The 267,822-nt window shown below is 37.2% G+C and overlaps 11 protein-coding genes and 20 non-coding genes across 32 annotated transcripts; 12 read left to right on the top strand and 19 right to left on the bottom strand.

The window, feature by feature from the left end:
- Positions 1-3,454: 3,454 nt before the first annotated feature.
- LOC134661050 (facilitated trehalose transporter Tret1-like) lies at positions 3,455-22,225 on the top strand. Its single transcript, XM_063516952.1, has 5 exons — positions 3,455-3,691; positions 11,887-12,043; positions 18,434-18,621; positions 20,371-21,739; positions 22,063-22,225. The coding sequence occupies exons 1-4, from the start codon at positions 3,587-3,589 to the stop codon at positions 21,385-21,387; spliced, it is 1,467 nt and encodes a 488-aa protein (XP_063373022.1). The 5' UTR covers positions 3,455-3,586; the 3' UTR covers positions 21,388-21,739; positions 22,063-22,225.
- A 7,967-nt stretch (positions 22,226-30,192) lies between these two features.
- Positions 30,193-30,264, bottom strand: Trnag-ucc (transfer RNA glycine (anticodon UCC)). Its single transcript has one exon. It is a non-coding gene; the product is annotated as a tRNA-Gly (tRNA).
- Positions 30,265-30,395: 131 nt separating this feature from the next.
- Trnag-ucc (transfer RNA glycine (anticodon UCC)) lies at positions 30,396-30,467 on the bottom strand. Its single transcript has one exon. It is a non-coding gene; the product is annotated as a tRNA-Gly (tRNA).
- Positions 30,468-34,110: 3,643 nt separating this feature from the next.
- Trnag-ucc (transfer RNA glycine (anticodon UCC)) lies at positions 34,111-34,182 on the bottom strand. The gene has a single exon. It is a non-coding gene; the product is annotated as a tRNA-Gly (tRNA).
- Positions 34,183-34,313: 131 nt separating this feature from the next.
- On the bottom strand, positions 34,314-34,385 carry Trnag-ucc (transfer RNA glycine (anticodon UCC)). The gene has a single exon. It is a non-coding gene; the product is annotated as a tRNA-Gly (tRNA).
- Positions 34,386-34,516: 131 nt separating this feature from the next.
- On the bottom strand, positions 34,517-34,588 carry Trnag-ucc (transfer RNA glycine (anticodon UCC)). Its single transcript has one exon. It is a non-coding gene; the product is annotated as a tRNA-Gly (tRNA).
- A 6,546-nt stretch (positions 34,589-41,134) lies between these two features.
- Positions 41,135-41,206, top strand: Trnag-ucc (transfer RNA glycine (anticodon UCC)). Its single transcript has one exon. It is a non-coding gene; the product is annotated as a tRNA-Gly (tRNA).
- Positions 41,207-43,233: 2,027 nt separating this feature from the next.
- Positions 43,234-43,305, bottom strand: Trnag-ucc (transfer RNA glycine (anticodon UCC)). Its single transcript has one exon. It is a non-coding gene; the product is annotated as a tRNA-Gly (tRNA).
- Positions 43,306-45,111: 1,806 nt separating this feature from the next.
- Positions 45,112-45,183, top strand: Trnag-ucc (transfer RNA glycine (anticodon UCC)). Its single transcript has one exon. It is a non-coding gene; the product is annotated as a tRNA-Gly (tRNA).
- Positions 45,184-58,977: 13,794 nt separating this feature from the next.
- Trnag-ucc (transfer RNA glycine (anticodon UCC)) lies at positions 58,978-59,049 on the bottom strand. The gene has a single exon. It is a non-coding gene; the product is annotated as a tRNA-Gly (tRNA).
- Positions 59,050-59,265: 216 nt separating this feature from the next.
- Positions 59,266-81,042, top strand: LOC134660965 (facilitated trehalose transporter Tret1-like). Its single transcript, XM_063516853.1, has 4 exons — positions 59,266-60,163; positions 71,384-71,549; positions 77,374-77,561; positions 79,746-81,042. The coding sequence occupies exons 1-4, from the start codon at positions 59,348-59,350 to the stop codon at positions 80,805-80,807; spliced, it is 2,232 nt and encodes a 743-aa protein (XP_063372923.1). The 5' UTR covers positions 59,266-59,347; the 3' UTR covers positions 80,808-81,042.
- Positions 61,144-61,215, bottom strand: Trnag-ucc (transfer RNA glycine (anticodon UCC)). The gene has a single exon. It is a non-coding gene; the product is annotated as a tRNA-Gly (tRNA).
- On the top strand, positions 62,866-62,937 carry Trnag-ucc (transfer RNA glycine (anticodon UCC)). Its single transcript has one exon. It is a non-coding gene; the product is annotated as a tRNA-Gly (tRNA).
- Trnag-ucc (transfer RNA glycine (anticodon UCC)) lies at positions 64,756-64,830 on the top strand. The gene has a single exon. It is a non-coding gene; the product is annotated as a tRNA-Gly (tRNA).
- Positions 72,020-72,091, top strand: Trnag-ucc (transfer RNA glycine (anticodon UCC)). The gene has a single exon. It is a non-coding gene; the product is annotated as a tRNA-Gly (tRNA).
- On the bottom strand, positions 73,240-73,311 carry Trnag-ucc (transfer RNA glycine (anticodon UCC)). The gene has a single exon. It is a non-coding gene; the product is annotated as a tRNA-Gly (tRNA).
- Positions 81,043-88,965: 7,923 nt separating the features above from the next.
- LOC134661061 (juvenile hormone epoxide hydrolase-like) lies at positions 88,966-189,101 on the top strand. Of its 2 annotated transcripts, XM_063516970.1 has the most exons (9): positions 88,966-89,056; positions 89,986-90,168; positions 90,566-90,793; positions 91,206-91,370; positions 91,874-92,020; positions 92,754-92,955; positions 93,276-93,507; positions 93,686-93,927; positions 189,086-189,101. In XM_063516970.1, the coding sequence occupies exons 2-8, from the start codon at positions 89,986-89,988 to the stop codon at positions 93,912-93,914; spliced, it is 1,386 nt and encodes a 461-aa protein (XP_063373040.1). In that variant the 5' UTR covers positions 88,966-89,056; the 3' UTR covers positions 93,915-93,927; positions 189,086-189,101. The 2 variants fall into 2 exon arrangements, with proteins under 2 accessions (XP_063373040.1, XP_063373033.1); XM_063516963.1 differs by lacking the exon at positions 189,086-189,101 and having other exon boundaries at positions 93,686-93,933.
- LOC134661448 (juvenile hormone epoxide hydrolase-like) lies at positions 95,708-100,257 on the top strand. Its single transcript, XM_063517546.1, has 7 exons — positions 95,708-95,901; positions 96,351-96,578; positions 97,451-97,612; positions 98,269-98,454; positions 98,976-99,126; positions 99,480-99,708; positions 99,969-100,257. The coding sequence occupies exons 1-7, from the start codon at positions 95,725-95,727 to the stop codon at positions 100,180-100,182; spliced, it is 1,347 nt and encodes a 448-aa protein (XP_063373616.1). The 5' UTR covers positions 95,708-95,724; the 3' UTR covers positions 100,183-100,257.
- LOC134661456 (uncharacterized) lies at positions 104,286-107,947 on the bottom strand. Its single transcript, XM_063517558.1, has 4 exons — positions 107,824-107,947; positions 105,554-105,678; positions 104,987-105,177; positions 104,286-104,727 (listed from the first exon to the last, which is right to left on the bottom strand). The coding sequence occupies exons 1-4, from the start codon at positions 107,855-107,857 to the stop codon at positions 104,286-104,288; spliced, it is 792 nt and encodes a 263-aa protein (XP_063373628.1). The 5' UTR covers positions 107,858-107,947.
- On the bottom strand, positions 108,684-121,459 carry LOC134661075 (juvenile hormone epoxide hydrolase-like). The gene is made up of 8 exons (XM_063516983.1): positions 121,349-121,459; positions 118,695-118,880; positions 112,090-112,317; positions 111,639-111,803; positions 111,174-111,359; positions 110,302-110,464; positions 109,722-109,956; positions 108,684-108,931 (listed from the first exon to the last, which is right to left on the bottom strand). Exons 2-8 carry the CDS (start codon positions 118,872-118,874, stop codon positions 108,706-108,708), a joined length of 1,383 nt encoding a protein of 460 aa, XP_063373053.1. The 5' UTR covers positions 118,875-118,880; positions 121,349-121,459; the 3' UTR covers positions 108,684-108,705.
- Positions 122,783-130,053, bottom strand: LOC134660975 (juvenile hormone epoxide hydrolase-like). Its single transcript, XM_063516865.1, has 8 exons — positions 130,011-130,053; positions 127,465-127,656; positions 126,366-126,593; positions 125,493-125,657; positions 125,009-125,155; positions 124,268-124,469; positions 123,736-123,970; positions 122,783-123,038 (listed from the first exon to the last, which is right to left on the bottom strand). The coding sequence occupies exons 2-8, from the start codon at positions 127,654-127,656 to the stop codon at positions 122,810-122,812; spliced, it is 1,398 nt and encodes a 465-aa protein (XP_063372935.1). The 5' UTR covers positions 130,011-130,053; the 3' UTR covers positions 122,783-122,809.
- LOC134661462 (uncharacterized) lies at positions 140,442-155,021 on the top strand. The gene is made up of 17 exons (XM_063517572.1): positions 140,442-140,602; positions 142,554-142,710; positions 143,388-143,475; positions 144,621-144,802; positions 144,984-145,149; positions 145,342-145,372; positions 145,964-146,079; positions 146,264-146,432; positions 146,790-146,910; positions 147,167-147,239; positions 148,029-148,157; positions 150,598-150,712; positions 151,104-151,222; positions 151,767-151,996; positions 153,489-153,584; positions 154,005-154,092; positions 154,875-155,021. Exons 1-17 carry the CDS (start codon positions 140,497-140,499, stop codon positions 155,019-155,021), a joined length of 2,133 nt encoding a protein of 710 aa, XP_063373642.1. The 5' UTR covers positions 140,442-140,496.
- LOC134660985 (ovalbumin-related protein X-like) lies at positions 167,226-168,860 on the bottom strand. Its single transcript, XM_063516876.1, has one exon. It carries the CDS (start codon positions 168,398-168,400, stop codon positions 167,228-167,230), a length of 1,173 nt encoding a protein of 390 aa, XP_063372946.1. The 5' UTR covers positions 168,401-168,860; the 3' UTR covers positions 167,226-167,227.
- LOC134661248 (serpin B6-like) lies at positions 174,666-188,029 on the top strand. Its single transcript, XM_063517238.1, has 8 exons — positions 174,666-175,892; positions 178,858-178,977; positions 179,366-179,477; positions 180,116-180,271; positions 182,869-183,015; positions 184,435-184,578; positions 186,909-187,034; positions 187,811-188,029. The coding sequence occupies exons 1-8, from the start codon at positions 174,700-174,702 to the stop codon at positions 187,859-187,861; spliced, it is 2,049 nt and encodes a 682-aa protein (XP_063373308.1). The 5' UTR covers positions 174,666-174,699; the 3' UTR covers positions 187,862-188,029.
- A 3,294-nt stretch (positions 189,102-192,395) lies between the features above and the next one.
- Positions 192,396-225,637, bottom strand: LOC134661229 (uncharacterized). Its single transcript, XM_063517213.1, has 23 exons — positions 225,388-225,637; positions 210,055-210,125; positions 209,783-209,880; positions 208,304-208,437; positions 207,122-207,343; positions 205,523-205,666; positions 205,163-205,240; positions 204,395-204,751; positions 203,910-203,939; positions 202,470-202,958; positions 201,957-202,391; positions 200,462-200,585; positions 200,176-200,284; positions 199,630-199,834; positions 198,978-199,204; positions 198,482-198,673; positions 198,055-198,202; positions 196,985-197,201; positions 196,502-196,725; positions 195,513-195,685; positions 195,028-195,202; positions 194,502-194,676; positions 192,396-192,558 (listed from the first exon to the last, which is right to left on the bottom strand). The coding sequence occupies exons 1-23, from the start codon at positions 225,533-225,535 to the stop codon at positions 192,414-192,416; spliced, it is 4,320 nt and encodes a 1,439-aa protein (XP_063373283.1). The 5' UTR covers positions 225,536-225,637; the 3' UTR covers positions 192,396-192,413.
- Positions 193,747-193,819, bottom strand: Trnar-ucg (transfer RNA arginine (anticodon UCG)). Its single transcript has one exon. It is a non-coding gene; the product is annotated as a tRNA-Arg (tRNA).
- Trnak-cuu (transfer RNA lysine (anticodon CUU)) lies at positions 209,947-210,019 on the bottom strand. The gene has a single exon. It is a non-coding gene; the product is annotated as a tRNA-Lys (tRNA).
- Trnar-ucg (transfer RNA arginine (anticodon UCG)) lies at positions 210,735-210,807 on the bottom strand. Its single transcript has one exon. It is a non-coding gene; the product is annotated as a tRNA-Arg (tRNA).
- On the bottom strand, positions 214,665-214,746 carry Trnas-cga (transfer RNA serine (anticodon CGA)). Its single transcript has one exon. It is a non-coding gene; the product is annotated as a tRNA-Ser (tRNA).
- Positions 225,638-228,682: 3,045 nt separating the features above from the next.
- Trnae-cuc (transfer RNA glutamic acid (anticodon CUC)) lies at positions 228,683-228,754 on the top strand. The gene has a single exon. It is a non-coding gene; the product is annotated as a tRNA-Glu (tRNA).
- A 23,538-nt stretch (positions 228,755-252,292) lies between these two features.
- Positions 252,293-252,365, bottom strand: Trnam-cau (transfer RNA methionine (anticodon CAU)). The gene has a single exon. It is a non-coding gene; the product is annotated as a tRNA-Met (tRNA).
- Positions 252,366-267,822: the final 15,457 nt, after the last annotated feature.

Below are 267,822 nucleotides of genomic sequence, written 5' to 3' on the forward strand. Positions count from 1 at the left end.
ATATGGGTTTGTTTAATACAACAATCGGCAGTAAATATTCTACACACAGCCTAGAAAAGGTAAGCTTTCGCACCTTGGTCGTAAAAGTGCTCAAAACAGTTCTAGGCACGCTTACAATGCAAGGCTTTTAAGCTCGAGAAGGCTTTTTTCAGGAAGGAGTACTATTTGACTCAGGTAAGGAACAATGTACTCGTACAGTCAAATGTAAAAATAATAAAAAATATGTGCATATTTTAATATGCACATATTTTTTTTTTATAATGAGTGCTCATTATACTCAAAAATATGTCCCATAGCTCTATCTCAGCGAGTAAGAACTATGGGACATATTTTTGAGTAAGTTGTGCTTGTATGCACCCATGTTTTTACACTTGATTGTACCTAACTCCCACTATAAATACTTACATTTTACACTAAAGTAGCCCGGAGAAACAGATTAATAGGCAAAAACAGCCTTATCGCGAAACAGCGATCTCTCCAAGAAAATAATATAGTAAAAATGTTTTTACAATATTACTATTTTTTTATACTTTCTATCAATTATTCTAACATGGTCCATGACCATTTTTAAATGGTCTCATTTCGTATTTATTTGCAAAAATAGTCTATGTGAAGTGAAGCTTGTGAAAAATTAAACAATTTTCACTTATATACTTTTGCAATCAAAACATTTAGGCAAATAAATTTATGAATATCCGGGGAAGTAAGTACTTCACACTTCACAATACACGATAATATTTATTTACTGTCACTTTAAATATATATTAAAGAAAAACCAAGTTAATTGCATCCTTAGCGTATACCATCATTTGCGTCATCCCAATATTTCACCAAGCGCACTTCTTTTGTTTTTATAGGGCATTGTCTCCACGCTCAAGTGGCAAAACGGCGTAAGTCACAAAAATCAATTATAGTGGTTTTCTCGAGGAACTTTACATATACTCGTCCGTAGTACAGAGTTCTCTAAAAACAGTATACAGGTTTCTAAAGGGTCTGTAACGCTTAGGTAACACCAAGAGATGAAGTTTCTTTACGCCTCGGCCCTCGGGCTATCAAGCGGGTGGTATGCTTGTTGGCCACCATCGTAGTATAAAAGTAAAATTTCCCACGTAGTTTTACAACTGGTAGGGTCGTAATTTTACAAACGTGTAGTATCTAGTCTCACGCGAGCTTACTTTTACAACCTTCTCAATGAAACAAATTGCCACGTAGTACACACGTGTAACACGTTGCGCACAACGTGTGCTTATTGGCATGACTTATCCTGTCGTAATGTCCTGTGACATGTTAGTTTTACGGCCCTGTAATAGGCTGAGAAAAGACGGCGCGCATACGTCTCAGTAATCTTGGTTTTGCAGAGAAGTTAAAGTCGTGAGATTCAATTTAAAGAATTTAAATTTTTATACCTTATATTAATAAATAATATTACACTGCTGACAGCGTAAAAAAATATTTAAAGAAAAGACGTAACGTTGTCACTTTTTAGAGGGTATAAACATCTTGTTTCCCGGACGTGAAGAAGAACATTGTGCAAGCTGCTCACTTAACCAAAGCAGTCTTTTAAACATGTTTAATTTGCCGCCGCTGTAAGCGAGACCTTTTTTTGCATTATATTGCTGCTAAGTATCGTGTCCATAATTTGATACCACGTTTTAGATTAACTGGAAATGACATATCAAATATGTCGGCACAATTAGTCTTTTATCCGGCAATGTTAATGGCCGCTCTCGCGGATTCAGAGGAATTTCCTTCCCCAGACGTTCCGGTTAGCGGCTGTGGAATGATCCCTGCCGTGGTTTTCTCATGGGACTACAACATTGTACACTGAACATACAGTGATCTGCAATGATATGTTACACAACGAAGTCCGCAAAAATATGTGACGCGCTCTTATGGCTCTACCAATAAGATCGTGTCTAGGGAATGCAATCTCGATCTCGCAATTTCGAGATCTCGCACGAATTTGCGAGATTCAATCTCGTTGATAGGGAATCTCGATTTATGTAATCTTGGTCGAGATCTCGATTAAAATTTTCGAGATCTCGAACGAGATTGAATGATTGATCTCTGTGAATTACTTTGTTTTGAGTAATCTTTTTACCTTAGATTCATGTTGTTCAGGCAGTACTATTGTGTGTAGCCAGCTTTAGCCGACGATAATAGTACTGTGGTGCACTCTGTGCGGAATATATGCGGAATAATGGGCGAGCGTTTTCTGCTGTTGGCCTTTTTGCAACAAACGCTTAGCCGACAATACCTTGAGCACCTATGTTTTTTACGAAATCATTTACCACTTTTTCTTACTAACATGTTTACGTTACATGCTACTTAGTGCTACTTAGAGCAACATGTCTAACATATTATTGCAGGTGACTGTACAGGTTCTAACAATCGTCCGGAATTACAAAGATCCATATTAGATTGTGACGACCATTTACCATGAGTCGGGTTGTGTTTGAAATCAGTCAAGTTCCCATACCATTTTGTAAAATATTTAACTAAGATAATTAATTGTATGTTTCCATACAAATTGTATTACAACTTATGTGTATAATTGCATGAATTCTATAGTAATTTAAATTGTTTTTTTTTACTTATCTTCTCGTAATGCATGTTAATTATAAGATGTAATTTTTTTTTGAAAAGATGTGTCCCGTCGAGTTTGTTGCCGGTCCCATATTGGGATACCCTCCTCCAATTGAGGGGGGACTTAAATCTTCTCGGGGCAGAGGTGTAGGGTTGGAGCCGGTCTACCTAGCTTTATTTGACGTTCATGAGCGCATTGTAATTATGCCTACTTGAATAAACTATCTTTTATCTTTATCTTATCTTTAATTAACCTAAGTTGATTGTAAATATTAATGGAAATACATGATTTGTATTTATATAAGCAATGGTGAGAAAGTTTCCGGTAGGTAGGTAAGTACCTAAAAACTGAAGAAGTGAAAATTGACATTTACGTGGTTTTGCCATCGATCGCGCTGATGGCGTCTCGAACAATTGATTGTTTTGATGGATAATCAGCGGGCGTCACTCAGTGACATCTGCGGCTTCTTCACACGCGGTTCTGCCGAGAAAATTGGCTTTTGTGAGTTATGTGCTTATTCCACTTTAACGTGAATATCGGTAGAGCACGTTATATACCGCAGAAAAAAGAGATTTACGAGAAAATTGTTGAATTTTATAACAGTTTTCTTGATATTATAATTATATTAGTCACTAGTGGTTTGGATACCGGTCTGGGGCCCGTTTCTCAAAAGCTTAATTGTAACTTGTAATACAAGCGGATGTCACTTTTTGAAAGCTTTTGTTAGAAATGGCCAAACATTAGGAAAAAGAGATCAAACTTAATTAATCCCACTTTTCTTTGTTTCAGATATCCAACACGATGCCGACCACGCGCTACCAACGATAACATACTTAGTGCCTTAAAACTGTGCCAACGTTAAATAAACCCATACATATGTGCCTCAAACTGTGCCAACGTTAAATAAACCCATATATATGTGCCTCAAACTGTGCCAACGCTAAATAAACCCATATATATGTACCTCAAACTGTGCCAACGCTAAATAAAAGTATACATATGTGTGACAAGAAGTTTTTGGCCGCGGAGGAGAAGATGACGTGTCCTGAGTCCAGGATCATGATCAGGTCCAGCGATGGACGGACGAACTATTACAGGACACAGGTTAGTAGATATACTAGAACTAGATTTATTCATATATATACTAGCGACCCGCCCCGGCTTCGCACGGGTTAACAAATTATACATAAACCTTCCTCTTGAATCACTATCTATTTAAAAAAACCGCATCAAAATCCGTTGCGTAGTTTTAAAGATCTAAGCATACATACAGACAGACAGACAGACAGTGGGAAGAGACTTTGTTTTATACTATGTAGTGACATATGTAGTGATAATGTTGATCTTAATTTCCTAAATGTAAAGCCTCTATTTCCCACATATTGGAAGTATTGGTTTGAATTTTAGTTAAGTATTTGTGGACCAAAAGAGCGATGTTCTTGAGCCACCAACAAGTGATAGATTATTATTATTATTAAGTATCTTAAGGGCCAATACAGACCCGACTGCAATTTGTATGGGAACTGCACGCCGACGTTGCAGTTGGCCCTGAGCGCAAGGGGCACACATAAGGTACAAGTCTCATGTACCATATACAACTTTTCACTAGCAGTGAGAATGTATAAAAAGGAATACTAGAGCTAGAGTCAGACCAAGGTAACTTCTATGAATTTATATTATATTTATAAGTAACATGCAATTGCACCGCGTGTGCTATCAAAATCGTTGCAGAGTTATCTTGGTTTAACTCTAGTATTAAGTCCTAGCCAAAAAAAGGCCTGTGAATTATAAATCTTTTTCAAATCTAAATTGCATTTGGCTTCAAAGTTTGCTTTGATCTCGGACTGTCTAGAACACAAAATGACTAGTGTAATATTTTGCCTATATCTCTTTTAGTCTACATCGCAAACGGTCTAGAACACAAAATTACCACATATAGGTAGGTTAGGTTCGTTAGGTATCTTCAAATGGCCGAAGGTAAAACTGCACAGAAATAGGAGCCCCGCGGTAGCGGGGCTCCGTCGACATCGCTAACGTAAAGATAAACCGACGAAATGTAGGTACCTAAATAAAGGTCTAAATAATTGTAGTCATTTTGTGTTCTAGACCGTTTGCGATGTAGACTAAAAGGGATATAGGCTTTTGCCTATGACACAAAATGACTAGTCATTTTGTGTTCTAGACAGTCCGAGACCAACCCCAAAGTTTTGCCTTTGCCTCGGTTAGAGAAGGTACGTCTTTTATCAGGATTCTTATCAACCTTAGCCGCGTGCCGCCCACCATACAAAATTATAACCAAGGAAATTTGAATCTTGTTGTATTTTCAATTGGGTTGAATTTCATTTGTTCGAAAAATGTACGAGACAAATGAAATGCTAGCTACTTTGTTATTAATTAAGGTTGACATTCCGTCCAAACTGAGTGTACATCCTAATGTACATTGGGCGGCACGATGCTAATTTCGATTTTCGATTACCGTACCGTAATTAGAAAATCTGCATGCGAAAAAAAACATAAATACACTACCGGGAATTGAACTTTTACAAAAGTACCGAGAGTATTGTTTTACCGGATAATCTATGAAGGGAAACATGACTATATGTTACTAAACTTATTAAAATACATATAGTACGTAAATAAATAGGTACCTACTCGAGTTGTTGCGAAAATAAATTGTTTATTTAAATGGAACGCGTTTGTAAAAATAATGATGGAATGGTAACATTACGACAATAACAATTGCCAGGGCTATGTCATTCTCATATAGAACTATTCCATTGTTCGAACATGCAATTCCTGTTATGATAGTTATGGCTATTATTATCTACATGTCTGATATGATAATCGAGTAACAGGCGTATTCTAATTTTAATTATAGGATATGAATTCTATCTGGATTAGTTGTGGAACGGATCTGTCAGTGTCAAACGTGACATTTTTTCAACCAAAAACGTCGCTTTTGATACTGGCACATCCTATCCATATTTCATCCAGATCGAATTTATATCCTATATATATAATTAAAATTAGAATACGCCCGTGATGACCATCATCTTCAATACCGTGTGAATTCAATACCTATGTTGGCAGCGTTCAAAAATATTGTAGTGACAGTATTTGAAGGGAACACGGAAAGGACATGTCTAGTCAATCTTTTCAAAAATGAGATTTTAACAAACTCAAAATGTTTTCAGAGTGACTATACATGTTCTTTCCGTTCGGTTCGGTCCATGATGTCTAATTCCCCGAATGTCTAGTCGAGTTACGTCAATTCCCCGAATGTCTAGTCATTATACGTCCATTTACTGAAACGACTAGTGTCCACAAGCCTAATTCCCCGAATGTCTAGTCGTCATACGTCAATTACTTTTTAGTCGTTCGTTATTACATCGCAAACGGGTTAGAACGCAAAATGACCACGTTATTTTTTCCGTTTTATCTTAACTTTATAGCGATGTCGACGGAGCCCCGCTCCTATTCTGTGCTGTTTGGCCTTCGGCCATTTGAACAAACCTAACGAACCTAACCTACCTATATCAAATGTGGTGATATAAAAAGTGGTCATTTGGCATTGGAACTAGACATTCGGGGAAATAGACATACGTGGAAATAGACAATCAGGGAAATAGACATTCGTGGAAAACAGACATTTAGGGAATTAGACATCATGGACCGAACCGTTTCCGTTTACCCTTCATTTTAAATACCCTAGTCAAAAACACTGAGTTATTATTACTATAGAGACGACATACCAAACAATGAAATTGTCGCAATCACAACCTGTACCACGCGACCAAATCGTCGTAAGCGCCGTAAAATTCATGGCGCTTACGCGTTTAGGTCGCGATATTCACGCTTCGCTTCTATTCGGTGAAGGAAAACACGTGAGGAAACCGGACTAATCCTAATAAGGCCTAGTTTCCCCTCATCAGGGTTGGAAGGTCAGATGACAGTCCCTTTCGTAAAAACTAGTGCCTATGTCAATTCTTGGGATTCGTTGTCAAGCGGACCCCAGGCTCCCATGAGCCTTGGCAATATGCAATATGCCGTGGATAACGCGAGGAAGACGATGGCCAAAAAACAATCAGTCAGACGCTATTGATATCAACATTGCGGTCATTAAATAAATAAATAAAAATAAAAAATAAAAAAGCCTTTTATTTCTGGGTAACAACAGCTTGTCCTTTAGCTTCAATTTGTCTATATTATATTACTCCAGAACCCTCCTATGAGGTATAGGCCTCTTCCAGATTCTTCCATTTTTTTCGGTCTTGGGCCTCCCAGATCCAGTTGGCCCCCGCTATTTTTATTATATCGTCAGACCAGCGTGCCAATGGCCGTCTTCTCTTCCTTTTTCCGACTGGACCTTTCCAGGTTGTCACCTGTGAGGTCCATCTGTCATCCTGGAGTCTAGCGACATGGCCAGCCCATCTCCATTTTTGTTTCTGGGCCTGGCTTAAGTGCGTCTATAATCTTAGTTCTCTCTCTGATTATGGAATGTCTGATCTTGTAAATTTTTCTTATTCTAAGTATGCTCCTTTCCATTCCCCTTTGGCATGAAACTATCGCCCTTTTCGCCTTTGAAGAGAATTTCCATGTTTGGCATGCATATATCATTGTTGGGAGTATGCACATATCCATTACCTTCTTTTTAAGCTTGATAGGTAGGTCATTATGAATCATGAATTAGAATGGAAAAGCCCCCAAATTGCCCAAATGGTCGCACTCCACTCATCCTGCCGACTAATCTGATAACGCGACAATTACTATCGCTCATCTCTGACATAACCGACATAACAAGTCACACGCTTCCTCGGCGCGAGCGAGTCGACATCTAGGCCGAGCCAATATAGCGTGACCTTAAGGTCTATCGTTCATCCAATACTAATATTATAAATGCAAAAGTAACTATGTCTGCCAGAAATATGATAAGATAAGATAAAGATAAAGATAGTTTATTCAAGTAGGCTCATTACAATGCGCTTATGAACGTCAAATAAAGCTACACCGGCTCCAACCCTAAACCTCTGCCCCGAGAAGATTTAAATTTCTCCTCAAGTGGAGGAGGGTATCCCAATATGGGACCGGCAACAAACTCGGCATGAGAACTGAGAAGACTGTGCATTCAAAATTCAAAATAAAAAAATCTGCCAGTAGGCCTCAAAATCTCGTTCACAATTCAAATATGGACGAATATGATATGGAAAAACTTTGACTTTGTTTTTTATATGTTCTTTTTTAGTCATAGACTGGGTAAACTCTGTTTTTGGAAATTTATAACGAAAATACCGCTACATAAATAATTCGTTTCGTTTATATAAATCATCAATACAACTCTATTTGTTACGCCTCTTGACATTTGTTGTATAAATCGAGTCTCAAACTTAACTTAACAAGTCTTTAAAAAATCTCGACTCGAGTCTAAAAAGATATGAGAACTCCAAAAATCTAATAAATGGATTATTTATTCTGTGTAAATGGCAAGATTCGTTGTTCGACTTGATCGTTCTCTACATATATGGCATCAGAATGACATCCAAGTGCTTTTACCACTTTAAATATTCATTGATCAAACTCTTAACACTACTACATAAGGTCGAGATTCTATTAACGACATCTGAAATTGGTATTAAGCTCTGTGTACATAATGGACTGTATTACACTATGATAACGTCGGTTTTGGCTTGTGAAGGCTAGGTGCGAATGTATGGCAGTGTGCCGGCCGTTGACCTGGCCGAAATGTTACAATCCGAACGCTTTCAGATAAAGTGCCTAGTGATGGGACACTCATGGATTTTTTTCCCTTTTTTTTAATTTAAAATTAAATAAAGAATTAATATTATTTATTATTGTTTTTTTAATAAAGAATTCTAAAGAATAAATAATTTCGCAACCTCTGTCGACAAATTTAAGACGAATTTGAAGATGTTACTTAAGAGCCAACAGGAGCTAAGATTTAAATATTTTAGGTAAATATACCCGTCTCGCTAACGGAAGCGGCTCCTAAAACTAGTTCGATAAGGACAAGGCGAAAAATCCTGCGTAAAAATCTCAAAAATCGAGGTTTCGTACTCGACTCTTTCCTCCTCCAAAACTTAACCAATCGTAACCAAATTTGAAAATCTAAATGATAATGACATTATCTGTGTCGGACCGTTTTGCTTTTTTGACTAATTGATATCAGTTTTGAATAGCACGCCTCTCATTGCGGCATAGTCAATTAGGCCATTTTGGCCATTTTTGAAGGGCTCTAGCGCCTTAAAAAACAAAAATATCAAAAAAATCAAAACGGTCCGACTCAGATATTGACAATATTAATCTGTGTTGAAAAAATCATTGCTCTAGCTTTAAAACCCACGGAGGAAACAGTCGAGTACGTTTGTATGGAGAAATGACCACTCCTGTTGGCTCTTAAAACCGTGATGTTTCGTAAGCTAATTTAATATTTTATTTATAATTGAATTATACAAGTTAATATTAAAAACGCATATCCCTAGTTTATTGTGATCAAAATTTAAGTGCTAGAGTTTGTGCGGAAAGAGAAGAGTAGTGAAATGTATGGGATCCAATACATTCTACGACTCTTCTCTTTCCGCACAGAGTCGACATACGGCGCGTTTCGGGAAATGAATTAGACATTCACTAGATATGAAATAGTAACGATATGTGACGTTCCACGACAAAAGGTACCCTATGGTGGTTGGCGCTTACGCTATTATTAACGCCGCTCCAATATTATTGCGGCCATAAGGTACCTTTTGCCGTGGAACGCCACATATAGTTACTATTTCATATCTAGTGAATGTTTAATTCATTTCCCGAATCGCGCCGATAGTATTCTAATTTAGTCCTTTATTATCAAACAATAAAATTGTTAACGGATTTTAGTATACGTATTTACCTTAATTTGGTAACTATAATTAACATTGTTATTACTATTTTCTATGCCAAAAGCGAATGCCCTCTACAATGTAGGTAGTCGAAGATAAGTCAAAACAGTATAAACTGTTATATTTATGGCAAGTGTTCATCATAAATTACTGTCATAATTGTCAAGGTCAAAGCTACGGGTCGCAGTGCAAAGGTAGTTTGACAGTTATATTGGCAATGAACTGAAAGGATCGACAGGGAAAGATAGGATAGGACAGTTGTTTTGTAAATAAAGTTTATGATATATAATAAATTAATTATTAAGATATGTAGGTTCATTTTGAATTTACGAACGAAATGTATAGGTAGTACAGTGTAAGAATCGTAATACGATATGCGATGCCTAAGAAGTTCTAATTAATACTTTTATTCCGTTTAATAAATGTCCCAAAAAGGTGTATTTACGTGTTTTAGTTTCTTATATTCATGAAGGCGGAATTTTGCCTTACAAAAATAATATTCATAATGGGTCTCTATCGTTTCCCAAATCGTTTTAAGCCATAATGTATTGTTTTCCCAAATTTTCGTTAGTCATAATTCAATTAGTTCAGAAACGCGTCACTTTCAGGATTGCCATAAAACAAACTTAACCTAACCTAACCTATCTATAGGATAAATAACCTAACGAATTTCCTGAAATGTTAACGGTTTCAGTTTTATGAATAATGACAATATGACAAACAATGCATTATGACTTGAAACTTTATGGGAAACAACGGGACCCCATTCATAATATAGGTAATAGTAATTTAAAAAAATCGTAGAGCAAAAACTCAGTTTCACCCATGATAATTTTTAGCACTTTTTTGATGGAGCTAATTTATGATTTTTATAATCTTTTCTGGAAAACCGTACATATGTATTCTGGATTAAATTATTCTTAATTTAGAAGTTAAGGCCTTTTTAAAAATACAGGAACAAAAAAAAAGATATCAATAAAGAATTATAAATAAAATCTATATTCTTTACTCTATCAATATTGGTCCCCTCACTAGCCATTCACACTTCACTACAGGGTGTTGTACTGATCGATTCCGTCCTGTACACACAGCTATATACAGCGTGTTCTTTAAAACGATATATCTTTGTTGCTGTCCGGGTCGGAATTTATGTTTTCGGGTAGTTTAATGGTATAAGTTTTTGAACAACCTGTTTTGTTAACATAACTAAATGTACTTAGTTGTCGTTGTGGTTTCGAAAAAGGTGATAAATTTAAATGTTATTGAAGTAGAGATGGTATTTTTGACGCTTTTACTCTCCACTCTGTATATTTTATATATTTGTTTATACATATTTGTACACGAATACGATAAATGTGCAAAGTAAGGTACTATCACCAATACAAAATATAAACCAGAAATTTATTTTTTAACAGAATAGTCTATAACTAATTTTGATCAAATTCAACTAAGGTTACCTACATGGGGAAAGAAAATCATTGGAACTTGGTGGTAAGTGAAACACTTGTAGGCTACTAATCTCATACTATTTCTAGCAGAATCCGTGTGTGGTGTGTTCCGAGCAAATAAACTATGTAAATAATAAATATTATAGGACATTCTTACACAGATTGACTAAGTCCCTCAGTAAGCTCAAGAAGGCTTGTATTGTGGGTACTCAGACAACGATATATGTAATATACAAATACATAGAAAACACCCAATAAATAAATATCTGTGCACATCACACAAATAAATGCCCTTACCGGGATTCGAACCCAGGACCGCGGCTTAACAGGCAGGGTCACTCTACCCACTAGACCAGCCCGGTCGTCAAAACTATGTTTATCTTACCCTCATGACCTTAAATTACTTTAATAGAATATGTTCGCTGGGACATGTTGCAAAACTTGCAAATGATATATGTGTTAATTATTTATTTTGTAAAGCAATACTTAGAATTTATTGCCGACGTATATAGCTTTTACGAGCTATTTAATTGTCTCTTTATCTAGTCATCGTACTTTGTTACGTACATCGGACGTTTACGCGATCTTGACTCACCACGGGCCCATTTCTTAAACGGGTTTAGACTTATATTATGATGAACCAATAGCTCGTAGATTATAACCTCTCGCGTTGAATGATGGGCGATATGACAGTTCCATATAGGTATAGGTAGGTATACTTTACTCTTTGGAGAGTTCCTTCAAGTATCTTTTAACTGGGCTTAAGTGAATAAATAAATATACAAAAAAAATATGTCTACAACATTTAACGTCACAACAACTGAACAGAATGAACTGTCATAGGGACCAGCATTCGACGCAAGAGGTGTAAACATGATATTGAAGAAATGGGCCCCAGGCCAAGAGTGTCACAAGTTTAAAATGCTATTTTGATATTTAATTCTGTCTCGTTTTCCCCCAGATCCTCGCAGCCTTGGCAGTGTCCCTCGGGCCCTTCGCAGCAGGGCTCAGCAAGGGCTACATGTCTCCCGCCATCGCGTCGCTACAGGACACAAAACCTGGCGGCTTCGCTGTGAGCGACCAACAAGCTAGCTGGATCGCCAGCTTAAGTTTACTAGGTAAGTCTATCCATCTCATCTTCCTTGCGTTGTCCCGGCATTTTGCCACGGCTCATGGGAGCCTGGGGTCCACTCGGCAACTAATCCCAAGAATTGACGTAGGCACTAGTTTTTTACGAAAGCGACTGCCATCTGACCTTCCAACCCAGAGGGGAAACTAGTCCTTATTGGGATTAGTCCGGTTTCTTCACGATGTTTTCCTTTACCGAAAAGCGACTGGTAAATATCAAATGATATTTCGTACATAAAGTTCCAAAAAACTCACGGACAAAAAACCTTGGCTAGTTGGAAAGCTACCTAGTTTGAGTTCAGTCTATCTATCAGCACAAGAATCCACCATAGAACATTACTAGCAATACTAGCATGTATCCCTTAGTTATCTGTAAAGTTTGGCACCCTTAGTTGCAGTATGTTTTATAGTGCTCTTTTACTAAGCACCACATGTGTAAAAACATTGAGAAATATAATTTACGTCCAGCGAAATGGCGTATTAAGTATAATAATTAAAAACATATACGCTTCACATGTTACACCGCCATTAGCAATGGTCGGTGCAGGGTGCGGGATATTGCTGTTATGTTGTTTTGCGGCGTATTGCTGTAACGGCGTTTATTCTGCGTTATTACTGCGTTTTTGTGGTTGTGTTTGTAACCTGAGGGTCAACCGCGAACGTCGAAGTCCGCAAATTGCAAGCATCTTACTACTGTCGCTCTAATTACGCCTTAATTGGAGTAAAAGAGAAAGATGCCAGCAATTTGCGAATTTCGGTATTTTCTGTAGGCCCTCTGTGATGATGTGAGGTTTCCTTAAAAGTCATTTGATAGTTCATCCTTATTATACTTACCTTTTCGGAAATGAAAATAACTCGTGGACATCTGCGAATAAATTCAAATAAATATTTGAATAAACTATTAGCATAATCATCATATTAGGTATAAGTATCTACTGCTGCGCATGCTGGAAACTAAGACGGCTTCGCACTGGTTACACAAAACATTTAAATTATACCTACACCTAAAACCTTCCTCAAAAATCTTTTTTTTTTGATAGGTGAAAACCGCATGAAAATCCGGTTTTCGAACAAGACGCGTCGGGGGACTTTTTTTTATAAGGTGTAGTGATTTTTATATCTTAGGTATCTACTTAACCTGCTAAAATGGATAGGATGCCAAATACATAATAATATGAAATTTGAAATAAGTTTATTTGTTCAATTTCTCGTTAACATCGTCCGAAATAAAGCAAAATAGTTCTCCTTTACTTGCGTTTCGTTTAGTTTGTCGCCTTTCATTGAATTTAATCATAACATTCTATTACAAGTATTAGTCAACACTTTCAGACTAACAATTTCTTACTCAACCGTCTAATTTAAACCTTTAACATTTTACAACTCTTTCTAATCATCATCACAATTCCCTAAAGCATCGTTAAACATAATGCATTATCCCATAAAACTGTCGTCAGCTAAGTTTATCTGTCATTTCACAAACTCCTGTCATCTTGACATGCCCGCGTCAGCTGATATGGTAAATGGTTTGGCTATTAGTGAGTTTGTAGATAACACGTAGGCAAATAGTTGTTATGTTTTTACGTGTGCTTAACCACGTAGGCTTAGCTTTGGATAACCAAAATATATAAACTAAAAATAAAAATAGGTAACGCTTGAAATTTTCGGGTTATCAATATTAAACAAAATAAATTAGCGTTTTTCACGATAGTCTTAAGAAACTCCATTCTTTTTGGCGTGAATTGCGTATTATTTCGGTAAATATTTTTTTATCGGCTAATCTAATTATCTACGTGTACTGGAAAATCCTTTTGGCGTAAAAATTAACTCAATTGTCATAGTGGTGTAAACTTGCAAAACACGATCTGTGAATAACCAATACCTACATAGATACCTTCAACTTAATAAAAATAACCTGAAATTATTAGTAATTAATCACCACACCATTCTACCACATCATTCTGGAATTTCCTCTCACTAGATACACAGGCCATGTAGACGATTTTAAGACCTTGTCAGAACAGAAGAAGCAGTCGTATACCTGGGAAGGGCGAAATTCTAACTATAAGTTTTTCTTTTTATATGTAATATATAGTGACATGTACATACGCCATACGATAAAATAATGATTTATACATAGATTTTCCCAAAAACCAACACCATGAGCAATCTAATCTAGTCATTATTTGAAGCAAGCTTGAGTTGGCTTCCATAGTCTGGAACCCTTACGAGGTATCCTACGTTCTTCTTGTAGAGAAAGTGCAAAAGGTATTTTTGCGCTTTTTATATAAGAAACCGTTCGGGTGCTACCCATTTTTATACCCTACAAATTTTTTGCTAGGCGTCTTGGGTTTTAACTCCCTAGAAGTCAGGCGAAATTTTGCGCACCTATCCGCTACTTGCCGTATTTTGCGAGGTGAGTCTGATTGTGCCGAATTGGGCACGCAAGTGGTGCGACTGTATGTTCCCCCACTGACCTGAATTAATTTCAGACCTCGTGACCGGGGTCTTCTGGCAGTGCAGATTATTGTCAGGAACTGTTTTCTCGCAAAAAATCGCCGCTAGTTCGCGCCCTCGACCTCCTGAATTCGCTATTAGCATCAGCTCCCGAGTGTGATCTGTTTGCCGGCAGGTGGAACATAGTTCGTGATGAATGCTTGAGGTTTTGCGAGATGACTGATAACCGCCCTTCGACAGTTTGAGATGTAGGTTTTTGTTATATTGTTTTACATATTTTCAAATTTACTTGTAGTTCCGCAGTGACTTGGTGTATACTGTTACGCTGTGTAACTTATTTGAATAATAAAATTAAATAAATTACAATGTAACCATCATCATTTCAGCTGTAAAACGTCTAGCTTGAACCGAGATCTTTGCAACAGTTTGCCTTTAAAGTATAATCGTTTTGAGACTAAAATATACAATATACACATGTGTAGTTGAACATCTATTGTACCAGGCTACCAGCTCAATGAGACAGTCTCACAACACATATACCGAGTTACTGGTGCATACATAATGCCGATTGTGAAGTAAGCATCTTGTTTTGTTAAGTGCCACACTCAAACTGTGGTGAATTCAGTATGAGGAATAAGTATTATTGTTAAAGTGCCTTGAAAGTGCCAAATGGGGGTTTGAATATTAATATTTTAAAGGAATTTATAAGTTAGCTTTGAAAATGGTCTATAAATATTAAAAATAATAAAAATATCATCTAGATTCTAGAATATTACAATTATGAAAATTGTCTGAAAAAAGCTATAATTTTATTGAGTCGTTGCAAGAAGTTTTAGAAATGTAATAGCGAATTTGAGTTTGAGTTTGCAAAACATTCCGCTTGGCGCGCTTTTTAGAAGCGACTGTGCCCCCACTGCCTTGTGACTGGGCCCCCAGAAATAACTTGATTACAAACGTTATAAACGTACAGATATCGATATCAAATCAAACCCAATAAACATTTCTAAAATTCCCCACTGCACTCAGCGAAACATCTCTCCATCATAAATTTAGTCTCGCGAAGGAAACTCTGACTATCATCAGATCCAGACACAAATAAACGACCAACCCGCTCGAAATATACTCGTTTTGTTTACATACCAGGGTAGCTCTTAGCGGATTGACTATAAATCATGTACAGCGCTAGAAATAAAACACTAGTGAAATAATTTTGCATTTGACCCTTGGGGCTATTTCTTTAATAATGAGGAGGGGGTAACCAGTAACAACTATGGTTGATATAATTGACTACAATTCGAATTATTTAAATTCCTAGACACAATTAGACACAAATCAACGGCCAAAAGAATGTAAGAATCATTGCAACGTGTAAATGATTCCTAACCTGATAAATCTCTTAAAATAAAAGAAATAAGTCGAATAACCACCGAAATCAGACAAAACGCACAGTTTATTTCGGTGGCAACCTAAATACTTGGCTGTCCAACAAAAGACAGTAGAATGTAAGAACAATTGCGACGTGTAATTGACGCCTGACGTGATATATTGCTGAACGGTTGCACTACCGTTGTTTTCAATTCAGAAGATTGCTTTAGATACTGTCGCGACAAAACGTGAGGACGTGTAGGTTGCAGTTAATTCGGTGTATCTACGTGAAACATTAGGTAGAATCTTAACTAAAAAAATAAACTACACACGACACCGCAAATAAACGTTAGGTACCCACTTCAGAATGATAAACAAAATACGCTTAAGTTTTCAATACATCAAACTATTCAATATAGAAACTACGTTCTACTAATACCTACGAGGGGCGTTCAATAAAAAGTGAGAATGAGTATGTTATATACAACTTTTATTAAATGTTATTTTATTTTTCGACATAGTCACCTTTTAGCATAATACACTTAGTATATCTTTTTTCCAAACTTAATATTCCATTTCTAAAAAAGGTTTCATCTTGAGTACTTAAAAATTCTTGTACTGCAGCGACTACCGCGTCGTCGTCTTCAAATTTCTTGCCTCTTAGGTATTCCTTCAATCTCGGAAATAGGTAGAAATCACTAGTCTTATCACAGTTGAACTCTCGTCATCGCCTGACTCATTTTTTGGACGGGATAAATAAGTACTAACCAATTTATTGGTTTATGTTAGTACCTAATACTGAATGATAGATAATAACCAACTGTTATTTACTTTACTGTTATTTACTTAGCTTATATAGTTTATCTCACCGGAGACTTTCCTTCATCTATGACTACTTTCTCGAAGCTGTTATCTCCACATCTCGCGATGTAGCTTATCAATGCTTAGACCAGATACCATACAAGTGGGTGGCATTCAGCACCCTCAACTATACCAATTATTCAAACAGAAACGCCACAAATCAATCGTCTAACCGATGAGGCGAAACGGCCGAAAAATGCGCTCAGCGTATATTTAGAGCGGCAGCGACGGCGTTTATTTGTGTCTGCGATGTTCTGATTATCGCGGATAGACTGCAAATCCTTACCACATAAGATATAGTACTAAGTACTTACATACAGAATTCTAACTGTCTAACAAAATGTTTGGTCATGAATCATTGTTGATCCCGATTATTGGTCTCGATACCCGGAGAGATTTTCTCGACGGACTACAGTATGGGGTTCTTAAAAAAGAGGAGAGTATACGTTTTTTAAAAGCTTGCAATGGTGTAACACCCCTGGAGTTGCAGGCGTCTATAGGCTATTGTGACCGCCTATGACAGCGAGACGTATGCCTATTTGCCACCAACGTGGTACAAAAAAGTCTTGAGCCGAACGCGCCCGAACCATAGTGACATATTTACCTACCACAGACATACGGAATACGGATGAAGAACACCGAGACGATGAAAGTTATGTCTTTTATGGTATCTGATGGTAGTTAGTCGTATGTTGAGATTCAGAGTTACAGAAATAAATGCTTTTAAGGGGAATTCAGCTTGGACATAACTAAGGTAGATAAATTCTCAAAAAGCTTTTAGCGTTTGGTTAAATTATTCGGACTTATCCTACTCCCTTGGGCTCTTCCACAATGTAGAAGTAATTTTTGGTACAAGTCTGCTACATAAATTGTCTTGAAAGGTAGAAAGTTTGCGGACCAGCTACATAAATCCGTTGATGCCAATGCTGCGTGAGATTTCATGACGAGCATCAATACAAAATATATATATTGCTGACAATGCTGACCTTTAGCTACTTGTGATATCTTCCAGTAAAATATTTCTTCTTCTTCCTCGCGTTGTCCCGGCATTTTGGCCACGGCTCATGGGAGCCTGGGGTCCGCTTGGCAACTAATCCCAGGAATTGGCGTAGACACTAGTTTTTACGAAAGCGACTGCCATCTGACATTCCAACCCAGAGGGTAAACTAGACCTTATTGGGATTAGTCCGGTTTCCTCACGATGTTTTCCTTCACCGAAAAGCGACTGGTAAATACCAAATGATATTTCGTACATAAGTTCCGAAAAACTCATTGGTACGAGCCGGGGTTTGAACCCGCGACCTCCGAATTGCAAGTCGCACGCTCTAACCGCTAGGCCACCAGCGCTCTTCGCTAGGCCACCAGCGCTCTCAGTAAAATATTTATAAAACGTTTAAACTGGGAATAACATTCACTGATCCATAAATTTCGGCCAATTAGGTAGGTGTTTTTCTTTGGGACATTTTTTTCGCATTTTTGGAGTAAACACCATACCACCATATGGAAGATATTAAGTATTTCTACACATTCACCTCTCAAAGTACGATTAACCTGTCAGCTCCCAAGGGCTCAAATTTGAGCCAGAACGCTTATGGTGACGTCACACACGTGGGAACTCACGGGTTAAGTGTTGAAAACCTTTTATATAAAATCCAAAGCTAGTTCAACTACCTATCTAATAATTTCTTCTTTGTCCCCAGGTGCCCTCTTCGGTGGAGTGATCGGTGGTCTGGCCATGCGACTAGGTCGACGATCTGTGCTGCTAGCTGCTGCTCTTCCCTATACGCTCACTTGGCTGGCCACTGCGCTGTCTACCGGGGTCGACATGATCTCGATAACTTCATTCTGTGGCGGGATGTTGGTGTCCTGCATATCTATGATTACACAGGTAAATTTCTAGATTCAAAACATTCTACCAACAAGCACTCTCGAATAATCTGTCAAGTATTTTTTAACCTTTCCTATACTCTGACTTGACTGGCAACTGCTAGGTATCTCTTCTGGGGTAGACATGATGTCCATAACTTCATTCTGCGGAGCGATGTATGATTACACACACAGGTATGTTGTAGTTAACCTTTTATTAATAAGGGGGTCTCTAAACACTCGATTTATTAAATGATGAAAACGCAGACGGATCGGTATCGGTGGTGACGGTGGTATACGCAACGATGTAGCTTACTCCCATACGGTTCGGCCATGACATTGCGCGACTTGCGACGGCGACGGCGGCGGCGGCAATCATAGGTTCCCACCTACGACTAAAGGTCCGACAGCTATGTCTCGCTCCAACCTATGGTTGGCCGCGCAATGTCGTGGCCGTGCCGTTATTCTTTTTTCTAACAAACATAAATTAAAACGAACGACCGAATCAGAAGACAAACGATTATCAACGGTTAGATGTGACAGACGATAATGAATAACGCCATTAGGTTTTAATTTATTATTTATCACACGTTCCGAATACAATAAATCATTTATAATACGTATGTCGTCGCTTGCAAGTTCCCGCCATTGTTTTAAGTAATCGCAATTAGAAACTGTTAGGGTGAAAAACGTTAACGCTCATATGCGTCTCAAGTACTCAATACACAGCACAACAGAAAAGTTGGCAAAGAAAATAACAGCTTGTGTGGTGGTTGTGTTGATTAATTTGCAAAAGATCTTAGACTTGGTCTTTAAAACGAATGATTTTATGAATAACGGACCTGTGTGCTAGAGTAAGGTGAAACTCTCAATATCTCTTAATAATTAAACAACGATAAGATTCTTACATTAATAAGATCCCATTGTCAATCCCAATAAGACCTAGTTCCCCTCTGGGTAACGGACATGGCAGTCGCTTTCGTAATAACTATTGCCTACGCGAATTCTTAGGATTAGTTGCCAAGCGGATCCCAGGCTCCCATGAGCCGTGGCAACGTGAAAAAGACGATGAAAATCCCATTGTTCTGTATCCATACGACTCTTGTGTGGCTGTGAAACTAAGCGGTTTCCGAAGCAACGGACAAAAAGCTCGATCACACATAAAATCAATGACAAATACACATAATTGCAACGCTAATCGCACGTTTTCCACGTTCTGTACTTGATAGTTGATACGGTGTTTATAAAATGCTGTTGGTTTATCGATTTTTGCTTTGTTAGTTATCATTAAGTACCTATATCATTTTAACTACTTACTATTCAGTAATATATAATATTCAGTTACAATAGGTGATCAGTGTGTTAAACCGTTTCTTTAAGTCAAAATTAGTCACATTTAACGTTGATTTTCATTCTGTCGCTAATACTGTTTCGATAACTTATTTTTATGTAAAATCTTTTTTGTCAAGCGCCCGTTGGCTCACCTGAAGTTTTGTTCATGAGCTGAACGAATTTTAGCATTGAATATTTAAATATTTCCTTTATTTTTCCGTTCTTGGCAATAGCTATTTTGTCAGTTTTAAGTAATAGACTATTATAATATTATACTAAATTTAAAAAAAAAATGTTTTCACGCGGCAGTTTAAAAAGAAATATCCGATATAAGTGTTTAATTTGGACATATTACAATACCTTATTGACTCCAATAATGATGGCAACTGTACCAATAGTTTATACGTAAATTTATAAATATAACTATCTTTGTTCACAGGTATACGTCACCGAAATCGCTGTTCCAGACATCAGAGGCTGCTTAAGCTCCGTGTTGAAGATCCTCAGTCAAATAGGCATCCTTACCTCCTACTCCTTAGGTGCCTATTTAGAATGGCACCAGCTCGCCTTAGTCGTCGCCTCAGCACCAGTGCTACTCTTCTTTGCTTTACTCTTCATACCAGAAACTCCATCCTCTTTACTCTTAAGAGGAAAGGAGGAAGAAGCTTCTAGAGCCTTACAATGGTTAAGAGGACCAGACGCAGATGTCAGACAGGAGTTAGTAACAATAAGAACGAATATTCTGGCCAGTAAGAGATGCCACGACGGCGGGAAGCTAAAGGCTCTCCTATCAAAAAGATTAACGAGACCAGTATTAATAACCTGTGGTCTCATGTTCTTCCAAAGATTCACAGCCGCTCACGCGTTTAACTTCTACGCTGTCAATTGGTTCAGGAAGACTTTGAGAGTTCTAAGTCCTCACGGAGGTGCTATAGCTACAAGCGTAGTCCAGCTTCTAGCTTCGTGCCTATCAGGGATGCTGATAGACCATGTGGGAAGACTACCGCTTTTACTTATAAGTGGGGCAATGATGTCGCTAGCGTTGGCTGGATTTGGCTCCTACGCTTACTACCAAGACGTTATATTGACGAGTAGCAACGTTGATTCTGGATCATATGACTGGATTCCTCTGCTCTGCGTGTTAACGCTTACCATTGCATTTTCTTTAGGCATCAGTCCTATATCTTCATTATTAGTAGGAGAACTGTTTCCATTGGAGTATAGGAGCACGGGCAGCGCTTTGGCTACAAGCTTCAGTCATTTCTGTGGTTTCATGAATGTTAAAACTGCAGCAGATTTTCAGGAGCATATAGGCTTGTATGGCCTCTTTTGGTTATACGCTGGTCTTTCCGTCTTGTGTCTTCTGTTTGTTATTCTCTTCGTGCCGGAAACGAAGGGCCGTGAAATTGATGAAATGGACCCGAAATATGTCGAATCGCTTTGTATAAATCGATAGTACGAATGACGTAGCCTTTAAGTGTTTGTTGCGCAGAATATGCTCTGAACGCCAAGTTTAAAATTCAACCGTATTTACAATAGTATACGATTGAATGGAATACCTTGCGATAATACTTAACGATGTAATCATATTGATGATGTCAATTTTCATATTTAGACCATATTCTGCTCGAGAAACATAGTTTTTAAGCTTAATTAGATAATTAGGTAGAATTATTAATAAATTTGGGCTACTTTAGGGTAAGCTATCTGTCAGATAGTGTATAAACGAGATTATCTTTTAGATAGCCCCAGTCTTCCAAGCTAATACAGACAGATCATACGAAAGTAATGGCTTTTTTTTATCGATAGTAATTATGTTGTACGTAATTGTTACGACAATATGATTTTTTTTTATGTAATCTGTATTTAATACTTCTCACACAATTTGAAGTTACACGACTGTAAAATACATCACGTATACTCAGTATACGATTATAAAATGTGATCTGCCGTATTGTTTACTCATACAATCATCAGCAAACACATCTTGCACAACGAAGCGGGTAAATAATATTTCGTGAGAAATATGTGCCTTTACATCCCTTGGTTAACAATCTACTATTGCGCGCTTCATTGTACAATACATTATTACAAGTGCCTGTACTGGTTTATAATAATTATATAACTATAGTATAACTTGCCAGTATTCCTGTCTGTATAGCTAATAGTGCAGTATTATTCTTACGAAAGTATTTGTCGAGTTGTGCCTTCAGTTCCTCATCACAAGACTTTTGAGTGGATATCTAGTTTGAGTGTGTGGTTGTGTTATGGTTATAGCAACTAGCATAATTACATTTACACGGTGACAAGCCCTTGCTATATAGTTACAAAAGTAAAATATACTTATTCATTAAGCAATTAGAGTGAATAAAGTCACATGCAAAACAGCACGCAAAAATAACTGATAACTGATAATATTTTTGCAGTAAGTATCTCCGTAATTATGAGTTTGAAAGATACAGAAAACTACTTCAGATACTAACTATGTATTTATGAAAACGACTTATAAAACTCGCTTTCAGCTCGTTTTATAAACCCACACTCGTATTTTAATGCATTTCATTATGTAACAGTCACATAAATTACTAATAAAATAACGGGTTTTAGGTTTATTATACGCACGATTTGAAGACCTTAGGTAGGGGTAGGTCTTAAAATAACTGTGCTAGTTGCTATTACCCTGGTTTTTCAGATCTGTTGATTTCTTTTCACAGCTGTTAATATAATTTAATGTACATATAATTTAATTTTAGTTGTTTGAAGAGCTTCTTGTAACGGGTAACATATTGTATAATACGTACTGATCGAGGTCATTTTAATAATATAAGTAGGTAAAATGGAATTATATAATACAACCCACAAAAAATGTTGTAGAAAAATAAGTGACATAAATAAGGCATTAATATTGTTTGAAATACGTTTATTTATAGTATTTCAGTACAAAAATTGTTGTTAAATAGTTGCGAGACACTTTTAAAATAAAATCTTATATTTTCAAACAAAATGTGATGTCGAGTTTCAACCAGTTTATAATTTAATTGGTAAAAGATATATTTTTAACGCACATATTAAGATATTGGTAATGAATGATAGTTTCCAATTCTGAAAAGGTGCTAATTAGATAAAAAAAATGTAGAGCATTTATACGTAAATTTGTAGGTAACAAATACATATTAGATGCATTTATTTTGATCATTTTGTTTGTGTTAGATTATCAAATGAAGTAAAATGTGAGATTATAGACGTCCGAACAATAAATACTGATTTTCAAAAGATTTATTAATAATGAAATTGTGTAACATAAACGACTATTATTTTTCGTAGACTATTTTCAGTTCAGTGCCTGTAATTGATATGATATACATTTTCTAGTTATCATATTGAGTAGGCAGCATTTCAGTACGGCAGCTAAAACATTGTTTTAAAAGCGAAATGTGTATTGCCAAGATGCCAATCGTTTGCGCTAATCGTTGCGGTTGCACTACGAAGATCTGTCTCTCTCTCTCTATCGCACTAAAATAGAAGTCATAGAGAGACAGAAATCGTTACGTGGTCGTAGCGCAAACGATTGGCATCTTGGCTAGACACCCTGAACTGCGACAATGGGTAAATATATAGGTACCCAGCAATGGAATGTATAGACTGTTAACAATATTATAATAATTAGTCCTATGATATAAAACTGGTGCTAAGTTGGTGCCTTGTTGTAACAATAATTTAGAATCTATTATATATTTACATATAGTGAATCTTGTACATAATATATTATAGGAATGTAAATACAATATTTATGATATGTTTAAAATCGTGTTGCCATGCCATACGCTATGTTAAAGTTTATTTTATAAGTATTTGTACTTAAAAGTTTTCGAATTTAGTATTCTGTTACAAAGTTAATAAATTTTGTGAACCCTTTATATTTTTTTACACTCATTCCTCACTGCCTATAAAGTGTAATTCTATGGAACTTGCTAACTACCTATGTAAACAAACCGCCATATTGAAATTGTCTCTGAACGAGGAATAAAATTTACTAGTGACTTTTGTTTAAGTACATAGTTAGCAAGTACCATAGAATGACACTTATTAATTAGTACAAAAAAAAGGTTTCCGATACAAGACACGATTTAACTCGTAAGTAATTGAAAGTTATTCATCGGGGCGATTCTACCAAGCTAAAACTCAATGAGAACAGCTTGACATTACCATAAGTAGCAGTAGCTGTAATAACTTTATTTTTATTACAGGTTCACATAAATATTCTAGAAATTAAGGCACAAAAACGAATTTATCCCTATAAGGGACATCTTCCATGAGCTTAATCTTCAAGTAGATGACTAACATTGCATTATCATCATATTATCATCGAATTTACATTGGTACCTACAAAATTTCAGCTCATCCGGACATCGGAAATTTAAATTTAGCTTGCAAGATGTGACCATCTTAAAACCTCACCTGCAATAATATTATTATGTTACCTACTCTTGGAAGGCCGCAAAAGTATGTGACACGCTCTTATGGCTCTACAAATAAAATCGTGTCAGATATTTTTGCGGCCTTCATTGTGTAACATATTATTGCAGGTCTGTACGTAAAAGTGGGTAAAGATTTTCAACATCACAGATTTTCAGATTTTTTTTACAGTCAAATGTTACAAATCACAAGGCATGCAAGTAGCTAATGTTATTTTTCAAATCAAACCGTGCACCGTACATCCGGAAAAATAAATGAGACCCCAAATAGTTCCAAATTTTCTAAAATATATACGAAAATGACATCATTATCCCAACGACGCGGAACAGTCACACAATTTAATAAAACATTATGGGACTCTGTCACAACGAGCGACACACATGAGGTCTCTAAATGTCTGTAAAGGCCGGTAATGTGACAAGGTTCTATAGCGACTGGTTGTTGGTATAGAATGATGATCGGTGTCATCATTGCATTCTGTGGGGAGTCACGGTTGACGTCGCAATTATAATAACATTCACAAGAAATGCGTTTTAACAACATAAACTACTTCTTTTCTTTGAAAAATGCCAATGACAGAAATAACAGGTAATTATCTGTGCAACAAAGCACTGTTTGTCTAAAATAGAAGATACAATATAAGAAAGGCTAACATTAGAGTCTCTTCTCTTTCCGCACAGACTCTATAAAGAATTCGATCTATTACTGTTTGGTAGAAAATCAAAGTGCAGGCACAGACCAAATAATTTAGTACCTACTAGGTACAGAAGATCCACTCTCTAACAAAACGCGTCTATACGACAGATATGACCGCTAGGTGGCGCAAGCGCGAGCAGGCATTCCGTTCCGTAGCGGTGCGCGGAAATTACTATGGGGCCGCATGTACTTGTAGGTCCTTGTAGCGAAGAAACGACGTCACGGAGTGAGCCACGCCTGGTGCAGGCAAACATTGACATGTTGGCAATGTTAAGGCAGTTACATATACTATGAAAATTCTATAACATAAAGTCTATTTTTTTATTCGGTAGACTAAAATGACATTTCATAGTATGAAATGACACATGCTGTTCATACTATGAAATGTCATTTTAGTCTACCGAATAAAAAATAGACTTTAGGTACAGCCAGCAATACTATTAGCTTAGCAGCTTTGCATATAAATTTCTATGCAGAGGGGGTGCTTTTTCTCTGCAGCTGACTGTACCAATTTACTTACACAAAAGGCCTACTCAAAAATAATAGCAATGTCTACGTTGGAAACATTTCAGTAAACCCAGTTGAACAGTCTGTCTAGTCTTGGTTGCTGTCCGTCGTGAACTGATCTTATTTTGTCGTGTCGTTGTCATGTCTAATTTTGAATTTAAATGTCCGTAGTTCCAAATATGTATGTCAGTCAGCCAGTCAGTCAGTTGGTCTATGTCATGTTGGAAGAAGCCACGACACGAGTCGTCTTAGGCGTCAAATATTCCGTTAGTATTTTGGACTTTATTCCTATTCTAAAACCAAAATACAACTTAACCGATACTAATTGACATTATAAAAAGCACGTTAATTAAATACTTCACCGTCAAAGAACAAACCAACATAACCGAACCACTTGTGACTGCAGTTCAAAGAAAGCAATGCATTATATCTCCGTACTCGAACTCAAGAGCCTCTTGAACGAGGGTTTACAGAAATAAGTTTATTTATAACCGAAAGATTAAATGTTAATTGTTTGGAATATAATGAAAAATGGTCCTGACGTCAGAAAGCTGTCAGATATTTCGTAACATGACATAAAATAACATAAAATAATAAATGGTTTTATTTGAATTGCGACATGGTAAGGGAGCGTTCAAGTATTACGGCGCGTTACATGGGCGGGAGGGGGGGTCAAAAATGTCCAAAAATTGCGTTACGTAATACTTGAACGCTCCCTAACTTTAGTTAGACTAAAACTGCTGGCTTAAGAGTCACACGAACCGAGCCGCCACCATACAATCGTTTTTACGTTCATATTTTAAAATGACGTTTTGAAATAACATGACATTCGACATGGACATTCAAGTAACATCTTAATGTACGTAAAGTTTACAGTAAAGGTAGTAATAGGTACTGTAAAGTCACTGAGTAGACTGTGACACTTAAAATAACCCTTTTGGGAGCAGATGTGTTAAAGACCATATTACAATGTGAAGCCCTAAATTCCCTTAGATCCTTAAATATACTGTTTGAATTTAGAGGTCAATATAATATGTTACCCGTGTCACTGTCACCATCTGGATCCCCGATTACGAACAGATGGTTATGACTGTAAGGGTCAAATATTGGATGATTTCTTTTATATATTTGATTTTAATTTGATGTCATTTTGATACCTATCAAACGCGCATCTTGCTCATTCTTTATTGGTGTTTAACCATCGGACTAGTCCAGTGGTTCCTAACCTGGGGGTAATTACCCCCGTGGGGGTAAAACTGGTATTTTACGGGGGTAATAAGCTAACCTAATATAACAATACAACAAACTTACACGTTTTATTTTTTATTACCATTGGGAGGAGGGGTAAAATCGGTTCCCTAGTTAGTCATAGGGGTGACCGGACTGAAAAGGTTAGGAACCACTGGACTAGTCGGTAGTGAGTGTAGTGACCCTGCCTATGAAGCCGATGGTCCTGGTTTCGAATCCTGGTAATTGGTAATTGGCGTTATATTAATAAATTATTGGCAGCTGCTGGCTTTAATTTCAATTCAATTTCAATTATTTATTTAATTCGAATCCAATAGATCCATAATTGTTAGTACAACAAATATTAAAATTAATTAAGGTTAGTCACATTAAACTACAAACAATACAAAATAATAATAATAAAACCGATATAAAACTACAAGTACTAAAAATTAAATATAATAGGTACCTACGCTATGTAATTTATAGTTTCATTTTCATGAAATAAAATAAAGAAATCTAAATGTAATTACTACAGTCATTTAATTTATTTAGTACAGCCATTAACTCATTACATAAGTATGTGTATATATGTATTGTATATGTATTTTTATTTTGTTTATTTTTATTTGCATGGTAATTTGTCTGTTTTCGATGTATTTAGTGATAGGTTTCTTTCGTTGCATTTGCAACACCTACTGACATATGTAAATTTATTAATTTCCGCTACCTAAAGGTTGTCTGGAAGAGATCGCTTTTTAGCGATAAGACCGCCTGTTGTTTACCTCTGTTTGTATTTCTGTTTTATTTGTATTGTCTTATTTTATTGAGGTGTGCAATAAAGAGTATTTGTATTGTATTGTATTGTATTACATTGCTATGTCAGCAGAGAATCTATATAGGATTTATGTACAGTCGCCAATCAGATATATATCGGAGCGGCCAAGGTGTTCACAATATGTGAACACGCACTCTAACGCCCTGACAATAGAGACGGTATATGTTCAGATATTTCTGGGCGCCTTAGCCGCTCCGATATATCTGATGGCGACTGTACCCAGTATTAGCAGAATCCGTAACCTAACCTGAAACCAATGTATAGAATCAGTAACAAGCGTCGGTACCTATGCACTATTAGCTAAGCCTGCACAAGCGATTATGCATCCCAAGATTTGTCTAAAGATATATTGTGTTAGTACAATGTGTGAAATCAGACAATGGAAAAACCGGCAAAGTGCGAGTCAGACTCGCGTTCCAAGGGTTCCGAACATTAACTCCGTAACGTCCGACTCACGCTTGACTGCACATTTCTAATAGGTTTTCCTGTCATCTGTAGTAGATAAAGAACTATTTCGTGTATTTTTTTCAAAATTTTAGACCCAGTAGTTTCGGAGATGAATAGCTTTATTTTTATATTTCTCATTTACCCCCCAAAAGTGGCCCCCATGTAAGTATAAAATTCATTTGTTTATGTTACATGTCCATTTTTGGGTCACTAATTTATATGTGTGTATTGTTAATTGGTAATTTCCTTTTAATTGGTCCAATAGTTTCTGACAAAACAGACTGTGACAGACAGACAGACAGACACGCGAGTGATCCTAAAAATAATAAAGAATTAAATAATAAAAGAATAAATAATAAAGGGTTCCGTTTTTTCCTTTTGCGGTACGGAACCCTAAAAACAAAAAAAAAACAATATCTCTGAAAACAATACCAATACATTTTGTATTGATATTGTTTTCAGTTCTTATAATGTTCTTGTTATTATGGTGATTAAATATAATTAAATTACTCACTAGCACTATTACGTTGTTGCCCCCGAAAACAGGGCTGGGCTAATAATATGAAGGTGATAAAAATCTTTAATACCTATATATTTCGCTTATGTTTAAAAAGCAAATTACTTATAACACTTTCAAATTGAAACTGGGCTCTTTGTTTTAAACACATCTTAAGATAGATCCTCCGCCGCCATCCCTCGCGTACCAACAGCGTACAATCGATAGATTACAGCATTGCGACTGAAGTGCATGAAACGGCGCCATACAAAACCAACGAGAGAGAAAGAGACGCAAGACGCTGCTACAGTTTTGAGTGACGTTAGGTTAGTTTTGTTAATTAATAAGTTGGTTACGTAACTTATGTAACTTCAGGTCGTTTTCAACAAGTTTAACTGAAACTTAGTAGATTTCTAGCTTTTCATAGTATGCACTAGCTTTTTTTGTGATGGAGGCAAACGAGCAGACAAATCACCTGATGGTAAGCGATTACCGTCGCTCATGGACACCATCACATGAAGGGATGCAATTGCGTTGCCGGACTTTATGATGAGAGTACATACGCTATTTTATAGAAGGTTAACGTCGGATTTTGTTAATATGACAGATTAATTTATAAAAAAAAAACAAGCAACGGGTTGCACTCCGGGAGTGCCGGCAGAAGTGAAAACTCAATGACATTGTAACAGTTTTTTGATCAGGTCACGTGTCCGTCTTACGAAGCGTCTTACGTCTTATGTCAACATATTTTTTCTTGACTTTTGCAGTTTTAATTTCTTATATTTATTAAACACAATGATTGATGCTATACAAATCTATGCCTTGCTTTGCCTTTAATATTCCTTGAGAACCGATAACTACAGAAATATCTACATTTCACCCGAGCGAAGCCGGGTTTTCATCTAGTATATTTATAAAGTACTCACTCATTTTCTTTCGCTATTTTACACAGACGGTCAAGCCATCATCAGTCACAGTCGCAGTCGTGTGAATTAATGTATCCTTATATATATGTATCATTCAAACGCTTTTTTAACGCGCGTTGAAAAAGCTGCCATGCGAATAGGGCCTTACGCTTGTTTAAAATTCGAAATTCAAATTTGTAGCATTAGAGTCTGTGCGGAAAGAGAAGAGTCGTGAAATGTATGGGATCCAATACATTCTACGACTCTTCTCTTTCCGCACAGACTCTAATTGTTTAAAATTCGAATAGACATTGTAAAGTTACCTTGCAGACCTTGTATCTAAATATATTTGGTCATGGTATTTTGAGTTTTATTCACCAGTACTAGAGTTCACTTTTATTAGCGATTTTCATCAAGATGTAGCTTTATTTGTTTAAAATTCGAGAAATTGTAAAGTTACCTTGCAGACCTCGCATCTAAATATATTTGGTCATGGTATTTTGAGTTTTATTCACCAGTACTAGAGTTCACTTTTATTAGCGATTTCATCAAGATGCAGCTTTATTGAATTATCTCATTGAGTGGTCCCTACGCTCTCGAGTTTATATTTTTTTCCCCACCTCAAAAAGTGCCCAGCGCCGCTAAAGCAGTTTTCACTTCAAAAAGATATGCGTTGGCCGAGAATCGAACTCGGATCAACTGCTTGGAAGGCAACTATGCTGACCATTACACCACCAACGCATCTGTTTTATTATACAGAAATACAATACTCTAGAATCAAGACATATGTATAAGAACGATAATGACCTCTTATTTCTCATTAATTAACTTTAAATACCTGGTAATTATATGATAAAGGAAGTGAAAAGATATGCGTTGGCCGAGAATCGAACTCGGATCAACTGCTTGGAAGGCAACTATGCTGACCATTACACCACCAACGCATCTGTTACTGCACCTGAAATTATCAATATCAACATTAAACGAATATAAAATCGTCTTATTTGTTCAAGTGTTCATTTTAACAGACTTGAAAATAAACGAGTTCTCAATTAATGTTGTATCAAGCAGAAACGTCTGCGAACGATGCTATTAAGCTTAAAAACAAATTAAAAGTGGAAAAATTCACTGTCTCGGGTGTAACTTGAACCCACGACCACTGGATCGCTAGCCCAGTGCTCTGCCATCTGAGCTGCCAAGACCGTACCCAATACAGCGAATATTTCCACCATATATGAGCCTTCTCAATGCGATTGAGAAAGTTTTCAATTTGTTATGATCTTTTGTCTTGTGATTTTCGGTAGATTCCGGTTTCCTTTTTGATTAACAGATTGTACTTTTAATAGCCGTGAGGTGAAAATCTCATTAACCTAATCATAACGAGGTAACTATTACCATCTACCATCTTACCATGAGGAGGCTACCATCTTAGAAACCATGTAGAATTTGTAGATGGTAAGTTGTTTATATATTGTTTATATATGTTAACTCTTTACTAATTTTGCATTGTGCATTTCGCTCTTCCTTGTTCGTACCTACATGTATTGTCACAAAGACCTACAAGAGACTGATAGCAAATCGACATCATTTTGACATCAAAATGTAACTTCGAAATGTCTCTCGGTCTGAACAAACACCGCGTCATTCGCTAGAATTCCTATTAAAAACGACAAAATGATCAATATATGTAAAAGCTTCATCCTCCCCAGGCCATATAACGTTCATTTAGCGTGATTTAGTCATACGTCAATTGGGAACAATTAAGAACACATTGAATAGAACAATAAAATGGCAATCTGCAAAAGAGGTAAGTATGACTGAAATATTACTCACTGGAAGTTACTGAAGGGTCAACAATGATTCGAGCTAAATGTAATTAGTGTAATTACCTTATTCTCGATGTATCCATCTAAGAAGGAACACAAGTGTTAAAAACTTTTAAGTCATTATTCTGTTTTATTTCAAAGTTTTTCAACAAAACTTTTTTATGTTACGAGTCATAAATTATTAAAAGATAAAAGTGAAGCTAATGTAAACGTGCAACAATGTAAATAAACGCTATGGACTGCAAATAAATTAGTACTGTTTGTGATAAAATAGAGGACATGTTAAATAAATAAGGAAAACCATAAACAACAACACATCCAAGAATAGAAGTGCATTAAACAAGTACACAAGTGAAACTACCAGTGATGTGATATATCAAAATGCAGCTATCAGTATCACAAGCAGTTGATGACAAATTCCATAATATAGTCACGCGTATGCACGACTGCGCGTTCTACTTCCTACTTGTCTTCTGGATCAGCACCACAGTCATCGGCATTGTAACCTCCATCTACGGCCTCATCTCCTGGTTCCTCATCCCGAAGTGGAGAAGGTTCCACAACTACGTCTTCCAGAACATGATCTTCAGTGGCTCCCTGCATCTCCTCACGCCTTTCGCTCTTGCCGGTTTAGGAAACTGCTATTTATGTATCTTCTTCCAAACTGTATTCAACCATTGGCTTGTAACTGCCACTGCTATGTTCTACATTGATTTTGTTAAAATTTTCAATAACTCTGTTGAGTACAGATATTTAAAAGCTAATTTATTTGCTTGGATACTGCCCATTCTTGTAACGTTAATGATTATTCTGTTAAAATTTCACGGCTTGTATTTTGGGATAGCTACTTCATGTTTCAACTTTTTATTGTATTTGAGAGTGTTATTTGCATTGTATAAATCTGAGTCAGCTATTGTATCTACTACAAATACTAAGTTAAGATTAGCACTTATCGCTACTTTAGCGTTCTTGAGTACTGGTTTGGTTATTTACTTGCCAGTTCTGGTGATGATTTTGATTGACGATCATCAGCATAATGATTTGGGTGTGTTAGGCTATCTCGTTGTAAATTTGGTGTCAGTGACACTTATTTGTATTTACTTTTGGATGATGAAATATAATAAGGAAGCATGGAAGGAATTTACAGATTTGAAGAAAGCTAGGACGATGAAAGAAGCAAATATGAAGCATTAAAATACATATATATTATCTTTTACTCAACTTTGGGAACAAATCAAATTATTTTATTAAATATTTTGATTTGTGTTTCTTAAGTAGTTTATATATAAATTATAAACTGAAATAGATGTCATTACGTATATTAAAGTGACGAAGCATTATTATCTTTTAGACAAAATTTACAATCAAACAATTCAGACAAAATAAACCTGCGTTAATATTTCTAACATTACAACATTCAACTATAATATAAACCCTGTTCCAGCAATATCATGTCATTGTTATTGTCATAACTGCTCTCAATAACAATTTTTCCTTATTTAGTTCAGATCCGTTATTTGAGCAGAACCGACGTTAGAAACATAAGTGAAACCCAACAAACACAAGGAAAATAAATTCGTATCCGCAAACAAGCTCAATGACGAAGAAATACTTCACAAGGATAATTTGACAACAAAAGGCGAAGTAAGAAACCGTGAAGAAAAAGAAAACAATTTGAAATCGAAATCGTGAAGTTTGTGCTTGGACTGTGAAAAAGTTATTTAACTACAAGACGAAACAGAAAAGTAAAAAGATTTATTTGACACGAGGCATTTGGATGGCAATTTGATATCACAGTTTTTAAATAAACTGACGATACGCACGATAAGACAAAGTTCAGTAACTTATGTGAATTCAAAAAGAATATTATGTAACAAGTCATGAAATGTTAATTGTGTAGTGCCATTTGGTTTACGGCTTTACGCAAGTGTGTTAGAAAGTGTGATAATTGTACATTTTGACTAAAGTTTCTTCAGTTAACACCGTTTACTCAAGACAATGTACGGGTACAGTAGAGTGTCTGGTTCGGTACACACGTACAGCGAGGTGGACCAGACGAATCCATCGAGAAACGTGTGCCTACGACTGTGGTTTTGTATTTTAATTGTCTTGTATGTAATAGTGACCGTTTTAGCTTTCGCGTGTTGTTTAATGGTTGCAATATCTTGGTTTTCTTAGTTTGTTACTTGTAATATAGGCAGGCATAGATTTAAGTAACCCAAAAACGCTACTTAGGTATTTTAATAGTTGGTGTTATTTATGGCAAATTATTAAAATGCGAATGGTTGCAAATATTTCTGAAAAAAATAAGAAAGTGTATATGGAAATATACTTGGTCAACCAGATCTTGACAGTAGAAAAAGGCGGCAAATTTGAAAAATGTAGGCGCGAAGGGATATCGTCCCATAGAAAATTTTAATTTCGCGCCTTTTTTTACTGACAAGATTTGGTTGACCAGCAATAATAACATTATGTTTCTTGTAAATGTACGTCAATATAACTCATCATTATAAATTAATTAACTTTAAATACCTGGTAATTAAATATAAACGAAACAAAAAGATAAATGCGTTGGTCGAGAATCGAATTCGGATCAACTACTTGGAAGGCTGCTGGTGACCATTGGTTTTGTTCTGCTGAGATATTTATTACTATCTTCAAGAATCATGATAAATAAGTACATAACGTTAATATGACCGCTTGTATGAATCAATCAACATTAAATACCTGTTAATTAAATATAACAGACGTGAAAAAGACATGCGTTGGCCGAGAATCGAATTCGGATCAACTGCTTGGAAGGCAATTATGCTGACCATTACACCACCAACGCATCGGTTTCGTTGTACAGAAATACAATACTCTAGACTCAAGACATATGTATAAAAACGATAATGACCTCTTATTTCTCATTAATTAACTTTAAACACCTGGTAATTATATGTAAAGGAAGTGAAAAAGACATGCGTTGGCCGAGAATCGAACTCGGATCAACTGCTTGGAAGGCAACTATGCTGACCATTACACCACCAACGCATCTGTTTCGTTGTACAGAAATACAATACTCTAGACTCGAGACATATGTATAAGAACGATAATGACCTCTTATTTCTCATTAATTAACTTTAAATACCTGGTAATTATATGTAAAGGAAGTGAAAAAGATATGCGTTGGCTGAGAATCGAACTCGGATCAACTGCTTGGAAGGCAACTATGCTGACCATTACACCACCAACGCATCTGTTGTAGCTGACGTAATCAGTAAACGATATCAAAATAATTATGGCAAAGTTTGTTCAGGTGGTCTTGAAAATTCAAGCGGAAGCTTAGCATTACTTAGGATTTATTTTAAGTAGTCATAAGATGTATGGATAATTTTGTATTTATTTGTCGATAAAGTGTTATAAAATATATTATGCGTCTATCTTTTTTTGTATTCCATATTTTTACATTTTTAAAGGTGCATTATTAGATTGTTCTGAAAATTAAATCGTTATTTTTAAAGTTTATGGAAGGGTAAGTATTGTACTTGTTCCTTATACAAAACATAAAGACGTCATGAATAAATGATAGATATAATTATTATGCTTCACCCTTTTCGTCCGGTCCTCGACCCATCGGGGATCGGGAAAATACATTTACCTAATCATACGCCCTGAGGTCCCCGGAAGATTGCAACCGCAGCTTCCTGACATTATAATACAAATATATGTATTAATAGTTATAGTCCACCCGGACAAAATTATCACTAAAACTGGCAATAAAAATTCTTAATAAAAATAAATGGATTAGTTTGTCTGTAGACTTTAAGGCTTAATTTTATCATGAATTGATTTCCCTGGCTCTTATCCTCTAGTATTAGCTATATTTACACACACGTTTAGTTTTAATTTAAACCTTATAGCGACCCGCCCCGGCTTCGCACAGGTTAACAAATTATACATAAACCTTCCTCTTGAATCACTTTAGGTATCCATTAAAAAAACCGCATCAAAATCCGTTGCGTAGTTTTAAAGATCTAAGCATACAGACAGACAGACGGCGGGAAGCGACTTTGTTTTATACTATGTAGTGATGATGGTGCCATGAAGGGATATTACAGTTATTACAACGTATAAAAGTCCTCATAAATAATCATTTAGATAACCAGTTGTCTCCTGGGGAAATGATTCCCGCGAGATAGCCTCTGAAGGAATAAAGAGTCCAAATTTAACCACTTATCGTAGGGAGATCTTTTTTATTTATAGAATAAGTAAACCCGCCAATCTGCCTAAAGATAAGAATGTTCTAATGATTAAAAAAAAATACTTTTTAAAGTAATGTTTGGACAATTTATAACCCGCTATACTTTATTTTATTTGGATGATACGAAACTTATGAACCTCAAAGACCAAAGGAAATATATATTTTTAAATAAAACAAAATTAAAATTCTATCTCTACGCTATCCAAATAATAGCCTTCTAACAGACTAGTGAAGGCACATTCATACAAAAACAAAAAGTTGTACCTCCATACAAATTCCAACGACGACGAAATTATACGACCTTTCGTCTTACGACAGTTTTTGTTTTATAGGCCCGCCAGATGGCGCCTTGCAAAATGGAGGTAGCTGCCAATATTAATTACGCAAATCCGTTCCTTCAAGTATTAATTGTTTGATCGAATGGAGCATGGAATAAAAAAAAAATGCAATAAAAAGAATTTCCACGGATTTTCTTGAAAATTAAATGTTCTTGTTTCTTTAACTAGGTATATTTCTAGTTATTAATTTTTGTACGACCTTGTTGATCGTCTTGATGATTGGTACCCACACATCTCACGCACGATTTTCACTGCATTTTGCATGCACCAATCAGAATGAGCGATTTCAAGGTCGTGTCAAAACAAGATTAAAACCGTAACCAATTTAAAAAATATAATCGGCCTCCTGGCCGAATGACGAGATTCGAGAAAATATTTGGATTAACTGATTGCTTTGGTAAACTGCCTTGTTTACTTTTGTTATCACTGACCCAGCTCCGAGGGGTGAACATGCACTTATGTCATACTGAACAACTTTTACTATGGGGCCAACCCCGAAATCATAAAAAAAATCTGCCATCTCATACATTTCGGTGAGTCAGTCAATGTTTTCTACAGAACAGCTGATTTTTTTTTCTCGTTTTCGGGGTTGTTCAGTACCTATGGCCTACATATTCACCCCTCAAAGTTAAGACAGTGATAACAAAAGCTCTCTGTATTTATTCGCGAATATAAAATAGATAATTTTCGAGAATTTTCGTTAGTTTACGAGGGGCATTTCAAGTTTACGACGCACATTTAATTAAAATAACGCATAGCGAAACAAAATGTGTGTCTTTAGGGGTTAATCTTTGCCTCCTCTACTCTATGCGCACCCCATTGAAGATGTAAACACACAAGTATAGGTAAACCCGCATAGGGGTAGGTTCAGTCGACGCGGCGCGCGGCCGCAGACGGACGCAGGCCGTTGCTCACGTCAAAAAAAAAAAAAAAAAAATCATTTAATTTTTTTTCTATCTCATCACATCCCCAAAAAAGTTTTTACCAGCCAGTGCTTGAAGAATGCGGCGCAACTAATGTTCCTTTTTTTTCGTCAAAAATTTTTCAAAAGCAGTTTCTTTTCTCATTACTCTTTTGTTCATCGTTAGGTCGTGTGGTGAAATGTGAAAGTCAATTTGTTATGCCTTGGATGTGGCGATAGTCTGTAAGTTTGTAGAAATCGATATCTAGCCGCTACATAACCAGACATTGCGCTTCGTTTCATTTTCGTTATAAAGATCATATCGGGACGACGGAGAATTTAATATCCGATATACAGATTCTGTTACATGTAGCTTTAGTTTATTGTGGTAGATAATTTTACTGTCAATATTTATTATTGTTTTATGAAGTTGTTTGAAATCTAATTTGGTTACCCATATTTTCTTACCTTATTTATTTTTACATAGTTTATCCACTACGATAACTAGTTCATTTTAATATAATAAAAATTAGCTTATGGTATACTTAATCGTCCTCATAACACTGCACTGAAAGTTTACTGAATACACTCTTAATTCCTTGACAATAGAGACACGTGTCGTCTGCAAGTTTTTAGATGGAAAACTCTATGATACTTAGTTATAATTTCGGGCTATTATTATTTTGATAAACTCCAAATTTGAACATTCTGTCTGTGTTTAAAACCAACAATTTTTTTTGCCAAAATTTGACTATGTGTTACAGACAATGTTACAAAATAACCACATTGAAATTTCGCCAACATCCCATTTCCCATCCCCATCCCATGTACCCAATATTCGAGAGAATTGAGTAGCACGATTATGTCTATTTTACTGCATAATCCAGTAGAATTTAATTTGGCTGCCTGCGATCTTTCCGGCCAACTCTTGCGGTAGGTATTCAAGAGCGGGTTTCAAAAAGTTCGCAAGTTCTGATACCGAGTAGAAATAACCTAATATTTTCCTAATAATTACACGGTGGAATACCAATTCTGACATTGAGTGATCTAGAGCGCGTGCTACTACACTTACTAAGGCGAAACACGTTTAGCACTGTTTTTAATTGTGTCAGCCCCATCTGACCCGAGTCACTATAATACTGAACGATGTAACCTTTTAGAGGACTTGGGCTAGGCATATTTTGCCAGCATGAGTGAAACTATGTTTATTACCAAATTAACTGTAATTTGATTTACACTTTCACGATTTTTACACATTATTAAATTGTACAACGGGACTTAATCGCGTATGTAAGTTTTAAGTTTTACCTCCGACGTTTCGAGGACGGCGTTGTCCCCGTGGTCTCGGAGAAGACTGGCTTAAGTTGACATCAGCATCTTCTAACCGCGCGAGTTTTTCGAACTACCCGCACTTGGTCTTGTTTATCAACTTGAACGTTTTGCGCACTAGGGATGTCACTCTGTCGACACTCAACACTAACGATATGAGATTTATCGACTGTCGATATTCGTTTACGTTTACATTTACTAATGACTGGATTCCATGTGGATGAGATCTTGAAACCCTCGTCCCGATTGAAATTACTATGTTTTTTGATTTCAATGGCTTCCCGTACTTTCCTGCTGTAGAAATGACGATCCGTGGACAGGATTTTAGGGTTATGCAGCTCAATCCAGTGGTTCGGTCCCGACTCCAGTAAATGCTCAGCCACGGCAGACTTGTTCACCTGACGATTCTTGACAGCTGCAATATGTTCCTTAACTCTTTTTGCTATTGTGCGCTTTGTTTCTCCGATATAGGAACTACCACAACTGCAATCAATTTTATAAACGCCAGGTGACTGGTACGGAATAACGTCCTTCGGTGACCTTAGGCTCCCTGCGACTTTGAATAAAGGAGTGTACACCGTCTTTATAGAGTACTTTCCAAGTACCGTGTCAACTTTATCAGTTACCCCTTTTACATACGGCAAAAATGCCGGTTGTCTGGAGACATCAGGACGTTTTCCTCTTGGCTTCCGTCTGGGTTGCCACTTTTTTACCTTGTACCCGTTCCTCCTTAGTGCCTCCTAAGTAAAAACTCGCGCGGTTAGAAGATGCTGATGAAAACTTAAGCCAGTCTTCTCCGAGACCATGGGGACAACGCCGTCCTCGAAACGTCGGAGGTAAATCTTAAAACTTACATACGCGATTAAGTCCCGTTGTACAATTTAATAACTGTAATTTGAATCTAAAGGCATCAGTTGCAAAAGAATAGGACTTCCTTATTTTGATAAAGTTTTTGAATAAACACAAAGCAAGTTCCTAAGTGATCCGGACCACTTTGCGGTTCATATTATTATTTAGCTGTAGGTACAAAAAACACTCCAAGTGAGAGCGTAACTTTGATTAATTTCTACTTATGAATAAAATCGGCTCAACCTACCCCTTTGCGACGTCCATAGCTTCCGACAGCACCAAAGACAAATATTATCTAAATCTCTTTGATCCATTTATACGGGATTGTAAAGTCTTAAGTCCTTCCGACCCACAGAACACAGTTAATCCTCTGCTTTATTACGTTGAGATTTCCACTCCCCACCACCCATTTTAACAGCCATTGAAAACCATTTGGAATTTGGAAGTTGTTGCAAGAGTTACGGAGGTTATGCTTGGTGGTCTAGCATTTTGCTAGTAGTGTATTTAGGTCAAACGCAGTTTCAGATTCTAACTTTGACTTTCCTGTTCTAGATTTAGTGAAAACGCGTTTTCCCAAGTTAGTTCCCAACTAGTTTTCCGTAAGGCCTAGTAAAAACTAGTTTTAACTGGGATTTTTCAATTAAAACTAGTTTTCACTAACTATAGGGCAGACTCCAACCAAATTCTTAAAAGGTTCTGGCTTGGCTCGATAGAAAAATATCACGATAATGCCCAGAGCAAAATTTTAAACAGAAGTTAGATATAAGGTAAAAACCCGCGCGGACGGTCACCTTCCGTCGCAAGTTTCGCGCGGCGCGCTATATCTTGTATATTTTCTAATTTACGAGTACATCCCCTTTTAACATAAACAACACTCAGTAAATTAACTTATACTTACTTAATTTAAATTCTGCAACACAACACAACACGAAGCATGCATCTACATCGTTTGGCAATTTCCCGTACATTTGTGGTGTTGCGAGTTTCAGACGTGCCCCAGGTGGCTGGCGCTGCGAAATGTCTGCCATATTGTGAGCAGCTTATGTGCATTGATTATGAAATAGTGTTGAGGGGATTTTAAGTTCAATGTTTTTAGTCTGACAAACCAATTTTGTCAGTCTAAAAAGGCGGCATACAAATTATGAATTTGGTGGCTTTATCTAATCACAATTCGTCTTTAAGACTCACACGAAGCCGCTGCCAAAAAGCCGCTCCCATCCATATGATCCATACAATCGAAATTACGGTGTCATTTTAAAACGACATGCTTAAATGATATGAAACTTGGCATCATCATTTACGTAACATAGCTATATATCAATGTCTGGTGCTAGTTATCATAGGTAAAATTGTCATACAAGGAAAATAACTCAAGTATATCCAACATAGTACCGATCGTGTATTGTATAGTCTACATTTTTACCAGTGGATCGGCGAAAGTTCGAGACGTGTCCCAGGTGGCAGCGGCGCAAAATGTCTACCATATTGTGAGCAGTTTGTGTGCAGATTATGAAATAAAGTCTGGAGGGAATTTTAAATTCAATATCTGGGCATAATAACAATAATAACATGTGTTTATAAGGAGTGTGTATTGTTTTTTTATGTTTTTATATACATATTTACTTTTATATCCACATTATAAAACCCTAACCCAAGAATTAAGATGAAGAATCCTTTTGGACGTTTCCTGCAGTTGGCAGAATTACTTCAGCAGTATTTTATTTAATATTTAATTCAGATAACAAGATCCATACATTACAATAAATTAAATTAAACTAAAACTATTTCTTAAATAACTTAAATAACTAAATTTGCCTAACAGCATTGCATTGCAGTATTGCAGCGCAACATTACTGCCGACAGCATTGCTGCAAAAGTGATATGCTGCCTTTTGCGGCAGCCATGCAGTAATGCTGGTACAGTGTCAATCCGAACGGGGCCTTTGCAGGGGAAACAGAAAAATAATCAACTCTGGATTTAAAAATATAATTTTAAATGAAAATGTCCAAACCTTGACACGGGTCTGCGAAGTCTTTGTTATATTATCTCAGCTGAGCAAGTAATCTGCGGAATTAATGAATTCTTTAAGCAAAGAAGAAGAAATTGGAAGACTTAGACAGGTGCGTTGGTGGTGTAATGGTCAGCATAGTTGCCTTCCAAGCAGTTGATCCGAGTTCGATTCTCGGCCAACGCATATATTTTTAGACGACTCCGCGAAAGCAAAAGAAAGGGGTAGCTACCAATCTACCTAGATATTTTGTCTTTGAATCCGTCTTCTAAAAAGGGTTTTATTACATGTTCAGCCGGGCTAGCACATGATTGGCGCGACAGTATCTCGCGGCGAGATAGACTACCCGTCCCTCTTTTGTTAACATATTTAGAAAAAGACGGGTAGTCTATCTCGCAGCGAGATACTGTCGCGCCAATCATGTGCTAGGGGTGCAGTATAAATTTTTAGGTCTCAAATTAATGTATATTAATATTATTAACAACAGTGACAATTAAATTGTAGCATTAAATTAGGTACCTATCTATACTAACAAATTCGTTCATATCATACTGTTTTTTTTTTCGAAGTTTCAAGTAGGTATCAGTTCATACAAGGTTCATACTCGTATTTACGCGTTTATAAAAATATCAATCTCAACGATCCTCACTTAAATATACGCACATTGAAGCCTCCTTTTAAATGACGATCTCATTATTCTAAGCGTGATTTATCAAATGAAATAATTCATTAAATCCGCAACAAACCGCACAATCGTCAGCCGCTTATTAAAGCGTCCAATTCTCGCGGGCAAATAACGATATTACGGAACAATGGAGGATGGAACAGTAATTGCGTTTGATGCTTCAATCCAGTGTTGCTAACTCTGATTTTCAAAAGTTGCCAGACGACTGAAGTTGCTAATAGAGGGTGAAATTTTATTCAGCAGCCATATTTCAATTTCAATGTTTTATTCATAAAATATACTTACATTTTATGCGTCAAATTTCTGACAAACGACATATTTAGTTATTAAGTCTAGGTAGATTTTGTTATCATTATCAAATACACTCTGCTCTGCGTAGTGAATTTATAGGTCATACTGAACAACTTTTATTATAGGACCAATACAGAAAACGCGAAAAAACTACTTAATAATGAACTCCACTTCTGTTTCTTAAGTAGGTATGTTAAGTAGTGTACATTGTACTCAGTGTTGTGAAAAACGCTTATTTTTAGGCTTAAAGACTCGAGCCCTCAAGACTCGTAAGTCTTGAAGACTCGACTATATTTGAGAATTGTATTTATTTATTTTACGCGTATGGATGTAAGAAATCGTCTTTGCCGCCTTTGAGGCGTTAAGCCTCGAGTCTTAAGGGTTCGGGTCTTTAAACCTCGAAATGACCTATCCATTTGTATTCTCTATTCTTTGTGACTGTTTGTGTTCTTTATATAAAAATATTGAATGTCCCATAGAAATCAGCGCCGTCGCATCAGCCGGAATGTATGAAACAGACAATTTATTTCGCGATTTCGGCATTGGTCCCATTATATAAAAGTTGTTCAATAGGTATGACCTACAAATTCACTACGCAGTCTGGCTGGTGAATAAAATTTCAACCTGTATATTATGGGCACAATTTAATGTGCGACTATAAATTTTATGGAAACGATGACTAAACGTACCTATGTATTTATTCGGCTACTAAAAGTTACAGAAATAAAATATAATGAGGTATATTTTGAGTCGTCAAAAGTCTAAATTTTGCTACAAAGTCGCTGTAAATTAATTATCCCTAGCGATAGTATCGCCTTTGTTTGAAGTGTCATGTTACCCACGGCATTTGAAACATGCTGTCTGTCCAATTCATCGCGCAGGCAAATAACGATATTACGGAACAATGGGAAATTGGCGTGACGACGGAACAGTGATTGGGATTGCGTTTGAATGCTTCACCCAGTGTTGCCAACTTTAATTTTCAATTGCTAGACAGATATCCATAAAGGTTATTTCGTGAATGGGGACAGTTTTACTTTAATTGTTGATGCAAGATGAAAATGATGATAAATGTAGCAATTTAAATTAGGAATTTCATCACGTTGGTAAATTTAACGCATTACAATCTTAAAGAATGAAGACATATGTATAAGGACTATTGTACGAGCTCTCTTGCGCATTAACTAACTATTAAATACCTGGTAATTATGTATATGTAAAGGAAGGGAAAAAGATATGCGTTGGCCGAGAATCGAACTCGGATCAACTGCTTGGAAGGCAACTATGCTGACCATTACACCACCAACGCATCTGTCTAAATCATCAAACTTTGTCAACGCTAAAGGAATTCATTGACTTGTTTCGAAGATTATTAGTTCAACTGTGAAAATATAACAAGGACAGACCCGTGCTAAGATTTGGACAATTTATTTTTAGTTTATAGTTAGTTTTAAAGTTTTTTTTTTATTTAACATTGTTAAATTATAAAATGTAAGTAGACAATTAAATAAATATTTATTTTAAAAGTAAAATGATAAAGACATTTTAGCATCAATCAACGATTGTGAAATAGTAATCAGTCTACAGGAGGTTACGTTTGTGTTTCTTATTTAAGGTACCATTCGGATTCATACTGCGTCAGCATTGCAACATTGTTGCCGCAAATGTATCAAAAATACAGCCAGCAACAAAATAATGTACGAAAACAAGTTGCAGGGACCAATATGTAAAATGACGTACGCCAATTAGGTACGCGAGAAATTGTATTAAATGTGATTGTATTACGGATTCTACTGTATTTAATTACTATCATATATATATACCTTGAAGAAACAGAATTTACAGATGCGAGCTCGCAATTTCCTTAAGCTGCCTTCGTATACACTAAATAAAGTCAATCTTCTACTCCAAAAATCTCCGGCGCAAGGTAATATAAATTTTAAATTTTCAGACTTTATTCCATAATCTCTGAGCACATAAACTGAGCTCACAATGTGGGAGACATTTTGCAGCGCCACCTGGTGCTCGTTTTCTCGAACTTCGTAAATCCACCGCTAATGCCCAGGAAATTGGTAAACGATGTAGGTAGAATGTAGAAAGATGTTGAAGAAATTAAACTTGGGTGTACGTTGACAAATAATGTTCAAGAATGTTTTCTTACTTGCACGTTTTTAACAAATTATCATGAAAAATTAAAACTACAATATTTTAACTAAAAATGTATATTGTTCCAAATGCATATACATAGGTAAGCCAGTTAGCTAGTCAGTCAGTCGGTGGCAGGTCACCATAGAGATTATAAGCCCTGACATATAAAAATATAAAAATGTTCATCATTTTTCTTCTCTTGAATAAATACAATACTTGAATAAATTAAAATAGCTCGATCGATCCTAACTTCCCATTAAATTCCATGATTTCCTAACATCTTCAAACGTTGATATGTTTTTGCCTGACTGTCGCCGTTTAAAATAGAACTGGAAAATTAATTTTAATTATAGCACTTTGTTTGAGCTTAGAAAATGATGTTTAATAAATTATCAATGACCTTTAACCTTCAAATTTGTAATTTCGGAGTGAAGTTTCGAAGGTGAAGTTGGGGAAATTCTACAGATTTCGATCTACCATCGCTCACACTCTTGACTCACCATCGGTGGACCTTATGCCTTTTGTAATAAGATCCACCGATGGACAGTTACAGAGTATTGCTGTGTGTACACCGGCCGCTTCATAATTGTGACTTATGACAGTTCAATTAGTTTAATGAGCCTGGTATTTACATTGATTTACTGAAATGTTATGAAATCCTTGTTAATACCCCACGAATGGATGTATTTAATCCTATTGATATTACATGAATCACTAATACAGAGTAAATTGAATGTTCTTGATTTCAATGTATGTAATAGCAGATTCCAGTTCTAATTATTGTAATTAATTTTAAATATCTAGTAATTAAATGTACCTTCAAAATTAAAAAGACATGCGTTGGCCGAGAATAGAGTTGAACTTTTCGAATATAAAGTAATATTTAAAGATGCTTTATTTATTCAGCTTACTTTAATTAAAAGTACTTGTTGTATTTTAAAGAAAATATTCGGATGAAATAACAGATGCGTTGGTGATGTAATGGTCAGCATAGTTGCCTTCCAAGCAGTTGATCCGAGTTCGATTCTCGGCCAACGCATATCTTTTTCACTTCCTTTACATATAATTACCAGGTATTTAAAGTTAATTACTTAAAGACTTAAACATAAACACAATTTTGAATCATTGTTTTGAACTATCAGATTAATTAGTTGGTGGTAGGTCGACATAGTTGCCTTTCAAGCAGTTGATCCGAATTCGATTCTCGGCCAACGCACGTTTTATTTAAGTTAATCCTCAAAAATGTAATGTTAAACCCGTTTTCTGCAGCTATTAAAACCCTTGTTCCTATTCTGCAGTGAACGTATTGTAAAAATGAAAGTTGATTTCAAACCCTGAACTATCCTACCAGCCACAACAGTGTATAGTTTTATAAAACAACCCATAGCGTTGGAGAACACCAAATGAGCCAATAAACGCTATCTCCATACGCTGGACCACAGCCAAACCCTAACGTCTTTTACATTTGGTCAAAATTTGCAGATCTAAAATCCTCTGCATATTGAGTCGTAGCCAACTTTGCTAGCGAAATATTCAGAGGAGTTCCGCAAGGAGCTATATTGGACCTTATTTTTACTTATGAGTTTTTCGCTATAATTATTTGACTTGAAAAACACATGAAGTTTTTATTTCTAATTTTCTCACTAAAAGTCACAGGGCGGTTGTAACTCAAGCAATTTTAAGTTGGTCGGCTTTCTCAACTAAAATTGGTGTAATTTGGTCTATTTACATATACATGGTCTCGATTTAGGTACAGCTGAAGCTTAGGTGAAGCTATTTTTTTAACACTGATAAAGCTAAAGTAACTGATATCTTACATTACAAGTTTGATAACTTAGCTTAAAGTTGAACGGTATTACGAGTAAAATACTAATTTCTTCAAGTTATTACTTATTAAGATAGCTTTCATACGCATCATTCCCGACAAAATAGCCCTTTTTGCGGAACGCCCCTGTTTACTTAAATAAAAAATATTCGCAGCTAGCTCAGCTCCAGTCACCTCTTAAGCCCCCATTTGGTAGCAATCGAAATCCGGCACATATCCGGCACATCCGGCTCTTAATCCGGGTCGAGCCGGTGAAGAATTAACTGTGATCTGATTGCTGGGATTAAATTGATTGATCGGTATAGTTGATATCGAGCGGAATGGACGTTTATGGCTTCGGGCTTTCGAGTCAGTCCTGCCGTGTTGCTGTACAGTAAGGGCTCATTTGGACGGTGCGAGAACTCGCATGCGAGTTTCATTACATTGCGTTATTTGATCGGTCCGCTGAATTGTTGTAACCTCAATGGTCCGCAATGTAACTAAAATCGCATGCGAGTTCGTGCGCCGTCTAAATGAGCCCTATAAGTGCCCCAACTTAAGTACCTAGTCGCCATATTAGCTGTAAGTACCTACAGAAACGTGGATACTTGTTTATCTTAGGGCACTGACTATACGTACTTACAAACGAGAATTATGTAGATATTGCAGACATAAGAGAAAGTCAAAATAAAATGTAATGAACGAAAAGAAACTTCTTTTTTTTAAATAATTAAATAAATATATATTTTGGGGCGATCTTGCACAGACCTAGCCCTACAGTAAGCTCAACAAGGCTTGTGTTTTAAGTACTAGACGATATGATATATTTAAATTTACGACAAATGATTTGCTAATATCATTTGGTCTCGAGATTGAAAAAATATTACAATAAACTACACATAATTCGCCGAAATATCAAAGAAACCATGTATAATCTTATAACTTTAAACGAGCAATTCTTGTATATTTATTTATTTTTTATATGTATATATATTTCGGGGATCTCGCGGGAACGTCTCTAACGATTTCGATGAAATTTGCTATATGGGGGTTTTCGGGGGCGAAAAATCGATCTAGCTAGGTTTTATCTCTGGGAAAATGCACATTTCTGAGTTATTATATGTTTTCCGAGCAAAGCTCGGTCTCCCAGATATTATAAAACTTATACGGGCGTAATACGTTGACACTGTGGAAACTTTGACTACCTCGCAGAATTTACAAAATGGCAGTTGCCGTGTCAGTAAACTCACTACAGTCCGCTAATTTCGAAATAAGCATTTTGTCCATATACCTATGTCATTTTGACCGTGTTTTCTTTACGAAGAAGAACCTGTTTACATGGCCGTAGCACTTCAATTTTATTACAAAATATGCTTGAATAGAGCTTCGAAAAACATTTCACCATTAAAATTCAGACGTTTGTTTTATTGTCCGGAATGGAGCCGGGGGCGACTTTTATCCGTATTTACGAACAGGCCCAGTTTACAGTTTCAGTAGGTCACGGCTTCGGTGACGTTGTTTCAGGGGTGTTTGAGATTTCAGTGATATACTCTGGCAATCCATATATAAGTTGCGCCAAAATGGAGATGCGAAGAATCGATATCCAATACAAATTGTGTGCCTATGAAGGCCATGGTCCCGGGTTCATTTTTCTCGGGGTCAATTATATGTAGGTGCCTAAACACAAAAACATTTTCGATAAGCAATTACTCCTACTGTTTTTGGTAAAAACCTACACTATCGCTCTAAAGCACACATATTTGAATTGATCCAAGTTGGTCGCAAATAAATGCCTTCCTTTTTAAAGGAATGGCCAGAGACTGCACAGGATCGGGAAGACTGGAAAAGTGGGGGGAGGCCTTTGCCCAGAAGTGGAACATTACAGGCTCCTAATAATAATTATTTATTTATTTAAAGCATACGTCAACGAACGTCACGGGCACCAAAAATGGTGCTACTTTATCGGTGTCACTCACGAATTCGAGCCAATCGTGCAGGTTAACGCAACTAGTTGCGACCGCGGCACGTGATGCGAACTCATCAACCAATCGCGTTGGAGCGGTGTCACACCGCTGTACTGGCCCCATTCTTATTGTCCGTAGTCCCGAGATATACGTCAATGCTCTAAAGAATGTGTCGCTTTGGACTCATTACGAAACTGGCACCTCTAAATGTAAAGGGCCAATTTACCACTTTCTCACTCACAGTGGTTGTGTGTTTCACTCATTAAATAGAATAGAAGGGCCTATAGTTAGCTAGAGGCCGCTAAGTGCGTCGCGACCACGGCGTTGACAGACTACAGAGATGTAAGAAATTGTGACATTTACTTTAAATTCTGTATTACTCACGAAAGTTTCAATCTTGAAAGTTTGACGGTTAGGCTAAGGGGTCGGCAACCCACGGTTCGCAATTGCGACTCTTTAGTGGTTAGCTTTTCTCTTCATAAGCTTACCGATGGCCCCTGGGCTAAACTATATTTAAAATTTATGTCACAACCTTTACCATTACAGTTTTCCTAGATTTTCTCAAAAACCTTAATACTTTCATTCATTTTAATGATTGTTTTTGCAAAAATATAAATTACTACACATACTTAATTATAAAGCTCATTGTGTGTTTTAAACAGAGATGTTAGTTGGTTGCTTGCTTTCCTTAGTCTCCTATATACTGAAAATATCTGATTGACATCTACATATATGATTTGATTCATTATTTACTTTAATGCTACATTTCACAACTGTAAAATCAAGTATAATAGTCATAAGCGTTTCATATTTCCGCTCGATGGCCGACAAACTGCAATGGCTGACGGAAGCGGGTAACGACTATGCGCGTCCGTTATTATTTGTTGTTATAACGAGGACTGCTTCTGAAAAGTCTATTTTTAACTGTATTAAAAATTCGAAGATGTTCCATATATTTGTATGTAAATAGGTGACGATATTGCAATGGGAAGGAATTGTTCGGATTAATTGTTCTACGCACCAAAATTCCAATCATCACTACTTTTATGGTTGGCAGTCCTCAATTTCCTGCTTCGCACATCTAAAACACCACATTTCGTGACAGTTTATTTTCACTATGTTCTTTTTGTGTAATTATGTGTATTTTCTGTGTGTTTACGAATAAAAAACTATTCTATTCTATAAAATATGGAACTGTCGCCTGCGGTATTTCCTGACCAATGCAGCCTTCAAACAGTTCAAACCTTCAAAAGAATTAAGAGCGTACCTTCGCCAGTAATGCGCCTCTGGTGCTGTGTGCGTCCATGGCCGACGGTAATTGCTTACCATCAGGCGATTCATCAGGTCGTTAGCATCCTAGTTATATAATAAAATAAATAGCTACAGCATCAGTCGGCAACAGTGCTGACGCATTGCAGTTGCCGACGTAACTGGCTGCAGTGGGTTCAACTCCAGCCAAAACCATTACAGTAGTATAGGTATACTGCTGTTATGCAGACATTGAATGTAATATGCAGTAGCTAGGAAATATAAATTGAAATATAGGTAGAAAAAAGCTTACTAACGCTTCTCTGGTAGAAACGCACCCTTAACCTTACTAGAGTCTGTTCGGAAAGAGAAGAGTCGTGGAATGTATTGGACCCCATACATTCCACGACTCTACTCTTTCCGCACAGACTCTACTTAGAGTACTTACTACTATTGCTAGTACTAGTTGGGTAAACGCGTTTTTTCGTGAACAAGCCCTATTTGTTAAATAATTTATGACTAGTTATTGGCCATTACGATGAGAACACAAGTATCGCTCCATCTGGAGCTGCAAATTTATCGTCGTGCCGCATTGCGGCGGCTGCCTCGTTTTATTAGCCCCACTACGGAAATTGGGTTATGCGTTAGCCTATTTGTGTTATGTCGTCATGTCTAGACTAGCTCAAAAGGCTGATCTGACTGAGCATTAACCTCTTGTCTATGTATTATAATCAGGCACAATCCATCATGTTACTGCCGACATGGCTATACTTCAGCTGCCACATTGCAGTCAAAAATGCCGGTCACGCATTGGCTTATACAGCCACTAATAGCGACCCGCCCCGGCTTCGCACGGGCTAACAAATTATACATAAACCTTCCTCTTGAATCTATTAACCGCATCATAATCCGTTGCGTAGTTTTAAAGATCTAAGCATACATAGGGACAGACAGCGGGATGCGACTTTGTTTTATACTATGTAATAATATGTATAGTGATGAGACGTTGTTCCTCGCTTACAAACGTGCAGCACGACATTAGTTTTTGAATCCAAACGTCACGTTTTACGGTAAATCTATTATATAAATGCAAGTGTCCTGACTGACTGACTGATTCATCAACGCACAGCCGAAACTACAAAAGCTAGAAAGTTGAATTTTGCACACCAGGTTGCATTTATAAAGTGTACAAGAGATAAGAAGCGATTTTGAAAAATTCAACCCCTAAGGGGGTTAAAAAGGGGATGAAAGGTTGTATGGGGTACAAGTTTTATTTTGAGCTAGGAATTTGAAAGTTCGTAAAAAGATATATTATTAAAATACAAGAATACTAATTTCAGCGTTTTGGAAAATTCATCCCCTAAGGTGGTGAAAAAGGGGTTGAAAGATTGTATGGAAATTAAAAAAAATTTCGAGCGCAGGACTTGAAACTTTGTATATGGGGATATTATTATAAGACAGGAAAAGTAATTTCAGCGTTTTTGAAAATTCATCCCCTAACAGGGTTAAAAAGGGGTTGAAAGTTTGAATCCATTACAAATGCTTTGAAACTTCTTAGAAAGGCATACTAGCCGATTAGAAAAAAAGTTATTGCAAGGTTTTCGGGAATTCAACCCCTAAGGGGGTTAAAAAGGGGATGAAAGTTCGTCTTGGGGTGCAAACTTTATTTTCAGCTAGGAGTTCGAAACTTTGCAAAAAGGTATTAAATTAAAATACAAGAAAACTAATTTCAGCGTTTTTGAAAATTCATCTCCTAAGGTGGTGAAAAAAGGGTTGAAAGTTTGTATGGATATCAAACATTTTTTCGAGCGCGGGACTTGAATCTTTGTATTTGGGGATATTATTAATAGACAGGAAAAGTAATTTCAGCGTTTTTAAAAATTCATCCCTTAAATGGGTTAAATAGGGGTTGAAAATTTGTATGGAGATTTTTGAGTGCGGGACTTGAATCTTTGTATGAAGGCATATTATATACAAGAAAAGTAATTTCAGCGTTTTTGAAAATTCATCTCTCAAGGTGGTGAAAAAGAGGTTGAAACTTTGTATGGAGAACAAACAGTTTTGTGAGTGCGGGACTTGAATCTTTGTACAAAAGCATATTATTAGAATACAAGAAAAGTAATTTCAGCGTTTTTGAAAATTTATCTCACAAGGTGGTGAAAAAGACGTTGAAACTTTGTATGGAGAACAAACATTTTTGTGAGTGCGGAGCTTGAATCTTTGTACAAAAGCATATTATTAGAATACAAGAAAAGTAATTTCAGCGTTTTATATAAATAATCCTATAAAAGGGTTAAAAAGGGGTTGAAACTTTGTATGGGGTTCAAATTTTATTTTAAGCTAGGAACTTGAAACTTCGTATAAAGGTATTTAATTAAAAGAGAAGAAAACTAATTTCAGCGTTTTTGAAAATTCATCTCTCAAGGTGGTGAAAAAGGGGTTGAAACTTTGTATGGAGAACAAACATTTTTGTGAGTGCGGAGCTTGAATCTTTGTACAAAAGCATATTATTAGAATACAAGAAAAGTAATTTCAGCGTTTTATATAAATAATCCTATAAAAGGGTTAAAAAGGGGTTGAAACTTTGTATGGGGTTCAAATTTTATTTTAAGCTAGGAACTTGAAACTTCGTATAAAGGTATTTAATTAAAAGAGAAGAAAACTAATTTCAGCGTTTTTGAAAATTCATCTCTCAAGGTGGTGAAAAAGGGGTTGAAAATTTGTATGGAGATCAAACATTTTTGTGAGTGCGGTGCGGGTCATGAGTTAAAAGGGTTAAAAAGGGGTTGAAAGTTTGTATGGGGTTCAAATTTAGCCAGGAACTTGAAACTTCGTAAAAATGTATTTTATTAAAAGAGAAGAAAACTCATTTCAGCGTTTTTGAAAATTCATCCCTCAATGTGGTGAAAAAGGGTTGAAAGTATGCATCGGGCGCGATTTTTTTTTAAATAGTGGAGTTGAAAATCTTCTAAGGGCCACGCAAGAGGGATTCTATCGAGAATTTTTTTTTTCAGTTAGGGAGCTTGAAACTTCATGAGTAGTTTGTGACAGACAAATTTCATGCTTTGTATAATTATTAACAGTCCCTACTGCTATCTTCTTTAGGTGGTCGCCGACATCCGTTAGGGCATGGTAATTAAAGAAGAAGAAGAAGACTACTATATTTTGCCGCATTAATGCTCTATGCTCATGTAGAATATATTACCACCAACATACAAATCCACGCGGACGAAGTCGCTGGCAACAGCTAGTAACGTATATATAATAAAACACGGTACATAATTAATAAACTTATAGGTAAGTACTTGATAACTGATGACATCTCCATTTTTTGAAGTCGGGTAATAAAACCTATAGACACGATCACCGATGTTGCCGGTATTAACAGGCCACTAAACCTTAAGTACTCTCATCATCTCCGAAAAGGGTTCTTACGGAAACTATCTTCGTGTCGTCCTTATCTCGTACATTTTTCCAAGGTCAAGGAACATTGCTTTGGTTATATGAAACTGAGTAGGTATATGAGTAACTCGGCGACGAGATACATTGAACAAAGCTTTTAGTACGTTTTTGACTGACACGTATCACAACTCCCAGTACTAGGAGTTCTTACTCTTTCAGCAGCTTTAAATAGGTACCCAACACACTAAAAAAGTTGTGATTGGACACTAAAAGTTTGAACTGGCTAAAATAAAATTCTAGTTAATAATCTTGTGCGACAACATTTGACGTTATCAAGCTGCGCGCAGTACACGTGCAGTAATTTTTTAGCTCTTATGGCCGCTTGCACCATTCACTGACCCAGGGTTAACCGTTTAAACCTGGAGTTACCATGGTTATCAGTACAATTTCAGACTGGATCAAAGGTTTAACCGGTTAACCCCGGGTTAGTGGGATGGTGTAAGTGGCGCTTAGTCGAACTTATATAGTTATTCTAGTTCATTGTTTTAATGCTCCTAAGTATATCTGTCATGAGTTAAATACGATATTTCCACACAAGTATGTAAAAGAGAAAATAGTCCGCATTCCCCCTGTCTGACATGAGCGTGACATTGGCACTTGGCAGTAAACTTGTCAGTCGTAAAACTATGGGAGGCTCGTAAACGTGATGCGACCGCGGCCATGGAATTTGAGATGAAGTGAAAATGGAAGGTTTTTCCATAATCCATAACCTAGGGTGATGATAGAATTTATACCTATAGGTATGGGCTGATTTTTAATTAAGTAGGTACTTATTGTTTTATGTTAGATTTGGATTAAATTGAAGAGCTCCTTATTCGGGGCGGGATAAATACGAAATCACAACTTACCCAGAAAAAATAATTACCATCAACCGGGGTAAATAGAGATCGGTATAAGGAAAAAACCTAAAATGGGATTTCTCTGACATTTCCTTATTATACCTACTCACACAAATGTTATCATACAAAATCTACTATTATTTTCAATGGAATGATATACAACTTATTTGGGTAGATATTAAGAAATTGTCATATAAATATCAGGTAAATCTCATTTTAAGTTTTGTCCCTATTCACTCCGGTTGATTGTATTTTATATTATTCTTCAACCTCACTGAAATTAAGTCCTTAATTAGGTATGTCTACTAAAATCCTTTTGCGACTACTATAATACCTATTAAACCCTCATCCCAAACTAATAACCAAATTGTTTGTATTCCACATTCCCAAATATCTTTTACGAGTTTCAAACAACATCCCAATACAAATAGCTGATAGGTATCTCAATTACTTGGAGGATACAACTAAACGGAGTAGCCATTGACAGGCTTTCCCCTCTGTCGAAAATAGGCGGCCAACGGTCATACACAATGTATGGACTGACGTTTATCTGACATGGCTATTTTTACGTTACGCATACATTTGACGTTCCCCTCCCCCGCAAAAATCGGCAGACTGTTTTGTACAGAAAATTACAGACATGGCGTCTCCGTTTGATTATATCCTCCAAGCTCAATTACGACAGAATGTGCCAAAACACGAAAGGTGAATGTGGCTAATTTCGTCCTAGGGACTATTGCGTCTTCTAGCGTTTTTTGTCGAAACAACGAACAAACTATGCTCCACGACGAAGGCCGCAAAAATATCTGACATGAAAGTTCATTCATAGAGTAAGTTCATTTGTAGAGCCATAAAGAGCGTGTCACATATTTATGCGCCTAATATGCGGCCTTCGAAGAGTAACATTATTGCAGGTGATCTGTTATTTCAGCGGTGATCGTATTTACTCAGCTGTTTATAAAATTGGACTCGGTTTTCTCGATTTAATTCCGCGGTGTTTGTGCGAAAATATATTTATTGCGCAATTTCATTGTTCAACTGATTGAAATCTTGAATGTACAATTATTTTATTATGTAACATTTCTTCTAACAATAACAAATGGTATAACATTATGACTGTCATTATTTCTATCACAACTATATTAAATCCCCTGAGTTTGCCCCTGTAAATATTGTCTAGTTTCTGCGTGTACTTTAACATCAATAATTTTCTTCTGCTTCTAAAAATGAATTCTACTTTCCAAATTAAATTGTATTCCATTATGACAAAGCAGCCTTCCAAAACCCACGTTTCAAACTTGATCCGCTACGTTTTATATAAAAGCACTTCACAATACATTCATACGCCTGTCATCATCCAAATCCGTACCGGATAAGTCTCTGAAAATTCGCTCAGAACCGCACGCCCGCCACAATACAGCCAAATTGATCGTCTCTCTCCTTAAAACAAATTTGATGTACCAGGGCCGCATAAAAGACAGACGTCATTTCAACATCTATTAGATTACCCGAGCGAGACGGCTATACCGCCGTAATAGCGTATGTGGAACAGGGACAAATATTGAGTTATGCGCTCCGAGTACAAATTGACTGGAACGCTCGCAGATATTTTATTCTATTTTCTTGTACAATGGAATGTTACGGTGGTTTTTTTCAGCGTCTTTTGAAATGTAACGAATGTTTATTCAGGGATGGTTTTCATTTCAAGCTTATTCATTTTACTAGAAAATTCTTGGCATAGGATTTTTATTCTGGCTTTATATTTATTTTATGGCTACCAAGTAATGGCTAGCCATTCCAAGTTTCATGTCATTTCAGCAACTCATTATAAAATGAGATTTTATTTTTCGTGTGACTCACAAATGACGTGTTAAAATTAATTACACAGCAATTCGGCACTGAGCAATGCGAAAGCTACACTAATGGCCTAAAATGCAGAGTTTACAAATTCTAGTCCATTCATATCCTAGAATGTTCCAGGATGAATCCAGGAATTCTAGAAATCCGTATTAAAATAAGGGCCAGCGCAGACACGCGACTAATGCGATTTGTTTCCTTCGTCGGGCCGGCTTAGCGTCGCTTTGACCAAGTTTTTTTACTTTTATAATCTTTGTTCGTTCTGATTCCTCTAATTTGGCGCAGATTTGGAACAAATGGCGCTTGAAATGTAATTAGTGATTTAATTAAAGTTTTTGCGCGAAACAGAGGGCCTACCGCGAACCACGTTCGACGTGTTGCCTCCCTGTCACACTTACGTGCGAATTTACAAGTGCGACAGAGAGGCAATACGTCGAACGTGGTTCGCGGTAGACCCTCAGATATTTTTTATTATTGCCAGGCTTCAGACCAAGCGGACGCAGGCCGGCTTGGACAACTTTCGTACTCTTAAAGTACTTACAATACTTAAATTTGAATCTATAACATAAAAAAATTATCCCTCCTCCTGCTTTTGAAGTCGGTTAAAAACTCTAAAACAAACTCAACATAATTATTAGTCTTTTAGAACAAATCATTTGCAAAATACCTACATATTTATTTGGTTGTCATAAGTGTCATAGCTACTTTTTAGGGTTCCGTACCCAAAGAGTAAAAAGCGGCCAAGTGCGAGTCGGACTCGCCCATGAAGGGTTCCGTATTTAGGCGATTTATGACGTATTAAAAAAAAAATACTTACTAGATCTCGTTCAAACCAATTTTCGGTGGAAGTTTACATGGTAATGTACATCGTATATTTTTTTTTAGTTTTATCATTCTCTTATTTTAGAAGTTACAGGGGAGGGGGACACACATTTTACCACTTTGGAAGTGTCTCTCGCGCAAACTATTCAGTTTAGAAAAAAATGATATTAGAAACCTCAATATCATTTTTGAAGACCTATCCATAGATACCCCACACGTATGGGTTTGATGAAAAAAAAAATTTTTGAGTTTCAGTTCAAAGTATGGGGAACCCCAAAAATTTATTGTTTTTTTTTCTATTTTTGTGTGAAAATCTTAATGCGGTTCACAGAATACATCTACTTACCAAGTTTCAACAGTATAGTTCTTATAGTTTCAGAGAAAAGTGGCTGTGACATACGAACGGACAGACAGACGGACAGACGGACAGACAGACAGACATGACGAATCTATAAGGGTTCCGTTTTTTGCCATTTGGCTACGGAACCCTAAAAACGGGACCCTATTACTAAGATTCCGCTGTCCGTCCGTCCGTTTGTCACCAGGCTGTATCTCACGAACCGTGATAGCTAGACAGTTGAAATTTTCACAGATGATGTATTTCTGTTGCCGCTATAACAGAAAATACTAAAAACTGAATAAAATAAAGATTTAAGTTGGGCTCCCATACAACAAACGTGATTTTTGACCGAAGTTAAGCAACGTCGGGCGGGGTCAGTACCTACTTGGATGGGTGACCGTTTTTTTGCTTGTTTTGCTCTATTTTTTGTTGATGGTGCGGAACCCTCCGTGCGCGAGTCCGACTCGCACTTGGCCGGTTTTTTTTTGTGTTTCTAACATAAGAGTTTCAAAGTTACGAAGAAATTCGAGCGGGCGTTATGGGCCGATTTTAATTTTAATTTGTGTTTATTTTCGCTCAGATTTCGGTGACAGAGATTCCTATTCTGTACATTTGCGGAAATTCACTGTATGTCCCAAAAAATTTACGAAGTTATGAAAACGTACGGAATTTTCGTAACTCAACGGAAAATTAAGTAAGTAGGTTGTTCATTCTTGGTCACAAATTAGGATTTCGTGTTTATTCCGCCCGCCGCGAAAAGAAATCGACGGCAAAATAGAAATCAGCCCTTAAGGTAAACGTAGGTACTAGTGTTCGACATACTAATGCCCAATAGATGTTGTCACTTCTATTGACAATGACTTAAGTTTCAAGATGTCACGTACTGGGACCGCGTCGAGCACCAGTACGTTTACCATTTTTTGTCACGATTGCCGGATAAGCTTCCTAATTTAAAACCGCAGTGTCTGTTACGAAGTGTCTTGTGTATCCGTGCTCGGCTAATCAATAGCGGCGGGAGCAGCTGCGACTTGGCACGTGTCGTGTCGTACATTTTGCGTTTGTGTCGCTGCGTCGTGTCGTGTCATACATGGAATGAGATTTTTTTTAACAAGCAGAAACGTCTGCGAACGATGCTATTAACAAGACAGTAATTTTTCCACTTTAAAATTTATTCTAAGCTTAATGGAATGAGATCCCTATGAATCCCTACTAATTATAAATGCGAAAGTAAACTGTTTGTCCGTTCGTCTGTCTGTTACCTCTCCCCACGCTTAAGCCCCAGAACTGATTTAGATAAAAGGTATGAAGACAGTTTGACATTGTTTTACGAATAAGGTTATTTTACCTTTCTACTACCTACTGAGGCGGAGATGAGCAATGCTGAGAAGAAACACGAAGACAACCAACAACCTATTGTATTGGTTGATTCCTGCACGTCTCCTCTTATCTCCGCTCATCTCCGCCTCAGTGGAGTCAGTGGAAAGGTACCTATACAAACATAACCTATGAATTCTAAATACAGTATGATAAAGAATCTGACAGCTAAAGAATATTCCTAACTTTCCTAAGCCGAAACTGCGGCTCTTTCTAAGCCAGCTAACAGATCACATGCCTAATAGATGAAGGATACAGTCCCCTGCGGTATTTCCGGACCGATACGATCTTCAAACCCTCAAGAAATGAGCATACTCCTATCTCAAATGTCTCTGCCCTTGGCCACAGTCCTTACATAAGTACCCGTCGTAGCGGCGCACAGCGCATTTCATAGGTACATTTCTTCTTCTTCTTATGGCGCTGTCTCCTGCCGGAGATTGCCTATCATTACGGCTATTTTCACTTTTGACGCTGCATCTCGAAACAGCGATCTGGTGCTCATTTTGAACCAGCACCTGAGGTTTTTGAGCCACAAGGTACGTCTTCTTCCACGTTTTCGTTCATACATTTGGTCGAGCGCAATGTATGAATGAATGACTTTGATTTGATGCTCACTCACAGTGCTGCGCGCCGCTTGTGTCCAGTCCGCGGCCATACTTAACGCTTCGTAGCGTCTCGTTGTCATCTTTCTCTATCACTCTTCCATACTAATGCGACAGTGACAGTTGCGTTTCGTTCGCTACGGAGCTTAAACAATTGCACGTTGGCTACGCACTCTAATCTCATCACGGTAAGGAATCTATAGTGGTAGTCTATGCAGCTAGTACAGTAACAAGCTACGCCTACATATACCATTCCCATCTAGCACTGCTTTGCATTTTAATCTAATTCTCCATGAATATACATAGAGCTGAACGCCAGCTTCAGCCGTCGCCCGATTGGTCGACTAGGTTGTTAGATTTGTTGACCGATTTGTGGTAAAATTTCGGGTGCTATAGTTACACACTGGATTTTATCGTAAAGGAATAAAAAACACAGAAAATCAACTCAATTTGAACTTATTGTTTTGTAATTAACATTAAATGCCTGTTAATTAAATGTACCTTCAAATTTAAAAAGATTATGCGTTGGCCGAGAATCGAACTCGGATCAACTGCTTGGAAGGCAACTATGCTGACCATTACACCACCAACGCACCTGTTATTTATGGCAAAAATAATATACGTTTTATTTCCGAAAACTACGACATGTAACTTTATTATTTATTCAGCTGGGTTAACTAAGATACAACAAAGGTTTATAGCTCTTAAAATCCTGTCAACTAATGAGTAATACGCACAACTTCGATTTCCACTTCAACTTATGTTGAAAAACACATAAAAATTTAACGCACCTAAAGCGCCACCTTACCCTACTTTATAGAACCCAACTTAAGCCAACCTTCGAAACCCTCATTAATACGCTTTCCCTTTCAGGCGACCCAATAATACAACATGGCCGGCTCCCGAGAAAAATTGCTCTACGATCGCAACGCGGATTACCGATATGAAAAACGACAGGAGTACCGCTACGAGCACTATAGAACACAGCCCCGCCGGAAAAACGGATACGTATATGAAGATATCTATTCAGATTTCGACGAAGCGCAAGGCCGGCTCTCCCTATTCCGGCCCATCAGACCCGAATATCTAAATCTACCTACGACCTACGATAAGTACAATTCGCTTCCGCGCTACGGGTACTATGAAAACCGGCAACAACATAGGAAGAAAGATTATTACGACTTCAGAATCGAACAGGAGAGACGACGACATCGGGAAACTTATGAACCTTACAGAAAAAGACCCGAACGACGCTTAGAGAGCATCGAAATGAGCAACGAGCCTAAAATTGAACCTAGACACGAACCTAGACCTAAAATGGAAAATAGAAAACCTAAAATCGAAATGAACGCGAAAAACGTAGCCGTTTGCAAGCCCTTAAGATTACCTGAGAAAAATGCAAGATATTGGACTACTGACCCTCCAGAAAAACCTAAAAAACGACCTGATGAAGTTAAGAAAAACGTTAAATTCTCGGAAGTATCAGGCTGTAATAGAAAGATGGTTATAGATGATCCGGTTTGTGGTCGGAAGGTAGTTCCTGTGAGAGAATTGGAGGTATCCTTAGACCAGATGATTCAGAACGGGTATTTTGAGAAGCATAACATACCAATTTCGAGGCCGGTGAAGGAAGAGGAGCCGGTGATGAACGGGAAGCCTCCGGGGATACAAGCCACTTCAGTAAGGCGCACCAGACATCTGCCTCAGGTTAGTACAAATCAATAATATGAAAATTCCTTGCATAACATAGTCTACACACAAACATTTTTCCAGACAAAAGCAGCCTCTAAGAGTCTTCAAAAAATAATCATTGCAATCAGAGGTGGTGGATCATTGCAATTTTTTTCTTACTAATCAAGTTAGAAACTTTAAATATTAGAGAAGATCAGCATCGTCTTCCTCGCGTTTCACCCGGCTTTTTGCCACGGCCATGAGAGCCTGGTGTCGTCATGGCAACTAATGCCAGCACTTTTTTTTTAAATAAATATTAGAGAAGATAAATATACCTACATACTCATACTCATACTCATTTATTTGTAAAGTCATATACCTATTTCGATAACATTATTGTTTACTTCAACTTGACCCAGTTGTTGATTACGAGGCACGTAATTACAGACATTAGGCCGATCTGTGCCGTAATGGCTTTCCATTGAGTCATGACCCATGTCCCGAGCGAGGGTCACTTAAAAGGGACGTTATATAACATAGAAATTGGACATTAATGTATCCATGACAATTATGACGTTAAGTGGAGCTTGACTTGTCAAAAGACGTCATTTATGTACCTAAGGTGGGCACATAAATGATTTTTCTACTACATAGCCTATGTTTTTGTAGAAGTTGGGAATGTATTTTTTTTATTCCCTCGAATTGAAATATCGGCTAACTGGTAAAAGTTTAATTGGCAATTAATTTATAGTATATCGTCGCCTAGCACCCATAGTACAAACTTTTCTTAGTCTGGGGAGTCTGGGGCTAGATCTGTGTAAGATGTCCGTAATATTTATTTATTTATTTAATTGGTAATAAGGCGTTGTCGTTTTTGGAAGCTAAACTTAAATGTTAAACTAATACTTACAAATAAAACTTTTATTTGTAAATAAGAAGTAACCAACGGATGGTAATTAAAGTAGGTAATAATTTAATTAATAACCAGGTAATTAACTAACGTTGCATGAAAAATATGCGTTGGCCGAGAATCGAACTCGGATCAACTGCTTGGAAGGCAACTATGCTGACCATTACACCACCAACGCATCTGTGTAAGACTTTCAATTTTGTCATTGCTAAAAGAATTCGTTAATTCCGCAGATTATTTCGTCGGGTGACAAGTAAAAGTCACTAACTAACATCATTGAAATTATTGGACAATAAACCGTATTACAAGTGTAATAAAATGCATTGTTACTTTAATTTTTTGATAGTACTTAGTGACTTTTACTTGTCACCCGACGATTTGCTCAGCTGAGGAAATATAACAAATACTTACTTTGCAGAACCGTGTCAGGATTGGACATTTTAGTTTAAGATGATATTTTTAACTCCAGAGGCTGAATTCATTTCTTATTACCCTGCAAAAGACTATTAGGTTGTATTTATTACGAGTAGGCTGTATCTGGGGGCACGGCAGTGCCCCCGCCAAGTCGAGCGCGAAGCAAACACTGCCGTACCATCCTTTACTGGAACCATTTCGCCGCATTTTCAGGCCCCTATTTGAGAACCTCTGGATAAGACCAGAACGCAGAAATTTTCGTCATCCAGTAAGCTATAATCACATACTAAAAATCCAAAATTTCAAGTCTGTAGGTCATTTAGTTCCGAAGTTAAGCGAAAGCAAAGTTTCGCATTTATGACACTCATTCATTCACTCATGATCATCAGAATAGAATTAGTACTTCCCATAAACTCAGAGAGCTGAAATATGGTACAGAGTTAGGGTTTAATGGCCACATAAGGGGTAAACCTAAAAATATTGCAATATCAGTCACGTTTTAAAGATCTAAGAACTGCATAAGTAAGTTTGTAATCCCATATAAATATATGATATTACAAAGTTACCGTTGCAGTTCCTACAAATAGTAGGTAAAGTAAAGGTACACTACGATGTACGATGTGAGTATGAATGAAGATATGTTTAGTTATGATATGTGTATACATAGTATGGGTATGAGTATCCGAAAAGAAGGACTGCTTACAAAAAGAGATGAGATCCCATCAAAAACATTACATGTAAAAAGGTGCAAGTCTCGCAATGCTTTTACTACAAAAAAGTTTTGAGATGTAATGTGAAACCAAGTCGGTTATTTTAATCAGTGCCAGGGGGTGTTAAAACCGTATCAATAAGATATCTTTAATTTGTAATACATATAATGACTTGGCAATCGCACATAATGCTTTACTCGTACCGTACTCGTAAATATGTGTAATGTCCAAACTGCAATTAGCGCTAGCGTTATGTTCAATTAGAATTATTTTTAATAGGTGACGATGATCCTTTTGTCATTATGCAGCCGTGCGATGGCCAAGTCATTATACGTATTACAAATTAAAGATATCTTATTGATACGGTTTTAACACCCCCTGGCACTGATTAAAATAACCGGCTTGGTTTCACATTACATCTCAAAACTTTTTTGTAGTAGAAGCGTTGCGAGACTTGCACCTTTTTACATGTAATGTTTTTAATGGGATAATAAAGTCACGCCATATGATGGCTGCGTCATGGATAGATTTAACTTCCAATTTTAATTAGTTCTAGTTCGATAATATGACTTAAAACATTTTATTCTACATAATGCTTCAACACTATTTATGTGTATGTGTGACTTTAATTTGTCAGCTGAACAAATATTAAGTTTTTTCACAATGAACGAATGTAAGTGGAGATTTTATAATCGATACCACATGCGTTGGTGGTGTAATGGTCAGCATAGTTGCCTTCCAAGCAGTTGATCCGAGTTCGATTCTCGGCCAACGCATATCTTTTTCACTTCCTTTTCGTATAATTAGGTACCTATTTAAAGTCAATTAATGCGTAAGAGAAGTTATATTGTCGTTTAATACATATAATATGTCTTGATTTTCGATCCTTAACTCTGGAACAAATAGTTGTCATCGACACAAAAAAAAACGCCCTAACCAGGATTCGAACCCGGGATCTCCTGTTTCGTAGGCCATTATATCAAAGTATCTCTATATAAACCCGGATTTTACATGTCGAACAACATGTGTACCGTCCATATAATTCTTGGCACCACTATTTAATTAAGCTCAGAGCCAAGCGTTAAATCATTTAAGCCACAGATTAAACGCGTCCCGAACTATAACATTGCCGTCTGCCAGTTTGTTATGGCGTATTATATGTATTATATTATATGTATGGCTAAGCCGCATTAATGATTCTATCCGCATCAAGGATTGCGTAGAATGGGCCAAATGTGGCGATTAAAGCTATAATATCTAACGCATGTTTGGCATTACGTATTAACATGATGTACCGTACACGTAGGTACATAAAGATTATTTAGAGTATTTATGAAGGGTCTAAACCTAGTCTTTATTTAATATAATATTAATTTAGAAATCTTAGTAGGTATGTTTTGGATATTTCTAAAACATGGACTATAGTTAGTTCGCATTAAGAACGCAGTAAAATCAGCATTTTCCGCCGGCCTAGTAACGACCGTAACCAACCAAATCGTTCTTGATTAGAAAATCAAGTTCACAGTTGATGGCATACTTTCTAAAGTAAAGTAAAGTAAAATGTAAAAACTATTCATTAACCAAGAAGAATTGTTTAAATACAGTATGCAGATTATCGACGACTTCCACACTAGGCTAGGCCTGTGTCGTGAAAGTCAGCTACATGCGTAAATTAACTAGGATCGATTTATTTGGTTATGACTATTACGAACATGATAGTCATCATTTTACTAACTATAGTATTTTGTTAATCCTCATTAGTAGGTGCTGACAATTTTTCATGATATTTTCCCTTGATTGAGACGTGTAAAATTCGATATAAAAACTACAATAAAATTTTGCGTCCCACCCTCCATAGACAATAGTCTGTGGCACTCTTAAGCAAACATCAACAGTTGATGTTTGCTTAAGAGGGTCACAGACCATTTTTTTAGCTTATGTTACAGAGGCTAAGAAAACGGCTACACGTATATAATTAAACAGAGAACTGATATATTGAAACATGTCTAACAGTGCTTAATAATTGAAAACCACACCATTCCACCCTCGATACTCTATGAAAGAGGTTGATTGACCGCTCCGTTGTATGATTAATGTCGATCCTGCCGATAACAGGCTATTAATTATAACCAGCAAGTCACAGGCGCTAATTAACTCGCTGCTCTCTCTCTCTCGCTTTATTAAATGGAAAGAGATGGTATTTTGGCTGGTTTACTCCGAAACGTGTTGTTATTGTGTTATGGGATTATAGCGAAGTGTATTACGTTGATTAAATTGGTGAAGGAGGTAATATATCTGTTTCAAAAAGCAAAAGTACAGGACAAATACCACAAGAAGACAATATTATTTTCTAATTACCTTAAAAAGATATGCGTTGGCCGAGAATCGAACTCGGATCAACTGCTTGGAAGGCAACTACTGACCATTACACCACCAACGCATGTTATGAGTTAAATAAATTTTAAGTGGTACTATACTTATAGTAGTACATAATAATAAATATTTTATTGTTAGTACACTTGAACAAACAGTAAAATAGTTATTTGGTAAATAATTAGTGAAATACCTAGCATGTAATTGCAATATGAGCAGATGCGTTGGTGGTGTAGTAATGGTCAGCATAGTTGCCTTCCAAGCAGTTGATCCGAGTTCGATTCTCGGCCAACGCATATTTTTTGCAGGTGATTTTTGGAGTAGGTACTTATATATGTATATGTTATTCTTAGTTATTAATTGTTTAGTATGTTTCAAGTTTCATTATCAGCGTTGAGTCTATACTAAGCCCATTTTGAGAAAAGATTTTGTCAATTATTATTGACTCGGGGGACAGAACAGAAGTTTAACGTTACAAACGCAGTTGAGTTACAATTGTTTTAATTATCTCTGTAGGTAATTAACTTTATTACCCGTTACTTAACCTTTAAAACGTTTGTGGTGATCAAAAATCCTGGGTTCAAATCTCGGTTGTGCTGTTTAGGACAGAAAAAACACTGAAAAATAATGCAATCAAATCAAGATTCTTTCCATACACCGACAAGAAGGTCAAAACTTGGTTGTCTTATTTGATATTTGTCCATAAAAGTTATTTTTTAGGGTTCCAAACCCAAAGGGTAAAAACGGTGTATTAAGACTCCACTGTCCGTCTGTATGTCTGTCACCAGGCTGTATCTCATGAACCGTGATAGCTAGACAGTTAAAATATTAACAGATGATGTATTTCTGTTGCCGCTATAACAACAAATACTAAAAAGAGAATATAATAAATATTTAATTAGGGCTCCCATACAACAAGCGTGATTTTTTGCGTAATGGTACGGAAGCCTTCGTGCGCGAGTCCGACCAGCACTTGGCCGGTGTTTTTCCTTTACTCATTTAAAAACCTATTATGTCTAACATTTAATAAACTAACTTTAAACCAAACTGAATCCAAAACTATTGTAATACCTTGTAAAGATCCAGAGTTCAGGCGAAGCCGCACAACTGAAAGTAAATATTACGAGCAAAATCGTCGGACCGCGAGAAATCTTATTAAGAAAACTCACTTGCTCAACTCAACCAACGAGGTCGTTTCTGAGGGCCTACGAACATCGAAGTCCGCAATTGCGGGCATCTTTCTCTTTCACTCCAATTAAGGCGTAATTAAGAGTGACAGAGAAAGACCGCTTTAGCTGTCAGTTGGTACCATTGACTTATATATCAGGACTGGCCTTACGTGCGTTAAAAATGGTATACTATATAACACTGATTTAAACTTCACCAGGAGGAGACAGTCTTCTCCGAGACCACAGGGACAACGCCGTCCTCGAAACCTCGGAGGTAAATCTTAAAACTTACATACGCGATTAAGTCCCGTTGTACAATTTAATAATGGTACTCTATAGCTCAGCGGTGTCACTCACGAATTCGAGCCAATCGTACAACTTGTTGCGAGCAATCGCACGGCCGCGCGCGCGTGATGCGAGCTCATCAACCAATCGCGTTGTAGCGGTGTCACACCGCTGTACTGGCCCCAATCATGCCCCATTCTTATTTGCCCGTAAGGCCAGTCCTGAGATATACATATATACGTCAATGGTTGGTACTATTTGATGCTGCCTTTTCAACTTTAGGTACCTACTTGTTTTTTTACTATTTTCCTTCGTCAATCGCCATATTGCCTCGGCAGCAGTATTGCTGGAACCCCCGTTCATTAGTGGGGGCTTAACGAGCCGCGAGCAAAGCTGCCTAATATGCCCGGGCCCTGATTCACCCCTTTTTCGGCAAACAGGGACTGGACAACAAAAAATATTCGCTTCCGAAGGTTGACCTTTTATTTTAAGTACTTATCCGCCAAAGCTTAGGCTTTACCACTTGTTTTGAACAGGGTTTGTTTTTAGTGTTCCGTAAAGGAAAAGGAATAACGGAGCCCTTAAAGAATCACTCGTGTGTGTCCGTCCTTCTGCCGGATTGCTCCATAAGACCAATTGAGTTGAAGGTTCGGGTCTTTATTTGCTTCAGAAACGCGTCACTTTTCAGGATTGCCATAAAATAAACCTAACCTAACCTAACTATAGGATAACCTTACGAATCCTGAAAAGTTAACGGTTTCAGTTTTATGACTAATGATAATTATGACAAACAATACCTTATGACTTAAAACTTTATGGGAAACAAAGGGACCCTGTGACTCACGCTAGGCCGGGCCCAGCCCGGAACGAGCCCGGCCGAGGCGTCCGATACGTCATTTTCTATGACGGCTGATCGGTAATCACGTGGTGCTTTCCATAGAAAACGAAGCTCCGGCCCGGCCCCGCCCCGGCCCGTTCTAGCGTGAGTCATCCTTTAAAGAATCACTCGTGTGTCTGTCCGTCCTTCTGCCGAATTTCTCCATAAGACCAATTGTGTTGGATTTTGACATTTCAGGAAATGTCCCTTCTGTGGACAATACAATAAAAGTCAACTCTTTCTTATTTGATACTAAATTACTAAAACACTATCCCGCCTGTAAGGGCCCGTCGTAAAACTTAGCTTAAGATTCCCTTAACTTTGCCATGTCTACAGGAAAGACGCGAACGAGTTAAGCATACTATAAAATGTATATGACCCTAACGGCTTAGACTAATCTTTCTTAAAATATTAGCGGCACATGGCTCATTACTAAACATAGCCCGTCTCAAGAAACCCCTTTAGGCTTAGTAAATTAAATTTTACTGCGTAATTATGCAAAAAGCATTTACCCACTTTACAAGGTAAACATTTTACAAGGTATAGGCCTAATGGATGTAGATGGTACTCGTGACTAGTCATCTTCTCAAAAATCATTAAACACTTTAAAATTCAGTACCAGCATCAATAGTAGCGGTTGAAACAACGCGCCTAAAGTATAGTTGGTCAAACCAATTTGTCAGTCAGTCAAGTCACTCATCATTTTCTTTTGGGTGCTAGTACTAGTGTAAGACAAAGATAGTAAGATTTTCCCTGTCTATGTTGGAAATGAGACAGTCCTTTGACAAACTACCACCTTTTAATATTTTTCCAAAAAGAGATACCTAAATCTCTACAGTTCTCATTTATATGTAGAAAATAAATAATGTATCTTTTTGTTAAGCTGTTAGAGAATGGGAAGGGAACGTACCCATACTACGTGACCCATTTTTACATTTTTATACAATCCTAGGTACTCTTTGAGTATATAGCCTAAGGAGATGTGATAACGTAAACTCTTCGAACAAATTTTTTCGCCACTTTAAGCGGGGGGCGAGGTAAACACCTACAGCACACCACCAAAAGATAAGTAACTCAACAGACACAGATTTTGCTGTTGCTACAAACGCACACTACAAAAAATTTCAACACTACAAAAATTACACGCACACAGACAGAGTTTTCACATAACTATGCAGCATACATACGAACATGATAGTGATGGGTCACATCTAAAGAATGAGTCAAATCAGTTTGATGAATGAACTGAATTGTCTTATACTATTTATTATAAAATTGTAAAAATGAAAATTCTGTATATTGAAGATATTAGGTAGCCAATAAAATGATTGTTTGTATGTATGGCTGTCTGTATTTGTGTACACGCACAGCTAAACTGTGGAATGAACTGTCGCCCGCGGGTTTTCCGGGCTGATACATAGGGATATCGTCCCATAGAAAATTTGAATTTCGCGCCTTTTTTTATTGACATTATTTGCTTGATCAGCTATATTAAACAAACTGCAGTGATTGAATGAATGAATGATTCATTCAATCATTCAAATGTTGAGTCGCCTTTTTGACTTTGTGACATCCCTTAAGACCGATTCGTCCCCGTACCACTGTATTCATGTTTACATTTTTCTGTCGTTTATGTATCGCAACGGTTTTTTCTTTAAATGGAGATTGTACTTCAATATACATTTAATAGTTAATATAAATACTTATTTATGATAGGAAACGCGATCTTGTTGCGAATTTGAGCTATCAGATCGCCTTTTACACGATAATACTGCACAAGTCACCATTTTTAGGGTTCCGTAGCCAAATGGCAAAAAACGGAACCCTTATAGATTCGTCATGTCTGTCTGTCTGTCTGTCTGTCTGTCTGTCTGTCTGTCTGTCCGTCTGTCTGTCCGTCCGTATGTCACAGCCACTTTTCTCCGAAACTATAAGAACTATACTGTTGAAACTTGGTAAGTAGATGTATTCTGTGAACCGCATTAAGATTTTCACACAAAAATAGAAAAAAAACAATAAATTTTTGGGGTTCCCCATACTTCGAACTGAAACTCAAAATTTTTTTTTTCATCAAACCCATACGTGTGGGGTATCTATGGATCTATGGATAGGTCTTCAAAAATGATATTGAGGTTTCTAATATCATTTTTTTCTAAACTGAATAGTTTGCGCGAGAGACACTTCCAAAGTGGTAAAATGTGTGTCCCCCCCCCGTAACTTCTAAAATAAGAGAATGATAAAACTAAAAAAAATATATGATGTACATTACCATGTAAACTTCCACCGAAAATTGGTTTGAACGAGATCTAGTAAGTAGTTTTTTTTTATACGTCATAAATCGCCTAAATACGGAACCCTTCATGGGCGAGTCCGACTCGCACTTGGCCGCTTTTTTTAAGAGAAACGTCTCGCGACACGGAACGATGCAAAATGGCGGTGAAGCGACTTCAAGTAGTTTTATATAACGTGTTTGAACAGTTGACCAATGTACTTTGCCAGAGGGGGTCGCCCGTGTATCACATCTCCTTAGGCTATATTGGCTAGGTGCGAAGTCGGTGGAGGGGAAAGTGGCGCTGATCGTCACAAACACAGGTAATCTTATGGAATGTCCGCCATTAGTACTAGCGGCAGCCGCTTGAACTAATTTTACTCCATAAGATTTAACGTAGAAAGTCCGCCAAAATGACGGCAGCACCAGTCGTGCACTACTCAAAGTATTAGGTACTCTCAAAATTTCAGGAGAATCGGTTGAGAAATGCGACTAGTATAGAGAACAGCCGCACAGACATACGAATCAAGTATTTTTGCGGACTATCCACTTTACCTACTAGTATTAATGAATGATTATTGATTACTTTAAAAGATGGGTAATTGACAATATCTATATTTTCAAGCGTGCAAATAATTCCACATAATATATCATTCATATCATTCCACATCCATTACCACATCATCCATTTTTCTGTGGTAGCTCGAAAAAAACCAATACCAACTGCTATTAATATTGTGTTTAGCAAATAAAGCTTAATGGACACATCGATGATCCCCACATTCATTGTCACTCAGCTTTGAGCTTAATACCGATTTATTGCTGCACTCACTTGAATTTTTAGTCACTATGACATGTTTCGGGCCCTTCGGGGGTCCATCCTCAGGCTCGAGTGCTCGCGGCGACTGCAACTCGTGCACTGATCGCGCCGCCCGCCTCGTCGCGAAAGCGCGAAATATGTCTCACGAAAGTTTAATATTGACGATTTATTGCTATCAATATCAATTTTATTGACGGCTGATCAGCTAGAAGTCCGTATCGCGGTTTTAAAAGTTTTTTTATGAAATCCAGTTTTTCGATTACCTACATTGTTTTATCATAATAATTACGAGACTTTACACAGATTTTGAAACAAAAGCTGCCCATCCTCATAGAAGTTAAGAAAAAATTTGGAGGAATAAAGGGTTCCTATCTCCAGTTTCAGTTTCAGTTTCAGTTTCATTTATTTTGTTAAACATAGGTAACATGAAAGATGGTAGATACATTAATTTACACATTTGATCTCTATGTTTTACCCTCTATGCAGGTGTACAAAATGTGTCTCGTGCGGTTATCAAATAAACGCATGCTTATGTCCAAAAAACCTACCTATCTGAAAGCATAGTCATACATTAACATTAAGTAACTCCTAGTGAGTATTGTATTATTTGGTTCCTATTCGCTACGTGCACGACTGGTGCTGCCCTCATTTTGTCTGACTTGCCGAAGCTTCGTGCAGCTGGTCTTTAATCAACGTTACAACTAGGTACATTCCAGATCAAACTGCAGCCAGCTAAAATATACTCATGGAAAAATTTAGAAGAACGCAATAAAAAAGGCTTAATTACCTACACACCTGAAGTAATTTCAAAATTAGTAATTAAACTTTGTTTTTGCGTTCCTGTAAATTTGTCCATGAGTGTAAAAAGACATTCAGAAAATTATCGATAGGTACCTCAGAACGCTACGTATAGGTGCATGAAACCTTTTAGTCGAGCATAGCGTTTCGCATCGAAATATCTCGAGTGTCGTATCGTTCTGTCGTATCCGGATGTGACCCAGAATCCTATCGGTTGTATTAACTACGTCCAACTATAGTTTCAATTTTCAAACGGTGTAACCTACATGAAGATCATGGCACATACGGCATATTTCGAGGATGGCCACATAACTACTTAAGATTCGGAAAGGTGTGTTTGTCAGTAAAGCTGGGACTTAGTAAGTACTTTACCTGCTCAAATGCTTAGGTAAAGTAAAACAATCGAACACCTTTTGTTTGATATTATTTATTTGTCATTTTCTATGACGGCTGACCGGTGATCACTTGGTACTTTCCATAGAAAACGAAGCGCCGGAAGCTCCGGCACGGCCACGGCCCGGTCTAGCGTGAATCATCCTTAATCTTACACAAATCGACCCCGTTTCACAGAAAGCTCAATGAAGATTGTTAGGCGAATACATAGAAAATATACATTTATCTTTTGTTCCAGGTGTTGGCAGCATTAGCAGTGTCCCTGGCTCCATTCTCAGCAGGCCTGGGTAAAGGATACAGCTCGCCTGCCATCGCCTCGCTTCAAGGGCCTGGGAACGCTACCAGAAGGGACTTCCAGCTCACAGACCAGCAGGCTTCTTGGCTCGCTTCTCTCTCATTCCTGGGTAAGTCTACATTCCTGATCTCAGCTGATTTGGGTGAAGACTACATCTTACCATCGCCCTGGAAGGTCCAAGAAACGCTAGCAGAAGGGGCTTTCAACTCACAGAACAACAGACTTCTTAGCCGCTGTTAGCCGCGTCTTGGCCGCTGGAGTTGCCCCCTTTTCGATTTTGTGAGGCTTTAGGCTGCTCCCAAACAGCCAGATGAGCCAGCCGTTTCAAATGTAGGTTATACCTATTATATTTAACATCAACAACTTTTCTTCAATATCTTAATGTTATCTCTAACTCTAACTAAATCTAGTTATTTACCTTCGGTAATTGCTGGGTTCAAGCAGTCGAAAAATTCGTGTCTTCTGCGTTGGCTGAGACAAAAGTTCAAGGCCATATTCAATAAAACTAAAACAGTTGAACAAATATTTAATCATCTGTGTAGGTAAATCTTTTCATTTGTTTCGTGTGCTTTATCATATGCGTTGGTGGTGTAATGGTCAGCATAGTTGCCTTCCAAGCAGTTGATCCGAGTTCGATTCTCGGCCAACGCATTCTTTTATAAAAATAGACATTTTCATTCTTCACCAACTGAACTTTTAGAGGAACAATATGCATTATTTTTGGTAAATACAAAGCCGTATGTAGTGAAAAGGCATAAATTGCCTAAAGTGACTTTTTTCCTTCCTTTGACCCTTTTCCATAATTTGCGTTTCTGTCACAGAAAACCAACAAAGTGACGCAATATATAGACGTTACTGAGTCCCTAACGGTTATTGCCAAGCACAGACCACTAATCACTAGGCAGCGCATACAAGAGACAAGTAAAACTAGTAAAAGAGCGCCTCCGTGAGGTGATCTCATGGTCCTTGATGAAGCGAAGTCTTTTGTTGGAAGTCTAGATTGCCGAGGGAAATAACTCCGAGCAACATTCGCGGAATGCAAACTGGTCAAATTGTGGAGAAAATTACGTACATATAAACTCTAGTTAAAACAGCCGAATCTTCACGGGAAATTCCCGGTGCTTACGACTTTTTGTCACGAGAGCGTCTCAAGACTAAAAAAGAAAGGACGGATTTTCATTGCGAACATGTGGCACATACGCCTTTGTTTTAAATAAAGGTATGTGGAAGAATGTAATGGGAATGAGGATTCCCGATGAGACTTATTTAGAGTTCTCGCATTGAGGATTTCAGCATTGATAAAAGACTAACCGCGGAGAATGCTGCGGAAACATTATGTTGGGTATTATGTTGGGTTGGGTTTGTTTGTGTAATATAAATAAAAAACCGGCCAAGTGCGAGTCGATCGCGCGCGAAGGGCCCGTACCGTTACGTAAAAAACGCAAAAAATCACAAGCTAGCTTAGAGCTACAAGCTTCTGGGATACTTATTTAGATATGTATTTATTTTATTCTGGTTTTATTACTATTTGTTGTTATAGTGGCAACAGAAATACATCTGTGAAAATTCAGACAATTCAGACCGTGTGAGACAGACGGACAGCGAAGCCTTAGTAATAGGGTCCAGTTTTTACCCTTTGGGTACGGAACCCTAATACAAATTGGTAGTAAATGGACGTGATTATTGACGAGACAGAGCTTCGCCGCCAAGAAGTTCCCATACTATCGAAGTTACGTCCTAAAGAGTAAAGTGTTACGCCCTCGTTCTTAAAAAAAGGTTTGGTGATCTTTGAAAAAGAATGCGTTGGCCGAGAATCGAACTCGGATCAACTGCTTGGAAGGCAACTATGCTGACCATTACACCACCAACGCATATGATAAGCCACATGAAACAAATGAAGTGATATGAGTACACTACACAAATGATGTTTGTTCAACTGTTTTAGGTTTAACTTATTCTTATTCCTCGTTTCCATATGAGGTCATTCTTTTGTGCACCAAGGCTCTCCATTCTGAACTATTTTCAGCAATCCTATATACTCCTAATATAGGTAATGGGCGCCTATGTATCTACGTATCCCTGGCAGGTCTTCTTTACAATATCTACCTATGCGGATAACTGCCTGAATACTAGGCCACCAGGCCACCCTAGTGACCTGGTGGCCACATTTCAGTTATAATAAAGATTTTTTTTCAGAGTTTTTTCCTTCATTATTTTTATCCGGATCCAATACAATAACGCGTTCCGGGTATTGATGGGGCTGCCTCGTTTCTGCAGCGCATCAGGGATGTTCGCAGAAGCGCGCGTGGACTGCTTTTATGCGACTATGCGCAAACGATGCACATCCCTGGTGCGCCGGGTGCGGGCCAGCCCCAACCCTATCCTGTGTGTGATAGCGGACAGACTTGACTGCCCGTATATGAGACACTGCTGCGAAATGCATGTTTCCAGCAGTGTATATATATTGTAAATATTTTAATAGTTAATTAGGTACTAACATTAGGAACGTAAGTCTACTAACAAATCTGTATGAGTCCATAGTTGCTCGAAATAAATATTTTTCATTTCATTTTTTCATTTTTCATTTCATTTCATTTTTTCATTTCATTTCATTTCAAATAGAGCAATATTAAATTGCTTATAAAAAGCTTTGTTTGTCAAATCGTTAACCAATATTATATTACAAAGACAATGTCTCTGATATTGCGGGAAGACTGGGGAAGCATGGCAAACACGGGCTGGCGAAATATGCTGGATAATTAAATTCCTTGTACTTCGTGGAGAGACGGGGAAGTTAGACATGATATATTGCACAATGGCTTGTTTTAAAGGAAGTATGGAAGGAAAGAAATAGAGGGTCTTGTATTTAATCGCTTAAAACATTTTATTCAAGCAAAGTTATTCAGGTGTAAAATCTAAAAGAAAATCGTTGTCCTCAAGTTTGACAGCTGAAGAAGATGGTACGGTACCATGTTTTGTGATAACACTGATAACTGAACTGTCAAACGTCAATTATTGATAATCAGAGTTTCCACAATGTACCTAACGGAGCCATACAGTGTTCGAAGCATTAAGATATTTGTTAGGTAGGTATTATAACTTGTAAGTAGGTAAGTACCTATGTATTTTTTTTTGTTCAAAGTTTTACAAGAGTCGTTGTTTATTACTCCGTGAGGTACCTAATGTAGTATAGTTTGTAGCTTTCTAATAGACCCCGACGGCTAATCCTATTGTCTATTGTTAGTAAAACCGCTCGTGCCACGTGCCACAACCACCTGCATAAAAAATCGCTCGTTCACTTTACCCAGGTAATTGAATTACAACTCCTATGGAAATTGCAATAAGATTCAAAATGAACTAATGGATAAATATTTTGTACCGATGTGTGTGGTCAGTACTTCGGTTACTGAGTGCCGGCGAGTCGAACGTTACAGAACCAGTCTAAAATGTGTCATTGAGATGCGTAACAAAGGCGCGTTATCAGAGAGCGCACCTACACTGGTTTATTGAGCGTTGGACTAGCCTGTGCTCAGGTGCCAATTAGAATAAATAAGACCCTTTTTTGCAGGTAAGTAGCAAGTGCGGTTTTACTGAACAATAGACAATAGGATAAGCCTTCGGGCTCTACTAGAAAGCTACAAACTATACTACAGAACCCCGAATCGCAAAAAAAAACAACGGGTTGCACTCAGGGAGTGCCGGCAGAAGTGAAAACTCAATGACTAGTCCAAAATGCATTATGTATAATTGAGGTTAACGCCATCTAGCGTTAGCGTTAATTACTTGAAACCCCTAAGCACATCACTGTTAGTACTCTAGTTATATTAATACCAGTTAGAGCGAAACTCACTAGATGGCATTTAAATCAATAAAGAAAAACTCAATGTAACAGTTTTTCGATCAGGTCACGTGTCCGTCTTACGGTCACGTGACCGTCTTACGGTCACGTGATCGTCTTACGCTGTCTCGAGTTAAAAAAAAATTCCCCAGCTCAAAAAGTGCACAGCGCCGCTAAAGAAGTTTTCACTTCAAAAATCCAGACCTTTTTCATATAAAACACCCCCTCAATTTGTTTGGCAACTGTCGTCTATATTTTTTTTCTGTTAACCTGGTTTGGTGTCCCACTGCTGGCCTTCGTCTTTCGGTCTGCCTGAACCTATTAGTTATTTGTACAACAAGAGATCAAAGTTTGATATTTCTTCGAGTGCTTATTTTGAGTCCCGTGCAAGCGAAAGATTCTATAATAGATTCACGAGCGTAGCGAGTGAATCTAATTTAGAATCTTAAGCGTAGTAAGGGACTCAAAAGCGCACGAGATGTAAATAACTTTGATCTCGTGTAGTTCACAAAACTTTTCACCTCAGCAGTGAGAACATATTAGAGAACCCGAAAAATGTATTCCTTCTTCATCACTTACCTATTTACTCATGTTTTCTTAAGATATACCAACAATTAAGTTTTCACCTCAGCAGCTCGAACAAGGGTACTTTGCTACTTATAAACAGTGAGCAAAATCGCATTTTGCTCATTTTGTCTCACTCCGTGAGCAAAATGCGATTTTGCTCACTGTTTTTAAGTAGCAAAGTACCCTTGTTCGAGCTGCTGAGGTGAAATAGTTATTTGTACAACAAGAGATCAAAGTTTGATATTTCTTCGAGTGCTTATTTTGAGTCCCGTGCAAGCGAAAGATTCTATACTAGATTCACGAGCGTAGCGAGTGAATCTAATTTAGAATCTTGAGCGTAGTAAGGGACTCAAAAGCGCACGAGATGTAAATAACTTTGATCTCGTGTAGTTCACAAAACTTTTCACCTCAGCAGTGAGAACATATATTAGAGAACCCGAAAAATATATTCCTTTTTCATCACTTACCTATTCACTCATGTTTTCTTAAGATATACCAACAATTAAGTTTTCACCTCAGCAGCTCGAACAAGGGTACTTTGCTACTTAAAAACAGTGAGCAAAATCGCATTTTGCTCACTGAGTGAGCAAAATTGCATTTTGCTCATTTTGTCTCTATCAGTGAGCAAAATACGATTTTGCTCACTGTTTTTAAGTAGCAAAGTACCCTTGTTCGAGCTGCTGAGGTGAAAAATATATTATAATCATAGTAGGTAAGTAATAATAAGTTTTATTGAAATAAATGAAGGTAGCAAAATTATCATTACGCTAAATTAATTACTGCAGCATAATAATTTCAATACAGTCAAGTCTAAGCAACGCTTCATAGCCTTCACAAAGGCCAAACATTCATTCCACCGACTGAAATGTCGGAAACTAACGGATTTTAACTGATGAAGCCGATTCATTTGACTAAAAGGCACCTGCCATTACACTAATGGTTTATTGATGGACTTACATCAAAAAGGAATCGATTTGTGAATACGGGAATTCAGTAATTGCTTTTTACTACACCTTGCTTTTGTTGCTGTTGCCTATTGGTTATCGTGTATGTGTGCTCTCTACCTATGCCTAAATAAATAAAATTTGTCTGCTTAAGTACAATAATACCCAAAAATATTTTTATTCTGACACCAGCAAGAAGACTTCTTTAGGGTTTCATAATCCATACCCAGAAGGTGACAAAACGAAATTCTCTAGCCTGCGCTATCTGTCAGGGATGTATAAGTAAAACTTCAGTGTGTATTTCTTTTGCTGCATATTTTTTAAGTTAACAGTCCACACAAAAAACTACCTTATAAGCTTGGCATATGTACCTCTAGTCAGTCTTGACATGTACAGTCAAGGAATTTAATTTCCGACCCATTTTGTACTTTGTCACAGTGACAATAGTATGAAGTCTCTAGCGACGTTCATATTGATTGTCATTTGTCACTGTGACAAGGTACGAAATGGGTCGGAAATTAAATTCTTAGACTGTATGCTATACTCGTATCTGCCATCTTCAATATTCACTTTCCTTATTCCAGGGGCCCTCTTCGGGGGCATGGCAGGAGGAGCAGCAATGCGGCATGGGCGCCGACGCGTGCTGTCCCTCGCCGCAGCACCCTGCAGTCTTTCCTGGCTTCTGACTGTTCTGGCTACTTCTGTCCGCATGATGTGCATCACGGCATTCTTGGGAGGCTTTTGCTGTTCCATCCTCACCATGCTTTCTCAGGTATGCTATAATCATCCTTGAAATGGGTTGTAAGCAGAGCTCTCTCCTGGTTATTGACTACACTGGCCACTTCTGTATTCTCTCAGGTATTTAAATTTATTCTAGGGACTCTCTACTATGCGTCGGAATGATATGCGCCACGGCGTTTCGTGGCTGCCCTGCTGTGATTGTAAAGGCCCTCTTCGGCAGCATATTACTTATAGGTGGAACAGCTTTAGGAGGGTTCTATTGCTCCCTCCTTACTATGCTTTCTCAGGTAATCAATCAATCGTTTTTGGGGCTCTCTTCGGTGGAATGGGTGGAGATATCACCCTGGAGTCTTTCTTGGCTTCCTAAACTGTGCACATGTGCATCACAACATTTTTGGGAGGCTTTACTATCCTGACTCCCATAGGTGTGGTATCAATCCAGGTGATCTCTTTAGTGGTATAGCTGCTAAAGCAGCCAATGGTTAAGTTTTAGAAAGTTGAATTGGCAAGATTTGATTACAGTCAGATAAAGGAGGTGAAATAAAAGCTTGTAAAAACAAAAAATGAAATAAAGTTAATGTTGCGTTTGGGAATGTCGTAAAAGCGAAATAAAGTAGATACATTTTATAGCAAATTAAATACAAATCAAGTCTTCCTAATCCGCGCGGCTGAACGTCGGTCAATTACCCCAACAAGTATTATTAAATTACCTACGAAATAGAATTAAACGGACAAGATCGCGAAGATAATCCTAATCGTTCAATAGGCCAGAATTCTGCGGCAAAACTTATCTAAAGGAAAATAAACTTTCAAGCTTTATAATAAAGCTGAACGCTTTCAGAAACTAATGTTCAAGTTACCCACCCGCATATAATTTTACTTAGATAAGGACAAACTTCTCCAGATATCTTTAGTAGTTAAGTCTTTCTTCTTTGAAAAGCTATTCTTTAGTTAGGGTGGCCATATTGGAACTTTACTCAGGCTTTTTGGAAACTTTTGCGTATCCAATTAGGATGTCAAACATTTTCTGAATATTTCATCAGGTGCCCGTATTTGATGTCAAAACTTCCATTATGTTGAACTACGATCATTACGTTATCTGTGGCCGCGTAGCCAAGATGCCAATCGCTTACGCTTCGTAGCGATCGAAACGCAACTGTCACTGTCGCACTAATATGGAAGTTATAGAGAGACACAAAGCGTTTCGTTGTCGAATCGATAACGATTGTAACCTTGGCTAGGCCGGCTGATTTGTTTTTTAAATTACACTCGAATTATAAACAACGTTTAGATAATAATTTTCTAAGAAGAGCAATTTTTATAATATTAAATAGTATTTTATTATGAACCTACAACAGTATTTATGAATTATGTTCCTAATAAACACAACTCGCTTTTTCAACTTTACTTTTTTTTAACCGTACCTATTTGTTCGAGCTCTGATTATGTGTACCCACTGTGTAGGTAGGTACATACCTATATTGTCCTCTAAACTTATTCATCAAGGAATATCCTTCATAATAAGAATTCGCAGCACCCTACTTATAATTGATAAAATCTGAAACTTTGTCGAGGCTAAGCTTCTTTCCGAAGCTTTCCCAGGGAGCGGCTAATTCAGAAATTTGCGAAACTTCGGTGTTTACGATAAAATTATTATTTATTAGTCCGTCGGAACGAAATTAAAACAGCTTTGTTTGTTATTAAACTTTTATTGCTTTTGAAAGTTGGAATTAGTTACTGCCGGGAGTTAGGGCGAGATTGACGATGTATTTAGGTGAGGAAAATGAGGCGGTACAATGTTAAGCGGATGTATCTACTCTGACATGATTGACTTTCCCTATGTTGCGGATTTGAAGTGGTACTAATTCATTTTACTGCATAAAGATAAACCTGATCAAACTCTCAGTTGTACGATCGATTATGATGCTTCAATTGTCAAAATCTGCAACTGAACCAACAACACAAAACGTTTTTAAGCTTTTAGTTTACTTTGGTTACGTAACCATAGTCATGTAATCGATCTTTAAAACAAGCCAAGTGAAATTGAAGTTCCGCTTATAGCAATACCATATTTATTTAATCTTTTACCTAATTGCGTACAGCACGTATTTTACTTAGTAGTTTTGATGTTTCGAATGCGTCGGAAATATGTAATTATGTATGTCACATATGCATTTTTTTCTGCTGTTTAACCATATCATTATCCATTTTCCAGGTGTACATAAGCGAGATATCCGTCCCGGATATCCGCGGCTGCCTCAGCGCCGTGCTCAAGATCGTCGGCCATCTTGGAGTTCTGTTCTCCTTCACCATCGGTGCCTACCTCGACTGGCAGCAGCTCGCCCTCTGCATCTCCGCCGCTCCTCTACTTCTCTTCTGCACCGTTCTTTACATACCAGAGACCCCGAGCTATCTCGTCCTTATCGGAAAAGATGAAGAAGCTTACAAAAGCCTCCTCTGGCTTAGAGGCCCCAATTCCGATGTCGCTCAAGAACTAGCAACTATAAGAACGAATGTCCTGGCTAGCAAAAACTTCAGTCAGCGACAGAGTCAGATGTCTAGCAGTCAATTCATCAGTTCCTTAGATGTTAAGTCGATGAATAGATTGCTGGGTCCGATCTTAGTGACGTGCGGCCTTATGATGTTTCAAAGATTCTCCGGTGCTCATGCATTTTCTTTCTACGCTGTACCTATTTTTCGGAAGACTTTTGGAGGTATGAACCCGCATGGAGCCGCTATAGCTGTGTCATTTGTACAACTGCTAGCTTCGTGTTTATCCGGACTTTTGATTGACACGGTTGGTCGCCTACCTCTACTAATACTTAGTTCAGTGTTAATGTCAATGGCCTTAGCTGGGTTTGGGAGCTACGCGTACTACGAAGAAGTCCACAGGAACCAACGAATCCAGAACGTGATGTTCCACCAGACTGGTCAGAATGACTGGATACCTCTTCTTTGCGTCTTGGTTTTTACTATAGCGTTCTCTTTAGGCATGAGTCCTATTTCCTGGCTGCTAATAGGAGAATTATTTCCATTGGAGTACAGGGCGTTTGGTAGCGCCATGGCAACGGCTTTCAGCTACCTCTGTGCGTTCGTAGGCGTCAAGACTTTTGTCGATTTCCAACAGGCACTGGGTCTTCATGGGGCTTTCTGGTTATATGCAACAGTAAGTGTGGGAGGTCTTTGCTTTGTTGTGTGTTGCGTGCCCGAGACGAAAGGAAAAGACTTGGATGAAATGGATCCGAATTATGTCCAGAGTTTGTCACCGAAAAAGTAGGCAGTTTAGGAGTCGCAGGAAGTGAGTCAAGTGAGGTCTCTCTCTGACTTGATAACAGTGACAGTGTGAGCGAATCTGGATTTAATCAAGTGTCGTTTTTATAGAATGTTGGGGTAGATGTAGGCAGCGAGGAATAGAAAGGAGTTTTGTAGTCTGATGAATGAAGGGAAATTGAAACATGGTAGTAAATTAGGGAGGCAACAGTAATTTTAAATAAGCTATTATTCGAATGTTGAAAAAACAGAACCGATTTTGATAACGATAAAAGAAAGAGTTAAGGTACCTGTCATATGTATCTGATTTAGCGAGAAAATTACCAGAATATTGCCAAATACTATAAGTACCTACGAAAAAAGAAAAAGGTCAATAAAAAAATCAACAAAAATAGCTTAATTTGTAATTACTGTTAAAAATGGAAACTGAAAGTGGAGGTAGAAGGTCAATTCTGGAGAAATGCCTAAATTGGACAAAAAAATATCGAATTAGCGGATTTTAGAAAGGCTTGTGAGGGTGCGAGGGTAATAAGATGTAGCAACCATGTAGGAACAAATAAATCGAGTCCACCGCAATGTTTTGGCTGTGCTTATTACAATTTTTTAAAATAAATATCCACCTCGTATTCGGTGGTCCCCTAAAGTTTTTAGTAAAACTCGCATATCCTAGTCGAATCATATCTAAAATATCTTTAGTTTATCTATTTTAAGATTGCAGTGGTCCATTCTTTACCTCTCTAAATTAAACCCCTTTAGAATTCTTAATGATAGTGAAGAGTATTTTCCAGAATTCCCTATAGTAAAAGTTATTCTCTACTTGTAACTTATAAATACTGGATATTTTATCGAGCTTCCCTATTAACTATATGACAATACAAATAAGACAATAATAATTTAACTATATTGGTAACTTAAATGGGAAATTGCTTTCGAGTAAATGCTCACTTCTAGATAACTTTCACAACTCTAAAATTTAGAGTGACATAAGTATGAAGATGGTTCTAGAGCGATTACCTGCGTATATTTACTCGAAAGTTAATAAGACCCATGACATATTGTTATTATTTACATTTAGTATAGATGCTGTTGACTTTCTGAGATTCTATTAGATCATCATTTAAGTATCTAGCTCTTATTTTGTCCGTTTATAGTATTGGACGCCTTGTAGAGAAAGGGCTTCCAGAAATTGATGCTTTCATTTAGTTTGGAAAATCTGCATGGGATTTGATATCTCCGTCCGAAAAATCGGCGTAAAAGAATGCTAACCTCTAGCGACCCACCACAAAAAAAAATTTAGCAGTCATATTTGAATCACAGGCATTAGAAAATAGAGTTGAATTTATTTCGTTTTCAATTCGGACGAATAAAACAAAAGCAACTCTGTTCCATTTAATAATGAGTTGAATTTTAAATTTAATTGGAGGTAATTTGTACTAGTATTAGAACCGTGGGACGATAGAGGATTAATATTCTCCTTTGCAGAGATGTGAATGGATTTGATCTAGTTACGTTACGGCATCAATTCGTGTAAGCCTTTATATTGTTGATATTTTTCATAATACATTTACTTCTAATAAAAATAAACCCTATTTAATTATTTACTTCTATTTACAGGATTGTTAAAATACAAAAAATACCTAAAAATGTACCTATGCTTAACCAATATGTTTCTAATATTATTGTTCTGTATAACCCTGTCCAAGAAAAACAGTATTTAAACAATAAACAATATTCAAACAAGTTTTTTGTCAGCAAAGATTAATAATTTGGAGGATAACATAGTACCTTGGGCAGGATTTAAAATTACGTCAACTATATAGTAAAATATTTTAATAAGTCTTCAGAATCTTCCACGATTCCTTCCTATCTATATTTCCATATTTAGAGAAGCATAATTCAACATAATAGTTATATTTAATGTTCTAGGGGAACAAATGTTTCGTTTAAAACGCATGTACTTATGATGTAAATAATATTTTGTCTTAGGTGTATGTTTGTGCGTTATTTGCGACGTGTGAAAAGCAATTTAGAGTAGATTGAGGTATTTTGGTTTTCTAAAACTCCGCTTGGTTATGTATATGAACATTTGGCGTTACTTTTCAAATACCTATAAAGAACGAGTATATTACCAGCGTCACAATGTTCATAACCAAGAAAATGGAGTTATGGGCAACTATAAATACCTTACTGTGAAAAAAATGGACTTTGCTGTTCTATAATAGCATTTTTAATATTTTATATGTTGAAAAAATGCCATTATATGCTGAATAAACGGGAAAAAATGTATCTGCCTCTAAAATATTAAAGTTAACATTTTTATCTGTTTATTCTCAAGTATAAGTCCAAATTAGATGGTTGCCTTTCTTTTTTTACGCCTGCCAATTAGTAGTTCTTAGAAAATGTATAACTATTATTTACTATTTACAAATATAATATTTTATTATTAAAAAAATATTACAATTGGTAAGAATTTAAAATATCTGGATTTCTGCAATGCATTATTACGTTAAAATTAAAATATAACATTAATAAATGTTGGTTTATGAGTAAACAAATTGTCAATATGCTAAAGTACGTACCTACATAAATGCAATTAAGTGTTATTTAGTCGTTTTCTACATCATATTAAAATAAATATTATTTAAAAAAACAGTAGGTACTTAAATTGTTTATTTTTGTTTATTTTGTTGGCTATTGATTCCATTTGGGCTTTCAAAATTACAAAAATAATTTGGCCTTGAATGACTGAATAATCAAGCCCAAAATAATATTAAATAAAACCTAAAATATGATATCTTTAATAGGTTAAAAGGGAATGGAACACCATTTTATAAGAAGCGAGACGAAAGGAAATTTGAATAAAAGTATTATGAAAAGAATAATAACATTGGTTAAAAGAAGAATATTAAATAAAATAACATTAAATACTTAAAAATAAAAACAATAATATGGGGCATTATCTATGAAAAGGTACCTTATTGTCGATGGCGCTTACGCCGCAAAGCGTCGCGCTGCATTATATGTATATCGGAGCATCTTTAATAATGGCGTAAGCGCCATCGACAATAAGGTCCCTTTTCATAGATAACGTCATATATTGGATAGTGATTGAAAGTATTACCACCAAAAAATGGGCAGATATTTTGTTATTGATATTAAGTATCACTGCCTAATAATACTTAGTGCTACAACTATTGGTTGCAAGTGGATAACGAACAATTAAATTGGATTAAAATTGGAATAAATTAATAGACAAATAATAGGTTGTGAATTTATACATTTTCTAGATTTTATAATAATAAATTACATATTCCTAAAGAATAAAAATAGTCGCGTATTTCAATAATTTGAAGCTTGCTTGCAGTAGAAAAGTAATTAATTCTGTAAATAATCTGCAACTATAAACTAAAAGTGGTATATTATTTACAAGTCACATAATTAAATTATTTTACTTTTATTACATTTTAAAAACTTAGTCAAAAAGTAATCATTAAATATAATCATGACCTACGTTGTACAAACAAAAAAACATATATATACAGTTATATATAGCTTATAAATTAAATTGCTAATATTTTATAAAAGGGCGACAAAAAAATAACGCGTAGTGGAAAATTGACGATACCTTCAAGAAAACAGCGGGTATTTAGGGTTCTCAAGGGTCGGCAACGCTTAAGTGGCTCCTGTGATGTTGCTTATATCCATGGGCAACGATGACCGCTTCCCATCAGGCGGCTCGTCTGCTCGTTTGCTGACTATCACGTAAAAAAACCATGCACCCAAAACTATTAATTTTAGCCTTTTAGCTATTATTGTGAAGTGGTAGAAGTGTGCCTGTTACTAGACTAAATAATTTCAGTAGAGCCCGTCTACGTCAAGTCTGCAGTGACTTAGCAATGGCAAAGTGTGGCAGCGTCACCATAAACGCCACAACAAAAATATGACGTCATATTTCAAAAGAAACATAACATCATATTTTAAATAAATTATGATAGGAAAGAATAAAAAATAAATTATATAGGTAATAATTCAATATAAATATGACTCCATAGTTTTGTTTCGACATTTATGGTGGCGATGCCTCACTTTACTATGTAATGTATTGTTGTTTAGTTACTTTAGACTGGACGAAGACGGAATATAGTAAGCTTAAAATTAGCACTCGTTTATAGGGTCTGTGCGGAAAGAGAAGAGTCGTAGAATGTATGGGCTCCCCTACATTTCACGACTCTTCTCTTTCCGCACAGACTCTAAATTTTTCGAGATTCTATTGATTTATTACTGTCATCAGTGTCATACTAGTATTTTACTTAATGTTATATACCTAAAAGAAATCATACATCGTATTTCTTTATATAATTACCAAAGTTATTTGATACATTTTTGTAAAAGCTGTTTCTAATATGGGTAAAACATTGCTCTTATAACGAATTGCTTAATTTTATATGAAGTTACATATCAAGCAAAAATTATAACTATATCAAAAATATACTTTTTCCCATATCTTAAACAGCTCCGTTAGAAAAAAATGTAGGTATTAAGATAGAAAGGCTTTAACTAGCTTAGAGTTTCCTTAAAAGACTTTAGATTGTACAAAATAATCAATTATAATACATTTTTACAATACACATAATTCTTCTGCATACTGCTAAAACGTAAAGTTCGCAACGAATTCAGTGTTATTACGTTTTGGAGGACATGATGTGTTAGTTCGTGAGGAAATGTTGACACTTATTTATAACTTCTGTGATTTTTTTAAAATAAAATAACCTTATCCATTTTTTTAAGTCGATTAAAATGTTGAAATATGTATTAAGTACTTTTTGTTTACCAAATTACCATTAATTAAGTAACTGTTTAGGAAAGCAAATTGACGTGGGTAAATTAACAACAAGAAATATTTACCTAATCCACAACAAATTATCGATTTAATCATTTTATATAAAATGACAGCATTTGTTTTTAAAAATATATTATAAATACAGGTTCAAAAATGATATATTCAAATGTAACCTTTATAGGCTTTCAGTAAGTGTCAACATTTTAACACCGAGTTCCTAAGTCATATTCTTGTACTCTAGCATATTTAGCATTTTGCTCAATACTTATATTATGCTGCCTGCAATGCAATAGAACATTTTCAGCCAAAAATCGAAATTGACAAATAATTTCTAATTAAACAATTCGAGGGTTGCAGAATATTGGATAACCTAAGGTACAGTCGAAAGTTTTAATTTATGACACATGTTGTACCTTGTCACAGTGACAATAGTATGAGGTCTCTAGCGACTTTCATATTGATTGTCACTGTGACAAAGGTACGAAATGGGTCATAAATTAATACCGTATCGTACCTACACTAAGATGTAAATGCTGTAATACCATGGGTAAAATAAAATGACTCCTTTTTTGAATATTCTGCGTCTATTCGTCATCAGTTCACGACAGTCACTTGTTTAGCAGCAATTGTATCTCAGGCAACATATAAATATGACGAGACAATAATTCTATGACAATAATTAACAAAATTAGAACTTTGAAATTTATTGAAGTGATTATTACTGATTAAAATAATTTATAGTCTACATGATTTATGTAAGCGCTGAAAAAATGCCTAAACGATAGTAAATAAATATACCTACTTAGATTAGATTGATTTGTTAGATTTTGTGTTTTATTTCTACTTTACATTTAATTTTAATCCTCTTAATTAACTACGTAACATCTAGGTGACCGAGTCAGAGACATAATTTTATATTAATTTCGAGATTCTCTAAAATCTAACTAACGATGTACCAGAAATACGAACTTGGCTGTCATTTCTTTCACATTGTTTTTTATGCAGACAAGCTAATAATGTAATAATCAATACACAGTCATAGTCGTAATGTGCTGCCATCTAACGATTACATTAAATATTATCTACGTTGTATGGCAACAACGAGATGTGACCAACCATCAAACTAAAGAGGAGGTCCCCTCTTTAATAGCACCATCTGCCTCATTACTACTTAACTAGAACCAGCTAATATTAGTTCTGTTACTAGCGATAATAGATGTCGCTAGTGATACATTTCAAACAATTTAATATTGATTCAGGTCACTGTATAATGGAAAGGAACGTTTCTCAATTTCAGGGTTCGTTTCATTTTGTCCACGGTCTCAATCTTTTCTCAACGGGTCTGGCGTTTTTTAAGATCGGTTTATTAATTAGTAACATATAGGTTTAACTTGTAAATAATTTAATTTGATTAGTATGTCAATAAAGTTTTAATTATTTGAGTTTTTATGCGAGTGCAGTATATTTACTATATATTCGTTTTTTTTTTTGCCATGCGGACCCTAGGCACCCGTGAGCCGTGGCAAAATGCCGGCACAACGCGAGGAAGATAATGATAAAAGTTTTATAAAATACATTTTAACATTTTTATTATTTATTGTAATTTATTTTATTTCGGCCATATTCTGCAAAGTTATTCATTTATATTATTTTTTTCCTTATTTTATTTGAAATAAATAAAATAAGTCTATTCGCTATTTATTAGCGGTTTAATTCTTCTTTCTTTTGTTTACTGTAAGTATGTCATTTTTTATTTTAAACTAATTATGAAATTCAAAAATTATATAAATAAAAATAACACATTAAAAAACATACGTCAAATATAGGTACAGCATCCCTGAGTATTAATCCTCAATTTGCATCATCACATACGATTGACGGATTATAAATATTAAAATAAAAATAGGGTGGCATTTCCCATGAGGTTTAGACACGAGGCACAAGTCAAGTCCGATAAACAGGCACGTGTCAGGATGGGAAACATTATTATATCATTAGGGGCTTATAAATAAATTGATATTGGGTTTTGTTAAGTTTTTTATTCCGTACTCGGCATGCGCTCTGCCGTGCGTGTATGATATGAAGCGTAGTTTTTACGATTTGATTTTTTAACGACTTTTCAATTCGTTTTTTTGCTCGAGTGATAATATATTATATAAACAATGGTATTGAAATGTCGAATTAAGATTATTATACAATAGGTACATATTAAACAATCCAAATCTAATTAATAACCAATTATTAAAACCAGAATACGCATTAAAAATCTTACGTTTTCCTGAATTAAGCCTACACAATGTGTTATTTTATTTATTTTTTAATGTAGCGAAAACTTCGCAAAGGTGGGGTTGAACGGATCTTAATTACTTTTATAAAAAGTTCTTAAGGAAAGATTATTTTTTCGCGGTTATTAGTAAAGTGAAGCCCGAGACAACTCCCAATTAAGCACAGGCTTTAAAAAAGTTTGGAGCTTCGCTTCGCTTTAAAAAAGGCCGTCCTTAGAGTCGTCTAAGCTAACTTGGCACTGTCTTAAACAGAACAAAGTGAGCGAGTGTCATTATAAACGACATACATATTTTCAGAGAAAGATTAATGATGAAATTGAGTTGCAGATATTATCTATGTATATATTTATCTATATAAGTACATATGTATAATTTTTATGACATTTTGATGTGTGAGTACGAAAATTGTTCCTAAACATTTTTTGTCGACGTATTTTTGGGCCATAAACTATTAATTATGTATTATTTTTTGGCACAATTATTGAGCACTCGGTCTCATAATTATTAACCACTTGAATTGCACAACATCATTTAATAGAGTTTTTTAACTCACTTATACCAAATATCTAAAATGACAAAGAACGATGATTCTGCAACATCATGATAATATTCATGATTGTCACGATGATTTGCCAATTTACTATAATTATTTTGAATAGTACATATCACAATAAGGACGATAAAACCACATTATAATTAGATTTCAAATTGTTCGGTGATAACTTTATCATAAGATAACATTTGCTAAAACAATTTATTCCTTTAGGACAAACAGAGGCCAATTAATACTTAAGCACCGCAAATGTATTTTTTTTTCACAACTAAATGTATGAAAGCCGTCGGTTGCCATGCTTAAACATCTATAGATCACTAGACAGCCGATATTAACTGTCAAGGTTACGATATGTGCTATGTCATTGCCCCAAAGTTGTATCCCATATTACGTAGAATCTTAGATATAGCCGTTATAACTTCGCAACTAAGATCCAGTTTCAAAATATATATGTAATATCAAATATGTAAGATAAGATTTTTTAAAAGTGACTCGGACGGAGGCAAATGATATGAGTAATAACAACAAGCAAGTCAGTTCTCGTCCATCGTTTGAGGTGCGCGCGCGACTGTCTCAAGGTAATAAATTATGTAATGATCTGTCTTTAATGAATGCTTGGAATATTTACTTCGGACTTTAGTCCCATAAAATTAAATGGCATTATGGCAAATGATATTTTTCAGGCAATTTTATCTAAAACATAATGTTTAGGAAAAAAAAGTATTTAATCGTAGAGTTTAAATTGAAACCTGAAGAACTAAGCTGTTTGATGTTTGTTTGATAATGATAAGATTGATAAGGTGTCTAATAGTACCCAAAGCAATATTTTTTTCTAGAATGGTTCAACTGTGCCATTTTTATCGTAAACGTTTTCTATCAGTTTATCACGATTATGGACATAAATTTGATATTAAGAGCAAAATAACAAATGCATTAATTCAAAATATCAACAAAATTCATTTTTTGTGAAATAGGATTCATTGAATAGAAAATTGAAGGTTATCATCTCGACTGTATATTTTTTCAGTATAAATAGAATCAATTTTTGTTGATAAGCATAACTAGATTATTTTTACAGCAACATTAAACAACTTATTGCTAGGTTCAAAGTTATCGGTATCAGTATCACCTTACCGGCGTTTTGCTATCTCGCTCTCACCTATATGTAATAATAAGAAGGTGTAATAGCACGAAACTAAATAAATAGAAACAATATAATATTTTTAAATACCTAATTTGCATAATGTTGTTTGCTATTTATTTAGTATAAATATGTATAAGTACATCAACTAAAGGCAATAGAGTGACCCCGAGTGGTAGATTTTTTTTACATTCTAGACCAGATTTTAAAATCACTTATAATAATTTATCCTAAAAAGTAAACTCTTCTAGTTCATCAACAGCAAAAGACATTCCTATTTCTTTTATTTTTTTGCAAAAAGGTTTACAATATTGAAATCCTGTTAAGTACATTAAAAAAACCACAATGAATAATTTTTTAATTCAGATGGCTCGCGTTCTCTTCCTGGTTCCCTTATACGCCCTGGCGGCTGTGGGGATATACTACATGTTCCTGACGAAACCTCCACCCGTTCCTGAGGTGGACCTGAACGCGTGGTGGGGACCAAATGAGCTGAAGAGCAAGCAGGACACAAGCATCAGGCCGTTCAAGGTCACGTTCAGCGAATCTGTAAGAATACAAGCTTGTGGTAAAGTAATTTAAATAGGTTTCAGAACATTTGGTTTTGATAATAACCATGAAGCGAGCTCTACTAAATCAAATTAGTAATAAGGTGATTCGGAAGAGAACTAAACTAGTTGACATAGATCAGAGAATGGCTATAGAAGTGGTAATGGGCGAGGCATAGGTATCGATCGTAAAGCCAACCGCTACTGGGGTAGAGTGCGACCGTGAGCCTGAGGCCGTGAGGCCGCAGCCAGAGAAGACCTCAACAAGATGGGTCGATAATCCAGTCAAATATTGCAGGAAGAAGGAACAGGGATTATTGATAAGGATAGGGCACAACACGTTGCTGCGGAGTCTTTCAGCTGATACGATGTAGATATTATACTTAAATTTTTTTCAGATGGTCAAACACCTCAAAGAGCGCCTGAAGAACCATCGCAAGTGGACCCCTCCGCTGGAGAACGTCGGCTTCGAATACGGCTTCAACAGCAAGCAGCTGGACAGCTGGGTCTCGTACTGGGCAGAGAAGTACAACTTCCAGGAGAGGGAGAAGTTCTTTAACAAGTTCCCTCACTTCAAGACCAATATCCAGGGGCTGGATATACATTTCATCAGGGTTAAGCCTGAGGTAACCGATTATATTTTATACTCATACCACCATGTAATTAACTCCCAAGTCTAGACAGAAGACACCTTAACTTTCACAACACAACACAACACGTCCAATCCTTAAAGGTACAATTAGGTAGTTTTACGGTTATACTAACGTTTTTGAATCACGACAAGACAGTCGATAACAACACACAGACACTCACGTCAGTTTAAATTCCATACTTTAAAGATACTTAAAATTTTCATTCTATGATGCTCCTGATATCCTTATCTCTTTTTCCAATCCCAGTTTATTGTGAGATAGGCCCCAATAAAAGCTATTCAGCTTCAGAAGCAGCAGCTACAGAAGGCTTGCTTTAACTCTTAAGCTTCGAATCTTTTGGTGTCCCCATCTGCTTCTATAAATCTTGATTTTTTTTATATTTCAGGTCCCAGCAGGAGTGGAAGTGGTCCCCGTGTTGTTCATGCACGGCTGGCCAGGGTCAGTCAGGGAGTTCTACGAGGCGCTGCCTCTCCTGACCACCGTCAGCAAGGACCGGGACTTCGCCATCGAGGCCATCGTTCCCAGTCTGCCAGGATACGGATTCTCTGATGTAAGTTAGAAGTTTTAAGTATTCGCCTGATTGACCCCGTATGCTGTGGCTCTTTTTTTATAGAATTTCATTTGATAATTTTTATCCTTATATTCCTTATTATAAATCACATTACAGTGCATAAACCACTCCCTAGGATCGCCTGAAATCTCCAATCCTCTTTTTATTGTGTATAACTGTAGATACCCATGTATCATCTCTTGGACGTACCTCTTTCCTGTGTTAAATGCTGACCGAATTTTTAGTCTTCTTTTTCGATTTTTTCGAGAACAAGTTTTGATTCTCTATATAGCAGAACCGAGGTTTGAACCCACGATTTTAGGCCACCACACACATAATGATCAAAATATGTGTATAAGTTTGTAGAGGTCGCTGCCAAGTGGCAACCTGTCAACTCATAGTTACTTAGTTAAATTGCATTGTAAGTGGTTACCGCCTCCCTAAATTCTCATTGGCGAGCCTTTATTTAGATATAATCGTTTTAATGGCTGTATCGTTTTCAGGCTGCAGTCCGCCCAGGACTCGACGCCACTAAAGTTGCAGTGGTGTTCAGGAACCTGATGCACCGCCTCGGCTTCAAGAAGTTCTACGCCCAGGGAGGAGACTGGGGCAGCGCGGTTGGCACCAGCATGGCTTCGTTGTTCCCTGATGTAAGTTCTCATCATCATCATCATATCAGCCTTTTATCGCCTACTGCTGAGCATAGACCTCTCTTCGAGTACGCTACTTATCCCGGTCCTGAGCCAATCTCATCCAGAAGTGTCCCGCAATCTTTCGAATGTCGTCCACCCAACGAGTCAACGGACACCATCGCCAGGCACTCCTTTCGTCTGAAAGCGGCCACCATTCAGTTAACTGGCCCACCTGCCATCACCCTGCCTGGCAACATGCGCCTAGCTAAATCTTATTATGTAAGTTACCCGTGATTTAGCTGCTTGTTTTGTTGCGAAGTTCTTGTCTCAAGAGTAAATGTTATACCGTTAGTTTTTGCCACTATGTTATTATTTTGTGACACACACCAAGTATTTTATGACAAATTTCGGGAAATTTTAAATCTAATCAAGAGCTGTTCAAGTGTTCATTTAGACAATTATTTCTGCTTAAATTCAGATATCTCACTGTGAAATGAACTCCGTCGAACTATTCTTAAGAAAGTACAGTATAATGTATCTTCTTCTTCACTCGGTCCCTCAATGCTGAGGATCGTGATATCATGGCCATCATGTCATTAGGTATAAGATTCTTCAAAAGTTAACAGGTCCCTGTCCCTCTAGGTGATACTAGAGTTGTAAGCATCCAGTCCAACTGTAGCCTACCTACGCTTTCCAGTAGCCCATGCTTGTTTGCCACTGTTAGAACTTACACACCCAGTTTCATTGACAGGAGGTCCTCGGCTGGCATACGAACTTCGCCATGGTGCAGTCCCCCTACGCCATGGTACAGATGCTCGTGGGCTCCGTACTTCCCTCCCTAGTGGTGGAACCTCACCTGGCAGAGCGTTTGTATCCGCTCGGCAAGACCTTCTCGTTCGTAATGGAGGAGTCGGGATACATGCATATTCAGGCTACTAAACCGGATACTGTTGGTGAGTGAGACACATGGGTTTAGAAACTGGTACTAACAAAAAAAAAGTATTCTGCAGTAGAATTTTAAGACTATCCACGATTATTTTACCAAATGCCAACATTTTTTTAATCAGTTCTAACTGATAATTTTATCAATCTGTGCAACGATCGATGTTAATTGATAGTCGATTTGATAAAGCGCACAAATTAATTATTTGTAAGTACCTATAAGTATCAAATGTTGAATTTTTATAGCTACAATAATCCTTTCCTGATTTCGTGACAACCGATCGATTCCATGCGCCCAAAACTAAACACATGAAAATCTTTTTGTTTGCAGGCGTAGCCCTCTCGGACTCCCCATCCGGCCTCATGGCCTACATTCTCGAGAAGTTCTCCACCTGGACCAACCCCAACTGGAGATCTCGCGCCGACGGCGGTCTCGAAGAGCGCTTCACCCGCGACCAGCTCATTGATAACCTGATGGTGTACTGGTCTACGAACTCCATTACTACGTCTGTAAGGCTGTATGCTGAGAGTTTTGGAAACGACATCGGACGGACGCTTAACAGGTATGAACAATTTTCCTGACAGTTTTGTCTTCAACCAACCAACCCCAGCTTCAAGTCCAGAACCATGAGTTCGAATACTTCGAATTTCATCTGACATGATGCATTTTTTATTCTTCCCTATCAAAAATTGTCGCCACAAGTGATCATACCGATTTCTTATAATCAACATTCATTCCAGAATCCCAACCTTCGTGCCCACGTGGATCCTCCAGGCCAGACACGAGCTCTTGTACCAGCCGCCATCCATCCTCAAAGAGAAGTTCCCCAACACCGTCGGTATAACGGTTCTCGAAGACGGCGGCCATTTCATCGCATTCGAGATGCCGGAGACGCTGGCCGCAGATGTGTTGAAGGCGATCAGTGCCTTTAGGAAATTGGACAAGAGCAAGTTGAAGACTGAGCTGTAAATAAAGCTTTATACTTTTGTATTCTTATGTTTTTTTTGCTGCAAGAGACAGAGTAAGACCAAGATAAGTCTGAAACGAATTAACAGCATACGCAGTGCAGTTTACGTCATAATTTCATAGAAGTTTGACGTTTAAAATAACACTTGCACTGCGTCTGCTATCAAAATCGTTGCTGAATTACCTTGGTCTAACTCTACCTTGCGTATCATACCTGAGCGTTTTCCAAAAAAAGTTTACATTTCATTCATGTCTTCAAAATATTGACTTCTTGGGCTCATTTTACTCAGAATCATTTGTACATTCACACCTCATACATAAAAAAATGTGTCCAAAAATTTCCTTTCCTGATCGTCACATTTTTGAATGTAATTTTTTTTTATTTGTATGAACGTGACGCACTGGAAAAAATTTTTTTCATACAAAATTTTGGGACACATTTTTTCATGTATGAGGCGTGAATGTACAAATGATTCTGAGTAAAATGAGCCCAAGAAGTCAATATTTTGAAGACATGAATGGCATGTACACTTTTTTTGGAAAACGCTCACCTGCAACTTCCTGCAACTTCAAAATATGTTTTCCCAATTTATATTTTGTCAAGTTTTCATTTGATCGAACGCGTTTTTTTAAACCGTTTATTTTTTTATGTTTCGAAAAAATATTACTGTAGAAGCCATTGGTTTAGATTAGGCAAGATTGGTGACCCTTTTAAAAATACAACTTTTAGAAAACCGTGTTCGATCAAATGAAAATTTGGCAAATGATACATCGGACAAATACTTATGTATAATTTCGAAGTTGCGACTTGCGATAGATGACCATACCCAGACCCGAATCCTGAGGGAAAACATTTTAGTGCTGACTAGAAATAGTATAATTACAACAAACTAAAAGAAAAATTCACCACTTCAATATTTATGGTTTGCATCAGGGATGTTATGGATGCAGATTTTTTGACATCCGCGGATGCGGATGCGGATGCGGATATTTAAAGGCTCACATCCGCGGATGCGGATGCGGATGTCAAGATTAGGTACTTAGAAAACGTCAAATATTACATTTTTAGTATTTCTATATTAAAAAAAAAACGAAACGTTTAGTATTTGAGCAAGAATATAGGTGCGTTACTATTTTTAATAAACAGTAACTTGGCCGACTTTTCTGGATCTAGACGATTTCGTTATAGGTAATGACAAAATTACTACTAGCACTTACGCCGCCGCTAAGACGCTAAGTTCCTGTACCGACTTGTTCGACATCCGCATCCGCATAAGCTCCGCATCGATTTCATGCGGATGCGGATGCAGATGCGGATGTTGAAAATAATGCGGAAGTTCCGCGGTTGCGGATGCGGATACGGATGTTCGCAACATCCCTGGTTTGCATGAAAAGGCCAGAGACCTACGTTTTATGTAGCCGATGTGCCAGTAATTAAGCCAAAAATTTACAGCATTTACTTAATGCAGTTGGCAGTAATGTCGCACTGCAATAATGCTGAGTGTAGTCCGAATCCGAAAGGTACCTTAAAGTTTTCTACACTGTTAAAAGAAATCGATAAAAACGAATCATTTTTTTACATACAGGCCTATATAGCTATTGTCTAGATATATTGTGTATCGAATTTTAACATAGGTACATAATTAAAAACTAACCGTAAAATGTTGAGTTGACTCACTAGTTCTCTAGATCTTATTAAGACAATGTCTCTTACAAAAATTTTCATTTGAAAAAAATCTCGCGTCGCGGTCTTAGATATAATATTCGTTGAAAAATATTTGAGAATTGGGAAAGTGATATTTTGAGATTAGAAATGGTTAGAGTATTGACAATTATATCATTCCTGGTGATCGGAGCAGCTGGTTGGCTATATTGGTTTTGGAAAAATGATCTGTTGGCACCTTTGGACCCCCAGGAGTGGTGGGGGTCGATGGAACTGAAGGGGGGTGATACGAGTGTGAGGCCCTTTAAAGTGAAATTTAGTGAGGAGGTGAGTTTATGACCTCTAAAACTTTTGATAGTTTTAAATTTTAATTTAAAATGGATTGACCGAACCTATTCTTAATTCTGGATTTTAAACTTAGAAGAGTCGTCTGCTAACGAAACAAAATTTTATTCAAATTAAAGAAAACTATCAAAATTCACGGCATCAGATGAGATTTCAATTTTGAGCTTGCTATTTTTTAATAGGTACCGATCCAGTCGCTCTTACCTAGTTTGTTCCGAAACTTGCTCGACCAGATTTCTTTCTATCATTGTTCAGATGATGTAGGGAGTTGCTTAGCGACATCTACCTTAACTAAATGTACTGTGGTAATCCCTAATTCTGGGGGATTGAAGCCTAAAACTTCTTGTACAGTAGATGGGGACCAGGTCCAGCTGCAGGTCGTATATAAGCTACAGAGAAAGAGCTAATAAAATGATGCCTTCACTTTCCAGATGATAGTAGACCTGAAATGCCGTCTACTCAACACCCGCGCACCCCCTCCCCCGCTAGAGGGCGTAGCCTTCCAGTACGGCTTCAACAGTCTTCATCTGAACTCCTGGAAGGAGTACTGGGCGCAGAAGTATAATTTTACGGAGAGGGAGCAGTTCTTCAACCAGTTCCAGCAGTTCAAGACGAATGTGCAGGGGATGGATCTGCATTTTATTTGGGTTAGGCCAAAGGTTAGTGTCATGTATGTATGGCGGAGTTAGGAGCGGAGTTTGGGTTTAGAACTAGAGTTATAGATAGTGGGATAGATCCCGTCAGGATTCCTCGTGGCTAGCATGTCTCGTCATGAAGAAACGGAAAGCCTAATTAGCAGCTTGCCGACGAATGTTTTGACGTTCCGTCACTGGCATACTTAATTTAAAACTGGCTTTTTCTTCAAATAAACACAATAGCAAGGTTGTCTCTCAATAAAACAATACTATGACGAAAAAATATAGATTTTTTACAGATTTTTATGGTAGCTATTGCGTAATGTGTAGACCTTGGTCAATGTCAAGAACATTATAATCAATGTTAATGTAGCGAATTTTGTACCTACTGAAAATTCCTTTTAAGGTTCCGTACGACATTTGATAGTACATATGGCCCTTTAAATTTTCGACGTAGTTACGTAATGTGCTTATTATAGCACAGGGTGTCGTAATGGAGAACCAGATGTACGAGTACTGTAAAATTCTATAAAACTTTCGCTAAGCGCGTGCAATTTATGAAAATAAAAAAAAATGTCTGCGTTCTTTCCATGTGGTACAATTGCTGGCTGAACCTACTGTCTACCTGCTTTCCAATGGTTTCAAAATGTTTGAAGATATCCGCCTCACAAGCTTAGACACAAAACGCCAGTTACGAAAAGAGAGACCTGAGGGCCTACCTGTACACGGTCAACACAGCTGGCCAACGTACTATTGTCACGCGTGCAATAGAGTATTTAAGACCAAGTTCGAGCTGGCCAGCCACATTAGGGCTCACGCTAGACAACGTCCATAATATTTATTTAGGGTCGCCGTCATCGAAAACGATGAAGAGGACTATATATATACCTTTGCAGATGAGGCCAGGTGTGAAAGTGTTACCACTCCTTCTTCTACACGGCTGGCCAGGGTCCGTGCGAGAGTTCTACGAGTTGATTCCCCTACTGACTAGAAAGCCAATCCATGGATTTGTGTTTGAGGTCATAGTGCCCAGTCTTCCTGGCTTCGGCTTCTCCGATGTAAGTAAATCGAAGTTATTTTGTTGAATGGCATGTAAGAATTGGATTTTTTTTAAACATTGATGCTATTTAGACTAGAGAGAATCAAGAATTTATTTTCGACAACTGTCAATCCATTCCAATACAAAAGTAAAAGAAAGAGAAAATTCTTACAGAGTTCTGAATTTGTTTAAGTTGTTCTTGCATCTTTAAGACTTCGGGGCACGTGAGCGTCTTCACGTGGCCTTAAACTTTTTCAGACAAAAATAATTAAATCCGTACAAAGAAAAGTTTTTCTCGTCTCAATTTAAACTTTGTTTCTGCTTTTCGACGAAGATGTGAATGATTACGACACTGGCTGTTGTAGAGAAATTGTATGTTTTTTACTCAACTCAAACAGACTACTTACCATATTGGTGTCCGTTATCGTAAATCAGTTACTGTTTGATGTTTTGCCATTTTCTGCTATAACTGACTAGCTACGCTTCACCATGATATTTTTGCCATATTGGTGGCAAACCTATCACCTGACGGGAAGTATGTACGCCTGTATTCAAGAGTTGTCACATGCGCGTTTCCGACCCATTCGAAACCTTCCCTTTCCTCTTTTGAACACAGCTGCATGCCAACCAAGTTTAAAATAAAAATATTTGACATTAATTTGCCCTTTTCCCTAGTCACCCGTGCGTCAAGGTATGGGCGGGCCTCAGACCGCCATCCTTCTCAAGAACTTGATGGAGCGGTTAGGGCACAAACAGTTCTACATGCAAGGGGGGGACTGGGGGGGTATCGTTGCTGCAGACCTGGCCACGCTGTACCCTGAGGCTGTGCTGGGGTTTCACACCAACCTACCTACAGTACAGGTGACTTTATGGCACGAGCGGTAACCCATGTGATATTGTGGAGTCGTGGCGACCAGACGGCGCTCTACCTTAGTGAATTGATATCCAGTAGAGGAGACTATTACGCGTCAGTCGTGCTACCCTACAGTATATTATTGCATGCAAAATTGCATGACCACATTATGAAGCAAGTCATTAATAAAATGTACATGCAATTTTTCGGCTGGGTGTACGTAGAACGTAGGTGTACCTACGTTAGCGACTGAAGAGGAGATGGTAGACTTTTAGAACTTTCATACCAAGTCTACCAAAATATTACTGCTAGCTAGCTAGATATTGACAGTTCTAATTTCTGTATGCAATATGTATAATAATGTACCTAGGTATTTTTAATGCAGTTTTTCTGCATCATTAAAAACAGCCTTATGGTCTCAAATTTGTGTCATTTAGCTATCTTCTATTGTTAAACATTAGACTACCGACGGATCTGGCTTTAGAAACATTTTATATCATTAATAAATTAAACTATCTCGTCATTTCAGCATCCGTGTGCCATAGCGTTGGCTGGTCTAAGTTTTATATTTCCTTCTTGGATGGTAGACCCGGAGGTCGTGGACCGGACTAACAAACTTCGGCTGTATTGGCGAGCTGGTGGCTACTTGACCTTGCAGGCCACCAAACCGGACACAATTAGTAAGATATCACCAAATATACGGGGCTATAACCGCAAAAATTGAAGTTCGCAAATTATGGGCATTATTCTCTGTCACTCTAATTACGCCTTCATTATAGTAAAAGAGAAAGATCCCCGCAATTTGCGTATTTCGCGGTACCTCGGTGTGGAACATTTCTAAAGCCTGAGCTGAAAGTGACGTGAGTGAAGAGACTGACCACTAGCACTATTCCCACCCGGGGTTAACTGGTTAAACGTGACGTTACCATGGTTACCAGTACAATTTGACACTGGTTTAACATTTTAACCACTTCACCCCGGGTTAGAGGAATGGTGCAAGTGGCGCTAAGACACAAGTGCCATTTTCTTTCAGGCATCGCTCTGACGGAATCGCCTCTAGGTCTCCTAGTCTACATTCTCGAGAAGTTCTCCTCAGGCACCAACCCTGGCCTCGAGGAGCGGCCTGACGAGGGTCTGCTGGAGAAGTTCTCAAGAGACCAGCTCCTGGATAATGCGATGACGTACTGGCTTGGCGGGACAACAGCAGCCAGGATTTATGCTGATGGGTTTCAGGACAGGATGAAGAGATGGAGACTGTCTATGTAAGTACAGGCTGACGAGTCATTGATTCTAATCAGTGATAAATGATAAGTGATGACAGAGCTTATGATGAAAGTCACTGGTTTATTAATAGCGCAGTACCTATAAGGGCGTCCGCTACCTGGCGCGGGTGCACGGAGCGGAGTTTTAGGAACTCTCTGAGTTCAAGATTCTACGTTAGAATCCATCTCAACACTCACTCTTTGGGAATCTTTCGCTTTACTCTGGATTCAATACAAAATATACCATACTACTTTTTCAGAAAATCCACACCAGTCCCGACCTGGGTCCTCCAAGCCAAGTACGAGATCCTGTACCAGACCCCAGCGGCCATCAGATTCAAGTTCCCCAACCTGCTGAACGTGACCGTGCTGCATAGAGGAGGACATTTCATCGCCTTTGAGGAGCCTGAAGCATTAGCTGAGGATGTGTTTACGGCTGTGAAGGCCTTTACGGAGTTCCATGAGAGAAAATAAAAGTTAATTACACAAACGGGTCTACCGCGATATAATTTCATTGTTTTTACCTTTAATTCCGACGTTTCAGTTGAGTTGCACCAGCTGTGGTCACGGAAATACTGACGTCCCAACAAATGGCAACGGAGATATTAAAAAAATGACAACAAAAACGATAACATTAAACTTTGACGGGTAGCTGCAATTTCTTTGTCTACCCCGAACATTTTTATAAACTAATTTCGGGTAGTTTAGTGGTGTTTTATTAATATCTCCGTTGACATTTGTTGGGACGTCAGTCTTTCCGTGACCACAGCTGGTGCAAGTCAGCTGAAACGTCGGAATTATATAAAGGTTAAAACAATAAAATTATATCGCGGTAGACACGTTTGTGTAATTAAATATGTGTACAAAACGCGAGAGTTTAAAGTGTTATAAAATAAAAGTTCTACTAAAATTCAATTCGATTTCTTTCACTTTACAAAATAGAGAATTTGTCCAAAATAGCTTCCAGCTCAGTTAATCTGTCATTTACGCCCCCTTTAATGTGCAATAAAATCAGTTTTTCCACCCCGCTGAGCCACATTTGAAGGGCAATAACAATCACTTTACCCTCGAGTGGACTAATACTGATACCGCAACTGGTAGGGGCGGATAGATGCATAAAATGTACAAATTCGCACTGTGCAATAATTGAGGGTAAAACTGGCTAAAACAGTTTTTTTTTTGCGAAAAAAAAAATTTTTTTTGATACAAGTTTTTATCTTGACCGTACCTTTCTTTCAATAGGCAAAACGAATACTAATCGAGACAATTCTTACAACCCCAAACACAATTAGGTTGCGTTATTTTATCCCGTAAGGAATTTACTGTAATTCTATAGAACTTGCTATGTAAACAGACCGCCATACTGCTGCCAAACTGTAATGAAATACGAATTTACTAGTGTTTGTTTACATAGACTACATAGTTAGCAAGTTCCATAGAATGACACTAGTTTTTCCTATGATTATGAGTATTATGACACTCGTCTAGGATTGGAGTTCTAAGTGTTTGGCTTAGCACGAAAAAGGTCTTAATTATTTTCTAAGCTGATAATAATTAAGACCAATGTATACTAATTTTTAAAGTGCAAATAGTAACAAAAGCGCCTCAAATTTGAAGTTCTTTTACAGTCCTACAATAATAATATATTAGTTGCTCTTTGAAGGCCGTAAAAATATGTGACACGCTCTCGCTCTACAAATAGGATCGTGTCAGATATTTTTGCGGCTTTCAAAGAGTAACATATTATTGCAGATGACTGTACAGTCGGTACACCAACTCATCTCTCTTATTTTGTTGCAAGCAAATATCCTTACTACCGTACATTCTATCTACGCTCAGCAGATTTGCCATATCGTTACGTGATGGCACGTGGCAAGGCGTTAGATCAACGATAACGTCGATAACCCACGGTACACGGTGGACGGGTGAAATTTGTATGGATTGATTAAATATGGAGTGTGTCAACATGGTATAATTAGGCGACGTTTAAAAAAAACGCACGTTTAAATAGGTGGCTTTTTCTTCAAGTGAAGGACTCTGCGAGTAATATCATGTTAAATCAAAATCAGATTTTTCAGTTTTGAATGCCGCTCCCTAAATTAGGTAAACTATACAATTTAATTAATAAAATAATAAGCAATGAATTATTTATTTTCTGCCGTGTTCTTTATGTTATTTCTTGTTATTGAATTGGATTGGCCAACTTTTCTACTATTTTGTACTACAATGACAAATCGTTTGGACAAAATAAGTATCTGGAATATAAAAACAGATATTACGAGAAATTGTATTTTTTTTACAATTATTTACATTTCTTTATCACAAGTTTCGAAAAGCTCAGATATTCAAGTATCTTCCAGCTTCAAACAACAGTTTGTTTAAAAATGTCCCAAACCTCAGTAGGGTAAATGCTCCATTTCCCGCCCCGCTGCAAGACGCGCCGCACACCCCTTATCAGCAGAACGCACGCTCTCACCAGTCTCACCCCCTCCTAATTCTATAACATACTGCTGCTTCCAGGCGAAAACCTACCTTAATTGTTAGGGGAAACTTCCTTTATGTACTTAGTTGCTATTCATTTGTGATAGTTAATAGAATATCAGTTCAATGTGAAAGGAGAGTGAAATAAAGGTACTTTAGAGGAGCACTTATTTATACTTAGGGACGGCTGTGCATTTTAAAATGGATTATCTGTATCTGTATGTATTCTTCCAAGGTACCTAGGATCCGTACTAAGTCAACTCTGTGTCGACTTGGCAGCGATATATTGAGGCTACTATAAAAGTCATATTTCTTAAGAATTTGACGTTCAGGTACGAAAGATCTAGCACACCGTCGGGTGCAAATTAAAAGCTTACCTATAAACGGACCCCAAATGTCCCAATGATACAATGCGTGCCCAGTAGGTACTCCCCCTGCATAGACTGATTGTATGCAAGGGGGGTCACCTCTCTCTGCATCTGACTGTACATGTCACTTTGAAACATACGTCATTGTCAATTGTCAATAAAGGTGACAGCAGAGTGCCAACTATTGGGAGTTATCATGTCGAAACTAGGTATTGTTGCCAGCGAGACCGCACATTGTATTGCGACTACCAGAGGGATTAAGAATATATATTAATATATATGATTTGTTTTTAGATATAAAGCTTATTTTACCTCGTTTTAATGCACTTGTTCGCATTTATAATATGTCTTCACTCCGGAGACTTGAAAGATTTTAAGGCCCACTTGCACCATACCAATAACCCGGGGTTAAACGGTTAAACCGTTAACCTAGTGTTAAATTGTACTAGTAACCATGGTAAATCCAGGTTTAATCGGTTAACCCCGAGTTAGTGGAATGGTGCAAGTGGGCCTTAAGGGTTAAAAAAATACGACAGGTTTAGATTTATTTGTATATTTATGTATTTTTATTGATATTCTTTAGCTTAATTTTAAACTAATTTACACAAAAAGTAAATTAAAATGTAAACACTTATGGTTTAGGGTAAACTATCCTATCGGCACCTTCCCAATGGTTGGCACATTAAACCTTCTTTTGAGGCAACAGTGATAACTTTACTACTAAAAATAGTTAGCAATGACTTCTTATAGTATCAATCGTTCGGTAGTTGACCCTGTCAAGTACATGTTTTAAGTTACCTATTAATAAATTACTAGGTGCTTAATAAACATATGACTTTCATGATATGTCATCTGATCGAACATCTTGGCTGAGAAAATAAAATACCCTTATTTTTTATCTTACATTTGATACTTAATATCTATACCTTCCTAAATACTTATAACTAAAGATCAATGCTTCAAGCGCAAACTAATTTGAAATTAAGTAACTACCTGGCTAATATAAATACAATAATCACATCTTAACCTAACACAGATCACAGAAATTGAAAATAAAACCCCACTGCTGAATTTGACGAGGTGTCCGACACTTCGTTTTCAGTCTATAGAAAGCATCACGTGATCATTGAGGCTTTAAGAAAGCCTCGGCCCAGACCCGTTCCGTTCTAACGTGAGTCATCCTTAATTATAATTAGAAATAGACACAGCTAATGATCACTAGTATACATGAAACAAATAATATCTATTCAATATCCGTCTGAGTGATGAATTTACTTTGACAAATGAGACATTTTATTTTTATTTACATATATAACAAAAACATAGAAATAATAAAGTGCCACGAAAATGACCTCACCTATAGGGGTTCATTTTATTCTTTACTTAGTTACAAAACTTTGATACAAGTTCGTAAATTTAGTTAAAAAACGGGCATCACGAACAAAAAAAATTGTCCTCAATATGTAAAAATAAAATAACCGAATAGGTATGTAACATTGACATCAATTGTAAAACTACTCACTCTCATCTACAGTGAAGCTACATACAATCTACCTTCAACATTTTACGGGCAGGTACCTACAGTCAAAGAATTTAATTTCAGTACCATTTCGTACTACAATCAATATGAAAGTCGCTATGGACCAATACGCGACAAGGTACAAAATGGTAATGAAATTATATACCTTGACTGAACCTACATTTTTGGCTTAATATTCCACCCCTTACTTACTTGCCATCCTTCCCATCATCTTTCTCCTTAAACTTACCCTCTTTCCCATTCTGCGGTGCAATCATCAGCAAATTATTTCCATTCTTATCCGGCGTCAAATTCCTGAACGGAACATTCTGCCGCCATCTTGGCGGATAATAATAATGGTTCCTCAGCACACGGAGATGGTCTTTCCCGAATATATACTCTGTCTTCGTGCAGGTAAAAGTGCGTTGGGTTCTGCGTTCCTCGTTCTCTTCATTCCCGTATTTGGAAGCTTCCTCGATGAAGACCTTGGGTCTGGGGCCGTCATCCTCGAAGTAGGGTCGTTTGAGACGGAGCCGACGTGCTTGGGGACTGAGGGGGGATTCGCATTTGATGGCGAGAGCGGTGTTCTCCTTGTTGGTGAGGCCGTGGTTTTTCTGCCATTCTAGGACTTCGCAGAGGAGACCGATGTACCTGATTGGCAAAATTTAATATATTAATTTCTTTAGAGGTGCAAAAGAAGTGCGGGGTGGCTTGAAGAATGACAATCAATACTATAAACTATGGCTTACTGTTGGTACAGAAAAATGTTTGTTTTGTCTCATCGTTTGCGTTTCCCTTTTTCACTTTTAATAGATTAAAGGAATTATAATAAAACAAACATGAAAGAAGGAAGCAGGTAGTGATGGAAGAAAGGAATGAAAACATAATAAAAGTGGTTTAAATCCGTTACCTTATGGCCATGCGTAGGATCTCATTCTTAGAGAGCTTCTTATCGGGCGGATGAGTGGGCACAAGGCGTCGGAGCTCAGCAAAGGCTCCGCTAACGTTCTGCTGACGCCAGCGCTCGCGGCAGTTGGTGAAGAGTTTGCGAGGAGGCCGGAGTAGACAGGAGTTGAGGGGCGGCAGGTCTTCGTGTAGACTCTGGGAGAGAAGTATGAGTTAGTCGAGATGAGAAACTTCAATCAGACATTGCATTAAACTTGGCTGGATTAAAACTGAGACCCTCTTTTATAGAGAAAGGTTTTTTTTTTTGCAAGGGTATCAAGAAGTCTCTAGGTAGATTATTCTAATAGGTATGTTGAAGGAAGAACAGGAGCATTCGTTCACTCATCATTACTTCCCGGTACACCTGTTTTAAAACATCGTAGATAGTAAAAAATGCACTCTTTATCTGAACGGGTAAGTTTTGCCTGTCATTACTATCCGGCAGACATAATCAAGTACTTATTTCTATATGGCTATGGTCACCTGATGACAACCACCACTGACTACTTATGATAAGGATTTTATTGTTTACCTGAACAGGGAGGTTCTGACGGTCATCGTCGCTATCAGGGAGACACAGGTCGTCGCTCAGCATTTCGCTGTCTGGCTCCTCGTCGGAGCACGATTCCTGGTCCGACGCCATTGCGTTCTGGTTAGCTGTACACAAATAAGGGTCAAAAACTTTTCTGTATGGAGCTGAGCTTAGAAATAAATGAAACGTGGAAAAATCGGGCGAGACTCAAACTTGCGACTCTGGATCACCAGCCCGTCGTTCTGCCTGTCTTCACTCGATGCAGATAGGAATATTTCCACCTTATCATGCATCTTTCCCGAGACAACAATTTCTTTAATAAGTAGAATTTGATTATAGGTTTTTTGATCTAACCAATTATAAAGTTAGGAAAATTTTATTTTCACTTGATGTTATTCTGCTGCCGTAGAAAGACAGAATAACTTGTTTTTTTGTGAATTTAAATACAGAATTCGCTCAAAAATTCATACTTCTCTCACAAATAAACTTTATATATACGTATATGTATATGTGTATATAGGTTTATATATAAGTATGTTTATAGTTTATGCGTATTTATGAGTAGGTAGTACTCGTTTTCTCTTTATTTATTGCTCTCGTCTTTATGTGTATCCTAAATTCTCATATTGCTATTTGTCCATATTAAATTGTCTTTCACCTGTTAGTGTTTGATCTTTTCGCATTTTCTCAAAGGTTAGCTGGAAGAGATCCCTTTTAGGGATAAGTTCGCCTTTGTACATAACATTCTTATTTTTGTTTTGTTTTTGTCCGTTTTATGTAAACCTGTACGGATATGATGGTCGTTCTTGTCTACGTGACAGCGTGATAAAACGGTGTCCGTCACTTTCTTTCCCACGGTGTTAAACAGTGACAGTTATTTTATCACGTGGATAAAGATGGATAAAGCTATCCATAATAGGCTGGCTGTTTATGTGCAATAAAGTGACATACATACATAAATAAAACTATATATATTATTCTTCTCTTTATATATATATATTGATTGATGACAAATAAAAGACATAGTAATAGTAACTAAATAAAGCAGTATCTACAGGATGCGCCTATCAGCGGATGCGCTATATTTAAACAATGAGGAATTATTTCGCGGCCATGTTTCTTTTGTTTCTTTCTACCTAAACTGGCTTTTAAAAATAGACCTTGTAAGTCATTATTATAAAGAAACCAATTCATCTTCCTCGCGTTATCCCGGCATTTTGCCACGGCTCATGGGAGCCTGGGGTCCGCTTGGCAACTAATCCCAGTAATTGGAATCCCAGTAATTATAAAGAAACCAATTAATTTAATTAAATCGAAAATATTATTATACATAGTTCTATAAAAAAAGTTTAAATACTTTGACTTAACGTTCCGTTTAAATTCAAATATTTATTTATTTTATTAATTATAATATACAGTGTGGAAAGATAAGTCGGGCCCTGGAGGGAAACTACCTTAAATCCTTAAGCTAGCTCATTTTACTTAATGGAGACATTCCTTTATTTTTAAAAAGAAACAAAACTGCATTCAAAGTATTTTTCTTTTTTTCTTCAATTTGGCTTGTCTAAAAAATCTTGAGTACTAAATATTACATTTTATGGATATTTTGTACGACACACGAGTTTAAGACCTGTTTCTTGGAGAAATGTTATCATTAACATGAACTGTATCGACTAGTAGAATAAAATTGCGAAATTTATTTTTTTGGAATTTTTAGTCGGTTCGAGTCCCGGGCGAGGCAAGCGAGTTTTAGAAAATATTTGAATGCAGTTTTGTTTCTTTTTAAAAATAAAGGAATGTCTCCTTTAAGTAAAATGAGCCAGCTTAAGGATTTAAGGTAGTTTCCCTCCAGGGCCCGACTTATCTTTCCACACTGTAATAGATTATAATATATAGATTTAAACTTTCACGATTTTTACACATTATTAAATTGTACGCGATTAAGTCCCGTTGTACAATTTAATAATTATAATATTCCTTTATTTATAAATATTGATCTGCAACGTAAGAACGTTGATACAAGTCATACAAGATACATAATAATTGTAGGTTGTACCATATTTACGTATGTTTTTCCTAAGGCTTGAACTTTTTTCTTTAATTTACCAAGAAAGGCTTATAAAATGAATAAAAATGCACCCATTGATCAAACATTTATCCTTCCCATTTAGCTTTAACGTAATCAGATAATTCATAACTTTATTGTATAAATTGATGTAGGTAATTAAAAAAAACACATGAACAACTTTATTTTAAAGCCACTTACTTACCTGATAAAACACCACTCTTCGTCACGGTTGGCATAAAAACTGGCAATAATTCACTACAACCAACACTTCACTCACCACAACTCAAAACATGAGTGCTTACAGCTACAGCTAACTCTAGACTGATATAAAATGCCATTTCAAGGGGTTGTAAAGTCGCGCTATGATTGGTGGAGGGCGGGGCGGCTGCCGGCCAATCGGAGAGCTAGAAGGGCGTTAAGGGGGAAAATCCTTGTTTAATATGTTTGCATTATGAAAAGGTGCAGTGTCACCTCTAGCGATTTTTAAGGAAAAATTGTTTACTTTTCGGAACAAAATAATTGACTACCTACATAAAAAAAAATTACACAATAAACGTCCTAAAATAATGTTCTAATTACGTTCCAAAAGTTTCACATATTTAGTTACTTAGTTTAGTTTAGTTTGTTGACATAAAAATAAAATAAATAAACACCCCTTTGTAATTTACCAAAAAAAACACAACCCAGAAATTCAACGCGTAGCTTTATCACCAACAGACTTGAATTGGGTATTTGACTCTTTAAAATAAATTATTTTACACCATGTATGAAATAAAGCACCAGAAGATTCATTAGAGAAACCCGTATAAAACTATAAAGAGTACCTAGGTAATTTGATTGTGACGTCATCACGTCACATGCTCGTGTTTCATATAAATTCCATAGTTGATAGCTGCAAAATAGTTTTGACAGTTCGAAAAAAGAAACTACCCTATTGTCAAATGTTCGGAATACTTCCAAACATGGGTATGCATTTTTATTAGTTTTTATGTTGTTGATGACAATGATGTTGATGACTAATTGTTCTGATTTCGAAAATGGCATATTGTATCCCAAGGTGGTAGTTGTGTTTTTCAGAAGTCTCTTAAAGTTCAGTCTTCTCACTGCCTTCTCTATACTTCACAAACTCCTTCACAGCCTTAAACACATCCTGGCTGAACACGTCTGGCTTCTCCAGCGCGATGAAGTGTCCGCCATCAGGCAGCTCCGTGTGTCCCAGGAGGTTCAGGAATTTGGTGCGCAGCAGGAGAGGGGGGTGGTAGAAGTCATTGACGGGCTGAAGCGCCCAGATCGGGACGGTGGTTTGGTAACTGGAACAGGAGATTTGAAGATTGAGATATGTAATTGATAATGATTAAAAATATTGTAGAAATTTAAATATAAATACAAACGAAATATATACAAAATAAATAGCTAAAACCCGTCCCGGGCTGCCCCCGACGCAAAGGTGCCCATCACGCTCGCTGCGTTGTCGCGTTGGATTGTGATGGACACTTTGCATCAGCAAAAATCCGGAAGGGGGGGTCAAGGCCCCTTTCAAACAGGCGACGACCCAGCTCACGGAGGAAGGTCCTCAGATAATTGATAATTAAATATGAATGGTAATGATGCCGCCATGGCTTTGTTCAAACGGAAGGTCACGAGTCAAAATTGCCAGAGAAAAGCCAGAAAAATAATACTTAATTATGACGTTAGGCGATTATACATATACATGTATTTTAAAAGTTGTTCATATTTAAAAAGTCTCACTTGACCATGACCACTGATCTTCAAAAAATAAAGAATTGTATTGTAAAAAGTTCCTCAACGACCTGACTTTTTTTGTGTATTTACTTTTTATCGAGTGAAGTGTTTGGACAAATACTGGTGGTTCAGGTGGCCTAGTGGTTACGGCGCCTCTGCAACTGCAGAATACGGTGGTTTGATCCAAGCCCCGGCCACTTAAGGTGTTGGTCACTCGACATCGAACATCGAAGTTCGCAAATTGCGGGCATCTGTCTCTGTCTCTCTAATTACGCGTTCATTGGAGTAAAAGAGAAAGATACCCGCAATTTGCGAATTTCTGTTTTCGCGGTAGCCCCTCAGTTTGCAGTTCCTCACCTGTCAATATTAAGAGCACTATGCGCTTTATTAAACGTCTCAGCATACATCCTCATAGCCGTAGTCTTCGTGTTGCTGACCCAGTATATCATCACGTTATCCAACAGCTGTTCTCTGGAGTAGAACTCCAGGAGGCCTCCGTCCTCGCGGTCCCTGAAGTCGAATCTTGTGCCGGTGCTGAACTTCTCGAAGATGTAGGCTAGGAGGCCGAGCGGGGAATCGGAGAGGCCGACACCTGGAAAATTGTTGATATGAAATTACGTGGGTAATTTTTGAATAAATTATTTTGGCTAATATTTTGGGGATGGCCAAGGCGATAAGCCTTGTAAAGATTGCATACTGATACGTATGAAATCAGGATGGTGCCATCGTGGTTTACCCTTTGGTACAACTTTGGTGACAAACCAGGCCCCGTAGACAACATGCCAATCGCTATACCTCCGAACGAAACGCAACTGTCACTGTCACACTAATATGAAGAGTGATAGAGAGACACAAAGCGATTCGATAGCGAAGCGCTAGCGATTGTCACCTTGGCTAGGCCGCCAGTTCACTGAGCACTAAACAACTCTAAACTTACCAAGAGTATCAGGTTTGGTGGCATGCATGTGGAAGTATCCCATCTCCAGTGTCATATTGGCTACGTATGTGCCTAATGGGTATAACCTGTGTGCTTGATGAGCAGGCACCATAAGTGGAGGGTACAGGGCTCCCAGCAACGTCAACAGATTAGAACGGGTGTTCTGTGAAAAAATACTTCCATTAAAAATAGTTACAGAAATGCCTAGTTGTTATTGTAGGAACATGAGAGCATTAACTTCAAAAATCAGGAGTCATTTAGACGGCGCGCGAACTCGCATACGATTTTAGTTACATTGCGGATCATTCAGGTTACATCAATTCAGCCGACCGATCAAATGACGCAATGTAATGAAACTCGCATACGAGTTCTCGCACCGTCTAAATGGGCCCTTACTGTCATGGTAAATTATGTAGCCACAGTATATTTAGTGCCATCTTTCGACAGTAGATTAAAACTTTTAGAACGCCATTTGACTTTGATCCTTATTCTTTCACTGATATGTGTATCAAAAATTAACGCCATCTACTCAACAATAGGCCAATGGTATGGCGCCGTCGCTCGAAAAAAATGCTCCATACCTTTGGCCTAATCTCGAGTATCTACTACATTCATCAGGCGTAAATTTTTTGACATTTAACAAATCGACACATATCAATGAAAGAATAAGGATCAAAGTCAAATAGCGTTCTAACAGTTTTAATCTCCTGTCGAAAGATGGCAGTAAATTTACTGTGGCTACATATTTTACTTTGACAATCCGCCTCTATTTAAAACTCCCTTTGGTACTAGGAATAACTGGATGGATCCCAACACTTCATCAGGGAATAGCATAACCATGATGTTGTTCATGATAAGTTGTCAATAATCACCCTAGCGAGAAGCATGTTGGAGTGGAATCCTAACACCTCATCAGGGAAGAGCGTCGCCATGTTGGTGCCAATAATGGAGCCCATGTCTCCACCTTGCATGTAGAACTGCTTATGCCCAAGTCGGTGCATCAGGTTACGGAGGAGTACAGCAGCCTGGGCGCAGCCAAGACCTGGTCGGACGGCAGCCTGAAACATAATGTTAATACAGATTAGCTTGTTTTAAAAGCATTCATAAAAAAATTGAAAAACCTCTATGGTAATGAAACGGATGAACCGATTTGACAGAACCTGCTTTCAAATAATAATAACCGCATCCAAATCGGTTCATTCTTTTAATACCAACGGTGCTACAAACAGACATATACACGTAGCGGACAAACATATCACATCTAGCTTTACAGTAACGTCGGAATAGTAATTTATAGTAATGCTGCTGAAATCATCCTTCGATATCACTTTACTTACGTCGGTAAATCCATAACCGGGAAGGCTCGGCACAATGACTTCAAAAGCGAAGTCGTATCCAAGCGCCTGACGAGATAACAGGGGGATGGACTCGTAGAACTCGACCACGGAGCCAGGCCAGCCGTGAAGAATCAGGAGAGGCAGGACTCTCACACCCGCTGGAACCTGGAACAGTATTATAGATTTTATAAAGAAATCATGTCTATTAATTAGTCTGTATGTCACTTGCCAAATCATAAGAGAAACGTAGTGACAGATGTTACAAATTATATAACTTATTAATATTATTCCCAAAGCCAACCATGTTCCATCAGTTCCATGTTGTTCCAATGCTCCTGCCAAGCTTCTTGGACCAAAATAGATTAAAGAATGACTCTGAGCTCCGGCCCAGACACTGCCCGGTCGGTGAGTCATCCTTAAATCAGTATTTTATAGACTCTTGATTCCTTACCTTAGGCTTCATATGTATAAAGTGCACATCCAGCCCCTGGATGTTAGTCTTGAACTGCGGGAACTGGTTCAAGAAGGTCTCTCTGGCCTTGAAAGGGTACTGGTCTCTCCAGTACTTCCTCCATTCTTCTAACAGCTTGCTGTTGAAGCCGTAGTTCTGCGCTACGCCCTCTAGCGGGGGAGGTGGGGGGCGGAAGTTGTCTAGACGCCTTTTCAGGCCTTCGATCATCTGGAGTAGCAGAAATACTAACTGAGAATAATGGTAAATCAATATAGGAACTGCTGAGGTTTTCTCGAGGGGCTACAGTATGTGATTCTTCAAAAAGGACTCGAAAAAGGTTTTAAAAAGCGGCCAAGTGCGAGTCGGACTCGCCCATGAAGGGTTCCGTATTTAGGCGATTTATGACGTATAAAAAAAACTACTTACTAGATCTCGTTCAAACCAATTTTCGGTGGAAGTTTACATGGTAATGTACATCATATATTTTTTTTAGTTTTATCATTCTCTTATTTTAGAAGTTACAGGGGGGGGACACACATTTTACCACTTTGGAAGTGTCTCTCGCGCAAACTATTCAGTTTAGAAAAAAATGATATTAGAAACCTCAATATCATTTTTGAAGACCTATCCATAGATACCCCACACATATGGGTTTGATGAAAAAAAAATTTTAAGTTTCAGTTTTTTAAGTATGGGGAACCCCAAAAATTTATTGTTTTTTTTGTATTTTTGTGTGAAAATCTTAATGCGGTTTACAGAATACATCTACTTACCAAGTTTCAATTTCAACAGTATAGTTCTTATAGTTTCGGAGAAAAGTGGCTGTGACATACGGACGGACAGACAGACGGACAGACAGACAGACATGACGAATCTATAAGGGTTCCGTTTTTTGCCATTTGGCTACGGAACCCTAAAAAGGTTGCCAACAGATTTTCAGGGCTCCAAAAGCTTCGTTGTAATCTTTCAATTCTAAAAGGCTAAATTATGAAAGCCGTAATAAAAATGGAACCAAATCATTAACTATTGTATTGTCCATAGGAGAGATGACCACATGTTGTAAACAAGTTCTAGTTCTCAAGTTCAAATTCAAATATACTTTATTCATGTAGGTCAGCAACAAGCACTTATGAATAGGAAGTAGCTAGGTATTACATACATAATTATTATCTTAAAATAAAAATAAAATAAAAAGTCATTTATTGTCGCTAAACACAGTAACAAAATAAAACAAAAGGAAAAAGAAAAAAGAAACAATAAGCACATAATTTTAAGTCCAATAGGGTTGCTGACTGTATAAATATATATATATGTTTAATTATAACTATGTAGAAGGAGGAGTTAATTTGAACGTGACGTCGTGCGTACGTTTCATATTACACTAGTATCTAACCGTTACGACAGTTCGAGAAAAAAAAAAAAGAACTTGATTTGACCTGACAGTCAACCACCCTATAAGGGCAATAAGCATTAATTACAGCAGCAGTAAAGTAGCGATAAGTATAAATACATCTATTAATAATTACTTATCTAATAGGTATAACATTTAGAACTATTTGTTAACATATAAATACCTACTATTTAAGTGCGACAATAGGCTCGGGACTCAGCTTGTGCCGCGAGTCAGGTGACTGCACAGCGCTGTTTTTCAGCCCGTACCTGTCTCTTTGCGTATATAAAAGAAAATATGAATTGCTAGCTATAGGGGAATACATGCCTTCATAGCCTGTATTAACATTTAAGTAGGTGTTCATTTAAATCTAAATTTCAATTTTCTACCTATAGAAATATTTGTTCACGTCCAGCAATGGGGCCCTAATATGTTTTACTTTAATTTGATTTACATTTAGGTAAGTGTACATTGTTATGCAACTAATCATCGTTCACATTATTGTTCCCTTAAAAGAATTCTTTTAACATTATTTTTGAAGGTTGGTAATGACATATTAGTACGGAGAGGGGGTGGTAAATCATTCCATATTTTCGAGGCACGATAGCTAAAACTTCCTTGGAACCCTATAAATTTATGCTTTGGTACAATTAACTTATTAACATGCATACTTCGAACTCCTCGGTCTTTATCTTTTGGCCATCTAAGCTTTTTAAACAAATACTCAGGTCTGCGAGTTTGAACAATTTTATATACCTGTGTTGCTAGATGTACATGCCTCCGCGCCGCCATTTTTAGGGATTTCTTTTCATTAAAGAAAGGCGTGACATGCGCGCGCTTTGGCACGTTGTAACAGAATCTAGCACACGCGTTCTGTACCCGTTGAATAGTTCGTGCGGTCTTCGCATATAGCCGGGGCCCATAGACTATATCGCAATAGTTAAAGTGTGACAAAACTAAGGCTTCAACAAGGGTTTCTCGTACCTTTTCTGACAAGTGCTCCCTTAAAGTATAAAGGGTCTTTAAACGATAAAATGCGTTTCTAACCTTATTATTGACATGCTCACAAAAACGTAGTTCGCTATCCATTAAAATGCCTAGGTTTTTTGTAACATTAACCTGTTCAATTATTTGATCATCAACTTTAACAATTAGATTATTTTCTTTAATTTTCATACATTGTCCGGTAGTTCCGAGGATCATGAATTTGGTTTTTAAGGGATTTAAAACGAGCGTATTTTTAGCCGACCATCGCGATATTGCGCTTAGATCCAGATTTATTAGACTTTCAGCCATTTTTGTGTCACAGCTTTTGAAAGAGTAATAGACCTGGGTGTCATCTGCATACAGGTGTATCCTACAATTTTTAACGCACTTCAGAAGATCCGCCGTATACAGGATGAACAAAATTGGACTCAAAATCGACCCTTGAGGCGTGCCTCTTTCTATTGCTTTAACCTGTGATTTTTGCAACTCCCCTTCACTATTTTCAGTTTCTACATACTGGGTCCTATTGGTTAGATACGACTTAAACCATTCGCATGCTGTGTTTGATATACCGTAATAACGCATTTTAGCAAGTAGCAACTCAGGGCTCAAGCAATCGAAAGCGCGGGAAAAGTCCAATAAGACCAAAACGGTACCGCAACCCTCGTCGGAGGCCGCCAGCACGTCGTCCACCACATGCGCAAGCGCCGTGGCCGTGCCGTGCCCGCTGCGGAAGCCAGACTGCGTTACGGGCAAAATTCGCTTGTTTTCTAAATATTTAGTGAGCTGTGTACATATCACTCTTTCAATTATTTTAGATAACACAGGTAAGATGCTAATTGGCCGCAGATCGTTAAAGTCTTCCACAGAGGAGCCTTTAGGAATGGGTTTCACACGAGCGCACTTCCAGTCGTCCGGGCACACACCAACAGCTATTGATTTATTTACTATGTAGGTAATAACGGGTAGAGTAGTCGGCAAGGTCATCTGTATCATATGGATCGTTATACCATCAAAACCCGCTGCCCCCGTATCAATGCCATTTATAATTTTCAGAATTTCCGACTCGGTAGTTGGTTCTATGTGAAACTGATTTCCAGTGTAATTATTCGTCCTAAAAAAATTTATTGTCTCAGGGTCGAGAGTTGAAGCCCCTGGCAGATTGAGGAAAAAGTTATTTATGTCATCCGGGCTATTAAGATGTAGAGGTATGTCGGGCGGGGCCGCGTTACCTACCACTGTATGTTTTTTAAGGTGTTGCCACATAGTATAAGGTTTATTTGTATTTTTATTAATATAACATTCGAAGTAAGCCTGCTTTTCTTTTTTGATTGCCGTGTTAACATAGTTGCGTAAACTTTTATAATATTCAATTTGCGGTTTTGCCTTAGTGCGACGAGCATTTAAAAACGCGGAATTTTTAAGTGACACCATTTCTTTTATAGTATCTGTAATCCAAGGACTAATATTATCGGGAATACGTTTTTTTATATACGGAGCATGTCTGTCAAATAGCTCAATTATTAATCGATTAAAAAGGGTCACCATACTGTTGACGTTACCCGTACGAATAACTTCTGACCAAGGTATACTCTCTAAATCTTTTGTAAAGGCAGCGTCATTTATATTATTAAGCACACGCTTATAGCAGTACCGAGGTAGCTGCTGTGGACTTGCGATATTAAAATCCGTAACAATAAGAGCGTGATCACTAATTGATGGGTTATGATGCACGTCCACTCGAGTACATAGCTGAGGTGAATCGGTTATTATTAGGTCTAGAAGTGTGCTAGAAGTGTCGCCCAGTCGTGTCGGTTCTTTCACTAACTGTTCTAGATTGTTTTCGCTTAAAAACGCAATGAGATCCTGAGCGGCGTTGCTACTCGGTCGCATAAGGTCAACATTAAAATCAGTCAGCAGAAAAATATAATTACAATAGGCAAAGGCATTAATAGACTCACTCAGGGCGTCAAGGGCTTGCGGTACCGGTACGGCCTCGGGACGATAGGCTGTGCCGACGGCGGCGCGCCGGGCGCCGGGCAGGCTCACCTCCAGCCACATTTGCTCGAGCGGGGCCCGCGGATGTGCACGCACGCGCACGCGCATCTCGCGCCGCACGTAGAAGCCGACGCCACCCCCGCGCCCGCCACCCGCCCTAGGCTTATGCTTAAATACGTACCCAGGAATTTGCGGCGCACCCGAGTTATCACCTGATTTCAACCAAGTTTCATTTAAAGCGAGGATATGTGGAGAGTTTTTATTCACTGCTATTATTAATTCATCACGCCCTGTGTTTAGCGACCGTAATCCCGTTTAGTAATCCCAACCTTAAACAAACCTTTTTTTTTATGTTTTCTGTTCACTCTACGTAATATAAAATATAATAGTACACTGCGCGCGATGATAGAATATAGGTAGGTAAGATGCATGCATAGTATAACATTTAAACGCTTTCGAGAGCCCAATTGCTAGACAAGACAAAATGTACACATATATTTTAGATACACTAACCCTACCACATGCATGTTCTATAGTAAAACACACAATACGGAACAAAATTAAATTCCTTATGGAGACAAACTGATTAGAAAGTTCATTTATTTTTGTCAGATGAGGCGTTAAAAAAAACACCGTTTAGATCCGCGTCACAGCTGATACGATATGCTACAAGTCCGACCGCTTTCCGTACAAGGACTCGACCATTGTAGGACCAAACATATTTCCACTGAAGACTTTTCGCCATTTCTTTAGCCTTTCCAAACAGACGCCTATTCGTACGGGTGAGCCTTTCATTTATATAAATAGATGTGTCACCTGGCAGCCCCACATCACGTGTTTTGAGAAACCGACGCACCCGTGCAGCATGAAGGAGAGCGTCACGGACGCTGCGGCGCGCGAAGCGCACCACCAGCGGTCGCGCACGCGGCGCGCGCATCACCGTCGCCTGCTCCGCGGGCGCAGCAGCCTGCGCGGCGTCCAGCCGCTTAGGCCCGGCGCGCCACGCCTCCACCAGATCGCGTTCGTCGATGGTGACGCCGATCTTCGCGGCGATCAGTTTCACGATGTGCACGGAGTTCTCGTTATTCTGTTCCGGGAGCCCGCTGATTTCCAGGTCGTTAATGAGGGAGTCTTGCTCCTTGTCATTCAGTTCGGTCTTAAGCTGCTCGATAGTGGCTTGCAGTTCCTGCACATGACTGCCCGCTTGGCACTTCTCTGCGTCATTTAACCGTGTCTCAATATGGTCAAGCCGCTGCGTCATCTGTGTCACCGTGTTCGTATTTTCGTCGATCTTGGCCTCCAAGTCGTTAACCTGCTTGTCTATTGCGTCAACCCGGCCCGACAATGACGCCATACTCTTATCGCAGGCTGCGATATCAGCTCGGACTTCCTTCATCTCTTCGCGGAACTGGGTAATCTCTCCTCGAAGGGAATTGATGTCCTCCCTGACCTGCCGCAGCTCGGATATCAGAAGCTCGGGGTCGGTACCAGCTGTACCACTGCTGGAACTACGATTCCGATTCTGGTCTTGAATCTGGAGTTCGGCGTCACTTACGGTGCCCTTACCCGGTGTGGTGTCCTTGGGTGTAGTTGGTTTACAATGAGGGCATATCCAGGACGCGCTTATTTTCGTCTGTGCCGTCATTCCAACACATTCCCTATGGTAAGTCTTGAGTTTACAACCCGACGACCCACAAGTCGCGCCATCCGCTTGCGTCATATACTTTTTACACCAGCCGCATTTAACCATTTTGTACCAAGTCTGTTAATATGCACAAGTGTTTCCAATTATTTCACTGCAATCCAAATGTATTACAAATTACGGACGTATTTCACTTAGTTTTATGTAGCACACAACGGTTTTTTCCAACGCGACATCGCGGGTACGCCGAGATTACGTAGGCTAAACTTCTTTGTTGAATTTGGTCCAATTTCTCGTAAAAACGTTATGACGCTGCTGAATTTTTATACGTATACTTAGTTCACAACACTGTTTATGTTTTTAGCACAGTTTTTGATAATATTAGGCCGTATTACTAATTTTAATGAATAAGTTTCGCGGAGCCATATCTGCGCGCGCGGGAGTACCCCCGAGAAAAAAAGATCTTATGATCAATCAGAGCAATTTATTTATGTTAATATTATTCAATCCAATAATATTGGATTATTATACAGATCAAATTTAATACAAAAAGATCATTAGTTAAAAGTTGACGTAGAATTCGCAAACCTTGTCAGTAAACTCGATTTTAAAAGGCCTGATGCTGTTATCAGCTTTGCCCTTCAACTTCTCTGGACCCCACCACTGTTTAGGATCCAACCTGGGGAGGGTGGAGGGGTCAGCGGGTCTGGAGACGAACCATAGTGCGAAGGTCACGCCTCCTACTAGGGTTAGGAGGAGCTTCAGCATCTTATCCTGAAAATATTGAAATTGAATAATGACGGGAAACTCAAAAACCGGCCAAGTGCGAGTCGGACTCGCGCACGAAGGGTTCCGTGCCATTACGCAAAAAACGGCATAAAGTTCACGTTTGTTGTTTGGTCCCGTTTTTACCCTACGGAAACCTAAAAAAGAACAAGAGCGATAACAAGATATTCAAGGTCGTATCAAAACCAGTTTAAAGTCTTAACAAATTGTTTGAATCGTGGTATGTACTATTATTTGAATTAATCGGTTATTGGTTCATAGGGGATTTGAATTATAAACTGGAATCGAGGGATTAATGAAGCTAAAAAATATAACTAGATACCTACCTATTTTGAAATAACTGCTCATGTTAAGTTACAATTTTTGTCAGAAAGTTGTGATGTAACAAGAAGTGTTCAAATGTTTGTATGTATAATAAGTATGTAACTTTATTTAATCCATTTCAAATACAGATCAGATTCGTAACCTCTTATAACAATCAGAACACGCCTCCCGCCTACGGTTACAGCGTTGCAGCAGAGGGAAGTGAGAGATGTCACTGTCAACTTCTTTAATTACCTACTTAGTTGGTGTAATTTCCGCATACCTACACATGTACCTAAAATTACATGTTAAACAGTAATCTTTTTTTTTATAAATGATTACAAATCTGCCCACTTTCAAATCTAATCTGATCTAATTTAATCTAACAATGATAGTTTACTAAAACAAGATTTTACAAGAAACCATTGCCTGTTCCAATTATATATAATTATATAATCGTCTAATCGACTTCTTATGTCGGAGTTCAAAGTTCATAACATAATATTTACCGCCCTAGTGCGGTAACTAGCACTATACGTGCGTATGTCGAAAATTTTAAGGGCCATATGTCCTGTAAAATCTTGTACAATACACGTGCGAAAAGTAGAAACTTTCTACTTTTCGCACTTGTAACGAATATATTGTCGTATGTACTGAATGAGAGCGCATCCCAGAAACTTGAACCATAAAAAAAAAGTGATAAGACATACGTGTGTTTGACAAGAGCGTGACCAGTGTTGACGCATATGTATATTTTAAGGATGTGGCACAGAAGAAAAAGGTAAGTACTGGCTGAATAGAATGTTCTTATGTCTAAAATGATTCGTAAAAAATAATAAAAAAAATTAACAGTTTCCCACTTAAAGTTCAATAAAAAAAAGAATGCCGCTTACGATTCACGTTATGAGGCAGTGTTCCTCTGTACGTACCCGAAAGGGCCCAAAATATGACGAAAACCTGCTGATTGTATATAAATAAATCGAAGGCGTTTGTAATATTTTTTTTCCGATGAATTTTCTTTTTGGTCAGTTAATTACTTGACTTAGGCTTGTTCTACGACAAATAATAGAGTACCTACTCGTGGGACCGAGAATTACCCAGTAGAGGACAAACATGAGGAGTAAACATGTGTTTGGGGATGCTTCTCGAAGCAGGGTTTCGGCCATTTGCACTTGTGAACCGATACACTGGACGCCCATAAAATGGTAAAAATTGATGAAAAGGCATTGTCGCCTTCCGTTATCAAAAGTTCCCAAAGGATAAGGCTTCTTGGATCCCGCAAGAGAATAATGACCCTAAATGCCGAAGTCAGACCTGTACTGTATGAAAAACTGAAAATAGCGTCGATGTTTTGGATTGGCCCTCACCATCACCCGACGCCAACCCAGTTCAAAATGTTTGGGCGTGGATGAAGCTTAAATTACGAGGAAATAACACTCTTAGTATTATTGACCTAACTGGAGAACTGAAGTCTGTGCGTACGTCTTTACCTTGCATTTTAGCTGAAAATTTGGTCGAAATTATGCCTCAAAGATACCAAAGTAAGAATCGTAATTCAGGAGACTGGACGTCTTATTAAAAATAAAGCATGAATACCTATGTAATTACAATACTCACATAGATAGTATTTGACATGATAACTCAAAGTTTTACCGGTCACGCTCTTATCGTACATAGTGGATTATATAAAAAAATCCTGCTTTTGAACAATCAAGAGAGCCTTAACTAGCTGATGAGAAGAAAAAATATGTATAAAAAAATCACACTTCGGTCAATTTATCAACACTCGAATATGACCTACCGTCGTCGTGTGATAGGTATATAGGAACCTATATTGGTTTTGCAACTTGTCTAATAATATGGTTCAAGTCTATCTGTCCTACCCTACCTGGGCAAGTCACCAGGACTCTCCCTACCGATGAAAATAAAATCTAGGGACGAATACAATTATTTAATTAAATAAACTCATAGATAACACGAATTAATCATTACACAAAATAGCAAACTCACTAACACACTAAAACTAAGTCACAGTGACTCAGGTAGAGTTTGGTGAATTTACTAGAGTCGAAATTTTAATTAATCCACATGCATCAATAAATGATTTCATTTATTTGTTATTTATTTTCACAATAAATAACACTATTCCTTACCAAATTAAATTTCCGTACCGCGCTACACTAAACCACCAACCGTGAACGAGTACCGCTATTGTATAGCATCTGATTCGTACTGAGACTGACTCTTTGAATTATCAACATACATACATATGTGCCATTCTCAATCAAAAGGGTACTTAGTGTCGGTTGTCAATAAGGCGCTATTTCCATATGGCTTCAATTTAAAATCAACCTTATCGACAACCGACATAGTGCTACCTTTTGATTGAAAACGTCTCATATGAATGTATGTTTCTTGTTTAAATTATACTAATCGGCCCTCACGCAACAGCCATTGAAACGGCCGTTTGAATTTGATATTTATTGCGTGAGAATAAGGTATACATTTATGCGTGTTGGGGTAGAGGGTCCATCGTACACCACTTCGTTCGTCTAATAAGCCAAAACATAACAATTTCATGTCATGACATTGCTAAATTATGGTCACTTAAAATTTTATGGCCAAAAATTACGTGACAGATTTTTTACTGCGCATATTGTTGATAATTTAAAAAAACTTATTTTTAAAATAATATGTTTTGTTGGAATTAAATTATTGTAGTTTTAATTTTCAATTATACAAATTGTATTATGTAAAATAATTATGTAAGGAAAATTTCCAAAAATTTGTCAGCGCATTTTTGGGCCAACCAATATTAATCACCTTATGGTCATGGAATATAGAAACAGAGCTTAGCAAATTTTATTTTGTTTACAACGTTTTAGACTGGGCTCTAAAACGTTGTACGTTCTAGCGTCGGTACTATTTTAACCCCGGATGTTAATAAATTATAATTCTTGGAAACATTTGTGTTGCTAGTCATGTTTGCTCTCCAAAGTCCACGCCTGTCGATATTATTAAGAAATCTTGATGGCATCGTTAGATTAGATTAGGTACTTGAATCATTATCAGCATTATTAATTTAGGCATCATTAATTCATTATCTAAAAGTAAGTAATCAAATCGTAAATAAAGTAAAATATTTATAAATATTTAAAAAATATATAAAAGTAAAGTATAAGGGGAAACTATTCGTTCTCACAAAGCGGCCAATCTAAGCTGCTCCATTATTTTAATAGGTATGTAACGTCGGTGATATTTATTAATATAAGATTTAAAAAGAAACAAAAACTTTTTATTGAACACTTTATTACAAAAACAAAATAAAAACCCTTTCATAAACTCACAAAACAAATATAACAACCATATTCTTATATACAACGATGGTGACAAATGATCGTAAGGTCGGTCTAAGGACCATCCCACTAACCCGCAGTTAACCGGTTAAACCTGTAGGGCTAAGATGGCCGGCTCTTTATCATTTGCCACCATGGCTATCACGTACTAACAAATATGTAAGTGCGAAAGTGACGCATGACATGACAGGTGATAAAAATGCGACCATGATAGCTGGTCTGGAGTTACCATGGTTACCATCATGTTCCCTAATATCTCTACAGCTCAGTCTTCTTAGCTTCCTTCTTCAGCTTCCTAAAAGCGGTCACAGCCTTCAACACATCCTCGGAGAAGACCTTCGGCAGCTCGAAGGCGAGGAAGTGTCCGCCGTCGTCGATGGCGTTGGCCTGCACCAGGTTGGGGAACTTGGTGCGGAGGATCCTGGCGGAGAGGAAGGCGATTTCGTTCTTCGCTTGAATCACCCAGGTTGGGACTGGGGTTGGGATCCTGAAAACAAGGTGCGTGAGTCTAAGTCCAACATACATGTATATACTATATTATGCCATCCCAGAAAAACCTTGGGGTCATTCTCCTCTCCTTCCCCTGGAATCTCATTCCCCTGGCTATACCTATTCGCAAATTCTCAAGAGATTGCGCTTAGCTGTTTTAGATTTAGTCCATCTACGACTATCGTCCTTGGCACGAGTTACACACACACCAAAAATGAGATGCTTTATTAGTCGATCACACCTGACCTGATGGAAAGTGAAGATAGAGCCTAAGATGGAGCTCACCAGTTTCTCTAAGCTATTCACTCTTGCTTTAAAGAGACCGAGATCATATTTTTCAGAGAATACAAATGGCGAGAACGCATTCCATTCCTTAGCACCCTGCACCAAAAAAAGAGACAAATTATTTCGAGCGGCCAACGGAAACTTTTGCAACGAACGGTCTTTGACCAACTCTAAAGGCGATAAATTGAGACAGGTTTCGCCGTGACGGGGTGACTTTGAGGTCCATGACATCTCAGCCGTGATAGCTGAATCCAGCCTCCGCTCCGTCACTGGTGGACTAGGTTACTTTACGATATGACATCTTTTTCAGTTTATAATCTATTCTATCCACTAACTGTAATTGGATTAAATAAAGAAAATAATTTATAGAATCCGCCGGAGATAGGAATTATATTTGAGCTAATACTCACTCATCTAACTGCAATCCGAAATGTCTCTTGTTGAAACTCTCAGAGTACAATCTGACAGACGTGGTGAAGGAGTTGGTAGCCCAGTAGCACATGAGGTTGTCGAGCAGCTGGTCTCTGCTCCAGTGCTTGAGGAGGCCGCCGTCAGGCAGCAGCTTGTACTCGTTCTTGGTCCAGGTGGAGAACTTCTCCAGGATGTAGGCGAGGAGGCCGACGGGCGAGTCGGAGATTGCTGCACCTGTGAAGAAAATTTAATTTTCAGTGCCATTCTTCTAATACTTTAGAAAATGCTGAGAAAGCTATTTGGACTTGGCTAGCAAACTGGCAATATATTCTCAAGATTTTCGCATTTGACTGTGGTAACTGCTATACAAGGCTATAAAAAAAAATATCATTGTTTATCTTCGGAATGGACTTAATTAGAACAAATTAAATTAATTTATGAAGTTAACTGATGCGATGGATTGCTTATATTGTATTATTGTCGTACTCGTACGTAGTTTTGGTGGTAAATATTCAAGTTTTATATAGGTACCTATAGTATCAGGCTTAGTAGCCTGAATATGCATGTAGCCGGTCTCTTCTATCAGCCGAACGAAGTTCGCGGTGAGCGGGTACATGCGGTCAGCCAAATGTGACTCCACCACGAAGGAAGGCAGAAAAGCGCCGAGCGCGTTCAGGAGGTTGGCCTTGGTGGACATGGCAGCGCCCATGTTGGTGTGGTGGCCAAGGATTTCCTGGAATTTGGAAGTTATGAAGATACCAATCACACTCATCCATTCATAATGCTTTTAGGCTTAGATCAGGTTGCACATAACCGTCTGTCACCGTTAAAGCGTCTCTAAATTTTATTGTATGAAAGAATCATAGTTCACTGCTGACTGACGTTGATCAGTTCGTTAATTGTGGTTGGTGCAACTGACCCTTAGTCAGCTTAATGACGGCAGTCACAGATATTCTAAAGCAAACGCGCGCCATCTCAGTAAAATAACTCCAACAGAAGCAATCAAATATCATTTTCTGCCTATTGATAAAGGATATGGAAAGATTTTTTTTGAAATCCACATCTGATAATTTGCAGGTTGTCAGACCAGGCCGCGTAGCCAAGATGCCAATCGCTTCCGCTTCGTAGCGATCGAAACGCAACCGTCACTGTCGCACTAATATGGAAGAGTGATAGAGAGACACAAAGCGTTTCGTTGTCGAAGCGATAGCGATTGTAACCTTGGCTAAGCCGGCAGATACAGATTTATTTCTTGAGTTTATAGAAACTTACACCAGGGAACAGCGTAGCCATGCAGCTGGCAATGAGGCTTCCCCAATCTCCACCCTGAATGTAGTACTTGTTGAAGCCGAGCCGGTGCATCAGGTTACGCATCACAACCGCCATCTCCGCGGCTCCTAGTCCTGGACGGACTGCAGCCTGGGAATAGTGGAACATTTGAATGGGGACATTTCGAAGTTCTTTAAACCTTTTTGGGGTTCCGTAACTCAAAAGGAAAAACGCAACCCTTATAGGATCACTCGTGAGTCTGTCTGTCTGTCCGACCATTCCCCCTTTATCTCCAAAACTATTGGGTCTAAACTTTTGAAAAAAATACACAAAATAGTTCTTTACCTATAGATGACAGGAAAACGTATAAGAAATATGCAGTCAAGCGTGAGTCGGGTCTTAATGTACGGAAACCTTGAAAAGTGACCAGCCATGCAATCCTCTTTCCGAACTATTCTATATATTTATTCTTCTCTTCAACACTTACATCAGAGAACCCGTATCCTGGCAGACTGGGCACGATGGCCTCGATGGCGAAGTCCCGGTCCTTGCTGACGGCCGTCAGGAGCGGCAGCGCCTCGTAGAACTCCCGGACTGACCCTGGCCAGCCGTGCATGAAGAGCATGGGAACCACTTCCACTCCTGCTGGGACCTGAAATCAACGTGGACTTTTATCTATAGAAGCGAGGCGAAGCATCATAAATAATTTATTAATAAACTTGTATTTTCTGACTTTTTTTGATTAATTTATCTACATAGAGTGTCACATATATGACACTTTAGACTCGATGAACACTTTCGAAATGGACATCTGGACATTTGATGTGCAGTATGTGCACGTATCAGCTTATAATAATAATTATTATATGCCATCCTTTTAATAAATTTACTCAAACAACAATACACATGAGACAGTGTTCTCTGTGCTCAAATGATGTGCACTGAGGAAGATCTCCTGAGGGCTACACCCCGAGGGCTAGAAGTGGCAAAGCATTGGCAGAAAAAAAATATTAAGAAGTTTGATCCCTCTACACGAAAAAGAAGAATAAATTTACTATAAAATGAATAACAGCAACACTTTTGTCTTTAGACGTCAGTTACAATGTGGAAAATGGTATATAGGTACCTCTGGCTTAATCCTGATGAAGTGAATATCCAATCCCTGGATATTGGTCTTGAACTGTGCGAACTTGTTGTAAAACCTCTCTCTCTCCGTGAAATTGTACTTCTCCGCCCAGTACGAGACCCAGCTGTCCAGCTGTTTGCTGTTGAAGCCGTATTGGAAGCCGACATTCTCCAGCGGAGGGGTCCACTTGCGATGGTTCTTCAGGAGCTAATGTGGAAAATGGTATATAGGTACCTCTGGCTTAATCCTGATGAAGTGAATATCCAATCCCTGGATATTGGTCTTGAACTGCGCGAACTTGTTGAAAAACCTCTCTCTCTCCGTGAAGTTGTACTTCTCCGCCCAGTACGAGACCCAGCTGTCCAGCTGCTTGCTGTTGAAGCCGTATTCGAATCCGACGTTCTCCAGCGGAGGGGTCCACTTGCGATGGTTCTTCAGGCGCTCTTTGAGGTCGTGGACCATCTGGAAGTAATGAAAATTGTCTAAGTAATAAATTTAGGAACAGATGTAAATAACCCCTCTTTAACATATTAAAGGACCGAACAGTTCTACCTAATTGTAATAAAGCGATTTAGAGTCACAAAATTTGGCATCCGTAGAAAACCGGATACAGAATCTAGGCGTTTTTCCTGTAGACAGTATGAGAATTAAGGATTTGGATTTTGGGTACATTTTACAAACTCACATTGACACACATTGACATTTGCTGCGGGCACAGCATGGTTCAATTTTTATCGCTTGTCACGTGCCCGTCACTTTCACACTTAGGTACATATTTGTTAGAACGTGACAGGTAGTAACGAGCGATAAAAATGCGACCGTGCTACCGCCGCCGCTGGGACGTCAGTCTTTCCGTGACCACAGCTGGTGCAACTCTGCTGAAACGTTGGAATTTAAGGTAAAGCAATGAAACTTATCGCGGTAGACCCGTTTGTGTAATTAAACATTTCACTATGGCTTTAATCATACAGACTTTCAGAAGTAGAAGGCTTGAACAGGCCTTAGTATATGGTTACAGGAAAGACGTGTAAGAAGGCTAACTCAAATGAACCAAAAAGTTTTTGATCGATTTAGCGGATTCACTGCCAGAGCGAGCTACGCTGTATACTTTGTAGCCGATATAATATGTTTTCCGCTTTGTAACGAAAAGCGTCTACGAACAAAGTACCCGCCGAGCGGGTCCCTGGCAGTGAATGTGTTACAGTTAAGGAAGACTCACGCTGGACCGGTCCGTGCCCGGGCCGAGGCGTCCAACATGTCATTTTCTATGACCTCTGATCGGTGATCACGTGGTACTTTCCATAGAAAACGAAGTGCAGATAGGAAAACTTACCGGGGCAGTGAACTGCACTATAAAAGGCCTGACACTGGTATCCTGCTTGGCCTGCAGCTTGGGTCCCCACCACGCCTGGCCATCCATCGCGGGCAGCGGAGGCGGACTCTTCAGGAACAGGACGTACATGAACCCGAGGAATGGGGAAGCCAATAGGAGCGCCAGGAGACCGAAGCATAGTAGACGTGCCATCTGTAATTTGTAAGGATAATTTAAATGACTACTAATTGCTCTTATATGTAGGTACCGTAAAATCGCAAAATTGACATTCAACCTCGATAACATTTTATTTTTACATATGCAAACTGAATGGTGTATATAATATAATAAGTGTTCCGGACGTTTGTATTTTAGTTTTTATTTTATTTTGGGTAGTTCCATTAATAACTTTGACGATAAACAGGAAAACCCACCTCACCCCGTAGTCCCTCGTATTTGGGGTGAGTTGGGTTTTCATACAAAGGTGATTTTGGAAGATTTTTGGATCGATTTTTTTTTTATTATGAGTATTACTATAGCTCTATTTTAAATTGGAATACATTATTTTTGTAGCAGTAGCCTTAAAAATCCATCTCACCCCCCCTTTCATCCCTTCTCTCCCCATTCATAACCCAACTCTCCCCGCGAACCCTACTCACCCCATTTTACCGTATGTGGTGTTAAATAAAATTTCTCTATCCTCTCTCTCTCTCTCTCTCTCTCTCTCTCTCTCTCTCTCTCTCTCTCTCTCTCTCTCTCTCTCTCTCTCTCTCTCTCTCTCTCTCTCACTCTCAAATAACGGTCGGGGGAACCTTTGTGCGCAGTAAAGATTACGATTTTAAAAGGTTTATAATATCCCGGTCGATATAAGTTTAGAATGTTAGATCACACTCACGTTAGACCGGGCCGTGTCCGGGCCGGAGCTTCCGGCGCTTCGTTTTCTATGGAAAGCATCACGTACGATTACCTGTCATCTGTCATAGAAAAGTAAGCGCCGGACGCTCCGGCCCGTACACGGCCCGGTCTAACGTGAGTCATCCTATACATGTCTAGTTTTCATATTTTTGCAATTGTATAATATAACGTTAGGTACCCTGCATACTACAGCGATATAGGTTTACTATAGAATAGCTATGTTCATAGTCGAGGGATTTGACTATAGTTCGTTTTTTTAGCATTAGAAAGAACTTGAAAGAAGGTAAGAGATCTTGACATGTCTTTTAATCGAAAAACGCTTTTTTTAAATTAGTATAAATGATAATATAAATGATCGTATTAGATTCATAATTGTTACATACATATTTGCCGTAACTTATTTTTAAAATGTGTTTTTCATTTAAAAGACACATCAAGATTGTTTACCTTATTTCTAATGCTAAAAAAAACGAACTGTAGCAAGATTTTGAACAGAAGTATAAGCAGGTATTCATGTAAGACGATAAAACCCGCGCGACAAATCTCTCGTCCCAAGTTTCGCGCGGCGCGCCATATCTTTTATTCCTTTCTAATGTCCTGGTTTAACGCCCCATCTTAAACATCACCCTAGTAGATGTCAAAGTCAATTTAATCATAAACATACTGACAATACGTAATGTCATCATCACAAGACCGGTCTTCGTGTATAAAATCGTTACGTCCTTGGCTGCATTCTCAGATTTATCAGAAGTAAACAAAAAATTACCTACAAAATAACATTAAGATATGTAGGTACAAAGTAATGAATTGAGAGATAACATTAGTAACTATGTGACTACACGTTGATAAAATGATAAATACAATTTAAACATGTAGATAAATGATTAAACTGCATTATTTTGTAACTGCATACGCGGTTAAGGAGTAGAAGTCAATTTAAATACATTGTTTTTTAATAGAATGAGATAAGTACTGATTTAAAGTACCTAGATAGTACCAAAGTAACATGTTTTTTGTAAGTTTGCATAAATTGTACCAGGCACTTAATGATTACACAAGTTGCTTATAAGTCTGCTTAATTAATACCTACTCATGATGAGATGGTTCGAAACTAGGCAAAGTAAACCAGTAGAGAAAATTCAAAATTACCGGAAAACTAGTAAATTCCTGTTTTTTTTTACCCAGATACCAAATAATGCAAACGCCAAATAACCATAATTCGAATTGTTGCATAACGTTACCCCACATTATCGATCGTTAACGGCAATGACATTGACAATGAGCGTAATAAGCCGGCCGGTATGCTGTAAACAACTCACTGACTAGGTACAGGATAAGCTATTTTAATTTATTTTGTTATTTGAACTACATACAAAATTCTACTTAACTAAGCAACCGTATAATAATTATCATAAGAAATAAGAAACGCGTTTTCTTCACAAAAAAATACATATTCGACTTTAACAAGTTCAACAACCAAAAGTCACCTCTAATTATATTAAGAACATAGCAATAACTGTACATTAAACTAAACAAACTGCATAATACAATAAGTATGCACACAACCAGACATTTCTTCGAACATCTGCCTATAATCCAATAGGTACCTATTCTTGAATCACGAAATAATAATTAAGAAAAACAAAACTTACTTTGAAAACAAATGAACGTCCGCCGCCGTTCCTTGTTCAAAACACACTGGAACAGTCATACAGTCTGATATAACGGTGAACGAGATACGCTTAAAAACAGGTATTCTATTACTATTCTTGAAAAAACGACCTTGTTGCAGTTATTATAAGGTTGAAAATTAAAACTGCTGCGTTGATTTGTCGAATTTAAAAAAGTAATAAAATAAATGCATCGTAATATAGCGTTAGGTGGTGAACAGAGCGTGCCTCGTTTGGACAGTCATGTTAAGAAGACGAAATCATTGTCATGAAGTCATGTGATATTAACTCACATTTTAGACATTTATTTGGTAAACTGACCTGACTGACTGACTGACTGACTGATCTAGTTATTGAGTGCATAGTTATTGGCCACTCTTAACGATAACACTTCAATTAGCTTGTTTCTTTCTGAGATTTGTTAGAAGTGGCCAATTACTATGTAGTGTTGTTTCTATATAGCAGTCACCCTATAGATTAGATTTTAATGCAGCATTCCTAATTATTCCATTATTCCCTTAATTGAAATGTTTATACTTAGTATGGTATACAAAAGTATGTGTCTGATAAAAAGAGATAGAAAAGCTAGCGCACACCCTAATCCGCTACTTTTGATGCTGACTTTACAAGCAAAAATGTAAACAGTGATAATATTGATGGCTCCTCTACACGATGGGCGAACGCCGGCCACTCCAAGGGACGCATTTATGCGTTAGAGGGAGCAAGTGATATTGCTATCTCATTCTACCGCATGGCTGCGTCCCTTGGAGTGGCCGGCGTTGGCCCATCGTGTAGAGGAGCCATGAAACGTACAAGCAAATCCGTTTAAAAGCGCCTGCAACATATAGACAGGCAAACTATCGAATAAATGCGCGATGATTTCAAAAGGGATTTGTTAAACTGCTAATCATATTAGCTCTTTCTTATGTTTTAAACGTTTTAGATTGTTTGGAATTTTGTTACATTTTTGTGGCATTAATCTTATTAAACTTTTCCGTTCTTAAGCTGTTTTTAATATTTTACTACGCAATGAATATTCATATTCAAGTCTCGGGGATAAGATAGGGCCTACCTATACTTAATCATCATTTTATAGCCAGTCGCCACTTGCTGAGCATAGGCCTCTCTTCGTGTAATACCTAATATTAAATCTGCGGTAAATTTCATATTTGCGTGATTATAAGGGATATTTATTGTATGTAACTAAGTATACCTAACTTTAAACGGGAAACGAGAACGCGAACAATATTTGTAATGTCTATTTACATTACTCGTAAAAGTCCTAATGTTAGTTAAGATAAAATTATCACCGTCGATACGATAGCGAGTAGTTGCCTCCAAACCGCCGACAGGGCCGGTCAATTCTTATCCAAGTTTAACTAATATGAACTCTATTATAACCGAATAAGGTGTATTATCGTGTTACAACTTGATAATGTGTAGTGTATAGTATAGTGATTCCCGTAAAGAATCGATAAAAATGGATTTTAGTCGCTATTTCGTGTGAGCAAGGCTGGGATTTGAATGGCATTTGTTTTTAATTGTGGTCATTTACATTCGATTGCCGCGTGTTTCGGATACGAGTTTATTTTTGCGAGAAACATGGTTTTAATGAGATTGTATGCAAATTATATGCGTAGTAATTACGTAATATTTAAATATTCACTAATACGTAAATATTTAAAATAAACGCTTTAATATAAACAATAGAAGAAACTATCTACTATTCCTATTAGAATACGAAGTAATATTGAGTGATCTCATTAAAAATAAATTAAAAATAACGTTTATTCGTGTCACTCCAAAACAAACACCATAGTTACGTTCATTAGTATAGGTAGGTAGTCTAAATGGCCAAATATTTGAATAACAAACGAATGTGTTAAGCATAAGCCAATTATTAAATTATATGAGGTATGGAGATACTACGAGGCTCGTGGAAGGACATATAATCATCATCATGCCATACAAACGAAGTCGCGGACGGAACAGAAGCTAGTTTGATATTAAATCAAAGGTTTTCAATATTTAATAGGGTATTTGACTGTATTTCAAATAGGTACATTATTTTACACCACGCATGAAATAAAGCACCAGAAGATTAATAGAGATACGTAGACAGCAATTATTTTTAAACACAATTTCTATTTTAAAACTCGTATAAAACTATAAAGAGTAGCTAATTTGATTGTGACGTCACATGCTAGAGTTTCATATAAATTCCATGGTAACTAAATCGTTTTGACAGTTTGAAAAAAGAAACTGATTTGACTAGTAGTAAGCCCATTTCTAATCCATGTTTTTATAATAAAATATCGTAAAACACCTAAGTTGGTAAATAGGTCAACATTTTGAACATACAGTAGATAATTTTGATTTTAATTAATGATCCCTTTAGCTGTTTGTTACGTGGAGATAGAGTGGTAACTCCACAAATCAGTTTTCTTACCAAAACTCGAGTAATTTCATAGTCGACATCTAACATCAAGTAGCGGACATTATCAGTTCTGCTAGTTGGCAATACATGTAGCGGCAAACAAAAACTCTAATGCTCAATCAATAAATCAATCAATATTTTTTATTGCGAGGACATACCTAGTTAAATTATGTACATAAGGTGATAACATTTTCAAGAGCGTAGTGCCTTATGTTCTACCAGAGAAGGCATGATTACATACATTTTTCGTCAGTAGCGAAACTTATGCCATCTGGTGTCAAGTAGTGGTACTGATAGTTCCACTACCTTGACGTTAGATGTCGACTACGAAATAACTCGCATTTTGGTAAGAAAACTGAAGTACCTATGGAGTTACCACTCTTTCTTTCCTTATATTTATCTATGCTTCCAGCTAGATAAAGCATGGTTTTATCGTCCACACTGTTATTTGTCTATTCGTACACCTTATTACAAAGATATAAGGGCCACCAAAGGCCAAAGAATATTGTTATTACAGGTATAGTCGGTATACTAGCTTCTGTCCGCGATTTGGTTTGCGTTGGATGATTATGATTGATAAAAACTATACTATGTCGTTCCTCAGGCCTCAAATTATCTCCATCCCTAATTTCAGTAATTTCATCTACCTAAATCGGTTTAGCGGTTTAGGTATGCTTGAAGAGGTAAGAGACAGACAGTCACTTTCACAGTCAATTTAATTAGGGATAAAGGTACATAAGGACACTCCGATAATAATATTCTGGGTGCTATTGATGTTTATTTGAGTTCAAAGGTTATCGTATCAAAACCGTCTCGACACTCAACAGACTGTCCACCTACATAGTGTCCAGTGTCCACATATATTTGCATCTACTTTACTACTTTACTACGGGTCTCTATTGTTTCCCAAATAGTTTTAAGCCATAATGTATTGTTTGCCCGCATTTTCGTTAGTCATAATTCATTTTGTTCAGAAACGCGTCACTTTTCAGGATTGCCATAAAACAAACCTAACTTAACCTAACCTATCTATAGGATAACCTAACGAAAATCCTGAAATGTTAACGGTTTCAGTTTTATGACTAATGATAATATGACAAACAATACATTATGACTTAAAACTTTATGGGAAACAGCGGGACCCCTTTACTACTTCTTCATGTAGATTTAATCAGCTCACGTAATGTCTCTAAAATATAAGTAACACTACATACTACATTACACAACACGAATCGTCGCAATTTTGTACGCACGACATCGCGTCGCGTCGTGTGTGTCGAACTGTCGGCTCATATTGGTTGTTTGCACGACATCAGCGCCCGTCTAGCGGCTCATCTTCCTCGCGTTGTCCCAGCATTTTGCCACGGCTCATGGGAGCCTGGGGTCCGCTTGGAAACTAATCCCAGGAATTGGCGTGGGCACTAGTTTTTACACCCGTCTAACGGCTATGAGCTGGTTTCTAGGCCGCTGCCAAATAGTATAAAAATTGGGAACCGAGACTACGATAATTAACATTTTTGCCACGTCGAGCGCAATTACTTTTAATTGCCCTATTATTTACCAACCAATGATACAGTTAACACTTTGCACTCAATTAGGGTTCAACAACCTATTATCTAAGGCCGAGTTCTCACTGTCATAGCGATAATATATTTCAAACACGCTTCAGATAATCACAACTAAGTATAGAGTAGAGTCCCGTCTATGTTTACTTTGGTGGCGCTACCACATTTTGTTGCAGCCAAGCGTGTAAATTTGGCATAGACACACAATAGAGTAGGGCACCCAATATCACGATTCTAAATACCGGTATTGCATTCCGATATTCGCCCTCAATACCGGATTTACAGAATTAACAACGCTATTGAAAATGTAATTTTTTAAAGGTAAAATCAGTTAATGATAACCAAATGGTCCGTTTTGTTTTTAATATTTTGCGCCTCGTGCGACACTAATAGGTTTTTACCTGGTTATTACTAACATAATTATATATGTATTTGATCAGACAACTGACAAAAGAAGGTAAATAACGCAGTACGGAGTTAATATGATATAATATTAGGATAGGTCTATTACTTTACTGAAACTAAATATTCGCAAATATCGCAATTTTCGTCGTAACTTCATTTTTAGTGTTCCGTACAAAACTTTGTTCACGGAACACTTATAGGATCACTTCGGTCTTGAAAATCCAATCCAATACCGGAATTCTGATATTTTCATATTGATCCTCGATCTTCATTCCGGTACGGGCCCGGCCACATGTCAGCGGTGCGGCGCCGCCGCCGCCGCGCGGCGCGGCACCGCAGAAATCTGCGGCGCCGCAAACCGCTCTGCGGCGACGCCCGCCGCAACGCAAAATTTTGCGGTGCCGCGCTGCGGCGCCGCAAAGCGGTGCGCGGCGCCGCGCGCGGTGCCGCAAAGCGGTGAGTTTCGCCGCGCGCGGTGCCGCCGAGCGGCGTGCGGCGCCGCAGATTTCTGCCGGTATTTTCTTTTGTAATGATTTGCATCTTCATTCATTATACGAAGATATGGGTTCACCCAAAATTTTCTTTTTCAATTGTTTTTTTTTCTGCGCCTTCTTAATAGCGCTGGCAGTACACCGAGAAATTCAGTAAAATGCTGCAAATGATGTTAAAGGTATGAAAATCGGTACGATTGATCTTTAGGACATTTGAAACAATTTGACCCGAAGCACCATTAAATAAAAAAAAGCGGCCAAGTGCGAGTCGGACTCGCCCATGAAGGGTTCCGTATTTAGGCGATTTATGACGTATTAAAAAAAAACTACTTACTAGATCTCGTTCAAACCAATTTTCGGTGGAAGTTTACATGGTAATGTACATCATATATTTTTTTTAGTTTTATCATTCTCTTATTTTAGAAGTTAAAGGGGGGGGGACACACATTTTACCACTTTGGAAGTGTCTCTCGCGCAAACTATTTAGTTTAGAAAAAAATGATATTAGAAACCTCAATATCATTTTTGAAGACCTATCCATAGATACCCCACACGTATAGGTTTGATGAAAAAAAAAATTTTGAGTTTCAGTTCTAAGTATGGGGAACCCCCAAAATTTATTGTTTTTTCATAGATTCATAGATCACACTTTGTAAAATTGAAAATTAAAAAAAAAAACATATTTCATGTAATTATTTTCAAAATTGCTTTCTTAGGGTGAGATATGAGGATATTAGGTATAATTTGAGGTATATTTTACAAAAAAATATTGAACGGTATTGTATCTGGAGAAACCCAAACTTGGTATGTTTTGAAAAATATTTTTATTATAATTTAAAAAAAATGACTCAAATGTAATGATGTGATATATTTTTGGAATCTGCTCAGAAAGCCCTTTCGTTTAATACTAAACACGATAGGTTTCTAAACAAATTTTTCAAAAATTTCATACAAAAAAAAGATGACGTCATAACTGCTCTCGTTTTTTTTATTTGTTGGTGCTTCGGGTCAAATTGTTTCAAATGTCCTAAAGATCAATCGTACCGATTTTCATACCTTTAACACCATTTGCAGCGTTTTTTGGCGAACCGCTATCGCTATAACAACAGCAAGAGCAGAACACGTGTGAAGGAATCCATGTCTGATTAAACAACTGGTAGTCGAATTTTATTCTTTACTATGCAGCGTGGCATCGCACGCGGCGCCGCACGCCGCTTGGCGGCACCGCGCGCGGCGAAACTCACCGCTTTGCGGCACCGCGCGCGGCGAAACGCACCGCTTTGCGGCACCGCGCGCGGCGCCGCGCACCGCTTTGCGGCGCCGCAGCGCGGCACCGCAAAATTTTGCGTTGCGGCGGGCGTCGCCGCAGATTTCTGCGGTGCCGCGCCGCGCGGCGGCGGCGGCGCCGCACCGCTGACATGTGGCCGGGCCCTACTTATTGAAATGTCGTAAACTAAAAATCGGTCCCAACATTCCGGTATTCATGCCCTAGACCACACATATCATTATCACGCACCCAGACACCAGACCTCTTTTACTTATCGTGTCAATACGACGTTTTAACATTAAGAAGCCACTCCAGTTGACATATCATCGGCCACATATCAAAGAGTAAAGTCACTGACTTAATATAAAAGAAATAGACACACAAAGCAGAACAAAAACGTCAAGAAATGTGGATCCCAATGACGTTTCGCACCATTTGCATTGATGATAAAAACGCTTACGTAAATTTTGAGTCAAGATAAATGTTTCGTACAGAAAAGAGCTTAATGTCGTAAGAATTAAGTGTCAAATTTGCAAACATAAGTACCAACACTGTTAAAAAATTTAGTCCGATGGCACTAAACGTAACGTATTTACGTCAAACAACGTCAAACGAGAATAATGAACGAATGGAGTCACTTTGGTACACTTTAATATGTATTACTGTACAGGAAAACCAATTGAAGTAATAAATAAAACAAATTTAATTTAATCGGGAGCTCAAATAAAATTAATTCGTGGTTCAAATTTAAACAAATCAAATTTTTAATTCGTAAATATACGCTTTAAATACTAATTTCCTTGAATTAAATTCTACTTATTAAATAACTATGTATTTAAGATCTACATTTACTCATAGCGCGGGTGCACGGGGACATTTAGATACTGATTGGATTTTTTTTATAAAGTCTACCTATACTTTATAAAAAAAATCCTGTGGTTGTCACTGTGTTCCGACAGGTTTAGCATTTACAGTTAGTCGATATAAGCCCTTATTGGTGGTGTATATGTCGGAAACAGGGAAATGGGCCGAACACACAAGTGCCGTTTTGCTTTGTTTAAAACTGCATCACCCCTATCTCTTGCTATAATTAAATAGCAGTCCACTTTGCACGTCGCATAGGTTTTCTTGGAAATCTTGAATTTAAACATGATATTATTTCTTATGTATTCCATATAAAAATATAAAAAAATATTGACCTCACATCGACTCATTAGATTTTTGTTCCTTAACATCCCTTCTTTGGTACTAACAAATTAATTTATTCAAAACCATAAAATTACCACCAGATTACATAAATTATGTAATGCTATCCAAAGAACTAACCGAAAGAAATACATTCCATCCTTTTTCCTTGTTTTATCATTGTTATTTTTACATATTTTAACGGCACATTTCGTAATTGTTGACAACTTCACATTTGAGCGTTTCAAACAAGACTAAACGAAAAAGTAATGCATGATCTGTTTTGACATCACTTTTGTGGGGCCATTTTTGGCGGCTGATTGGGTATCCAGTTCTTTATACTATATCAATGAGTAAAGTAAGCATATTCACCACATATCACACTTGAAGGGTCCACGGAAAGAACAAGTCACACTAGTGACATTTTGAGTAATCGCGGTTTTAAAATTTGGAACAATGTCAAAACGTATATGGTACTAATTCCGTGACCAGGTATTATTTAACTAAAAATAAAGTTGTGTTACATTTATACAGTGGTAGCAAAAGATATAACTAATAGTTCATTAAGAGCTCTTCATTTTGAGATAAAAATCTCATTTTCCGAAAAATGTGACTAGACATGTTCTTTCCGTGGACCCCTCACTTGTATCAAACATGTCAAACTGTTTGGATGCACTTTGATACCGCCTAAAGGTACCGTTCAGATTCAGGAGATACAGACTGCACCAGCGCAACTGCTTATTTTTTTATACTACATCGGTGGCAAACAAGCATACGGGCCGCCTGATGGTAAGCAGTCACCGTAGCCTATGGACGCCTGCAACTCCAGAGGTGTTAGATACGCGTTGCCGACCTTATAAAAACCTGTACACTCCTTTTTTGAAGAACCTCATACTGTAGACCCTCGGGAAAACCTCGTTACTGCTGCGTTACTGCACTTTAGATCAAAAAAATATTAGATAAGCATCTTAACAAACTCTCTCTCTCGGATCTCAGCGTTAATCCCGGTTGCATCTTCAGCTGCTGTTTTGGAGCCAAGGGTCAAAAAAAACTATTACGGTCGGTTCCATTCCATGCTAACCTAACCTTGCTCTTTCATAATACGCAGATACCAGAGAAAAGGTAATTCGCACTTGTATCGTAATGTACTATTCACTCCTATTCAGTCCAAAAAGCTATTTGCTAGAAGGAAATGTTTTTGTTCCAAAAACTTTAACAAAAAAAATCGGTACAAAAAATCCTCTACCGGTTGACCTTAGACAAATCGGATAGTACGGAAACGGTAATGATACGATAAATAGGCCATTAACTAATGTGACGCATTATCTTTCTATCTTCAAAATGAAATAAACACTGTAAAACGTAAATCCCATCAAAAACATTACATGTAAAAAGGTGCAAGTCTCGCAACGCGTCTACTACAAAAAAGTTTTGAGATGTAAGTAATGTGAAACCAAGTCGGTTATCAGTGCCAGGGGGTGTTAAAACCGGACCAATAAGATATCTTTAATTTGTAATACATTATAATGACTTGGCCATCGCACGGCTGCATAATGACATAAGGATCATCGTTACCTATTAAAAATAAAATAATTCTAATTGAACATAACGCTAGTGCTAATTGCAGTTTGAGCATTACACAATACATATTTACGAGTACGGTACGAGTAAAGCATTATGTGCGATTGCCAAGTCATTATATGTATTACAAATTAAAGATATCTTATTGATCCGGTTTTAACACCCCCTGGCACTGATAACCGACTTGGTTTCACATTACTTACATCTCAATACTTTTTTGTAGTAGAAGCGTTGCGAGACTTGCACCTTTTTACATGTAATGTTTTTGATGGGATCTCATGTCTTTTTGTAGGCAGTCCTTCTTTTCGGGTACTCATACCCATACCATGTATACACATATCATAACTAAACACATCTTCATTCATACTCACATCGTACATCGTAGTGTACCTTTACTTTACCTAATATTTGTAGGAACTGCAACAGTAACTTTGTAATAGCATATATTTATATGGGATTACAAACTTACTTATGCAGTTCTTAGATCTTTAAAACGTGACTGATATTGCAATATTTTTAGATTTTCTATGGCTTGATAAGCTGAAAACTATTTATGTTTAAAATTTGAAGCTTGTGGGTATGCTAGAACTACCTTAGAATTGTGATGATCGTAGGTGAGTGAATGAGTGAGTGTGTCAGTGTCGAAAATAAGGAACTTTGACATAAAATAATTCTTAAACAAAAAGTTCAAATTGAATGTTTTTGAGAAAATATCTTAAGCATGTTAAGCCCTATATATTACTGAAAATTCAGGTTTCTAGCTTCAGTCAGCACAAAATTACAGGACGTCGAAAATGGCCTGAATCGCTTCGAGAAAAGGATGGTACGGCCGTGCCTGTTTGCTTTGCTCGACTTGGCGGGGGCACTGCCGTGCCCCCAGATAATACAGATGTACTGCATAATTATTTTTCCTTCGTATTTTTACAGAAACGTACGAGCGTACCGTACCTTGCTATTTCAGTCAGGCTCGGTACAAAAAGTACTGAGGTTGATGAAAGTAGCATGACAAATACGAATGTTTCCGAGAAAATACGAAGGAAAACAATTATGCACTACATCTGTACGTACTACGTCTAGTGCTGTAATTTAAATAGATACTTATATGCCGGTTTTAGGAAACCAATAATATTTTGTATACTTATTAGGTAACTGAGTAACTGACCGAAAGTAATCGAAATGAAAACACGAATCAACCAGAAAGGCCGATTCTGATTTAAGAATTTGTAAAAGTTTTGACTTTATTATTATACGATCTTGATGGGATTCGCGGTGCATCTCACGCACGATTTACATTTCATTTATCTCGCGCCAATCATGGTGAGATTGTCAAGATCGTGTAATAAATCATAACAAGATCAAAAGCTTAAAAAATTGTAAATCTAAATCGGCCTCCAGAGTAAAATTAAGTACCTAATAATTTATTTGTCTTTCCCATAGAAATAAACCAAAAGTTAGAAATATGTGAAAAGTGATTTCAAAAACAAATATGTGATTTGAGCATAATTTACCCATAATTAGTGTATTTAGTGAAAACAAAATGCATCGGCAAACTTTAGTGGCAAGCGAGAAAGACAGTGCCAGTTCAGTGGTCGTGAGTGACAGTGACGTGATAATGGACCTGCCAGAGTTGGAGCCCTTGGAAGGTAAGATTCCATTATTCTACGACATCTATGGAACAATAATATGTGGCTTTCCATCAGAAAAGGGTCATAATGCTTAATGTGCAATAAGGACGTTTCTATCACAATTTCTGTTGGAATTTCTGATCGCTAGGTTTTTATTGCACGTGAAGCAAAGGACCCTTCTGTATGGAAAGCCACAAATCATTAAACACTTCTATTTAAATTACAACTGAATCTGTATAATTTTAGGGATTATGGCCGTGAAAGCTGGAGATGCTGGTTCGATTCTAGTCTCAGGCGCTATTAGAGGCCTTGGTAAATAATTCTTTCATATTTCAGTTTATCTTACTCTATTACTTGTCGGTAGTGTTAGTGTTACAACTTACAACTGATAAGACCGTCTGTTATCTGCCTCTACATTTAATCAATTGTTCTTTTCTTTTGTATCTTTTTACTGAGGTGTGCGAATAAAGAGTATTCTATCTATCTATCTGATCGGATGATACTTAATTTTTGTGAACTAGCCGGATATTGCCAAACGTTTCTACCAAAAAACTGGCATTATCTTAAATATTTCTAATAAAGAGAAAAATATTATTTATATATTTTACTTGTTAATACTTACACAGACTATTATTCTGATTTAACTATTTGTTAAAACTTTGTTAATGTTATGATATGATCTTGACGACACTGTGCATCCACATCTCGCAAGCTTGCAGAGCACCAATCGTATCATCTCAATGTCATAATCTTAACAGACATAAAATTAGAATACCACTCTCATGATTCTTCAATCAATCAATCAATATTTTTTTATTGCGAGAACATAGTTGAATTAATGTACATAAGGTGATGATAACATTTTCAAGAGCGTGTCTTAAAATGTGAGTTAAAATTTGTAACCCAACCAAAGGAACAACCAACCAACCCAACTATGCAGCATTGCTGCCCTATTTATGCAACTGGGTGACGATGTATTTAACATATTAATATTGATGGGTGCTACTTGAAATACTTAAGGACATGATAGAGACACGTGTTACGACTGGTTTTACGTATTCATGTCTTGTGTGTTTTGAATGCATGTTTATAGAGTTAATTGTGTTTGAATGCTGATTATATTTAGTTTCATTTATAGAGATATTAGAGATACATAGAAGAGCTGTTTCATAATATTAAATTTGGTGTAGGTATTATATTTGGTGTGTATGTGGCGTAAATGTAGCAGAGAGTTTCCAAAAAGTTGTAAAAGTTGTCCAAAATTTCTAGAAATTGGGAAATAAAGGTAGTTTCCAATGTACAAATAGAATTGTTCATTCGTCTTAGATAACATTGAGAAGTTTCCCATATTTCATGTATCCAGCAACTTTGGAAACTTTCCTAGGCAATATAATAATAAATAATAAATAATAATATTATAAAATAACCTAACTTAAGACCAAAAATAAATAAAGAGATTAATAATAAATAAATAAATAAATATTAGAGGATATTTTACACAAATTGACTAAGCCCCACGGTAAGCTCTAGGCTTGTGTTATGGGTACTTAGACAACGATATATATAATATACAAATACTTAAATACATAGAAAACAACCATGACTCAGGAACAAATATCTGTGCTCATCGCACAAATAAATGCCCTTACTGGGATTCGAACCCAGGACCGCAGCTTCACAGGCAGGGTCACTGCCCACTAGGCCAGACCGGTCGTCGTCAAAGTAATATGCAGCCACTTTCTACATTATGACCAACGATCCATATAACTAAAGATTGCCGCCTTACCGTACCTGGCAATAGATATTCACCTATGTAATTACTATGATACACCTAAGAAATGAAATGGTCGCTTATTTTGAGAAGCAAAACTTTTGCTATATTTTTATTTAATACAAAAAAAAACTTTTGACGTGACTCGCTGGCCACTTAAGTTCTACCACTTTCAGTAAACCTCCTTCTTTATTACAGCTGGCGTCCCCCCTCGCCACTACCAATACCAACCCACTCGGTACTGCAGCAACCTCGCCAGCCGAGGTCTCTTCAGAGGCCCACTCCGCATCTGCAGACTGCTAGCATTCCTGATTCTGTTGCCCAGTCTGTTCATCTTTATACCGCTTTACATGAGGTACGTGTATAAGTTTATAAGTAAGTGGAATTCGCTCCCGCAAGTCCCGCAGTCTTTATTCCCTCACACATACGCAGCCCAGCCCAGCAACAATCTTTGGACTAGCATTTAGAACTGCCATACACTTATACGTCAGTGCAAACACTGTTGACTGATCTATCCGCAGCCATACAGGCGACATCGACGGGTAGATCAAGTAGATAAGATGATTTAGATAAAATGATTATGTATCCTTAAGTTCCTTATCATAATCTCGTAATATTATTATACAAAACGTTTTATTTCATAGGCAATTGGTGAACGAGGAAAGGTACAAGTTTTTTTAAAGGAACAAGGTTTAAACAATAAAAGTATGAAAGTGTATCTAAGTAACGCTCAAAACCTGTCACAAAAACTCGGTACAGATGTATAGTGAATAATCCTTTACCATATATGATTAGGTATGTTATGCTATTTCAATCAGTCTCAGTCTCAGTACAAAAAGTACTGTAAGGTTGACTGAAGTAGCATGACAAATACGAATATTTCCGAGAAAATACGAACATCTGTACCGACGACGAGACCACAGAAATCGAATACAAAAAAGTCGATGTATGGCAAGTGTTATGAAGTAGGAAGAAGATTTGACAGACAATACAGACAAGCTGGACGTACATACTAATACCCTTATGTTTCAGGTACCGGGTGTTCCAGGCACAGATGTACCCGATGAGCATGACGGACATGAGGCTGATCGACAGCAAGATCTCGCCCACCTGGTGCCAGGTAACAGCGAACTTGACAATTTTTGTTAGAAATGTTTTTTGTTTGGTTTTGGCAAATGAAGTTCCATTTTAACATTATTAGGTTATGTAACATTTTTAACCATTCTTAAAATACGAGCGATATGACGGGTGTTGAAAGTACCCAAGATTTCTTAATTGGATATTGATCAAAAATTCATTATTTTACCTAACAAGAACAATAAATTAAGAAAGAAAACAGCAACAAAAGCATAACAGAGGTACATAATCTAAATATGACAAAGATAAACGGTTACACACATTGACATAGATATTTAGGGACTGGCTTTACGGGCAATAATAATGAGGCATGACAGGGGCCAATACAGCGGTGTGAAATCGCTACAACGCGATTGGTCGATGAGTTCGCATCACGCGCGCGATTGGTTGACGAGTTCGCATTACGCGCGCTATTGGTCACAACTAATCGCGTTAGACTGCACGATTGGCTGGAATTCGTGGGTAGCACCGCTGAACTAGTACGATTTTTAGTGCCCCATTAGTCCGTCCTTAGATATTATACGTCAATGGTTACACAATATCTATGCAATTTACCCTAACAATATATAGGAACACAAGAGTCTGCTATCTGTCGTTATCGCCAGTAAGTCTGGCATTACATACTGTTCTATTTATTCTATACGATAAAAAACGTGTACCTAGTTACCTAATATTATATTACCTACATTACTAATATAATATAAATATAAGAACCATCTCGACTGATAATCTTTAAATTAAAAAGGACTCACAACCTGTTTGGTTTTTTTTTACTTGAAGCATATACAATATACATATTATCAGTTGTTAGCACATATAAAAAGGAGGAGGGATGAGGACTATGGGGAGAGGAGGAGTGGTATTTTATTTATCATTTTTGTATTCGGTTTTTCTTTTTTTTTGACAAACAACATAAATTTTTGGTTGCATCGCTTTTACAGACTGATGTAACTAGTGCATAATTTATTTTCCATCGTATTTTCACGGAAACGTACGAACGTATCGTGTCTTGCCCTTTCAGTCAGACTCCGTACAAAAAGTACTTAAGGCCGTTTCCGAGAAAATACGATGGAAAACAATTATCCACTACATCTGTACCGCGATTAGATTGACATTTGTTTGTTACAGCGGCAAGTAGTAAAGTCCAACACGACCTTCAACGCCTTCGTGATGCCGGGGCCTCCAGAGATTTCTGAAGAGTTGGTGCCAGTCTCCATGACCAGAGAGCTGGAGCTGGAAGACGACATGAAGGAGTACTGGGGGTTCTATCTGCTCAAAGGGTCTACGGTCACCGTGTCTGCTTGTGTCAAGTAAAAATACTTCTGATTTTATCATTATATTTAATAATTAAGTCTCAGACAGGACATCTGCTTAGTAATTTCTGGAAAACTTCCTAAAACTTTCATAAATGACAAAATAACAGAGTGTTTAATTTGTATTTTTCCACGCACATTCTTCAGAAACAGTTTTAACTGTTAAATTCTTCCTCAGCCACCCCGGAGCGTCTCTCATCATGATCAAAGGCTACAAACACCTAAAGGACTGCGCGTACATCGGTGACGACTCCTCAGAAGAAGTAGACGAACTTCTAGAAGCAAACAAGCTAGGCCAACTATCAGACACCATCCTAGCTGAGAAGATTCTGAAGTTGCTTGATGTTAAAGACCTCCAGCTCTCCGGAACAAATTTGCCTGAGATGATTAAAAAAGACCTACAGCTATCAAACACAAACTTGCCTGTGAAAGACCTGAAGCTGACCGAAACAAACTTGCTTGAGAAGATTTCAGAGCTGCTGAAAGCCAACAAGTTGGGACAACTTTCTAACAGAAATTTGGCACATCAATTACAGGAGATGAATAATGGGGAAACTAATAATCCTGGTAAATATTATTATAATCATTATAGGTGCCAAAAATTTGCTTAAAGTTCATTCAAATAAACAAAGAACCTTAGATTTTGAGTCAATTGAGACCAAACTTTCATTGAAAAAATTGTGATTTCCTGATTTCATGAGCAGCTCCTGCTCAGAACAAAAATGTATGTACTTACCTAACTAAATTTTAGAGTTAGACCAAGATAAGCCTGCAAAGATTTTGATAGCACACACAGTGCGATTGTTATTTATACGTCATAATTTCATAAAAGTTTGATGTTACTAGTGTATATGAAACGCACACACGACGTCACGTTCAAATTAAATCCTCCTTCTACATAGTTATAATTAAACATATATATATTTATACAGTCAGCAACCCTATTGGACTTATGTGCTTATTGTGTCTTTTTTCTTTTTCCTTGTTTGTTTTATTTTGTTACTGTGTTTTGCGACAGTAAATGACTTTTTTTTTTATTATGTTCAAAATAGGTAACACTTGCACTGCGTGTGCTATCAAATTCGTTGCAGACTTGTCTTGGTCTAACTCTACCTACATACAACTTTTAATAAATGAGAATTTCCCTCAACTGACCAGGAATAATGAAGCGCCACAAAGCAGGCATCAGCTTTCTGGACCGCGATCGACACACTAACAATGTGACGTCATCCGAGTCTGTCCCCGCTGCCGACGTCACGGACCACGATCCCAAGGTAACTGCTTCATCTTTAAAAAGTATTTTGTCAACAATTTCATATTTCATTGGTAGAAGTTTTTATCTCTGTTTTTATCGGTGACCACGATATTTATTCATGAAATGCAAGAAAGGGCTCGCACGTCGTTTACCCTAGAAGTACAAACTCTCAAAAATAATACAATATTCTATTTATTTTTCAGGAGCTCCGTGAAATCCTGGAAAGCCTACACGCGCAACGACAAGCAGCAAAAACAGAGTCGTTCAAGCACTATCAGCCTCCGGATCATTTGATGTCGCTGAAGACTGCCAAGCAACGGCACCGAGACACCAACATCGACAAGGAGGAAAGACAGTTCTTGTCGTTCAAAGGTACCTATACCAATAACTATAAATTTGTGCAGTTGCTCCTCCTTACAGTATGCTAAAACGAGTACCAATATCTTTCACGTGAAAGATAATTATAGGTAATTATACTAACCATATTTGTCTAACTCAATTAATTAGAAAGGTTATGGTCCTTTACTGATCTATTAATACGTGGCCAACACCCTTTTAAGCACATTACGCTTGAAAAAATATTTCAAGAAAACTAGGCACCTAACTGCCTAAGTATTGGAACATAAAAGCGGACCAAGAGAAATAAAAATATTTTCTGACTTTAATCAATTAACATATGTATACTGCATTATGAGACAGAAAATTAATAATTTGTGACGTGTATTACAGATCTCAATGCAAATACCAGCGACCAGAGCTCAAATTCTGCAAATACGAACAGAGAAACCACAACATCTAAAGTTGATGAAACTACCTCAGAAACAAAGAATGTGGTCACGACAGATAAACCGTATGTAAGAGTAGATGATACAATTGAAGTGAAAAACAAAGATGGTGTAAACATTGACGTGGAACACACAGCCGTAAGTAAATATGTATTATTGCACTCGTTTCAATGATTTAGAGTCTGTACGGAAAGAAAAGAGTCGTGAAATGTATTAGGCCCCATATATCCCACGACACTTCTTTTTCCGCACAGACTCTACAAGCTTTGCAATAAGTCTATATAAGATAAACACCTAGGTATTACATTAATTAAATGTAAGAGTAGATAATATTATTGAAGTGGAAAGTGGAAAATATATGAAACGTGGTAACATTGACGTGGAACCGACCGCTGTAAGTAAACAGGTATTATATAAATGTTTAATTAGCTTTGAAAATTTAACGACCTGTATTTGCATTATTCGTTATCTAGAAAATGTAATTGTTTCATATGAATAAACAACAATGAAAGTTGACTTTGAAAGGCCGGTAATATATTTATGTGTGATGGTTTAAAATGATATCTCACTGTATGAAAAACAAAAAACTGATTAATAAGTATAAGGTACAACAAGGAAAGTAGATTTCTGACTTCTCCGACTAGGCAAATAAATATGTAAATATAACATAAGTAATATTTGGTAAAGCTGTTAGATAATAATTTCTTTCCAAAATCATGCGAACATTATTTGCACGATGTAGGAGGCGTGATTTAAGACATTTTAAAATCTTGTGCAACTGCAACTGAAATAAAATACTACTCTAAAAACAAACGTAACGCAGGAGAATGTACTCAATGTACTGGAAGATTACTTGAACCTTATCTTTGAGATTATTGTCTATTTGGTACCTTATCAGCTAAGTATGTCTGAATGAGGTTAGTAACAGTATTGTTAATGGAACAAGGATGTATTGTCGAGGCATTACTTACTTAATGGATCTCTGTAAGCCTTCTCCGTTATCGAATCATACGCGGTTATTAGATCTTTCTGCTTTATTTCTGCTAAGATCGACAAGGAAAAGCATATACTTTTCACTATTCCTTTTTCAAAAGGAAGTGACTTTTGAATTTACATCAAATACAAAACTCAGATTGATCACAATATTATCTTAAATCTCAAAAAATATGTTTCTAAATTTCAGGATGCTCAAGAGCCTAGTTCTCGGGAAGTATTCGAGAACATACTGCACCAGCTGAAGGGCCTGGGTCCTCGAGGCACCAGGGTTCTCAAACGGCTCCACAAAACCATGGGCGTGGATTATCCTCAACAGGTATGTTCGAATAAAGTAAGTTGTATAGTTACATACTATACATACATATATGATCGCCAGAAGATATAGCTTGAAGATAACTTTGCACCTTAGAGAGGCTCATGGGTGTCAAGAGAGAAAAAGGGCAGGCAAACTGAATTGAATAAAAATGTATTTTCTGGTAAACATCACACAGTTAAGCCTGCTTGAAAGTAGGCGACTTCTTCTAAGAAACCACATGTGTGATGAATCTGTAGCCAAAGCGTCCGCGGGAGGAATTTATAAAGCCTGTGACATTCAATAGTAGTTTTTCTACTCCAGCACTTAAATGTGTCAATTAAATGACTGACAGTGATATCTAAAGCAATGTCATTTGAATGATTTGTCTATAGGCTCATAAGATGACTGCTAGCAGTCATCTTATGAGTATAATACAACTGCTTTATTTTTTTTAAAGATACAAGTTCCGATCATCTTGATTGAAAGAGGTATGTTTTCATTTACAATAATAACTCTTTTTTTTTTTAAATAATAACTCAATTTTTTTTAAATAATAACTCTTTTTTTTTAATAATAACTCTTTTTAGGGTTCCGTAGCCAAATGGCAAAAAACGGAACCCTTATAGATTCGTCATGTCTGTCTGTCTGTCTGTCCGTCTGTCCGTCTGTCCGTCTGTCTGTCCGTCCGTATGTCACAGCCACTTTTCTCCGAAACTATAAGAACTATACTGTTGAAACTTGGTAAGTAGATGTATTCTGTGAACCGCATTAAGATTTTCACACAAAAATAGAAAAAAAACAATAAATTTTTGGGGTTCCCCATACTTCGAACTGAAACTCAAAAATTTTTTTTTCATCAAACCCATACGTGTGGGGTATCTATGGATAGGTCTTCAAAAATGATATTGAGGTTTCTAATATCATTTTTTTCTAAACTGAATAGTTTGCGCGAGAGACACTTCCAAAGTGGTAAAATGTGTGTCCCCCCCCCTGTAACTTCTAAAATAAGAGAATGATAAAACTAAAAAAAATATAAGATGTACATTACCATGTAAACTTCCACCGAAAATTGGTTTGAACGAGATCTAGTAAGTAGTTTTTTTTTATACGTCTTAAATCGCCTAAATACGGAACCCTTCATGGGCGAGTCCGACTCGCACTTGGCCGCTTTTTTTTTGCTGCAGCTGTCATAGAAAAAGTAATGTATGCAACAGCTCATAATTGGTTCTTAAAATTCTCGGGTCTTTTTTTACAAAACTCGACTACGTCTCGTTTTGTAACTTCGACCCTTGAATTTTAAGAACCCTTATTATATCACTGTTGCATAAACTACTATTACTTTATATTTAATATCTAAATTGAGTAGCCAATCCCTTGCTGAAAGCAGTGGCAAGCGCAGGACGGTGACCCCAGCACAGACCCCACCAAACTACAGACTGGATTCAAAGACCACCGCAAGATCTGGGTCACTATAAACCGCATCCGAACGGGAGTAGGACGCTGTAACCAGAACCTTCACAGATGGGGGATCTCGCCGACACCAGCCTGTGACTGTGGGGAGCCAACCCAAACAATCCCTCACATAATAGGAAAATGTCCTAGAAGGCGATTTGCCGGAAGCATGCAGGACTTGTTGGCACTCACACCGGAAGATTTTAATAATATGATTAGATAAAAACTTATCTTAACGGACATGATCTTGATTTGATAATATATGTTTACAAAGTTTCTTGAAATATTTGTTAGCCGATTTCATCATCGCAACCCGATTTCATTATAAATTACTTATAAGATACTTTCCTAATCTCAGGAATCATTATTCCAAGCAAACCCCAATCCGTGACTTCGTTTAAGTATTCGTTGGACCCTCATCCCTTTTAGGGGATTAATAGTGGGGTTATCATGTCACTTCCCTGGTTATTATAAAAGATTAGTGTGCCAAATATGACGTAATATGAACAGATACCTGGACATACAGTCAGCAGCAGTATAGTTGCTAAGAGAATATGGGCGCGTCAAGGTAATTTTGAACCAACTACTTGTGTACAGTATGATTCAGAATATTATTAGTGTCCTTGTACAACATAACATACTAATAATACCGATCTTTATTGGCATAGATGGATATTTGATATTCCAAATGCAATATTCTATTTGCAGTACCTGTAATATTATTATACTGTAAATATTATATTATTGTAAATGAAAACATACCTCTTTCAATCAAGATGATCGGAACTTGTATCTTTAAAAAAAATAAAGCAGTTGTATTATACTCATAAGATGACTGCTAGCAGTCATCTTATGAGCCTATAGACAAAGCATTCAAATGACATTGCTTTAGATATCACTGTCAGTCATTTAATTGACACATTTAAGTGCTGGAGTAGAAAAAATCAGTTATAGACTGCTAAAAAAAATCTAAACTGTTAACTATTTAATAAATTTAATTATTTTCCAGGGTCACGTGGCTAATATAATGGGGGCTGTGAAAGGCAGCGAAGAAGACCTGGACCGGCTCAGAAAGGTGCTGGTTGAAGCAATTGATGAAGAGAAAACGCGTCCTCAGCGACGGCGTAAGTACATTTGTATACATCAATAAAAACAGAAGGAAACACCGGACTAAAGGTTGACTCCCGTATCATATACAGATGAAGTGCATAATTATTTTCCATCGTATTTTAACGGAAATGTACGAACGTGTCTTGCTATTTCGGTCAGTCTCGGTAAAAAAAGAACTGAGGTTGACTGAAGTAGCATGACAAATACTAACGTTTTCGTGAAAATACGATGGATAACTATTATGCACTACTTAATCTGTAGGTACTAATGGAAATCTGTTTACCTACACAAACGGAACTACTTAACGGAAGTCAGCCGTTGTGTCCTAGTCTTTTAAAATAGCATTGGTATATTATTGTGTTTGAGGTTTATCCATTCGAATACATATTGTTTTTAATGTTTCAGAAAAGAGGCATGACGCGAGAGAAGAAGCTCGAGCGAAGCGAGATCTCATGTTGGGGCAGATCGAGATACAGAAGGAATTCAACGAGGATGATGAAGCACGAAACAATGCTGCTGAGGAGGTATGATAACGTTATTAGTATTACACTCATCTGCGCGTATGATTGTTGGTGAAAAGCAACCGGCGCCAACGCCCGTGCCCCAGTGTATCGATTAGTGGAGCAGGAGAGTAGGGTTTGCAATCTGGATCAAAAAGCCACGAAATATGAAATGATTCAGATATTTCCTACAAGCCTGTATTTGAACGGCAAACTCTAGTCCATCACCAGTTAACAAATGGATGTCTTACAGTATTAACTTTGAAATTTTATGTATGTATGTAAAACTCTTAATGAACAAAACACAAAACACAAATGTATGGCACAGGATAGGCAGTACAAAGGCGAACTTAACTTATCCCTTTAAGGGATTTCTTTCCTTTGAGTATATAAATGAGAATTGATGAAGAACGGAAACAAATATAGCACTGAGTACAATACTTAGACTAGAGGAAAGTCAATAAAATTATAATAGGGCGAAAATAATTAAAAATAAATAAAATAAAAATTATAAATAACATACATACATACATACATATTTATTAAAGTCGCTTATAATAATTTCCAGGACGTACAACCAGACGGCTACGCCGAGCACCACGAGGTCATCAACGAGACGACTCCCTTCGACATGAGCAACTCGGAGTACTGGTCCTCGTTCTCCAGCTCCGAGGAACGGCTGCTGCAGTGCGACGGCCTGATCCTCAACCTGCCCATGACTCCTCATAGATCCTGCATGAAGAATGCTGATGAGGCGCAGAGCGCGACTGCTGCTAAAGCTAACGCGCTTACATACAGGTGAACATTCTTATTAGTTTTGTCATTCCTTATAAAGCAGAGGGAATATATTTCCCACAATGATTTTGAACTTAATGATATTTAAGTAATAGGATTCAATTTTGCGTAATGTCTGACACTCTTTTGCTCGCTTAATCTGTCAGCTCCCACGGCTCATATATGAGCCAGAACGCTTATGGTGACGTTATATCGTGTGATTCGACAGGTTAAAGGTTAAAAGCTTGTCGGTTTAGCTAGTCGGTCTTGTGCAACTTTTTTACGCTTTCATACCATCGATATTCCTTCTTTTTAAATTGGTAAAAAACTGTATATTCTGGGCCACTCTATTTAGCACTTCTGTGTCGGAAATCTTCTCTTAGAGACAAACCAAAGAAAGTCTGCAGCGCTAGATTAAAAGTAGTTTTTAAAAATCAGTATGCGACAACACCACAGAAAATGGATTAAATAGTCTTGATACTTGTGAAATTTCTACCATATTTACCGTCTATGAAAAAATTAAGCTGTATGCACAGCTTAATTTTTATGGTAAAATAAATTTCATTCCAACAATAGATGTCACTATTAATATGTAGACATATACTAATATTGATAAATAATATTGGGAGAATGTGACATTTGGCTTCATCAAAATTAATAAGCTTTTGTAATATCCGCGACGGCGGTAAATAGGCACAGAGGGCCTACCGCGAACACCGAAGTTCTCAATATGCGAGCATCTTTCTCTTTTACTCCCATTAAGGCGTAATTAGATTGACAGAGAAATTGCCCGCAATTTGCGAACTGAAGTTTTCGGAAAAACGAAATAAACCATTAAAACAATAAACATATATTAAAAATTAATTTTAGCTTTAACTAGTAGGTACCCATGCCGTGAGCATAAGCATGGAGGTTGTGGGTTCGAGCTCAAAACCCGGCTAGTACCAATGAGTTTCTCGAAATGTTAGAGGAAGTTCATAAGTATGCCTATACCTATTAGGTGTGTTCAATTTGCTGTGAAACCTTAGTCTAAACCAATATTATATTATCTAAGTAGGTACATATGGTGAAGTATTAAGATGTTTCATTCCACTTACCCGTCATCATTGTCATCAACTCCAAATTTTGTAAACATTGTCGTTTTTCAGCTTGAATCGCCTCGTGCTGACTTTTTACAAGTGTAAAATTATTCGTCATGCGGAAAAGTAACTCCCGCACGCCGGTTTTGTAAGGTTTCACCATGTTTATTCCGTTCATCACAAAACACAATGAATATTTAAACGATTTTGACAAACAGATACCATAGTGCATGACGTTTACTGACTGCTTAAAAAACATTGCCTTATGTAGTTTTTTAATTCGATGTCAAATTATTGCGCTGCAGACGTTCTTTGGTTTGTCTCTAATAATTTTGTTCATGCGCCTCAAACAGTAGATTTTCTTAGTGAAAATGTTGTAAGTACCTAAGTACCTAATAAAACATGAACCAGAAACAACTTTTGTTTTAATTCTTCAGGGTTCCTGCTAACGGCTACTACTTCTTCGTGTTCAACTCTGAGAACGAACGCCAGAAGAACTTCATCCGCGCCAAGTTCGACCTGCAGAAAACCAGGTGGGTCAACACAGATAAACAAAAATGGTGGTTTTTACCTTATCTATTTCTTTTAATATTGACCCGGTTTGCGAGTTTTTCCAATAACGTCCACATTTTTTACCACATGTACATGTATATTTTAGCTTACGAAGTTTTTAATGTCTGTTCCATATAGCTATAAAACTTCCTCTACTCTACCTCTACAAGACAAATTAGAACCTAAATCTGTGTATGGGGGGTGAACCAGAAACCAGCGCTACGACAGCTAGTGTTACAGCAGCAACAAACCCTTTTGTCAAACTGTTGTTCGTTTATAAATCTAGACTTACGAAGATTATGTTCATTGTAATTTTCCTGTTTTTGTATCCAACATGTCAGAATATTATTCTTGCATGTGTGTGGCAATAGATAATTATTATAGTTATTGTTATGAGTCAGGTACGAGGTGGCGCAGACCGCGCTGCGGGAGTGCCGGAACAGCACGCAGCGGTGCGACCTGCTGCTCGACATCTTCTCTAGCCAGAAGGTAGATAATTATTATAGTTATTGTTATGAGTCAGGTACGAGGTGGCACAGATGGCGCTGCGGGAGTGCCGGAACAGCACGCAGCGGTGCGACGTGCTGCTTGACATCTTCTCTAGCCAGAAGGTAGATAATTATCATAGTTATTGTGATGACTCAGGTACGAGGTGGCACAGATGGCGCTGCGGGAGTGCCGGAACAGCACGCAGCGGTGCGACGTGCTGCTTGACATCTTCTCTAGCCAGAAGGTAGATAATTATCATAGTTATTGTGATGACTCAGGTACGAGGTGGCACAGATGGCGCTGCGGGAGTGCCGGAACAGCACGCAGCGGTGCGACGTGCTGCTTGACATCTTCTCTAGCCAGAAGGTAGATAATTATTATAGTTATTGTTATGAGTCAGGTACGAGGTGGCACAGATGGCGCTGCGGGAGTGCCGGAACAGCACGCAGCGGTGCGACCTGCTGCTTGACATCTTCTCTAGCCAGAAGGTAGGTTCAAGATTTGTAACTTAATTGGAATGTCTAATTTAGCTAGAACCCTAATTCCACTAACCCGGGGTTATGTGGTTAAACCGTTAGCCCAGTGTCAAATTGTACTGGTAACCATGGTAACTCCAGGTTTAACCGGTAAACCCCGGGTTAGAGGAATGGTGCAAGTGGGCCTAAATAGCATAACAATCACGAAGCGTGCTCTACATATACTGCTAAAAAATCAAAAAACTTTCCGTTACTCGGGAAAAAAAATTCAAAAAAAAAATTACATGCGTTAACTTCTACTTCTAGGTGGTTCTAGAAGTTCCCCTACGCAACAACGACTCCCTCTGGAACGAGCAATTTGTGATCGTGTCCGAATGCGAACCCCGGACCTCCGTATACCTGACCTGCGTAGTCGCCGTGCCTCTGCTTATCATGATATTCGCCTTTCAATGACTATCGTCAGCATTGGCCTTAAGAGGGGGTAGAGGAGGGTAAATTTTCAGATGCTGTCAAATTGTGGCTTTCCGATACGTAGGTAATTCGGTTTTCCTCGATTAATACTTCTTTAGTTTTCTTTACTTTTCTGGTTCGAGCTCATATCTATTTATTGATGATAATTATATATTGAGTATTTATTTATTTTATTTAGGTTATATTTATATATGTACACTTTATTTTTTATTTATTTAAGTATTTCTATTTATGTTTATATATATTATTTGTAGCAATGTGTATTCAAAACTTGCATTTCATTAATTTTAGTGATTTTACACTATTGTTTTTGTTTGTCATTCATCGTTACTTCTGTTTTGTTTCATTCGTTTCCTCAAATGTTAACTGGAAGAGATCCCATACAGGGATAAGTTCGCCTTTGTTATATTTAATTTACTCTGTAACTATGTTTCTCGTCTTTTTATTTCCATGTGCAATAAAGTATGTATACATACATACATACATACATACATTACCCCATTACACACACAACGCAGTTCACGCACACTACCTCAATTTACTGGGACAGGTCAGTGACCCCCAATGTTTTTTTTAAAGTGCTGTTTCTAGTTTGGTATTAACCACTGGCCACCTTTCAGGAATTGAAACTGTCAAAGCGTTCCTTTGTGAGAAGACAGAGAAAACACATTTTATATAGCTATTTCCTTGTTTGATCATGTCATGTCATAGAGTATGTGACGTATTTCAATGTAAATAATCCTAGGTTTCGTTGTTGACTTTTGTATAGAAGATAGGTACGAACGGCAACACTCTTAACTATCCATCGGTGGACCTTATGCCTTTTGTAATAAGGTTTACGCTTATTATATTTCACTTATAACTTAATTTTTAGGGCTTTATTATGGGACGGAATTAAGTAAACGCAGGGATGTAAAAAATAAACGTATAGTTCAAACGAAAATGTGATAAATTGATAATTGTTTATTCATCATAATTTGAAGGTTGTCTGTGGCGATAAGGAATGTGTGTCAAAGTCCATATTTTTGTTACTCTTATATCTGAAATTGATAATTGATGTTTTTCTTATTATATACTTAATTGTTTTTTATTAGTTTAATAAAAAAAAGCGGCCAAGTGCGAGTCGGACTCGCCCATGAAGGGTTCCGTATTTAGGCGATTTATGACGTATAAAAAAAAAACTACTTACTAGATCTTATTCAAACCAATTTTCGGTGGAAGTTTACATGGTAATGTACATCATATATTTTTTTTAGTTTTATCATTCTCTTATTTTAGAAGTTACGGGGGGGGGGGGGACACACATTTTACCACTTTGGAAGTGTCTCTCGCGCAAACTATTCAGTTTAGAAAAAAATGATATTAGAAACCTCAATATCATTTTTGAAGACCTATCCATAGATACCACACACGTATGGGTTTGATAAAAAAAAATTTTTGAGTTTCAGTTCGAAGTATGGGGAACCCCAAAAAATTATTGTTTTTTTTCTATTTTTGTGTGAAAATCTTAATGCGGTTCACAGAATACATCTACTTACCAAGTTTCAACAGTATAGTTCTTATAGTTTCGGAGAAAAGTGGCTGTGACATACGGACGGACAGACAGACGGACAGACGGACAGACGGACAGACGGACAGACAGACAGACATGACGAATCTATAAGGGTTCCGTTTTTTGCCATTTGGCTACGGATCCCTAAAAAGGTCATAGATCACAAGGACACGAATTTAATTAGGTAGGGTTAGGTCAATCTTTTTATATGTTTTTTATTGAGCAAATTAAATGGTGCTATTAAATATATTAGTCAATTTTAGAAACGATATATTGAAATATGTTATATGTGTTTAGGTATTAGATATACTGTATAGCATTGTTGATTATTCATTGTTATTATCAAAAATGTTAAAATTATTAATCTTAAGTTTAGCTAATTTTGTAATTATTTTCTTACTCTTGCCTAAATATTTGTATAATATATTAATCCAGTACGAGTTATAACATGTATATTATAGTTTTGAATGCTATATATGTAACATGCGTATGTTTACTTTAATCTTATACATATATCATAATTATAATAAATGTACCTATTTACCTTATTGTGTGTTCACTACGAAATTTAAAATCTTATATCATCATCATCAATTTTATTCTATTTAGTTAACATAGATTTCATTTAATATTGTTATCCTCGTGTTTTTTTAATAGGTATTACGTATTAGTAAAGTTAAGTTACAATTTCACACCGCAGTTAACTTTTGTGGAGCAACTTTAGAGCAATTAAGACTGTGTAATGGTAAGTAACTAGGTACATAGGTAAGTTACCGAAATATCAGGGAATTCAGGGACGTAGGTTTTTTTTTTTTATTATTCGACTGCGCAGTGCAAAGGATGGTAATATTATGTGTTTATTTTTATAAAATTGATAAAATTGTTTTATCTAGAGGCTACTAATACTGTGATACTAGTCGTTAGGCAATTGTATATTTTACAAGTATTGATACTATTAAATGAAGTTCCCATTAGAAATCGTATTTTACTTTTATACCATCATACCTACTAATAGATAAATAAATATTATAGGAAATTCTGACACAGATTGACTAAGTCCCACAGTAAGCTCAAGAAGGCTTGTGTTGTCGGTACCCAGACAACGATAAATATAATATACAAACAGTTAAATACATAGAAAACACCCACGACTAAGGAACAAATATCTGTGCTCATCACACAAATACCCTTACCGGGATTCGAACCCAGCACCATCGGCTTCACAGGCAGGGTCACCATGCACCCACTAGGCCAGATCGGTCATCGGTAGGCCGGATTTACACTTGTAAGTTTTACTTACGTAAGTAGGGACACAGCTATACCACAGAATGAGAGATGAATATCGTTATCTCATTCTAACAAATAGCTTTGTCCCTACTTACGTAAGTAAAACTTACAGGTGTAAAGGCGGCCGTAGATGAGTATGCTTCTAAGCTATTATCAATTTGTTATTCGTTTTACACACGTTTACTATGTAAAACTTTACGATAGCGCGTAATAACGTAGTAACACGGACAAAGCCCATTGAATTTACATAGACTACTCTGTAATCTCCGATTACATAGTACGCTATAATTAAATGTGTCAGACATGTCGGTATCGTAGCGAATCAATCGGTATGCTCGAGATGTAGTAAATGAGTCTCTGTTACTAGTATTCTACGTATATGAGTCACAAGTCCAAGGTTTGAGTCCATCAGAACGAATTAGCTATGTTTTCATAGAGGGGGCCCTCTATGAAAACATAGCTAATTCGTTCTCCCTTTGTTTCCCAATTTTCCCATAAAGTTTTAAGTCATAATGTATTGTCTATCATATTATCATTAGTCATAAAACTGAAACGGTTAATTTTTCAGGATTTTCGTAAGGTTATCCTATAGATAGGCTAGGTTAGGCTAGGTTTGTTATATGGCAATCCTGAAAAGTGACGCGTTTCTGAACCAAATGAATTATGACTAACTAAAGTGTGGGCAAACAACACATTATGACTTAAAACATTTTGGGAAACAATAGAGACCCTTTCATAGAGTGTAGCCCACTTCACTTCAGTAAACTTAGGTGTTCAAAAGTTCAAATAGAGCTTCTTAAATCCAGTATCCAATGTCGTAGACGTAGAAAAAATTAAGGAACTCGTAATCAGTTGAAATCGTCTTTTTCCCACGCAAAAAACGCCTTTGTCATGTAATGAATCAAATCCAATACCACTGCCAATTCTTCATCTGATCGAATGTGATACGGTTCAATGCAATCTATTCACGAAACTTAAATTGACTAGTACGGCTACCATCAGTTTGGCACTGACATAAACGCCGTCGAGAATGTAATTTACTTTCTATAGGTACATCTCGTTTGCACTAATATGTGAGTACGAGCGAGATTGTATAGAAAGTGGGTTCCCCTCATCTGGCATAATATTGTTTGTTAGAAATACATTTCGCATAACATGTATCGCAGAAACACTTTTAGTCTAGTTTCTAAGCAAAAAGTCCCACTTTGTCGCTTGCCATAAGGACGCTTTGACAGGTTATTCGTATAAAGATACAAGCAAATCTCGACCTTATTGTAAGCGACATAATAGGCCCTTTGACTAGACTTCGACACTTTTACCTACAGGTCTCAAGCGGTCGGATCTTCTATTTAACTGAGTTTTGGGACGAAAACTATATTAATTACTTATTTACTTACACATAACACAATCAGCTTCAAGAAGGCTAAAAGGTACACGTTATAGGATATTTTAATAATAATAAAGTATAATTACAGTACAGGGTGCGAAGCCAACGTGCAATCGTTAACGTTCCGTAGCGAACAAAACGCAACTGTCAAGAGAGTGAGACTGATAGAGAGTGATGACTACGATACGCTACGGAGCGTTAAGGATTGGCACGTTGGCTACACACCCAGAGGGGCCACCGCGAAAACCGAATTTCGCAAATTGCGGGGATCTTTCTCTTTTACTCCAATGAAGGCGTTGACAGAGAAAAATGCCCGCAATTTGCGAAATTCTGTTTTCGCGGTAGCCCCTCAGGATTGAATTCGTTTAGATAAAGTGGAGTGATTGGTGAATAGCCGTGAACAATAGGTAGACTTTTATGAGCCGTGACAAGGCCTGGCCTTACTAAAAGCACTTATAACTGACCATAATTAAAGCTTACCTCATTGCAATAAGGTCGACAAATGGTCTATTAACTCAGTCATTAATGGTACCTATCGCAATAAAGACAGACAATTAACGAGAATGCATTCCTGAACCGTGATCTCAGCCCGCAATTCTGCCCTTCAGAAGAATTACCATAAAAAATATCTCGTACAGTCACCTGCAATTAATATGTGACACAACGAAGGCCACAAAAATATCTGACATGACCTATTTGTAGAGCCATAAGAGCGTGTCACATATTTTTACGGCCTTCGAAGAGTAGTAACATAAGTAATAAGGCCTAGTTTCCCCTCTGGGTTGGAAGGTCAGATGGCAGTCGCTTTCATAAAAACTAGTGCCTACGACAATTCTTGGGATTAGTTAGCGGACCCCAGGCTCCCAGAGCCGTGGAAAAATGCCGCGATAACGCGAAGAAGAAGAGATCTTGAGCTTGACTGACCAGGAGACGTACGTAACTACAACGGCTTATTAAGATATTTAAATTAGTAAATTGAATCGCCTCTTTGAATCGGAACTGTCATTGACATCAATTTTGTCATTTGTCCCAGTTAGAAATAAAATTTAGTTAATTATTCATTTGAAATATCTTACAAAGCTGTTTAAATACCACACTGCCACTTGTAAAAGTAAAATAAATGACAAAAAAAAACAAAAAAAAAAACTTGTCTGATTTTAGTAAGAGTAGGGGCATTAAATTGCTCGTTGTTTATGGAGTTAGAAAAACATATTACTGATCACGACTCAAATGTCACCCTGTATAATGACGTAATGGGTGCGGCCAATCTTTGCGTTAGTATATACTCATTGATATAAAAGTATTGATATTCAAAAGTGTCGCTGACATCAGTCATCAGCAGGGGTCGGACAAAAAGTGCGGATGACGTAAAAATGACGTAATCTTGCACACAGGATGATGTTTGAGTTTGTATTTAAACTTCCGTGTGACATGTAGTAACAAAGTAGTATTAATGAAGTAACAAAATAATCGTAAATAAATCCATGGAATTAATAATACAGGTGGTAGGGTGATGTAGTGAATAAAATAAATTTCACGAAACTTGCCACAATATTCGAGTAAAGATGTGACATTTTAGAGCGTTTTCTTATACATTAGTAAATATAAATTTTAGCTAAATATAATCGTGAAGATACAATAGCTAAACAATAACGTCAAAAAAAAAGTCAATTTATTGTTCATCTGATTGACAATGTGTCAGTCAAAAACGTACTTACTCATTTCAAGTGGCGATATCGTTTAATAAAGAGGTTGATAAATGATAAGTGATAATTGTTTATGAAAATCAAAAATACTATTTGAAATCATCCTATAAGTGGTTTGACGTCATCCGCACTTTTTGTCCGACCCCTGGTCATCAGGTTTATGTCTATTTGATGACCCGCACCGCCGCACCGCACACTATTAATATTTATATTTACGGCTGGATCTGAATAACATGTTTAACATAATTACATACTTCTGTCGTAGTATTTCGCACCTTTAGAATTATACTGACCTTATCCAAAATTTACGGATTTTGAGTTTCACTTATAAAAAGTCCTAAAATTATAAACCTCATCGAACCTTAATACAAAAGCGGCCCAATATAGGGTAGAAAGGGATAGACTAAGACTTCGGTCTTTTTCCCCCTCCCTCTAACTTCGCGTTATGTTCGGTTTGAGTGAGACGCAAGCAGTGATGCGCCGCGAGTGTTCTGAGCAGGTCGTTACGTGTTCGGTTTTGTGGCGACGTAAATAGATTTGAGTCAGTTTAGTAACAAAAATAAGGTAAGTAGATGTTTTTATTTTTAATACAATTAAGACTGAATTCATATTAAGTTCATTTCATACCAAAATCGATTCATTACCATATGACTCGTTTGGCTTTAAGTCACTCTATGATTAAAAACTAGTTCGATTAGAAGTCGCAATCATAAATGGGTTTATATTATAACAACACTAATCATTTATCTAGAGAATTATCCAGGATACCGTCTTTGTTATAATAAAAATGAGCATATACATAGTGACCATTTAAATCATGTGGCTGTGTAAATACTAACATTTGTTATTTAATTCATAAATGGGTCTTTTTATAAAACCAGTTAAATTGACAAGATAAATGACATTTATATTTTAATTAACATTCTAGGTATCTAAAGCCAAAAGAATTGAGCTTCCCATTAAAAACATATAGAAAATGAAAAAAAGGGCGGATTATATTTTAGATAAACGGGAAAAAAATGGAAGCCAGATGAGACTGTATATTTTTATTTACATAACTTACTTATACGAATTATCTACATATACTTAGTCTGATCATCGGTTTTTTCCAGGATAACGATGTCAGCAGTAAACAACAATTTACTCCACGGCGAGGACAACAAAAGTTTGAAAAAATCAATGTGTCTGACATTAAAATTGTAAGTATTTGGTTTACAATGTTTTTAATGTTTATTGCAACCATAATACGTATTACTTATTTATCAGAACACTACTAATGATGTAAGAATATCGTTGGCAGATAATACGGACAAAGAAGTAAATAATTATTTTTTAAATATTCATAAAAACTAAAAAAAAATGAACATTAGAAAGCTTTAACTTCAACTAAGCTAAGCACTATAATTATAGAAGTTCTTTCGCTGTTGAATAATATTTTTAAGAAATATAATTTTTATATTTCAGAATAATCCTGACAAGGAAAACAAATCATCAAGTAGCTGTTCAATAATAGACCGCTCTCCGGAAAAATCCATTCCATACATTGACCCAAAGACGTTTCTTGCTAGCAATAATAATGAGGTGAGTTTATAACTTTACGGTGTATTATTTGGTTATTAATAATGTTTTATAATTCATTCCCTGGCAAGAATTTAGCAGAAACTAATCTTATTATCTGTGTTTCAGATAAAAGTTCAAAATAAAATCGAGGATATTGCTCAGAAACCAGATAAATCAGAGTTATCATCATCTCAGCAGGACGTTTTACTAAATAATACACCACAATCCTACAGTTCATCATCTAGCAGGTCATCATCTAATAGTTCCTCCTCTTCTTCAAGTAGATCATCATCGACATCTTCCTCATCCAGCAGCTCTTCTCGCATGAGTAATTCAAACGCGCATTCCATCATAGATGAGCCTTCAACATCTAAATGCACAGGACAAAGTATAAGCAGCAGACCTACAAAGAATTATCATCAATCACCTCTAAATTCCGATGAAAGCGATGTTGACTTAAGCGACTCAGACCCGACTTACACTATAGTTCGTTTTTTTTAGCATTAGAAAATTTAGAAATAAGGTAAACAATCTTGATGTGTCTTTTAATTGAAAAACACATTTTAAAAATAAGTTACGGTAAATATGTAACAATTATGAATCTAATACAATCTTTTATAGTCTTCTGCTTTCATAAGTAATAGTTATTGATTTTTAAAAATTGTTTTTCAATTAAAAGACATGTCAAAATCGCTTACCTTCTTTCAAGTTCTTTCTAATGCTAAAAAAACGAACTATATTAATAAGTCTATTCGTAGCGAACATGTACGTATATCTGATTCAAGCCCCAGCTCTAGTTCTTCGGCTCCTTCCAGATCAACTTCCAGGGCATCCAGAGACAACGGGGAGTCTGTTCAAGAAGTAACCAGAAGATCCAGAAAACGTACCAGAAATCCATCAAAATGGAAACAAAATGTCGCAAAAAGATTGAGAAATTCAGGAAAATCTTACGTATCGTCTATAACTAAAAAAGAAGTTCCTGCTCGCTCCATCAAAGTTTTTTATAGTTCTATTCTCTAATTCAAAATATGTCCCAAAGTTTATGATAATGTTGATTATCAATAATTAGTAACAACTACAATTACTAAGGTGCCTATTATGTGATCTCTTTAGTAGAATAGGTATTTATTAGAATGGACCAAATGATCTTGTTCTAATCTGTTTTATTTTTTGAAGGATATTTGATTTTTTTGTTAACACTTGTTGTTTAAGATGAACATCTTTTGTTTAGAGCATGAACATAAATACTTATGTGATCTCAGTATGTACTAGAAAAGTGATTAGGTATTTTTCTAAACTTAGATATATAGTTCAGTAGTCCTATCTGCAGAACATCTATCAAAATGGAAAGAAAAATATTGTTAAAATTAGTTTTTTTTTATATATTTTTAGAAGGATATTTGATTTGTTTATTATGATTGTTGTTTAAGATGAAACCATATTTTTAACTAAAAATAAATCGTATTCGAATATTGTTAATGTTTTATTAAAAATAGAAAGTGTCCCTTAAAACAATTGGAAGTTGACTATTGTATTGACTTAATTTGATATATGATACGTTTTGAGTGTATTATTGTTCAGTAATATTAAGCCCTATGTAGAAATCGGTCTTTAAAAAAAATATGATTTCAATCGTAAAGAGACCTAAAACTGATGCACTTTTTTAAAAAAAATAATAAAAATAGTTACTACATTTATTTTATGTGTTTATGTGTAAAAACATGTTAAGAAATAAGTAAAGTTTAATAAAATACAAGTTTTAGTAACTATTTCTCAATCAGAGCTCGGTAATCCCTCTTTATCTATGGAATTTATGAACCCGTCAATCTTTATTTAACGTTTCCCAAAAACTTGCATTTTTCTATTATGTCACTATAATTCTAAAGGTGCGATTTTATTTACGTAGTTAATATACGAGTAGTTTTATTTTTAATTATTGACATTTAAGACTTCTTCTATTATTAAATTATCACACGACATGCACAAATACTCACACTTACACTGTACGATTGTTTCCGACGTACGTAAATACTTCTTCGTAAATATATTCTTTGTTGTGACCGGTCCCGGCAGAAAATCAGTGCTTTGCTCGAAAGAGCGAAGCGTATCACTGAGCCGTGACCCTTTTGTCCTGCTGCAACGCACACAGTTTGTACCTACCTACCTACTTTTATTAAATTTTACTTTTGTACCTACTCATTTCTATGTTATTTTCTTTGTTAGTGTAATAATAATTATTTTTTTTTCCTTTTCTTTTGTTATGATGATTGTGTGTAAATTTATATTGTGTGTCATTGCAGCTGTCAAATAAATGATTTATCTATCTATCTATCTATCTATCTATCTTCTTCTTTTAAGACTATTTAAGACTATTAACAAAAAATTAAATAGCTTTACGACAGTTTTAAAATGTCATGTTTTGCTTTTAATTAATTCATCACGACTCACTACAAGTATACCCTGAATAACTTGAATAATTCCCGCGGGCTCAGCACGGTTCCATTTTTATCGACTATCACTATGCCCGTCACTTTCACACTTACATACTTGTTAGAACGTAACAGGCATGGTGATAAACGATAAAAATGCGACCGTGCTACTAGGGCTGGTTCTCCAGGATCCCGATATCAGACTTAAGGGATTACTTCACAGTGGGTAAGGGATACTACATAGGTACTACAAACTATGGGAAGTTTCAAACTGAAAATATATTTTATTTGATATCAGAAGGGCTAAGATGGTCGGCTTTTTATCATTTGTCACCATGCCTGTCCCGTTCTAACAAGTATGAAAGTGCTAAAGTGACGTATAACATGACAGGTGATAGAAACGCGACCATGATAATGCTGCGGTAGATGGGAAAGAAACACCTGCTCGAAATCCGGGTTATCATGTTTCTGTTGCCCCGAGTAAAATATTGGCACTATGTTTATCTTACATTATTTATCAATGTTGGCGGTAGGCCCTCTGGAGGGCTAGCCAAGATGATAATCGTCTGCATAAAACGAAACGAAACGCTAACATGGCTAAACCCCCGTAGACTCCAAAGCAGAGGGGCTACCGCGTAAACCGAAATTCGCAAACTGCGGGGATCTTTCTCTATTACTCCAATGAAGGCGTAATTAGAGTGACAGAGAAAAATTTCGATTTTCGCGGTTATAGCCCAGTAGGTATGTAGCGAAAGACGCAACCAAGATGGGAGATTGAGTAAAGAAAATAAAACAATTTAACTACATTTATTTTATTTCGAATTTCACGAAAAATACAGCTATAATAAATAAGCGTTATAGTAATTAATATTACTTAAACTATAAGCGTTGGTAGCGTGTAGTGAGTAGTTACTTTATTTACTAATGTATGTAGTTTGATTGATCAGGTGATGTTAGCCAAGGTAATATTCATAATACCACAATATTTTCTATCATAAATGGGTCAAAATTCTTTTCGTCTTTACAAAAAAGTGTGGAGACAGGTCAGCTGCAGGAATCTGCTGCTTATTTCAGGTTGGACCCTACTCGCGCCTTACGGAAACTCCATTCCGAGTTTTATTTTGGAGTATCCTTCTCCTAGATGGATTGCAAACCAATGTTAAGAGGACGACCATCTCCCCTGTAACGAAATACCTTCTTGCTTCGTTTGTGGACTTAGTCGCCTCGTACGACACCCTTATCCTATGTGAGGGTTGGCGCTGTTCTAAAGCCGGCCACCACACGGCTTGTGTCAAATATAACACATAAATAAATAAAATAAAAAACAAAAAAAGTTAAATTTGTACGGAATCCTCGGTGGGCGAGTCCGACTCGCACTTGGCCTGATTTTTTCCTTTCGGAACTACCCGAACATAAGTTCCTTACCGAGTTCGTTATGTCTATTCTGCACCGTAATTAAATAAACACAATTAACATAGAGATTCACTGGTAAATACTCAAGGTAAGTAACATAAAAACAAGACCTGAATAGTAAGTAATAAACTTTTAGGTCATTACATAGACCTTGGAGTGTTGGAACACGCATTTACTTCACTACACACGACTAGGAAATTAACCTTCCATTGTAACACACTCGAAAATCACACTTACATTATTTTATCTACACACATATCATAAAATTCATAAACCTTCTATAATGCGTTCAAAAATGCAAATTTCGGCCAGCATATAAATTAGATAACTGATCTGAAAATATTCTTATTGCGTAATAATAACGTTCAAATTTCGAACATCTCGGGAAATCAAAGGAATTCGATTTGACCTCATTTCTGGTATCACTCGAGATGATGTTTTTTTTTTTCATCCTTACATCAGGATAACTCACGTTAGACCGGGCCGTGTCCGGGCCGGAGCTTCCGGCGCTTACTTTTCTATAACATGACAGGCGATCACGTGATGCTTTCCATAGAAAACGATGCGCCGGAAGGTCCGGCCCGGACACGGCCCGGTCTAACGTGAGTCATCCTTCGAAATGAAATGTCAATTGCAAACAGTGTGATCAAAATATCGCAATGACTGCCGCTGAACGCATCGTAAAAAGCTTATACATATATAACATGTGTGTAGGTAATTAATTGTATGTAACTTTGCATAATTAAGCATAAAAACCATCGTGTGATATTTTTAAAAAACTCGCTTTCAGCTCGTTTCATAAACCCACACTCGCATTTAATCCTTTAATTATGTAGCAGTCACATAAACTACTACTAGAACACTGATGGGTTAGAGTATACTCCAGCAAATAACACAATTTCTGTCGGTTTGTCTACCAACATAAAGGCAAACGGTCTGTCCGCCTCAAACTTGATCGGTTCCACTTCCGGATTAATTAGATTTTGAACTATCTCGGCCGAAACACCCTCCTCAGTCACCTCTATCTCCACCACTTGCTTCATCCTATTCACTCGTATCAGATAATCACTTATACCCTTAAGATTACCACTAGACTTGAAAATATATGACACACCCATATCGCTGATCAACTCCGGTAAGTTCACTATTTCACTGCTTATCTTAAATCTTGGCAATCTTAACACGACTAGTTTGTTTTTGGATTTCTTGAAAAGGTTGAAGATAGTCGCTATCCTTATTCGTTTCATGTGGAAAAATAAATCCTTAATAGTCCCGTTTGTGGGCAGAAATATGAGCATAGAACGCCTTTCATCGATGCAGGGAAGTTCCAAAACTTCGGCATTAATGGCAGTTAAGTTTATGTAGTGGAAGTATCCTATGCTGGACATCATATTAACTTCACCCACTTTTACGCTTCCGTGGTAGAAAGGCTCTCGAGCGGTGAAGCCAGGATCGAAAGGTTGTCGCCAAGCAGCTTTGAATGTTGCCACATCAGCCAACATCAGAGAAGTTAACTTGAATTCGAACGGGTCTATACTATTCCCGACACCAGTAGCTCTTTCTATAATCTCACTCGCTTGATCTGCAGACTCATAAGGAGTATCCCGGTCTAGAGATACCACTCTAACTGTTTTCGATTGTTCAACTCTTCTTTTAAAATCCTTTTTCACTGCTAAATATTTATCCACTATCACTAAACTTTGGCTTTTATATTCCTTCACTTCCCCGTATAAACTGTTGAGGGTTTTTCTTAAAGTCCGTTGCATGCAGGGCTTCCCATGTCCGGTCACCTTCCAGATCTGCTTGAGGGTAGCTCCATGGGCGCCTTGTGCGAGGTTCACGAGCTGCAGCCACGAATTTATCGGTGAACAGACGAAATGTCCATCAGTTTCTTGGGAAACTCTATCTAAAAGCCCGGTTGAGAACTCATAGATAGGCTTTTTGTAGGACGCGGTAACGGAACGCTCATCGCAGTTCTTCGCTAACGTGTAACAGCAAAAAGTTAACAAAAAAACGGCGCGTCTCATTTTTGACCGCTGCAGAGAAGGTACCGTTGTTGACTGGCTCGAGAACTAATGTTATTGTGTTTTATATCAGGATGCGATAACGTTTTTAGAAGCCCTACGCACAGTGAATTCTTTCGTCGCTTGTTTGCCTGTTGCTTAAATTTTGGTGATAAACTTGTCCTTTGGTTTATTAGTGGAGATTAGATAATGTCTTTCGCAAGTAGCAAACGGGTCGTAAAGAGACGAGAGTAAACAGTTAGGTACTGTAGGACGTTTCTGTGTCGAGGCGTGGGGCAGACTGGAATAGCAAGTAGGTAGCTCTGAAGCGCGCCCCGTTAGCCGCATGTCTAATCAATTTCACAGCTCGGTGCGGTTGACAGACACCACGCCCTGTGATTGTTGATGTTTGCCTCCTGATATGCTAAACGATTGAGAGGTTATCACAGGGCTGCCATCCGTCCGGGTTTCTTCGGATTGTCCTAGTTTGGAGCTCGTCCACTTTGCTGTCCGGGTTTTACCCACAAACACATTTTGTGTTAAGTGGTTTATGTGACTAAAATTTAATAGAGACACTAGAATATGTCTAGCTAGTATGTAAACCGATTCTAACCAAACATGGAGTATAATATTCCGACTGCCAGGGCTGGGTGCAATCAGCAGCAGAAGCTGAGCCGGCGAGGTGTTCAAAATGATCTACACACGCTTTTCTCCCTGAACAATGAAGGTATATTAGTGATTATATAGAGCTGCCCACTTACCTATATATGATGCTGACTCTACTAACTAAATAAGAATATACATTCCAAAGAAACTCCTAATTTAAAAATCGCAGTGCGTGATGCTAGCAACCCGGTTTATTGACACATGAATGCTAATAATTTCAAATGACAGATCAATTCGACAGAATTTATTCGCGAATACATTTTACCATCGTACACTGAACAATAAACGTTGACTCCCAGGCATTAGGTTCGAATTTATAATTCACACTGGCATCACATATAACCTTATGAATTAAGATAAAATTTCAGCGCCAAACAAAGCAATAGAATTTGGAAACAGAACATGCTATCCGATTACAATTTAACAAATAACTATCGTATGACTATGAACAATAAAGTTCATTTCAGATTTGTTACTGACACTCCGCAGGACCTTGTGAAAATGAACAACTTTACGCACTGGCGCTTAAACATACATTTAAATTTCAACTTTTTCAGTCATGTAGTAGGTTTATAATCGCAATGATTCCACTTTGACTTTATGCACAATAGTTGTATTGTAGGTACTTTGGGATTTAAATAAAACTGGTTCCCTACTTGCAGTTTTAGTCTATTATATTTATTTCACCTACACGGTTCGATAACTAGGTATAACATGTTTTTTCAATAACTGATAGGTCTTGATCTCCTATATCTACATAATCAGAGATATTTCAAACTATCTTTTGCCCGCGACTTCGTCCGCGTGGTGTTAGTAATTTGGGTAGCTTATTTTTTAATCCAATCTGCTTTTTATCGATTCCCCGTACAAACTTCTGGGATGACTTCTGGGATAAAAACTACCCTATATCTTTCCCCGGACTCAAACTATTTCTATACCAAATTTCAACTAAATCGGTTCAACGGTTTAAGCGTGAAGAGGTAACAGAACAGACAGATAGACACACTTTCGCATTTATAATATTATTAGTATGGATTTGCCTGGCATCTGAAGTGAATTAAGCTCCTAGGCATATGAAGTGTAGATATTGACATAATGTCTATCTTGATGATGTCATGCCTTCAAAGTCAAGTAGGTGACCTCGCAAATATGTACTTGTATAACAATTAGTTTTTGCTGCAAATCTGTTACCGCGTGGTTGACAGGTAGGCACCAATCAGTACCCCTAGTGTAAATTCATTCGATAGCGTGACGTGACGTACGCTAAGCACCTAAGCAGCTAAGCAGCTAAGCAGCTAGCCAAATTAATTAATTTATCAGTTGCTCAACATAAATACCCTAATAAGTTAAAAGAATCTATAATTCGTCCAATCCATAAAAAGGGTGACCGTAAAGTATACTCAAACTATCGACCAATATCCATTCTCTCCAGTATAGATAAAATAGTTGAAAAATGTATAATTAGTCAAACAAGCTCTTTCCTTCAAAAAAACAGTATATTAAATGATGATCAACATGGGTTTCAGAAAAATAGAAGTACTGCCACTCTTTTGTCCAAATTCACTGATGAAATAAATACGTACTTAGACGATAAAAAATTTGTTGTAGCAATTTTCTATGATTTTAAAAAAGCATTCGACACTTTAGAAACAAACACCCTTTTAAATGGAATGGCCGAATGTGGTGTGGGACAGCCGCTAAACAAATGGTTTCGCGACTATCTCACATCACGTTCATACCGCGTTAAGATTGGTGACGACCTAAGTGATGAGACACTGGTACATTGTGGAGTACCACAGGGCTCCGTATGTGGCCCAGTGTGTTACCTAATGCATGTAAATAGCTTATGTGGAGTTTTGCGAAACTGTTCCGCACACATGTTTGCGGACGATCTATGCACCCTACGCGCAGGAAACAATATGGTAGAAACTTGTCGTCTAGTTCAACAAGACATAGACTCAGTAGTTAAGTGGTCTCATGACAATGGCATTATATTGAATTCAGATAAAACTAAGCTCCTAATTATACAATCGCCATATTTAAGTACAACAGAAATGCCCCTCCCTATGTACACCCACAGTTTCACTTGCCTTCATAATAACTTACACGATTGCCATTGTATACCAATAGAAAAAGTTGATTGTGTTACATACTTAGGTGTCAAAATAGATTCCGCATTTTCTTGGCAACAACATATAAATTATATTTGTAGCAAACTTAGGATTTTATTAGGAAGATTTTACCACCTTAGCTTTAAAGTACCGACTAATGTATTAAAATGCTTATACTTTGCCATAGTTGAATCCTTGTTAAGTTATGCTCTTGATTGCTATGGTCTCACTTTTAAATCGTACATGGATAAAGTAGAAGCGCTACAAATTAGATTCTTAAAGTTACTTGTCAATAATAAAACTAGAAACAGCTGTAAAGGTAATTACAATAAACTATTTAAAATTTGTAAAATACTCCCGGTCAGTTTAAAACACAAATATCTCTTAGCAGTTAACAACCATGGCAATAGGGTGCATATCTCGACACGATTAGAACATAAACATAATACAAGATCAGTGGCTGTGCAAAAATATGAAATACCCCGCGTTACTAACTATTATGGAGACAGAACATTAAGAAAAAGGTTGCCGTATTTTTTAAATAGTCTGCCTGAAAATATCAGGCTCGAGCCCAATAAAATTAAATTTAAAAAAGCACTAATGCTGCACTTACTGAAAACACTTGGGTGACAATTGTATGCCTGTGCCTGCAAATGTCACTCAAGTGAAGTTAGTTATAGCTACGATGTTAGTTTTAATTTTTAATATGTTAATTACGTTGATTATGTAAGTACTTACAACAGAGACTCGCGCCTGCAGTCAAACTGTGCAAACAGTTTTGCAGGGAACTGTATAAGATTATAAGTATTCATGTATTAATAATAACAAATAAAAAAAAAAAAAAAGGTTGCGTTAAGTCTCATTTTGTATGGGATTTTGAGTTTTCTAAACGTCCCGCTTGGCACGCTGTTCAAATCCCATACAAAAATAGACATAGGTATCGCAAACGCGAACGCTGGACTTTCCAGCGTCGAATTTAGTTATACATACACTCATATGAGTTAACAACATTTTTTTCATGAGTCATAGCTTATTCCATATAATTAAATACCTTATCTGTTTACAATTAAATTCTGGCATTCCTAGAACCGTTTGTGTTCCGCATGTGGTTTTATGTAAAGGGTAAAGGCACCAGTAGTCAGCCTTATAACGACTTTTTTAAGTTTGAACGTTCGGCATTTCTACAGGATTAGTCGGATAATTAAACAAATGACATGGTTAGATCAATTGTTTATCATAGTTTTAAAACAAAATATTTAAAAAAATAACAATCCTCTTTATAATATCTCTAATTAAGTTTAAACAAAAAATGGCTCTTTTCTCCAGTAGTCAGCCTCCAAAATCCAGTAAGCAGCCTCTGTGTACCCAGTACTCAGCCTATATAAACTATTCATAATAATTAGATCAAAATCACTAATATTTATATCAAAATCAACGATATTATAATATTTATTTTTTCTTTATAATTTTTGTTATCGTTATTGTTGTTAGTTGTAGTTTTTAATTTTAGTTTATAATTTTTTGCATATATCAAAATCAACGATGTTATACAAATATCTATTTTTTATTACCATTTTAGTTTATTTGTATCTCCTTGGATATCACGGGCCTATAATCCCGGTTTTTTGATAGGCTTGCGTGGGGACACAGATTCAACACGTAGAGGCCCCTTGGAGAGCTTTTATGTCATGTAGAACTATTTTAGTTATTGTTATTGTAGTTAGTTGTAGTTTTTAATTTTAGTTTATAATTTTTTTTGCATATACATATGTATTATTTACCTACTTGTTTACTTATTTAATAAATAAAAAATCTTATAGGTACATACAATTCTTATGACACGAAATTTGTTGGCCGTAGGTACTTAATTAACTAACATTATTCTTGCAAACTAAGAATCGCAATATTTATTTTCTAATAATTAATCCGTCAAAAATTAATGAGGTAAATCAGGTAATATATAATTATGTTCCTAGTAGGTATTCGGTAAAAAATAATTAATCGAGTCTATGCAGATCTAATTATCATTAATAAACAAAGTCATATACCGACCAGGAAAAAGCAAAATGATAGTTATGTATAGTTAACGTCAAAAATATGTATACACTTTTGAACCTTATTTCAATGAGATAGGGTTTAAAAATGTGGACATATTTTTGGCGACGACGTACCAAGCAAGGTCAATGGCTGAGTACTGGATCCGCGAAACCCAGTGCTCAGCCGCATTAAAACGTTATTTCAAATGCGGCTGACTACTGGGTTTTACTTTAAATTGACTAGGGCATGCCTAACTAAATTTGAAAATGTAAATTTAACGGTCCTAACGGTCGCATTGGCTCGAAAATAATAAAATAAACGAATTACCCAAAGGTCAGCCGTGGGGGGCTGGGCACTGGATTCTTTGGAAAAAAGTGTTATCCAGTGGCCAGCCCCCTCAATTTATAAGTGAAATATTGATATTTTCATTCAAATATAATGCAATTTAATAGATAAACTAATAAATAAACCAATCATTAACAAAAATAATAACTTTTAACATTAAAACATAGTTTTTCTTGCCTGTTAAGAGAACACCACGTGCAGTAAAAAATATGGCCGACATGACACTATTGCACTCGTCGACAAACAGCACCTGTATGAACGAGTATATTTCTTCCCCCCGTTCCCTCACCGCACTTGTCGTGTGACGTATTAACCAGTAAGGAATCAAAGCTCCTATTTGAGTACTCGCGATTTGTTTAAACGAATATACCAGATATTTATGACCAATAAACGGCTCAAAAGGCTGACCACTGGTACCCGGCTGGCCACTGGTGCCGTTACCCAATATTCATTTCTTTAGAAACAGCTATTTCGTGAATTTGGTCTTGTTATTGAATAACATAGTGCTTTTAGAAATTACTCATTCGCTGTAAAATTTGATGGATTATTTTTCAACATTGGCTACGAGTTAACAACAATAAACTTTAGCTAATTTCAGCTGGACCATTTACAAAAATAACTAGGCATCAAAATAGTTTCATGTCCGAAAGCTGAATGTAGGTACCTAAGGTATATATTGGAGTAACTTCGAAAGCGGGTTAATTTTGAAAATGACAAATACTAGTACCTATCTACTAAGTAAACTAGAAGTAGGTACTTTCTACTATAGCAACAGTGCCTAAGCGAAATGCCTTGGTAAATCAACGTTCACACACCAACAGTAGCGAAGTAAGGTAAGTGTTGCAAAAACCTTAAGCACTTCCTAATAAGCGCTTCATAAAGTGCTTAAAAAGGTTTTATAGATATTTGTCATCCGCTTTCGAAGTCATCTTAATGTAAGTACCTATTTTTTAACATGCATCCAAATCATTAGCCTGTTCCTAATAGATACCCAAATCCAAGTTTTTGACCTACTTAAAAAATAATGTTAAAATTATTAAGATAAAAAACATCTCACGCACAAACACTGTACAATCGGAATTCATGCCAAACTCCGTGACCTTTTATCAAAGTTCACCCGATAAAAACATTGTAGTTCCATTCATTCGTCCGCTGCCGACCAAAATGGCCACTTATTTATACTTGCTGGCCATCTTTCTGCCATCGATCTTAGGGCAGTGTACGGTAGAAAAGGCGAGTCCTAGCTTCAGCCGCGCGGTTTACGAGTTTTCTCTGGATTTAATACAAAGAGTGGGACAAGAAAACGACAACCACTTCGTGACGTCACCATTCTCGCTATGGACTGTTCTAACATCGGCGTCTTTAGGAGCAGACGACGAGACCCTCGCGGAAATGAAGCGAGTCCTCCGGCTCCACCACTACCCGTGCTTCAACGATAGGTACTTGGAAATCGTGAAAGGTATCACAGTGTCCAACACGAAGACCACACTGGAGAGAAGTTCTGCGCTCTTCGTTGACAAGACTGTGTCTCTTCTCGAATCTTTCCATAGAAAACTGTCCGGAACCGGCGTGTGCGATGTCATGATCTTGCCTTTCGACAACTATAACAACGTAGCTGCGACTATAAATAATTACGTGAGCCAAGCGACCCACAACACTATTGAAGAAATCGTGAGCTCTAATGACATCGAAGGAGTATATCTGCTTCTGCTCGACGCTGTTTACTTTAAAGGAATGTGGAATATACCCTTTGAGCCCTCAGAAACTGAGATCACCGCTTTCTACGACGAGAAAAACAGCCCCGCTGGAGATGTTAACATGATGTTCTCCATGAGGCAATACAACTTGGCATCTATTGATCAGCTACAAGCAAAAGTCTTAGAACTGCCGTATGGAGATGGAGACCGTTTTTCCATGCTCATATTCCTCCCCGACCAATCCAGTTCTGTGGCTAAAGTCACAGACCAGCTGAAGAGAGTGACTTTAAAGTCCATATTCTACATTTTTCAGCGTAATGGACTCGACACGGTTCAAGTTCAGATCCCGAGGTTCAAGATTACTTCCCAACTGGATAATCTTAAGGAGCTTTTAATGGATATGGGTTTGAAGTTGATGTTCGACAGCAGTGCTCAGTTCCCGTATATATCTGACTACAGTTTCTACATATCGAATGTGGTGCAGAAGGCTGATGTGGAGGTGACAGAGGAAGGCACGGTGGCGGCGGCGGCGTCGGCGGCGGAGTTTGAGGCAAGACGCTTGCCCGACTCCTTCCAAGCCAACAGGCCGTTCCTGTTCATGATTGTGGATAAGTTGAACTATATTCCGCTGTTCACTGGGGCGTATTCGAAGCCGTCCGTGTTTTAAATAAATTATGGCACGTAAATTTTGAAGATTTTATTGCAACCTAAAAAAATATGTCTCTAGATAGGAAACGTAATGTACCTACTACCTATATAAACAAATACAAATCCCCCTTGTAGGGATACGTCCTCCTTTGTACCTTCATTTCTTGAATGTGTGCTGTATTGCCTGTGATATTTATTAAAACTATGAGTCTAAGTCTAAGAATGACTCACTTTAGACCGGGCCGTGTCCGGATTGGAGCTTCCGGCGCTTTGTTTTTTATGGAAAGTATCAGGTGATCAGCTGTCATTTGTCATAGAAAAGTAAGCGCCGGAAGCTCCGGCCCGGACACGGCCCGGGCTTACGCGAGTCATCCTTAATGTGCAATTAAGAGGTTACTACTTGAAATAGTACTAAACAACTTTATAGACCAATCAAACACGATTTTCATAGATTCTAACTATTCTAAGTATGAATATTTGCAGAGCAATTAAACTGTTTGTGACTGCATTTTGCTTACATCAACTCGCTAAGAATCAAAATGTCCTAACCCCTCTTTAAGGTCCACACTCGCACGACTTTTTTCTTGAAACGTTGAAACATTTGTATTCAGGCTAGGTTCCGACGTATGTATTGAACAATGTCCTTTTGTGAATAGCTTGATAGCCTTACAGGTTGACTATAATTAGACATGAAGTTAAGTCCTGAATTAGTCAATCAAATCAAACTTATTTTTACTATTGAACTTACTATGTAGGGACTGCTGTAGCTACATATTGGCCACTACATAATAATCAACCACTCCTAACAATAAGAAGTCATTTGGCTTGTTTCTTTCTGATTTGTTAGGAAAGGCCAATTACTATGCCAATACTCATCATAAGGCCAATTACTCATCTACTCGAAGGTTAGCTGGAAGAGATCCCTTACAGGGATAAGTTCGCCTTTGTACCTTTATTTCTGTAAACATTATGTAAACCTGTGTTGTGTACAATAAAGTGATTACTACTACTACTACTATGTAGTGGCTAATAACTATATAGCAGTCACGCTATATTTAAGTAACACAATAACACTGTGCAGCTACTACACTCTATTGAAAGTCTGTTCAGTAGTTTTTGAGTTTATCGCGAAGATACAAACAGACACCAAAACCTAGTTCCATAAATCCGAATCCATGTAACACCCCTGGAGTTGCAGGAGCTAATAGGCTACGGTGGCCGCTTATTATCAGACGGGCCATTGGCTTGTTTGCCAGCGACGTGATATAAAAATGCTGAAGTGTCCAATTGAAATTTATCTTATGGACACCCTTTAAAATCCTACACTGGAAGAATCCGTTACCGTTTCACATGTTTCAAATATATTCGAAACGACTGACGGTGGTCTGATCCTTTCGCTATTAAGGCTGCTATTCCTTGATGTTGACGTAACGGACAGTTATACCGTGTTATTAGGGTCGTAAAGTTATCATTACTATCAATACCGCCGGGATCGCGTATAAAAACAAAAGTGGAACCGGTCGAATTATTATTTTTACGACCGCTCTTTGTGGTTTGTTAGACACAATGAACCTGTTCTTGTTTCCTAAAAATTTTATAGAATGGTTTGTGCCTTGGAGGATACAACTAAACGGAGTAGCCATTAACAGGCTTTCCCCTCTGTCGAAAATAGGCGGCCAACGGTCATACACAATGTATGGACTGACGTTTATCTGACATGGCTATTTTTACGTTACGCATACATTTGACGTTCCCCTCCCCCGCAAAAATCGGCAGACTGTTTTGTACAGAAAATTACAGACATGGCGTCTCCGTTTGATTATATCCTCCAAGGTTTGTGCAAATCACAGGGGCAATCTTTTATGAAATCAATGATTGCTTGAAGATATGACGTACCTACGAGTACAAAATACGTATGTAGTGATCGGCTGCGTTTTCACCAGAGCTGCGCTGAGCATGGATAGGTAAATTTGTTAGTAATGAAGTGTAGGTCCAATTGCTAAAGGTCAAACATATACACACACCATTCTAAATGAACGTAAGTTATTTTTAAATCCTAGTTAGACCAGTTTTGGTACCATGAAGGTCAAGAAAACAGTTTAAAAAGTGTAATTCTATACTTCAGCTGTGATGTAGATTTTTGTGACCTATAGAGGGGAACATACGAAATCATTTTGGCCTAAAGCCCCCTCCAGACTAGTGTGGAGGGGGCTTAACCTGAAAGTACTTCACTAGCGTTCGGTCAATAAGAATTTTCGCGAGAAAATCATTGGGTAATAAGAAAAGGAGCCACATTTGAATCTACAGTTTGGAAGCTGCACGTCTTAATTAAATACCTACCATTCACCAATATTGTGTGTTCTTCAAATTGCGATATTTCTACGACAGTCACAGAAAAATAAAAAAAGTAATTTTGGAACGCTACCGTGTATAAAATTATCGTACAAAATTTACTATATCCGAACGTACCCGCGCAGGCGCAGTCAAACGTCAACGTCAAATTGTAAACGTCAAGTTTGTTATGTTGTTTTACGAATTCTCGTTTTTGCTTTTTGCTTGCAAATGTACATGTCCCTGTTACATATCTTTTGTGTTCAACGTTCAATAGATAATTAAATTATTTTGATAACAGTGTATTAATAAGTACTTTACACAAACAACTGATTATATAGTGGAAGAACCCTTTGCAAAACTTCTGATTGAGGCGGAGAAAGAGCGAAAAGTTTTGAACTTTTGTAGAATATTTCGAAATAATCATTTGATTATAAGCGTGCAATAATATGGCATATACAAGAGCTCATCCAAAAGTTATACCGAAGAAGTAAATACTCTAAATTATTCTCCTTAGGTTTAATCTTTCAAATTACTTTATCTAAGATCCAGAAAACAGTAGTAACCGCTAATTTACTATAAAAATCTCTGAATAATAGTTGAATCTAAGAAATCCTCATGTATTTCTATTTGCGTATTTTTACAGTGTACTTGCGGAACTTCCAGAAACATACACATTGTCAGAGGAAGAAAAGAGCTATTTAGCTAAACATGGCTTCCTTGTGATAAAGGGACTTATTGATTTCACAACATTGTACAGTTGCAAGTAAGTATACAAATGATTACTTAAGTACATGCATTTCACACAACTTCTTATATATTATGTTTGTGTCCATTAATATGTGTTGAAGTCTAGTCAAAGGTCCCACTTTGTCGCTTACCACAAGGACAAGATTTGCTTGTATCTTTATACGAATAACCTGTCAAAGCATCTTTATGGCAAACAACAAAGTTGGATATCTTGCCGGCCGCACATATTATTATTATTATTATAGCCTTTTATTTCCACATTTTTTTTAAATTTTTCATTACAATTTACTTAAAGATTATTCTTTTAATTTTTTGTGGAACAGTCATAAGAGCATTCTAATATGCCTACTTGAATAAACTGTCTTTAATCTTTATCTTATCTTAATAACTTGTATGAATGACAGACAGCAATTCTCGAAGATCTGCAAAGGGTTGCAGGATCCCGGCAACATCCTGGTGGTGAAGGAACCCTCGCTAGTCAACACCGGAGCCAAGGGTGAGGACCTCATCAACAAGGTATGAAGACTGCAGCTATGATCAGTTGTTAGGGCCCTATTTCATAAATAGCTTTATGTGACAAATTATATTATAACTTGGAAGGATTTTTAACAACCTCTAGTTAAACAAATGTTAGCTTGTATTTCAAGTTACGTTAATTGTCGGAAATCTGGTTCTTAGTTTCTTGTTCTACTAACCTTAGTTTCTACATTTTTTTAAATTTTAATACTTTGTATGACTACAATAAGTAATGAGGTAATTTTATGACAATTGACAATCACCCATTTTTAAGCTGATGTGCAAAAAGAAGGGAAACGCTTACTGTTAATATGAACATTATTTTAATCCAACATCTAGAACTGTTTAAATTAGTCTCAGATCAATTATATCTCAGTTACGCAAAAAAATCTAAATGGATTCGCATGAAATTAAGCAGTACTTACACAGATAGTTTTTAACTTGAAATGAGACATGGAGAACTTCTATTCCCAGAATTTTTCTCCAAAGAGGGGTAAAATGGGGATCGAAATTTAGTATGGGAGTAGGTACTAAGAGAAAGATCGGGGAAGTTTAATAACTCCTGACGCTAGTACAAATGTGTATTAAATCCACTTTAAATCTACAAATTGATTATACATTTGTATGTCTCTGTACAGCTGCAAGAAATTCACCACGACGAAGTGTTCATCAACTACACGGAACATCCGCGTCTCCTCCATGTAGTCTCACAGCTGATCGGAGCTGACATGTCCGTGATGCACAGCATGCTCATCAACAAACCGCCGGGCACGTCACGCCACCCACCCCACCAGGTTTATACCGTCAGACTTGATTTCAAACCCAAACACATTCCGTGGAAAAAAGAATTTGGCTAATTTGTACCCTTTGAACTTAGAATAAAAAAAGTGGAAAAATTACTGCCTTGGGGAGGCTTGAGCTCATGGCTTCTGGATCGATACTCCAGCGCTCTGCCAACTGAGCTACCGAGACCTCATCCATAGGCAGCGAATCTTTCCACCATATGGGTCTAGGGGACCCTAGCGACATCTACCGCAAGAGCGTTACACAATGGCTACCGGAATTCCAAGTCATATTGGAAATTCACCAAATAAATAAAATAAATAATCAGTAACGATGCTACCCATCATCTTCCACGCGTTGTCCCGGCATTTTGCCACGGCTCATGGGAGCCTGGGGTCCGCATGGCAACTAATCCCAGTAATTGGCGTGGGCACTAGTTTTTAGGAAAGCGACTGCCATCTGACCTTCCAACCCAGAGGGTAAACTAGGTCCCTGTTGGGATTAGTCCGGTTTCTTCACGATGTTTTCCTTCACCGAAAAGCGAAGTAGCTGAGCGAAGCTGGTAAATATCAAATGATATTTCGTACATAAGTTCCGAAAAACACATTGGTACGGTACGAGCCGGGGTTCGAACCCGTGACCTCCGGATTGCAAGTCGCACGCTCTTACCGCTAGGCCAGGCCACTAGCACTTCGCTTACGATGCTACCCATACTAAATAAAGGGTGTAGCAGGATAAGCCTTCAAAAATTGCCCCCAAAGCTTTGAGTTCAAAACTACTACCAGTTGATGCCCCGTCAAATGAAAATAATCCACACCAATTTTTAACCCTCTACTGCCGCCTGGAACCCCGTGACATTCATTTAACCCTAAAAAGTTTTTATTTTTTTTCTCAAAAAGTATAAAACGGACAATTATGAAATTTTTCATAAATGTTGATGTCATCTATACAAACTATCAAAAAAAAACTAACTCTCTACTTACTTATTATCCTAGAAAAAAACCTAAATAAAAAAATAAAACACCCTGTATATCAGTTCAAGCTCGTCGTACTATCACCATTTTTGTACTAATTATTAACCAATTACCTATCTACATAATATATAAGTTTCATGTAAATAACAAAGGTGGAACAGTGTGAAAATATAAAATGTCATTCAATAGAAATTGCTAACTATGTAAACAAACCGCCATACTAAAATTGACACTGAATGTCAAATTACTAGCAAGTTTTGTTTACATAGTTCGCAAGTTCTATTGAATGACACTTTAAGTATTGTTCAGTACGTACCATGTATGTAACACGCTTACCAAACGTTGACGACACTAGTAAAAGATATCGGCCCGCCAACCGGGAAGCCATCCGTAATCATTTTTTTTTTTGTTAATTTGAAATGGAGGACAAATGAAACTCATTAATACTTATTCGAACAAGTGTTTCTGTTTATTTTACTTTATTGTTTTGTAAAAAGGTACTACGTAATTGAGTTACTTAGCATTTTATGTAAGTTCTTGAGTCCTGCAAGCGAAATAAATTAAAAAAAATGGCCCTCGGCCGTGATGCTGGCCGTGTTCGATTTTCAAATATTTTTTTCGTAATTAACAAAAAAAAAATGATTACGGATGGCTTCCCGGTTGGCGGGCCGATATCTTTTACTAGTGTCGTCAACGTTTGGTAAGCGTGTTACATACATGGTACGTACTGAACAATACTTATATTTTCACACTGTTCCACCTTTGTTATTTACATGAAACTTATATATTATGTAGATAGGTAGTTGGTTAATAATTAGTACAAAAATGGTGATAGTACGACGAGCTTGAACTGATATACAGGGTGTTTTATTTTTTTATTTAGGTTTTTTTCTAGGATAATAAGTAAGTAGAGAGTTAGTTTTTTTTTTGATAGTTTGTATAGATGACATCAACATTTATGAAAAATTTCATAATTGTCCGTTTTATACTTTTTGAGAAAAAAAATAAAAACTTTTTAGGGTTAAATGAATGTCACGGGGTTCCAGGCGGCAGTAGAGGGTTAAAAATTGGTGTGGATTTTTTTCATTTGACGGGGCATCAACTGGTAGTAGTTTTGAACTCAAAGCTTTGGGGGCAATTTTTGAAGGCTTATCCTGCTACACCCTTTTGTTTCCTTTGAAGTCCGATTATCTTGGATAATTATACGATGACGATGATATTAAATGCATTGTGGTTAGACCTAGGCAGGTTTAATTCTGCAAGTCATTTATACCTAGTTCAGTGAGAAACAGCAATGTCATTCATTGCCATACATCTGAAACAATCACATGACCAATTTAAAGACTTGGAGACGTTTGTATTCAATTGATTACGTACATACTTAATTAAAAGAATGTTAGAGCCCCTGCTTAGTAAATAATCAATGATATCTTTGATATCGGTAACTCAAACTTTGTACTTTACTCTATGATAGGATATGATAGTAGGCACTGAATACGGCACATTTATCTATCATAGCATGGGATATAGAAATAGTTAAATATTTAATGAAATAAACTTAGATCGGTACTTATCTAAAGATAGTTGTTATCTTTCTGTCACGGTACTAATTTTAGTTTTCATTCGTTTTCAAGGACCTGTTCTACTTCCCGTTCCGGCCTGTGGAGTGGATCATGGCGGCCTGGACGGCTATAGACGACGTCACCGTCGAGAACGGTTGTCTATACGTAGTGCCCGGCTCACACTTGGAGAACAAGCTACATGACCACGGGACTGTGCCGGTAAGGATGATGTTTGATCATGACCTGAACGGGTATAGACGACGTCACCGTCGAGAACGGTTGTCTATACGTAGTATTGACGTCCGGTCTGGCCTAGTGGGTAGTGACCCTGCCTGCTAAGCCGATAGTCCTGGGTTTGAATCCCGGTAAGGGCATTTATTTGTGTGATGAACACTAATATTTGTTCTCGAGTCATGGATGTTTTCTATGTATATAAGTATGTATATCGTCGCCTAGTACCCATAGTACAAGCTTTGCTTAGTTTGGGGCTAGGTTGATCTGTGTAAGATGTCCCCCAATATTTGTTATTATAATTTATTTATTATTATTATATTCTTACTTACTTGGCTGGCACGATGACACAAAATGAGTCTTGGCCTCCATCACAAGAGCACGCCACTTTGCTCAGAGCGGTATCACGTCAACTTTCGCCGACGCCAAGCTCACAGAGATCTGCCTCCACTCTGTCCGCCCAATGATATTTAGGATGACCAACTGAACCAACTAGATTGCCAAAAGGCTGCCCGATCTTCATCCATCCCACCCACCCACTACTTCATTATACTTATTTATTTATTTAAACTTTATTGCACAATACACAAAAATAATGTACAAATGGCGGACTTAATGCCTAATGGCATTCTCTACCAGTCAACCATCGGGCCAAACGGAGAAATGTAAAATTGGTGCAAGGAGAAAAAGGAATTGAATAATTAGAACTTAATAAACAATTAAGGGCCACTTGCACTTAAACCGTTAACCCAGTGTCAAATTGTACTGGTAACCATGGTAACTCCAGGTTTAACCGAATAACCCTGGGTAAGTGGTATGGTGCAAGTGGCGCTAAACAATTAATAATTCTGATAAACTACAAGTAGAATACACAAATAAAAACACTAGAATATATATAAATAATATACTACTACATATTTCATACATACTCATAATATATAATATAATGATGAACGCTACTCGAACTCTTGTTTCAGCAGATACTTATGTAGCAACCGCTTGAAAGCTAACTTGCTCGGGGCTTGTCTTATATTGAGAGGGAGTGAATTCCAGAGACGACTCGCCTGGACAGCAAAGGAGTTAGTCATAAACCCAGTGCGGTGAGCGGGAATTATATTCTAATTTAGCTAAATAAATAAATAAATAAATATTGGGGGACATCTTACACAGATCAACCTAGCCCCAAACTAAGCAAAGCTTGTACTATGGGTGCTAGCCGACGATATACATACTTATATAGATAAATACATACTTATATACATAGAAAACATCCATGACTCAGGAACAAATATTAGTGTTCATCACACAAATAAATGCCCTTACCGGGATTCGAACCCAGGACCATCGGCTTAGCAGGCAGGGTCACTACACACTAGGCCAGACCGGTCGTCAAATGAATTGTTTCAGAACTCCAACCGACTTTACCACGGTATCTTGGACGAGGCGGGCACCGCTCCAGAACAGAAGCGGGTCTGCTTGGAAATGAGTCCCGGAGACACGGTGTTCTTCCATCCTCTGCTAGTTCACGGCTCGGGGCCTAATGTGTCCAAGGTAATTAATCGATTCAGACAAATAGAAACTACAATTACCGTAATGTCAGTGGCGTGCACTTCATAAAGGCAAAAAGGCACTGCCTACCCTACTATAATTCCGATATCTATCCTTTTAAACTACTTAATTTAATTTATACTTGATCGTATCTGTAATCAATAAAACATTCTAAAATTTAATAAGCGCTCCATCTACCGGTGTCCGTTGTCGTCATCTTAATTCTACGCGACGAAGTTTACACCACGCGGGCCACGCGGCACTAGCGCCGCTGTGCGCCTGCCGCCTTGCACGGCAAAGACAGAAAACATTTCGGTCTAAACCTTTCTATGTGTGCATGTCCGTGAGTCGTAGTTACGCGGTAACAGTGTAGTGGGCCTTCCTATAAATACGAGCACACAATGATACAAGTAACGCACACATTTAGACGCTGATAGGCAGCGCCTATCGTTCGAATCCTTAACGATGACGGCCGAACGTTTCCCGAACGTTTACTTCCGATGCGATGCATGATTACGTGACTATTTTAAAAAGTAGCATTTGTTATGGTAACTTAGTACAAAGACGAGACTACTTTTTTATTCGTTTAGTTTATTTATTTACATTTTTTATTCGGCCGTCATTGTTTGTTTGTTTTGGTGAGATAACGATAACAGTTACCGGCAATTAGAATAATTGTGATTAGTGAAAATATGGATATTTTGAATTGTGAACGTTGTACGGTGTGTGTGTGTGTGTGAGTGTGTGTGTGTGTGTGTGTGTGTGTGTGTGTGTGTGTGTGTGTGTGTGTGTGTGTGTGTGTGTGTGTGTGTGTGTGTGTACCGAATATTAAAAATTATGCATATTCAAAGCTTTCTTTTAGCAAAAAAAAGTGATTGAAAAGGGCCGGTGAACATCGGAATTGCAGTTAACACAAACAAGTGGTAAAGTAAAATCAATCACTTTTCGTATATTTGCCGTGGTTAATTACATAATTACGTACGTCATTATTAACCGACTTGACAAGGATGTGAAACCATGACGGATTTTTGTTGGTAAGCTAGTAAGACTGTTAGTAGCTCTTATTTTAAGGGTTCCGTACCCAAAGGGTAAAAACGGGACCCTATTACTAAGACTCCGCTGTCCGTCCGTCCGTCTGTCTGTCACCAGGCTCTATCTCATGAACCGTGATAGCTAGGCAGTTGAAATTTTCACAGATGATGTATTTATGTTGCCGCTATAACAACAAATACTAAAAACAGAATATAATAAATATTTAAGTGGTGTTCACATACAACAAACGTGATTTTTTTTGCCGTTTTTGCGTAATGGTACGGGACGCTTCGTGCGCGAGTCCGACTCGCACTTGGCCGGTTTTTTTGCCTACCCAGTCTCAAATCTCTGTGCACGCCACTGCGTAATGTTCATTATACAACAATTTAGTGAACTAAAATATTTATTATGCAACACAACCAGAGATGCGATTTATTTGAAATACTTCTATTTAAAATGCAAATACAAAATGCAAAATACCTATTTTGTATTTTTCATTTAAATGCCTTTTAGTAAAAAACATTTTTAATTTTATTTGAAATACTTTTCAAAATGCAAAATACTTTGTGATTAAGTTTAGCCAACATTACCAGTCAAACAAAATGAAATGAACGAATGACGCTTGTATTGCCGAATTTGACCGATAGAGGCGCCTGCTAGCCATGCGCGCCCTTTTTTTCTTCTTTGGTCAGAGTGCGCGCCTTATAGCCGTTTAGACTCGCGGCTCGCAGCGCGTCTCGTGGCGCGCCTCGACACACTCGCATTCGGCTTGTCATTCGGTTATAAACCTTATGCCGTGCCGTTAGTGTTTAAATTATATTAGCTCGACGAGCTTGCGAGCCACGAGAGTCTAAACCGGCTATTATGTCTGACTAGTGTCAATGTCAAACGAAAACGACGAACATTATCTATTCTATGGCTATTCTCATGATAAATACCTAAAATCAAAGAGTATAATAACTTGCCTAAAATAAATAAAAATATCTGAGATTTGGTCAAAAGGTATTTTATTTTGAAAAAGTATTTTGAAAATACCTATTTTGCATTTAGCATTTGAAATACAAAACGCAAAACTATTTGGTATTTTGCATTTGAAATAGTAAATCTGAAAAGTATTTTGCATTTTGTATTTAAATGCTTTTTTAAAACCATTTTGTACATCTCTGAACACAACTTACTTAGTTGCGAGAAACGCCGGTTTGATTCCGGTCTCGAAAACTAAAAGGCTTTCACTTTTTCTTTAGTATATGACATCTTTGTCACTTTATGATATGCTAATTCCTTGTCTAATTTTGTTTCAGAGGTACCGCAAAGCGATTACAGCGCACTACGCTAACAGCGGCTGTCATTTCCATAATGAAAAGGGGGAACTAGCGAGACAGATTGAGGCTGAGGCTAAGAAAAAAGGATACACGCTCTCCTATACGGTAAAAAAGTTATCATAAATATTTATCCTCATACTAATCATACCATCTTCCAAGCTGCTGTAAATTCACAATTTGTAAACCTTATTTTAAGGCAGTGACGGATTGGCGGTCTTGGCCACCTGAGTACCTACCCAAGTTGCCATACCAATTGGCTACTTTCCTACTAGTCAAATCAGCTTCTTTTTTAGAATTGTCAAAACGATCTGCTAATATGGAATTTATATGAAAACGTGAATAGTGACGTCAGGGTCACTCACCTAGGTACTTTTTATATTTCGGTCCGATTTATTAAATAAAAATTGTGTTTAAAAATAACTGCTAGATATCTATGTTTATCTAATAATTATCTGGTGCTTTATTTCGTGCACGGTGTGAAATAATTTATTTTCAGTAGACGAAAGTACCCAATTGTACCTATGGATAAATGGATTCTTATGTTAGGGAACCGACTGTACATGTAGGTTTTGTTTTGTTATGATTCTTATGTTTTCTTTGGTCCCTAGTTTGGGAACCGCACTCCTTAGGCTCGATTTACACTTGGATTAATGCTACTTGCGTTTAGTAAATAAATGTATGAACTCGCACTTAACTGCGCTAATCAATGTGTAAATCAGGCTTTAGCGTTGTGATAACAACAGTCAACAGTACCAATACTTTGACTAACAGCCTAATATATTAAAATTCGAGTCTAGTTATTCCTCGAGTCTAGTTATAGTTACCGAGTTACCCACTTCAAAAATATCTAAACATTAACTTGTTTATTACTTTGTTCGCAGGACGTGTGGAAATTTAAAAGCAAACAAATAACTCTGAAGAGTCGTCTGTAAGAAACTTGCAGATTTTCACAGGAGGAAGGTTTTACTATGGGACTGGGTACCTGGTAAGTATATATGGTGACTGTTATATTATAAGGCTACAAGAAATGTGATATATTATTGATTGACATTATGAACTGTATTATATTGAATATATTCTACTTTTGTTTAATAGTTACACAGTGTGTCTTCTTATTATAATTATGTAGAATCTACCTCAAGTCTAACTTTAACCAACTTTAACTCAACTTACCTACCTAGGTAAACTGACAGCAATTAAAATAAATGCTTTTTTTATAAACCTAGGAAAAAACGACAAGAGTTTTTGAAAAAAATCCTAAAAGAATATATACATAATATTTACGCCCGGTAGGTATCGTATATGATTTTTAAAACCTATATTTGTTTTCCTTATTCTAACAAATAAAATAAATGTTCTTTAGACAACGGATTTATTTCAATGTTACAATCTTAGGTCCAGTACATCTTTAAACATTGTGAACATAAATGCTTTTAACACGTTATTCAACCTAATCAAAATAGAGATTCAACAACAATATCATCAATTTGTTCTTTGTAGTGAGTAGTTATAGTGTGTCAAAGGACTGTCTCATTTCAAACATAGACTGAGAGAATCATATTATCTTTTTCTACTCCAGCACTTAAATGTGTCAATTAAATGACTGACAGTGATATCTAAAGCAATGTCATTTGAATGATTTGTCTATAGGCTCATAAGATGACTGCTAGCAGTCATCTTATGAGTATAATACAACTGCTTTATTTTTTTTAAAGATACAAGTTCCGATCATCTTGATTGAAAGAGGTATGTTTTCATTTACAATAATAACTCTTTTTTTTTTTAAATAATAACTCAATTTTTTTTAAATAATAACTTTTTTTTTAATAATAACTCTTTTTTTTTTGCTGCAGCTGTCATAGAAAAAGTAATGTATGCAACAGCTCATAATCGGTTCTTAAAATTTTTTTTTTGCTGCAGCTGTCATAGAAAAAGTAATGTATGCAACAGCTCATAATTGGTTCTTAAAATTCTCGGGTCTTTTTTTACAAAACTCGACTACGTCTCGTTTTGTAACTTCGACCCTTGAATTTTAAGAACCCTTATTATATCACTGTTGCATAAACTACTATTGTCTGACACTAGTACTAGTATTCAAAAGAAAAGGATGAGTATAGCTTTTTTTTGTTCTTATTTACTGACAAATACTGGCATACATTTTGTAAAAAAAAATCGCAATATTGTATGCCTAAAATTATGTTACACAGATTATTGAAAATTCAACGTTTGATGTAGTTTAGAAGTACATACGAGCGCAGTGATAGTATTTAATAATATAATAAGGTTTTTTTATTAGGTTAAATGTGTAAATAAAGCCTTTGTAAACAATTCATTAACTACAAAAAAAATTGTTTCCGTAATTAATGTGAGCAAAGTTTTAATTTATTTGTGATTACTAATCTAGAATCTCTTTGTAAAAATACTTATCTAGTTTACATTTATATTAGTTAATTTATTCTTTAAAAAAAATATTATTTTAAACGCTATATGTACAAAACTTAAAATATAATCTTATAAAAACGCTTATTAATATTTTAAGTACAAAATTTAATTATGTATAATAATTGAACATTTTAACCTCATGCGTATATTCTGTGAATACTCAAAAATTATAATTAAAATGACACAATCACAAAATATTCGTCCAAATTGTTAACGATAACGATTTTCAATTTTCTTAAGGTTTCCAAAATTATTAAATTACTTTCAAGAGTACCAAAACGGATAATTTTGTATAGATACAGAGATTACACAGTAACCTGTTTCCATTGTTTTTTAGTGTCGTTTAAGTTGACATTTCAATCTTAACTTTAATTTCTAGTCATTTATGAAGGTTTTTTAACCTGGGTTATTTATAATTTGTATACAGGATGACTTCAAATTGGTAATACAAAATCAATGTTTTACACATATCTTCCCTAAACTAAGCCCCTCAATTAAGTCTCATGCTTTTAAAATGGTCAAAAGTATTTATAGGCTGCACGTGTAGAAGGACTGGCAATGTGCTTTAAAAAGCGTAGCCTTCACCTTCTCGGTACATCGTGCAAACCTACGAGCAAGCATATTGCAGCGCACAGCCAGCGCTCTGCGTTCCCTTTCAATGTCCATATCGTAGCACATGTCATCAGTGACACAGTGGCCCAAATACTTAAAATGCTTATTACCCGCTTTAAATAGCATGATCTCACTTTTGCTAGCATTGTATTTGAGCCCATGGGCCTCCACGTATGACTAACATTTGCACAACAAACTAATTAAACCACCCACAATTAATTCGTTTATCATTATTATGTTTTGTTCGCTACGGAGCGCAAATGGTTGGCATTATGATGGCATAAACGATAATTAAATACAGCTAATTTTAACAACAGGGTTAATTTAGTATACTATTTGGCATTAACTGAGCCACAATCAAATGTTTTATATTACCAATTTGAAGTCACCCTGTATTATCGAAGAGAAAATGAATATTGTAAATTTAAAAAAAAATGTATAGGTATTTAAATTGAGATTATTCTTTAGGAGATTTGATCGAAGTCCCAAGTTCAAAAAATAATCAAGTATTATTTCTACATTTATATACTTAAGTACTAATATAATAAAAATAATATTTAAATATAACTATTCGTCAAAGGTACATTCACATTAAAATTAATTATATTTAAAAAAAACCCGCCACTTGCTCCATATATATATATATATAGATATATCGCAATATACAGCAATTATTTACAATATGTCGTCTTAAGAGTAAAGAGGTGAATAAAATAACTTATTTTAAAACTGTGACACGAGACTAGATCTGGTTTGGGAGTAATAAAATAAAGTGGGGAATGTCCTAATGTACATGAAATGTTCGGTGCAAAATAATTATTGGTAACTAGAAATTATCGCCCGTCAACTCCGTCAAAAATCTGGAAAAAATAAATAGTTCAAATAAATATCGAGAAAATTATTTACAGAAAGTTATTTTTTTGTTAATGTTAAAGAGATAAGTTGATTTTGAAGGTTTTAAATTTAATATTATTTATTTTATGTGCAATACACCAAACCATTTTCTACTCAAAATGATCTACTTATTAATGCATTAGTTAGTAATATTAACTGTTAAAATAAGAAGATATGTTACTAAAATCATATATATTTTTAACAATAAAAACTAGTACCCTAGTTTTTTGCTCTGCAATTTCTTAATAATATAAGGTAACATGCTAAATAATATGTACAATTACAAATTTATATTCTAGTGCAAAAATAAAATTTGTGCATTGCTATAAAGCTTCTAAGAAAACCACATTAACAACCAAAATCACAATTTCTTACTTGCAAATATTTAAAATATAACATTAGGTAATACACACTCGTTTACTTCTAATATGTTACAAGTAACACTACAAGCATTATAATTTTGGAATTTTGTTTTGTTTGTCTCATTATATTTTTGATATATACCTAGGTATGTATGTTCATGCATTATGTTTATTTTGGTTTTTATTAATAAAAATATAAAAAATAAATCATGCAATATTGAAGCTCTTTAAGACACTTTATCTTTTATTTGTTAGCAAGCATTATCATACGTACATATAATAGAATAAACATAAGTACAATATGTATTAGCAAATTATAATATTATTTTACTCCGAGCAATACAAATTAAAATATTAATATGTATGTTATACTACATTATTTAAGCATCTAGATTTCTCGTTACTCGATTACTTTTTGATAAAAGAAAAACCGCTACATAAATAATATAGTATTTACACAACCCCAACTACAAAATAAGTACACTGGCACATTTCAAAATACAACCAACTAACTACACTATACTACACTACATTAAAGCTGTTCACCTGTCTAAAACTTAAAATAACCACTAGTTGCTAAGTACATAACCAAAGTCAAAAAATGTAATGATCAATAGGCGTTAAGTTACTTATGGACAAAAAAGTATAATGTCGTATTTGAATAATGAAGTACTATCGTTTTACGATATTACTATACCCCGTCCCTCTATTTCTATCATCCTTCAAGTACTTCACTGTTAGGCTAGTATACCCATAAGGTATTCTCTTATGGGGTACTACTTATCCCACGTTTCGTTATAAATACATATAGGGCGCTTCAAAGCATTTATTTTTGTTCATATTCCCTGTCTCTATATTAGATGTAACTGATATAAGCCTTCACATACTATGCATATGTTAGGCTAGTATACTATACGTCATCATCTTGAGCGGTATAACTGCGCCTATATTAAGCATGGGATATTGCAATAGATATAAAACGTTCGTATAGTTGGTTTACCATGTCCCTATACACAATTTAACCACCTTCAAATACTATGCATATGTTAGACTTGTCTACCCGTACGGCATATTCTATGGGGCAATACTATCCCTCATTTTCGTTTCGTTATATAAAGCATATCCTATGCATATTTATTTTGCTACAGGGGTACAATATTAAAGCGTTGTTAAATTATTCCCTGTCCCTATAGTCGACGTAGACCCTAACGACTTCACCTTCGTACTTGCGCTGCGACGGCATGAAGTAGAAGTCTGGCTGCGACATGTCGCGGCCGCGCGGCAGCGAGTATGTCGCGCGGTCCGGTCGCGTCGTGTACCTGCAAATGAAACAATACTTTTATTAAAAGCGGCCAAGTGCGAGTCGGACTCGCCCATGAAGGGTTCCGTATTTAGGCGATTTATGACGTATTAAAAAAAAACTACTTACTAGATCTCGTTCAAACCAATTTTCGGTGGAAGTTTACATGGTAATGTACATCATATATTTTTTTTAGTTTTATCATTCTCTTATTTTAGAAGTTACAGGGGGGGGGGCACACATTTTACCACTTTGGAAGTGTCTCTCGCGCAAACTATTCAGTTTAGAAAAAAATGATATTAGAAACCTCAATATCATTTTTGAAGACCTATCCATAGATACCCCACACGTATGGGTTTGATGAAAAAAAAATTTTTGAGTTTCAGTTCGAAGTATGGGGAACCCCAAAAAATTATTGTTTTTTTTCTATTTTTGTGTGAAAATCTTAATGCGGTTCACAGAATACATCTACTTACCAAGTTTCAACAGTATAGTTCTTATAGTTTCGGAGAAAAGTGGCTGTGACATACGGACGGACAGACAGACGGACAGACAGACAGACAGACAGACATGACGAATCTATAAGAGTTCCGTTTCTTGCCATTTGGCTACGGAACCCTAACAATGCTAGAGCACGTCTATACTTGCCGCAAACAAAACTAAGTGGCGAATCGGGTTGTAAATCATCGGAATCGTGTTATCCCTTTCGCACTTATACGGCCTCGCAACAATAGTGCAGGTACATAGAATTAGTACCTGACTTTTATTGCCCGACTCGCCACTTGGTGCCTTGGCAAGTTAATCCAGTAACTTTATACATTTAGTTAGTTTGCGACAAATACGGCAACTTGGTCAAAAATCGAAAAAACATCATAAAAAAATCAGAACTACCGGATTTGACCACGTTACAAAAGTTGACAAAGTTACTGGATTCATAAACTTCAGCAAATTTTAAATAAAGTTCAGCTTTATTTAACTATATGTTTGTCGTAAAAATGTCTTCATAATGACCATGTTTTTAATCATCGTAATAATTGTTAGTAGGTAGGTACAGAAAATAAAACGAACGCGTGTTTTAAAAAAAGAAGCTAGCGAAAAAACTTGCTCACTTTACGCCATATTTTTAATAAGCCAAATCTGACCCAAACATACGCAATTAAACAACAGCTTCAAATAAAAAGAAAAAAAAAACACAAAAAGTATTATTCGACCGTGACAGGACTCGAACCTGCAATCTTCGGATCCGAAGTCCGACGCCTTATCCATTAGGCCACACGGTCACACAGAAGGTTTGGCGAAATTCCTCGCTGCTTGGCAAACCGCTTTTTTGCCCTTATTGGTCAACCCTTATTGACTTTGACACTTTAAAAAGAAGGGTGGAAATATAAAGGGTAGTTACCCACATTCGTTTTAAAGTATTTACGTTTCAAAAACTGTAGATTGTAATTTGATTGTTATAGTTTAGAATATTAAAACGACAATATTGGGACTATTTAACAATTTTTTACCTTAATTTCGTTTCGATGTTGCCTACCGGCACAGATTAATAAATAGTTACTACTACCGGCCTTTTTTCCTCAAAAACAGTATTATTTAGGTATACTACGTCGTATATTATATATCGTATATATTTTATGTGACTAACGCACACACACACACACACACACACAAACACACACATCACACAGATGCAAAACCATATGTCAAATTGGTGTGCGAGTGGGACATCACTATATACGTGCATTATAGCGCTGTCTCGCTCACAGGAGCAGCGTGTTGATTGGCAATTGAGCGGAGCGGAGGATATATCATGCGACAGGATTTTGTTGGATTTCAAAACAAAAGACAGACGGAACCAGTGTGAAAAAACGGAATACTCTAATTTCGCTTGTTATGTTAGGGATAGTTATAATATAGATTAATTGGACATTATTATGACAACTCTAGATCTAAGCAACTCACCCGTATTGTGGTTGCGGCGGCCTCGGCCGTTGCAACGAGCGCGTCTCGTGGTAATATTGCGCGGCGCTGTTCGGGTGCTTGGGCTTGCCGTTTCCGTTGGCGGCCATCTTGTTTCCGTTGCCGTTGGCCGCCATCTTGCCGTTCTTGCCGTTGGGCGCCATTTTGTTGTTGCTTCCTGAATTGTTTACATTAACAGTAAAATAAATGGAGCAAGTTAGGCAACAACTATAATTAACCTTTATGATGGGATTTGCACGTTATAGTATTTTCAAACACTATAATGTGCAAGTACAGTGACGGTACGGATGTCATTTCAATACATCGTTAATACGAAATTTTGTAGCCAAAATAATAAATGGCAAATTAATAGGATGACATTAAGTTACAATCCAAAGGCCAGTAAAAGACCTACAAAATACCTAATTTGGAATAGATGAGCTGTTGTTACCTGGCCTCGCTATCAAAGCAGTTGGCCTCTCAAATGCTGTAGACAAGGCACTGTTGCAATTTTCAAACGGTTAGTTACCTGGCCTCGGTGGAGGTGGGTTTGTAGGCCTCAAAGGAGCGGACGTAGGCCTCTCTCTCAGCGGAGCGGTAGATGTGGTACTGTTATATTTGTCGTCGTTTTCAAACGGTTCGAATGCGTAGTTGGTGTTGGCCGTGGAATAGTCCTTCCAGGCTGCGTTCGGGATCAGTTGCTCCTGGAAAACATACAAAATAATACAAATATTAGCTTTAACTTTCCTAATAATTACATATTATAGGGCAATCTTCCAAAAATCAACCTAGCAACACAGCTCAATATGATGTGTATCGTGGTTACTAGACGAGGATATATAGATAGATACTTGAACACATAGAAAACAGTCAGCAACAATTTATCTTACTCTTTCTATACATACAGTTTGTGTCGGCAGTTTTAATCCTTTAAAAATTACAGATAGCATTCGCTGTCTATTCCTTTTAACGAGGCCGAAGAGCGAGTCCTACGTATAAAACTATCATACTCACTTTCCTCTTCCCACTGCTGCTCCTATACAAGGTGCATCCGGCTTGTAATAACGCTACTAATATAAGCGCTACCACACAGCCTACTACGACGTATAGTTTGGTCTCGGCGAGGCCGAAGAACGTGCGAGCGTTGCCGCTCTCCTCCTCGTCGGGGATGGACTGGGTTGATAGTACTGGAAATAAAAAATACAGGTGCCATAATCAGGGATGTTGCGGATGCCGATTTCTTGACATCCGCGGATGCGGATGCGGATGCGGATTTTTAAAGGCTCACATCCGCGGATGCGGATGCGGATGCGGATGTCAAGATAGGTACACAAAAAACGTCAAATATTACATTTTAGTAATTTTTATTTCAAAAAACCGGCCAAGTGCGAGTCGGACTCGCGTTCCAAGAGTTCCGTACATTAAGTCCAACTCACGCTTGACTGCTAATTTCCAATAGGTTTTTTTGGCTAATGACTAAATTACCTAGCAGTCTAGCACTTACGCCGATGCTAAGACGTTCCTGTACCGACCTGTTCCACATCCGCATCCGCATTAAATCCGCATCGATTTTATGCGGATGCGGATGCAGATGCGGATGTTGAAAATAATGCGGAAGTTCCGCGGTTGCGGATGCGGATGCGGATATTCGCAACATCCCTGGCCATAATATACATAAATACTAGAAATAAAAGTTATACATAAAAGAATAACAGCCTATATACAATCCTACTGCTGGGCACAGGCCTCCTCTCATGCGCGAGAGGGCTTGGGCTATAGGCCCCACGCTGGCCCAATGCGGATAGGTCCTTTGAATTTCTTCGCATGTTTCCTCACGTTGTTTTCCTTCACCAGGAAGCTAGTGGTATATATCAACTGATATTTTGTACATAAGTTCCGAAAAACTCATTGGTAAGGATTTTGAACCCGCGACCTCCGGATTGAAAGTCGGACGTCAGGTCCACGCTGCCAATGCTTGTAAATTTAGTATCAAAATCACTTACGACTCTGTGGCACCAGCACCAAGAACTCTGGGTCCACGTTAAGGTTCCCAACCTTCCCCAGCGCCAGCGTGTCCCTAACAGCACGCTCCCACCGTTGTCTATCGCCGTCCTTGTCGCTCTCGTTGCGCGGCGCCGCGCCGAGAGAACGAGCGCTAGAGCCCTCGATAACGTTGCTTTCCATCGATTTTAGGGTTAGCTCTGCTATTATGGCTTTGGTTTCGTTCCTGAAAAAAAAAACATTTACTTAAACTTTGTTTTCATGCAGGTTTGGCTATGAGAATTTAAATTGGAATATGAATTGAAATTTAATTTCAAAATTCTCAAATAGTTAATTAAACATAACTTTTATGCGAAAGACCAAGTAACTTTTCTTCACTGCGCACACCAAACAGCAATGTAACTTTATATGCTCAGTTTAAAACTAGTTTCTAGTTATTGTCTATCACAATGGAATGAATTAAACTACTTTCTAAGTTCACTTACTGCATAAAGCCATTCAGCTGCAGCCCCCGGTACCCCTTATTCTTGGAGACCTCTCGGATAAGGCTGTCCTCGACCTGTCTCTTCAGTTCTGCGAACTCCTGGGACCCTTCAGCTGGTGGCTTGAAGCTGTCAGCTAAGCCTGTGATGCGGATCAGCATGGTGTATGCTGTTTGGCCGGGGATGATAGCTTCGGTGGTTACTTCGTCTTCGGCCGGTTCTAGGAATATGAAGAGTTACATAAGACTTACAGGCACAGAGTGAACATGCCATTATATTTTTTTTTTCTCTAGTTTTATCTGCAATCAGTCAGACTATAAGCAGATTGGTTGAGTGTTTTATATCATGACGCGCGAGTCCTCCAGCGAGGGCTTCTACTCATTTAGCTTTGACAATTTTGGATTGTCTATGTATGAGTGAAGATGTCGAATTTAAACTGTTGTGAGACATACTAACATTGAATAATTTTACGGTTTAGACTCACTTGTTTTAAGTCACTCGCGCGACATGTTTCGGACAAGTGAGTCTAAACCGTAAAATTATTCAGTGAAGATGTCTTTTCTTTTTAGTCTTTTTTCATAACCCTTGTCTGTTAGTTTTGCTGCCAGGTCGTTTGGGTGGTGTCTTAGTCTATGCTAATATGCTTTAGTTGCGTGAAGGATTTCTTCCTTCACAGTATTGATTTGCAGGTATTTATGTATTTCGTTGGTTGCCATTATATATGGAAATCGTTTACGTACACACGATTTGCTTGTATACACTTAAATATATGTAGGTATGTAAATTCCATAGTAAGTTGAAAATATTTTGGGGGTATTAACAAGAAATATTGGGTCAAGAGATACTTGTTATTTACTGTTAATTTAGTTACCCATACGTTGCAAAATGAGGCAATTTGAATTTTCCGTTAATTTTGTCTTCGTCACTCTAATACATTTATGTTCACATATGAAACGTAAGTTTACAAGTTGGTGCCGTGACGAGGATTTCTAAAACTTAGTAAACAACTATTGATTTTGTTAATTAGAGGGAATATAATCGAGCGATGTAGTATAACTGTTTGGTAAACTCACCTGGTCCACAGGGTTTGATGCACACTCTGTTCTCGGAGACGATCGGAGTCTGCGCGTGCTTGCTTGTCCGCTTGTTCACGGGGTCGAAGCCGCCGCCGTGGGGGATGAACATCATGTAGAGGCACTGGCTGTCCGTGAACGCCAAGTCCTAAAACGGCAAGAAAATAACGTTTTATCAATGTTAAATTACGTCCCTCTTTAAGACGCGGGTTAACTAGATGATAATCGCTCCTACGAAGCTAAGAGTTGTGTTTAATTAATGATGATACTAAATTTGATGCAAAACCTTGAGGTCTTTCTGCGTGTCAACACCTGGTAAAGTATCTATTATAACGAAACAGTGTGTCTTGGTCCATCAAGCTATATTAGCGTCCCAACATACAACTACTAAGGTACGCGTTGTGTTTGATGCCACTACTTAACCTACCTTAGAATCCTTAGTGTCCCGCTTCCTCACGAAGCTGAGGGTCGTCACACCGTCTATGAGACTGCCGAACTCCTTAGTTATGTCCTGCTGAGTGTCAACCCTGGGAGCAGCATATCCGGACACCCAGGTGTCCATGATGAAGGGGCGCGAGGAGCGAGGGTCCACCCAACCAATAATGGCATCCGTCTGGGACTGAGGAAGAAAATATGACAAGTATTCATGAATAAATCATTTGCATTCAAGGGTCAAAAGAAAACGTATCAACAAACCAACATACATTCATTCGCCGAACATTTAACAACCAACTAAACATCCTTCCTGCTTCCTAACGCTAACCGTTTTGCTTCAGTCCTAAAGCAGAATCATAATTGGCCGATTCGATCGAGGAAAACATCGCATCATGAGTAGATCTGAATATATCTGAGAATAAATGCAAAGACAATATCTTATCCCGTGGACTTAGCATAAACTATTTTACGACGCGTTGAAAACTTACCATTCTCTTGTCGTTGCTGAACCCAATGCCAGTCCAGAGCTTGCTCTCCTTGGTAGAAATCGTGAACTTGACAGAGTCCTTTCCCCTCTTCTGTCCGAGGTACTCCCAACTGGCGTGGTAATCGCAAGTGCCGTTGGCGAGGGAACAGTTAGCCGGCAGCTTGAAGTAGCCCCCGCATTTGTTCGCGAGGGGGAGAATGCCGCCCAGTGTCGCGGACTTGGTCTCTTCTGTAAATATAACATATTATTCTTTACGAATCATTATTCACTTTGTATTACAAAAAGATGGTCATTTCAAAAATCTAAGTGTGGCAATCCTGTGCAATGAAAATGTATCACTATATTTCAATTCACAATCTTATATCTGCTTATAGTGCGTTTCGTTTTTGCACTGTTCAGTTTGTAATTAGTTTTACAATCATTTTTAATTAGATTTTTACTGAGGCACTTACCTGAATAAAATTCTCTTTTGTAGTTAATGAGTTAGTTATCTAATTGATTATATTGTTCAGTCTCCTTTCAAAGTTCACCCAAAGAAATAACTAATGTCTCTATTTCGGAGTGGCGGTACTTACCTTATCTAGAGAATATAAAGGTGTGTCGTAACTCACCCTTGCCTTGAGAATGAAGTTAAAATGTGTTTCGTCACTCACCGAAGAAGTTGAGTTTAGTAACGCCTCTCTGCCCCCCATGGCCGTGATACTTCAGTTCATCCTGTCTGTAGAAATCCTTAACGGACGCAGTGCCTTGTTCGATTCCTGAGGGTGGCGAGTGTCGGTATTTGCCGGGCTCTTGCCCGCGCGCCCAGATCAAGTGCATTGCGTCGTCGACGATCGAGTGGTCCGTGGGCTCTTTAGCCTGGTAAATTATAACATATTATGTAAAAAGAATGTTAAAAAACTATAAAGTAAAATCTTGACCTTTGAGGGTTGCCGTTTTGAGAAATATGCTTCATGGGTTTCGGAAAAATCTAAATTTTCATTCCGCATCAGTCCAATATTGCTGTAGAATTTTTATGCAAATGAAAACTGTACATACGAATTAAAAAATAAAATAACTATCATGCCCGCGACGACGACAAAGTTTGGTACGAGTAGGTATAGGAATGATTAGAAGAATATGTGTTCATATTATATATTTTACTAAACAAATTTTCAGTTCCTACGTAACGAATTTAATTAGCAATCAGATCAAAGTACCTGCAGCTTCTTCCTGAACATAATGGTGGTGACGCCATTTTCCTCAAAACCGGAAGACGCCGTGATGTCGTCGTGGCCGCCCCAGAACGTGTCCACGCGAGGAGTTGACCTGACAAACGATACATTTATAATAATAATAATAAAGAAGTTTACAATTCGGTGCCGTGACCAGGATTTCTAAAGCTTACGAGTAGTAAACAACTACTGATTTTGTTTAAAAATAATTACATGGAATATAATCGAGCTATGTAGGAAAATAACCTAAAAACGACTTGTTTTGTCTTACCTGTCCCTAGTATAATAGTCCAGAACCCTGTGATAGTTGCCCCGCGCCGTGCCGATGACTATATCCGTGCAGTCCATGGGGTTGAAGTCGTAGCCCGGCACGTACTCGTGAGCGGGGAAGTAACCTAAAAACGACTTATATTCATCAGGAAATGTATTGTCTTCGATTTTCTTTTCTATGTCAATTTTATTAGTATACCTACTCCAGATAGCCGGTCAAAGTACCAACCAGTCTGCACTTCTCTTGTCATTTTATAAAATGCGGCTCAGATCATAACTTTAAAAATATGTGAGATTTCTTTAGTAACAGATAAGTTATTTAGATCTACGTTTTTTATTCACAATCCTTTAAATAATAAGCATAACAAGTTTTAAAAACCTAAATATTAACTTAACCCTAAAATACATGAATTATTTATAGAAATGTCAAAAGATAAGCATAAAATATAAGAAAATGACCACATCCGTATGATTATCATCCACTCATATTAGACACAGTTAAAGATCACACCCGACCCGAGTAAGACTGAAAAGGTAAGATAAGAAAAGAGGTGAGGGGAGGGAGAGAAGAGGAAATAGGAAAAGCATAGGCCAAGCTCGGCAAAGCGAAGCACAAAGAAAGCTACTAGAAGCTAACAAACCAACAGTTTTTAAATGCTGAAAATCTATATTTGTTACACATGTCTGTTAAACATGTTTGGAAAATATGTTGGTACCTACCCTATTGCTAGGTAAGTACCTAAATATACAATCAGATCGAGCACGTTGCATTAAAATATCTGAACACGACTCTGTTATTATCGCGTTAGAGTTCATTTCATGTTCAGTTGATTATAACATCTTAATTCCATGATCGTCAGTAAAGATACAAATACGTACTTAATAAAGTTAAAAACTGGCAATCAAACAAGTGTTTAATTAAGTAGTTCACAACAGTTTGTTGGTTTGACTTTAAGAAAAATCTACTACGTAATGATGATATTCCTTACATTTTGACGCCGACAGCAGTGTGATGTGGCGTAGTCTTATATTTACAAGTGATATCAATACATTTTCTTTGCATGACTTTGAAAAAGAAGTTGAGGTGTGAGATTTTAAGAATACAGAAATAAATGCAGTTTAGTTACCTCCAACCAGTAATAATATGGTGATATTGGTGATAAATGCTGTACAATAGAAACGCATTCAATAACAAATTTATTTCTCCTTTTACAACGCAAACGCAAATTATATTGTTATCTTTCAAATTGTTTTATTACATATTTAGTTTTAAATAGAGTTTATACCAAGACTTGGTAAAATAGGACATTAGTCAGTCAGGGTAAGTGCCTCCATAGGGTACCAAGGTGATCACGGTGGAAGGACATCTAACACTTACGCCATACCTTGTACTTGTATGCTAGACTAGGTGCATTCCTATTGGGCACTTGCCTCAACTGAACATATATTTTTTGCTATTGAATGCGTTTTAAAAATGTGCAAAGCAAGTGCGTTACCTGTTTCTTCTTTAAGTCCTTTCACTAGCAAAGTCGCGCGTTCTGGTTCCGCTTTGGGTTCTGAGGAGGGTTCGGGTTCTGATTTAGGTTCAGGACTAGGCTCAGGTTCTGATTTAGGTTCAGGACTGGGCTCAGGTTCTGATTTAGGTTCAGGACTGGGCTCAGGTTCTGATTTAGGTTCAGGACTGGGCTCAGGTTCTGATTTAGGTTCAGGACTGGGCTCAGGTTCTGATTTAGGTTCAGGGGAAGGTTCTGGTTCTGATTTAGGTTCAGGGGAAGGTTCAGGTTCCGACGAAGGTTCGGGTTCCGAATTTAGCTCTGGGGACGGCTCAGGCTCAGATTTGGGTTCTGGGGAAGGCTTGGGTTCTGATTTAGGTTCAGGCGAAGGTTCGGGTTCTGACTTGGGTTCTGGAGTTGGCTCGGGTTCTGATTTAGGTTCAGGGGAAGGTTCGGGTTCTGGGGAAGGCTCAGGTTCCGATTTTAGCTCTGGAGTAGGTTCTGGCTCTGATTTAGGGTCAGGACTAGGTTTTGGCTTAGCTTTAAGTTTTGACAATGTTTTGGGACTAGGTACACGTTCTTTCGGTTTAGGTTCTGCCTTAGGTTCAGCAGTAGGTTCGGGTTCTGATTTAGGTTCTGGAGTTGGCTCGGGTTCAGCCTTCGGTTCCGCTGTAGGTTCAGGTTCAGATTTAGGTTCAGGCGTGGGTTCTGGTTCTGCTTTAGGCTCAGCTGTAGGTTCTGGGATGGCATTTGGTTCAGGGGTAGGTTCAGATTTGGGTTCAGCGGTTGGCTCCGGTTCAGAGGTGGGTTCTGCAGTAGGTTCTGGTGTGGGTGGATCAGTCGGTACCGGAGTGGTTGGTACTGGAGTTGTAACAGTGGTGGTAGTAGTTCGTTTAGATTTAGGGACAAATTTAGTTCTAGACTTAGGTAATGGTTTGGGTTCTGAGGATGGTACGGAATGGTCATGGTTGTCATGGCTATGGTCATGGGTTGAGGTTTCCACATCTGTAAACATAAGTGACCATGCGGTATTGTGCGGGGCAGATAGCTTATTTTTACAAACTTTTGGGAATTTTACTAAAAAGGGGAAATCTAAATCATGAATTAATTGCTTGTTTAAACATTTATACGAAGTGTCTATAATTAGTTATCATCGCGGCAACTTAAAAGTACAAGTAATAATCCTTTATAGAGCACTTAGTTTTTATACGGCCAACAATGAAATGACCAGCCTCATCATCTTTTTGTATTTTTTTCTTATGCAGCATGACTAAGCCTTTAAAGAGGCGATGAGGCCTGAATCATGTTGTTTTTTTTTAATCTGATCCGTTAAAGGAATGAAGTCAAATGATTTATGCTTTCATATTTTTTATTGTTTTATTTTCTTCCTCGCGACAAATAAAATATTAATATGGTTTAATAAAAAAAGAATATAATTTAATTCCGAAAACAGTGAAAATTCCCAAAAGAATAAGAATATGTGCACGAGTTAAAACATTTAATGTTGTTTTCTTAAATTGAAATATATGTACATTAAATAGCGAATTTTAGTGAGTGCTTTGCGTGTGCTTGCACTGAGTTCTGTGCTGTGTTTCCAATTAAAATTTAGTTTTTATGTGTTTTCATGGGCAAGTAATTTTGTAAAATGTTAAAAATGTGGCATTGTATCGATTTATCTAATATTTGAATGTGGTTGAATTAGGTGAATTTAATCTATTATTCTTTTTTCTAGGACTCCGACACATTGTTTTTTAGCCCCATAGTTTTAGGTATTATTTCTGTATCTTTCGCAAGATATAGGAAACTATTTAAAAAGAAACATATTTTAAAACAACAATTAAAATGACTATTTGACTATTATATCTTTATATTTCGATAGAACGCCACACGAACCATTATTTATTTTATTAATGTGTATTTTTAACCCATCAAGCCCAAACTAAAGCAAATACTCACTTTCATTCGCAGCGGCTCGTTTCCGACGACCTTTAACATAATAAAAATATTATACTTTATTATGTTACACATTACCACATTAGTAATGTTATGGCTCCTCTACACGATGGGCCAGCGCCGGCCACTCCAAGGGACGTATTTATGCGTTAGAGGGAGCAAGTGATATTGCTCTCATTCTACCGCATACCGCATGGCTGCGTCCCTTGGAGTGGCCTGCGCTGGCCCATCGTGTAGAGGAGCCATTACACATCCATACTAACATTACTGACACGCTTTTAATTCGGCAAAGTAAATCATCCTAAATACTGTTTTATTTATTGACCCTTTAAATGAATTGATAGCAATGGAAGTTAATCGAGAAGTAATTCCCGAAAATGAGTGATACCATTTTAAAAGTATAGGACAAGATCTGTTTTCTTTGAATTTAAAATTGTGTTGTAATTGTTCCTAAACATCATAGTTTGATTAAATTTGTTTAAAATTACCTTTTGAACTTGACACTTTGTAGGACACGCTAGTCTTCACTTGAACATCATTTCCAAGATTCTTGAAGTCAATTCCATCCAACGAATGCATAGCAACTCTCTTATTCCTATTGTCGTATTCCGATAACTTTGTCGTTGTTTCCGGCTCCGGTTCTGCCGTGGGTTCTGCGGACGGTTCTGGCTCTGAAGTGGGTTCTGGTGCGGGTTCTGCCTTCGGCTCGGCGGTGGGTTCTGGCTCCGCTTTCGGTTCAGCGCTGAGTTCGGGTTCTAATTTGGGTTCTGGGCTCGGTTCTGGGGACGCAGCTGGTTCCGCTTCGGGTTCTGGTTTTGGTAGTGGTTCCGGCTTTGGTGTGCTTGCTGGAAAGTGAAAAAAAAATGTTTTAGTCTCCTGATAATGTTCTCCATCTTGTAAATACATGCATGTAGTAATATATAATATCTTTTCTATATTTAAAATACATATTTACATGTTTGGTCGGTGTATCTTTTGGTTATATAAAATATCCAAAGATATTACATATTGTATTTGTATTCCTTTGATCTGTGTTCATAAACCGACACTGGCTCGGATCGGCGGCAAGCTCTTGCAAGCCAAGCCAAACACACCCGTTCACACGCTTGCGATTGTGGATGCCTGTCGAGACTTGCCAAGCGTGTAAATTAATAATCTATCTTTAAAATGAGACAAAATTTAACAGAGGTTTGTTCTTACAACCTCCAACCTCTTGGTTGCTATAAGTTTTATGATAAGGGGGGTAGGTACTTTACTTTTGTCAGCTAGCGGGGGTCCGATGACGGGGAAATTTTTGCATTCTTTTGTCAATCCGCTGGGCCTCCAACCGATTCCTGGAATAAAAATACAAATTAGTAATATCCTAAAAGTACAATTCAGAACATGACATATAAGCCTCTATATTTTCCGTAAAATCCTAAATAAATAATGGTTGAATAAGACAAGTAAAATTGACCGCCTCGGAAAAATTAAAGGTACCCTCCGGATTTACACTACACCTGCTTACTCCTGCGGCGCGACATTGCTGTCGACTGCATTTCTGCGGCAAATGTTGAACTGTATAAACCTATTCTATGCATGCGGTTCTTAAAACTAGTTCTATGAGTATTTCTCACCAGCATAAGAGGTCCCGTTGACGATCATGACAACTTCCAGTTCTTGCTCATGTTGTATGACCCTCCAGTATAAGTTGAAGTCTGGAGACAGCTCCCGGCGGCTGTACCGGTCCAGGTTCAGGTTCTTGTCCTTCCAGGGAGATTCTGGAATTGTATAAATAATATAAATTATAATGAATAATCTTCGCCACACCCGGCAATAGCACATCTTGATAGGCGATTCCGTGGACCTCACATCGGCAGCCCGCAGTCTGTATCTTCAGCACATCTCGTTGGACTTGGGTACAGTTCCCTTGGTTTTATATAGGCACACTTTGGCCCAAAGATAAGTAAAACTAAACGTACTCTTATTACATCCTTTCCCGTAGAACCCATGCGAGCAATAGCACATCTTGCTGGGGTACTCCGTGGCCCTGACGTCGATGCACTGCCCCCTCAGCCCGCAGTCCGTATCCTCAGCACATCTTATTGGACTTACATTACCCTTGGATATGGTACATACAGGCACACTTCCCAAAGATAAAACTACTCGTAGTAAAACTAAACTTACTCTTATTACATCCTTTCCCGTAGAACCCATGCGAGCAATAGCACATCTTGCTGGGGTACTCCGTGGCCCTGACATCAACGCACTGCCCTCGCAGCCCGCAGTCTGTATCCTCAGCACATCTTATTGGACTTACATTACCCTTGGAGATGGCCCATACAGGCACACTTCCCAAAGATAAAACTACTCGTAGTAACTAAACTTACTCTTATTACATCCTTTCCCGTAGAACCCATGCGAGCAATAGCACATCTTGCTGGGGTACTCCGTGGCCCTGACGTCGACGCATTGCCCCCTCAGCCCGCAGTCCGTATCCTCAGCACATCTTATTGGACTTACATTACCCTTGGATATGGCCCATACAGGCACACTTCCCAAAGATAAAACTACTCCTAGTAGGTAACTAAACGTACTCTTATTACATCCTTTCCCGTAGAACCCATGCGAGCAATAGCACATCTTGCTGGGGTACTCCGTGGCCCTGACATCGACGCACTGCCCTCGCAGCCCGCAGTCTGTATCCTCAGCACATCTTATTGGACTTACATTACCCTTGGATATGGTACATACAGGCACACTTCCCAAAGATAAAACTACTCCTAGTAGGTAACTAAACGTACTCTTATTACATCCTTTCCCGTAGAACCCATGCGAGCAATAGCACATCTTGCTGGGGTACTCCGTGGCCCTGACGTCGATGCACTGCCCCCTCAGCCCGCAGTCCGTATCCTCAGCACATCTTATTGGACTTACATTACCCTTGGATATGGTACATACAGGCACACTTCCCAAAGATAAAACTACTCGTAGTAAAACTAAACTTACTCTTATTACATCCTTTCCCGTAGAACCCATGCGAGCAATAGCACATCTTGCTGGGGTACTCCGTGGCCCTGTGACATCGACGCACTGCCCCCTCAGCCCGCAGTCCGTATCCTCAGCGCACTCGTCGTTGAACTGACAGCGACTCCCTGAATACATCTTGCTGGACTTACATTACCCTTGGATATGGCCCATACAGGCACACTTCCCAAAGATAAAACTAAACTTACTCTTATTACATCCTTTCCCGTAGAACCCATGCGAGCAATAGCACATCTTGCTGGGGTACTCCGTGGCCCTGACGTCGACGCACTGCCCCCTCAGCCCGCAGTCCGTATCCTCGGCACACTCGTCGCTGAACTGACACCGACTGCCGGAGTACATCTTGTTGCACTTGCAGCGACCGAGGATGTGGAATCCGTGCCCGGAACAGGTTTCGTGGTATTCTTTGCCTGGAAGAAAGTATAATAAGAATTTGACTGTGTTATGATATGAATCACTGTTTAATGATAACAATAATCAAACAACACCCACCCAACAACACACACTTTGTTGTGTTGTGTAGACAACTCTGACAGCCACCCGCTATATTCAGTTTTCAGTTACCCGTGAACAAGATGCATGCAAACTGCGTCAAAATATCGAGAGCTCGAAAACAATACAAAAGGTAATCACGGTTCATATACCGGTGGATATAAGTCTAGTGAAACTAACCGTGAATCATTCAAAACTGTTAATAATCAAATGAGTCTCAGAAAGGTCGCCAAAAGTATATGCCATCCTGGACTCTTCCAAATACAGTCATATCTAATACAGTTCGCTTTCAAATGGTTCTACATGTATATAAATATAAAATTATGGTCCCTGAATAAAATTTCATAGGTAGTCGTATCTGTAATTTTATTGTGAAGTAAGTAGGTACATATTTACGTATAAATTATAAAATCTGAATTGAGGATGCAGTATTTAATATAGGACTACAGCTCGCTCAAAGTGAGCGCATTTACACCCAACAATTGTCTCCCAACAAGGTCGATTTCCGCATAAATTAATACATTACTGCATTGCGATGCAATGCTCAGATGTTTATGCTAATGCCGGGCCAAGGCATCAAACAATGCCAGCTGTCAAAACGTTTACATTATCTCTGAATGTAAACTGGCTACATTCTAAACACTGACCTTGGTATGGAGATAGTTGTAATTCGTTCTTAATTATACCTATCTTGTGTATAAACGAGTTGTCAATCGTGTGTACAATACCTAGCTAGAAGCTGTATAAATAACTTGGCTTTGGCTGTTCCCGCGTCAATAGGTGTGGGAAGACCCTAATAAGGGTTAAATCAGTAAGTTAGGCGTATATGTATATACAGATAATATATGTCTACAATACACAACATACAAGATACATACGTGGTAATATGTCGATGTCAGCACAGGACCAGAAGCGGTACCCGCTCCCCCACTCGCCCGCCTCCCTCTGGAGCTGCAGCGTGCAGTTTTCGCAAGTGAAGTCGCTCGGTAGCCGCACTTCATACTTCTGAGCGCTGGAAAATTAAATTTAATAACGTAGAGTTCGTTTAAAACATTCGTTTTTATTTCTCTCTTTTGTTCTCGTTGACTGTGTAACCCATTATTTCTGTCAAGCAAGATAAGCAAAATATACTTACCTAATTACAATACAATACAAATACTCTTTATTGCACACCTCATTACAGAAAACAATACAAATAATACAGGAAGAAGAGGTTAAACAACAGGCGATCTTATCGCTAAAAAGCGATCTCTTCCAGACAACCTTTAGGTAGCGGAAATTAATAAATTTATGTCATGTCAGTAGGTGAATATTGTGACATGTAATACGTACGTATCTATCTAATACCTTTAAACGAGCAATTCTTGTTTATTTATTTATATATATATATATACATATATCGGGGATCTCGGAAACGGCTCTAACGATTTCGATGAAATTTGCTATATGGGGGTTTTTGGGGGCGAAAAATCGATCTAGCTAGGTCTAGGAGATAAGAAAGACACAATACAAAACAGTATAACACAAATAAAAAAATAAAAAAATAATATATATATATACGTAAATATGCCAGCTATAGGAAAAAGGAAGCAGGTAAAAGTATTACGGGGCAGATAAAAAGTGAAGTTTAACAAGTCTCTTGAAAGAATTAGGAGACTGGGCGCACCTTACGTCTGCAGGCAGAGAATTCCATAGTCGAACAGATTGGAAAGTGAAAGAATTAGTATAGAATTTAGACGAGGATGACGGGACAGAAAGAAGCTAATTCTGGGAGGACCTAACCGAACGGAGATAGCTAAAACAGTTTTTGAGATAGCGGGGAGTTGCGGGGTTAAAAAGAATGGAATACAGAAGTGACAAAACGTGGGAGTTAGGACGGAGGCGAATAGGGAGCCACTTGAGCTGCGACCGGAAGTGGGAGACATGGTCATATTTGCGTAGCCCAAATATAAACCGTATGCAGATGTTTTGGATACTCTCAAGCTTATTAAGTTGCTCCTCAGTGAGATCTAATTGTAATTAAAGTAAGAATTATTAATTATTACATTTGAATTTCACACGCCATAGCTGTAAGTTTTCCTAACAAATAAAAAAATGGATCATAGACACGGTGCAATGCAATCCACAGATGCTTCTTTTTCGCATGTTATGGTTAAATATGTACCTACTAATAATTCTACCGGGTGGACTATGTAACTCGAGCAAATCATTTTATTAAAACATAAATTGTCAAACTATAAAACTTTTGTTCAGGTTCAACAACAACAAAAATTATGAAGTTTGAGGAGTACAGCGTTGTTAGTTGTTACATTACACAATAACGCCATTAATCATTCAAATATAAATAAAATACTTACGTAACGTCATCTCTGACCCACTCGGATCCGCCCGCTCTCGGAGTCAAATCCAACACGGGCCTTTCGAGGTAATCCAAAATTCGCAAACTGAATCCTCCCTAAAAAAAATATTAAATATAAAACTAAAACCAAAATAAAATCAAAGTTAAAAAATAAAAAGAATTCGCCCAACGTGGGGCTCGAACCCACGACCCTGAGATTAAGAGTCTCATGCTCTACCGACTGAGCTAGCCGGGCTGGTAGTGAAGAAATGTAAATTATGGTTCACTTACTCTGTGCGCGTAGGCCAAGTGCCAATGTACTGTAAAGGTTGAGCCCGCGAGGAATGAAGTCTTCGAAGAGCCTGTAACAATATAGAAATGCTTTAAACATTTGAAATCGCAGACATCAATCTTAATTACGTACTAATCTGCTTGTGATACATCCTGATATCAGCGCCATCTTGCGTTGAGTAGTAAGAACTATCAAAGTGTCGACATGTTTTGGGAGTTCGCGCATAGATGTCGCAACGCGTCGCAAAACATTATTTAATACGTGAGAACTCCTGTCTATTGTCAGTGAAAACACAATTCCTTACATAATGAATTTATTCCCACAGTTGATTAGTATTTCGCTCGGGCAAATAATTAAGTTAGTGGCCAAATAAATCTATGTACTTGTTGCATAACAGTGACATCATATTTAATAGGTTTTGGGTCAACATCGAAAGTTTATTTTTTACTCTGCCATGTATGTTATAGTTAGTTAATAACAATAACTTTAACTTAAAAAATATATTTATACATTTTTCTTTTGTTTTCTATGATTAAGGGCATTCAATACAATCGATCTCAAAAATCAATTACAATAGTAATTCACCAAAATTGGCTTCTATTTTCCTGTGGCCGGCAATTTATTTTTATAGCAAAATTAAAAATAATATTCTCCTATTGTTACCAAAAAGGAAATATTTCGACCGTGACAGGACTCGAACCTGCAATCTTCGGATCCGAAGTCCGACGCCTTATCCATTAGGCCACACGGTCTCATGACGTGGTGAGCGACAGACCTCATCACTTGCTGTGCACGGATTGCGCGCGCAAGTTGCCATGATCAATAATGTAATGTTCTATGGACTATGGGAGCATTGGGAGCCCATGGTTAGGCTTGTGACGTGGACAGATTTAATCGATCGATTTGGTTTTAAGGGCTGTGTTCCGGCTTTTTGATAGTTTAAATTCAAAATATTTGGTGCTCTGAAAACCAGTGTCGTGTCTAGAGTCTGTTCGGAAAGATAGAAGATGTATGGGGCCCAATACATTCCACGACTCTTCTCTTTCCTCACATACTCTAATAGACACGGCGTATGCCGAGCGGCATCCATTGACATATATCTAAAGACAGGCCTTACGGGAGTTACGGGCAATAAGCAGGGCCGGATCTAGGGTAGAGCGAGTGGAGCGGCCGCTCTAGGCGCCGGATGGCAAGGGGGGCGCCAAAATGGCAAATGAGAGTTTTATAAGACGCGGGTGTGGCGAGGGGGGGAGGTGGAAAATACGCTTGAAAACTTCAACGAAGGGCGCCAAAACCCGATTTCGCTCTACTCTGATCAAGGGCTCGGGCCGGCACTGGCAATAAGAATGGGACCAGCACAGTGGTGTCATGCACACGAATTCGAGCCAGTCCTGCAGTCTAGTCTAACGCCGCTTTTGTTTCATATCATCTCTCACACAGTCCACCTTTTCCTCGGTTTGCCTTTCCTCGTACTTCCCTCCACATTCATTCGTAATACCTTTCTCGTCACATGACTTTTATCCCTCCGCATCACATGCCCGTATCACGCTAGGCGGTTTCGGTTTGCCCTTACTTTTTCTGTTATGGGTGCAACTTTCAAGCTTTCTCTTATATATAGTTAGTTACCTATTCATTCCTTATCTTATCCATTCTCGTAAATAATGTATTTCTAAGCGGCGCGGCAAGACCAATAAAATATTTCTAATAGGCTTCGGATCATTAAACATTTGCAGCGTCATGCTAATGATCTATTTATCAAATTGATCTGACATGGAAACCGGTTGGAATTGCATTGGCTCGCGACAATAAAATCAATAAGATATGTTTGTTGCGTGACGAAGTTATTTTATGATGATTTCTAGTCAGTTAATTTCTTGCAGTTGCATTTTGTTGGCTCAGTTAACAGCTGGGAGCAGGGGGTACCCTTGGCCTTATAAAAAAAGTCGAAAAAAAGTGTCTCAGATTAAGCTAAAGCAAGTTCTCCAAATGCCTCAATTTTTTTCATTACGGATCGTGTAATTTAAAAAATAAACAAAAATCAACGCATTGAAACAGATGAACCAAATTTGATAAAACATTTTTAATAGCCACAGCTAGAAAACAAGCTATCAAATAAAAAAACCGCATCCAAGTCAGTTCACCCGTTCATGATGAGATTGATGAGCTACGCTACGATACCACGACCGACATAGTCGTCAAACTAACACCCTTCTTTTTGCGTCGAGGGTTAAATACCGCCCAAGTGCGAGTCGGACTCGCGTTACAAGGATTCCATACATTTAGTCCGACTCACGCTTCACTGCACATTTCCAATAGGTTTTCCTGCCATCTATAGGTAAAGTAATAATTTGTGTATTTTTTCAAAATTTTAGACTTAGTATGGTTTTGGAGAGAAAGGGGGGAATAGTCGGACAGACAGACAGACAGACGCACAAGTGATCCTATAATGGCTCCTCTACACGATGGGCCAGCGCCGGCCACTCCAAGGGACGCATTTATGCGTTAGAGGGAGCAAGTGATATTGCTATCTCATTCTACCGCATGGCTGCGTCCCTCGGCCGGCCTGCAGTGGCCGGCGCTGGCCCATCGTGTAGAGGAGCCATAAGGGTTCCGTTTTTTAGGGTTCCGTACCCAAAGGGTAAAAACGGGACCCTATTACTAAGACTCCGCTGTCCGTCCGTCCGTCCGTCCGTCTGTCACCAGGCTGTATCTCACGAACCGTGATAGCTAGACAGTTAAAATTTTCACAGATGATGTATTTCTGTTGCCGCTATAACAACAAATACTAAAAACAGAATAAAATAAAGATTTAAGTGGGACTCCCATACAACAAACGTGATTTTTGACCGAAGTTAAGCAACGTCGGGCGGGGTCAGTACTTGGATGGGTGACCGTTTTTTTGCTTGTTTTCTATTTTTTGTTGATGGTGCGGAACCCTCCGTGCGCGAGTCCGACTCGCACTTGGCCGGTTTTATTTCTTCTTGAGGTACGGAACGGAACCCTAAAAACGACGGATACCTCCAACACTGGGGGTAAATTGTGTTTTGTTTTTTTTTTTATTACTAGAACCTTAAAATTCCTTTACGGAGATATCCCTGAGTAGTGACTGATAGTGAGGGAGGATGAGTCATCGGCCGCAACCGCAGGACCCGCCAACTCGTTTGGCTAATACCTAGCTAAAACTAATTATGACTACAAACATAGTCATGCCTTCCACAGTCTACAAGGTCGTTTGGAAGTGGAATTTGTTTACGTTAAACATATGCCTACTTAATGCCTAATCATATCTCTGCCTTGGTGCCTCAGTCAGATAGTCAGACTCGGACAACAGCGACGACAAAGCACTCTAGTGTCCGACCGAAACCGATTTATTCACTGAAGGTTCGGTTTTGTTCTAGTTGCGACCGAAAGCGAACCTACGGCCGAAATATAACGCGATTTAAGAGCCAACAGGAGCTAAGATTTAAATATTTTAGGTAAATATACCCGTCTCGCTAACGGAAGCGGCTCCTAAAACTAGTGCGATAAGGACAAGGCGAAAAATCCTGCGTAAAAATCTCAAAAATCGAGGTTTCGTACTCGACTGTTTCCTCCTCCAAAACTTAACCAATCGTAACCAAATTTGGAAATCTAAATGATTATGACATTATCTGTATCAGACTGTTTTGCTTTTTTGACTAATTGATATCAGTTTTGAATAGCACGCCTCTCATTGCGGCATAGTCAATTAGGCCATTTTGGCCATTTTTGAAGGGCTCTAGCTTCTTAAAAAACAAAAATATCAAAAAAAGCAAAACGGTCCGACACAGATATTGACAATATTAATCTGTGTTGAAAAAACCATTGCTCTAGCTTCAAAACCCACGGAGGAAACAGTCGAGTACGTTTGTATGGAGAAATGACCACTCCTGTTGGCTCTTAATGCCGAAACCGAAACCGTAACTTCGGTCGGACAACTACCTAACGAAAATTCAGTTTCGCGGCAGTTTATTGGCAGGGAACCGAGTTTAAACTTTCGTGGAATATTAAAAAAATATATATGGTTAGATTTGTCAAATGTGTTTCAAAGACGATAGGACAACACCATAATTGGCCGAGTGATGATTAGCTATTACCAGGCGTGTCGCACTCCGCGATTTCGTCACTTTGCTACAGGTAGCTAAAAGTACATCCGTTTGGCCCCAATTTTGGGGAAAGCCATAAGCCGCGCGTGGCGCTGTCGCCACCTAGCGGCCATATCTGTGCTGATCGTAACAGACGCGTTTTGTTATTAGAGAGTGAGTCTTCTGTACTTAGTACTATTATTTATTCTGTGCTATTACATGACATAGGTACAAACTTTTGGATTGGTATACTTAGGTAGATTAGGCATACCTACACACAAAACAAAATCATCATACGACAAGTAGTACAAGCTGAAATGTATGTATATTTTACCTGTGTGTAAATTGTATATTGAGATAAATAAACTAAACTATTGAACATTTTTTAAAGTGAAATATTTCAATGATAAATAAAGTATTATCTTTAGCTCCTTAATACATGAAATCTAAGCAGTTTAATCAGCATAAAGATGATTTTAGTTGATAAAAAAAAAAACAAAAAGATTCGCAGCCGGTAGGATTCGAACCTACGCTCCCAGAGGGAATCTGATTTCGAGTCAGACGCCTTAACCACTCGGCCACGACTGCCTTGCGAAATGGTGCGAAAATTGGGGTCCCCAGCCACAGCAGATTTTTGATTACTTAAGGGGTAGTTGTGCTTAAAAAAGCTTACGAACGTTTCAGAAACTATCTATTAATTCTTAATCAATGTGCGGAATAGTCGTAGAATGTATGGGCTCCCCAAGTGTTCGCGATGCAAATAATATCTCATTAAAAGCGTCAATGAATGTGTAAGAGCTGAGAGAGGTGCGGGGAGCCGGGGTGCATCTATGCATTTCCGAACAAACCCGAATTGGTTCCGATCTAGACTCCGCGCCAGCCGCACGTCTCTTGCGCTCATTTTTTTTATATGTGTACCTACTTTCCGTTTTTAAATTCGATTAATATAATTTTTTGTGCATTTTCGGATTTTTCACTGGTGTTTTAACTCCCAGCCGTTACACCAAGATTTCACGACTCATCTCTTTCCGCACAAACTCTAATTGGTGCGATACAACAGTGATAGTCGGGTTTGATGCACCATAAATTCAACATAAAACGACTGTAGGTAGGTATCTTTATTTTTTATTCTGTTTTTATTATGCCGCAGGATACCGAAGCTAAAGAAGAACAAGTTCAACCTTCAACATCACAAAAACGGATTTTGGATGTGACATCAGTGATCGCGAGTACAGTCAAGACAGAAAAGACTCGTAAATCTGAGCGCGCCGTTAGTAGTGTGTCGAAAACAAAGAAATCTTCTGTATCTTCTGTAGAAGCGCGCAAAAAGAAGCTGGAGCTAGAAGCGGCGGAAGAGAAAGCACGAATTAGGATGGAGTTAATTGACAAGCGATTGGAAGCCGAGATAGCGGAATTAAATAACGATTACAGTCCACATTCATCGGAGGCCGACAGTTTAGTTTCCAAACGCAGTGAGGTTGCTAAATGGGTGGAGCGAAGTCAGCAAGAATTGGAGTCACGGCCAGTCACTGAACGGAACGAGGGTCTCGAGGGGCCAGGCTTGCCGTGCCCGCCAGCGTTACAGAACGGCGCTAGCACCGACGGTCCAATTCACCAGCTCGCTAACGTACTTAAAGATTTCCTCACAACTAGCATCACTGAAAAACAAAACTCCAAACTCCTAAGCCGTATCAGTACACCCAAGGATCTACCACTGTTCACTGGTGACGCAATGGAATGGCTGCAGTTCAAGATGGCATACGAAGAATCAACTCGATTGTGTCAATTTAGTGATTCCGAGAACTTGTGGCGGCTACGAAAATGTCTCCGTGGCGCAGCAAAAGACGCGGTCCAGGCGTTACTCATCACGGCTACTTCTCCCGAAGTACTTATGTCTACGCTCGAGCTGCAGTTCGGCAACCCAGATAATATCTTGTCGCGTATAAAACAAGAAATAAAAAAATTGAGTTCAGTGGCTCCAGAATACCATAAAGACATTCTTATGTTTTCAAATAAAATTAAAAACTATGTTGCCGCTGTACTCGCACTTAACCGTGAAAATCACCTCGAAGACTCGAGTCTAATCACAGTTGTGTTATCTAAACTGCCTACCATTCTTTTGTCTAAATGGGCGGACTACCGGTACCTACACAACACGGCAAGTACCACGACTAGACTCGATCAACTATCGGATTTTCTCAACGAAGAAGCTATTAAAATATCAAAGTGTAGTGTTACGTTAATTAATGCTCCAAAGGACAATTTTAAGCGTAAATACACGGACAATAATATCAACGCTAAGACTATACTACTACAAAGTGAACAAAGTTATACTAAGTGTCGTTATTGTCACGGAACTAATCACAATCTCACAGACTGTAAGAAATTTAAAAAATCATTACGAAAAGATCGTTGGAGCTATGTGAAGCGGTCCGGACTTTGTTACAAGTGCCTGTTACGTCATCACGATAAACAGCTGTGCCCGGCGCCGGTGTGTGATATTGATAACTGCGGTGAGGCGCATCACCGCTTATTGCATTTCGTACCGACTAACCGTGGTACATCAAGCAGCAACCCCGTCGTAGAAGAACCGCCCGAGACTGAAAACACGGAAACTCAAGTCGTTACTCATATTGACTGTACCTCCGAAAGTGTTGTGTTAATAAAAGTCGTGCCAATAAGTGTACACGGACCTAATGGAACTATTATAAACACGACCGCGGTCCTTGACGACGGTACTAGTGTGTCGATGATAACAGCTGGTCTGGCCGCCCGGGCCGGCCTGCAGGGACGGCCCAAGTACTTACGTGCGCGTGGTGCATGGCACAATGCTCAGTTAGCGTGCGAAACGGAGCAGATAGATAACATTACGGTGTCTAATAGTGACAAAAAACTGTTTACGTTGAGCGCGCGCAGTGTGAATGAACTGGATTTACCTAAACAATATATCAACTTAGTTAATTGTGAAAAGTTCGCGCATGTTCAAAAGTATAAAAAACATTTTAGTAACGGACAGTATAAAAAACCTGAAATACTAATCGGCCAAGATAATTATCATTTGATATTACCATTAGAAATCATAGGTGGAAGTACACACGACGAGCCGTATGTAACTCGTACTCCGCTGGGCTACTGTGTACACGGCAGGGTTCCCTCAGGTGTGACGTCATCACACCGCGCACTGTTTACAACCCTGCATTTAACTACTTATGATGTCGACGACGCTGACGTCACCGAGAACAACCGGTTGCTTAATGATCTACACGAGAAGGTTCGCCGTAACTTTGCAGTGGATTCGATGGGAATTTCTACTAAACCGCGGCTGAATAGCGAAGATGAACGCGCTCGTGAACTGCTGGAGCAAACTTCTACTCTCGTTGACGGCAAATGGCAAGTCGGTTTGCCCTGGAAAGACGTGAACTGTGTTATGCCCGACTCATTTCCCCTTGCGATGTCACGCTTAAGAAATGTCGAGCAAAAGATGTCAAAGAATAGCGCATACAAACAGAGGTATATGGAACGTTTTGAACACTTATTCGAAAATGATTATGCGCACGAACTACTCGACACTCAAGTTACGCCAAAAACTTGGTACTTAGGACATTTTGGAGTAGACAATCCAAATAAGTCAAAACTTCGGCTTGTTTTTGACGGCGCAGCTACCACGAACGGATTTTCTCTAAACGACTACTTATTAAAAGGGCCCGACCTACTCATGTCTCTCTTCGGTATAATGCTCAGATTCCGCGAGCACCCTATCGCCATATCTGGTGACATAAAGGACATGTTTCTGCGCATAAAAATAAGACCCGAAGATCAGAATGCATTCCGATTCTTATACAGAAAAGAACCCGAAGAACCCGTGAGAACGTATGCGATGTCGTCCTTAGTATTTGGGGCTTGCTGTTCGCCATTTATTGCCCAATTTATCAAAAACAAGAACGCTCAACGCTTTGAGTCATCACATCCGTCAGCCACGGAAGCTATACATAAGCAACATTATATGGATGACTGGATTGACAGCGTGCCAGATGAAGAAACAGCAATCAAGTTGATACGTGAAGTTAAAATGATTCATAAACAGGGAAACTTTGAAATACGCAACTTTATGTGCAACAGCCCAGCAGTACTCGATAGCCTACCGAAAGAAGCCCTAGGTGAGACGGCCGTAAAGTTCAAAACCGGCGAGCAGTACGAAGGCGAGCGAACTCTCGGCCTATTGTGGCGTCCAGTTGATGATACCTTGGGGTTTGACGTATCGTTTAAAAAAATACCGGAAAGTATTATAAATGGACAACAAAGGCCAACAAAGCGTGCCATGCTGCGCGTTGTGATGTCGATTTTCGATGTTTACGGATTTTTATCGCCAATTACTATTATAGGAAAACTGATTATTCGTGATACTTGGCGATTAAATATATCTTGGGATGAAGGTGTACCTGACGATATATACGATGAATGGTGCAAGTGGACGAATCTACTTAAATCATTAGATAATGTGAGACTGCCCAGGTACTATAACGACGCCGCGGCAACGAGCCCCGCCAGCGCAACGCACACCGAGCCGACGCAGAGTCAGCTGTCGCTAGGCGGCGACGCGCCCGTCCCGGCCTTATCGTTATCTATGCCTGCGCCGCCGCATAATAATAAATATACAAACCTGCAGTTGCACCTATTTTGCGACAGTTCATCTATAGCTATGTGCGCGGTGGCTTACTGGAGATGGGAATGTAATGGATTAATACAAGTTGCATTTATAGCTAGCAGAAGTCGTGTAATGCCTAATAAAACCTTATCAATTCCTAGGGCGGAATTACAAGCTGCTGTTTTATCTGCTCGCTTAGCAGATGCGATAACAAAGGAACATAAGATAAAGGCCGAGCGACGAACCTTTTGGAGTGATTCGAGTTGTACTTTGCATTGGATAAGGAATGCCGCGCGTACCTACAAACCGTACATATCACATCGCTTAGGCGAGATTGACGAGATGACGCTCATTAGTGAATGGAGGTACGTGCCTACAAAATTAAACATAGCGGACTTGGGCACGCGAAAAAACTATGACTGCCGCATTTTGGAAAACGAATGGCTTCATGGACCGACCTTCCTCCGACGTGATGAGTGTGACTGGCCAACCGATGTACTGAACCCTGAAATAAAAAACACAGATGATTTAGAATGTGTAAATATTATACAAAATAATGAAATTGACTTACCTGTGCCGGACCCAACAAGATTTTCTTCCTGGTTGCGCCTACTTAGGTCTACTAATATGGTACTTACCTTTATAAACAAATGTAGAAAACATACCATTGAGAAAGATGTCACCATGGAGAAAGCTGAAAGTTTAATTTTGAGATATTCTCAAGCTGAAAGTTTCGGACAAGAAATAAGTGACCTTGAACAAGGAAAACACATTAATAAAAATAGTAAAATACTTACTTTGTCACCGTTCCTCGACGAATATGGAGTCTTGCGCGCGGCGGGCCGCATCGATGAGGCTGCAGATGTTTCGCCGGCAATGAGAAGACCTGCAATCCTAGATGGTCAGAATTATACGGCGCGCCTGATTGTAAAATATTATCATACCAGCTCTGCGCATGGATATCAGGAATTGGTTGTAAATAATATAAAACAAAGATACTGGATTACAAAATTAAGACCTACCGTTAAAAACGTTGTATCTAAGTGCATGACCTGCCGACTTAAAAAATGTAAACCAGAGATTCCCAGAATGGGAGACCTACCTGGTGCTAGATTGGCTCACCATCAACGTCCTTTTACCTTTTGTGGCGTAGATCTGTTCGGTCCTATGGAGGTAACTATTGGGAGAAGACGCGAAAAAAGATATGGCGTCCTGTTTACCTGCTTAACGGTGAGAGCTATACACCTGGAGACCGTCGCATCACTTACCTCCGATTCCTTCATCATGGCTCTGCGCCGCATGGCAGCAAGACGAGGCTGGCCTCAGCAATTGTTTTCGGACAATGGGACGAATCTCCGAGGTGCCGATACTGAACTTAGAAGGTCGATTCAGGAACTGGACGAGGAGAAACTCAAAGATGGAGCGATGAACCACGGGGCAAAATGGACTTTTATTCCCCCTGCTAGCCCACACTGGGGAGGTGCATGGGAGCGCCTAATACGAAGTGTAAAGGTATCCCTGAAAACCATACTAAAAGAACGAGCTCCTAGAGAGGAGACTTTAAACACGCTACTCGCTGAAGTTGAAAATATAGTAAACAGCCGACCGCTAACCCACGTTTCTGTCGAGCCAAATAGCCAGGAAACTTTGACACCTAACCACTTTCTTGTGGGTACCTCATCCAATCTACCACACATTGGAGTCTTTGACGGATCAGAGTTTTTTCTACGAAAACAATGGCGCATAGCTCAACTCCTTGCTGACCAATACTGGAAGCGTTGGGTGAGGGAGGTTCTGCCTGACCTGGTGCCGCGAAAGAAATGGCAAGCAGAGGCGAGGCCATTGCAAGTTGGAGACCTCGTACTTATTGTAGAGCCAGACGGGCCTCGCAATGTGTGGCCCAGGGGCATTATACAAGAAGTTATACCTGGAAAAGACGGGCGGATCCGAATGGTGAGGATTAAGACCAGAACGGGAATACTTACCAGATCTGCCACACGCGTCGCTCACCTTCCGATAGGGGATGAGTGCTGCTAGTGCAGCACTAGGGGGGGGGTATGTTCGCGATGCAAATAATATCTCATTAAAAGCGTCAATGAATGTGTAAGAGCTGAGAGAGGTGCGGGGAGCCGGGGTGCATCTATGCATTTCCGAACAAACCCGAATTGGTTCCGATCTAGACTCCGCGCCAGCCGCACGTCTCTTGCGCTCATTTTTTTTATATGTGTACCTACTTTCCGTTTTTAAATTCGATTAATATAATTTTTTGTGCATTTTCGGATTTTTCACTGGTGTTTTAACTCCCAGCCGTTACACCAAGATTTCACGACTCATCTCTTTCCGCACAAACTCTAATTGGTGCGATACAACAGTGATAGTCGGGTTTGATGCACCATAAATTCAACATAAAACGACTGTAGGTAGGTATCTTTATTTTTTATTCTGTTTTGATTTCGTCTCCAATTTTACTGGGATTACCTAAATCTGTGACGTCTGTGCACTAATGAGAATGATTTTAGAAAAACAGAAATCATTTAATGTGAATAGCTACCCACTAAACAGAGAAATAAAGGATAAGCACCTATTTATTGCATGGAAGGACATTATAACTTCGCCTATGTACATACAAAAGTTAGGTGTCTTAATTTTAAGATGTCGCATTCTGTTTTCGTTTTTTTAACAATACAGTGTCCTACTTCTAGTACATACAGAGAGAAGGATAAAAAATCAGTGACTAAAAAAGTATTATTGTATCCGCCTTGGGGCCCTATCATATGAAGTATGAATAGTCAAAGCCTTATAACCCTAGTGCACTAGCACAGTTATTACTGTTATTTATTAGTCACCGCCGAGGTCAGTGTCCCCGCTGCAATCGCATCATTATCTGCACTATCTCTGCTGTTTGTTTACATGGTCTAATTCCGGTCACTTAGCCAGCTAGAGTCTGACACTCAGGTGAACCAGTATTTTAAATAAGTAACCCTACAGTGGTACAGTTATTTTATTAGTCACCAAGGTTAAAGACCCCGCCGCAAGCGCATCATTATATTCATTATCTGCACTGCACTATCTCTGCTGTTTGTTTACATGGTCTAATTCCAGTCACTTAGCCAGCTAGAGTCTGACACTCAGGTGAACCAGTATTTTAAATAAGTAACCCTACAGTGGTACAGTTATTTTATTAGTCACCAAGGTTAAAGACCCCGCCGCAAGCGCATCATTATATTCATTATCTCCACTGCACTATCTCTGCTGTTTGTTTACAGGGATCTAATTTCAGTCACTTAGCGAGCTATAGTGGAAAACTCAGGTCAACCAGTATTTTAACTAAGTAACTGCGTAGTACAGTTATTAAGTCACCGAGGTTAGTGACCCCGCCGCAAGCGCATCATTATCTGCACTGCACTATCTCTGCTGTTTGTTTACAGGGGTCTAATTCCAGTCACTTAGCGAGCTAGAGCCGAAAACTCAGGTCAACCGTCAACCAGTATTTTAACTGAGTACATAACCCTACAGTGGTACAGTATATAATATCCTTTTAAATGGCCGCTCATTTTCGTTTTAATCTGCTATCAAATAAATCTAAAAATGTATTGTTTTGTAGAGTTTTCTTAAATTAATTATGCTTATTTTCACATTTTTCTTAAATTAATTATGCTTATTTTCACATCTTTCTACTATCGGATTACTTTGTTGATAAACCCTTATTTTTCTTTGATACCGTGGCAAAATCAACATAAGTTCATCATTGCAATACGAGTAAATTTATAAGTATTTACCTATACATATTACTTTTTTTTAAACAAGGCATAACCCATATGAAATTCACTAATGTCGAATAACAGATGAGAGAAAACAATCCTCATAACGGATCTGGCATATATTTCGTTTCACTAATCTGAAGTTCACATCACACTGGTTAGCCCAAATCTCCACTCTGATTCGGGCGCACTAGCGCAACCAATTCCAGTTTACAGTTTACCTGCGCTCTGTTTACAGTTGACATTGTTACTTTTAATGTGGCGACGGTACATAATTGCCTTTATTACACGTATTTGCTTAGCTGTAACTTAAGTAAAATTTAATTGCCACCATTCTACATAACATTTTAAATGGAGTCGAAGTAATTTAGATTAGGTGTTTTGAAAACTCATCCTTTGGTTGAACTCAGATATTAAACGTGGTGTGGACTGTGGAGTTTAGATGTAAAAATACTCTCAACCCAGTGTGGTTAGTGTGATGATTTGTGCAAGCTGGCTGACACCGTTGAATCCACGTTCAAATCATTCAATCCATTTATGGCAACATTCTTAGGTGTGGCGACTGCAACATTCATACTGCTTCAGTGTTTCAGCAGTGGAAAGCCGGCAATGGCACTAGCAACGCTTTAAATAGCAGTAACGCTGCTGCAGTCACCATCAGACTGTCTTCTTTACTCTCGTCTCGTATACAGTGTGGAAAGTTATCTCGGGCCCTGGAGGGAAACTACCTTAAATCCTTGAGCAAGCTCATTTTACTTAAAGGAGACATTCCTTTATTTTGAAAAAGAAACAAAACTGCATTCAAAGATTTTCTAAAACTCGCTTGCCTTGCCCGGGACTCGAACCAACTAAAATTAAAAAAAGCGGCCAAGTGCGAGTCGGACTCGCCCATGAAGGGTTCCGTATTTAGGCGATTTATGACGTATAAAAAAAAACTACTTACTAGATCTCGTTCAAACCAATTTTCGGTGGAAGTTTACATGGTAATGTACATCATATATTTTTTTTAGTTTTATCATTCTCTTATTTTAGAAGTTACGGGGGGGGGGGGGACACACATTTTACCACTTTGGAAGTGTCTCTCGCGCAAACTATTCAGTTTAGAAAAAAATGATATTAGGAACCTCAATATCATTTTTGAAGACCTATCCATAGATACCCCACACGTATGGGTTTGATGAAAAAAAAATTTTGAGTTTCAGTTCGAAGTATGGGGAACCCCAAAAATTCATTGTTTTTTTTCTATTTTTGTGTGAAAATCTTAATGCGGTTCACAGAATACATCTACTTACCAAGTTTCAACAGTATAGTTCTTATAGTTTCGGAGAAAAGTGGCTGTGACATACGGACGGACAGACAGACGGACAGACAGACGGACAGACAGACGGACAGACAGACGGACAGACAGACAGACAGACAGACATGACGAATCTATAAGGGTTCCGTTTTTTGCCATTTGGCTACGGAACCCTAAAAACACACACTCTCTATTTTATTATACTAATCGATAGTATTAATACTTAGGATAAAATTTCTCTAACAAACATTTGGTTACTGTTCACTTTTAACAAGTAAAAGACACGTAACAATTCTGTTATCTCTCTCATAACAATCATTACTGGTGTCGTCAAAATCCATTCCGTGTCCGTGAAACGAACAATCAGGTCAGATTTTCGTTTAATGTTTGGTGTGGAATCAAAAGTAATATGGTTGTTTTGGTGCACATTTACGAAGGACATCTGAATGCAGCAAAATACATTGAAATATTGGAGCTTCTACAAAATCAATTAAACCTTCTACCAGAAGAGGAACGAAATAATATCATTTTTCAACAAGATGGTGCACCTGCCCACAACAGCAGAATTGCCAGGGCTTACCTCAATGAACATTTCAATACCTGGATAGGTACAAACGGGACGATTAGATGGCCTGCAAGAAGTCCAGACCTGACGCCCATGGACATCTTTTTATGGGGTCATGTAAAAAATGTTATTTATGAAACTTGCTATGAAACCGTTCAAGAGCTAAGGGTTGCGGTAGAAAATGTTATTAGGAGCATACACCACAACACTTTGATGAAGGCTACAAGAAATGAATTTCAACGGCGACTAATTTTGTGTAGATGGAACCACGGGGCTCATTTCGAACAATTTATCAGTTAAATAATTTAAGTGTAACAAATTGATAGTAAAATAAATTTAATGTTAGATTTAACGATTGTTTTTATTTTTAAGACCAAATGTTTGTTAGAGAAATTTTATCCTGAATATTAATACTATCGATTAGTATAATAAAATAGGGTGTGTGTGTTTTTTTTAATTTTAGTTGGTTCGAGTCCCGGGCGAGGCAAGCGAGTTTTAGAAAATCTTTGAATGCAGTTTTGTTTCTTTTTAAAAATAAAGGAATGTCTCCTTTAAGTAAAATGAGCTAGCTCAAGGATTTAAGGTAGTTTCCCTCCAGGGCCCGAGTTAACTTTCCACACTGTATACGAAGCGGGCTCAATTCTCATAAATAGGGTAGAACTATGTCTCGCACTCGACTCATACTGGACTAGACTAAATAAAAAAGCATGAGACTCGTGAAATTAATAAAATCTCATTTTTGCAATCCATCTGTGGAGACACTCAGTCTAGAGTCAGACCAAGAAAAGTCTGCAGCGGATTTGATAGCTCACGCAGTGCAAGTGTTATTTTAAACGCCAAACTTCTATGAAATGATGACTTATAAACAACACTTGCACTGCGTGGGCTTTCAAATCCGCTGCAGACTTTTTTTGGTCTGACTCTAACATGTATGTATCAAGTAACCAAGTAAGTACTTTACCTTTCGGCATCCCACATGGCGGCTTCGTCCTCGTGTTGTCCAAAAAGTCCAGATCATACCGCCTCGCTGGTGGGAACGTCAGCGCCACGTGCGCCCACGCGTTTCCCAATCCACACAACACACACAACAATGTCACTAACGACGCCATCTTGGATTTATGCACTTTGCACGTCACTCATTTTTGTTCACACTAAGTTAGGGTTTGTTCACGTTCACTTGGTTTTTACGTCATTTTGGTCGGTATTTGGTTTCGTTGAAGCGTATCTGTAACAAAAGGAGACATTTGTTATAATAAGAATCTTAAAGTATTCATTTTATCGCAATCATTATTGAAAAGTCATATTTTATAATTGAAAAATTAACTATTAATTAATACGTTAAAATCGACCTGTTCACCATTCCACCTTTGTCATTTTTTCGGTCAGATTTAAATTTATTATTTTATCATCAGATTCATCAGTTATTTATGGCAAATTATGGTTACCGACAATGCCGAATAGATTGTAAACTAATTCAACTTCTAACAATAATGTTGACATACGATTGGAATAAGTGTATAAAATATAGGTAGCTCAATCATCTTATTACCATCAATAACATAAATGCTTGAACAGAAAACCTAGGTAGAGTCCGTCTAAGGTAACTTTGCACCGACTTGAACAGAACAAAGTGAGGTAGTCTTATTATAAACGTGATATTTTTATAGAAATTTGACATTAGTGATGACGTTTCCACACTTGGCATTGCAAATGCTTGGTCCGACTTTGACGCCTTTTTTGTCTATATAGGACACTTCACTAATCTTATATCAAATCTTGCAAAACTAAACCTAAAATGCATGTAAATGACTCTATAGGTCTAAAGTCTAACCTAATCTACATAGAAATATTCACAAACGGGCTTACTATTTCCTATTTAGTCCATAGTAGGTAATGAACTAGACTTATAGCGTTAACCATGTCGCTCTAGAAATAGCACTAACATTTTAAGATCTAATAAATATAATTTCAATATATCCCAGGGTTTCCAGACCATTAACTTATAGCAAACTTTCTACGAAAGTCCAAACAATTTGCTGTAACATTGTAGTAAGATTGGACCAATTTTCCAACGACAGGTTGTTACTTGTTAGACTTGTTAAAACAACCCGCCAATCTCCGCCAATCACAGCGGTTAATTTGAAGTTAACGACGTAAAAGAAAATAAAAGGGAAACGGAAGTAGCTCGAGGAACGCGAGTGACAGTGAGGTAACATATCCATAGAAAAAAACGATTTATTCAGCAGTCCTGACTTTCTCAATTAATGAAATTGCTAAGTTTTTGCGTGGAAGATACCTACTACAAACAGCAACAATCCTAACTGTACATCGGTGGACCTTATTACAAAAGGCATAATCCACCAATGTACAGTTAACAGTATGGGCGATGGTACAAGCATTGCAAAATGCAAATAATGAAGGAACATACGGTCGAACGGTCAAAAATGCATTAAAATAATCCATAATCCGCTTGTTAAGTTCGTCGGATGAATAAAAAAAAATCTCCTCCAATAAGGCTTTGAAACAAAGCAAACCAATCATGAATTCCGTAACAGGCCTTGTGGACTTTAAGCTCTGTTTTAACAGTTCGATTAGCCATTTGACTACCCTGATCGTTTTAGTTTTTATTAAAAGAAATAATAAATCATAAGTCGGCTGATTTACTACCCAAAGATCGATTGATCTGTTGGACAAATTGGGGCAATCAATCAGTCATATTACCCATACTACAGTCTTTTTATTTTTCTCTTCAGCGTAATAACCAAAACTGATAATCAATGCATTTCCATTGTCTAAATTGGTTTTGATTGAATATGACACCTATATACCATAATAAGGTGTTCCAGCTAAACATCTAACACTCGGCAAGCCGCCAGCTATAATAACATAATGAATAACATAATGGCGCAAGTATCGTGGCAATGTAGGTGATTATCTGTCCATCACTTTCATCACTTTCTCTGTACAATGGCGTCTGTAAGTATATAATGATTGTAACGTATATCATTACGACTTATCTTATTGTTTTCTATTAGTCTTAAATGGTTAGAAATTTTATTTGTTAGGATGTGTCATTGACACAGTGAATGATATACATAGTAATAAAATTGAAGGACACAGCTTGTACGAAGGTGTCTCGGAAAGATTTACCGCTATAGTTTGAAATAAAACTATTTTGAACGAATTATTCTATTCTATATTTTAAATGTAAGTAGTTTTATTTTAGTTTCTCGAAAGTTTCATTTTACATCAAAGTGTAGGATGTAGGTTGGTATTACCAGGATGCTCGTTATTTTAACGCAGAATTATGTTTAATTTGATTACATGACTTCAATTATTAGCAGTTTAATTTATCTATATGAATATAGCCAAATAGCCATAATTATCTAACATCCCGACCACCTCCACTTACGCAATTGGGTTGCTATTTCTAATGAGGATAAACACCTACTGATTATTTAAACCAACTGGAACAGACAAATCTGTAGATTATAACGTACCTATCTTTAGCTCAGCTTGCTTTTTATTCGATAAATTCTGAAACCATGATACTCTGCAATATGATTACACTCTGAAGACGTTAGTGTGGGGGTGAAGCATCTCTAAAAGTAAAAATAAACTTTCTTTGGTTCCCAGACATTTGGAACCAATTTATAATCTATAGGTTTTTAACTCATTGTTTTTCTCCGATTGCAGCGCCATCTGAGCTCAGTTTCGGGCTATCCTCATTGGCCACCCCGGGCGTCGACCAGCCACCGCTCGCGTGCTCGCAGGTGGACACTTTCCCCGCATTCCGCGCACGCGCCATCGGTCACTCGAGGGATAACGGCGTATGTCGAGTTGAGTACTTACACAATGACGCTGACAATGCAAAATTTTATGCACTGGAATTCACAAGTGATTCAGGTAGTGGCCATTGATAATTGTTTTTTGTTTCAAAAAAGTATGGTACATTTTGAACTAATATTAGGTTCGCCAAACTTACGTTTAACGGCGAAAGGTTTGAGTGTAAGGATATTTGAACTGAACTTGCATGCTCTAATATCGGACCACCACATCGGAGTAGTTCGGAGATATATACGCCTGAGGACAGTGAGGACAATTCCGTTCTGTTGCCTATCGCTCGAATAATGCAAAGTGCTCATAATTATCATAATATACGTACATAAATAAATAAAAAAATAACCCCGCCTTAACTTATTTATAATCTTACCAGTGCATCCATTGCTACAAACATTTCGCCTTGACAAAGAATATCCGATATGGTCTAGTGGCTAGGATACCTGGCTCTCACCCAGGAGGCTCGGGTTCGATTCCCGGTATCGGAATAACTTTTTGTATTTTATTTTTATTTGCAAGATTACTAGACTTTCATAGAATTAAACCCTCATGTTTTTTAAACTCAGTCATTGTTTCTGCTTATAATACAGAGCAAGCAAAATAAAAAGTACACCTTTTTATTGGCTTTTAACGGTATCATGTTCATTCGCTTCTTATACCTGACATAATAACCACAACCACTCTATTACAAGAATGTAACTAACAACCGATTATTAAACATTATTCAATCAAGTCGCCACGCTCTATAAGCACATTAATAACTTTTCATAATGAGCTAAGGAAGGACGCCATCTAGTGGATCAACTTCCCAACCCCGTTATTTAAATGACAACCTAATTACGCAATGTATAAAAATCAAAATTAATCGTTCGAGTTAAGGTCTTAACTTTATCATTGAAATGTCAACGTAATTACCATAAGCATACGACTTGAAATCGATTACAGCGTGACATTGCGCCACCTAGCGTGGAGTAGCGGGACTTAATTGGGGCTTACTTATCGAACTAAATCTGGTTGAGATTGCAATTGCCTGGGAATCTTTGCAATTTAAGTTTATTGTTAGTGCAATGGCATATTCTGTTGAAACAGTGGTGTTATTGTTTTAAGTTTTTGTTATGAACATATTTGAAAAAGATGCCATAACAGTAATTTTAATGCCATAACAGTAATTTTAATGCCATAAGTATATAACCTATCAATAGCTATACCCTAGATTAGATTTCATGATTAAATATGTTCACATGTAGATATTTTCAGCTTGTACCTACTTTGTATTTTATATGATATAAATAAATAAAAGATATTTTATAGGTAAATAAAATATGATTGATGATTAATTCATAATAATATAAATCAGATTAAATAACGTCCAATTTCAAGAAGGATGTAAAGGAAAATTTCAATTCAACTTGAAAATAATGGTGTTCCATAGTTTATTTTATGTGTATAAGTAAATTATAAAGATTGCTTCTAAAATGCAAGTAATGTTCAAAATTTATATTTTTTTCTTATTTATTCTGAAACCTTACTTTTCTCAGACAACCTCAAATCACCGATCACATCTATTTCCTACTAATTAAATAAATTCCGTAAACCAAGACAATGACGGAAGCAGTTGGTTGGTTCCTTCCTACTCATAATAAACAAAATTAACACTAAATTATTATTAGCCAAAATAAACTTTATTACTATCGCAATAAGACAATATGGCACGCAAAAGCTAATCTTGTGAGAACTTTTCGAATATCCAATACTAGCTTATTTGTATTCGAATTTAACCCTTATTATAAAAGAGTAAAGTTGAGAGTGACTGTATTTTTATATTGGTTATATATAAATTTTCAAATAAACTTACAGATCTACAAATCATTAGAATCTAGCTCTTTTAGTTAAGGTTTTAGAGTCGATAACAACTGCAGGGTTAGAATTGTAAAAGTAACAACCATGAAGCCGGTAGATAATGACGAATCGGTTGGCTGCGACGTTTCACAGCTGTTACGGACATTTTATGCAATTTTCGAACTGCATTATAAGCATCTTTGCATTTCTGCTTACAGCTTTTGCCCTTGCATTTTTCCTGTCAAGGTTAAATAAATACATGCATTTTGATGCATAATTATGTGAATGTTATTGCACCTAACACTTCTTGGGCTATACCTACACTCAAGCATAGCACACGTTATCTACCTCTCTATCACTCTTGCATATTCGATTGACAGAGAGTTAAATAACGAAATTACCTACGTTTTTTTGTCAGTAGATCGTTAGTTTTGTAGTCAGTAGGTAGGTAGGTAAAACAATGCTACTAACTAAATCAGATAGAACTTACCAGAAAATTGGCCAAGCAAACTGTTTATAAAAGTCAAATCTGCTTATCAAAAGTAAAAACCTGCCAATAATTGTAACACTGACAAATTTAATCATTTTAGGACATAAAATCAAAAGATTTGTGTAAAAACAACCACTGATTGCACTGAATGTAATTTAGAAACGCCAATAAAACCTCCATTGTTCCACAAAACCTTAACCATTCGCAGAACAATTGATAAATCAGCACTTACAGAGAAATAATCATAGAAAGTATAAACGCAAAAACAGTCATTATGTAATTGTCATTGTGTAGGGCCGTGGAAGACTGGGCTATAACCTCATTCGTTCTTTCCTCTCTATCAATCGAAGCAAGACCGATAGAGACAGATAATGAAATTTCGATTTTCGATATTCTGTAGGCCCTGCAACAGTTATCGCAATAGGTCAGCAACCTGAGTTTTTGTGGACACCACATTCTGTGGTCAAAAAAGACGGTAGTGAATTTGGCTTCTGTTATACTGTAGGACCTTTTAAAATGTTTGGCTTGCTTGTGGTTGAGCCCGTTATTGTGGTGTGGCTGTTAAGTACTTGAGAAAAAAAATAGTAGATAACTTCGTTTTGTTTATCGAGAACGAAAAAATAATCTATTTTGCGTATAACAGATTAGTTTGCGTATAATATTTTGGTACATTCAAATATCTTGAGGAAGGTCTTTTCAAAGGGCTTATTTTGGTATGGTTTTGGTATTTTTTATAGCGAAATAAGGGCTTTTGAAAAAGACACTCCTCATCTGATCTACTTCGATATCATAACATAGGTAATGAAATTTTAATATTTTGTTTTAGTATTTACCCAAATCCGAATTTATTCCGTGACTAGGTACCTACATAAAACAGACAATATCAAAAAAATCTAACTTAAGTATATAACAAGAGGGAGGGAAAACAATTAATATTATAAGTTAGAATGTCAGTAAACAGAATTCAGTCAAGCATGAAACTGACAATATCCAAGAAGGAATCGCCTTTCCCACGCGTTTGTTTCTTCAAATGCATGCCATTGCATCCCAAGGAATTTGCATTTTACAAAGTTATTCAATAGTCACTGTTACAAAACGCTTCAATTACTTCTCTAAATTATTACTTATAATGGACAAACGGCACGCACTTCCTGAAACAGCGGAATTGACTATTGCAATGAAATTGGGACATTTCTACAACATCGTCCGAGACGACCGAGACCTATCGATTACCAATTTTGCATATACACGTAATCTATTGGTCAATGGAATCGTAAAGAAGTTTTTACAGAGTTATATCATGACAAGTTGCGGTGATAATTTTCGGCAAGAAGCAACTTATACAGTGAAACTGAAACCCGTTTAAGAAGATTTTGATTTGAAGCAATACGTGAAAAGTTATATGAAAACAACTCGCACGTAAATTGAATAAATGGTGTTTTAGGTGAGAAATAGTATTAAACGTAGACGTGTAAAGCAGGTCTCAGGTTCTACTGTAGATCGCATTCACATGACTAAGCTTCTGATACGCTAAAGTTATTTTCTTATCAGGAATAAAATCATTGTCCGGACGAGGCGATTATCTGAAACCATTAATCAATTGTCGTGGTCGTAGTTAATTAAGAAGCTAGTTGGCGAGATTGATGAAGATTACAAAACACTTATATATTCTTAGTATCGGACCTTTATTCATAATACCAACGATATACGAAGCTGGATATTTGCAAAAGAAAATCTTTCTGAAACAATTTTGTTAGGTATTTTGGCCATACAATGTATATGTAGTTATCTTCGCCTACCAATATGTACCTTATCAGGTGGAAGAGGAACTCGTCAATCCCATAGAAACAGACATACAATTTTACGTTAAAATTGTGCTAGTGAAGGTTAAAGTTATATTGAAGAGTAGAACATTTCATTATCTTGATTTGTAGGAACGTTATTGATCAAGATCATTATGATAAAGTGCCAGACGAATATAATAAGATCAATCACACTTCATCCGTTTAATATTAACATAGATCCACCTCATCTCGTGCAATGCGTAGTTTAACTATACTTGGTCAACCAGATCTTGACAGTAGAAAAAGGCGGCAAATTTGAAAAATGTAGGCGCGAAGGGATATCGTCCCATAGAAAATTTGAATTTCGCGCCTTTTTTTACTGACAAGATTTGGTTGATCAGTTATAGTAATGTAACTTTAAATTCCTAATTCAATATTCCCTCACGGGGAGAACATCAAATCTTCCAAATAATTGAATGGGGCATCATTGCAAAAACTGGCGAAATCAGATTTGTTCTGGCCTTGAGCAAAGGATGATATCGTTACGACACGAAGAAACAGAACTGCAGCAATGCAAATAATTGCAGTACTCTTTGTTCATCTTCGGAAATATAAGATGTGTATCAATTTTGAAATGTTACGGCTATATGTATAAGCTGCCGTATATGTATAAGCTTGATTTTAAACTTACAGAGTCAAAAGTAGATGTTGATTAACTTTAATGAATGAATGAAAAACTTTATTTTCAGGCAACTATTGGCCCATAAATAAATACATACCTTAAACCTAGCATACATATTATTATAAAATATACACACAAATAAATAAAATATACAAGACACATTCGGTATAATCTTAAATTAGTCGTTAAGACCTTCATTAGATATAAGTAGATATTACTGTACATAACTAACAAATATGGACTGTAATTTTGGTCTGAAATAAATATTGATTGATTAACAAAATAATTACAGTTACGGTTAAATGGCAAGCACCGTTAAAATAATTTTTTCACAGATCTAATGTTAAGACAAAAATTAAAACATTCGATGATAAGAGACGGAACGGGAAGAAATTAATCAATTCCTAAGATAATATAAATCATTGAATACATTTATCTTATTCGGGCCAGTTTCCAAGCTTATTAACATGAATATTGAAGAGAAAAACGATATATCGCAACACGTAGCCCTAAACTCCTATACAAGAATTCAGTTGCTGCGAGATTGCCAACACGTAATAAAGTTGGTCAACGGCGAATAATGATCGGTATTAATAACAGTTTCACGGTAATTTATTCTAGCAACGAGCTAATGTGGTTGAGTAACGGTATGAAATTGATATAGAATGAATAATGATTAACCAGAAGCTAAAATTCTTGTGGTATATCCAGGTAGCCTAGATTTGTCTGAATCCCTTTTATATACTAACGACGGCTTAAGAATATCTAAGGTGTGTCATATATTCATAACGTTATTTTCTACTAATGCTTCCGATTAAGAATCAATGTGATGATATTTATTTCGGAAGAAATGGAAGAATTTGTATTTTCTTTCTATGCTAAAAATAGTTTGATATTGCTAAAGCACTGATCATACAACTTGAACTTTAAGAAGATGCTTATTTTTAGTGATTCCATCAACAAATAGACTGAACAAGGCATTGTTGAATATAAACGAATTAACTAAACAACTGACGATTCATGATTAGATTACATATCGCCAAATTAAAGCCGGCTAGACAGCTGTTGAGACATTTGCTGGTCAAAATTGCGATCATTACTGTAAAAAGATAACCACAGATTCTCACATTCCATCACGCGAACGTCCAATTTTCTCAAAACAAATATAATAACCCCTTTCCTAAAGTACCGAATCAAATCCAGGATGATGTAAAGGCTTTTTGGCGTTATGTAAAAAATAAGAAGGGCCACTCAACAATTCCGCAATTAATGACACATGGTAATATATCTGCCTCCGACTGTACTGGAATATGCAACTTGTTTTCCTCGTATTTTGGGTCGGTCTTTGAACCTGTTACCACTCCTCCCCCTAACTCGTATGCCTCTTTTTTAAATTCCAACTGTAATTTAAGTAATGAATCACTGTGTAACGTTTCTATCTCTGCCAATATGATTGAAGAAAAAATTAATAAGTCGCTGGATAAAAATAAGGGCCCGGGGCCAGACGGTATTCCTCCATCTTTTGTTATCTCTTGTGCTAAAGAGCTTAGTTTGCCACTGAGTCTAATATTTAATAAGTCCATAAAGACTGGAACTTTTCCAACCGTATGGAAGACTGCCTACATTGTTCCTATTTATAAATCGGGTGATAAGTCGTGTTGCGAAAATTATAGACCCATAAGTATTCTGTCATGTATAGCAAAACTTTTCGAATCTCTAGTCTATATACATCTCTACTATCACTTTAGTACATTATTTTCCGAAAAACAGCACGGTTTTGTTAAAAATAAGTCTACCATAACAAATCTCCTAGAATACAAAAACTTTTTATGTACCAGCTTTGCGAATAGGGGACAGGTCGACTCAATATATACTGACTTTTCCAAGGCCTTCGATAAGGTAGATCATAGTATACTTTGCCATAAGCTTGCGTTTTACGGGATACACGGAAGTTTGTTCAGGTATCCATGTTCTTACTTGAATAAGAGGAGCCAGCTTGTAGCTATCAATGGTTCTATGTCTGCCCCTGTGCCCATTACATCTGGGGTGCCGCAAGGGTCGCATCTGGGGCCATTACTATTTTTAGTTTTTATAAACGATTTGGCAGATAACCTCTCTTGTCCATCACTCTTTTATGCAGACGATCTGAAGGTGTTCACGAAGATACACAATACTGATGATTGCACTCAGCTCCAAAATGACTTGCATACAATTTCTGATTGGTGTCTTAGTAATCGTATGTTTTTAAATGTTAGTAAATGTTTTATAATATCTTTTTCTAATAAAAAACAGAAACTTTACTATGACTATGAGCTGACCGGTCAGAAACTAGAGCGTAGGGTTGTTGCTAAGGACCTGGGCATTTGGTTCGATGAACAACTTAATTTTAGGTACCACTATGAATATATCACTAAGAAAAGCAACCAAATGCTGGGATTTATCCTTCGTGTTACCAAAGATTTCAAAAAACCGAGCAGTCTTCTCTACCTATTTCAGAGTCTCGTACGCAGCGTGCTCGAGTATGGTTGCATCGTCTGGTCGCCCCATTACGATGTGCACTCTAACAACATTGAGCGAGTACAGAAAAAATGCCTTAAACTCGTGTCCTATCGCTACAAACCTGATCTCATACGTCATAGTTATGAACAGAGACTACATACACTTTGCATATCCTCCCTTAAATCTCGTCGTCTCCTACATGACTTCTTATTCCTACACAAACTTCTTCATCATAATATTGACTCACCTAGCTTACTATCCCTGGTTACTTTCAATACCCCTCGATTCAGATCCCGTGCTCCTAAGACTTTCGCCCTTCAAGTCTACAAAAATAATACTTCTTTTTATAACCCAATTGTTAGAATGTGTCGTCAGTACAATGATTTAGCATCACAACATAGAGACATCGACATTTTCAACTCACGGCTAGCGGTTTTCAAGAGGCAAGTCGTTGAGGTTCTTGGCCACCATACTACACAACAACAATAGTAAGCAATTTAACATGTTAAGATCATTTATGTAATTTAATAATTAAGTCGGTTTAAAGATATTTTTATTTCTCAAAAAGAATAACAGTAGTAGTTAAGTAGTAGTGTTTTTTTTATAATTTTATAATTTTAGGATAGTTTTTGCTCGTTATTATTTATTGTTCTTGCTGTGCTCACTTATTTTGGGTGGCATTTCTATACAAAGCCTACCACTTTTATTGTATTCATGTATTGAATGTCGTCTGTAAAGTGTGCCTTATAAATAAAATAAAAATAAAATAAAATAAATCCAGCCATTCTTCATTAAAGCTTGCACTTGTGAAAAGTAAAAGTGGTCATCCCGTCACGCTCGTGAGCAAGTGAATGCTCGGAGTTTGTTTATGAACGACGGTTATTACTCGTAAAGTAGTAGGTAAAAAGATTGAGATATGTTTGGAAAAAAGGTGAAGACGTATGGCGGAGCAAGAAAATGTGTTGACGCTGCAATTAACAATAGTAATCTTTAAGCGATTGAAGAAATCCTGTACATAATATGGTAGCAGTTGGGTTCGTGGTAATGATAATGTCTGTGTTGTCTCTAGAGATGCAACGGATAGTTGTTTGGCCGGATACCGGATACCGGATATCCGGCCTGGACACTGGCCGAATATCCGGTATCCGGCCGCCGGATATTTGGCCGGCGGAACTATCTATACCTATATTTTGAGTTTTGCAGGTGCGCGTCGTGCAGGTTTCGACCTGTTTCGTAGTGAACGTTCGCGCGGACACATTTCTAGGATCGTAACGAGTTTTATCATGTCATTAGTTCATTACGTAGTAAGTTCGTTTATAGTTACAAGTGCGCGCGCGTATTTTTGTGTAAACAAATAAGTGTATTGTGTGACATTGGTTACGTAGTCATTTCTATCTACTGTGTCGTTAGCATTAACTATGACTGTGACTGTTTTTTAGATTCCATTTTTTACCCCAAAATTTGTTAATTTTACTATCCGGTATCCGGCCGGATAGTAGGTCACTATCCGGTATCCGGCCGGATACTAAAATAACGGCCGGATAGGCCGGATACCGGATAGTAACCGGATATCCGGTGCATCTCTAGTTGTCTCTTTCAATCGCGTTGTGGTAACGAGTGGTTTATTTTTTTTTTACCACGTGGAGAATGAAATCCGTCATGCGCCTGATGATGAGAGTAGAAAAACGGTTATACTAAAGTAACATTTGAATAATTATAAAATATTAATACTAAAAGATTGTCATCTGAACTATCTGAAGCTCGATGACATTAACAGTTCGACTGAAAGATTGATTGATAAAATTAATCAATCTAGTTATAATACATGTAGTACCTAATGACATCGTATATCGTATGCGTCTTTACACTTGCGAGTGAAGATACACTTGTTAAAATGAAAATATTTGAAAAAAAATGCGACTTCGATTTTTGTGGTAGCCCCCTGCAGTATTACAGTTCTACTTGATTTTATAAATAGCAACGAGAAATTTAATTAATTGAAAATGACTATTATATTACTTAAGTTTAATATGATACTTACGTTGACCTCAAGTCATTGCTAATATTGTGACATTAATTCTTTTTCGTCCAATCTCTGTAGATAAATAACCGAAATAAATAATGTTTAATTAAATCGTGTTTTTATGTCACCAGTTTAGTTTAATTTCGAGGTGTATATTACTATAGTGTGTGGTAATTGTATTTGTTAAATAACTTTAGGTTGAAGGTTAATCGCAGTTTAAATCGTAGCAGAGGTAATAACGCGTGTAATTGGTCTGCCAATTGGATTAATATTGTATAATTAAAAAAAAATAGTAGACAGTATTTATACACGAAGGATACACTTATAACAGTTTTTCATATAATTACGTGCAAATATGAAAAGACTTGCTAATGACTACGATTTACCTTTGTATATCTGGCTTGAAATATGTATGTCCTTCATTATATACATGTTTTTGGTTATTAGTCCTGGAATAATAGTATAGGAATTTAATTAGGAATGACGTAGAACCTTTTCAGCAGATTAAGAAGGTTGCATGAAATAGTTCTAACTTATATATACGTATACGTTTACCGAGTTCAATTCAAACTGTTGCTATTGAAATGACAACCATAAAGAAATATTCAAAGATCGAACAGCTTGCGACGTAATAATACAATAATACGAATACCTTCAAAAGGTTAAGTGTGCCAGTACATACAGCAACAAAACATGATCCACATTCACAAATATGGTGTTGAATAGTTGAGCGAGTTTAAAATAGACGACTAATGTTATTTTAAAGTCAGGTGCTAAAAGCAACTTGTGTACAGTTTACTTTTAAAATTCCAGGCTAGCAACACTGCACGACAGGTGGCAGCCCTATAGGTGCGTAGATCGTGACTTGCGCAAACGCAGTAATCGCAATAATTGGCGCTGTACATCGATAGTTTGTCATCGCGTGCTCATGAGATCTTCTTTAGCCCTCCGGCGGGTGAAGAACTACGATTACGTAAGATTATGTATTTATGTACTGTTGGAATTTTAAAACAGAAGTTTATACATAGATGTTACACGCAGTTTTTTTAAACAATCAGTTTACTTGTAAAATATAAAGTCAAAGGTGAGTCTTCAATCCGCATCGGGCTAACATAAGGCTCATACAACATAAGAGCAATACATTCTTGTAAAATTTAATTCTACCACAGGCTCAAAATATAAAATTGTAAATGGACAATTGGACACCGGATAAAATTACTTACAGCTATTTTTATTTTATCAAAATATATTTAGGTATGAGAAATTTTTGGTAATTTAATTATATCTAGCCCACAACAACTCAACAACATCGACATCTCAACAATTATTTCTAACACCAGTTTAATTAATTAGGTTTCCGTCGTGTTTTCACTGTTTTCACGTAGGGTCAGTTGTCGAACATTGAAACAATCGTACACAGTGAAACTTTGCGATATCTCGGAAACTAGGTGTTATCAGCTAGTGCCGTCTGTCAAGCAAGGGCAGGCTCAAGGACCCCCAGCACCTCCCCAATACGCGAGCGCGCCTCGGAGAAGGAGCACGTTGCTACGAGCGTTATTGTGAATTCGTGTGACAAAAGTAATATTTTTCATTTATGTTTCGCAATTTTTTACCAAGATATAGTCTAGTTTGGCGTTATTTAATTTTTTGTTGTGTTCTGTGTGTATTAAAGTTACTTTGGAGCTAGATATTTTTAAATTTCTTTCACTCTTTGGTGCAGTTTTTTTTAATTGTTTCAAAAAACACCCCCTAGTCTCACAATGAAACATATTTATGTAGTAAACAATGAAACATGATGTTCACTGAACACCAGTATTAGTACACAATGAAACAAACTCATTATTTTTTTAATTAATTAAAGACTATGTGCGAAATTTGTGAAACGAAAATACCATGAAAATTGATAATAATTTGTCTATCATATGACAAAATATAAGATACTTAACTTTAGAAATGGCTGAGATAGGATAGTTTATATGTTGAATGTTTCATTGATGGCAAGGTTAAGGTCACATGTCTAACATTGAAACAGTCGTTTATAATCACTATGTTGCAAGAAAGTGTATGATATCAAGCATGGAGATGCTTAAAACCCTCCCGCGTCCACCTAGTTGGCAATCATGCTCCGTGGACATAAAAGGCGCCTTTCTCGCAGCATGCCGTAAGTGCCGACCAGATTTTCGATTCACAATGAAACTTAGGTGTGCGTACAATGAAACAAGTCTTTCGCTTTTAGATATTTCAGCAATCTTATAACGATTCCATATTTTGGAAACCCTTTAAATAACAAATTTCAGCCTACCACTATTTTCTCCTTTCCTTTCTCATTAATTGATTGAAAGGATGTATGTATTAATGTAACTTATTTATTACAACGTTTCAATGTTTATTAAGGATGTTTCATGGTAGACTATATACATTACATCTGTTTCACTGTAAAAATTAGAGTGTTTCATTGAAAACATGCACAAGTACACAATGAAACAAAACTCATTTTTTAAAAAAAGCTTTATAATACAGAAACTGTTAAAAATAAGTAGCCATATGATAGCCAAATAAATTGTTTATCTTCATACGAAATATCACACTCATAACTTTAAAAACACCAGAGATAGGAAGACTTAAACTTTTAGTGTTTCATTGATCAACAACTAACCCTAAATAAAACATCACACATCTACTCAATGATAGATGGCGCTAAAATCAAATTCCATCCTGTTCAAAATTCGCATTGGAAAGCGCTCCACCCGAACTAGGACGTACGTGAGTTTTGCCTGCGGGGAAATTGCTCACCTCACAGTCTAATGAAAGTGTTTGTTAGTTTTTGTTTGCGAGAATTGTATCGAAAGTTTTGTGCATTTCGTAACCGAAATAATAGTGAAAACTTTTTCTTAAGGTTGATAGGGTCAGTTTGCAATAATGAAAATACATTTAAGTTTCAAAGAAAGCAAAAGTTACTGTCCTACCAAAAAGACTTGAATTAATTCTTAAATACTTGTTTCTCTAGAAAAAACCGGCAGTTTTCCTTGTGAGAGGTAAACTTGACCTATAAGTTGTCACGTATCGTGTAAGGTTGGATTTTATTTGCACTGTTTGACCTACAATTTTATTTGCACAGTACATGGTCTAATAAAACATGGTCTTCTCTTCCCAGAGTGTCACTTGCCTACGTCACAATAACATTGCCACTTTATTTCAACATAACATGTTACATGGGTACATTATATCTATGGTTAATAAGTTAATTTATTTCTTTATAATGTAATAATTTTCATTTATATGTATTTTATCTTAAATTTTACAATAACATGTCATTTTTAATTATTCATTAGCAATATCTTCCAATTCACGAAAGAAATTTCAGACGTTCGGGTAATTCTGTTTACACTACTGGCAACACAGGATAGCGCTTTCACATTTGACAATCCGCCATTTTGTCCCTGACCGACCGTCCTTGTCGAACGCGTGTTAATTGTTATTCCCTTCTCGCTCAGTGTCAGCAGTCGCAGTGTTTTCCAAACTTTTCACGTCGTAAGCTTCGTAATTAATGTTTTGTTACGAAAATGGTTGGCTGCTCTATTCGGAACTGTAAGAGTAGGAGTGAAAAGTGCAGTATAGATTTGTTTTATTTTACTATGTTTCTACATGAATAACTTAAAATTAATGCCGTTAAAATAATTTTCACTGTTGGTTAAAATTCTCCCACATTTTAAAGTTTGAGAACCTGTAAACAGCATGATGACGTAGGCAAGTGCCAGTTAGGTCATTCGCGAATCTCGGAATAGAGTACCAGGCGGAGTATATTATTATACCATGGCACAGTATTTAAAATTTAGCACACGGCATTCGATAACCCTTAGCTAGCAGTTTACATAATTTCTTTAAATTTGGCATACAACATTGTTAATCTTATTGATAATACATGTAACTTAAAACTGACTGATTTTACCTGTATTTTACATAATTAAGAATCGATCTTTTGAAATTGTGTTACCTACCTTATAAAAAGTAATCTTTGTGAATGTCATTGAAGTGTATCCAAGAAAATGTGTACCTGTTTTTTTTCTACTCGCTAACGAAATCGACTCATTTAGTTGAATGTTACGGTAGCTTTATTACCCATATGAAGCATTAATATTTTGTTACAGCATTCAATGTCAATTAACAATTGTAAAAATGGATAGTGGATTGTTACAAATATTAAGTTCAGTATGCCAGCAGTATATCATATCATATCATAACCAGTCTTCCTCATACCAGTCATACCATGCCGTCAGTCAAGCCCTCCACAGGGACGGAACTAGAAATGGAAAATGACACTTGTCAGTAGGTGTTACATGCTAATAGCGACATTATACCAATCGAATAACGTCACATACGCCTTCGAAATTTGACACGTTTGGTTTTTATGTCTTTTGACTCTTTTGTCATATGGAATTATAACTGTTACGTGAATATCATATTTATTTAAAAAAAGGTTGTTATAAGTTAAAGTTTAGATGGAGATGTAATGCTTTGGTTTTGAGCGTAACATGACAAACACGTATGAGGTGTGTCAAGATGCTGCAAGTTATGTAAAGTGAAACAAGACATTATTAGGTTAGGAGGTTATCAAATTCATCTAACTATTTATTTAAAAGAAATGAGTATTACAGCGAACCTCTTTTTAAACGTAAGTTGAATTTTTAATTTACTGCTCAACGAACGTATTCTGTTTTTATTATTATTCTACTTTAAAAGTTTTCTCAGAACGATAATGAATGATATTTGTTTATGTTACCTACTTTGATTCCTGTTATTGGTACAAGTATGGCACGGTTGAGCGAATGCTGAAGACGCTGCCTGGGCTATCAGAGGCTTTTATTATATTCACTGGATGACATCTAATTTTAATTAGTTATTTTTTTTAGATAAATCGCAGTTAACAATGAGACAAGGAGATAAATTCACGGTCATAAAATACCGTCACCAATTAAACATAAAAGATAAAAGTGAAAGATTCTCAGCATCTAACCAACTTAGATATGGCAAAGATCGATTCCAAGTAAAACCATAAAACAGTATGCTTTCTACAGATCTCAGATTAGGAGACAATGGCGGTCGATATCATCGTTCAATTAAACCATTGTTGGTGGAATGGCAGGATGCGGCCGAGATGTAAAAACTAAAAACACTTGTTCGTTTCTAAAACAAGAACACTGATACGATTTTTATTTTTTTCTGCGAGGTTCATTGATCGAATAAATTATTGACGGTTGTAGATTTGTATTGTTTATACTAATACTAATATCCTAAAATGAATATATTTAATAAAAATACGCTAAAATAAAAATGTTAGGTATCATAATATATTGAATATACCAATATTTGTAACTTCAATAAGCAAATACATTTAAAATAAAGTGTCGGGCACGGAAGTTCTAAATAACAACGTCATTTAAGTGCTGAACTACATGACCTTGACCTTGCATTTGCACCCAACCGTATGATTACATAAAAACTCCAGCGAACTGTCTATTTTAACACTTTCAGTTTATAGTGTTTATACTAAAGTATCGATGGTTAAAACACATAGGTCCAATAAGTGTTAACTTTCGTATAAATCACTCAACGTTAAACCTATTTAATAATGTTTAACGAGCATTAGAAATTCACTTTTACCTGTCATGAAATAAATTAATTTATTATTCTCACATTTTCTACAAAGTAGAAATAAGCGAGAATGAGACCTCGTATCGTACATTTATTAATAATGCTTTAAGCCTATTTCACTTGGCAGTAAGAGAGTGATATTCGGCTTCACATAATTAGATTAGATATAATGCGTATGCGTAGAGAATAATTTTATTGTAAATCGATATATTACTACTTAAAGTCTATTTTTTTATTCGGTAGACAGTTCATAATATGAAATGACATTTTATGTTCATACTATGAACTGTCATTTCAGTCTACCGAATAAAAAATAGACTTTACTACCACTGAAATTAACTACATTTTATACAAAATAGTCATATCATCGTTATTTATGGCTCCTCTTCACGATGGGCCAGCGCCGGCCACTCCAAGGAACGCATTTATGCGTTAGAGGGAGCAAGTGATATTGCTATCTCATTCTACCACATGGCTGCGTCCCTTGGAGTGGCCGGCGCTGGCCCATCGTGTAGAGGCTGCTCTACACGATGGGCCAGCGCCGGCCACTCCAAGGGAACCTTTCGGCAACCTTTTAGCAGCCAAGGGCACAGAATAAATAATAGTACTAAGTACAGAAGAGAAGACTCTAACAAAACGCGTCTGTTACGACCAGCACAGATATGGCCGCTAGGTGGCGACAGCGCCACGCGCAGCTTATGGCTTTCCCCAAAATTGGGGCCGAACGGATGTACTTTTAGCTACCTGTAGCAAAACGACGAAATCGTGGAGTGAGACACGCCTGCCAAGGGCCACATAGTAGTAGTAGTTAACGAAGTTGACGCGGGCCGCACTTTATTAATTTTTATGATTTTATCAGACATTGTCGTTTGTCAATATTACATACAAAATAGCCAGGGAGGCTCGCGGGCCGCAAGTGACAGGTTCACGGGCCGCATGCGGCCCGCGGGCCGCGGGTTGCCGACCGCTGGTGTAGAGGAGTCATTAGATAAAGTACCGATCCTAAAGTGAAATATCAACTTGAACTAACTATAGAACAATAATCTTTTCATTCACACATATGTATCTGATATCAAAATGTACAAAACATTGACAGATAATTCATTGTTCTATACTTACGCGGCGGCGGCAAAATTAATCAAATCTGCCCTAAGGAGAAAGTATGTCACGGTCACGGTTGCTAATTAACGAAAAACAAAAATATAGAAAATTTATTTATTAAATACCATCATGAGAAATAAGTTACGGTGTCTTAGACCATGATTTACCTACATTACATATCTATACCTAGAGCCGCGGCAATATTTTATAGTTTATGATATTGTTGAAGCATTTACATTAAACGGTACTTACTGGAAATTACTTTGAAGTATGTACATAATAACATAATGGTATAGTATACTTCTAAGTATAAGGTACATATAATCACGAATTACATATAATACTTTTCAGTAAGATTCTTTTTTTTAAATTATTTGATGGTTTAATGAGTTGTTATAACAAATAGTTATTCTAAAAAGAAAGTTTACAAACTTTTTAGTTTGGAAGCCAACCGATCTAACTGTGTAATTGAAATCCGAGAACTGCAGTACCGACTGAACTTATTTATTTTCTTAAGTATCAAAATTGGCAGATAAACACAGAAAAAACCACTACGCTTGGCGTCCTATAGTTTGATTGTTATCTTTTCCCAAACGACTTAAACCTTTTCTTTCATAACAATAGTGGCGTTTTTCGCGTAACAAAAGGTTGTGTAACGAACGAAAGTGCCGCGCCCTGTGAGAGCGGCTCACAATGAATGAAGTATGGACTCGCATCGACAGCCATGTCCGTGATCGGTGTGCTAAAAGTAATATTTAACTGACCACCTTTGGACCTTATGTCTTCGCAATAAGGGTAATGTGAGTTAACTGTGTGAACAGTGGTACAAGTGATTTGGTTCAATAGAACCGGACAGTTGATTCATAAGTTTCATAATCCACTTTAACATCTGAATCGCGTGGCATTTCTCCACATTCCGACTGCGAGTTGTATTTTGATTACGCTTTTTATTTAACATGGCATGTTTGTACAACTGCGTTAAGTCACAAGTTTGGCTGAATTTACAACGGACAGTTGAATTGGAAATGCACCCAAATCAATCAAGCAAATCATTTATTTCAGAAGCTTGCCCATTTTATAGTTATTAGTAACAAACTTAACTCGGATGCCAGTCAAAGGCCAGTCGCGATACTAAAATCTCATTCATAAGTACATTAAGTACATAGACCCGGTAAAATCCACTCAATTTACCCTGCACTTACTCTGCAAACGTCAATTTCTTTGAAAGTATATTATACAAGGTTAGTAATTAAGTATGTATAATTGTATAGTAAATTTGCACGCCGTAAGTCGGCAGAATTGTGCTGAACTTATATCTCTATGTAACATCTGTGTTAACCATGATTCTAGCAAATAAATAAATTACAATTACAAAGTGTATTTACACTTTGTCGATGCCAAGTTGGTGCAGAGTTAGCTCAGACGGACACTCTCACACTCGAAATCTTGGTGATGTTAACACACACACACAACACAACATAACTTAACCATTGATCTTTTTCATATCTATTCAAAGCATTCAAACTCCTAATAACTACAAACTGCTTATGTTAGCCATGTGCGAAATACTTAGTGGGTGTATAATTACTACCAATGAGATGCGACCTACACCACGCTGTCAAGGTTGCGTTTCGCAAATGCAGGCACAGCCGTGACGCAACGCTAGTCTAAACCGTGTTAATGACGCTTCGTGGATTCAATATTTAGAAAACATCGCATTTGTTTGCAGTTACCTAATCAGAGAGGGAAGAACTGGTAGTGTAAACAACGTTGTTAAGGTTGAAAGTTGATATTGTTATCTATTTCCCAGATTATATGTATACCTATAGGTATTTAGTTTATACAAAAATGTATCTCTAATTTTCTGTTATTGTGAATTTAAAGTTAACCTCGTTATTTGCAGGTTACATTAGCACGTAACAAATTCTTTTCCAATTTGAATTTACTTTTATCTTTAAATTAAGTAATTACTACTTAATAACGGAAACTACATCAACATAATTGTCTATTAAGTTTCCGTTGCAATTTTATGACCTAATTACGAAAGTAGGCAGTAGGTACACTCTACACTGAACATGAAAGTACGGAACTCTTGATTACATGCGGTCGGCACTCTCACTTGGGTGTGGGTTTTTAATTTTTACGGAAAGTACGGCAATTTATCAAAAATTAAAGTCACTGAAGCCTGAAGCTTATTACACCAATAGTCAATACGGTGATAATTCTTATAAAAAGTTATATGGCTGGTTCGTAAGAGAAACTTTAAATTATTGACGTAATAACGTCTTATAAATCGATGAACACCGGTAGCATGCGCGAAAAGGTGTCACGTTGTGGACAGATCTCCATGGAAACGTTATGTACAGATCTCCATGGTAACGTATAAAAGTACCTATGCAATTTTTCATCAATGTCTTCTTATGACGTTATCACGCAAAATTATCGTCCGTAAACCGACTTTACAGAAAACCATATTTTTTTAAGATACGGTTCGATCGGTGAAAACATATGCCTTTGAAAAGAGCAATTGACAGTATTTATAAAATAATATTAATTCCAAACCTTGTGCCTATCGGGCAACCAAATTCAAGCAAAGCAAGCTAATACTATTTATTTCAATCGCGTTATCGAAATAACTTCAACCGACAACAAGATCTTAAGTAACTAAAGTACCTATTATCTTAACCAAGGTTTTAAAGACCTTTGAAGCATTTATCGGATACATGCAAACAGTTGGGTACAAATTGTACGAAACAGATCAAGCCGGCTCTTTAGTCACGCACTTGTCAATGTCTCAATGTCGTTCAGGTCGCTGCTATATATGTAAGTTAATATGTGTGCATACCAAGTTTTAGCCTACCTATAGTACCTATACATAGTATGTCTGGTTGGTAAGCTTTTAAATTTTGGCCGAACGATACAGGATATTTTGCCGAAACTGCAACATTTTGCTCTAGTTTCGGCCGACACCTAAACTTGGGTCGGACACTAGACACTACCGAAAATACAGTTTTTGCAGCGGGGTTTGGTATGCGTACTAAGGTGTTGGGATTATTGTAAATAAAAATGTAGACTCCGGAAAAATAATTAATCTTGTAGTTTCGGCAAAATATCCTGTATCGTTCGGCCAAAATTTAAAAGCTTACCAACCAGACATACTAGGTGGTTGGATCAAGGGTCAGATACAGAAGGCGGTGATCTTGGACACGGCGCGGATAGTCCGCCGGTTCCTCTCTCAGCAGCCCTGACCACCGGCAGCTTGGGCCTTGCCCCGCTGCTGGCGGCGCCCTAGGTTAGGTTTTTTATAATATGTTTATACGTATTTTGTATTGTCTTTGTAAGTGTTTTTGTATTTTATTTTTATATCCATATTATAAAATAACCTAGCCTAAGAGTTCAAATAAATAATGAGAATAATAATATTAGAATAATAATCTAAAAAATAAAACAGTAATATAATATAAAACGACCACTTTCTATAAAATATGATCTAAGCTTGAGCGAATGGGTTTGGTATGCGTACTAAGGTGTTGGGATTATTATAAATAAAAGTGTAGACTCCGGAAAAATAATAAATCTATATTAACACTACTCAAAAACTAAACTAACAGAAATTAAAATATTTAACTAGTATGTAGTAGGGAGCGATATACAATCGAGCTCGACCTGTGATAACAAAGGTACGAGACAACTCGACGAGTTAACGTCTAACTCAGAACTATCCTCTGGCTCCCCGCGATTCCGATGACCATAACTTTGCAGGTAAGCATCAGGCTCATCGGGATAGCGGTACAGGACCGATAACGGTTTGCACATGCGGGATCCTAGCGTTTCTCACGCTGGCTACAAATTAGTTTATTACTTAAATTTAACAATAGGTAGTCGGACACCGACAGAGAAATAAAACAAAAATGGACAAACAAAGAGTCAGTGCCGACAAGGAAAAGGAAATGCATTTTACAGTACTTTTACAAGCTTATCGCTAACGGCAATAAATAAACAAAGTTACCGTTACGAATGCTATGCGCATTGCGTATAACGGGAAGAGCTAAAATTTAATTTATTTAATTATTTATTTAATATCATCTAAGCTTGGGTGAATGTAGGACGCAGTCCCCTACACAGTTTCTGCGCGGCTGAAAGGTTCGGCAGCTTTCTGAAACCGAACCTTCAGCCGAAGCATCATTTTTATGCCGAAACTTGTCGAAACCGAAACGTGGGTCGAACACTATGTTACGCTTATAACATATTTGTAATTATAATGACACTCAAAATGTTGGGTTATGAAAACCTAAAAAATATAGTAGTCCCCAGTTACACAGTTATTTGTTTTACAAGGGGGCAAAGTTGTTGTTTAACCGCTCGTGCTAATATTGATACCCGAGCAAGCGAAAGATTCCAAAATTAAACTACGAGCGTAGCGAGTGGTTCGAAAAATGGAATCTTGAGCGTCGCGAGGGTTTCAAAGCACGAGGGTTAAACAAAATTTGCCCCCGAGTGAAACACAAAAATTTTCACCACACCAACCCGAAGCAAATATTAAATGTAAAATATCAAACAAAATCAAACCAAATCAAATCCAAATGAATGTTATTAAATATTTTTCATTCAAAATCATCATTTAAAAGTCAATTCTACCAGCAAATATAAGAAAACAACTCAAAATTTGCATTTGATTACTTTGCCTCAGATGTGAATAAAATGCAACTCTGCTATCAGTTTTTGAAGTGCAAAGATAGCCTTTCCGAGCTGGTGTGGTGAAAAATGCTTAGTACGTATCTTCAACAGTTTCAACATAATAATAATTATTATTGTCCTTATACTACAAGTACGGTAATAGAAAGTCCCTTCAAGAATAGTACCGTTAGAGTAGTATTTATTAACAGACTATCTTGACAAACTAGCTACCGCCTTTTTCTTGTAAACATCAACGGCTTTATTAAATTAAATTTTACTTTCTTCGAGAAACAAGAAGTGTTTTTCTATGGGCAACAATTGTAGGTTATGCAAATTAGTCATGAAGAAATAACCACTATTGTATCTAATAATATCCAAAAAAAATCCAAATTGTATTACTTTAATTAAAATTAATTAAAATAAATACGCCGCGTAAGTAATAATTAGGACGGTTCTTTCTACTTGTACCTATTCATGTTTAATAGTGTATTTATAAATAAATCTACATACATTCAAAACAAATATATATTTTTACGCAAAAAAGCTAATATTACTGATAAGGTAAACGTACTAGTGCTCGACATGCTAATGCCCAATAGATGACACCCTGCTGTCACCCCTATTGACAATGACTTAAGTTTCAAGAGGACGTACTGGGACCGCGTCGAGCACCAGTACGTTTACCTTATTTATTGGGAAAATAACATTTATGAACATTTAGCCTGAAGCATTTAAAAAGGAATAGACAACTTGACAGTGCTTATCCCATAGAAAAATATACATTTTGCATTTTTCACGATTTTATTTTCACTTAGCATGGTCACAGTCACACTGTACTAGGGGTGTTCAAAATATTCTCGGTATGAGAATGAAAACAAACAAGTACGAAAAGTTTGATATTTTTATTTTTCAATATACTCCCCCCCTATGTTCATACACTTAAAAGATCGATCAATTATTTTTTTTAATCCTGCATAAAAATATTTTTTATCTTTGGTGTAAAAATGCTCCTCCACTGCCGCCTTCAATGCTTCATCATCGGAAAATTTATTTCCACGCAGATCCTTTTTAAGATTGGGGAACAAAAATAAGTCGCTGGGGGCTAAGTCCGGACTATACGGTGGGTGAGTAACAGTTTCAAACGCACATTCAACAATAGCTGCCTTGGCAATATGAGCAGTATGGACGGGGGCGTTGTCATGCAGAAGCATATCACCTTTGGTTAACTTTCCTCGCCTCTTTTCTTTGATAGCATCCTTTAATTGACGTAGAATGTTAGCGTAGTACTGTCCTGTGATATTTACACCTTTTTCTTTATAATCGATCAGTAATACTCCTTCACAATCCCAAAATATCGTGGCCATGACCTTGCCAGCTGAAGGGATGACCTTGAACTTCTTGGGATGAGCTGAACCCTTAATGTGCCACTGCATGGACTCTTGTTTACTCTTTGGGTCATAATGATGAACCCAGGTTTCATCTCCAGTAACTATTCTTTGCAGCACCTCATCAGGATTTTCACCGCACAGGTCAATAAAATCGGAACAACAAGCTACACGCATGTCTTTTTGAAGCCGAGTCAGCATTCGCGGAACCCATCTTGCACTTACTTTTGACATATTAAGATGGTCATGGATAATATCATGTACGGTACCAATAGAGAGATTGGTTACTTGTGCTATAGATTTTACCTTCACTCGACCATCTTCCAATATAAGTTTTTCCACTTTATCAATATTTTCTTGTGAAGTAGCTACTACAGGCCGGCCAGGTCTAGGGTCGTCTTCAACACTCTCCCTTCCACGTTTAAACTCGCTTGACCACTTTTGAATGGTAGATAAAGAAGGAGCAGACTCACGGTAAACACAATCCATTTCCTCTTTTATGGTTTTTTGATTTTTACCCTGTTTTGTCAATAATTTTATCACGCATCGATGTTCTAATTTAGTTAACATTGTCAATTCCCACATGATGTTCATGTTTGTTCAGCAATTGCAGAAAAACAAAAGAACATCTCGGTTCGAATTATACTTTTTTTTAATGTCAATGAATAAACCTTAGCGGCCAGTAACGAAAGAAATTTTAGAAGAGGTTGTAAGATATCAATACCGAGAATATTTTGAACGCCCCTCGTACCTACATGGAAAATGGGATTTAAACTTTCTTAATAGTTTATTATAATTTACAACAAAAAAGAAACATTCCATAATCGTCTATTTGCGATTTATTTTTAAAAACTAATTCTGTCACTGTCACTGACCTCAGTCAGTGATGCGTATGAAACATGACGTCCCTAACTCTCTGGTTCTATAATCGCAAAAACCTAGGTAGGTCTGTGTTTGTTCTATTGCATAAAATCTGTATTCACTCGCAATTTCATTGGACAAAGAAAGTTCTGTAAGTATCACACTATTCATGTTCACACTGATACGGGTTCACCTGCCGCTCCGGTGTGTGAGGGACAAAGAGTTATTCACGTAATTACATACATAGCGATGTCCCGCTCACACACCGGAGCAGCGTGCGGCGGATCCGCATCCAATATGAAGACCTAAAAATCGAATATCCAAAGCACAAACACAACCCGCACGGCCTTACGATGACCTTAGCCAGTTTACATAATGGCGTCATTGTTTGACCGGCGCCATCTTGGGTTGCACCTGCGCAATAAAACACACGCCAATCTGAACCCTAACTACATAAAAATAAGATACAACGATATGGATACTACAGAAAAAGCTTAGCCGGTAATGAGTTATTACTAAACGAGTAACGTATCCGTTTATAAATTTCATTGAAGATGGCCTACCGATAGCAAAATAGCTGTTTATGTAAACATTACGTAATTTGAATAATTTGATACAAGAAAAATTATAAATTTCACTTACGTTGTTATGAATGACTGTCATTTGCCACTGTGGGCCTGAAATAAAAATGAGTCATCAGAAGTAGTTCATCTATCCGCTAACAGGTGGCGCTGTAATCAAATGATTGAAAACTCCCTTCACTATGAGCTGTGTGCTCATTATTTGTGCGTAGCAATTAGGCACGTTTAGTTTGTGGGTAGACTGGAATAGCAGGCAGGTACGCATTGTTTAGAAGACGACGGATTAACATATTGCATGTTGCTTCATAATAAACGCCTAGTGCGTATAGATTGATAGTTGCGACAAGTGGTAGCGAAATAAGTTTTGTGACCTTGTTTTGTTCTTATAACAACGGGGACGGAATGAAATAAAATATAATGGAAAGGAAGGGAGGAAAAAAGGCAAAAAGATATGCCCCGGGTGAGGATCGAACTCACGACCTTAAGATTATGAGACTTACGCGCTGCCTACTGCGCTACCGAGGCTGATGATTCACCGTGCGAAATAGGTGACCTATATGTAAGTATTAGGAATCTTAAGAGGAAAGGGAATTAAGGGAACGGTCGTTTTTCCATACAAACATAGGCCCCATTTCCCTCTCTGGATATTGACATTATGGAAAATATTGTGTTTGATATACATCAAATTGTGTCAAAATATTTGCCATGATGTTATTATCCAGAGTACCAGTTTGTATGGAAAGGCGATTTCGCGCGATCGTCTATTTTTGTCCAGATTTTTTTCTAGGTATATTTTTTTAATTCCTTTAAAAATACTTAACCGTAATCTTCTCTTATTTAAATCTAATTGTTATTCAGTGTCTTCTAAATATTCAAACCGTCTAGTAAGTACCATGAATTCCAATAGTTTAAAGAGTTACCTCAGAGCAAGACAAACAGACAACGCAACAACTTTCACTTAATTACTTTGCTGTTATCGCCTGCGAAGCTGCGACATACATACAGACAGACAATGAAATTGTCTATGTGGGTAGTTTGGCAAAAAGAGTTTAATTCCCAGACTGAATTACTGACATAGTGATCTGGTCTAGAACATTTTTAGTGCTTAATTAGCTGATCTAGATTTTGGGAAGATAATTATGATTTTGCCAGTTTGGAAGGAAATAAATAAATTCAATCTATAAAATTTTATTTAGGCTCAACATATTGAGTCCCGATAAAATAATTGTTATTAAAATCAGATTTGATCATAAAATAATATTTTATCATCAGCCATTTTCCAAACAATTGTATTTTAAACTTTATTGCATAAAAATAAGGTACAACAAGAGGCGTACAGTGCCTTAAGGCATTTTCTACCAGTCAACCACTGAGCCAAAGAGAAATTTGCTAAGGCGAGTGCGTTTGATAGAGACAAAATATAAAATTTAACTAACAAGAATTGTTGAGTTTTATAAATAAAATTAGGACGACTAACGTTAGACCGGGCCAGGAGCTTCCGGCGCTTACTTTTCTATGGCGGATGACAGGCGGTCACGTGATACATTCCATATAAATCTAACGTGACTAGTGAGTCATACTTAAAAATAGAAAATACATACTTAGATCAAATTTCTAACATGTATAAAGATCTTGAAAAGTCAAGATTGAATTAAGATTAATAGGTACCTAACCTATTATGCTTGTTTACTAAAAGAAAATGTTCCACGATTCAAATAAAAATAACTAAAACCATACAAAGTCCCAACAACTGTGACCATAGAAGTAGAAAAAGGTCGAATGACCTTATGCGAAGCCTTGCCTTTAACTAGGCCTACTAGGGTCTAAAGTAGTCTAAACTAAATATAGCTAGGTAGTAGAAATTACTGGAATGCTTAAAGAAGTTAATAAGGATTGGAAAACTTACCTGGTTTCAGTGGTTACCTAAATAGAAACTAATTGATACACGTCAATAATTTCGTAGCATTTTGATGGTAGATATTAGAGCGTATTTGAGTTATATTCGGTACAAGCGATTTTAGCGAAGATGGGTAATTGATATCCATATACAGCATATACTTAAACGTTATTAACTCTAATTAATAGTTATAGTTACCAGCCCAGCCTAATCTTTAGTACCTAGGTACTTATTTCAACGTTATTTGTGCTCTTCTTGCGAAGTACCTATATCTCATCAAAATTTTAAAATCTTCGTGTTAGGTATCTCCACGAGTCTCTTTTTAATTGTTTCACAACATAGTTTCACGAGTAACTGCCAACAAACCACTAACGAATGAAAGCAAGATTTCGATTCCCAAATATTAGCGTTTTGTTTTCTCTCGAAAGCATGAAATCGATGGCGCACGCGCATGTTATTTCATCCACCACGGTCCGTGAGAATGTGTGCTCATTGTTTTTGGAGTAGGTAGGCATAGGCTAGTACAAAATTCGAAAATTGCTTGGCTCACTTGAATAGGGTTGGTTGTCCTATAAAATTTTGAATAATTAGGAAAAAGTTTTTTCAAAATATTCATCTTTGGTACAAACTTTTATCGCTGACTGTACTTTTTTTTTGGCTAAAGCCGTACCTTCGTCCGAAATATGTTTTTTTTTCCGTAGACTGCTGAAATCGAAACGATTCGGGGGTTCCGCACAAGTAGGGCTGCCATCCGTCCGGGTTTCCCCGGATTTGTCCTAGTTTGGAGGCCGTTCGGGGGCCGTCCGGGGAGGTTTTCAAAAACTGTTAGGGGAAACCCGGACACTTCTTTAGAATGAAAAAAAGAGATTGTTTTTAAATAGTATTATCTTCGGACACGTCCGGGGAAAAAATGCGATTTACTTACGCCAAATGTCCGGGTTTTTAAAGTATATGTCCGTGTTCGACGAATTTAGAGATGGCAGCCCTACGCACAAGGCAAACACTTAAGGGAAAGAACTCCCAAGTGTTGGCTAGAGTAGCCTTCGTGGCAGGGCTTCGGTCGCGGTAAGAAATTGGAAGTAGCCTGTCTAGACTGAGGGAGGGGTCTCATAATGAAAAATCCTGTGTTTTTACAGGCAAATTGATGTGCTATTAAAAAGGAATAAAACCATAACAAAAACATAACTTATAGTTATTAAGTAGTGTTTATTATAATATACAACGCATGAATATAACAAGGTATCCCAGCCATTAAAGTGATCACGCTTCTTGCTTGTATCCCGACATAAAGCCGCAAAAACTTGATGAACCCAACCTACGCGTTTTTGTTACTGATTCAAAACTCGTCTCTTCGGTCTCTTGTACGATCCGTCTAGTATAATTTGAGCTTCAAATTCGTTACAAGTACTTACGTCGTACCTTCTCTGAGTCTTCTGACTTCGTCTGCGTGGAATGCATGGTGATGATGATGATTGATAAAAGTTACTCTATGTCCTTCCCCGGGCCTTAAACTATCCCCATACCATACCAAATTTCATCTGTCGGCTCAACGGTGCAGCAACTCTGTGACGAAATTTCCATATTGAAAAATTATTTTGTATGGGGACCGAAATTTCCCATGTTGAAAATTAAAGTTTCCTTAATTTCCTACGAAATTTCCCTGAAGTTCCTAACTTTTTGAAACTTTCCGCAACTTGCACATCTGCACTGTAACGGATTACAGAGAACAAGAAATGTATCTACTTATGTATATTTTGGGACATTTATTCATCATCTATTTATCAGCATTAATCAGCATACAATTTTTCAGACATTTTAGAAGAAAAGTGGCGTGCTTACGTTAGCTTTTGATATAGGTAGTCTAAAGGCAGGTTACAATTACACTGGTTTCGCTGGTCATATTATATGAACCACATACCTGACGTCATCACCAAGGTCGAAGCGATCATCCTCAGCTTATACTACACGATTGATACACACATTATTAAAGTTTACTAAGTATAATGGGCGTATACGGCGTGGGGAGATTTTTGATTTTGTTTGACGATGTGGTACCACTACCATTAAATCGCCATAAAGGAATTTAACCTGCAATAATAATAATTAGTCTTCGAAGGCCGCAAAAATATCTGATACGATATTTTTTGTAGAGACGTAAGAGCGTGTCACATATTTTTGCGGCCTTCGAAGAGTAACATATTATTGCAGGAGTTGCAGGTGACTGTACAGTCACGTCTAAAATATCGATACGGACAAAGTGCCATAAATATGTATATATGTGGGCAACTACCTTAACATATGGGCAATAATTAGAATTAAGGTCGTGTATATATATTTTTGGCACCTAGTCAGTATTATATAAATATTGTATTGTAATTGTAACCTAGTTTTTGTGGTAACTCTATAATTTACTAACAATTACTACCTACCAAAATAAGGGTGGCCATAAATGTTAATTTAATAGGGACAACAATGTACAGGATGATTCAGGAGACGTGAGCAGGATCAAGCCTACGCATACAGTAAGTTATAAACAACTTTTTCGTACCAGTATTTGTGATATTAACTTTAATTTATTTATTACTGTTTAAAAAACAAGTTTTAATTTATTTACGACTTTTATGGTCACCTCTTTGTTTTATCCATAATTCAAGTGCCAAATTAAATATCATCGGAGTCTGGTTACTTTTGAAACATCGTATCTCACTCAAGTGTGACATAACGCTTTTTTAAACGGTTAAAAATGTTTTATCTTTGTTAATTAAATGTTGTAGGGTACCTAATCCATGATTGTAGATAATTAAATTTGTCATTACCAAAAAGTATAACAACAGAAAAAAAGCGTGATTGTTTTACTTAAATATTGTGGTGAACGATTTAGATCCTTAGATCTTGTGTAGGCTTAGTTCTGCTCACGTCTCATGAATCATCCTGTATTTTAATGGATTTTTTTTTTCAGGAGGAAATCAAGTGTGTGTTAATTTAGGGGGCTTTATCGGAAAATATGAAATCACGTCGTGTGTTTGAGCGTTTTCCAAAAAAAGTGTACATTTCATTCATGTCTTCAAAATATTGACTTCTTGGGCTCATTTTACTCAGAATCATTTGTACATTCACGCCTCATACATAAAAAAATGTGTCCAAAAAATTCCTTTCCAGATCGTCACATTCTTGTATGAAATTATTTTTTATTTGTATGAACGTGACGCACTGGAAAAAAAATTATGTGATCATGCATTGGCACTTGAGAAGGTTATAATTGCAAGAAACATTCTTTAGAAATATCGATTTTATGTGTGCTATAAGGTTCCAATTCAAACAATGTAAATGGTTATATAATACTTTTTGAAGTTTTTAGTAGGTACATGACCGTGACCGCATACGCAAGGGACTGCGAAGAAGGGTAATGGTATTCATTTTATTCTAACCCTATATGGGATCAACTCATAACTAATACCTACTAATTTGCAAGTATACATAAAAAAATGGTTAGTTGTATTCAATATATTCAGTATAGTGGTCGGAAAACCCAACCATCAAACACATTAGATAACGCACATAATACAGACATGTTAAACCGCCTGATTTTGTGAAACCGAAAAGAATTCGGGCCAATTTTTTTTTATCAGTTAGGTTTTACTAAATATTTGGTGGATAGAAAGAGTTTCCTATTCTGTAGCGTATGCTATTTTGAATTTTGACAACCAAGCCTAGTTAGTTACTCTAACTGGAGTTAACTCAAAACTACTGAAACCACAAAAGTGTTAATTTAGAGATATTTAGAGTCATTCAGGGTAATGTGGAAACAGTCTGATTTTGTAACCCCGAAAAGAATTCGGCCCAATTTTTATAAAAAATATTATCAGTTAGGTTTTGCTAAACATTTGGTGGATAGAGTTTCCTATTCTGTAGCGTATGCTATTTTGACAACCAAGCCTAGTTAGTTACTCTAACTTAAGCTGGAGTTAACTCAAAACTATTGAAACCACAAAAGTGTCAGTTTAGAGATATTTAGAGTCATTCAGGGTAATGTGGTTGCGAGATGTCATGGTGTGTGGCCCGTGCTGTGTTGTAATAATAGTTACAAAGCTACAACTTGTAAGCAACGGTGTTAAAGATGTTAAACGTAACGTTTAAAACTTACGAAACGAGCTAATGCTTACATGTGAATGGACAAATAAATATGCGGGTCGTTTGGCACTACAGGTCGCGAATAGCCTACTGAAAAGGACACAAGAAGTCGTACATTGGTATGTTTTTCCTGTGTGAACGAATTTTCTGATTCTTGAAACTTAATTTTAAGGGTTCAGCCGAAAAGGTTCAACAGGAAAATGATACGATACAGGGACTCCGTAAAATAATGTTTTTTTTTTATTATATACCACGACGTATTTCCCATGAGAAAATGTGCGATTCCCTTTGACATGAAAAATGTATTTACGTCGCCCTGCCCTTAACCGTTTGCAACCTGAGGGGCTACCGCGAAAACAGAAATTCGCAAATTGCGGGGATCTTTCCCTTTTACTCCAATGCTGCATGCTGGCGTAATTAGAGTGGCAGAGAAATATGCCCGCAATTTGCGAAATTCGGTTTTCGCGGTATTGTGTATTTTTTTATTAAGTAGTCTTTGCCAGCCCACACGACTACCATATAGGGGCTTGTGGGAGCTTGCAGGTTAAAAACACTGAGGGTCATCTGCCACGATGAAACATTAAAATATCTGCCTCGCTATAGACAGTATAGAGTGTATATAGACGTTTACGGTAGGCTTTCTGTGAGCAGGTACCTGCTGAAGATGCCTTACATAGGTAAGTACATGAAGATCGTGCAAAGGGCATAAGGCCACGCGTAATTACACGTATCTAATAAACGATTACACCTGGCCCCAGTGTCGCAATCGGCCTTGTGGAGCATCGCTACACTTTTGCGGAAAAATACCTTAAATAAATACGTTAAAGTTTCATTTTGAACGGAGACGTTGAAGCAACGTGATAGAAGAAGCCCTTGTGGATTGAGGATGTTGTCTTGTCAAAATTACCTACTAAGAGTACCTAAGATGTCATTTATTTAATAATTCTGTCAAAATTGAAGATTTATATAAGTTATAAATACAAATTAAACTTTATAATTCTTACTTTCATATCAAAAATTATGGTGAATAGGGTAACCATGCACTTATTCTCAAATCCAGGACTTTCCTTATTTCAAGTTTTCATAATAAAAATAATGACTATTTATTAAGTACCGTAGGTATTTATGCAAATTAGGCAGGGCAGGATATTCCAGGTTACTAAGTCCATATAAACAGATTTATTTAACTACTAATATGTATTTTAATTTTAAGTGCCATAATTTATTCTTTAAAATGCAAAAATTGCTGGTTTAACTGCCTCCATCGCGATTTTTTAATGTTAATCAGTTAACCGGAATACTTATTCGAATTATATATTTATATGTCAATACAAACATAGATGTAGAAGGTTGCCTCTAATAGATCGTGTGTCCTCAATCCAGTATTTTAATGTGCACATATACGGTATAATGCCAATTGGACATCTTGGAAGTACAGTTGAAACTGATTTAATCCAATTTTAATCCTATTGCTATTTTTATAGGTTATACAATTAATATAACTGATATAAATTTGTTTTTTTAATTTATTGGAGCAACACTTAAATCTAAGATACCGTAACATACATACATATGGCCGTATAGAGTAATTAAAATGTAGTTTTTTCGTTTTAAATATATTTTGATTGCTATTGCATTTTGAATTGGTCTGTGGCTTTACGGTACTTGTTACCAGTGTTATATCATTTCAAATTGGTATTTCACAAGTTGAATAAACCTGGTATGAAACGTAAGCAAGATATAACGAAAAAAAAATGTTAAACTATAAATATTCGATCAACATCATTAGCGTCATTTTACAAAATACATAAATACAAACATAAACTTCTTAAGAAATATATTTATAACATCCGCCTTTGTAATATGAAAATCAATCATGTACCTACTTTAATTATCAATCAAAGCCTCATTTATACATAAGCAAAAAACTACAAAGTTATTTCTGCGGTTACCAATCACACCACCATAAAAGTTTTGCGTAAGATTATTATAGGACTAACTTAGTTTTATATTCTGCCACCTGCTCATATAAGTTTGTCAAATTCATTATTGGCACAATTCCGTTCACTACGTTTCCACACTGATAGAAAAAGTAGATCAATCAAATTAAGACTTTGTACCCGTGATTTAGAGCCTGAATTGACGCAATGTATACGATGTGGCAATGTGTGGAATGCTGCTAAGAACCTATATAATCATAGTGTTTGATGAAGTACCGAAGTGTGTTGGGCAATTTGAAAGAATCTGTTACACCTTGTATTATAAAAAGTTTATGTGTTTCGTATTGCGAGTAGATACTAATGCAAGCCAGCTTAAGCTATAAATATATTATCTCAAATTATTTAAAAAACGGCGACATTAATGCATTTGTTACTTAATTATATGAAAGAACTGAAAGAACATTTAAACTCTGGTCACTAGTAATGCAGATTGTAGATAACATTTTGATGCTTAAATTCAGTAATGGTTACTGCAAAATTAACTACCATTAGGGCAGTCATTGCATAAATTTAAATAAAATAATTAAGTAGAACTTACTTTAAACTGTCTTTGAGAAGTTTAAGTGAGTAGGTATGTACAATACGTAATATGAAAAATAACTAAGACAAACGCAGCCGAGCTGTATTTCAATTATTTTGTAAATTCTTTAGTAATCTATGGCAGCCTTTTACAAACAAATAAAATTAAAACTAAACATAATATGGCTGTTTGCAAACGCCAGCAATTGTAAAAAAAGCAAATAGTGTGGCCACAAGCCCACAAATAGTTAGAGACTCAAGCTAGAGTGACCACGCGGTTAGATTCCGCAAACCGGTCTCCGCGCATACCGGGCCGTTGCGTCATGCGCGAGCAGAAAAAGTTATGTACCTTTGATAAGTGGGTTCCGTAATAATTTTATATGTACATACTAATAAATTATGTTTAAAAATAAAAACATACAAAATATTTTTATTTAAGACTACTTTATACTTGATTTGATTATATTTTCTAAGGATTTTTCCAGCAATTTTATTTTATCCAAAAATTTGTTATTTTGTAAATACATATATTCATAAATATGTATTATTATATTTTTGTTTAAGTTAGTTCCTTAAGTAAAAACTAACATTGTTTATAATGATAATTGACCACTGAATATTTGAAACTTGCCCCTCAATTGTAAATTAAAGTACCTACTTACATTTTATGAATTAACTAAAACATATCGAAAAGTACATTCAAATCTAGGTTTATTTTGATAGAATACGTACCAACCACCGTAAAAAAAATAACTAGCCAAAACAGAGTCATACTTTATTTATTTTTTGGGACAGACGATAGACTTTTTTGTGGGGATCTCTAAAAAACAGCGGAGGTGTTGTAAACGCCTAATGGTTGTATTTGTCGCTATGTGTGGCGGTGGGTAATTGCTAAATACTCATAAAAAGCTAGCTTATTAGTTAGAGCCGTTAGAGGTAGCGCGTTAAAGCTTCTTTTTAGCTTCAGACGGATTTATAGACATTTCTAGTTTCCCACAGTGTTACGCTAAGAAAACATATAGGCTAGCTAAAAAGTAAACTGTACAGGGTTGTTTAAAGACAATGCAGTACTTCGATGGGTAACATTTGCAAGAAAAATATGTTAATAATATCACATGCATGATAGATAAAATTAAATATTTATTTTGTAAGTAGTCCTCAAGTGATCTTTCACAAGTTAATACATATATTAAAAGCGACACGATAAAGCAACATTTAAGTATAAAATATAAATATAACAGCCAATACTTGGGTAAAAACATTACATTAAATTGATTGAAACAATCTTAAAAAAAAAACTACAATATAACAGAGATGTACCTATTAGTCTATCATATATTGTAAGACTTGGACACTAAAATTATAGAAATAGTTTATTCATAAACGTGTTATGTTTATGTATACTTTATAACGAGTGTAACAAGTTCCTGTATCAGCCGAGGTCATTAGAATTGCAAAGGATGTACCAAGGTCGGTAAATCATCTGCCATGTTAATTACTTTTTACATACTCATATCTACACACAAATACAAATTGTAATATGTATCTTCTACACTTAATGTAGGTATACATTCTTAGTTGCTCTTTTTACTATGAAATCAACTGAGCGCAGCGAGTTCATAGGGTTATCTTACCTAGGGGCTGTTTTTAGATGGGAATGACTGGATCTTAAGTAAGTACTGTTGGTTACATAAGCTACATTTTTAACGACACGACATAAGACTAGAAAATAACTTAGCTCAGAAGCAGGGTTGGGCAAAATACTGGCTTCCACGTATTTGAAATACAAATTACAAAATACATTTTTAAAAGTATTTGAAATACAAAATACAAACTACTTTGGTGACGGGTATTTGAAATACAAAATACAAATTACAGTGTTTAAAATAATGTATTTCAATTACAAAATATACCTTTATTTATTTTTTTGTTTAGCATTTAGTTTTAACGTTAACGAATATCCTTTCATATAAACTTATAGGGTCATTGCGCTAGTTTTCGTCCAGCTCTAGTTTACGTCCACTTGACGAAATTTGAATATATACTATATACCTACATTCCTGCACAAATTTGGACTGATTTCAATCCTTATGTCTAAGGCGTCTAAGCAATATATCTGTCTACATATAACAATGATATTTCGCAAAAAGGAAGCGCTGGTGGCCTAGCGGTAAGAGCGTGCGACTTGCAATCCGGAGGTCGCGAGTTCGAACCCCGGCTCGAACCAATGAGTTTTTCGGAACTATGTACGAAATATCATTTGCTATTTACCAGTCGCTTTTCGGTGAAGGAAAACATCGTGAGGAAACCGGACTAATTCCAATTACGGCCCTAGTTTACCCTCTGGGTTGGAAGGTCAGATGGCAGTCGCTATCGTAAAAACTAGTGCCAACGCCAATTACTGGGATTAGTTTCCAAACGGACCCCAGGCTCCCATGAGCCGTGGCAAAATGCCGGGACAACGCGAGGAAGATGAAGATTTCGCAAAAAGTAGTAAATTAAAAATGAAATATATATTTGATAATCCGTCAAGTCGTCGAAAACTTGTGCATGGACGGAAACTACTGCAATGACCCTATCCCCTAGATTTAAACGAAAAGTTCCACGCAGAAGTTGACCTAATATAGATCCAGTATTCAGCCAATGAAAATTGTATCTCGGCTGGATCGGAGGTTCGCGGTCGGCTCACAGCTTGTGCGAGAGATTAGACATTTTAGGATTATAGAATTTAATAAAATGTATTTATAGAAATGTATTTTGAAGCTTGAAGTATTTGAAATACAAAATACTAAATACATGTGAGTGCAGTATTTGAAATACCAAATACAAAATACTTTTGAGGTAGTATTTGAAATACAAATACAAAATACTAATTTGTATTTCAAATACGTATTTCAAATACATGTAATTGAAATACTGCCCAACCCTGCTCAGAAGTATAGGTACCGCAGTAACTCTTATTGAGACAACATTGTTCTAATCCTTTATTCACTAAGTATTTCAGTTTAATATTTCTTCTATAAAAGCTTCGTAGGGCAAATTCTAAGAGACCTTTAGAAAAGTAACAGTAATAGAAATCGTGAGGCTCATACTTTAATAATCCAGCCCTGCCCCATGAAATAATAATGAGAGAAACTTTAATTATTAAGGCCATGCATAACGGCCATAGAAAACGAAGGTCCACGATTTTCCGAAGCTAGTACTTTCTTCCTCCATCTACATTTGCTGTAGGATTTAAATTTGATTTCTGTAACATTTTGTACCTTGTCATAGTACCTAACAATCAATATGAAAGCCGCTCTAGGGAACCCATTATTAACACTGTGACAAGGATCAAAACGGTACAGAAATCAAATCCTTGACCGTACCGTATACCTACTTCATTATTTTCTTCTTCAGATATGAGCATAGACCTTTCTAAACCTTACTAGTAATCAGAAAAAGTACCTATTAGTATTTGTATAAGTGATAAGTAGTTCACATTTTAACGCCTCCAAGTTCAAAAGCCAACTAAAATTGACCAGCCTATATATATCAGAAACTGCTTTGGGACTTCGTCGTTTTACTTTATTATAATTTAATCGTGAGAGCACGTTTCTCATTCATTACTGTATGTGTGTATGAGTACGGCTAAATTTCCGCATGTTTCCATAGATAAATGATGTGTACAGCGATCTCACGTTTTGTAACGAGTCTGAGATACGATGCGTATTTTTGTGCGTGTACTTTTAGTTGAGATGTGTCATCATTTTTTAGATAATGATACGTACTGATTGTGATATTTATGATACATTTAAAATGTATTATTGTTAAGCATGATATTTGTGAGAATATGAAATTTCTCGCATTATTGTAAAAATAACTGACGTGTATACCTACCTATATTATTGTATTGTATAGTGAAATGAAGTCTGTAGGTATTTTAATATTATGTAAACATCATTTTAACATAATTTTACAAATGTTTTGTAATTACTATCCTAAGACCTAATTATAACTATATATATAGTAAGCTTATACAAACTGAGCCATGTAACTAATTGTAAACATGAGCACACTGGTATGGTCCAATTTATTATCAAAATAAAAATATCTTACCTTGTTATTGCTAATATACTAAGCCCAAATAACTCGGTCCATAATATTTCAGATACCTTCTTAATACATATACAAAGTAAAAACTACAAACTAGGGTCCAAATACGTAGTCATACTGAACATAACTGTGAATGGGCAACATTTCGCCGCGTGCCCGACCAAATGCGGCAGGTGGCTGCTGACTGGTCATACCTACTACGTAATGAGACGGAAAGGCCAAGTTTTTGCCAAGTCTAGTTTCTAGCTAGGTTTCGAAATATGCTGATTTGAAACTAAACTTGCCATTTTACGCGACAGTAGGTTTCTTAGTTCGGAAGTGGTATCAACTATTCAACATATTTTAAAGATTTTAAAAGACTATGATAACATTCAGTTACTTGGTATAGAAGTATTGTGTGCATCTGTGCATTAACTTAACACACCAATCTAGCGTCCTACTAGAATTAAAATATGTTAGGGGTTGAAGCACCACGATCCGACACATTCAGCCAGGTCTATCAAGCTAAAATTGAGGTACTTCTTGTTTATAAAATAATACAGCGCTAAAACGATCAATATAGTATTTCCTTTGAAATCCCTAAAAGTGATTTCTACTGTGATTAACTCTTCATTCGTAAGAGTTTGCCAGACTCAGGAAGGACTAATCCATTTTCAATACTTTACAGATAAGTTATCACGAATGAAATAAAGTTTAGATTAGGTATCTTCAACTGACCCTACTTTGCTCCCATGTTATAATTATACTCCAAGTATCTAAAATGATTTAACGTTTAATATAATTCATAATTAATTTGGAGCAAAGTAGGTCCATTTTACGGTACCAATTACACACACATCACACCTCGTTCTCCCATCCCGCTCACAAGCCTCAACCCATTTAAACAAGACTCACAGGGCACAATGATCAGATCGGATTGTGTAACCTACGATTGTTCCGAGTTTCACTATGAGGCCATTACTCATAGGCTAGTCTCTAAACGTGTGTGATTACATTACGCCATTTTTAGGAAGTACACAGGGCATTTACAATGGTGTTTGCAAACGTTGTGGTGGATGGAATGTATAGATACGCTGTTTTGTGATTAGGTAGAGTTTATAATGGATTCTGGGATATTTGTTTTTAAATTTGATGGACTGGTAATATTCCTTAAGCGCTGATAGAGGATGGCCGTAGATCCACCGTGAGAGATCGAGAAATTCGAGAAGACTAAACGAACTGCACGAAGCATATAACTTCAAGCATAATATGTACTAAGTCGATCGAACACTAGATAATACGCTAGTGATACCTAATTATAAATATTATTACTGTCACTGTTGTTAATTGTTATAATAAACATTATTAGCAACCATTGAAGTATTGTCATCACATTTCATTCAAGGAATGATAATGCTCAAATAAATTGACTTTGCTCGAAGATTTCTTACTCGGATTAGAGTTTAAACGCCAAAGAATACCCCGGAAGAAATAGTACACTCAGAGTTGCTTATTCAAGGTACTTACTCAAGCAATACAGCAGGTTCAGAGTGTACGTTTTCCCACGAACTCACAAAAGGGCTTCATCAAAAACAAAACACTTTCGGACCGTAGGCGGAGTCCTTTGACCTCGCAAGTCAACCAGAGCAATTGTACCGTGTCAGTTATAAATTCCTGGTATCTTTGAACAGGTATTGTGAGGCTGGGAGCCGTGGGAGACAGCATGTAAACATTGCAGAGGTATTTAGTGAGCAATCGGCCGTTAACGACGCATTAAAATGTTTTGTGACAGCTTCTTGATTGTTGCTGTCTTGATGCTGAAAGTACAGCGGTATTTTTATTTATTTATGCATTCTTTAAAATAATCTCATTCACTACCTACCTACATTGAAAATGTATTATACAAGACAATAACTAATTTGTAGAGTACGCGTAGGTATAGTATTTCGTCAATATGGTTACCTTAGTGTCACAAAAATTTGGGATCCGTCTATCAACATACAGACAGGTGATGCACGAAGCATAATAAAATATAATGATAAAACTTAATCGATCGATAGTTATATCAATAATAGTTAAGTAATGAAATGATAGCATGCGAAATAATTTTGGTTTGGCTGCGTAACGAAAAATACGATATCGGTAATAGGTAAATTTGTTAAATATTAAAGTAAAACTTTCTTTTAGAAAATGAAGGAAATTTACCTGACAATCAAACGAATTTATTTTTTTTGGCATATTTTAATCACGCAATTCACGCAGCAACGGTTATTAAATAATTATAAAATCATCTACCGATAATATAATTACTTTTCAACGCCCACCAATTAAGCTTCGGAAAATTAAAAGAGTCCATGAACTGCAGAATTTGGGAGCGGCGAAGATGTGCCGAGATAATCGCTGATTAGCATATGTACGTGAATTTATTTAAGGAGTTATGCAAGGGAAAGTTGTTTGAGCTACGCCGAGCCTTGCAAAATATATTGTTTAACGTTACGTGCCGGCGTGACTACCTACCTATTTGTTAGGGTTTTATTTTACTACCGTTGTGTAAGTGTTAACATAATATTTAGATAACAAAGTCATGTTAGTTTTACATTCGTCGCATAGCTTTTAGAAAAGTTATGACAGTGTGAAAGTTTTTCACTTTAAGTTGCCAAAAGGAGATTGGGATTTTTGTGATAGGATTGAAGGAAATTCCGTATAAAATTAGACTACCTACTATTTATATAAATAGCAGGTGAAGGCAGAAATAACACAGACCTTTTATTTTTGTCTTCACATAGGTCCTATTCCATGTTAAGAAAAGTCAATTAAAGTAACAACAAAGACCTTTTTGATCGACGTTTCTCTAATTGTCGAAACAAATTTAAACGTATACATATTTGATGTAAGTCCGCTGCAACCTGCTACAGTTACAATTCCCTTTTAATTAATTATCAAATGACCAATTAAGTAACTTGCAAGATCCATACAAACTCCATTCAGGGTTTAATTATGACGCTTCACATTTGTAATCTGAATCTGACGCAACGCTGGCCTAAATCTAGGTAGCGGGCACCGTTCTTCAATAACACCTGTTCCATTGATAAACAGACTCGTAAGCTATTTTTAATTGGCAATTGTATTTCTGTATAATAATAATGAAATGTATGTAACTTCTTTTATTACATCAGTGTTTAACATGGATGAATCATTGTCTGTAAACTAAAGTACCTAGTAGGTATGGTAAGTGTGATTACCTAATTGTGCCGCTTGACATTGAAAATGAACTAAATTATGTGCAACCACTATCCCTAATATTGTGTTATTATTTATTTATTATTATTATTATTTAGCCGTGTGGTGGCCGGCTTTAGAA

This window comes from Cydia amplana, chromosome 2 (genome assembly GCF_948474715.1).
Source record: "Cydia amplana chromosome 2, ilCydAmpl1.1, whole genome shotgun sequence".
NCBI lineage: Eukaryota > Metazoa > Arthropoda > Insecta > Lepidoptera > Tortricidae > Cydia > Cydia amplana.

Excerpts from the sequence above, each read along its gene's own strand:
- LOC134661050 (XM_063516952.1), top strand. The coding sequence starts at position 3,587 with ATGTGTGACAAGAAGTTTTTGGCCGCGGAGGAGAAGATGACGTGTCCT. Across the intron at positions 3,692-11,886 it reads CGAACTATTACAGGACACAG|ATCCTCGCAGCCTTGGCAGT; the intron begins GTTAGTAGATAT and ends GTTTTCCCCCAG. Across the intron at positions 18,622-20,370 it reads GCATATCTATGATTACACAG|GTATACGTCACCGAAATCGC; the intron begins GTAAATTTCTAG and ends CTTTGTTCACAG.
- LOC134660965 (XM_063516853.1), top strand. The coding sequence starts at position 59,348 with ATGGCCGGCTCCCGAGAAAAATTGCTCTACGATCGCAACGCGGATTAC. Across the intron at positions 60,164-71,383 it reads GCACCAGACATCTGCCTCAG|GTGTTGGCAGCATTAGCAGT; the intron begins GTTAGTACAAAT and ends CTTTTGTTCCAG. Across the intron at positions 71,550-77,373 it reads CGCTTCTCTCTCATTCCTGG|GGGCCCTCTTCGGGGGCATG; the intron begins GTAAGTCTACAT and ends TCCTTATTCCAG.
- LOC134661061 (XM_063516970.1), top strand. The coding sequence starts at position 89,986 with ATGGCTCGCGTTCTCTTCCTGGTTCCCTTATACGCCCTGGCGGCTGTG. Across the intron at positions 90,169-90,565 it reads AGGTCACGTTCAGCGAATCT|ATGGTCAAACACCTCAAAGA; the intron begins GTAAGAATACAA and ends AATTTTTTTCAG. Across the intron at positions 93,508-93,685 it reads ATCGGACGGACGCTTAACAG|AATCCCAACCTTCGTGCCCA; the intron begins GTATGAACAATT and ends CATTCATTCCAG.
- LOC134661448 (XM_063517546.1), top strand. The coding sequence starts at position 95,725 with ATGGTTAGAGTATTGACAATTATATCATTCCTGGTGATCGGAGCAGCT. Across the intron at positions 96,579-97,450 it reads TTATTTGGGTTAGGCCAAAG|ATGAGGCCAGGTGTGAAAGT; the intron begins GTTAGTGTCATG and ends ATACCTTTGCAG. Across the intron at positions 97,613-98,268 it reads CTGGCTTCGGCTTCTCCGAT|TCACCCGTGCGTCAAGGTAT; the intron begins GTAAGTAAATCG and ends CCTTTTCCCTAG.
- LOC134661456 (XM_063517558.1), bottom strand. The coding sequence starts at position 107,857 with ATGCCAACCGTGACGAAGAGTGGTGTTTTATCAG. Across the intron at positions 105,679-107,823 it reads GAAGAGTGGTGTTTTATCAG|CTAACCAGAACGCAATGGCG; the intron begins GTAAGTAAGTGG and ends ATTTGTGTACAG. Across the intron at positions 105,178-105,553 it reads GTCAGAACCTCCCTGTTCAG|AGTCTACACGAAGACCTGCC; the intron begins GTAAACAATAAA and ends CTTCTCTCCCAG.
- LOC134661075 (XM_063516983.1), bottom strand. The coding sequence starts at position 118,874 with ATGCTGAAGCTCCTCCTAACCCTAGTAGGAGGCGTGACCTTCGCACTA. Across the intron at positions 112,318-118,694 it reads AAATCGAGTTTACTGACAAG|ATGATCGAAGGCCTGAAAAG; the intron begins GTTTGCGAATTC and ends CTGCTACTCCAG. Across the intron at positions 109,957-110,301 it reads CACCAAACCTGATACTCTTG|GTGTCGGCCTCTCCGATTCC; the intron begins GTAAGTTTAGAG and ends ACAATTTTCCAG.
- LOC134660975 (XM_063516865.1), bottom strand. The coding sequence starts at position 127,656 with ATGGCACGTCTACTATGCTTCGGTCTCCTGGCGCTCCTATTGGCTTCC. Across the intron at positions 124,470-125,008 it reads TGGCTACGCTGTTCCCTGGT|GAAATCCTTGGCCACCACAC; the intron begins GTAAGTTTCTAT and ends TCCAAATTCCAG. Across the intron at positions 123,039-123,735 it reads TTCGGATTGCAGTTAGATGA|GATCCCAACCCCAGTCCCAA; the intron begins GTGAGTATTAGC and ends CCTTGTTTTCAG.
- LOC134661462 (XM_063517572.1), top strand. The coding sequence starts at position 140,497 with ATGCATCGGCAAACTTTAGTGGCAAGCGAGAAAGACAGTGCCAGTTCA. Across the intron at positions 143,476-144,620 it reads TCTCGCCCACCTGGTGCCAG|CGGCAAGTAGTAAAGTCCAA; the intron begins GTAACAGCGAAC and ends TGTTTGTTACAG. Across the intron at positions 146,080-146,263 it reads TCACGGACCACGATCCCAAG|GAGCTCCGTGAAATCCTGGA; the intron begins GTAACTGCTTCA and ends TTTATTTTTCAG.
- LOC134660985 (XM_063516876.1), bottom strand. The coding sequence starts at position 168,400 with ATGAGACGCGCCGTTTTTTTGTTAACTTTTTGCTGTTACACGTTAGCG.
- LOC134661248 (XM_063517238.1), top strand. The coding sequence starts at position 174,700 with ATGGCCACTTATTTATACTTGCTGGCCATCTTTCTGCCATCGATCTTA. Across the intron at positions 175,893-178,857 it reads GCGTATTCGAAGCCGTCCGT|TGTACTTGCGGAACTTCCAG; the intron begins GTTTTAAATAAA and ends GTATTTTTACAG. Across the intron at positions 180,272-182,868 it reads CACGCCACCCACCCCACCAG|GACCTGTTCTACTTCCCGTT; the intron begins GTTTATACCGTC and ends TTCGTTTTCAAG.
- LOC134661229 (XM_063517213.1), bottom strand. The coding sequence starts at position 225,535 with ATGGCGTCGTTAGTGACATTGTTGTGTGTGTTGTGTGGATTGGGAAAC. Across the intron at positions 209,881-210,054 it reads ACTTGGCCTACGCGCACAGA|GGAGGATTCAGTTTGCGAAT; the intron begins GTAAGTGAACCA and ends TATTTTTTTTAG. Across the intron at positions 202,959-203,909 it reads ACGAGCCGCTGCGAATGAAA|ATGTGGAAACCTCAACCCAT; the intron begins GTGAGTATTTGC and ends TTATGTTTACAG.